Below are 288,358 nucleotides of genomic sequence, written 5' to 3'. Positions count from 1 at the left end.
AAAACAACAGCAGCCGTGAATGCTGAGTGCTGAACTACAAGAGATGGAACTTTTGGGATCAGTAAAGATGGACTTCTGTCTATTTTTTTAATTATTCAAGAGCTAATGTTTCTAGAGGGGTAATGATTGTAAATGCTTTAAGATCTATACATTGCAACGATACAGCATGGTATAATCATGCAAGCACTAACACATCAAAATTCAGACAGCATAAAAGACCTAAACGAAATACACAGAGCCTTGAATCTGACTGCCAAGATAATATAGAGTTTTGGAAACCAAGTGAAATTATTGCTGCTTCAATCTTTGTACCTGGTGTGGCAAGTGCCCAGGCATTAGCTACGCTAAATAAATTGGGCTGTTGGCTTGCTAAGCAAACAAATGCAACTGCATCGGCACTATCAACGCTGCTAACTTATGTAGATTCTGTACGCTATACTACTTTACAAAACAGAACCGCTGTTAGCCTGCAGAGCACATATTTGACAGGCCTTGTTGCATGTGCTGGCCACGCATGCAGCAACACCTAGTCAGTACTCTTTCACTGAATCTGCTGAGGGTATAAACAGGGGTGGCTTGGAGCGGAGGAGAGAGGAGGGACTCAGAGCACACTCTATGAACAACAGGGGACGCCCTGAAGGTGCTGCGCCTGCCTCCCTTCTCTGCTCTGACCTAGCTGATAATCATCCTCTTGCTCAGCGGTGTCTTCGGTGTAGTCGGGTTGGTAACAGAATAGAGCAGCAATAGATTTTTTACTATTACTGTGGGGTAACGTTAGAAGGGATGCACGTACGCTGGAGGGGCGGTCCGTGGCGACTCACGCACTGGACGCGGATGAATCCATCAGTGCAGGGGTTAGGTGTGTCCATGTACATGGTGGGCATGGATAAGTCCAGGAGTGCAGGGGGCAGGTGCGTCCACGTACGTGGTAGGCACAGATAAGTCCATGCGTGTAGGGGTAGGTGCGTGGCGGGCATGGATGGGTCTATGGGTGCAGGGGGGCGGGTGCGTTCGCGTGCATAGCGGGTGTACGGGTATTTAACCCTGTGTTGCGCAGCATTAAATTGAAGGCTTGGCTTGACGGTATCCGTGTGATGCCCTGCTTTCCCCGGAGTGGGGCTCCGGTGCGTGTGGGGTAGGTTAGCTGGCAAGAGAAGCCTGCAATTACCACAAAATCATGTCAGGATTTTGATGGGCTTTGCTGCATGAATCTGTCTGATTATTCGGAATCTATTTACAAAAGAATTCAAAACCTGCAAAAAGGACTACAAAAACTGCAACAAAGTGATGATTTTGATATATTAAGAAATCTTTTTGGAGGATTGATTTAAGCCTATTACAAATAGCTGCAGGATGTTTATTCATTCTCTTTATATATGTATTTTGATCTGTATTTCGTGTGTATTGAAATGCGTGCATACTTTAATAGATAAAGTGTTGAAACAAGCCTCTTCTCATAAACAAAGAAGGGGGAGATGTGGTATTTCTTGAGCCAGTACGGTGTCGGTGAAAGCAAACTGACCTTAGGAGAGGGATTCAGTCATGCTCGCAGGAAGAAAGCCATGGAATGAAAAGGGAAGCTTTAAGTTACAAGACATTATTAGTAGAATTTATGGCTTGTTTCAACAGAGGCCTGGAAAAAAAAAATTAAATTAGTCACTGGCCTTGTAGATAAGAAAGTCACTGGAGTTGTTATATCTATAATGGTTGTCCTGGTTTCAGCAGGGATGGAGTTAATTTTCTTCTCAGTAGCTGGTGTGTTTTGGATTTTGTGTGTGAAGAATGTTGATAAAAACATTCTGATGATACGAGTTGTTGTTAATGAGACCAAGGACACTGTCTGGCTTTCCAAGTCTCATTAACGTGCAGATGCCGGAAGCTGGGCAAAAGACAGACAGAATAATTGATCCAAACTGGCCAAAGAGAGTATTCCATGCCATAAACGTCATGCTCAGTATATAAGTGGGGGTTGCCCATGGGAGGGGGCATCATTTTTCTGGTATTCCTTTTCTGTTTGGGCATTCTTGTCGGGTATCCGTTCGGGCACCCTTGGCATTCTTTTCTTCTCTCTTGCTTGCTGGCATCGTTCCCTCTACCTTGCTAGCTTGCTCTCCCCCTTTGCTTGCTGCTCGGTGTTGTTCCTGTGATCGCTGCTCAGGACGGGCTGCGTCGGTCATTCGGACATTGGGTGGTGAGAAATTGTACATTGTTCATTTTGTATATTTTGTATATATTAATATCCTTATATCCTGTTAGCTTTGTCGTTTTTAGTATTTTTAGTAAACTGTTTTTATCTCAACCCACGAGTTTTCCTTTCTTCCCAATTTCTCTCCCCTGTCCCACTGGGTAGGGGGAGGGTGAGTAAGAAACTGTGTGGTGATCCGGGCTAAACCACCACAGTCTTTTTTGGCGCCCAATGTGGGGCACGAAGGGGCCTCACTAGATCAGTCGTGAGATCATCAGACCTTAGTCTGAGGATCCAAGGTTCAAGCCCCGGTCAGTCCCGAAGGGTTGAGATAAGGACAGGTTTGAACACAGTGTGTTGAAAACAGATTTGTTACAAGTGTTCATTAAGCTGGTTTGGTCATTGCTGGTCACAATGTTGTTTTATTTGTTCTCGCAGTTGATTTTAGAGCTGGATTGGATAGCACGCTACTTGCCATATTTTCTGTTTGTCGGTGTTTGTGCATGCTTTATCAATGATGTGTGTTGGATCAAAGGTATCGTTCTGCTGTGCTATGCGGCACTGATTTGTTTAGTGAGATTGCTGGTAATGGGACCATTTTCATATCTGTACTCAATGGCGGCGGGCAGTGTGCAGAGCGAGGAGGCAGAGGCAGCTCCACCCGGGTATTTCGGGAGCCATCTTGTGGGCGTTGTTTGGAACTATACCTGTTGTTTTGTTCCAGGAAGCCAGCCGCGGGGGGAACATCTGTTTACAGCTTTCCCCACCTCACCAAGCTAATTTCAACAGCTTTTGAGAATTTTGAATACCCTTTTGATACCCCTACCACCGTGTTCATGTTGACAAGTCTCTTGCAGCTATCTCAGATTTGATATTGATTAAGTTGAAACAATTTTTTAAAAGTATTATGGCTCCTCCAATCCCCACAACAGACACTGTGGCTACTCCAACTACAAATGCTGCAGCTACTTCAGCTGCTGCGGCAGGCACCGCAGCTACCCCAGCCCCTGCTACGGGCACTGCGATTGCTTCAGCCCCCACGCCAGACACTGTGGCTACTCAAACCTTGGCAAGCAGTACCAAAGAGAAACCAAAAAAGCAATCTACACCAGTATCAGTTGCCCCTGTACATAAGAAATACACCAAAAAATCAGTTCGCATAGTGAAAGATGATGATGAACCAGGCCCATCACATGATTAGGGAGAGGCAGAAGGGGAGGTAGTCACCCGGTCCCTATCCTTGAGTGAGCTGCGAGATATATGAAAAGATTTCAGCCGTAATCAAGGTGAGCAACTTGTCACCTGGTTGCTCCGATGCTGGGACAGTGGGGCCAGTAGCCTGGAATTAGAAGGCAGGGAAGCCAGGCAGCTGGGATCTCTGTCTAGGGAAGCAGCCATTGACAGGGCGATCGGAAGAGAGTCAGCAGCCTGCAGCCTCTGGAGGCGACTCCTGTCAGGTGTGAGGGACAGGTATTTCTTTAAGGAAGATATTGTATGCCACCCAAGCAAGTGGACCACCATGGAGAGAGGTATCCAGTTTCTGAGGGAATTAGCTGTTCGGGAGCTGATTTATCATAACCTGGATGACCCACGGACATCCGTAGATCCAGATGAAATTGAATGTACCCGACCCATGTGGCGGAAATTTGTACAGAGTGCAACAGCATCGTATTCCAACTCATTGGCAGCAATGAGTTGGAAAGATGATGAGATGCCACCAGTACGTGCAGTGGCTAACCAGCTCCGACAATATGAAGACAATCTCTCTTCCCCGATGCGGGCCTGTGTCTCAGCTATAGAAAGACTGACTGAGAAATCTGAAAGCCAGTTTGAAAAACTGTTAGAAAAACTATCTGAGGTGTGTCAGAAACTCGAAGATTCTTGCTCCCCACCTGCACGGACTAATATCTCAGCTGTTAGAAGAAGACCTCATCCTCCTCCTGCTCAAGGGAGATGGTACACGTGACGAGATGACCTATGGTTTACCTTGCGTGACCAAGGAGAGGATATGAGGAAGGTGGATGGAAAGCCTACCTCGGCCCTAGAGGCACGTGTACATGAGTTATGAGGTAAAACAATCCCAAAGGGAGGTTCTTCCAGGCAATTTGCTGCTCCAGTCTCCAGTGGGCAGTTCCCCAGACGGAATAGAAGGGCTGATCTCACCTCTGATCCTATGGAAGGAACTTCTGAGTCATATTCACAGAAAGTGAATAGAAAATATTATAAACAGGACTAGAGGGGCCCTGCCTCCAGCCAGGCGGAGGAGAGGGACAACAGAGTTTATTGGACTGTATGGATTAAATGGCCTGGCACATCAGACCCACAGAAGTATAAAGCTCTAGTAGACACTGGTGCACAGTGTACCCTAATGCCATCAACCTATAAAGGGGCAGAACCCATTTGTATTTCTGGAGTGACAGGAGGATCCCAAGAGCTGACTGTATTGGAGGCTGAAGTAAGTTTGACTGGAAATGAGTGGCAAAAGCACCCCATAGTGACTGGCCCAGATGCTCCATGCATGCTTGGCATAGATTACCTCAGGAGTGGGTATTTCAAAGACCCAAAAGGGCACCGGTGGGCTTTTGGTATAGCCACCATGGAGACAGAGAAAAATAAACAGCTGTCCATCTTGCCTAGACTTTCAAAGGACCCTTCCGTTGTGGGAAAGCTGAAGGTTGAAGAACAAAAGGTACCAATTGCTACTACCACGGTGCACCGGCGGCAATATAGCACCAACCGAGACTCCATAATCCCCATCCTCAAGCTGATTCGTCGACTGGAGAGCCAGGGAGTGATCAGCAAGTCCCGTTCACCCTTTAACAGTCCCATATGGCCAGTGCGAAAATCTAATGGAGAATGGAGACTAACAATGGACTATCGTGGCCTGAATGAGGTTACACCACCACTGAGTGCTGCCGTGCCGAACATGCTAGAACTTCAGTATGAACTGGAGTCAAAAGCAGCCAAGTGGTATGCCACCATCGATATTGCCAATGCGTTCTTCTCCATTCCTTTGGCACCAGAATGCAGGCCACAGTTTGCTTTCACTTGGAGGGGTGTCCAGTATACCTGGAATCGACTGCCTCAGGGGTGGAAACACAGCCCCACCATTTGCCATGGACTGATCCAGACTGTACTAGAAAAGGGTGGAGCTCCAGAGCACCTGCAATACATTGATGACATCATTGTATGGGGCAACACAGCAGCAGCAGTTTTTCAAAAAGGAGAGAAAATAATCCAAATCCTTCTGAAAGCCGGTTTTGCAATAAAACAAAGCAAAGTCAAAGGGCCTGCACAAGAGATCCAGTTTTTAGGAGTAAAATGGCAAGATGGACGTCGTCACATTCCAATGGATGTGGTCAACAAAATAACAGCTATGGCTCCACCAACTAACAAAAAGGAAACACAAGCCTTCTTAGGCGTTGTGGGTTTCTGGAGAATGCATATTCCAAATTACAGTATGGTTGTAAGCCCTCTCTATGAAGTGACTCGAAAGAGGAATGATTTTAAATGGGGCCCTGAACAATGACAAGCCTTTGAACAAATTAAACAGGAGATTGTTCATGCAGTAGCCCTTGGGCCAGTCCGGACAGGACAAGATGTGAAAAACATCCTCTACACCGCAGCCAGGGAGAATGGCCCTACCTGGAGTCTTTGGCAGAGAACACCAGGAGAGACTCGAGGTCGACCCCTAGGCTTTTGGAGCCGGGGATATAGAGGATCTGAGGCTCGCTATACTCCAACTGAAAAAGAGATACTGGCAGCATATAAAGGAGTTCGAGCTGCTTCAGAAGTGATTGGTACTGAAGCACAGCTCCTCCTGGCACCCCGACTGCCAGTGCTGGGCTGGATGTTCAAAGGGAAGGTCCCCTCTAGACATCATGCAACTGATGCCACGTGCAGTAAATGGGTCGCACTGATCACACAGCGAGCCCAAGTAGGAAACCCCAATCGCCCAGGAATCTTGGAAGTAATCACAGATTGGCCAGAAGGCAAAGATTTTGGAATGCCGCCAGAGGAAGAGGTGACACGTGCTGAAGAAGCCCCACCGTACAACAACCTCCCAGAAAATGAGAGGCGATATGCTCTGTTCACTGATGGATCCTGTCGTATTGTAGGAAAACATCGAAAGTGGAAAGCTGCTGTGTGGAGTCCTACACGACAAGTGGCAGAAGCTGCTGAAGGCCAAGGTGAATCAAGTCAGTTTGCAGAGGTGAAGGCCATCCAGCTGGCTTTAGACATTGCTGAATGGGAAAAATGGCCAAAACTCTGTCTCTACACTGACTCATGGATGGTGGCAAACGCTCTGTGGGGGTGGTTAAAGCAATGGAAACAGAGCAACTGGTAGCACAGAGGCAAGCCCATCTGGGCTGCTGCACTGTGGCAAGATATTGCTGCCCAGCTAGAGAATCTCGTTGTAAAAGTACGTCACGTAGATGCCCACATACCCAAGAGTCGAGCCACTGAAGAACATCAAAACAACCAGCAAGTGGATCAGGCTGCTAAGATTAAAGTTTCCCAAGTGGACGTAGACTGGCAACACAGAGGTGAACTATTTTTAGCTCAGTGGGCCCATGACACCTCAGGCCATCAAGGAAGAGACGCAACATACAAATGGGCTCATGATCGAGGGGTGGATTTAACCATGGACACTATTGCACAGGTTATCCACGACTGTGAGACATGCGCTGCAATTAAGCAAGCCAAGCAGTTAAAGCCTCTGTGGTATGGAGGACGATGGCTGAAATAGAAATATGGAGAGGCCTGGCAGATTGATTACATCACACTCCCACAAACTCGTCAAGGTAAGCGCCATGTGCTTACAATGGTGGAAGCCACCACTGGGTGGCTAGAGACATATTCTGTACCCCATGCCACCGCCCGAAACACCATCTTGGGCCTTGAGAAGCAAGTTCTCTGGCGACATGGCACTCCAGACAGAATAGAGTCAGACAATGGGACTCATTTCCGAAACAACCTCATAGACACCTGGGCCAAAGAGCATGGCATTGAGTGGGTATATCACATCCCCTATCATGCACCAGCCTCTGGAAAGATTGAACGGTACAACGGACTGCTGAAAACTACACTGAAAGCAATGGGTGGTGGAACCTTCAAAAACTGGGACAAACGCTTAGCAAAAGCCACTTGGTTAGTCAACACTCAGGGATCCATCAATCGAGCTGGCCCTGCCCAATCTGAACTTTTACATACTGCAGATGGTGATAAAGTTCCTGTGGTGCATGTAAGGAACATGTTGGGGAAAACAGTCTGGGTTATTCCTCCTCTGGGCAAAGGCAAACCCATCCGTGGGATTGCTTTCGCTCAAGGACCTGGATGTACTTGGTGGGTGATGCGGGAGGATGGGGAAGTCCGATGTGTACCTCAAGGAGATTTGATTCTAGGTGAAAACAGCCAATAATTTGAACTGTATATAATCATGTCTGTAGTTCTTTTATGTTCTATCAGAGGTAGTGCAGCAAGAATCACCCTCATCAGTGAAGAACAAGCTTTGATGAAACCGAGCGATGTGCAGCAGTGATGGAGTCAGAACTGGCGACCAACAACTTCCTCGAGATCAACATCTTCAACTTGCAGACCATGGACGTGATACACCAGCCGCGCCAGAGGTACCAGCTACGAGTCCCAGATGCAGTATGTAACAACTTCACACTACATACCATCTCTCCTGCCCTGAGAGACTGCTATCACAGATGGGGCCCAAATCAACTCAACAGACTTTGGAGGGATAGCTCATAGATTGAGATAGTGATATCTGTGTGTATATCTATAAGCATGACATAAATGGTATGGAATAAGGGGTGGATACTGTCCTGGTTTCAGCAGGGATGGAGTTAATTTTCTTCTCAGTAGCCGGTGTGTTTTGGATTTTGTGTGTGAAGAATGTTGATAAAAACATTCTGATGATACGAGTTGTTGTTAATGAGACCAAGGACACTGTCTGGCTTTCCAAGTCTCGTTAACGTGCAGATGCGGGAAGCTGGGCAAAAGACAGACAGAATAATTGATCCAAACTGGCCAAAGAGAGTATTCCATGCCATAAACGTCATGCTCAGTATATAAGTGGGGGTTGCCCATGGGAGGGGGCATCATTTTTCTGGTATTCCTTTTCTGTTTGGGCATTCTTGTCGGGTATCCGTTCGGGCACCCTTGGCATTCTTTTCTTCTCTCTTGCTTGCTGGCATTGTTCCCTCTACCTTGCTAGCTTGCTCTCCCCCCTTTGCTTGCTGCTCGGTGTTGTTCCTGTGATCGCTGCTCAGGACGGGCTGCGTCGGTCATTCGGACATCGGGTGGTGAGAAATTGTACATTGTTCATTTTGTATATTTTGTATATATTAATATCCTTATATCCTGTTAGCTTTGTAGTTCTTAGTATTTTTAGTAAACTGTTTTTATCTCAACCCACGAGTTTTCCCTTCTTCCCAATTTCTCTCCCCTGTCCCACTGGGTAGGGGGAGGGTGAATAAGAAACTGTGTGGTGATCCGGGCTAAACCACCACAATGGTAGAAGAATGCTATAGTAGAAAATTATTAGAAGGTAGTGAAATTTAGTTTTGCTTAAGTAATCATTAATATCTATAACGTGTGGTCAGTAATTATCTTGACTAAGCTTCTGTGTGGCATAACTGGGTGGTTGCTATCTTTGGCTGAAATCGGAATTGAGATATTAGGTATCTTAGTAAGCATAATCATTAACATTTCGTGTTTGATTCACCTGCCTACAAAAATGATACAGAAAATACTACATCGGATATTGATAGTAGAAAAACAAAAAGGGGGAAATGTGGCAACAGAGAGTGCAGCACAGCTGTCTGATATTGAAGAATTTGAGCTATGTCCTTGAACACCACTTGCTCAGTAACAAAAAACAGCAATTAGAACAAGTTAAGTAAATACCAAAGGCAAAAATAGTAGACAACTAAAAGTCTATAACCAATCCAAATGAAGTTTAAGGTGCGTGAACAGTATATTGCTACCAATTGAATTAGATGATTAAGCGCGTGCATTTCGCGTGTAACTTAGAAAAGATATAAAAGATTGATGCTGACGGATAATAAAGGTCTCTGGAACACCATCCACGGAGTCCGTGCCTTTACTGCAACATACTCCTATCACCTGAACAATCAGGAAGGGGCTTTCAATTTGTCAAAAATTAAAGTGTAAATGACTGAAGCCTGCTAGCAAAGTACTGTTTAAATTCTTTAATCTTCATATTATTAGGATATCTTTTCAAAAAAATAATATAGGACAGTGACGCGTGGATCAAACTCTACAACTCGGAAAGAGTTATAAAGCAAGCATGTTTATTAGGTGCCGGGTGCGTGGGGGATCGCTCCTCCAAAAGCACGTACACCAACAGCACATTTTACCAAAAATTTATACGGTGCAGGTATACATATTCATAGGATTGCACAATACTGACATACATATGCATAAGTGAGGCGGGGTTATTAAAAAAACACTTGTATTAGCATTTGAGATCTGTCTCTGGTGGTCATTTACTTCTTCAGGGGTCTTATTTTCCTCTACATGAACTTTAGTCATTCACCCATGCTCTCCTTTCGCTTGGGGATTTCAGCAGTTTCCGGACTTCTGACCGAATTTGCGGTGGAACTAACATTCCGTCCTTTGCTAGACATATTAGTCCTTGACAAATACCAGTTTCTTGACACATACCAGTCCCCGATAAGCTTAAGTGAGTTTCAAGGCAAACAGGATTGTTAGGCATTCTCTAGCAGACAGTTAGTCTCCTAAATCAAGCAATATTTAGCAGACCGTTAATTCCCTGTATCATTTCCCCCCTTTTCTTTCTCCTAAGCAAATTCTTTTGCTGTTAAAAGTGGTTCATTATATTTCATTACCATTTTTAAGGCACATATTTGTTCAGCAAGCTTCTTCAATTTAAATCAAAAGATAAGATTTACTACCGTGTCCTGGTTTTGGCAGGGATGGAGTTAATTTTTCCTCTCAGTAGCTGGTATGTTTTGGATTTTGTGTGTGAAGAATGTTCATAAACACCCTGATGATACCAGTTGTTGTGAATGAGACCAAGGACACCGTCCTGCTTTCCAAGTCTCGCTAATTTGCAGATGCAGGAAGCTGGGAGAAAGACAGACAGCATAATTGATCCAAACTGGCCAAAGAGAGTATTCCATGCCATAAACGTCATGCTCAGTATATAAGTGGGGGCAGGCGAGGGTGGGTATCTGCCTTCCTGGCATCCATCCTTCCTGCTTGTTTTTGCTGGCATCGTTCCCCCTACCTTGCTGGCTCCCTTTTGCTCCTTTGCTTGCTGCTCGGTTTTGTTTCCATGATCGCTGCTCGGGACGGGCTGTATCGGTCATTGGGACATCGGGTGGTGAGAAAACACATATTGTTCACTTTGTACATTTTTAATATCCTTATATTCTGTTATTATTGTAGTTTTCCCTTTTATTTTAGTAAACTGTCTTCATCTCAACCCACGAGTTCTCCTTCCTTCCCAATTCTCTCCCCCATCCCCCTGGGGAGGGGGAGAGTGAGCGAGAAACTGCGTGGTGATTTGGGCTAAACCATCACAGTCATTTTGGCGCCCAACGTGGGGCTCGAAGGGTTGAGGTAACGACAGATCTGACTAGAGTGTGTTAAAGTTGTTACAAGTGCTCATTATTTTATTTGAGTCCCTGGTCACAATGTTGTACTACGTGTTCACATGGTTGTGTTATGTCTGTCCTAAGTTGCATCACATATTTCCTTTGGTGCTGTTTATCACTTCTCGGAAATGGATGAGAATTCTCATTTTGATTTACTGGGCACTACTGGCTTATGATATGGTATCATCACTGGTCATGAAATTAATCTGGTCCTTGTTTTCGGCATTGCTGGCAACTCCGTACTTTGGATGCCATTTGGTAAGAATTATTAATAATCACACATTTTTCTTTTTCTCCCCGGAGAACCAATCTATGGGGAAATCAGAGGAGGGTACCTTCCCATACTCCTTTACCTTCCCTTTTTCTTTTGAGCGAGTCACATCAGCTCTCGAGAATTTTTAATATCCTTGGGATGTGCAAGCCAGCATACTCCTATTGCTCTGTGTCCTAAATGGGTTTCAGATGTTGTTTAGGATTAAACAATTATTTACAAAATTCACCCGGAGATCTACCTTGAGGTTGGAGGGGCAGGGGTGGCATGGTATGTGGGAGAAGACAGGCAGGTACCTAGAAAACTTCTCACCTCCAATGGTCTGGAACTTCACTCCCAAACAACTACAGAATCCAGATGAAGTGATCGAATATTTGAAAGAAAAATGCCATAGCTATTCTAAAGAGGCAAAGCTTACCGCTTTGTGCTGGGCACTGGCTAGTATCTACCAAACACTGCTTAACGTGCAGCACCCTCAGGAAGAAGGGAGAAAAAATCAACCGACTGATACCATGGCTACTCCAGCCCCGGCTACCGGCCCTGCGGCTACTCCAGCCCCGGCTACCGGCACTGTGGCTACTCCAGCCCCGGCTACCGGCACTGCAGCTGCTCCAGCCCTGGCTACCGGCCCTGTGGCTACTCCAGCCCCAATGACAGGCACTGCGGCTACTCCAACTCTAGCTACTGGCACTGCAGCCGAATCAGAGAACCAACCTGTGTCAGTATCAGTCGCCCCTGTACAGAAGAAGAAATCTTGGAAGCGAAAGTCAGCTCGTTTAGTAAGGGATGAGGGAAAACCAGGACCATCACGAACAGAGGAAGAAGAAGAGGAACTCATGAGAGAGGAACTCATGAGAGAGGAACTCATAAATGAGACTGAAACCACCCGATCCTTATCCCTGAATGAGTTGCGAGACATACGAAAAGATTTTGGCCGCCGTCCAGGCGAGCACTTTCTCACCTGGTTGCTTCGATGCTGGGATAATGGGGCCAGTAGCCTGGAATTAGAAGGTAAGGAAGCTAAACAGCTGGGATCCCTTTCTAGGGAAGCAGGCATTGACAAAGTGATTGGAAGAGGTGCACAAGCGCTCAGCCTCTGGAGGCGACTCCTGTCAAGTATGAAGGAAAGATATCCCTTCAAGGAAGATATTACTTATCATCCAGGCAAGTGGACCACTATAGAGAGAGGTATCCAGTACCTAAGGGAATTAGCTGTGCTGGAAGCCATTTATAGTGACCTAGACAGCGAGGAGTCACCCCAAGATCCAGATGAAGTCCGGTGCACACGGCTCATGTGGCGGAAGTTTCTACGGAGTGTACCATCATCGTATGCCAATTCATTGGCAATTATGCTCTGGAAAGAGGGAGAGGGACCAACAATAGATGAATTGGCTACTCAGCTCCGGCAATATGAAGACACTCTCTCTTCTTCCCTCGTCTCAGCTGTGGAGAAACTGTCTCGGGAGGTCCAGCAGTTAAAAGAGGATAGGTCCTACTCCCCGCCCATACAGAGCAGTATTTCAGCTATTAGGAGTAAACGTTTCTCTGCTCAAGAGAGACGGTACACACGGCGAGGTATCCTGTGGTTTACCTTGCGTGACCAAGGAGAGGACATGAGAAAGTGGGATGGGAAACCTACCTCAGACCTAGAGGCACGGGTACGTGAGCTGCGGGGAAAAACATTTGCAAATAGAGGTTCTCCCCGGAAAACTGCTGCTCCAGTCTCCAGTGGACAGTTCCCCAGACGGAATAGAAGGGCTGATCTTACCTCTGATCCTATGGAAGGGAATTCTGATTCATATTCACAGGAAGTGAGCGATGAATATTATGAACAGGACTAGAGGGGCCCTGCCTCCAGCCAGGCAGAGGAGAGGGACAACAGAGTTTATTGGACTGTATGGATTAAATGGCCTGGCACATCAGCCCCACGAGAGTATAAGGCTCTAGTAGACACTGGTGCACAGTGTACCCTAATGCCATCAAGCTATAAAGGGGCAGAACCCATTTGTATTTCTGGAGTGACAGGAGGATCCCAAGAACTGACTGTATTGGAGGCTGAAGTAAGTTTGACTGGAAATGAGTGGCAAAAGCACCCCATAGTGACTGGCCCAGATGCTCCATGCATGCTTGGTATAGATTACCTCAGGAGTGGGTATTTCAAAGACCCAAGAGGGTACCGGTGGGCTTTTGGTATAGCCACTGTGGAGACGGAGGAAAATAAACAGCTGGCCACCTTGCCCAAGCTCTCAAAGGACCCTTCTGTTGTGGGATTACTGAAGGTTGAGGAACAACAGGTACCAATTGCTACCACCACAGTGCACCAGCGGCAATACCGCACCAACCGAGACTCCACAATCCCCATCCTCAAGCTGATTCGTCGACTGGAGAGCCAGGGAGTGATCAGCAAGTCCCGTTCACCCTTTAACAGTCCCATATGGCCAGTGCGAAAATCTAACGGAGAATGGAGACTAACAGTGGACTATCGTGGCCTGAATGAGGTAACACCACCACTGAGTGCTGCCGTGCTGGACATGCTAGAACTTCAGTATGAACTGGAGTCAAAAGCAGCCAAGTGGTATGCCACCATCGATATTGCCAATGCCTTCTTCTCCATCCCTTTGGCACCAGAATGCAGGCCACAGTTTGCTTTCACTTGGAGGGGTGTCCAGTATACCTGGAATCGATTGCCCCAGGGGTGGAAACACAGCCCCACCATTTGCCATGGACTGATCCAGACTGTACTAGAAAAGGGTGAAGCTCCAGAGCACCTGCAATACATTGATGACATCATCGTATGGGGCAACACAGCAGCAGCAGTTTTTCAAAAAGGAGAGAAAATAATCCAAATCCTTCTCAAAGCCGGTTTTGCCATAAAACAAAGCAAAGTCAAGGGGCCTGCACAAGAGATCCAGTTTTTAGGAGTAAAATGGCAAGATGGACGTCATCACATTCCAATGGATGTGGTCAACAAAACAACAGCTATGGCTCCACCAGCTAACAAAAAGGAAACACAGGCTTTCTTGGGCGTTGTGGGTTTCTGGAGAATGCATATTCCAAATTACAGTATGATTGTAAGCCCTCTCTATGAAGTGACTCGAAAGAGGAATGATTTTAAATGGGGCCCTGAACAACGACAAGCCTTTGAACAAATTAAACAGGAGATTGTTCATGCAGTAGCCCTTGGGCCAGTCCGGACAGGACAAGATGTGAAAAACATCCTCTACACCACAGCCGGGGAGAATGGCTCTACCTGGAGTCTTTGGCAGAGAACATCAGGGGAGACTCGAGGTCGACCCCTAGGCTTTTGGAGCCGGGGATATAGAGGATCTGAGGCCTGCTATACTCCAACTGAAAAAGAGATACTGGCAGCATACGAAGGAGTTCGAGCTGCTTCAGAAGTGATTGGTACTGAAGCACAGCTCCTCCTGGCACCCCGACTGCCAGTGCTGGGCTGGATGTTCAAAGGGAAGGTCCCCTCTACACATCATGCAACTGATGCCACATGGAGTAAATGGGTCGCACTGATCACACAGCGAGCCCAAATAGGAAACCCCAATCGCCCAGGAATTTTAGAAGTGATCACAGATTGGCCAGAAGGCAAAGATTTTGGAATGCCACCGTAGGAAGAGGTGACACGTGCTGAAGAAGCCCCACCATATAATAATTTACCAGAAGATGAGAAGAGATATGCCCTGTTCACTGATGGGTCCTGTCGTATTGTAGGAAAACATCGGAAGTGGAAAGCTGCTGTGTGGAGTCCTACACGACGAGTTGCAGAAGCTACTGACGGCCAAGGTGAATCGAGTCAGTTTGCAGAGGTGAAGGCCATCCAGTTGGCTTTGGACATCGCTGAACGGGAAAAATGGCCAAAACTCTATCTCTACACTGACTCATGGATGGTGGCAAACGCTCTGTGGGGGTGGTTAAAGCAATGGAAGCAGAGCAACTGGCAGCGCAGAGGCAAGCCCATCTGGGCTGCCGCACTGTGGCAAGATATTGCTGCCCAGCTAGAGAATCTGGTTGTAAAAGTACGTCACGTAGATGCTCACATACCCAAGAGTCGAGCCACAGAAGAACACCAAAATAACCAAAGGGTGGATCAGGCTGCTAAGATTAAAGTTTCCCAAGTGGACGTAGACTGGCAACACAGAAGTGAACTATTTTTAGCTCGGTGGGCTCATGACACCTCGGGCCATCAAGGAAGAGATGCAACATACAAATGGGCTCGTGATCGAGGGGTGGACTTGACCATGGATACCATTGCACAGGTTATCCATGAATGTGAAACGTGCTGCAAGTAAGCAGGCCAAGCGGTTAAAGCCTCTTTGGTATGGGGAACGATGGCTGAAGTATAAGTATGGAGAGGCCTGGCAAATTGATTACATCACACTCCCACAAACTCGTCAAGGCAAGTGCCATGTGCTTACAATGGTGGAAGCCACCACTGGATGGCTAGAGACCTATCCTGTACCCCATGCCACTGCCCGAAACACCATCTTGGGCCTTGAGAAGCAAGTTCTCTGGCGACATGGTATTCCAGAAAGAATTGAGTCAGACAACGGGACTCATTTCCGAAACAATCTCATAGATACCTGGGCCAAAGAGCACGGCATTGAGTGGGTATATCACATCCCCTATCACGCACCAGCCTCTGGAAAGATTGAACGGTACAATGGACTGCTGAAAACAACTCTGAAAGCAATGGGTGGTGGGACCTTCAAAAATTGGGATAAACATTTAGCAAAAGCTACCTGGTTAGTTAACACTCGGGGATCCACCAATCGAGCTGGCCCTGCCCAGTCAGAACTGTTACATATTGTAGAGGGTGATAAAGTCCCTGTAGTGCATCTAAGGAATATGTTAGGAAAGACGGTCTGGGTTATTCCTCCCCTGGGCAAAGGCAAACCCACCCATGGGATTGCTTTTGCTCAGGGACCTGGATGTACTTGGTGGGTGATGCGGGAGGATGGGGAAGTCCGATGTGTACCTCAAGGAGATCTGATTTTAGGTGAGAACAGCCAATAATTTGAACTGTATATAATCATTTCCATAGTTCTTATATGTCATATCAAAGGTATTGCAGCAAGAACACCCTGATCAGTGAAGAATGAGTTTCAATAAAACCAAGAGAGATGCAACGATGATGGAACAGGAACTGGCGCCCAACAATTTCCTCAAGATCAACATCTTCAACTTGCAGACCATGGACATGATACACCAGCCACGCCAGATGTACCAACTGTGAGTTCCAGATGCAGCATGCAACGGTCCCATACTACATACCATCTCTCTTGTCCTGAAAGACTGTATGACATATGGAACCCAAAGTCATGGACTAAATGAACTCAACAGACTTTGGAGGGATAGCCCATAGATTGAAGGAGTTACATCTATGTGTGTGTATATGTATACGCATGTGTCGTGGTTTTGTCAGTGAGGGGGGGCCTAAGATGGTAAGTCGCTCCCCTTTGTTCAGGGGACTTGGCCAGGCCTAGGGCGGACCCACTGCTGGCCAAGGCCGAGCCGATTGGTAGCAGAATGTCTTGTGATAACGCCTCTGCGATAACGTATTTAAGAATGGGAAAACAGAAAAAGAGAGAGAAGAGAAGATGTGAAGAAGCTGAGCGGGGGCAGAGGCACAGAGGGGGAGGCGCAGGCCTCATGGGCCTTGCAGGCCTCACCCTCTGGCCTCTCGCCAGGCGGCCGACTGGGCCCAACTTGTTCCGGCCTGGCTGCAAGAAGTGGAGAGGAGATGAGATATGATATGAATAAGATGTAAAAAAGATCCTGAGAGACATCTGCCAGCCTGTTGTGAGGAACGGCTGCAGACGCCAAGGTCAGTGAAGAAGGAGGGGGAGGAGTAATGCGGCTCCTGGCCAAGATTCCCCTGCAGCCTGTGGTGACGACCATGGTGGAGCAGGTTGTCCCCCTGCAGCCCATGGAGGTCCATGGAGGAGCAGAGATCCACTTGGAGCCCGTGAAGGACCCCGTACTGGGGGAGGTGGATGCCTGAAGGAGGCTGTGGCCCGTGGAGGGCCCGCTGGGACAGCTGTTCTAGAGGGACTGCACCCGTGGAAGAGATGACCCACGCCGGAGCAGTTCCACGAAGGACTGTGGCCCGTGGGAGGGACCCCACAATGGAGCAGGGGAGGAATGTGAGGAGTTCTTCCCCCGACCATGAAGCAGCGGCGTAAAACAACGTGTGATGAACTGACTGCAACCCCCATTCCCTCTTCCCCCCTGTGCCGCTCAGGGAGGGGAAGGTAGTAGAGATAATGTTAAGCTCGGGAAGAGGGAGGGGTGGGGGGAGGTTATCTTGTTCTCTGTCTCATTATCCTGCTGTTTGTAGTAATAAATGAATAGTTTTCCCCAAGTCGAGTCTGTTTTGCCCGTGATGGTAACTTTAAGGATTTCTCCCTGTCCTTATCTCAAACCTTGAGCCGTTTTTCCTTATATTTTCTCTCCCTGTTCTCTCGGAGGGTGGGGGGAGTGAGAGAGAGACTGCGTAGTCTGGTCCGATCGGGGCTGAACTACGACAGCATGACGTAGATGGTATGGAATAAGGGGTGGATACTGTCCTGGTTTTGGCAGGGATGGAGTTAATTTTTCCTCTCAGTAGCTGGTATGTTTTGGATTTTGTGTGTGAAGAATGTTCATAAACACCCTGATGATACCAGTTGTTGTGAATGAGACCAAGGACACTGTCCTGCTTTCCAAGTCTCGCTAATTTGCAGATGCAGGAAGCTGGGAGAAAGACAGACAGCATAATTGATCCAAACTGGCCAAAGAGAGTATTCCATGCCATAAACATCATGCTCAGTATATAAGTGGGGGCAGGCGAGGGTGGGTATCTGCCTTCCTGGCATCCATCCTTCCTGCTTGTTTTTGCTGGCATCGTTCCCCCTACCTTGCTGGCTCCCTTTTGCTCCTTTGCTTGCTGCTCGGTTTTGTTTCCGTGATCGCTGCTCGGGACGGGCTGTATCGGTCATTGGGACATCGGGTGGTGAGAAAACACATATTGTTCACTTTGTATATTTTTAATATCCTTATATTCTGTTATTATTGTAGTTTTCCCTTTTATTTTAGTAAATTGTCTTCATCTCAACCCACGAGTTCTCCTTCCTTCCCAATTCTCTCCCCCATCCCCCTGGGGGTGGGGAGAGTGAGCGAGAAACTGTGTGGTGATTTGGGCTAAACCATCACATACCGTTAACGTTGCCATGACTATCAGTAATATCAGTATCAGGTGGGTCAGTATGTTTAAGATCTTGGTAGCAGACGGGGAATAACCCATGAACACATCTCACCAATAGTGCTCTTCATCTGACTTCACTCATTCCATTATTTGGTGCGTTCTTTCTGCATCATGTTGGATAGTAATTAAAGTCTTTCGGCCACTTTCCTGGACTTGCTTTATCAACCTCTTTAAATTCTCATGATGCAGTAGTTCCCTTACCAGAGCAAGATTCATTCCAATAGGGGTGGGCTGCAAATCTTGAATCAGTTCATTACTAGATCATATCAATTGATAGGTAATGACAGGAGCAGTATAATTAAAATCACATCCTGTGAGACTAACAAAATTACAGATGCAAATATTGAATGGTTACTCGTGTCCACTATTAGGTCATCAACTTGTACAGAATCACATAGACTCCTCAAGCAAACATATCCCATATCCTTGTAAATTACAACAATTACAATTACAATGGTTTCTAGGGTTTCACTGGGGTGTATCTCAAAGTGATTAACATTTTGTTCCGTATCCAGACAAATATCCTGCGCTTTTATGGTATTACCTTCACAAGTAAATCCCTGCCTTTGCTGGTCTCTCACAGCACAGGCCTCAACATCAATAGTTTGCCATTTCTTCCCATTTTTCATAGCCCATACCCTATGTTCTAAGGGATAAAGTACAGTTCCATGGTGATTTAATCCTAATGCAACAATCAGATATATGTTATACATCAAGGCTTTAGATATAGTTAGTACAAAGGCTGTGGCTGTGTTGCTAGTAGGGTCAAAGGTAAAATTAACTCAGTGCCACCACGATTGGAATTTCTTTTCAAATTCAGTTGCATTATCCCAAATTGCCTTTTGGATTTCTCTTGGCAGGATTCCATCCTCTCCTTCCCTGATGATTGCAGCTGCTATTGATTGTATCCATAACTGGGCCTGGATACAACTGAGTGTTTTAAAAACATTAGTTTGAACTAGGTTTAATGCATCTACAATTAATTAATTATAACAATTTTTACAATAAAATGTGGTCCTCTATCTGAGGAGATTGTTGCAGGAACCCCAAATCTCAGTACAATTTATTCTAGTAATGCTTTAGTTACCTCTCTAGCTTTATCGGTTCAGCAAGGAAATGCTTCTGGCCAGCCTGAAAAGGTATCCGTTAGGACTAACAGATATCAGCACCCCCCTTTTCTTGGGAGTTCTGAGAAATCAATTTGCCATTGCTGCCCTGGATAGTTTCCTTTCCCTATTTGTCCAAGTTGGGCTTTAGGCCCTGTCTTAAGATTATTCTGCAAACATATTTCACACTGCTGTGTCACTTGTTTAACAATAGTGTAGAGGTTCCAGGCAGCTATATGCTGACTCAAGTATTTATACAATGCTTCAGCTCCCCAATGGGATTTTCTGTGTTCTGCCATAACTACGGCCCACAATAATGCAAATGGAATTATTATTCTGCTTCGTGGAGTCTTTGCCCACCTACCCTTCTCTGTTTTTCCACCTAAATCTTCAATTATTTTTTGATCCTCTTTGGAATACATGGGTTCACAATCAATTTGTATTTTACCATCTGGGACCAAAGACTGCACCTCTAATTTGCCCCTCTCAGCCGCTCTTTTGGCTTCCGATCCATAGCATTGTTCAGTTCCTGAGCGGTATTTCCTTTCTGATGAGCCTTGTAATGCATGATAGCCACTTTTTCGGGTAGCTGCACTGCTTCCAGAAGCCTAAGAATTTCTTCAGCATGTTTTATATGTTTCCCTTGGGTGGATAGGAGTCCCCTTTCTTTCCATATTACCCCATGGGCATGGACTACCCCAAAAGTGTATTTGGAGTCCATCCAGACATTAATCTTCCTGTCTTTAGCTAGTTCCAACGCTCGGGTTAAAGCTATTATTTCTGCCTTTTGTGCCAAGGTATTTGGGGCAAGGGCTGTAGATTCTATTACCTGATCCATAGTGGTTACCGCATACCCTGCTTTGCGGATGCCTTGTTGAACAAAGCTGCTTCCATCTGTGTACCAGGAGTCTTCAGCATCTTCCAGCGGCTCCTCTTTCAGGGCCGGTCGGCTGGAATAGACTGCTTCAATTGTTTCCAGGCAGTCATGCGATAGCGGTTCTCCCGTGGTTCCGTTGAGGAAAGATGCTGGGTTGACAATGTTAGTAACCACTATTTCCACATCACCCTGTTCCACCAGAACGGCCTGGTATTTAAGGAACATTTGTGGTGAGAGCCAGTGCCCTCCTTTTATCTCTAATACTGTGGATACAGTATGAGATATCAACACTGTCATCTTTTGGCCTAATGCCAATGTTTAACTCCAATGCTGCTGTCGCCCTTAGGCAGCTAGGCCAACCTTTACTTACTTCATCAAGTTGTTTGGAGAAGTACGCCACTGCCCTTCTATATGATCCCAAGTTTTGGGCTAGGATTCCCAGGGCTATTCCCTGCTTCTCGTGAGAGAACAGCCAGAATGGCTTAGTAGTATCTGGTAACCCCAAGGCAGGGGCATCCATTAGCTTCCTCTTCAGTTGCTGGAATGCTTTTTCTGCCTCTCCATTCCAGGTGAGGTCTTTTGGATTAGATTTCAACAGTTCATAGAGTGGCCTTACCAAGAGTCCATAGTTATATATCCATAGGCGAGCTGTCTGTGGTCGAGGAGTCTGACAGATGGCCTCCTTTCTTGCTGTTCCTAGGGTCCTTTGGCCAGCAGTTATCTCGTATCCGAGGTAAGTCACCTGCCGCTGAGCCACTTGTGCTTTCTGTGGAGAGACTCGATAGCCATTAAGTCCAAGGAAATTTAGCAGACTGACTGTCCATATTATACATAGTTCTTTCGTCTCAGTGGCTATCAATAGATCATCTACATACTGTAATATTACTCCATTTCCATGTGGTTGCTCCCACCGTTCCAAGTCTCTGGCTAATTGATTTCCGAAAAGAGTGGGGCTATTCTTAAACCCCTGTGGTAACACAGTCCATGTCAGTTGTGTCCTTCTTCCAGAATCGGGGTTTTCCCATTCAAATGCAAACAGCAACTGGCTTTCTGGGCTCAAGGGTAGGCAAAAGAAGGCGTCTTTCAGGTCCAGTATGGTAAACCAGGCCAATTCAAGTGCCAATTTAGTTAATAATGTGTATGGGTTTGCTACGACAGGATACAGATCTTCAACGATTTTATTAATAGCTCTGAGATCTTGTACTATTCTGTAACTACCATCTGACCTTTTGACTGGTAGAATGGGAGTGTTATACTCTGACTCACACTCTGTTAACAGCCCATGTTTGATAAACCGGCTGATTATTGGTCGGATTCCTTCCCTATCCCCTGTTCTGAGGGGGTATTGCTTGATTCTTACAGGCTGCGCCCCTGGTTTGAGTCTGACTACTACTGGGGAGGCATTTTTCGCTTTTCCTGGTATTTCTGAGGCCCACACCCCCGGATATACTTGGTTCTGGACTTCCTCAGGTATTCCTGAGCTAACAGGACTATCTATATCTATGAGGGCCAGACTCAAAAGTTCAATTAGCTGGTCATGTCCCACTCGGAGTTCCACTTTTCCTTTTTCAAATTTTATTTCCGCCTTTAGCTGTTCCAATAGGTCTCGCCCTAATAGGGGTTTTGGCGAGTTAGGCATATATAAAAATTTGTGTATTTCCAATTGTTTTCCCAATTTAAATTTAAGAGGTTTCAAAAAGTACACCTTCTCACTTTGACCAGTAGCTCCCCTTACCGTTACAAAGTCATCATCCATAGGTGTTAAAGCTTGGTTTAAAACCGAAAATGTTGCCCTGGTGTGATGGTTTAGCCCAAATTACCACACAGTTTCTCGCTCACCCTCCCCCTCCCCAGGGGGATGGGGGAGAGAATTGGGAAGGAAGGGGGTTGATATGAAGACAAGAAGATAATTTACTAAAATAACAAAGGAAAACTACAATAATAACAGAATATAAGGATATTAAAGTACACAAAATGAACAATGTATGTTTTCTCACCACCCGATGTCCCAATGACCCATACAGCCCGTCTCGAGCAGTGATCATGGAAACAAAACCGAGCAGCAAGCAAAGGAGCAAAAGGGAGCCAGCAAGGTAGAGGGAACAATGCCAGCAAATGAGGGAGAAAGATGGATGCCAGGAAGGCAGATACCTGCCTTGGCCAGTCCCCACTTATATACTGAGCATTATGTTTATAGCATGGAATACTCCCTTTGGCCAGTTTGGGTCAATTATTCTGTCTGTCTTTCTCCCAGCTTCCTGCATCTGCATGTTAGCAAGACTTGAAAAGCAGGACAGTGTCCTTGGTCTCATTCACATCAACTGGTATCATCAGGGTGTTTTATCAACATTCTTCACACACGAAATCCAAAACACACCAGCTACTGAGAGGAAAATTAACTCTACTCTATCCCTGCCAAAACCAGGACACCCGGTATCAACTAGAAATTCTATATTCAGTTGTTGTTTCCCTAGCTTCAATATAACCGGTGGACCTGCTAGGGTAGATTCCCCAGGTCCCCGTCAATCTTCTTTGACGTGGGCCTGTATCCTTCCTTTCTCTTTTCTCTTTGGACTTTAATTTTTTCCAATGTCCCCTTTGTTTACACCACGCACACTGGTCCCTTTCCAAAGGTCTCCCGGGTCCCACACCTCTAGATCTCCGATTCTCTTGTAGCGCTGCTACCAGCATCTGTTTATCCTTCCTCCGATCCTCCTCTTCTCTATTGCTAAACACTCTCCAAGCTTCATCTAACAGAGTCTCCAAATTTCTGCTCTCTGTCAGTCTTAATTTCTACAGCTTCCTCCAAATATCACTTGCCGACTGTCCTATAAATAGAGACACTAACTGTTGTATTCCAATTTCCAACCCTGGGTGCAGAGGAGTGTGTCGCCTCATAGTGTCTCGTAACTTGTCCAAGAATTCTGAGGGGGTTTCCTTCGGACCCTGTCGAATGGCATGTAAGGCTGAGCAGTTAATTGTTTTCGGGATGGCCCGTTCCATTCCTCTTGCGACCCAATCCCTGTATTTATTCAGTAATTCCATATGGGCACTTCTATTAGGATCCCAATGTGGGTCTTGTAAGGGGAAGTGATCTTTTATGTCCTCCCCTGTGTTCTTAATTTGGTCACTAGCTAAATCCTGGGCCATCTTTAATATCAGTTGTTTTTCAGTTTCTGTCATGTGTTCCAGTAGCAATTGGATATCATTCCAGTCAGGATTATGTTGTTTTATTAGAAACTGGAAATGTTTAGTGACCCCTACAGAATCACTCCTCTAGGTTTTTGCTACTGCTTTCCATGTTTCAAGATCAAATGAGGAAAAGGGGACCTTTATTAAAACAGGGCCTCCATCTGGCCCCACCGCCTCCCTGAGGGGTGCCTGCACCACTATCTGTTCTTTCTTACTTCGGGTGCGAGAGGATACTGGACTGTCTGGAGGGTTTTCCAAATCGGAACCTTCATTTCCTCCTTGTTGTGCTCCTACTGGTGGTTTATAATGCTCCGGGCAGGTCTCCTATCCCAGGACCCTTTATTTTCCCCAACTTTGTACCTCGCTTTCCTTTTCTCTCTTTCTTATTTTCCTTTTCCCAAGCCATCACCATTGGGTCCTGTGGGGGTGTTAATCCACAGTCCATTTGATATTCGGGATGATTTCGGAGGGTGAAACACACGTCCGCATACGAGACCTCATCCCATTTCCCTTCTCTCCTCAAAACCGACATCAATTACAACAAGGTATTATAATTCAATGTTCTGTTAAAGGGCCATTTCTTGTCATCATCTAATTTATACAAAGGCCACCATTGATTGCAATATTTTATTAAAGTCTTTTTGTTCACACTTCCCCCTGGTGGCTCCCCTATCTCCTTCCAGTGAGCTATAATGCAGCCCAGAGGGCTCCTTTTCACTACTCTGCTGCTTTGTTTGCCTCCCATAACAGACACTCTGCTTATTCTTCAGCCAAAAAATACAACCTGATTAAATTGACAACAATAATACCTTATCCAAGGCCAAAGATGCAAGGGCATACTCGCTCCACAGCAAATGCACCTCAATTCAAGACAATTACCGAAATTCTCGCCAAGACAATTACTGAGATTCCTGTTTCCTGTTAAAAAAATAATGTACTTATGACACTTCAAACGCTTAGTGTGAACAATCAAGCAACACTGATGGCACACCGGTGGCACTCATCTGTGCTCCACACCAAATAAACCCGACACTACTCTGCTCCGCACCAGTGCCATTCTTACTGATTCCTTACACCCTTTTAAGTTTCCACCAAGCTCATCTGAACGCCTGATTCTATCCCAGTCAGGCCAGTTCCCTTGACATTTACCACACAAAAATCATCCCCAAACAGTACCTCAATGTTCTGTTTACAACCAAAGCATTCAAAAACATATATTGGATTGCATGAAACATCCTTATGCACATGTACAGGACAATAAAGGGTTAACAATCAGGTCGACTAACACAGTCTCAAAGTCTCTTATACGCTTCCTCTGTCTCCGGCCGTTCTCTGGATCAGGACTCCACAATCGCTCAGCAGTCAGACTGCGTCTCACTCAAACCAAATACCCAGCTTACTTCAGACAGCAACATAAAACATTAACAATACAATAAAATACTTATCCCACAACCCGCGGTACCGGACACACAAAACTTCTTAAGTAGACAGCCTATAACGACTATCATAAATCAATTACAGCTGCAATGATATAAATTCCAATTCCCATGGGTTACAACAGACAAACGATAGCTATCCCACACAGGGCTCCCACACTCCAGTGAGAAGCACCCAATTCACCACAGGGACCCACGTACTGCCCTGAGGGATTCCCGCAAAGTCCCCCCCGGTCTGGACTACCCGGGGGTGAGCAACGGCTCCTTTCCCTCACGTAGGACGTCTCCTCACGACTTACAGGTACCCCTTCTCCGACATACCTGGTCCGCTGATGATGGTCCTTGTCTACTCCCGCAGCGATCGGGCAAGGGAGGGAGTTCTTCCGAGGAAAGCTCGGGGCGCGCCAAAGACGTCCCTCTCTCAGCAGGTCCTGCGGTCGAGCAGAGAGGGTCCCATCTGGGTCGCCAAATTTATGCGCGGATCAAACTCTACAACTCGGAAAGAGTTATAAAGCAAGCATGTTTATTCGGCGCCGGGCGCGTGGGGGATCGCTCCTCCAAAAGCACGCACACCAACAGCACATTTTACCAAAAATTTATATGGTGCAGGTATACGTATTCATAGGATTGCACAATACAGACATACAGATGCATAAGTGAGGTGGGGTTATTAAAAAAACATGTTATTATTATTATTATTATTATCAAGATTGGAAAAGACCTAAAAGATCATCCAGTCCAACCATCACCAATACCTCTCAGCTAAATCATATCCCTCAACACAACATCCAAACGTTTCTTGAACACCCCCATGGTCGGTGACTCCACCACCTTCCTGGGCAGTGCATTCCAGTGCCTGACTACCCTTTCCGAGAAGTAATATTTCCTAATGTCCAGCCTGAATCTCCCCTGGCGCAGCTTGAAACCATTGCCTCTAGTTCTATCACTGTCTACACGAGAGAAAAGGCCGACCCCTAGCTCACTACAACCTCCCTTCAGGAAGTTATAGAGAGCTATAAGGTCTCCCCTGAGCCTCCTCTTCTCCAGACTGAACAATCCCAGCTCCCTCAGCCGCTCCTCATAAGGCCTGTGCTCCAGACCCCTCACCAGCTTCGTAGCCCTCCTCTGAACGCGTTCCAGGGCCTCAATGTCTTTCTTGCAGTGAGGGGCCCAAAACTGAACACAGTACTCGAGGTGCGGCCTCACCAGTGCCGAGTACAGGGGGACAATTACCTCCCTGTTCCTGCTAGTAACACTGTTTTTGATGCAAGCCAGGATGCCGTTGGCCTTCTTGGCCACCCGGGCACATTGTCGGCTCATGCTCAGCCGAGCATCAATCAGCACCCCCAGGTCCGTTTCCTCCACACAGTCCTCCAGCCACTCCGCCCCAAGCCTATAGCGCTGCCTGGGGTTGTTGTGGCCGAAGTGCAGGACTCGGCATTTGGTCTTGTTGAAACTCATTCCATTGGCTTCAGCCCAGGTCTCCAGCCTGTACAATACACTTGTATTAGCATTTGAGATCTGTCTCTGGTGGTCATTTACTTCTTCAGGGGTCTTATTTTCCTCTAGATGAACTTTAGTCATTCGCCCATTCCTTTCGCTTGGGGATTTCAGCAGTTTCCGGACTTCTGACCGAATTTGCGGTGGAACTAACATTCCGTCCTTTGCTAGACATATTAGTCCTTGACAAATACCAGTTTCTTGACACATACCAGTCCCTGATAAGCTTAAGTGAGTTTCAAGGCAAACAGGATTGTTAGGCATTCTCTAGCAGACAGTTAGTCTCCTAAATCAAGCAATATTTAGCAGACCGTTAATTCCCTGTATCAACAGAAGGAGAAGACAAGTATAGCCACACACCCTAAACCATGGGAGACCATTGGTGTCGTAGTTCAGCCCTGATCAGGAGCAGACTACACAGTCTCTCTCTCACTCCCCCCACCCTCCGAGAAAACAGGGAGAGAAAATATAAGGAAAATGGCTCGAGGTTTGAGATAAGGACAGGGAGAAATCCTTAAAGTTACCGTCACGGGCAAAACAGACTTGACTTGGGGAAAACTACTCATTTATTACTACAAATAGCAGGATAATGAGACAGGGAACAAGATAACCTCCATCCACCCCTCCCTCTTCCCAAGCTTAACATTATCTCTACTACCTTCCCCCCACGAGCGGCACAAGGGGGAAGAGGGAATGGGGGTTATGGTCAGTTCATCATACGTTGTTTTATGCCGCTGCTTCATGGTCGGGGGAAGAACTCCTCACATTCCTCCCCTGCTCCAGCATGGTGTCCCTCCCACAGGCCACAGTCCTTCGTGGAACTGCTCCGGCGTGGGTCATCTCTTCCACGGGTGCAGTCCCTCTAGAACAGCTGTCCCAGCGGGCCCTCCACGGTCCACAGCTGCCTTCAGGCATCCACCTCCCCCGGTATGGGGTCCTTCACGGGCTCCAAGTGGATCTCTGCTCCTCCGTGGACCTCCATGGGCTGCAGGGGGACAACCTGCTCCACCATGGTCTTCACCACAGGCTGCAGGGGAATCTTGGCCAGGAGCCGCATTACTCCTCCACCTCACTCTGAACTGACCTTGGCGTCTGCAGCCGTTCCTCACAACAGGCTGGTAGATGTCTCTCAGGATCTTTTTTACATCTTATTCACTTCTCATCTCCTCTCCCCTTCTTGCAGCCAGGCCGGACTGAGTCGGGCCCAGTTGGCTGCCTGGCGAGAGGCCAAAGGGTGAGGCCTGCAAGGCCCATGAGCCCTGCGCCTCCCCCTCTGCGCCTCTGCCCCCACTCAGCTTCTTCACATCTTCTCTCCTCTTTTTTTCCTGTTTACCCCTTCTTAAATACGTTATCTCAGAGGCGTTATCACGGAACATTCTGCTACCAATCGGCTCGGCCTTGGCCAGCAGCAGGTCCGCCCTAGGCCCGGCCGAGTCCACTGAACAAAGGGGAGCGACTTCTAGCAGTTTCCTACAGAAGCTACCACATTAGGCCCCCCCTCACTAACAAAACCACGACATTTGTAAATTTGCAAATTGACTTTATTCAGATGCCTAAATGCTGTAATTTTGAGTATGTACTTGTCATTTTAGATATGTTCTCAGGATGGAGATGTTGCAATAAAATGTAAAAAATAAAATTAAGATTAATAGTAAAGTTAACTGCTGCTATAGATATCCTTTCTATAGCCCTATCCTTAATGGTTTGAAGCCAGAATAATGTCAGTTAAAGACTCGTAATTTAAACAGTGTGCCTTTGTCTGACCTATCTAAAAGCAAGAAGCTGTGTTGGTTTTATTTAGTGAGGGGAGGCTACAGTGGCAGCTTCTGCAAGAAGCTGCTGGAAGTTTCCCCTTTGGCGAGTGGACTCAGCCAGGCGTAGGGCAGACCCACCGCTAGCCAGGGCTGAGCCAATTGGTGGCAGAATTTTCCCTGATAACACCTCTGCGATAACATATTTAAGAAGGGGAAAAATTAAAAAAAAAAAAAAAAAAAAGGAGAAGAAAAGAGATGATGCAAAGAAGCTGAAGCGGGGGTGGAGAGGGGGGAGGTGCAAGCCTTGTGGCCCTCACCTTCTGGCCTCCCGCCAGATGGCCGTCTGGACCCAACTTGGCCCGGCCCAGAGGCAAGAAGTGGAGAGATGTGAAGAGAACCTGAGAGGCATTTGCCTGCCTGTTGTGAAGAATTTCTGGTGAGAGGAATGGCTGCAGACGCCAAGGTCAGTGAAGAAGGAGAGGGAGGAGTAATGTTCCTCCAGGCAGAGACTCCCCTGCAGCCTGTGGTGACGACCATGGTGAGGCCAGCTGTCTCCCTGCAGCCCATGGAGGTCCATGGAGGGGCAGAGATCCACCTGCAGCCCATGGAGGACCCCACGCTGGGGCAGGTGGAGGCCTGAAGGAGGCTGTGGCCCATGGAGGGCCTGTGCTGGGACAGCTGTTCTGGAGGGACTGCACTCCGTGGAAAAATGACCCACGCTGGAGCAGTTCCACGAAGGACTGTAGCCCATGGGAGGGAACTCATGCTGGAGCAGGGGAGGAATGTGAGGAGTTCTTCCCCTGACGATGATACAGCGGCGTAAAACAACGCGTGATGAACTGACCATAAACCCCATTCCCTCTTCCCCACTGTGCCACTTGTGGGGGGGGAAGGAGGTAGAGATAATGTTAAGCCTGGGAAGAGGGAGGGGTGGGGGGAGGTTATCTTGTTCTCTTTCCCATTATCCTGCTTTGGTTTTAATAATAAACGAATAGCTTTTCCCCAAGTCGAGTCTGTTTTGCCCATAACAGTAACTTTAAGGATCTCTCCCTGTCCTTACCTCAAACCTCGATCCTTTTTTTTTTAATATTATCTCTTCCTATTCCCTTGGACAGTGGGGGGAGTGAGAGAGATACTGTGCAGTCTGGTCTTGAGCAGGGCTGAACTGCAACACCTACAAAGAGAACCAAGGTGTCATTTTGCCAATCACCCCAAATCCAGTGGGGCTGTAGAGAGCAAAAACTCTGATTTTAAAACCAAATTAGCAAAAATTTGTGCAGAAACTGTCCTGAAATGTCTGAATGTGTTACCTCTCCCATTGATGCACATAAAAAGTATTATAATTAGAAAATGCGGGCTGGCACCTCACGAGCTTTTAATGGGGAGACCCATGTGACTGTCTTACACAGCACCCTTAATTCCCATGCAGTCAAACTTAAAAATTACATGTAATGCTCTTCTAAAATATTGCCAGGTATTAATGAAATGTTTAAGAACTTTCCACAAACAGCTGAAAGAAGTTTTACTAGAATTCACCAGTGAAGTCTGTCAATCCTTGAAACCAAGAGACTGGGTCTACATTAAGGTACACCAGTGAAAACATACCCTTCAGCTGCTCTGGAAGGGATATTATCGGGTACTGGTAATTACTAATGCTACAGTAATGCACAAGGGCCACTCAACTAGATCAGCACTTCCCAGTGTAAACAGGTCACACCATCTTCAGACCCAATGCAGAGTGTATCTATCACCTGTCACAGCGGAGCTGGATGATCTGGAAGAACTTCATCTGTCACATGTCAACAGAAGTACAATGTACAACCCTGCAAATAGACTTTGATGACCTATTCTCATCTGAACCTGTTGATTGTTTTTAGAAATTGTAGTTTGCTTTTGTTGTAGTTTAGCCCCGATTGGGACCAGACTACTGTGATGGTTTAGCCGGAATTACCACACAGTTTCTCGCTCACCCTCCCCCTCCCCAGGGGGATGGGGGAGAGAATTGGGAAGGAAGGAGAACTCATGGGTTGAGATGAAGACAGTTTACTAAAATAACAAGGGAAAACTACAATAATAACAGAATGTAAGGATATTAAAATATACAAAATGAGCGATATATGTTTTCTCACCACCCGATGTCCCAATGACCCATACAGCCCGTCCCGAGCAGCGATCATGGAAACAAAACCGAGCAGCAAGCAAAGGAGCAAAAAGGGGGCCAGCAAGGTAGGGGGAACGATGCCAGCAAAATGAGGGAGAAAGATGGATGCCAGGAAGGCAGATACCCACCCTGGCCTGCCCCCACTTATATACTGAGCATGATGTTTATGGCATGGAATACTCTCTTTGGCCAGTTTGCATCAATTATTCTGTCTGTCTTTCTCCCAACTTCCTGCATCTGCAAATTAGCGAGACTTGGAAAGCAGGACAGTGTCCTTGGTCTCATTCACAACAACTGGTATCATCAGGGTGTTTATCAACATTCTTCACATCTGAAATCCAAAACACACCAGCTACTGAGAGGAAAATTAACTCCATCCCTGCCAAAACCAGGACTACGCAGTCTCTCTCTCACTCCCTCCACCCTCCAAGAGAATAGGGAAAGATAATACAATGAAAAAGGCTCGAGGTTTGAGATAAGGACAGGGAGAAATCCTTAAAGTTACTGTTATGGGCAAAACAGACTCGACTTGGGGAAAACTATTCATTTATTTCTTAAAAGACAGCAGGATAATGAGACAGAGAACAAGATAACCTCCCCCCACCCCTCCCTCTTCCCAGGCTTAACATTGTTGCTACCTTCTTCCCCACCCAAAGCGGCAACGGGGGAAAGAGGGAATGGGGGTTATGGTCAGTTCACCACACGTAGCTTTACGCCGCTGCTTCCTCCTCAGGGGAAGAACTCCTCGCATTCCTCCCCTGCTCCAGCGTGGGGTCTCTCCCACGGGCCACAGTCCTTTCCTTTGTGAAACTGCTCCGGCATGGGTCATCTCTTCCACGGGGTGCAGTCGCTCTAGAACAGCTGTCCCAGCGGGCCCTCCATGGGCCACAGCCTCCTTCAGGCCTCCACCTGCCCCAGCGTGGGGTCCTCCACAGGCTGCAGGTGGATCTCTGCTCCTCTGTGGACCTCCATGGGCTGCAGGGGCACAGCCTGCTTCACCATGGTCTTCACCACAGGCTGCAGGGGAATCTTGGCCAGGAGCCACATTACTCCTCCCCCTCCTTCTTCACTGACCTTGGTGTCTGCAGCCATTCCTCTCACAAGAAATTCTTCATAACAGGCAGGCAGATGCCTCTCAGAATACTTTTTACATCTCATTCACATCTCATCTCCTCTCCGCTTCTTGCAGCCGGGCTGGGCTGAGTCATGCCCAGACGGCCGCCTGGCGGGAGGCCAGAGGGTGAGGCCTGCAAGGCCCACAAGGCTCACACCTCCCCCTCTCTGCCCCCACTCAGCATCTTCACATCTTCTTCTTTTTTTTTTTCCTGTTTTCCCCTTCTTAAATATGTTATCGCAGAGGCGTTATCAGGGAACACTCTGCTACCAATTGGCTTGGCCCTGGCCAGCAGCGGGTCCGCCCTAGGCCTGGCCGAGTCCACTGAACAAAGGGGAATAACTTCTAGCAGCTTCTTACAGTGCTTTAGATCTTTAAGAACAAGAGCCTTCTTATCTGAAGGTGGCTGAAACTGAGCTGTAAACAAACAAGGGGAGAAAAGGGAATAAATCTAATTAAGTGAAGCAAAACAAATATTTTTTGAAATGGAAAATGACAGAAAGAACCATAAGGAAGAATTTGAAAGACTTGCAATGATGAATGTGCGTGAGTGATAAATACTCACAAAAGGGGGGAATGAGGGGGAAATTCAAATTTTAACTACTCAGCAGTGGTAATTTGTGACTGAATGATCTGGCAGGGAGGGCAAGAAGGCCCAGCTGCAAGAAGAGGTTAAACTGGCTGGAGGCAATGTGTGAGGGATATCAGATGATGGTCCCTCTAGGGCCACTATGAGAAATTACAAGCTGCACACAGCTGTGAGAATGTGACCTTGGAGAGGGGAACTAGGAGGGTTGTTTTTGAGCAGGATGTTGCTGCTATCCGGGAACCACTGTTAGCCAGCAGAGCACATACTTGGCAGGCCTTGTTGCATGCGCTGGCCACACGTGCAGCAACGCCTGGTCAGTACTCTTCCACTGAATCTGCTGAGGGTATAAAAAAAAAGAGGCGGCTCAGAGCAGAGAGGAAGAGAAAAGACCCAGAGCACACTCTACGAACAACAGGGGATGACCTGAAGTTGCCGTTCCTACCTCCCTTCTCTGCTCTGACCCCGCTGATCATCATCCTCCTGCTTGGCAGTGTCTCCGGCATAGTCGGGTTGGTAAGACTCTCATAAAGGGAAAACAATACGCTGGTAACTGCTTATGCTAGGAACTGCTTATGCAAGGCTATAAAAGAGCAATAAATATTGTTGTGCTTTTAAAATATCATATGTTGGGTGAATTTTGTGCATAGGAATCATATGAACTGGTTACAGGCAGGAATGCCGGAGACAGAATCATAGAATCATAGAATCATAGAATGGTTTGGGTTGGAAGGGACCTTCAAAGGTCATCTAGTCCAACCCCCCTGCAAGGAGCAGGGACATCCCTGACTAGATCAGGTTGCTCAGAGCCTCATCCAGCCTGGCCTTGAACGTTTCCAGGGATGGGGCCTCCACCACCTTTCTGGGCAACCTGTTCCAGTGTTCTATAACTCGCATCGTAAAAAATTTTTTCCTAATTTCTAATCTAAATCTACCCCCCTCTATTTTAAAACCATTACCTCTCGTCCTATTGCAACAGGCCCTACTGAACAGCCTTTCCCCATCTTTCTTGTAGGCCCCCTTGAGGTACTGGAAGACCGCTATCAGGTCTCCCTGGAGCCTCCTCTTCTCCAGGCTGAACAGCCCCAACTCTCTCAGCCTGTCCTCATAAGAGAGGTGCTCCAGCCCTTTTATCATCTTCGTGGCCCTCCTCTGGACCTTCTCCAACTGGTCCATGTCCTTCTTGTGTTGGGGGCTCCAGAACTGGACACAGTACTCCAGGTGGAGTCTCACCAGGGCAGAGTAGAGGGGGAGAATCACCTCCCTCGACCTGCTGGCCACACTCCTCTTGATGCAGCCCAGGATGCGGTTGGCCTTCTGGGCCGCAAGGGCGCATTGCCTGCTCATGTTGAGCTTCTCATCCACCAGCACTCCCAAGTCCTTCTCCTCAGGGCTGCTCTCAATCCATTCCCCGCCCAGCCTGTATTTGTGCCTGGGATTGCCATGACCCATGTGCAGGACCTTGCACTTGGCCTGGTGGAACTTCATGAGGTTGGCACGGGCCCACCTCTCCAGCCTGTCAAGGTCCCTCTGGATGGCAATCCTCAGCAGATTCAGTGAAAGAGTAGCTACTGGACGTTGCTGCACGCGTGGCCAACGCATACAACAAGGCCTGACCAGACGTTGCTGCATGTGTGGCCAGCACATGCAACAAGGTCTGTCAAATATGTGCTCTGCAGGCTAACAGCGGTTCTGTTTTGTAAAATAGTATAGCGTATAGAACCTATATCAATTAACAGTGTTAATAGTACTGATATAATTGCATGTGTTTACTTAGCAAGCCAAAAGCCCAATTTATTTAGCGTAGCTAACGCCTAGACACTTGCCACATCAAGTGCAAAGATTGAAGCAGCAATAATTTCACCTGGTTTCCAAAACTCTATATTATCTTGGCAATCAGATTCAAAGCTATGCGTACTTCGTTTAGGTTTTTATGCTGTCAGGATTTTGATATGTGCTCGCGTGATTACACCATGCTGTATCGTTGCAATGTATAGGTCTTAAAGCATTTACAATCATTACCCCTCTAGTAACATTAGCTCCTGAATAGTTAAAGAAAATAGGCAGAAGTCCATCTTTAGGGATCCCAAAAGTTCCATCTTTTGTAATTTAGCACTCAGCACTCGCGGCTGCTGTTGTTTTACACAGAGTTGCCCTCCTACCGCTATCTGATCTGGCAGATTGACCAAGCATGTTCTGAAAGGCTTATTTGAAGATGATATAGACAAACAAGTGATGTCCTGTCCTGTGGCACCAGCCATAGTTACCCACATGTTTGTTCTTTCCGTGACTGATGTCCATGGAGCTGCCACACAGGTTGTTAACAATCCGACGAACGCAAGGCAGCTTGGAGCGCTGGTCGTACCCATCGTGCAGGGATCCACTTGTTCACTGCTCCTGTAGAGACACAAGCATATCCTTTCCCCCACATCATAAGAGGGAATGGTCCTTCCCAATTACCTGTTTCCAGATTCTTATTTTCACCTTTTTTTTTTTTTTGTGGCTCAGTTTCCTGCACCTGCTCATTAACGAGACTTGGAAAGCCAGACAGTGTCCTTGGTCTCATTAACAACAACCCTTATCATCAGAGCATTTTTATCAACATTCTTCACATACAAAATCCAAAGCTTCTAAGAGGAAAATTAACTCCATCCCTGCTAAAACCAAGACAGTATTCATCCCTTATTTCACACCATTTACTTCATGCTTATACACACACACACACAAACACGCCACCTCTATAACGAGGAAGCTCCAAAGACCGAAGGCTCCTTTTCTGGATCTATGGGACCTGGATCAAAGGGATTTTTCCGGCTCGCTGTTAGTCTTTGTTTCCATGGACGAAGGAGCGGACGGGGTAACGGGTGCTGTTGAATCTCCTTTCTGCGTGTGATTCTTCAAGGCTTCAAACATTACACGCCATGCCGGTCATAACTTTTGAACAGCAGGGTCACCCCGCGTTACACAGTCCCACAGTCCAATACCTATGGTGTTCCAGGAGCCCACTGTATAGATATTACAGAGGTTTGCGTTTGATACGTGAGAGGACAGCCAAGTCAACAAGCTCTTCAGGTCAGTGTTATTAATAGCACAGTTCTGTTCCTCTAACATTTTTGTTAGACTCGTTAAAACTGATTTATGTTCCTTTGAAGCAGTGCTTCTCGTCGTTCTGGTCTGGAGGACCGCGGCTCTATCACCCACCGCTTTATCCTTGGTCTCGGGGACCGCGGCTCTTTTCCCCACCGGGAAAGCGCTCGGACCCCGCTCCGCGTCCCGCGACTCCTCGGGCGCCACCTCGAAACTGGCTCCCGCCTCACTATCGCCCCTCCGCGAATTTACAAGCGGTGGAGCCGATGGGGCAGAAGGAGAGACAGAGGGCATTTCTGTGTCCTCGTATTTGGGGGGTTGTTCTTTCGGGTCAGGCTCCTCCGGCAAGGAAGGCGTGATACACGGGGGAGTACACCCAAATTCCATCGCCCCTTTACCACCATCAGAGGCTCCCGGCCAAACCAGGCAGATCACCGGAGTGCCACCCCCCCCGTCCCCTCCGCGCCGTCTCGACCCCGCTCGTCCCCCTCCCCTTCCGAGGGCCACCCTTCTTTGATTGCAGTTAAAGCCGCAACCCACACTTCGCGCGCCTCTCGAGCCTTAGCCAGCAGTCTTTTCACCGAACCTAACGTCTCCAGCCGCGTCGCCACACCCTTCGTTCCGACCCCGCCTTTTTCCAGTAACTCTTTCCCCGCCGCCTGTAACCGCGCCACGTCCATCACCTCTCCCGGCTTGTTAATCAAGCCCCTTTTCTGCATCCATAGGATGAGCTCCGTCAACGGTGCCCTGTGCACCGGACAATTCACATCTTTACCCAACGCCTTTAATACCTTCACTGTATCAGAGATGGATGCCATCCTAACAGCAGGCAGGCACGACCGCCGCGCGGCCCCAGCTCAAAACCGTCCGGACCTGTCACACGTCGGGGTCACTACTTGCCGGCTCTCTTGCCAGCTAACCTACCCCGCACGCACCGGAGCCCCGCCCCGGGGAAAGCAGGGCATCACACGGATACCGTCAAGCCAAGCCTTCAATTTAATGCTGCGCAACACAGGGTTAAATACCCGTACACCCGCTACGCACGCGAACGCACCCGCCCCCCTGCACCCATGGACCTATCCATGCCCGCCACGCACCTGCCCCTGCGCCCATGGACTTATCCGTGCCCACCACGTACGTGGACGCACCTGCCCCCTGCACCCATGGACCTATCCGCGCCTAGCGCGCGAATCACTGCAGACTGCCCCTCCTGCATACATGCAGCCCTGCTAACGTTACCCCACAGGCATCATTTGCAGCCATTAATATAGAATCATAGAACGGTAAGGATTGGAAGGGACCTTCAAAGGTCATCTAGTCCAAACCCCCTGCAAGAAGCAGGGACATCTTCAACCAGATCAGGTTGCTCAGAGCCCTGTCCAGCCTGGCCCTGAATGTTTCCAGGGACAGGTCATCCACCACCTCTCTGGGAAACCTGTTCCAAAGTTCTACCACCCTCAGTGTAAAAAAATTTTTCCTAATATCTAATCTAAATCTACCTCCCTCTATTTTGAAACCATTACTCCTAGTCCTGTCACAACAGGCCCTACTGAAGAGTCTATCCCCATCTTTCTTGTAGGCCCCCTTGAGGTACTGGAAGACCACTAGAAGGTCTCCCTGGAGCCTCCTCTTCTCCAGGCTGAACAGCCCCAACTCTCTCAGCCTGTCTGATCATCTCCAGCCCTCTGATCATCTTCGTGGCCCTCCTCTGGACCTTCTCCAACTGGTCCATGTCCTTCTTATGTTGGGGGCTCCAGAGCTGGACACAGTACTCCAGGTGGGGTCTCACCAGGGCAGAGTAGAGGGGGAGAATCACCTCCCTCGACCTGCTGGCCACGCTTCTTTTGATGCAGCCCAGGATGCAGTTGGCCTTCTGGGCCACCAAGGGCGCATTGCCTGCTCACGTTGAGCTTCTCGTCCACCAGCACTCCCAAGTCCTTCTCCTCAGGGCTGGTCTCCATCCATTCTCTGCCCAGCCTATATTTGTGCTTGGGATTGCCACAACCCACATGCAGGACCTTGCAGTTGGCCTGGTTGAACTGCATGAGGTTTGCATGGGCCCACCTCTCCAGCCTGTCAAGGTCCCTATGGATGGAATCCCTCCTTTCCAGCGTGTCGACGGCACCACACAACTTGGTGTCATTGGCAAACTTGCAGAGGGTGCACTCTATCCCACTGTCCATGTCGCCAACAAAGATGTTGAACAGGGCCGGGCCCAGCACGGACCCCTGAGGGACGCCACTCGTGACCAGTCTCCACATGGACATTGAGCCGTTAACCACCACTCTCTGAGTGCGGCCATCCAGCCAACTCCTTATCCACCAAGTGGTCCATCCATCAAACCCATGTCTCTCCAGTTTAGAGAGAAGGATGTCATGCGGGACAGTGTCAAAAGCTTTGCACAAGTCCAGGTAGATGATGTCAGTTGCTCGTCCCTTGTCCACTGATGCTGTCACCCTGTCATAGAAGGCCACCAAATTGGTCAGGCACGATCTGCCCTTGGTGAAGCCATACTGGGCTACCTGTTGATCCAAACCCCTGCTCCCCACACTCTTCCCTAGAAGCAGACGTCTCAGTGTTTAGGTTGACCTTGAAAGGTATCAATTGCACCAATTTAACTCCAGATGGTATAAAACAGGGTGGCTGTGGTGTCCATCCATAATTTTTATTTCCCCTCTATAATCAGAGTCGATAACACCTGGTAGAATGAAGAGTCCTTGCATTGTGGTTGATGATCTGCCTAATAGGAGGGCATGGCATCCGTTCCCTACAGGGCCATAAATGCCAGTCGCTACAGGTTTAGAGTTTTCTAAATATGTGGTTTGGGAGGTGGCCAGGTCCAGTCCTACGTTACGGTAGGGGTCTGTTACAGGCCGCCTGGCCAGGAGGACAGAGCAGATGAAGTGCTCTATAGGCAGATAGGAGCAGCCTCACGGTCACAGGCCCTGGTCCTCATGGGGGACTTCAACCACCCTGACATCTTTTGGAGAGACAACACGGCAGGGCACAGGCAGTCCAGGAGGTTCCTGGAATGCGTGGATGACAAATTCCTCCTGCAGGCAATAGAGGAGCCGACAAGGAGGGGTGCCATGCTCGACCTTGTGCTCACCAACAGGGATGGTTCTCATCAGGTTCCATGGACTTGTGCACCTTCATGTTCCTCAGATGTTCCTGAACCTGTTCTTCCAGTGCAGCAGGTGGTTCTTAATTCTCCCAGTCCCTGCCTGTGCCTTCCACAGCTTGGGTGGTGAGACAAGAGCCCTTATCGGTGAAGACTGAGGCAAAAAAGTCATTGAACACCTCAGCCTTTTCCATGTCCTGGGTAACCAGGTCACCCGTTTCCTTCTGTAGGGGGCCTACATTCTCCTTGGACCTCCTTTTGTCCCCGACGTACCTATAGAAGCCTTGAGTAAAGTTTCCCTGAGTGATGAGATAAGAAACAGCCTCAGCATTGTCTTGTAGCCATCCTGGAATGTGAGGGCTCAGGGTCCCAAGCTCAGGGGCCAACTTTGGATAGTAGAGCTGGGCTGGTGGATGGACCCAGGGCTGGGCTGAGGTGCCCCATGCAACTGCTGAGGGGATTGGTGCTGGTGCCAGTGTATATAGGGGGAAACATACTTCATACTTGACAGGAGTTAAGTGCCCCATTATCCCAGCATCAAAGCAGCCAGGTGAGAAAGTGCTCGCCTGGACGGCAGCCAAAATCTTTTCGTATGTGTTGTGGTTTTGTTTAATGAGGGGGGGGCCTAAGGTGGTATCTTCTGTAGGAAACTGCTAGAAGTTGCTCCCCTTTGTTCAGTGGACTTGGCCAGGCCTAGGGCGGATCTGCTGCTGGCCGAGGCCGAGCCGATTCGTAGCAGAATGTTCCCTGATAACGCCTCTGCGATAACGTATTTAAGAAGGGGAAAACAGGAAAAAAGAGAGAAGAGAAGATGTGAAGAAGCTGAGTGGGGGCAGAGGCGCAGAGGGGGAGGCGCAGGGCTCATGGGCCTTGCAGGCCTCACCCTCTGGCCTCCCGCCAGGCAGCCGACTGGACCCGACTCGGCCCGGCCCGGCTGCAAGAAGCGGAGAGGAGATGAGATGGATGATGTGAAGATTTCTGAGAGGCGTCTGCCAGCCTGTTGTGAAGAACTTTTCTTGTGAGAGGAACAGCTGCAGACGCCAAGGTCAGTTCAGAAGGAGGGGGAGGAGTAATGCGGCTCCTGGTCAAGATTCCCCTGCAGCCTGTGGTGCAGCCCATGGTGGAGCAGGTTGTCCCCCTGCAGCCCATGGAGGTCCACGGAGGAGCAGAGATCCACTTGGAGCCCGTGAAGGACCCCACGTCGGGGGAGGTGGATGCCTGAAGGCGGCTGTGGCCCGTGGAGGGCCTGCTGGGACAGCCGTTCTGGAGAGACTACTACACTCCGTGGAAGAGATGACCCATGCCAGAGCAGTTTCAGGAGGGACTGTGGCATATGGGTGGGACCCCACGCTGGAGCAGGGGAGGAATGTGAGGAGTTCTTCCCCTGAGGAGGAAGCAGCAGCATAAAACAACGTGTGATGAATGGACCGCAACCCCCATTCCCTCTTCCTCCCCTGTGCCACTCGGGATGGGAAGGTAGTAGAGATAATGTTAAGCTTGGGAAGAGGGAGGGGTGGATGGAGGTTATCTTATTCTCTGTCTCATTATCCTGCTATTTGTAGTAATAAATGAATAGTTTTCTCCCTGTTCTTATCTCAAACCTCGAGCCATTTTTCCTTATATTATCTCCCCCTATTCTCTTGGAGGGTGGGGGGAGTGAGCAAGTGACTGCGTAGTCTGGTCCCGATCGGGGCTGAACTACAACAAATATACATTCTCTATGAAGTTGCAGTTATGTTTGAAGAGAAAATACTTATAGCCTTCAGAATTACAGCTGCTAACCAATACTTAGACAAAGGAACAACATATTCCTTATTTTCTTCTTTATATTTCTTGTACGTTATCACTATATATGTGTTAGCTGTGGCCCAAAAGCAGAGTCCCAATTCTGACACTTTCCAAACTATTTGAGAGTTCAGGAATAACAGGGTACTCCCCCTTAGAGGTCCTAGGCTCTGGAATCTGATTCCCTGTGGTCTACTAGTTCCTGGATTTAGAAACATTCCAGGCATGCTACATAGTCCCTGTTATCATGCAGGCATTTGAAGAGGATGAGGTCTGAGAGATGGAAGGGCTGGAAACACGAAGAACAGTGTAGGTGAGATTTCATAACATTGATCCCTAGAGTGTCTTTATTTTTTTGTGGGAGAACATGTAAATAGGAGTATTCACAGATGAACTGAAATATGTAGTGAAACCTTGTAGGCTTTCAGCATGCTAAATTCTGGAAGGTACTTAGAGCTATGGGTCATTATACACGTCTTTCACTTGTTCCACAACAAAAATAATATGAAGAAACCATGCCATATAATTAAGTCCCAAATAATCACGCTTACTAAATAATACACAAACATGCAAGAGGGTCATGCTGCTGCTCTGACAGATTTCTGGCAGTTTCTATAAACACAGAAGATGCTATTAAAAGATTCACAAGTGATTTAAAGAGACACTAATGTATCCTTATATACTAAGAAATCAAATTGGTGCTGCAGAAATCAAATCAATAAATAAAAAGTGTAGAGTGTAAAAAGAAAGCATTCCACTATGTTGTCCTTTATTTTTTTAAGAGAAAGAAAAATTAAATGGTTGATGGAATTTTGGTCAATAAGAATAAGATTCTTAAACATCACAAGTCATTACAGAAAGATTAATACAATTGCAGTTTAGCCCCACTCAGGACCAAGCTATGCAGCCTCTCACTCACTCTCCCCACCCTCTGAGGGAATGAGGGAGAGACAATATAACAAAATGAGATAAGGACAGGGAGAAATCATTCAAGTTACCGTTATGAGTAAAACAGACTCAATTTGGGGAAAACTATTAAAATTTATTATTAATAAAACCAAAGCAGGATAATGAGAGAGAATGAAAAACAACTTCCCCTCACCCCTCCCCTCTTCCCAGGCCTAACTTCATTTCAAATTATCTCTACCTCGTTCCCCCGTCCCCAAGCGGCACAGGAGGGGAATAGGGAACGGGGGTTGTGGTCAGTTCATCACACGTTTTCTGCCACTCCTTCCTCCTCGGGGGAAGAACTCCTCACATTCCTCCCTTGCTCCAGTGTGTGGTCCCTCCCATGGGCCACAGTCCTTCACGAACCGCTCCAGCGTGGGGTCCTTTTCCACTGGGTGCAGTCCCTCAGGAACAGGCTGCCCCAGCGTGGGCCCTCCATGGGCCACAGCCTCCTTCAGGCATCTGATCCATTCAAACCACCCACCTACTCCAGCAAGGAGTCCCTCCAGGGGCTGCAGGTGGATCTCTGCTGCTCCATAGATCTCCATGGGCTGCAGGGGGACAGCCTGCTTCACCATGGTCTTCACCACAGGCTGCAGGGGAATCTTGTCAGGAGCAACATTGCTCTTCCCCCTCCTTCTTCACTGACCTTGGCATCAGCAGCCGTTCCTCTCACAAAAGATTCTTCACAATCAGCTCAGGCAGAGGCCTCTTGGGTTCTCTTCACTTCTCTTGGCCAGTCGTCTGGGCTGAGTCAGGCCCAGACAGCCTCCCAGTGGGAGGCCAGTGGGTGAGGGCTGCAAGGCCCACAAGGCTCACGCCTCCCCCTCTCCGCCTGCACTACTGCTTCTTGACTTTTTTTTTTTTTTAAATTTATTTTTCCCCTTCTTAAATACATTATCACAGACACTTTATCACTGTAACCAATTGGGTTGGCCCTGGCCAGCAGCGGGTCCACCCTAGACCCAGTCAAGTCCACTGGACAAAGGGAAAATTGCTAGCAGCTTCTTGCAGAAACAGCCAGTGTAGCCCCCCTACTACACAAAACCAGCAAATAATAATGCTAAAATAATACTGAAGCAATCTGAAAACTGAAGTGGTCTGAGCCACATCTAGTTTCAGCAGCCTATGAGGTTATTTACTGCACTGTATTTATACTATAATTATTAATCAAGTAAGTAATAAATAATTATATACAAATCTGCCTTCAAACTAAAATCAAAACAATAAAAACCTTTAACAGAAATGCAATAATACTAACTACAAACACAGACATGTTCACATTATGGCCCCTTTATATCACTCAGACAAAATACAAGGACATTAAAACAGGCATAAATGCAGATATGATTAAGCCCATTTTAAAGAAGTCTTGGTGTAACTGAGAATTGCATTTATACAATCAAGTTCCCTCTTATTTTACCACTTTCTGCATAAACATTAAATCTAATCCCGCTGGTGTTCACATAGGATAATCCCAAATGTCTTTAAAGATACTAGTGATAGACATTACTGTTAAGCATTCCTTTACATTGCATGATTGTACAATACAATATCTTCATTATATTTTCTCTCCCCTGTCCAGGTGAGGAGGGAGACTGATAGAGCGGCTTGATTGGTACCTGGCGGCCAGCCAAGGTCAACACACCACAGTATCTGATGTTTTGGGATTATGCAATTCAATGCCCTGTCAGGGTGTAAAAGTGAAAAATGACAGAAGAAACATCTCTGAAAATAAATTTGAAATTTTCTACCTTGCGCCTTATTAAAATCAGAGCTTTAACAATACAGCAGCAGACACCACTATAGCACTCTCACTAAAGATTTCCCCAGTTAGCAGAGAGGTGAGGCCATGGGAGAACTCCTGGCTAAATTAGAGTCAAAGAAGTTTTTGTATTGAACACCAAATATACAAGAGCGGTGCAACTGTTGTAGTTCAGCCCTGATCGGGACCAGACTACACAGTCTCTCTCTCACTCCCCCCCTCCACCCTCCAGTGGGACAGAAGGGAGAATTGGTAAACAAAACAAACAAACAAACAAACAAACAAAAAGTGGGTTGAGATGGAATAAAAAATAAATTTAACAGCAACAACAGAAGAAAACAAAACAGTGATGGAAAACAAATATAGTATAACGGCTTACAACAAATGTCAACAAACAGTTTCTTCCCATATAGCAGGAAGCTCCCCTTAGCACCCTCCTCACTGATATACTGAGCATGATGTCAGATGGGATGGAAGAGCCCTTTGGCTAATTTGGGTAAATTTACCCCAGCTGTTGGCTAATTAGTTAACTATCCCAGCTGGGTGCCCCAGCCACAGGGGCCACCAGCTCCAGTTCTCCTCCCAGCTCAGGTGAAAGTTAACTCTATCCTAGCCAGAACCAGGACAGCAACCAAGATCAAAGTGCAATCTGCCTACAAGAAAAACATTTCATAGGTGGTGAAAAAAGTGATGCACTAACACAGAATGTAAATGACATAATCTAATGTTCTTTTCCATATTTACTGACCACATTAGGGAACTGGCCAACATTTCAAAGAACCAAAGGACAGATAATAAAAAAATATTTTTAAATGAGCATCAAACTTACACCATTTCATGAAGTCATTACATTATTACATTTGCATTTGCTATATTGTGTTCAAAACATTTTTCATGCATTTTCAACTGTGGTGGTTTAGCCTGAGTCACCACACAGTTTCTCACTCACCTTCCCCCTACCCAGTGGGATGGGGGAGAGAAATTGGGAAGAAAGGAGAACTCATGGGTTAAGATAAAGACAGTTTACTAAAATAACAAGGGAAAACGACAGAAATAACAGAATATAAGGATATTAATATATACAAAATATACAAAATTAACAACGTACGATTTCTCACCACCCGATGTCCGAATGACCGACAGCCCGTCCCGAGCAGCGATCACAGAAATGACACTGAGCAGCAAGCAAAGGAGGAGAAGAGCGAGCCAGCAAGGGAGGGGGAACGATGCCAGCAAGCAAGAGAGATGAGAAGGTGGAATATGGATGCCAAGGATGCCCGAATGGATATCCCCTCCCATGGGCAACCCCCACTGAGAGGGGGGACAGCTACTGAGAGGAAAATTAACTCTATTCCTGCCAAAACCAGAACAACATCCACCCCTTATTCCATACCATCTAAGTCATACGTGTGTATATACATATATCTATATATATTTACACAGATATAACTCCCTCAATCTATAGGCTATCCCTCCAAAGCCTGTTAAGTTCATTTAGTCCATGACTTTGGGTTCCATCTGTCATAACAGTCTTTCAGGCAGGACAGATGGTACGCAGCATGGGGTTGTTGAATGCTGCATCTGGAGCTCACAGTTGGTACATCTGGCTCGGCTGGTGTATCATGGCCATGGTCTGTGAGTTGAAGATGTTGATCTCAAGGAAGTTGTTGGTCACCAGTTCTGACTCCATCACTGCTGCACATCGCTCGGTTTCATCAAAGCTTGTTCTTCACTGTTGAGTGTGATTCTTGCTGCACTACCTCTGATAGAACATAAAAGAACTACAGACATGATTATATACAGTTCAAATTATTGGCTGTTTTCATCTAGAATCAGATCTCCTTGAGGTACACATTGGACTTTCCCATCCTCCCATATCACTCACCAAGTACATCCAGGTCCTTGAGCAAAAGCAATCCATGCACAGGTTTGCCTTTGCCCAAGGGAGAAATAACCCAGACTGCCTTTCCTAACATATTTCTTTACATACACCACAGGGACTTTATCACCATCTACAGTATGTAAAAGTTCACACTGGGCAGGGCCAGCTCGATTGGTGGATCCCTGAGTGTTATCTAACCAAGTGGCTTTTGCTAAATGTTTAACCCAGTTTTTGAAGGTCCCACCATCCATTGCTTTCAGTGTAGTTTTCATCAGTCCATTGTACCGTTCCATCTTTCCAGAGGCTGGTGCATGATAGGGGATGTGATATACCCACTCAATGCCATGCTCTTTGGCCCAGGTGTCTATGATGTTGTCTCAGAAATGAGTCCCGTTGTCTGACTCCATTCTTTCTGGAGTACCATGTCGCCAGAGAACTTGCTTCTCAAGTGTAACTGGTTTGTAGGATTCCTATGCACAAAGTTCACCCAACATATGATATTTTAAAAGCACAACAGTATTTATTGCTCTGTTATAGCCTTGCATAAGCAGTTACCAGCATAAGCAGTTAGCAGTTTATTGTTTTCCCTTTGTGACAGTCTTACCAACCCAACTATGCCAGAGACACCGCCGAGCAGAAGGATGATGATCAGCGGGGTCAGAGCAGAGAAGGGAGGTAGGCGCAGCACCTTCAGGGCGTCTCCTGTTGCTCATAGAGTGTGCTCTGGGTCCTTTCTCTCCCCCTCTGCTCCGAGCCGCCTCTGTTTATACCCTCAGCAGATTCAGTGGAAGAGTACTGACCAGGTGTTGATGCACACGTGGCCAGAGCATGCAACAAGGCCTGCCAAGTATGTGCCCTGCTGGCTAACAGTGGTTCCTGGATAGCAGCAACATACTGCTCAATAACAACCCTCCTAGCCCCCCTCTCCAAGGTCACATTCTCACAGCTGTGTGCAGCTTGTAATTTCCCACAGTGGCCCTACACGGACCATCACTGAAATCCCTCACACATCAAGGCACAGGATGGTGTTTTGGGCAGTGGTATGGGGTACGGGATATGTCTCTAGTCACCCATTGGTTCGTTCCACCATTGAAAAGACATGGCACTTGCCTTGGCAAGTTTGCGATTACATCACACTCCCACTCTGCCAGGCCTCTCCATATTTATATTCCAGCCCCCGTCCTCCATACCACAAAGACTTCAACTGCTTGGATTGCTTAATTGCAGTGCATGCTTCACAGTTGTGGATAACTTGTGTGATAGTGTCCATGGTCAAGTCTACCCATCAACCACAAGCCCATTTGTATGTTGTGTCTCTTTCTTGATGGCCTAAGGTGTCATGGGTCCACCAAGCTAAAAATAGTTCACCCCTGTGTTGCCAGTCTAAGTCCACTTCGGAAACTTCAATCTTCGCAGCCTGATCAACCTGCTGGTTGTTTTGATGTTCTTCCGTGGCACCACTCTTGAGTACGTGGGCATCTACGTGACATACTTTTACAACCAGATTCTCTAGCCAGGTAGCAATGCCTTGCCATAATGCAGCAGCCCAGATGGGCTTGCCCCTACGCTGCCAGTTGCTCTGTTTCCATTGCTTTAACCACCCCCACAGAGCGTTTGCCACCATCCATAAGTCTGTGTAGAGATAGAGCACAGGCCATTTCTCCCTTTCAGCGATGTCTTAAAGGCAGCTGGATGGCTTTCACCTCTGCAAACTGACTTGATTCACCTTGGCCTTCAGAGGCTTCTGCCACTCGTCGTGTATGACTCCACACAGCAACTTTCCACTTCCAATGTTTTCCTACAATAAAACAGAACATTACCCACCCCTTATTCTATACCATCTACATCATGCCCAGATCCTACACTTCCTGATTAATCATCACCTTTTTCTTTCTTTGATCTACTTATATACATACACACAGATGTAACTCCCTTAGTCTATGGCCCATCCCTCCACAAAGTCTGTTGAGTTTATCCAGTCCACAACTTTGGGCTCCATCCGTCATAACAGTCTCTCAGCATAGGACAGACAACGCAGTGTTTCCTCAGGAAGCGTATCGGGTGCAAGTGATTTAGCAAGTTCATAGTCTGCAGACTGAAGATCTGTTGCTAGGTGCTAGTTGCTAGAGCCAGTTCTGGTTCCATCACTGCTGCAATTTTTCCTGTTTTACTTAAGTTCATTCTTTGTTGGTATAGATGATTTTACTATAATACTTTTGACACAACATAAGTCGCTCAGGGCAGAGAGCAGGAAGAAGCAAGGAGGGACATATAATAGCTAGATAATGACATACAGTACTATATAGTAACCGACATTAAGCAGTTCAAATTATTGGCTCTTTTTACCTAAAATTAGATCTCCTTGAGGTACACATCGGACTTGCCCATCCTCCTGCATTACCCACCAAGTACACCCAGGTCCTTGAGCAAAAGCAATCCCATGCATGGGTTTGCCTTTGCCCAAGGGAGAAATAACCCAGACTGTCTTCCCCACTATATTCCTTAGATGCACCACAGGGACTTTATCCCCTTCTACAGTATGTAAAAGTTCACACTGGGCAGGGCCAGCTTGATTGGTGGATCCCTGAGTGTTGACTAACCAGGTAGCTTTTGCTAAATGTATATCCCAATTTTTGAAGGTTCCACCAACCCATTGCTTTCAGTGTAGTTTTGAGCAGCCCACTCTACCTTTCAATTTTTCCAGAGGCTGGTGCATGATAGGGGATGTGGTATACCCACTCAATGCCATGCTCTTTGGCCCAGGTGTCTATGAGGGTGTTTCGGAAGTGGGTCCTGTTGTCTGATTCAATTCTTTCTGGAGTGCCATGTCACCATAAGACTTCTATCTCAAGGCCCAGGATGGTGTTCCTGGCAGTGGCATGGGGCACAGGATATGTTTCCAGCCATCCAGTGGTTGCTTCCACCATTGTAAGCACATAACGCTTGCCTTGGCGAGTTTGTGGGAGTGTAATGTAATCAATCTGCCAGGCGTCTCCATATTTATATTTCAACCGTCCTCCATATCACAGAGGCTTTAACTACTTGGTTTGCTTGATTGCAGCACATATTTCACATTCATGGATAACCTGTGCAATAGTGTCCATGGTTAAATCCACCCCTCGATCACAAGCCCATTTGTATGTTGCATCTCTCCCCTGATGGCCAGAGGTATCATAGGGCCACCAAGCTAAAAATAGTTCACCCTTATGCTGCCAGTCCAGATCCACCTGAGCCACTTTAATTTTAGCAGCCTGATCCACTTGCTAGTTGTTTTGATGATCTTCAGTGGCTCCACTCTTGGGTACGTGGGCATCTACGTGACGTACTTTTACAACCAGATTCTCTAGCTGGGCAGCAATATCTTGCCACAATGTGGCAGCCCAGATGGGTTTGCCTCTATGCTGCCAGTTGCTCTGCTTCCATTGCTTTAACCACCCCCACAGAGCGTTTGCCACCATCCATGAGTCAGTGTAGAGACAGAGTACAGGCCATTTTTCCCATTCAGCAATGTCTAAAGCCAGCTGGATGGCCTTCATCTCTGCAAACTGACTCGATTCATCTTGGCCTTCAGGGGCTTCTGCAACTCATCGTGTAGGACTCCACACAGCAGCTTTCCACTTTCGATGTTTGCCTACAATACGACAGGACCCATCAGTGAACAGAGCATATCTCCTCTCATTTTCTGGTAGATTATTATACGGTGGAGCTTCTTCAGCACGTGTTACCTCTTCCTCTGGTGGCATTCCAAAATCTTTGCCTTCTGGCCAGTCTGTGATTGCTTCTAATATGCCTGGGCAATTTGGGTTTCATATTCAGGCTCACTGTGTGATCAGTGTGACCCATTTACTCCATGTGGCATCAGTTGCACGATGTGTAGTAGGGATCTTCCCCTTGAACATCCAGCCCAGCACTGGCAGTCAGGTGCCAGGAGTAGCTGTGCCTCCATACCAATCACTTCTGAAGCAGCTCAAACTCCTTCGTATGCTGACAGTATTTCTTTTTTCAGTTGGAGCACAGCAGGCCTCAGATCCTCTATATCCCCGGCTCCAAAACACAAGGGGTTGACCTTGAGTTTCCCCTGGTGCTTTCTGCCAGAGACTCCAGGTAGGGCCATTCTCCCCAGCTGAGGTGTAGAGCACATTTCTTTCCTCTTGCTCTGTTCATAGTGGTCCAAGAGCTACCGCATGAACAATTTCTTGTTTAATTTGTTCAAAAGATTGCTTTTGTTCAGGGCCCCATTTAAAATCATTCTTCTTCCGGGTTACTTCATACAGAGGGCTTGCAATCATACTTTAATTTGGGATATGCATCCTCCAGAAACCCACAACGCCCGGGAAAGCTTGCGCTTCCTTTTTGTCAGTCGGTGCAGCCATAGCTGTTATTTTGTTGACTACATCCATTGGAATCTGACAACGCCCATCTTGCCATTTCACTCCTAAAAACTGGATCTCTCATACAGGTCCTTTCACCTTACTTCATTTTATGGCAAACCCAGCTTTCAGAAGGATTTTAATTATTTTCTCCCCTTTTTCAAAAGCTTCTGCTGCTGTGTTGCCCCATACAATGATGTCATCAATGTATTGCAGGTGCTCTGGAGCTTCACCCTTTTCCAGTGCAGTCTGGATCAGTCCATGGCAAATGGTGGGGCTGTGTTTCCACCCCTGGGGCAGTCGATTCCAAGTGTACTGGACCCCCCTCCAAGTGAATGCAAACTGCGGCCTGCATTCTGGTGCCAAAGGGATGGAGAAAAACCCAATGGCAATATCAGTGGTGGCATAGCACTTGGCTGCCTTGGACTCCAGTTCATACTGAAGTTCTAACACGTCCAGCACAGCAGCACTCAGTGGTGGTGTTACCTCATTCAGGCCACAATAGTCCACTGTTAGTCTCCACTCTCCATTACATTTTCTCACTGGCCATATAGAATTTTTAAAGGGTGAATGGGACTTGCTGATCACTCCCCGGCTCTCCAGCCGATGAATCAGCTTATGGATGGGGATCATGGAGTCTCAGTTGGTGCAATATTGCTGCCCGTGCACAGTTGTGGTAGCAATTGGCACCTGTTGTTCTTCAACCCTCAGAAGCCCCACAACAGAAGGGTCCTCTGAAAGACCAGGCAAGGTGGACCACTGTATAATTTCCTCCATCTCTAAAGCACCTACACCAAAAGCCCACCAGTACCCTTTTGGGTCCTAGAAATATCCCCTGCTGACATGATCTATACTAAGAATGCATGGAGCATCTGGGCCAGTTAACTATGGGGTGCTTCTGCCACTCATTCCCTGTCAGGCTCACTTCAGCTTCCAATACAGATAGCTGTTGGGATCCTCCTGTCACTCCAGAAATACAAATGGGTTCTGCCCCTTTATATCTTGATGGCATCAAGGTACATTGTGCACCAGGGTCCTCTAGAGCTTTATACTCTTGTGGGTCTGACGTGCCAGGCCCTTGGATCCACACAGTCCAATCAACTCTGTTGTCCCTCTCCTCCACCTGGCTGGAGGCAGGGCCCCTCTAATCCTAGCCACAGTATTCATCATTCATTTATTTTCAATATGCATGAGAGGTCCCTTCGAGAGGGTCAGAACTAAGGCTATTCCTTCTACTCTGCCTGGTGCAGCAGTTTTCCAGGAAGAACCTCTATTTGCAATGGTTTTTCCACACAACTCACATACCCGTGCCTCTAGGGCAGAGGTAGGTTTCCCATCCCACTCCCTCATGTCCTCTCCTTGGTCACGCAAGGTAAACCACAGGGTACCCCACTGTGTATTACTGTCTTTCTTGAGCAAGGAAACATTTACTCCTAATAACTGAAATATTGGCCCATACCGGTGGGGAATGGGACCTATCCTCTTTGAATTGCTGGAACTCCCAGGACAGTCTCTCCACAGCCGAGATGCAAGCCTGTAGGGAGGAAGACAGACTTTCTTCTTACTGCCGGAGTCAGCCAGCCAGTTCATCCACTGTTTCTTCCTCTCCATCTTTCCAGGTCATAACTGCCAATGAGCTGGCATATGATGACGGTGCACTTTGAACAAACTTCCACCACATTTGTCATGTGCACCTGACTTCATCTAGATCCTTAGGTAACTGCTCATTGTCCGGGTCATCATAAATGACCTCCAGCACAGCCAGTTCCCTCAGGTACTGGATACCCCTCTCCATGGTGGCCCACTTGCCTGGGTGACACATTACATCCTCCTTGAAAGGATACCTCTCCTTCACACCTGAAAGGAGTCACCTCCAGAGGCTGAGGGCTTGTATCCCTTTTCCAACTGCTTTGTCAATGCTTGCTTCTTCAGAAATGGATCCCAGGTGCCTAGCTTCTGTACCCTCTAATTCCAAGCTATAGGCCCCATTATCCCAGCACCACAGCAGCCAGCTGACAATGTGCTCCCCAGGATGACTGCTAAAATATTTTCGCATGTCTCACAGCTCGCTCACGGATAGAGATCAGGTGCTTACTGCCGGCTCTCTTGCCAGCTAACCTACCCCGCACGCACCGGAGCCCCGCCCCGGGGAAAGCAGGGCATCACACAGATACCGTCAAGCCAAGCCTTCAATTTAATGCTGCGCAACACAGGGTTAAATACCCATACACCTGCTATGCACGCGAACGCACCTGCCCCCTGCGCCCATGGATCTATCGGGTGCCCACCACGCACTTGCCCCTGTGCCCATGGACTTATCTGTGCCCACCACGTACATGGACGCACCTGCCCCCTGCACGCATGGACCTATCCACGCCTAGCGCGCGAAGCACCGCAGACTACCCCTCCTGCATATATGCAGCCCTGCTAACGTTACCCCACACTTACTGTCTCATTTAGGAGTTCTTCCTCTGAGGAAGAGCCTGCCTGCCGAGTTCTTCCTCTTCTGCAAATAAACCTTCCTCTTCTTCCTCCTGCTCCTTCATCCCTCACTAAACGAGCTGACTTCCGCTTCCAAGTCTTCTTGTATGCAGGGGCAACTGATACTAGCACAGGTTCACCCTCTGATTCAGCTGCAATGCCTGGTGCTGGAGTTTGAGTACCTACACTGCAAGTCAGTTTGTTCTCCCTCATACCATGCCACGTATTACTATCTTGCCTTAAGACAAATCTTGGGAGAAAATTCCCAAAAAGTGGTTTTGCAACCCTAGACAAGACTTGGCACATATTCAAGATACAGAACAACAACATCACAGTGGCTTGAATATCCCCCAGATATTCAAAGTTCTCAAAAAGTGGTGTAACCACCCTGGAAGTAAAAGAACTGGGGAAATCATCCGCATACAAATACCAATTTATCTTTGAGGCCATTGATATCATCAAGTCATAGATTGATAGCATAACAAAAAGGATAATTCTCATCATTTTCCCTGAGGTAATAAACAACACCACCAGGAATACATAGTACATATAGAAGCATAGACAACACAACATAACCAACCACTGCAACATCATGACCAATAACTAATAACCAATACAATAACTGTGTATAAACAAATTTGTTTCAAGCAACTGAAGTCAGATCCGTTGTTATCTCAACACTTCGAGCCCCACGTTGGGCACCAAAATAGCTGTCGCAGTTTAGCTCTAATCAGGACCAAACTACACAGTCTCTCTCTCACTCCCCCCACCCTCCAGGGGAACAGAAGGGAGAACTGGTAAACAAAAGGCAGCAAAAACACCTGGGTTGAGATGAAACAAAAAATAAATTTTAGAGCAATAACAGAAGAAAACAAAACAGAGATAGAAAACAAATACAGTACAATAGCTCTCAACAAATCACAACACACAGTTTCTTCCCACATAGCAGGCAGCTTTCTTTACCACCCTCTTCACTTATATACTGAGCATGATGTCACATGGGATGGAAGAGCCCTTTGGCCAACTTGGGGAAGCTTACCCCAGCTGTTGGCTAATTAGTTAACTATCCCAGCTGGGTGCCCCAGCCATAGGGGCCACCAGCTCCACCTAGCTCAGGTGAATATTAACTCTATCCTAGCCAGAACCAGGACAGATTGTCTTCTTGTGGATAAGTATCCTACACTAACAAATCTCCTTTTTATCTTCTCTGGCTTTCTCCCGTTAAACTGCATTTTACTTTAGACTTTGCATTAGACCAAATAGCTACTTTGCTATGGAAGGCAACATAATAATTCTTGGGCAGAAACTCTGTGTGAAGACAAGCATGCAACCCTCAGTCCACTAATGTAAGGAAAAAAAGGCATTGTTTACCCAGTTTTTCATCTATGGCAAGGAAAGAGAAACAACATATACTAAAAATTCTCAGAAGTGCATTTTCCAGTATGTTAAGTGCTGGTAGAACAGCTTTAAAAAAAAAAACCAAAAAAAAAAAACAAAAAAAAAAACAAAAACCAAACCATAAGCAAAAACTTACCAACCAAAACAAACAAAAAAACCCAACCCCAAAATCTCACCTCTTCCTCCCATTTCAGGAAGTCTGAGTCCAAATTCATTTGTGATGGTGAGGGAGCTGTACTTGCAAGGGAACAGCTTAAATAGGCCAAAAACTGAAGCTCCTGCCTATGCACTAGAGATGCAGTGCATATCTGTAGGATGCCTTGTTGTTCTGGTGCAGCCTTGTCTCCACCAGTGTAACCAAGACAACAGTGCAAGGCAGAGGAAAGTATAGCTAACTGGCCAGCAATTGCTTCAGATATTTGCCAGTCTTCTGTGAACTTCTCTGCCTTTATAGATTATGACTGAGGACCTGCAGAAAGTACGAAGGCAGAGATAGCTAAACAACACTTAAATAATTCCTTTTTAAAAAACTGATATTATTTTAAAAAGCTTGGGTACGATGTCTACTTCCTCTAACTTAGTCACCAGTGACTTCATTTAGCGAGCTGAGGAAATGGAGCTGAATGTTTTAAACTTTGATTCCTACAGGTTCTTAAATTCTTAGTTTACAAGTATTCAAACAATATTACAAACCTGCCTCTAGCTTTGCTGTGACTGAAACACCCAGTCAGGATTTACAGACTACTCTTTTCTTGGGTTGTATCAAAGACAAGCTTACATGGTAGTGCTCTAAATATTAGGGCTTCTGTATAATTTAGACATCCTATGAAATTAGAGACCGAGTTTTTCTCTGTGGCAGAAAAATGATGTGCTATCTGGTTAAGCTTCATTTAGTCCAAGAGGACTATGCACTGAGGAATAATTAATGAAGGCCTAGCGTGAGGATATAACATTCTGGGGAGCTGTTTGTTTATTTTTTTTTTTTTTCAGATTTCATCTTTTGTGGGGTAACGTTAGAAGGGATGCACGTACGCTGGAGGGGCGGTCCGTGGCGACTCACGCACTGGACGCGGATGAACCCATGAGTGCAGGGGGCAGGTGCGTCCACGTACGTGGTGGGCACGGATAAGTCCATGAGTGCAGGGGGCAGGTGCGTCCACGTACGTGGTGGGCACGGATAAGTCCATGAGTGCAGGGGGCAGGTGCGTCCACGTACGTGGTGGGCACGGATAAGTCCATGAGTGTAGGGGTAGGTGCGTGGCGGGCATGGATGGGTCCATGGGTGCAGGGGGGCGGGTGCGTTCGCGTGCGTAGCGGGTGTACGGGTATTTAACCCTGTATTGCGCAGCATTAAGTTGAAGGCTTGGCGGTATCTGTGTGATGCCCTGCTTTCCCCGGAGCGGGGCTTCGGTGCGTGCGGGGTAGGTGAGCCGGCAAGTGGTGACCCCGACGTGTGACAGGTCCGGACGGTTTTGAGCTGGGGCCGCGCGGCGGTCGTGCCTGCCTGCTGTTAGGATGGCATCCATCTCTGATACAGTGAAGGTATTAAAGGCGTTGGGTAAAGATGTGAATTGTCCGGTGCACAGGGCACCGTTGACGGAGCTCATCCTATGGATGCAGAAAAGGGGCTTGATTAACAAGCCGGGAGAGGTGATGGACGTGGCGCGGTTACAGGCGGCGGGGAAAGAGTTACAGAAAGAAGGGGAGGTCGGAGCGAGGGGTGTGGCGACGCGGCTGCAGACGTTAGGTTCAGTAAAAAGATTGCTGACTAAGGCTCGTGAGGAGCGTGAATTGTGGCTTACAACTTTAGCTGCAATCAAGGGAGAACAGCGGCCCCCGGAGGCAGAGGGGGAGGGGGACGAAGGGGCTCGAGACGGCGCAGAGGGGAAGGGGGGTGGCGCTCCCGTGGTCTGCCCGGTTCGGCCGGCAGCCTTCAAGGATAGCAAAGGGATGGTAGAATTTGGATGTATTCCCCCGTGGATCATGCCTTCCTTGCCGGAAGAGCCAGAATTGGAAAAACAACCCCCCAAATACGAGGATACAGAAATGCCCTCTGTCTCTACTTCTGCCCCATTGGCTCCACCATTTAGAAAATTTGCAGAAGGATGAGACCAATTTACCATCTCTCCCTAGCGATTCATGGACTGAAAAAGGAAGGGAGGGGGCCACTGAAGTGGGAGTAGTGCACGCTTTAATCCGAAGGTTCACATGGTTGGCGTCGGACGTAGAAAAAACATTATATCAAGTAGAGGGGTCGGCGCGGAAGGCAGAGGTGAGAAGAGGGGCTAAGGAAACTTTAATAGATATGGCATTTATTGATTATTGCTGTGCATGCTAATATAAATGGCGCTTTATGCTTTGCTAACTAGCTATTGTAAAAACTACCCGGGGGGGGGGGGAAGTCTTGCATTCCTTGCTTTGCGCTTTGAACTCTGTATCTGAAGTGAGAAGTCCTGCACCTCCCGCACAAGGACAGTCCTGATAAGAACCAAGGGGCCTCCTTCAGGAGCCAACTAAAACTGGCCAAATGACTTCTTGGAACTAATTGTAATACTTAAATGACCTCTTGGAACTAATTATAATACCTAAATGACCTCTTGTAACTAATTTTAATACGGAGCGGGGATAGCTCATGCATATGTATAGGCGTGTTTTTTTAACTTCATGCATATGTAACACTTGGTTGTATAAAATTCAAAGTGAATTGCCACGCCAGGCGCACACGATTTTGGCGGGACTACCCCCCGTGCCGCCCGGTGCCGAATAAACATACCTACTTTACAATCTTACAGATTGTGGAGTCTGCTTTCCGCACGTCAGTTTGGCGAGCCAGGCAGGAGGCTCTCTGCTTGGCTGCGGGATCAACTGCGGAGCGGACTCTCCTAGTGTTCTGGTTTTGTTAGTGAGGGGGGGCCTAAGGTGGTAGCTTCTGTAGGAAACTGCTAGAAGTCGCTCCCCTTTGTTCAGTGGACTCGGCCGGGCCTAGGGCGGACCTGCTGCTGGCCAAGGCCGAGCCGATTGGTAGCAGAATGTCTCGTGATAACGCCTCTGCGATAACGTATTTAAGAATGGGAAAACAGAAAAAAAAGAGAGAGAAGAGAAGATGTGAAGAAGCTGAGCGGGGGCAGAGGCGCAGAGGGGGAGGCGCAGGCCTCATGGGCCTTGCAGGCCTCACCCTCTGGCCTCTCGCCAGGCAGCCGACTGCGCCCGACTCGGTCCAGCCCGGCTGCAAGAAGTGGAGAGGAGATGAGAAGTGAATGAGATGTAAAAAAGATCCTGAGAGACACCTACCAGCCTGTTGTGAGGAACGGCTGCAGACACCAAGGTCAGTTCAGAAGGAGGGGGAGGAGTAATGCGGCTCCTGGCCAAGATTCCCCTGCAGCCTGTGGTGACGACCATGGTGGAGCAGGTTGTCCCCCTGCAGCCCATGGAGGTCCACGGAGGAGCAGAGATCCACTTGGAGCCCGTGAAGGACCCCACATTGGGGGAGGTGGATGCCTGAAGGAGGCTGTGGCCCGTGGAGGGCCCGCTGGGACAGCTGTTCTGGAGAGACTGCACCCGTGGAAGAGATGACCCACGCCGGAGCAGTTCCACAAAGGACTGTGGCCCATGGGAGGGACCCCACAATGGAGCAGGGGAGGAATGTGAGGAGTTCTTCCCCCGACCATGAAGCAGCGGCGTAAAACAACATATGATGAACTGACTGCAACCCCCATTCCCTCTTTCCCTCTGTGCCGCTCGGGGAGGGAAGGTAGTAGAGATAATGTTAAGCTTGGGAAGAGGGAGGGGTGGATGGAGGTTATCTTGTTCTCTGTCTCATTATCCTGTTGTTTGTAGTAATAAATGAATAGTTTTCCCCAAGTCGAGTCTGTTTTGCCCGTGACGGTAACTTTAAGGATTTCTCCCTGTCCTTATCTCAAACCTCAAGTCGTTTTTCCTTATATTTTCTCCCCCTGTTCTCTCGGAAGGTGGGGGGAGTGAGAGAGAGACTGCGTAGTCTGGTCCGATCGGGGCTGAACTACGACACCTAGGCGCGCCCCGAGCACTTTCTCGGAGGAGCCTCCGCTGCCAGCCGCTCACCACGGGAGCAGACAACCTCCTGAAGCCGCGGACCAAACGGTATGTTTAACGATAGGGGCCTGTAAGTCGTACGCGTGGCCGGGGCAGCTGGTAAATCGCGCAGAGACGTCTGGCGTGCAGCATAGTCCCCTTTGGGTGGGTACCCAGGTTGGTTTGGGGCTCCAGTTGGGGACTCACTGACCGATAGAGTGACCGCTAGTGATCCTGGGAATAGATCAAATTAGTCTGTGTTTTGCTGGTATCGATTTTTGGTTCTTGTAATAAGGCATTTTGTGTTGGCTACTGATTTGGACTTGCTGAGCCATAGTGTCTGCATGAAGGATTCTTGTGTGTGTGTGATCTATGTTGCATGGTAAAAATTCTATGTTGCGTGCAGGACCTTCTATGGTGTAAACACCTGTGTTGTGAAAGCGTGAGTGAGTCTCGGGAATCCCAGCAAAGCTGTGACTGTGTGTGTGGCGTGGGGTCTGTCCAGCCGCCCCTAGCCGCCCAGATTCTTCTGAGGTGAACTAGAAAGCAAGGGGACTTTCCTCTTTCTGAAGTTTATGGTGTAAACGCCTGTGTTGTGAAAGCGTGAGTGAGTCTCGGGAATCCCAGCAAAGCTGTGACTGTGTGTGTGGTGTGGGGTCTGTCCAGCCGCCCCTAGCCGCCCAGATTCTTCTGGGGTGGGCTGGAGGGCAAGGGGACTTTCCTCTTTCCCAAGTTTCTTGTGTGATTGTGTGACCACTGTGAGTATGTGGACGTTCACGAGAGTGTGAACACTGTGAGTCTATGTAAATTGTATTGTTTGTGTGCAAAGATTGAATTGGATCCAAAGTGTGTGTTTGTAACCGCGGTAGTAGTTTATTGTGTTCTGTCATTGTAGATTCCTTTGTTCCCTTGTGGTGGGACCCTGACGGTCCTGAATGGTGTCCTTTACACCACGGTAACTCTCGTAAACCTATATTTTGTTCTGGAGTGTAAGTGTTGTGGTGAAAAGTTGTGAGTGGAGTTTGGCTGGAATTCCGAGCATCCTGGGTGTAAAATTTAGACTGGGATAAGAAAGAAAGGGCTGTGTTTGTGTACAAAAGAAGGATAAATAATAAATCAATAAATATGGGAGGGGGTCAGAGCGGAGGAATAATAAAGAAAAGTCCTCTGGGCTGCATACTTGCTCACTGGAAAGATATTGCTGGGACTGGAAGTACGGAAAGTAAAAAGACCCTTATCAAATATTGCAATCAATGGTGGCCATTGTATAAGCTAGAAGGTGAGGCTAAGTGGCCGTCTGATGGGTCAATAGATTATAACACCCTTTTACAACTAATGCTGTTTTTAAGAAGAGAAAGAAAATGGGATGAGGTTTCGTATGCAGATATGTTTTTCACCCTCCGAAACCACCCGGAATGGCAAAGGGGCTGTGGAATGGTGCCCCCACAGAACCCTATGGTACTCGCGCTTGAGCGAGAAAACAACAAGGAGCTCAGAGGTAAACTGAGGCGGTGTTGTTCGGCATGTAGTATCGGACAAAGATGTACTAAGGCAAGTAAGATTCATCAGGCGCCAGAACAAGATTTAACTGATTTATTTAAGCCTCCCCCTCGACCACAGGAACAGGATGCGGACTCGGACAGAGCTTCGACTCCCCCAGACAGTCCCGTATCTTCCCGTACTAGGCCAACAGTTTTTCAAGCACCTCTCCGGGAGGCGGTGGGGCCGGATGGTGGGACGATGTTAATTAAAGTACCCTTTTCTACTGCTGACCTAGGGGAGTGGAAAAAGATTGCAAAAGATTATAGGAGTGACCCGGTAAGTGTAACTAAGCATTTCCAATTTATTATAAAGCAACATAATCCTGATTGGAAGGATATACAATTATTACTGGACTATCTGACTGAAACAGAGAAGCAGCTAGTTTTAAGAACAGCAGGGAATCTGGCCGAAGACCATTATAAAGTTACAGGAGGGAACGTTAAGGAACATTTCCCCCTCCAAGATCCAAAGTGGGATGTTAATAGATCTGCACATATGGAAAAATTGCAGGAGTACCAGGAATGGATTTTAAAGGGAATGGAGAAGGCAATCCCCAAAACTATAAATTGGTCAGCTTTGTATGCAATCGGACAGAGCCCTTCCGAGTCCCCATCTGAATTCCTGGATCGATTGAGGGACGTGATGCGCCGTAGCACACCGCTGGATCCTGGGTCAGAGGTAGGAATACAACAATTAATCTCCCTATTCTTGGGTCAATCCACAGGAGATATAAGACGCAAAGTTACGCCCCACAGAAAGCAGGAATTTAGAAGTGCTGCTGGATGAAGCATGGAGAGTGTTTAGTAACAGAGAGGAAGAATATAGGCAAGGGCAAAAGAAGCTGATAGCTGTCATGCGGGAGGAAAGGGAAAAAGGGATTAAACGGAACCTGCCTCGTGTGGGTAAAAATCAGTGTGCTTTCTGTAAGAATTTTGGTCACTGGAAGAGGGAATGCCCAAAGAATAAGAAAGGGGGCCAAAGGGCTCACACAGGAAGAACAATAGCCCACGTAGGGAAAGACTGACGGGAACCTGGGGAATCTACCCTAGCAGATCCACTGGTTATAATTAAGCTAGGGGAAAAACAAGAAAAAGTAGAATTCTTAATAGATACAGGGGCAACATACTCTGTTTTGAATCAAGCCTTGATGCCCCTAGGGAATGATTATGTTATGGTGGAGGGGGCGACTGGCCAAAGTGAAAAGGCATGTTTTTGTGAGCCTCTAGAATGCAAATTGGGAAAACAATGGGGCATCCACAGGTTTTTGTATATGCCCAGCTCCCCAGGGGCACTTTTGGGAAGAGATTTGTTGGAGCAGTTGGGAGCAAGGATCACATTTGAAGGAGGAGAAATTGCTCTGGAGGTAGAGGATCAACAATGCGTTCAAATGTTGAGTCTAGCTTTAACCGGTCTTCCCTCAGAAGAAAAAATTAACGAGGAAATCCTAAATCAAGTATACCCAGGGGTATGGGCTACCAACGTACCGGGAAGAGCGAAAAAAGACCTCTACCCAGTAGTGGCGAATCCATATACCCTGCTGACTGCGTTAACACCTGATCTAATTTGGTTTACTGTCTTAGATTTGAAGGATGCTTTCTTTTGCCTCCCTCTCCACAAAGCCAGTCAAAAATTGTTTGCATTCGAATGGGAAAATCCTAAGAGTGGTCGGAAGACCCAGCTCACTTGGACGGTGTTGCCGCAAGGATTTACCTAGAATCCTGGGAAACCCCGTCTGAGAAAGGAAAATTGTTGCAGTATGTGGATGATATCCTGATCGCCACCAGGACAGAGGAAGACTGTATGACATGGACGGTGAGTCTGTTAAACTTCTTAGGACTCCAAGGATACCGGGTGTCCAAGAAGAAGGCCCAGGTAATGCAACGTAAAGTGAATTATTTGGACTATGAAATTAGTGCGGGGCAGAGAACTTTGGGGCAGGCCCGCAAAGAGGTGATATGCCAAACTCAGAAACCCCAGACAGTAAAGGAGTTGCGAACCTTTCTGGGAATGACAGGGTGGTGTCGATTGTGGATTTACAATTATGGACTGCTTGTTAAACCACTGTATGCACTGACAGCGACTGAGCAGAAACACCTTGAATGGAATAAGGAGGCTGAACAAGCTTTTGAGCGACTGAAAAAGGCTCTGATGTCAGCCCCGGCCTTAGGACTCCCAGATGTGAGTAAGCCGTTTCTTCTTTTCTCTCATGAAAAGCAGGGCATTGCCCTAGGAATACTGGTACAGGATCTGGGTCCGCATCGACAGGCAGTTGCCTACCTCTCTAAGCAGTTAGACGCGACTGCAAAGGGCTGGCCTGGATGCCTACAGGCGGTTGCAGCTGTGATACTGAACATACAGGAAGCCCAAAAGTTTACTCTGGGCCAGAAAATGACTGTTTTGGTGTCCCATGTGGTGTCAGCAGTACTGGAAGCAAAGGGTGGGCACTGGCTCTCTCCACAAAGATTCCTGCGATATCAAGCTGTGATAGTGGAACAGGATGATGTGGAAATCGTGGTCACTAACATTGTCAACCCAGCTTCTTTTCTCAGTGGGAACACAGGAGAACCGGTGCATCATGACTGTTTGGAAACCATTGAAGCAACATACGCAAGCCGCCCAGACCTGAAGGATAGCTCCATAAAAAAACAGGGAAAACTGGTTCACAGATGGGAGCAGCTATGCCTTGAATGGCAATCGATATGCAGGATACGCCATCACCACCAGTCAAGAGGTAATAGAATCAGGGCCTTTGCCCATGAACACCTCTGCACAGAAGGCAGAAATAATTGCCCTAACCCGAGCCCTGGAGTTGGCCCAGGGCAAAACTGTGAACATTTACACGGACTCAAAATATGCCTTCGGAGTTGTGCACGCACATGGAGCAATTTGGAAAGAAAGAGGCTTATTGAACTCCCAAGGGAAAAATATCAAACATGCAGAAGAAATTCTGAAGCTACTAGAAGCTGTCCAGCTCCCTGAGAAAGTGGCAATTATGCATATTAAGGCACACCAGAAAGTGAGCTCAGATTTGGAAAAAGGGAATGAACTGGCGGACAGAGAGGCAAAACAAGTGGCCAAAACGAAAATAAAAATAGAAGGGGCTCTAATTCCTGATAGACAAATCTCCCTACAAGGTAAGCCAGAATATACCAAGGAAGATCAGAAACTTATCACAGACTTAGAAGGATCATATAATGAAGAGGGGTGGGCTTATACCCCACAGGGAAGACTAATTATTCCCTCTTGTTTACTGTGGCACTTGATACAGGAGGAACATAGAAAAAGGCACTGGGGAACAGAGGCTCTGTATAAACATTTGATAAGAGAAATCGTGGCTAGAAACTTATATACCACAGTGAGACAGGTGACTCAACAGTGTGACCTTTGCCTCCAGACTAATCCAAAAAATACTCCCAAACGAGAAATGGGCCAGATTGGGAAAGGCAGTGGGCCTGGACAACAATGGCAGGTTGATTTTACAGAACTTCCAAGAAAAGGGGGGTACCGATATTTGCTGGTATTAACTGACACCTTTTCAGGTTGGCCAGAAGCGTTCCCAACTAGGACAGCCAAGGCTTGGGAGGTAACTAAAGTATTGGTACAAGAGATAATACCACGTTTTGGGGTTCCGGCAACCATATCCTCTGACAGAGGACCACATTTTGTCTCAAAAATAGTGCAACAAATCAGCCACCATTTAGGTATAGATTGGCAACTTCATACCCCGTATCGCCCTCAGTCGAGTGGCCAAGTGGAGAAAATGAACCACTTAATCAAACAGCAAATTGTGAAATTGGGACAAGAAGCAAACCTGACATGGCCTCAGTCTCTCCCTTTAGCCCTTTTGCGTACACGAACGAGACCAAGGGCGAGGGAAGGACTGAGCCCCTTTGAAATTTTGTATGGACGACCCTATGGAATACATAAAGGGATATCTATGCAAATTGGGGACGAAATTATGACTTCCTACATGGTGGCATTGAGCAAACAGCTCAATAAAATTGGAAAGCATGTAATTGGGACCCGGGGAAGAGGTCTAGATGAACCTGTACATGATATACAACCTGGAGATTATGTATATGTAAAGTCTCTTGCAGAAAAAACCCTGGAACCACAGTGGGAAGGACCGTATCAGGTACTCCTCACCTCCTTCACAGCAATCAAGATCAGAGACCAGAATGCCTGGATACACCACACTAGGGTAAAAAGAGCACCCAAGTCTACATGGAGGGTCACACAAGTACAGCCTCAAAAACTTATACGCTAGTCGTTATCCTGACAAGTAAAGTCGGGGCATGGGAAAGTAACACATTTCTGCAGAACAATTATAATTATAACTTTGTTCATAATCCTTTTTATAACAGTTCAGTGTGGCTTCTGGTGTTTCCAGAGCACGGGAAATTCCTATAGTAATTGGAAGAAAAACCAATTACGACAGAGGCTTGAGTCTAACCAATACTTTGAGAAAGTGCAAAATAAATAAACATTGTGCCAGAATTAGGTATAGTAATTTACTAATTCTCTAGAAAAGGGGGAAATGAGAAGAGGGGCTAAGGAAACTTTAATAGATATGGCATTTATTGATTATTGCTGTGCATGCTAATATAAATGGCGCTTTATGCTTTGCTAACTAGCTATTGTAAAAACTACCCGGGGGGGGGGAAGTCTTGCATTCCTTGCTTTGCGCTTTGAACTCTGTATCTGAAGTGAGAAGTCCTGCACCTCCCGCACAAGGACAGTCCTGATAAGAACCAAGGGGCCTCCTTCAGGAGCCAGCTAAAACTGGCCAAATGACTTCTTGGAACTAATTGTAATACCTAAATGACCTCTTGGAACTAATTATAATACCTAAATGACCTCTTGTAACTAATTTTAATACGGAGCGGGGATAGCTCATGCATATGTATAGGCGTGTTTTTTTAACTTAATGTATATGTAACACTTGGTTGTATAAAATTCAAAGTGAATTGCCACACCAGGCGCACACGATTTTGGCGGGACTACCCCCCGTGCCGCCCGGTGCCGAATAAACATACCTACTTTACAATCTTACAGATTGTGGAGTCTGCTTTCCGCACGTCAGAGGCAGCGGCTGAAAAGGGGGTGACTCGTGGATTTACAGATTGGACACTGATTGCTAAAAATTGCGTATTGGAAGGAGTTTCTCTAGGGCCACCAGATGGAGATGGGGGTATAATGGTGTGCCCAGTGACGCAGGGGCAGCAGGGTTGGCAGTGGAGCCCGTTGGATTACAAGTTATTCAGGGAATGGCAGAAGGCGGTGAAGGAGGAAGGTGTTAATGGGGTGGCGACTCGAGCGATTTTAGATGTCATCTGGGCAGCGAATCCGCTTCCCTTTGATTGCAGGCAGCTGGCTAGAGCGGTTTTTACAGCCCCCCAAATGGTGCTGTGGGAGGCTGCATTAAAGGAGGAAGCAGATAAGGTGGTTTTAGAAGCTTTAGATCCAAATCACCCCTTACATGGGATTACTGTGGAGAGGATTATGGGCTCAGGTAACTTCACTGATCCGGCTGCACAGGCTAACATGCGGGGCAGAGACATCAACGCCGCTGTACGGGCAGCACGAGTGGCGTTTGCAAAAGTGGGTAAGTATGAGGGCAAGAAGTGGTCATACACTCAGGTGAAGCAGGGCGTAGGAGAGTCATATACCTTTCTTGGAAAGGCTGCAAAAAGTGATTGAGAATTCTGATTTGCCAGAGGATGTGAAACCTATACTGGCGAAAGAACTAGCTAAACAGAATGCAAATGAGGTAACTCAACAACTTTTGCTGCAATTGCCCGGGAATGCAGGTGTGGTGCAGATGATTAAACGAGTCATGGAGGCAGAAGCGCTGCAACAAGCAAAACCGCTCATCGCAGCAGTATCCGCTATGCGATCACCGCCCGCGGGCCCCACCTGTTTTGGTTGTTGGGGTGTAGGACACTTTAAGCGGCAGTGTCCTTCAGGGACCAATCAGGAGACAGAACCCACAAATGGCCAAAAAAGGAGATGTTTTCGATGTGGGCGGGGCGGACATCTTGCCAAACAGTGTCTGCAGCCACGCCTGGCAGGGGGGCAGGGAAACGGGAGGCGCGGTCTCTTACGGGGGCGGAGGGATGCGCCAGGCAAAGAAACGCCCCCACTAACCTTCCTAAACAGAGAGGGGTGGGCCCCGTCGTCGGGTCCCACTCAGGAGTACAACTGAGTTGTGCGGAAGGTTTATGGATTACAGCCCCTACTTATGTACGCATTGATGAAAAAATACCACCTGGAATAATAGTAGGGGCAGGGGCACAACAGTTGGGGGTGGAGGTGGTGCCAGAAATGAAGACACAAAACGGGGAAAACACAGTGTGTGTTGCTCCGGTGTCCGAGATGCCCGTATATTTGCCCAAAGGGACAACTTTTGTCGGTTTATTACTTGATCTTTCAACACACCCGATAGTCGTGTGCGAACTACGTCCACACAGGTACCCTTCCACGGAAGCAGACCCACAGCCACCAAACTGCTTTGAAGCCATGTTAGACACTGGAACAGACGTTACGGTCATTTCTCTGACAGATTGGCCAAAGGAGCTTCCTTTAGCCCCAGTGGCCACCCCATTGAAAGGCGTTGGCGGCAGTCAGAGAGCATTACGGAGCCAATACCCAGCACGTCTCTCAATAAAAGGAGAAAAAGGTGAGACAACTATACGACCGTACGTATTGGATAATCTACCTGTTTCCCTTTTAGGTCGGGACGTTTTGCAATCTCTTAAAGTTCAGCTCAGCATAGAAAAGCCTTTTTAGTGGAGGCCACTGATCCAGAAAAACCCTACATTAGAATGACATGGTTAACCGACAACCCGGTATGGGTGGATCAGTGGCCGCTAACTGAAGAAAAATTGAATCAATTAAATTTGCTAGTAGATAGGGAAGTAGCAGCAGGACATTTGATACACTCAATAAGCCCCTGGAATTGTCCAGTGTTTCTGATAAAAAAGAAGTCTGGAACTTGGCGGTTTTTGCATGACTTGCGAGCAGTGAATGCAGTACTGGAAGACATGGGACCACTGCAGCCAGGTATGCCTTGGCCGTCCATGTTACCGGACAGCTGGCCGGTAGCGGTCATAGACATTAAAGACTGCTTTTTCTCCATACCATTGCACCCTGATGACAGTAAGCGATTTGCCACGACGATTCCAACAATCGCGGCGCCTGCAAGACGACTGCAATGGACGGTGTTACCACAGGGGATGAAAAACTCCCCAACTCTATGTCAGTTGTATGTTTCTCGCGCCTTGCAAGAATTTCGGCAGGCCCATAGAGACTGGGTGATTTATCATTATATGGACGACATTATTATATCTGGGCCAGAGGGGGTGGAACAGGCAGTTGAGCAGCTTACAGCTGCCCTGCAGAGTTGGGGTTTGACAGTTGCTCCAGAAAAGGTACAGTTGCAGACTCCTGTGCAGTATCTGGGAACCTTGGTAGAGCGAACAACGGTAAAGCCACAGAAACTGACCATAATGAGAGAGATACGTAACTTGCATGATTTGCAGGTATTGGTGGGCAATCTGCAATGGCTACGACAGTTTATCCCTATCACACATAAAGAACTAGGTCCCCTAATAACTGATTTAGCAGGTCCACCAGATTTGGCTGCACCTCGTAAATTAAATGAAATGCAATTGACACTGTTACAGGACCTAGCCTCTCGGCTAAGTCAAAATTCCCTGGCCAGATATCAGCCAGGTGTGAAATTGGAGCTGCATATAGCTCTGCAAAAGGAGGGGGCGAACACAGTAGTATTTCAGTGGAATGAGCAGCAACAATTTTGTCCGTTGCTGTGGCTTTACACCTCTATCAAGAAAAAGGCTGCACCCCAATACACAGTTACTAGGGGATGCTGTAGGCCGAGGGCGGCTCCGCTGTTGGCAACTGTCGAGAAAAGATCCTCACATCCTGTCCACCTCATTATCTATTGCAACATTAGAAAATTTAATGATGATGGATACCAACATTCAGGGGGTGCTAGCACACTTTTCTGGTGACATCCGTCCAGCCCGGCCATGCACGGCGCTAAAGGCATTGGAGTCAGTCACAGTACTGCCAGTTAGCCCGATTGTAATGACCCCAGTGCAGGGACTTACTGTATTCACAGATGCCTCCGGACGGACTCAGCAAGCGGCTATTGCTTGGTATGACTAAGGAACTTGGCACAGACAAGTTTGGAAGGCAGAGGGCTCTATTCAGGGCTTGGAATTACAAGCGATAACGCCTGCCATACACAGATGGTTCAGTATCCCGATAAATATTGTGACTGACAGTGAGTATTGCTACCGATTAGCTCTCCGCTGTACGCTTAGTTTGCCCGGAACTACAGCCCCAGCACGACTGCTTCAAAATGCACTAGAACAACGCAGTGCACCTATTTTTTTTGCGCATATTAGTAGTCATACCACGTTACCAGGGGCTATTACAGAGGGTAATTGTCGGGCAGACGAGGCCGCAAGCACTCTGTTACAGATAGCAGCGGTGGGGGTTCCTGCTCTAAAACAAGCCCAGTTATCTCATCAGTTCTTTCATCAAGGGGCTCGAGCGCTGGCCAGAACTTTCAAAGTGTCCTTAGCGGACGCACGAGCAATTATCGCTGCTTGCCCTAGCTGCAAATCTACCTCTTCCATAGCAATAGGTATTAATCCGCGGGGCCTTCAAGCAAACCAGATCTGGCAGCAAGATATTACAGAATATCCCCCCTTCGGACGTTTTAAATATCTTCATGTAAGTGTGGATACTTGTAGCGGTTGCATCCATGCTACTGCAGAAATCAAAAGTACTGCACGTGCTGCTATCCGACATTGTTGTGCTGCATTTGCTACATTGGGGGTGCCTCAACAGATAAAAACAGATAATGGGCCTTGCTATAAAAGCAGCTTGTATAACAATTTCTTACAGAACTGGGGAGTGGAACACCGTACTGGCATCCCAGGCAATAGTGGTGGCCAAGCTATAGTGGAACGGGCACATCAAACAATCAAGCGTCAGCTTGATCGGGTTAGAGGCGAGGAGAGAGTGTCCCCTGGGGGGCATTATGAGTTCCTAACAAGAGCTCTGGTAGTAATCAATCAAATGACTGGAACAGAGATATCCCCAATTTCCCAGCATTTTTCGACTACATTGTCTTCCCGCTTAGCGGAAGCTCCAGTGTGCTTCTGTGACCCAGTCACTTTAGAATGGCACGGGCCAGTACCACTACTGCAAGTGGGCTGAGGTTATGCGTGTGTGCCAACTGCGAGTGGTCCTCAATGGGCGCCTGCTAAATGGATTCGTCCAGCAGTAAAGGGTTCAGATGCATGTTCGATGCCCGAGTGAATCTTTCCTGCGTGATAATATCCTATTAAATATGTGTTAAGCTTCTTTTTCAAATCACTAACACAGGGACAGTAAACAAATGGATCCCTGCACGATGGCTACAACCAGTGCTCCAAGCTGCCTTGCGTCCGTCGGATTGTTAACAACCTGTGTGGCAGCTCCATGGACATCAGTCACGGAAAGAACAAATGTGTGGGTAATTATGGTTAATGCCACAGGACAGGACATCACTTGTTTGTCTATATCATCTTCAAATAAGCCTTTCAGAACATGCTTGGTCAATCTGCCAGATCAGATAGCGGTAGGACAGCAACTCTGTGTAAAACAACAGCAGCCGCGAGTGCTGAGTGCTAAATTACAAAAGATGGAACTTTTGGGATCCCTAAAGATGGACTTCTGCCTATTTTCTTTAACTATTCAGGAGCTAATGTTACTAGAGGGGTAATGATTGTAAATGCTTTAAGACCTATACTTTGCAATGATATCGCATGGTGTAATCACGCGAGCACATATCAAAATCCAGACAGCATAAAAGACCTAAACGAAGTACACATAGCTTTGAATCTGATTGCCAAGATAATACAGAGTTTTGAAAACCAAGTAAAATTATTGCTGCTTCAATCTTTGCACTTGATGTGGCAAGTGCCCAGGCATTAGCTACGCTAAATAAATTGGGCTTTTGGCTTGCTAAGTAAACACATGCAATTATATCAGTACTATTAACACTGTTAATTGATATAGGTTCTATACGCTATACTACTTTACAAAACAGAACCGCTGTTAGCCTGCAGAGCACATATTTGACAGACCTTGTTGCATGTGCTGGCCACACATGCAGCAACGTCTGGTCAGGCCTTGTTGTATGCGTTGGCCATGCATGCAGCAACATCTAGTGGCTACTCTTTCACTGAATCTGCTGAGGGTAAAACGGGGGTGACTCAGGGCGGGGAGGGGGAGAGGATCCGGAGCACTTTATTAATAGCAGGGGATGCCCTGAAGGTGCTGTATCTGCCTCCTTTCTCTGCTCTGACCCAGCTGATAATTATCCTCTTGCTCGGTGGTGGTGTTATTGGCATAGTAGGGTTGGTAACAGAGTAGATAACAAAATCATGATTGTCAGGATTTTGATGGGCTTTGCTGCATGAATATGTTCGATTATTAAAAAAAAAAAAAAAGACAGAAAGTTAGACTGATAGAAGCTTATTACAAATAGCTGTAGGATGTTTTACTCATTCATGCTTTTATATATGTATTTTAATTTGTATTTTGTGTGTATTGAAATGTGTGCAGATTGTAATAGATAAAGCGTTGAAACAAGCCTCTTCTCGTAAACAAACAAGGGGAGATGTAGGTCAGTGAAAACACACTGACCTTGGGAGGGGGATACAATCATAGTCGTTGGGAGAAAGCCATGGAATGAGAAGGGAAGCTTTAAGATACAAGACATTATTAATGGAATTTATGGCTTGTTTCAACAGAGGCTTGCAAAAATTAGTCACTGGCTTTGTAGATAAGAAAGTTACTGAAGTTATTATGTTTGTAGTAATAGAGAATATCATAATAGAAAGTTAGTAGAAAATAGTGAAATTTAGGGTTTTATATATATATATATATATATATAAGGTGTCATTAGTAATCTTATTAGCTTGTGTAGGGCATAGCTAGGTGGTTGCTATCCTTAGCTACAAATTTGTGATACTAGGCATCATACTAGGTATAATCATTAACATTCCGTGCTTGGTCACCTGTCTATAAAAGTGATACAGAGAATAATACATCAGAACGCACACGCCATACGACGTCAGTTCCGACTGCCCATCTCACACGGCTGGGCTGTAGTGCCAGCCTGTCCAGCATGTCAAGCACCTAACCCGAACCAGGCCTTATATTACCCAGGCGTTAACCCCGGAGGTATGCTCCGAACCAGGTATGACAACTAGATATCACAGACTATGTGCTGTTTGGCTGTTTCAAATACATTCATGTTGCGGTCGACACTTGCTCCCGAGCTCTCTTCGTGTGTCCATTCACGACGTCCATAACACAAAATCCATCCTGCACCAGAGCTGGGCTTTTATTTGCCTAGGGTACCTCGGAAAATAAAGACTGACCGTGGGCCGTCACGGGTATCTCACCACTTCCTGCAGACGTGGGGAGTCCGCCATATGTTTGGCATTCCTCTGAACAGCACCAAGCAAGTGATTGTAGAACACGCGCACACAAAACCCTGAAAGCACAGCTAACGTGCTTAAGAGAGGGGGGAGAGAGGGGTTCACCAGGAGTCTTAGTCAGTGAAGTACTTGTGGTACTGAATCATATGTCCTTCGCTGACCCTTAATCCGTTTCCCCTATCCAGAACCATTTTTCCTCATGTCAGCTGCTGTTTGGGGGCAAGGCACTCCCGAGGGTCCGGTACCGCCTGCCAGAAGACCCACGTTGGGAAGGTCCTGCTGATTTGCTAACATGGAGACGAGGGTATGCTTGTATCTCCACAGGTGCGGGGACCCGATGGATCCCAGCCTGGTTGGTACAGCTGTGGCTGAAGGATCAGCAGGGTAACCGAGCAGCGTGGCGCTCATCCTAGTGGGATTGATCCTGATTGTGAGTCTTCCAGTGCCAGTGATAACGACTAATTTCTGGGAGCAGTTCACGAACTACATCAACTTTACTCAGCACGCAACAAAGGACTGACACAAATGAAGTTGGCATTAGATTATGCCCTTGCGAGGCCTGGCATCGGTTGCAGCGACCTAGAGGGAGTCCTAGGTCTCCAGGGTTACTGCTGTTTGGACTTCAGCAAGAACGCCTCCTCAGCCTTGGAGAAGACGCATGCGCATGCTGCCCAGTCAGTATTCAACGTCAGGGCTCTAAAAGACTGGGGGTAGTTTTCAGACCTCTTCAGTTTACCTAGATGGCTAAGAAATATTGTGTCCATAGGTCTGACAATCCTAGTAGTTGCTTTGATAACGCTTTGTTTGTTTCTGTTATTGTTACGTTTTGTGCATGCTATGATTGAGGGGTCACTAGGCGACTATCCATGATCAACTATGTTATGGCAGCATCTGCCCCAGGGTACCAGCCATTAGACTAGAATGATTTAGCATAGAGGGGGGGAATTGTGGGGTAACGTTAGAAGGGATGCACATATGCTGGAGGGGCGGTCCGTGGCGACTCACACACTGGACGCGGATGAATCCAGGAGTGCAGGGGGCAGGTGCGTCCACGTACGTGGTAGGCACGGATAAGTCCATGAGTGTAGGGGTAGGTGCGTGGCGGGCATGGATGGGTCCATGGGTGCAGGGGGGCGGGTGCGTTCGTGTGCGTAGCGGGTGTACGGGTATTTAACCCTGTATTGCGCAGCATTAAATTGAAGGCTTGGCTTGGCGGTATCCGTGTGATGCCCTGCTTTCCCTGGAGCGGGGCTTCGGTGCGTGCGGGGTAGGTGAGCCGGCAAGAGAGCCTACAATCTTCTATTTGTATCTGTATAGCAGTATTTGGTGTCAACTCCATCCTTAAGCAAAGTGCCGTTTAAAGGTGATGTTGTTTTTGCAGATTGGGTTTAACTAAATAAAACTTAGTTACAGTAAAACTGCACTGCTCTATCCCAACTAATGCCCTGTAAACATTCCATCCACTTATCATCCTTCTTCCTATTCTTCCTGTCCTGCAGTCTTGAAAATTGTGCCAGAGGTAATATCTCAAGCTAAACCTTGTAATCAAATTCAGAAGATAGAGATAAGTTATGGTTAGAGCTCTGCAGTAAAATTTTGTCAGAGAACCTAGTACTTCTTCCTACTTCAGTAGCTTCAAAGGTTTTGTTGGAATCTCTGTCTTGGAACAGGGATTTATTTTTTTTTTCCTACTGGTCTGTCGCTAAACAACATCTAACTTTTGAAGTTGTTCTGAATAGAAAGGGAGAACATTTTTCTTTTTCCTCTTCTGTGCTCCAGGGATTAAGATGAACTGAGAGATACGCCTCTGCTGCACTTCTCCACTCGGAATAATAGTGTACTCTTATATTTCCGGAAAGTTAGTGCTTTGAGCCTCTTCCAGGGGAGTATAAAGAGTTGCAAGAATTTGGCAGTTTTACTACTGAAAAGGAAGAGACCTCTTGATACTTAATACTTATCCATGCTTCTTTGCTTCAGTAAATTAGGCAGGACTCATGGGACAACTGTCTTATTGCTAGACACTGTCCTCTGTTGGGCTGTATTGGCTGAATAGATACAGGTACTGTGTGTGGTGTGGTTCAAATGCTCTAGGAGATATTGTGTCAGGCCGACTGTGGGCTTAGGCAGATGTCACCGTCAGTCATCCTGCAGATGTTGTGATCCATGAGCAGGAGGGAGAAAAAATGTGTGTTCATGTAAAATACACATTTTTTGGTGGTTCAAAAAAAAATTGAACCTCTGAATTCATCCAGTTGTAGTGAAGATCTGATGCTATGTTACTGCTTCCCCAAACTGAGAAGAAGGAAGAATCTCTCCAGTACCCTAAGTCAGAACTGCTTCCTAGTTAGTAATTTTAATGTGTGCTTCTCAGAGCTTTGTTATAGCCAGCACAAAAATCACCTTGTTGTTCTGTGGTTTCAGTGGTTCTGAGCAGCAGCAGCAAAGCCTGACAGATGCTATCCAGTTTTCACTGTGCTCAGGGCAGTAGCACAGGGCACCAAAGCACTCTGTATGCACACTTGGACAACCAGTACTGAGTCAGTTTACATCCTACTCTGACCTCTCAATTTATCTCTGCAAACATAAAGGCTTTGATTTTTGTTTTTTTTGGAAATGAAACTGCAATCTATTTACTCAGATCAGTCTGAAAAAGAGATAGACTAGTGGAGCCATGTTCTGCTTTCCCCGAGATGCAAACAGGAACAGTCACCAGAAAAAAAACAAGATCAAGGGGAACCTGTATCCTCCCCCTGCCAGGCTGAAGGCAGTAGCTTAAAGAAAAGGAGTGAATGGAGGCAAGTCCACACTCAGAGCAGCATGTGAAACCCTTCCTTGCCCACCTCACCTTCCCAGCTGCCTCTGTACAACAGGTATGAGGCTCTGGATGTGGAAGGCCAGAGAATAGATGATGTGGACAATGGTCCATCTATACCAGAGATGTTGCCAAGGTCAGAAAGGCCTACCCCCCTGTATCACGACTGCCTCCATGAGGAAGAAAAGACAGGTTACAGCTGTAGGTGACTCCCTTCTGAGGGGAACAGAGGGTCCAATGTGCTAGACAGACCCTCCTCTTAGGGAAGTCTGCTGCCTCCCTGGGGCCTGGGTTAAGGACAGCACTAGGAAACTTCCTAGCCTGGTACGGCCCTCGGACTATTACCCATTACTGCTCTTCCTTGTGGGTGACGCCACAATGCATAATCCAAGGGCAATCAAAAGAGATTTCAGGGCCTTGAGACGGTTGGTAAGGGAATCTGGAACACAGGTTGTTTTTTTTTTCCACTATCCTTCCAATTGCGGGCAGTGACATTGGAAGAAACAGATAGACCTAGTCTATGAATACATGGCTCTGTGGCTGATGTCGCCACCACAATTTTGAGTTTTTGATAATGAGATGGCCTACATGGCACCAGGCCTGCTGGTATTGGATGGGAGTCAACTTTCTCAAAAGAGGGAAGAGGGACTTTGCTCATGAGCTAGCAGGGCTCCTTGACAGAGCTTTAAACAAAACTTGAAGGAGGAGGGGGATACTATAAGGCCTGCCCATGACAAGCTGTGGGACAACACATATGCTCCGATGCTGGAATAATGGGGCCAGTAGCCTGGAATTAGAGGGTAAGGAAGCCAAACAGCTGGGATCCCTTTCTAGGGAAGGGGGCATTGACAAAGTGATTGGAAGAGGTGCACAAGCTCTCAGCCTCTGGAGGCGGCTCCTGTCAGGTATGAAGGAGAGGTATCCCTTCAAGGAAGATGTTACCTATCACCCAGGCAAATGGGCCACCATGGAGAGAGGTATCCAGTACCTAAGGGAATTAGCCATGTTGGAAGTCATTTATAGTGACCTAGACCGTGAGGAGTCACCCAAAGATCCAGATGAAGTCCAGTGCACACGGCTCATGTGGCGGAAGTTTCTACGGAGCGTACCATCATCATATGCCAATTCATTGGCAGTACTGAATTGGAAAGATGGAGAGGGACCAACAATGGATGAATTGGCTAGTCATCTCCAGCAATATGAAGACACTCTCTCTTCCTCCCTTGTCTCGTCTATGGAGAAACTGTCTCAGGAGTTCCAGCAATTCAAAGAGGATAGGTCCTACTCCCCACCCATACAGACCAGTATTTCAGCTATTAGGAGTAAACACTTGCCTGCTCAGGAGAGACGGTACACACGGCGAGGTACCCTGTGGTTTACCTTGCGTGACCAAGGAGAGGGCATGAGAAAATGGGATAGGAAACCTACCTCAGCCCTAGAGACACAGGTATGTGAGTTGCAGGGAAAAACAATTGCAAATAGAGGTTCTCCCCGGAAAATGGCTGCTCCAGTCTCCAGTGGACAGTTCCCCAGACAGAATAGAAGGGTTGATTTCACCTCTGATCCTATGGAAGGGAATTCTGATTTATATTCACAGGAAGTGAGCAGCGAATACTATGAACAGGACTAGAGGGGCCCTGCCTCCAGCCAGGCAGAAGAGAGAGACAACCGAGTTTACTGGACTGTATGGATCAGATGGCCTGGCACATCAGCCCCACAAGAGTATAAGACTCTAGTAGACACTGGTGCACAGTGCCATCAAGCTATAATGGGGCAGAACCCATTTGTATTTCTAGAGTGACAGGAGGATCCCAACAGCTGTCTGTATTGGAGGCTGAACTGAGCCTGACAGGGAATGAGTGGCAAAAGCACCCTATTGTAACTGGCTCAGATACTCCATGCATTCTTGGTATAGATTACCTCAGGAGCACATATTTCAAAGACCCAAGAGGGTATTGGTGGGCTTTTGGTATAGCCACTGTGGAGACGAAGGAGAATAAACAGCTGGCCACCTTGCCCAAGCTCTCAAAGGACCATTCTGTTGTGAGGTTGCTGAAGGTTGAGGAACAACAGGTGCCAATCGCTACCACCACGGTGCACCAGTGGCAATATCCCACCAACCAAGATTCCATTGTCCCCATCCTCAATCTGATTCGTCGACTGGAGAGCCAGGGAGTGATCAGAAAGTCCCGCTCACCCTTTAACAGTCCCATATGGCCAGTGAGAAAATGTAATGGAGAGTGGAGACTAACAGTGGACTATCGTGGCCTGAATGAGGTTACACCACCACTGAGTGCTGCCGTGCCAAACATGCTAGAACTTCAGTATGAACTGGAGTCAAAAGCAGCCAAGTGGTATGCCACTACTGATATTGCCAATGCGTTCTTCTCAATCCCATTGGCAGCAGAATGCAGGCCACAGTTTGCTTTCACTTGGAGGGGTGTCCAGTACACCTTGAATCAATTGCCCCAGGGGTGGAAACACAGCCCCACCATTTGCCATGGACTGATCCAGACTGCACTGGAAAAGGGTGAAGCTCCAGAACACCTGCAGTACATTGATGACATCATTGTATGGGGCAACACAGCAGAAGTTTTTGAGAAAGGAGAGAAAATAATCCAAATCCTTCTGAAAGCCAGTTTTGCCATAAAACAAAGCAAAGTCAAGGGGCCTGCACAGGAGATTCAGTCTTTAGGAGTAAAATGCATGATGGACATTGTCACATTCCAATGGATGTGGTCAACAAAATAACAGCTATGGCTCCACCAACTCAGAAAAAAAACCCACAAGCTTTCTTGGGTGTTGTGGATTTCTGGAGAATGCATATTCCAAATTAGAGTATGATTGTAAGCTCTCTCTATGAAGTGACCCAAAAGAAGAATGATTTTAAATGGGGCCCTGAACAATGACAAGCCTTTGAACAAATTAAACAGGAGATTTTTCATGTGGTAGCCCTTGGGCCAGTCCGGACAGGACAAGATGTTAAACAGATGCTCTATACCACAGCTGGGGAATCATAGAATCATAGAATCACATGGTTGGATGGGACCTATAAGATCATCTAGTCCAACCGTCTTCCCACTACCATTGCTGCCACAGCTACTAAACCATATCCTGTAGCTTCTCATCAAGCCGCCTCTTGAACACTGCCAGGGATGGCGACTCCACCACCTCCCTGGGCAGGCCGTTCCAGTGCCTTACCACTCTTTGAGAGAAAAAGTTTTTCCTCAAGTCCAATCTAAACCTCCTCTGGTACAACTTGTGGCCATTTCCTCGGGTCCTGCTTGTTGCCTGGGAGAAGAGGCCAAACCCCTGTTCATCACAACCTGCCTTCAGGAAGCTATAGAGTGCAATGAGGTCTCCCCTGAGCCTCCTCTTCTCCAGACTAAACAATCCCAACTCTCTCAGCCGCTCCTCATAAGACTTGTGCTCCAGACCCCTCACCAGCTTTGTTGCCCTTCTCTGGACACGTTCCAGGGCTTCAATGTCTTTCTTGTAGTGAGGGGCCCAAAACTGAACACAATACTCAAGGTGCGGCCTCACCAGTGCCGAATACAGGGGGATGATTACCTCCCTGCTCCTGCTGGCCACACTATTTCTAATGCAGGCCAGGATGCCGTTGGCCCTCTTGGCCACCTGGGCACACTGTCGGCTCATGTTCAGCTGAGCATCAACCAACACCCCCAGGTCCCTTTCCTCTTCACAGTCCTCCAGCCACTCAGCTCCGAGCCTATAGCGCTGCATGGGGTTATTGTGGCCAAAGTGCAGGACCCGACACTTGGCCTTGTTGAACCTCATGCCATTCAGCTCAGCCCAGTGATCCAGCCTATCCAGATCCCTCTGAAGGGCCTCCCTACCCTCAGGCAGATCAACACCGCCACCCAACTTGGTGTCATCTGCAAACTTACTGAGGGTACACTCAATCCCCTCGTCTAGGTCATCAATAAAGATATTGAACAAGATGGGCCCAAGTACCGACCCCTGGGGGACACCACTTGTAACAGGCTGCCAGCTGGACTTGACTCCATTAACCACCACCTGCTGGGCACGGCCCCCTAGCCAATTCTTTATCCAAAGAAGGGTATACCTACCCAGTCCACAGGCAGCCAGTTTCCCTAGGAGAATACTGTGAGAGACCGTGTCAAAGGCCTTGCTGAAGTCCAGGTAGACCACATCAACAGCCTTTCCTTCATCCACCAGTCTGGTCACCCAGTCGTAAAAGGAAATGAGGTTGGTCAAGCACGACCTGCCTTTCGTGAACCCGTGCTGGCTGGGCCTGATCCCCTGGATGCCACTCATATGCCGAGTGATCTCACCCAAGATGATTTGCTCCATAACTTTCCCAGGTACTGAGGTCAGGCTGACAGGCCTGTAGTTCCCCGGATCCTCCTTACGGCCCTTCTTGTAGATGGGAGTCACATCGGCAAGCCTCCAGTCCTCCGGGACCTCCCCAGATAACCAGGACCGCTGGTAGATGGCCGAGAGCGGCTCGGCAATCACCCCCACCAACTCCCTTAGCACCCTAGGATGGAGCCCGTCCGGTCCCATGGACTTGTGGCAGTCCAGATGGAGAAGGAGCTCTCTAACTGTCTCCACCTGTACCACAGGGGGTGTACTCGGCCTGGCATCCCAGACTTCCAGATTAGGGCATAAAGTGCCCTGAGGATAACTGATCTGCCTATTAAAGGCAGAAGTAAAGAAGGCGTTGAGGACCTCAGCCTTCTCCTTATCCTCAGTGATCACATTCCCCGCTGCATCAAGTAAAGGGTGTAAATGCTCCTTATTTCTTCTCTTACCACTGATATATTTGTAAAAGGATTTCTTGTTCTCTTTTACTGCAGTGGCCAATCTGAGTTCATGCTGAGCTTTTGCCTTCCTAACTTCCTCCCTGCATACCTTAGAAACTTCTTTGTAATCTCCCCAAGTAGCCTGTCCCTTCTTCCAGAGGACATAGACTCTCTTTTTCTTCCGGAGCCTCAACAGTAGTTCCCGGTTCATCCACACCGGTCTTCTTCCCCTACGGCTCGCCTTACAGCATTCAGGAACAGCCTGTTCTTGTACCTTTAAGATCTCCATCTTGAGGAGCGTCCAGGCTTCCTGGACCCCTTTACCCTTAAGGAGCGACTCCCAAGGGACCCTCGCAACAAGCGTCCTGAACAAGTCAAAGTCCGCCCTCTTGAAGTTCAGGATAGCCGTTCTGCTAGTGATCCTTCTGACATCTCCAAGAATAGAGAATTCTACAATTTCATGGTCGCTCTGCCCAAGACAGTGCCCAACCTTCACGTCTCCCACCAGACCTTCTCTGTTAGTAAAGAGTAGGTCAATCAGGGCACCACCCCTGGTAGGCTCTCGTACCAGCTGCATAAGGAGAATGGCCCTACCTGGAGTCTCTGGCAGAGAACACCAGGGGAGACTCGAGGTCGACCCCTAGGCTTTTGGAGCCGGGGTACAGAGGCTCCCAGGCTCACTATACTCCAATTGAAAAAGAAATACTGGCAGCATATGAAGGAGTTTGAGCTGCTTCAGAAGTGATTGGTACAGAAGCACAGCTCCTCCTGGCACCCCGACTGCCAGTGCTGGGCTGGATGTTCAAAGGGAAGGTCCCCTCTACACATCATGCAACTGATGCTACTTGGAGTAAATGGGTCACACTGATCACACAGCGAGCCTGAATAGGAAACCCAAATTGCCCAGGCAATTAGAGGTAATCACAGACTGGCCAGAAGGCAAAGATTTTGGAATGCCACCAGAGGAAGAGGTGACACGTGCTGAAGAGGCCCCACCATATAACAACCTCCCAGAAAATGAGAAGCAGTATGCCCTATTTACTGATGGGTCCTGTTGTATTATAGGAAAACATCGAAAGTGGAAAGCTGCTGTGTGGAGTCCTACACGACGAGTTGCAGAAGCCACTGAAGGCCAAGGTGAATCGAGTCAGTTTGCAGAGATGAAAGCCATCCAACTGCCTTTAAACATTGCTGAAAGGGAAAAATGGCCTGTGCTCTATCTCTACACTGACTCATGGATGGTGGCAAATGTCCTATGGGGGTGGTTAAAGCAATGGAAGCAGAGCAACTGGCACCATAGAGGCAAACCCATCTGGGCTGCCACATTGTGGCAAGATATTGCTGCCCGGCTAGAGAAGCTGGTTGTAAAAGTATGTTACGTAGATGCCCATGTACTCAAGAGTGGAGCCACTGAAGATCATCAAAACAACCAGCAAGTGGATCAAGCTGCTAAAATTGAAGTGGCTCAGGTGAATCTGGACTGGAAGCATAAGGGTGAACTAATTTTTGCTAGCTAATTGATTACATTACACTCCCACAAACTCACCAAGGCAAGCGTTATGTGCTTACAATGGTGGAAGCAACCACTGGATGGCTGGAAACATATCCTGTGCCCCATGCCACTGCCAGGAACACTATCCTGGGCCTTGAGAAACAAGTCTTATTGTGACATGGCACTCCAGAAAGAATTGAATCAGACAATGGGACCCACTTCCGAAACACCCTCATAGACATCTGGGCCAAAGAGCATGGCATTGAGTGGATATATCGCATCCCCTATCATGCACCAGCCTCTGGAAAAATTGAAAGGTACTGTCGGAGGACTTGAATGGAATAATCACAAACTCCTCATAGATGTAAGCATGATCTTCGTTTCTTTGGGGCTTTGCTTATACAGTTATAGGACTTTCAGGGTTGCACGCATGGGTAGGCTTATTGCTATTGGGTACAGGGTTCGCAGCACACGCCAATACTATGTGACTGATTGGCTATATGCAAATATGCACGAGCATCTACATCTTATTTTTCTCCCCTACTTGCGGTTAGCATGACCTGTTCAACATTCTTTTCTGATTGCAACATGGCTGTTTATCACTTACTTGACCTTGTGGTGAACTCAAGATCTCCAGTACTGTAGCTAAAGGCTGGGTTGTGCAGGCAGGCCTCAGATAGAACAGCACGCCCCTGTTAAGTGAGGATATTCTCTATACGGTACAGTGGACTGCTGAAAACTACACTGAAAGCAATGGGTTGGTGGAACCTTCAAAAATTGGGATAAACATTTAGCAAAAGCCACTTGGCTAGTCAACACTCAGGGATCCACCAATCGAGCTGGCCCTGCCCAATCTGAACTTCTACATACTGTAGAAGGGGATAAAGTCCCTGTGGTGCATCTAAGGAATATACTGGGGAAGACAGTCTGGGTTATTTCTCCCTTGGGCAAAGGCAAACCCATGCATGGGATTGCTTTTGCTCAAGGACCTGGGCGTACTTAGTGGGTAATGCAGGAGGATGGGCAAGTCCGATGTGTACCTCAAGGAGATCTGACTTTAGGTGAAAATAGCCAATAATTTGAACTGCTTAATGTCGGTTACTATATAGTACTGTATGTCATTATCTAGCTGTTATATGTCCCTCCTTGCTTCCTCCTGCTCTCCGCCCTGAGCGACTTATGTTGTGTCAAAAGTATTGTAGTAAAAATCACCTAGATCAACAAAGAATGAACTTTGATAAAACAGAAAAATGCAACAGTGATCGAACCAGAACTGGCTCTAGCAACTAGCACCTAGCAACAGATCTTCAGTCTGTAGACCATGAACATGCTAAATCACTCACACCGGATACAACACAATATTTGCTCAGGTAGTGTCTGTCTGACCCTGAGAGACTGTTATGACAGATGGAGCCCAAAGTTATGGACTGAGTGAACTCAACAGACATTTTGGAGGGATGGCCCATAGATTAAGATACTTATATCTGTGTGTATGTATATAAGTAGGTCAAAGAAAGAAAAAAAGGTGATGGTTAATCAGAAAGTGTAGTATCTGGGCATAATGTAGATGGTATGGAATAAGGGGTGGATAATGTCCTGGTTCTGGCTAGGATAGAGTTAATATTCACCTGAGCTGGGAGGAGAACTGGAGCTGGTGACCCCTATGGCTGGGGCACCCAGCTTGGATAGTTAACTAATTAGCCAACAGCTGGGGTTAATTTACCCAAATTAGCCAAAGGGCTCTTCCATCCCATCTGACATCATGCTCAGTATATAAGTGAGGAGGGTAATAAAGGGAGCCTCCTGCTACGTGGGAAGAAACTGGGTGTTGACATTTGTTGTAAACCATTGTACTGTATTTGTTTTCCATCACTGTTTTGTTTTCTTCTGTTATTACTCTTAAATTTATTTTTTTGTTTCATCTCAACCCAGGTGTTTTTGCTGCCTTTTGTTTACCAGTTCTCCCTTCTGTCCCACTGGAGGGCGGGGGGAGTGAGAGAGAGACTGTGTAGTTTGGTCCTAATCAGGGCTAAACTACAACACAATCCAATGATGTTTCCATTTAGACTACTAGTCTACTTTACTTTCTGTACATTATACTTGTTGAGGTGTTCCTACACATAATGGTAGATCAATTGGTGCCATTTTGCAACTGATTAACTTCTGAACTGGTCTATCACATTTTTGGTGGAGGATTTCTGACCAGAAAAGGATAAAGCTTTGAGTTTGGTTTTTTTTTTTTATAAGCATTACATGGCTACTTTACCACAATTAAGTGTATGCACTTGCAGTAAAGAGAAAAAATACATAGAAGAAATTTATTTTAAAATCTGAAGTTTTCATCAAATTTGCTTTTATTTTGGTTTTAGAAAAGTTATGTTACTTTAAAAATAAAGTTTAGAACAGCTTGTAGGAATAATAACACTTTTTTTACTTTGAGCATTCATGAATTCTGCAACTCAGATCTATAGAAGGGACATGAAATCTAGTTTCCTCTTGGAGATGGGATTTTCTGGTTTTGACTTCTTGTAAATGGTAAGTGAATAAGTTAAAACTCCAAAGAAAGATGAGATACTCTTATTCCTCTATTCCAAGACTTTGAAATTCTGAATCTTCTAAATGAGTTAAACATATTTAATTTTAAGAAGTCACTCTTACATTATTATTTTACTTCTAACAGTGATGCTTTTATCCCTAGTAATTTAGTAGTGAGCTAAACTATCCCAACAGCTATCCCAAGACAAGGCTCTTTATACAGGAAGAAATAATTCATTCCCAGGGTCTATTATCATTAAATGTAAACTGAACGTGCTCATTCCTTGAGGAAATACAGAGCAGCATTAATTCACACAGCTCTAGGACTGACACACATAATACCCTCCCCTTCAGTTCATCTCAGAATGACTTCATACGTCAACTATCAAGCCACAAAAAAAGCAGAGGACACAAAAATGAATGTCAAGAGGATTTAAGTCAAATTAGGACATTTGTATCTTTTAATTTTTGTAAAATATTGGTAAAGCACACTTAGTACTTTAAGTACATTTTCCTAAATGCTTTTAGATTCTAGCCTCTGACTCCAGTTTTGGAATCATCATAGAATTTATTTAGAATATAAAGTTGCACTTTGAAAGGGCTCATTCAGTGCTGCTGGCTTGTTTTCACTTTAATAGAGAGACTCCAAAGAGCTGTCAATGTTTATCCTAGAGTATTTGATTTAAAAGGCTACTAGAAGGCAAATGTTGTTTTTAACTCCTTAAATTAAAAATAGTTTCTGAACATAATGAATGAAATTATTTAAGAAAATATTGTAAAACTGAAGATATTGATCAAGCACGCTATTTTCTTCATTGACCAGTCTTAAGATGATAACTTAATCAACACTCATTGCTATTTATCCATTTTTCCTGTATTTGAATTTCCAAAGTCACTACACTGCAAGTGTAGTGTTTTTCAAGCTTTCAAATGATGAACTATAGAATACACTTGGAATTCATAAAACCTATAGCTTTTTATAAAAACTGAAGTGCTTAGTTATCTAAGAAAGCTTAAAGAAACAGGTTAAAAATGACTTGCTTCAGCATTTTAAATTCAGCTTTTTCAGTAGGCCCATCAGTCATTTTGTATTTGATTATTTTAGTGCCATCACCTTGAGTAATTTTTCTTGTGTTTTTTCTTAAAGCTCTAGCTCTAAGAGCCCTCTAGCCTCCCTTCCCGAGTTTCTTCCTCTTCATCTCTGACCCCCTATCCTCCCAGCATTTAAAAACATTTTATGCAGTGAATCTGAACTCTTGTTCAGCTTAAATGCAATATCTCCACTTAATGGTGGTTGTTCGTGTTCTCATCTTTCCAGATAAGTTTTAACCACCAGGGTGACTTGTGTTGCCAGCATTAGGTTGTCTGCAATTCATTTTTCTACATATAGACCATTGTTTGCTTCATACAAACACAACTAAGCAGCTGTATGTGATCTTTCTTTTAACTTACCATAACTGGTACAATGGTCAAGCCCAGTATGTATTACTGTGTCCTGGTTTTATTTAGTGAGAGTGGGCAACAGTGGCAGCTTCTGTAAGAAGCTGCTAAAAGTTGTTTCCCCTTTGTCCAGTGGACTCAGACAGGCCTAGGGCAGACCTGCTGCTGGCCAGGGCCGAGCCAATTGGTAGCAGAATGTTCTGTGATAATGCCTCTGCAATAATGTATTTAAGAAGGGGAAAAATGGGGGGGGGGGGGGAGATGATGTGAAGAAGCTGAAGCAGGAGCAGAGAGGGCGCAAGACTTGTAGCCCTCACCCTCTGGCCTCCCGCCAGGCAGCAGACTGGGCCCGACTTGGCCCAGCCTGGCTGCAAGAAGTGGAGAGGAGATGTGAAGAGAACCCGAGAGGCGTCTGCCTGAGCCTGATAGTGAAGAATTTCTTGTGAGAGGAACAGCTGCAGACGTCAAGGTCAGTGAAGAAGGAGGGGGAAGAGTAATGCTGCTCCCAGCAGAGATTCCCCTGCAGCCTGTGGTGAAGACCATGGTGGAGCAGGTTGTCCCCCTGCAGCCCATGGAGGTCCACAGAGGAGCAGAGATCCACCTGCCGCCCATGGAGGACCCCACACTGGGGCAGGCAGATGCCTGAAGGAGGCTGTGGCCCATGGAGGGCCTGCACTGGGGCAGCTCTTCCAGAGGGACTGCACCCCATAGACAAAAATGACCCACACTGGAGCAGTTAATGAAGGACTGTAGCCTGTGGTAGGGACCCCACGAAGGAGAAGGGGAGCAATGTGAGGAGTTCTTCCCCCAAGGAGGAAGCAGTGGCGTAAAGCAACAAGTGATGAACTGACCATAACCCCCATTCCCTATTCTTCCCTGTGCTGCTCACGGAGGGAAGGTGGTAGAGATAATGTTAAGCCTGGGAAGAGGGAGGGGTGGAGGGAAATTATCTTGTTCTGTCTCATTTTCCTGCTTTGGTTTTAATAATAAAAGAATAGTTTTCCCCAGGTCATGTCTGTTTTGCCCGTAATGGTAACTTCAAGGATCTCTCCCTGTCCTTATCTCAAACCTCAAGCCTTTTTCTTATGTCATCTCCCCCTATTCTCTTGGAGGATGGCGGGAGTGAGAGAGAGATTGTGTAGTCTGGTCCTGAGCAGGGCTAAACCACGACATACTGGAATGAGCAAAAATGACTGCAAGTGGCCTAATGCTTTGAAACATTATTAAGAATTAATTTCACTAAGTGGTGACCAAGGGTATTTTTCCCAGTAGCTCATAGAATAGCCTTGGATTACATGCAGGAAATTAACTAAGTTAAGGCTGCTGTTTTGCAGCCATTCCTTCCTCTCTGTGTAGCTCTGGAATACAGACCTCCCAAAATCATAAGGCAGAAAAAGAGGAAATGAATGCTCAGCTCAGCAAGGTCTTTCCACAAGAAGAATATAAATTGAAATAATAAAAAGCAACAACACTATCTATAAATTTAAATACAGTTCAAGTACGGCTTTAACACATTTTAATTTCTTCCCTGGAATTAACACATCTTCTCACTTGCTTTCAGAAAGTTAAAGGAACTCAAAAGGAAATATTAGTGGGACAAAGGAACTTCAGACTCTGATTATAATTTGCAAGCCATTATGGAGCTAAACCAATGCAGAGGGAGACCAAGAATAAGCATATCTGGTGCTTATAGCAGCATTTCAAGAGCAAAGATGCCATTACCTCTTCACGTACTCCCTAGCCCAGAAATGAAAAAAAGCTTCAATGGCATCTGCCGGCTCTCTTGCCAGCTAACCTACCCCGCACGCACCGGAGACCCGCTCCGGGGAAAGCAGGGCATCACATGGATACCGTCAAGCCAAGCCTTCAATTTAATGCTGCGCAACACAGGGTTAAATACCCGTACACCCGCTACGCACGCGAACGCACCCGCCCCCCTGCACCCATGGACCCATCCATGCCCGCCACGCACCTACCCCTACACTCATGGACTTATCCGTGCCTACCACGTACGTGGACGCACCTGCCCCCTGCGCCCATGGACCTATCCGCGCCTAGCGCGCGAATCACTGCGGACCACCCCTCCTGCATACATGCAGCCCTGCTAACGTTACCCCACAGTTCCCCCCCTCTATGCTAAATCATTCTAGTCTAATGGCTGGTACCCTGGGGCAGATGCCGCCATAACATAGTTGATCATGGATAGTCGCCTAGTGACCCCTCAATCATAGCATGCACAAAACATAACAGTAACAGAAACAAACAAAGCCTTATCAAAGCAACTGCTAGGATTGTCAAACCCATAGACACAATATTTCTTAGCCATCTAGGTAAACCGAACAGGTCTGGAAACTACCCCAGTCCTTTTAGGGCTTTGATATTGAATACTGACTGGGCAGCATGCACATGCATCTTCTCCAAGGCTGAGGAGGCGTTCTTGCTTCCAAACAGCAGTAGCTTAGGAGACCTAGGACTCCCTCTAGGTCGCTGCAACCGATGCCAGGCCTCGCAAGGGCATAATCTAATGCCAACTTCATTTGTGTCAGTCCTTCGTCGTGTGCTGCTAAAGCAGTCGCCAGTTCAGATATGGCGAGGGCTGTGCGGTTGGCATTCCCAAGAGCCCAACAGGCCACACGCTATGCAAACCTGAGTAGAGTTGGTATAATGCGTGAATTGCTCCCAAAAGTTAGTCATTATCACTGGCATTGGAAGACTCACAATCAGGATCAATCCCACAAGGATGAGCTGGAGAGTGCCACGCCGGTCGGTTACCCTGCTGATCCTCCAGCCACAGCTGTACCAACCAGGCTGGGATCCATCAGGTCCCCACACCTGTGGAGATACAAGCATACCCTCGTCTCCATGTTAGCAAATCAGCAGGACCTTCCCAACCTGGGTTTTCTGGCAGGCAGAACCAGACCTTTGGGAGTGCCTTGCCCCCAAACAGCAGCTGACGCGAGGAAAAATGGTTCTGGATAGGGGAAACGGATTAAGGGTCAGCGAAGGACATATGATTCAGTACCACAAGCGCTTCACCGACCAAGACCCCCAGAGAACCCCTCTTTCCCCCCTCTCTGAAGCAGATTAGCTGTGCTTTCAGGGTTTTGTGTGTGCATTCTACAATCACTTGCTTGGTGCTGTTCAGAGGAATGCCAAACATATGGCGGACTCCCCACGTCTGCAGGAAGTGGTGAGATACCCGTGACGGCCCACGGTCAGTCTTTATTTTCCGAGGTACCCTAGGCAAATAAAAGCCCAGCTCTGGTGCAGGATGGATTTTGTGTTATGGACGTCGTGAATGGACACACGAAGAGAGCTCGGGAGCAAGTGTCGACCGCAACATGAATGTATTTGAAACAGCCAAACAGCGCATAGTCTGTGATACCTGGTTGTCATACCTGGTTCGGAGCATACCTCCGGGGTTAACGCCTGGGTAATATAAGGCCTGGTTCAGGTTAGGTGCTTGACATGCTGGACAGGCTGGCACTACAGCCCAACCGTGCGAGATGGGCAGTCGGAACTGACGTCGTATGGCGTGTGCGTTCTGATGTATTATTCTCTGTATCACTTTTATAGACAGGTGACCAAGCACGGAATGTTAATGATTATACCTAGTATGACGCCTAGTATTACAATTTTGTAGCTAAGGATAGCAACCACCTAGCTATACCACACACAAGCTAATAAGATTACTAATGACACCTTATATATATATATATATATATATATATATACATACATATATATAAAAAACCCTAAATTTCACTATTTTCTACTAATTTTCTATTATGATATTCTCTATTACTACAAACATAATAACTTCAGTAACTTTCTTATCTACAAAGCCAGTGACTAATTTTTGCAGGCCTCTGTTGAAACAAGCCATAAATTCCGCTAACAATGTTTTGTATCTTAAAGCTTCCCTTCTCATTCCATGGCTTTCTTCCAGCGAGCATGATTGTATCCCTCTCCCAAGGTCAGTTTGCTTTCACTGACACCGTACTGGCTCAAGAAATACCCACATCTCTCTCTTCTTTGTTTATGAGAAGAGGCTTGTTTCAACGCTTTATCAATTAAAGTCTGCACATATTTCAACACACAAAATACAAATTGAAATACATATATAAAAGCATGAATGAGTAAAACATCCTACAGCTATTTGTACAGCTTACAGCTTCTATCAGTCTAACTTTCGCTTTTTTTTTCTTTTTTTTTTTTTCCAATCAAACATATTCATGCAGCAAAGCCCATCAAAATCCTGACAATCATGATTTTGTTATCTACTCTGTTACCAACCCTACTATGCCAATGACACCGCCAAGCAAGAAGATGTTTATCAGCTGGGTCAGAGCAGAGAAAGGAGGCAGGCGCAGCACCTTCAGGGCGTCCCCTGTTGTAAATAAAGAGTGCACTGGGTCCTCTCCCCCTCCCCGCCCCGAGTCACCCCCGTTTTATCCTCAGCAGATTCAGTGAAAGAGTAGCTACTGGACGTTGCTGCACGCGTGGCCAACGCATACAACAAGGCCTGACCAGACGTTGCTGCATGTGTGGCCAGCACATGCAACAAGGTCTGTCAAATATGTGCTCTGCAGGCTAACAGCGGTTCTGTTTTGTAAAATAGTATAGCGTATAGAACCTATATCAATTAACAGTGTTAATAGTACTGATATAATTGCATGTGTTTACTTAGCAAGCCAAAAGCCCAATTTATTTAGCGTAGCTAACGCCTAGACACTTGCCACGTCACGTGCAAAGATTGAAGCAGCAATAATTTCACCTGGTTTCCAAAACTCTATATTATCTTGGCAATCAGATTCAAAGCTATGTGTACTTCGTTTAGGTCTTTTATGCTGTCTGGATTTTGATATGTGCTCGCGTGATTACACCATGCTGTATCGTTGCAATGTATAGGTCTTAAAGCATTTACAATCATTACCCCTCTAGTAACATTAGCTCCTGAATAGTTAAAGAAAATAGGCAGAAGTCCATCTTTAGGGATCCCAAAAGTTCCATCTTTTGTAATTTAGCACTCAGCACTCGCGGCTGCTGTTGTTTTACACAGAGTTGCCCTCCTACCGCTATCTGATCTGGCAGATTGACCAAGCATGTTCTGAAAGGCTTATTTGAAGATGATACAGACAAACAAATCATGTCCTGTCCTGTGGCACCAGCCATAGTTACCCACACGTTTGTTCTTTCCGTGACTGATGTCCATGGAGCTGCCACACAGGTTGTTAACAATCCGACGAACACAAGGCAGCTTGGAGCACTGGTTGTACCCATCGTGCAGGGATCCACTTGTTCACTGCTCCTGTAGAGACACAAGCATATCCTGACTGAAGGCTCCTTTTCCGGATCTATGGGACCTGGATCAAAGGGATTTTTCCGGCTCACTGTTAGTCTTTGTTTCCATGGACGAAGGAGCGGACGGGGTAACGGGTGCTGTTGAATCTCCTTTCTGCGTGTGATTCTTCAAGGCTTCAAACATTACACGCCACACCGGTCATAACTTTTGAACAGCAGGGTCATCCCGCGTTACACAGTCCCACAGTCCAATACCTATGGTGTTCCAGGAGCCCACTGTATAGATATTACAGAGGTTTGCGTTTGATACGTGAGCGGACACCCAAGTCAACAAGCTCTTCAGGTCAGTGTTATTAATAGCACAGTTCTGTTCCTCTAACATTTTTGTTAGACTCGTTAAAACTGATTTATGTTCCTTTGAAGCAGTGCTTCTCGTCGTTCTGGTCTGGAGGACCGCGGCTCTATCACCCGCCGCTTTATCCTTGGTCTCGGGGACCGCGGCTCTTTTCCCCACCGGGAAAGCGCTCGGACCCCGCTCCGCGTCCCGCGACTCCTCGGGCGCCACCTCGAAACTGGCTCCCGCCTCACTATCGCCCCTCCGCGAATTTACAAGCGGTGGAGCCGATGGGGCAGAAGGAGAGACAGAGGGCATTTCTGTGTCCTCGTATTTGGGGGGTTGTTCTTTCGGGTCAGGCTCCTCCGGCAAGGAAGGCGTGATACACGGGGGAGTACACCCAAATTCCATCGCCCCTCTACCACCATCAGAGGCTCCCGGCCAAACGAGGCAGACCACCGGAGCGCCACCCCCCGTCCCCTCCGCGCCATCTCGACCCCGTTCGTCCCCCTCCCCTTCCGAGGGCCGCTCTTCTCCTCTGATTGCAGTTAAAGCCGCAACCCACACTTCGCGCGCCTCTCGAGCCTTAGCCAGCAGTCTTTTCACCGAACCTAACGTCTCCAGCCGCGTCGCCACACCCTTCGTTCCGACCCCCCCTTCTTCCAGTAACTCTTTCCCCGCCGCCTGTAACCGCGCCACGTCCATCACCTCTCCCGGCTTGTTAATCAAGCCCCTTTTCTGCATCCATAGGATGAGCTCCGTCAACGGTGCCCTGTGCACCGGACAATTCACATCTTTACCCAACGCCTTTAATACCTTCACTGTATCAGAGATGGATGCCATCCTAACAGCAGGCAGGCACGACCGCCGCGCGGCCCCAGCTCAAAACCGTCCGGACCTGTATCACGTCGGGGTCACTACTTGCCGGCTCTCTTGCCAGCAAACCTACCCCGCACGCACCGGAGCCCCGCCCCGGGGAAAGCAGGGCATCACACAGATACCGCCAAGCCAAGCCTTCAATTTAATGCTGCGCAACACAGGGTTAAATACCCGTACACCCGCTACGCACGCGAACGCACCCGCCCCCCTGCACCCATGGACCTATCCATGCCCGCCACGCACCTGCCCCTGCGCCCATGGACTTATCCGTGCCCACCACGTACGTGGACGCACCTGCCCCCTGCACCCATGGACCTATCCGCGCCTAGCGCGCGAATCACTGCAGACTGCCCCTCCTGCATACATGCAGCCCTGCTAACGTTACCCCACAGGCATCATTTGCAGCCATTAATATAGAATCATAGAACGGTAAGGATTGGAAGGGACCTTCAAAGGTCATCTAGTCCAAACCCCCTGCAAGAAGCAGGGACATCTTCAACCAGATCAGGTTGCTCAGAGCCCTGTCCAGCCTGGCCCTGAATGTTTCCAGGGACAGGTCATCCACCACCTCTCTGGGAAACCTGTTCCAAAGTTCTACCACCCTCAGTGTAAAAAAATTTTTCCTAATATCTAATCTAAATCTACCTCCCTCTATTTTGAAACCATTACTCCTAGTCCTGTCACAACAGGCCCTACTGAAGAGTCTATCCCCATCTTTCTTGTAGGCCCCCTTGAGGTACTGGAAGACCACTAGAAGGTCTCCCTGGAGCCTCCTCTTCTCCAGGCTGAACAGCCCCAACTCTCTCAGCCTGTCTGATCATCTCCAGCCCTCTGATCATCTTCGTGGCCCTCCTCTGGACCTTCTCCAACTGGTCCATGTCCTTCTTATGTTGGGGGCTCCAGAGCTGGACACAGTACTCCAGGTGGGGTCTCACCAGGGCAGAGTAGAGGGGGAGAATCACCTCCCTCGACCTGCTGGCCACGCTTCTTTTGATGCAGCCCAGGATGCAGTTGGCCTTCTGGGCCACCAAGGGCGCATTGCCTGCTCACGTTGAGCTTCTCATCCACCATCACTCCCAAGTCCTTCTCCTCAGGGCTGGTCTCCATCCATTCTCTGCCCAGCCTGTATTTGTGCTTGGGATTGCCACAACCCACATGCAGGACCTTGCAGTTGGCCTGGTTGAACTGCATGAGGTTTGCATGGGCCCACCTCTCCAGCCTGTCCAGGTCCCTATGGATGGAATCCCTCCTTTCCAGCGTGTCGATGGCACCACACAGCTTAGTGTCATCGGCAAACTTGCTGAGGGTGCACTCTATCCCACTGTCCATGTCACCAAAAAAGATGTTGAACAGGGCCGGGCCCAGCACGGACCCCTGAGGGATGCCACTCGTGACCAGTCTCCACATGGACATTGAGCCGTTAACCACCACTCTCTGAGTGCGGCCATCCAGCCAACTCCTTATCCACCCAGTGGTCCATCCATCAAGCCCATGTCTCTCTAGTTTAGAGAGAAGGATGTCATGCGGGACAGTGTCAAAAGCTTTGCACAAGTCCAGGTAGATGATGTCAGTTGCTCGTCCCTTGTCCACTGATGCTGTAACCCTGTCATAAAAGGCCACCAAATTGGTCAAGCACAATCTGCCCTTGGTGAAGCCATGTTGGCTGTCACCAACCACCTCCTTGCTCTCCATGTACCTTAGCATGGTTTCCAGGAGAATCTGCTCCATGACCTTGCCAGGCACAGAGGTGAGGCTGACCGGCCTGTAGTTGCCCGGGTCCTCCTTGTTCCCTTTTTTAAAAATTGGGGTTATGTTCCCTCTCTTCCAGTCATCGGGGACCTCACCAGACCGCCACAACTTCTCAAATACAATGGCCAGCGGCTTGGCAACTTCATCCGCCAGTTCCCTCAGGACCCGCGGATGGATCTCATCAGGTTCCATGGACTTGTGCACCTTCAGGTTCCTCATATGTTCCTGAACCTGTTCTTCCAGTGCAGCAGGTGGTTCTTAATTCTCCCAGTCCCTGCTTGTGCCTTCCACAGCTTGGGTGGTGAGACAAGAGCCCTTATCGGTGAAGACTGAGGCAAAAAAGTCATTGAACACCTCAGCCTTTTCCATGTCCCAGGTAACCAGGACACCCGTTTCCTTCTGGAGGGGGCCTACATTCTCCTTGGACCTCCTTTTGTCCCCGACGTACCTATAGAAGCCTTTCTTGTTGGTTTTGACATCCCTGGCCAGATTCAATTCTGTCAGGGCTTTAGCCTGCCTCACCTGATCCCTGGCCACTCTCACAGCCTCTCTGTAATCCTACCAGGTTACCTCCCAGGTATATTCATAGACTTAATGGGAAGTATCTATTCCTACTGAGTAGTAGACAGATAAAAAAAGGTATATCTATGGGCTTTTCCACCTGCTTTTGTCTGGGATTTTTTAAGTGAATGCCCAAATCTGAAAAGACAGAAGAATGACTAAGTTGAGATAACTGACACATGGGCTACTTCTGCTTATTATGGAAGTTCTATTTTTCATTGGCGTATCTCTTGCTCTTCTTATTTCTCATTTTTTAATGTTAAGCTTCTTTCCTATGACAGGAAGAATTCTTCCAGTGGCATTAGTGTGTTATTTTTATTGCAGCAGGTAGCTAAAACCTGGGAAAGAACAGCCATTACCCAGTTTAGAAGAGCATTTTTACTGACTTGCTAGACAGTTGTTTAGAACTGCTTTTAACACTTACTGACTGCTAGACACTTGTTAAAAATTGCTTCAAGATGTGAACAATTATTAACAAACAGTATGTGATAGGGTCAAAATTAAATATAGTTTTCCTCTGCTCTCATACGCATGCAATCATAGAATCATGAAGTTCTTATTTTTTACCTTCTACATATTCCATTTCTCTGCTGTCAGAAATACTGAAGTCAATACCATATTAATATTAAAATAAAGTACTACATCCTCATCTCTTGCCTGCAGCATTCAGGCTCCTAAATACCTCCAAAATTTAGTTGAAGTTAAGTATATAAATCCAGTAGATCATTTGTAAAATATATGCCTAAAATGATGAAGATGCCAGTTAATATCCCAGCATGGTATCTGTGAATTTATGAAACTGGCACCTCAAGAATAATTGTTTTGTGTGGTCTATACCCAGAAGTATAAGCATCAGTTTGTACTCTTTCCTATCCAGAAGGCAACTCTCATGATCCCAAAGAAAAAACACCTTGTAGTATATACAGAAAATAAAGTCTGCAGAATACAGTTTAGTCCCTGTCTGTAGTCTGCAGCTTAAACTCCTTGGTTAAAAACCATTAGCTATTTTCTTAGTATAAGCAACTGACAGCAGAAAAAGTTCTATACCTAAATATAAAAAAATTTCTCTACCTGTGAAATTACAAATCAGTGCTACTGTCTAAGAGCTTACTAGCATATAAAAAGCCAATACTTGCATATTCTAAACCATTTTAAGTTTTTCTGCTGATCTTTCTTTAAAAATCAAAGTCAGCAATTCTGATACAGTTCATTGAATTTCCCATCCATTTATAATAGAAAATGCAGTTTCCGCAAAGCTCTTCAATCACCTGTTTAGAAAATAAACTATTGCTGTAGTCTTGGTTTTTGGTGGAAACAAAATTAGATTTTAAGTTTCAAGTCAAGTTGATGCTATTTGTACTTCTTAGATCTTAAGCCTGACACACTTGACATTATTTTGCTGCATTCCCTGATGGAGCCATCTCCTGACTGCACACATACCTCCCAGCTGAACACCTGCATCATGGAAAAATATAGTCTAGCTGGGTAAACTAGCCTACGTGAATGAAGCAACTAGGCACTCAAATTATGGCTTCTGCATCGTATGCTATCAAGTGCTGTTCATTGTTAAATCCAAGTGAGATGTAGAAGTATTTTCAACTGTAAGTCACCAAAAAAAGCCATTTTCAAGCTAAAGTTCCAAAATAATTAATGAACTAAAAATATTAATTGATCTAAAAATGAAACATCAAAGTCTCTCTCCATAAGAAAGATGGTATCAGCTTTATTTGCTAGCTCTGATCCTTATTGTATATTATTTTCATAATACTTTGCATTAGCAATGTGGCTGTAATTAGGGACAGAATGAATTCCCTGCTACAAGCAGAGGTAACATTCGGTATTTACCCTGTCCTACGCAGGAGTCTTATATCCTCAGCCTGCCACTGTGGCTCATTAACATTTTTTCTTTTTCTCTTATTTTCAGTAAGGAGTCGGTATGATGCCGAATGGGATCATATTTTATTTTGAGGAGTCGGTATGATGCCGAATGGTATGGTTTTTAATAAACACAGAAAAATAAGAAGAATCCTTCTCACTTTATGGTCGGCGGCAACTGCGAGCATTACACACCACACCACTTACTAAAAATTAACCAGGACCAACACTAGCCTTTTTACAGACCTTTTCAACACCAAGGCAAACACAACACGTTAATTGCATTCAATTTACTCACCGCGTCTTGTGGCACGGAGCCCTTCACCTTGGGCTACCAGAACGGTTCTAAGTCGGACCATCTGCGAAGAGTCGGCCACGTGGAGCTCGCACCGGGCTGCAGCCAACGCTTCTAGGGTCCAGTCCACGCATAAACGCGCCCACGGCGCGCATCCACCAGAGAGCCAGCACACGCCAGACACCCCATAGGGCGAGGGCTCACCTCGCGGTCCAATGGCCGTAGCGCCTCTAATAGAGGGGAAAGATTTGGGGCGCGCCTCACTGAGCCGCCTCAAGGGCTTGCTGCGGGCATGTGTGGGATCAGCCACCTCGGCTCCTGCCCCAGAGGGGCAGCACCCTGACAACAACACCCCAGCTTCGCCCATTTCAGCCCGCCTCTGAGGCAGGAGCCCAGGCCACGCCACCCCATATGAGGCCGCCCGTGGGCGCCGCGGGAGTTGAGAACTGTTGAGACGCCTGCCCTCCCTACGCCCGCCTACCTGCCCTCCGAGACGCCTCTGCTGCCTCCCAGCAGCTCTCAACACCCGCGGCACTCCAGCAAAAAGTGGGCGTCGCTCTGCTCCCTTGGGCGAGGCGCTGGTGGCGGGCCAGTCCCCGCCTTTCTGCGGGTGAGGATGGCTGCCTCAGCCGTTACCGTACTTTCCGGCCGCAGGACGCAGTTCTCCTCAGCCACCGGCTTTCCTAGCAGAGGCGACCGGGTTGAGGCCGTGGCAGCCCCGCCCCTGCATTCCAATCCCTACATGGTGTCAGAGACGGGCGCCGCCAGCCTCGCACACTTTTTCCACCAGGCGCGCGAGGCGCTCTCGGGCTTACACACCTGACATCACTTGGGAAGAGGAAAAAAAGGCGACACATCGGAGCGGCATCCCTGCGCCAGGAGTGCATACAGCATCACCTACCAGCGCGCGGAAGGAGCATTCCTCGGGCCGTTCTATTTATGTTTGTGGCGCCGATTTGCATAAGGCTCCGCCCCCCGCTGTGAGTGAGGCGATCGGCACCGCCTCCCGCGGCCATGTAAGGAAAGAGGGGGCGTGACCTAGGGTGGCTCACGGTCCCTCGTTCCCTTCCTGATGCCGTTTATAGGGTACAGCTACTTCCGCTATCCGTTTAGAAGCGGCGCGATCATGGCGGAGCGTGGTCACCTTCCTCCCCCTGCCAAGCGCCTTTGCTGCAGACCTGGCTATGGCTCAGGGTATAGGCCGGGCCAGCGGGTGGGCGGCACCGGGGCGCTCTGCGCCGGACCCTCCGCCGCTGCTGCCGCCGCCGCTGCCGCCGCTGCTGCCGCTGCCGCCGCTGCTGCTGCTGCTGCCGCTGCCGCCGCCGCCGCCGCCCTGGGGCTGCTGCCGCTCGGCAAGACCCAGAGCCCCGAGTCCCTGCTGGACATCGCGGCTCGCAAGGTGGCGGAGAAGTGGCCCTTCCAGCGGGTGGAGGAGCGGTTCGAGCGGATCCCGGAGCCGGTGCAGCGCAGGATCGTCTATTGGTCTTTTCCCCGCAGCGAGAGGGAGATATGTATGTACTCCTCCTTCAACACCGGCGCCGAGGACCCCGCCGCCGCCCCCGCGGGGGTCGCCACTGGCACCGCGCCCGGTGGGGGCGCGGACACCCCCGCTGTCGATGAGAACCGCCTGCCCTTCCGCAGGGGCATCACTCTGCTAGACGGCGGCTGTGTCGATAACGTTCTGCAAGTCGGTGAGTCACCGGCCGGGACCGTGCTGTGGAGCTGGGCCGTGGCCACCTGGGCAGGGCGTCGCCTGCCTTCTCAGCCGCGGGTCTCCCCCTGCGTGCCACTCGCCTGCCATTCAGGGAGCCGCCTCCCTCTCTGCGCGGCCCTGGCGGCCGGAGCCACCCTGTCTCCTCGCGGAGCTGTCCCCTGCGGCCCGGCCTGCACGAACCCTTCACTCGGGCTGTAATTCGGGCTGGGCAACTTCCTTCGCCGATCTCCTCCCCCTCGCACTCAGAACTTCGTGTCACGGACCGGCCCCTGCCGCCAGCAGCCGGCTCGGTCTTCGGCAGGCGGGCGCGCTGCCCCCCCGCCTGTTCATTTAACTCTCCCGACGCGTCGTGCCCACTCCTTGTAATCCAGAGTATGTAATCCCGTTTGGATCTATTCCTTCCCAGCGCCCACCCTCGGTAATCCGGGTCATCGCCATATCCCGAGTCACAATAGTGAGATGCCTCCGCCGCGGTTCCACCCCCCCCCCCCCCCCCCCGGTGGAAATGAATCAGCAGAAGGCGTTCGGCGGAGGAAGAGGGCGGGATGCATCGCGGTCCAAAATAAAGAAATAAAAGAGAGTGCGAGACCTTAGGAGCGGGTGTGCGGTGCGGGGGAGGGAAACCGTGAACAAAGGCGATGAACTAGAGGGTGGGGAGGGGCGGGGAAGGCCCCTAGTTTGGGGCGACGGTGGGGAGCTGCCGCAGCTTGAGCGCGGAGTTGCCCACGAGTTATTTTGGGATGAGCCCCTCTGTGACGACGGCGAAGTGAGGAGGAAAGCGCTGCTTTTCCTTCTCCTGAAACAATACTAATATTTCGCCCCCGCACCCGGCGACCACCGCCTCTCTACCCGCTGCGGGCTGGCGCCTCTGGTTAACTCCTCTGCCTCCGTTTAAAGGGCTCTGGAGGTTGGTGCCCTCCCCCCTGACGGGGCGGTGGTGGCCCTGTGGGGAAGAAGATTATAGCTTCCGCGGGGAGGTGGTGCGCTTGCACTTGGTGCGGCCCGGGCGAGTTGGGCGCATCGCTGTGCGGAGGTGGCGGCAGCGACTGGACACTTTGTTCTCATTTTCATGTTTATTTGTGTTCTCTTCAGTTTTCTGTTCCGCTCCCCCTCCGAAGTGTAAGCCAGACAAAAGAGATTCTTTGTTGCTTTTCGCTGCCGGCTCGACAATGGAGGGGGCAGGGCGAGACGGTGGCTCCGCGGGGCTAGTCCCTCTATCTCGCCCCGTGCTGGGCCGGACCGTCCTACAACGGTGGCTCAGCTGCGGCTGCTGTTCGCCTTTTGTTCGCAGGGCCGTGTGGAAATGAAACGCCAGCTGAGCTGCGGCGGTCCCGGTGCTGCGACTCGGGGTTGGGCTCCCCTTGGCCTTGTTTGCAGCGGATTTCACTTCTCCTTTCCGAAGGGAAGCTCTGTTGCTGTTCTTGGGCTAAGCACCCTTCCATTCTGCCTAAATCAGCTTTAGAAATTTTAATATTTTTTTAAAAAGTTTTTATTTAAAAATATATATTTCATTTTGTAAAGTTTTTATTTAAAATATATATTTCCATTTTTATAAAAAATATTATTTTAAAAAAAATTAAAAATAATTAACTTTCTTATAAGTTTAATCTGATTGCATTTAAGCTAGGAATTAACTGAAAATAAAGCCGAGGGGTGATAAATAAAAGATGCAGTCTTTTCTAGGACACCCAGTGTGGGCTTGGCTTTGCTTCCTTTCAGCAGTGGAGTAGGCCTCAATGAGTAGTTGTGAAAGAAAAAAAAAAACAACTAATTTTTTGTATAGCTTCAAAAGGGGAGTGATGTTAGCAAGGATCAATGTGAAGAAAGAAAATATTGCATTCCAAACAAATGTTATACCTACTGCTGAAAATATCTTTGGTGGTGTGTTTTTGTTTTGGTTTTGTTTGTTTATTTTTTTTAAAAAAAAAAAACAACAAAAAACCTTTGGAAGGCTGTGCAAAAATAGTAGTGGAAGTTGGTGATATGAAACATGTCAATTGTATTGTTATTAAGGGCACTGTTCAAATGCCTCTTAAACACTGACAGGCCTGGGGCATTGTTCCTGCTGTATTTAGCATTGGTGCAGCCTCATCTTGAGTACTTGTGTATAGTTCTGGGCCCCCTGTTCTGGTTTTGTTAGTGAGGGGGGGCCTAAGGTGGTTGCTTCTGTAGGAAACTGCTAGAAGTCGCTCCCCTTTGTTCAGTGGACTCGGCCGGGCCTAGGGCGGACCTGCTGCTGGCCAAGGCCGAGCCGATTGGTAGCAGAATGTCCCGTGATAACGCCTCTGCGATAACGTATTTAAGAAAGGGAAAACAGAAAAAAGAGGAGGAGAAGATGTGAAGCAGCTGAGCGGGGGGCAGAGAGGGGGAGGCGCAGGCCTCATTGGCCTTGCAGGCCTCACCCTCTGGCCTCCCGCCGGGCAGCCGACTGGGCCCGACTCGGCCCGGCCCGGCTGCAAGAAGTGGAGAGGAGATGAGAAGTGAATAAGATGTAAAAAGGATCCTGAGAGGCGTCTGCCAGCCTGTTGTGAGGAACGGCTGCAAATGCCAAGGTCAGTGAAGAAGGAGGGGGAGGAGTAATATGGCTCCTGGCCAAGATTCCTCTGCAACTCGTGGTGAAGACCATGGTGGAGCAGGTTGTCCCCCTGCAGCCCATGGAGGTCCACGGAGGGGCAGAGATCCACCTGCAGCCTGTGGAGGACCCCACGCCAGAGCAGGTGGAGGCCTGAAGGAGGCTGTGGCCTGTGGAGGGCCTGCTGGGACAGCTGTTCTGGAGGGACTGCACCCCGTGGAAGAGATGACCCACGCCGGAGCAGTTTCACGAAGGACTGTGGCCCGTGGGAGGGACCCCACGCTGGAGCAGGGGAGGAATGCGAGGAGTTCTTCCCCTGACGATGATACAGCGGTGTAAAACAACGCGTGATGAACTGACCGCGACCCCCATTCCCTTTTCCCCCCCCGTGCCGCTCGGGAGGGGAAGGTAATAGAGATAATGTTAAGCCCGGGAAGAAGGAGGGGTGGGGGGAGGTTATCTTGTTCCCTATCTCATTCTCCTGCTAATTTTAGAAAATAAATGAATAGTTTTCCCCAAGTCGAGTCTGTTTTGCCCGTAACGGTAACTTTAAGGATTTCTCCCTGTCCTTATCTCAAACCTTGAGCCGTTTTTCTTATATCATCTCCCCCTATTCTCTCGGAGGGTGGGGGGAGCGAGAGAGAGACTGCGTAGTCTGGTCCTGATCGGGGCTGAACTACGACACCCCACAATTTAAAAAGGATGTTAAGGGACTTGAATGTGTCCAGAGGAGGGCAACAAAGCTGGTGAAAGGGCTGGAAGGCATGTCCTATGAGGACTCTGTGTTTGTCTAGTTTGGAGAAAAGGAGGCTGAGGGGCGACCTCATTGCTCTCTGCAGCTTCCTGAGGAGGGGAAGTGGAGAGGGAGGTGCTGATCTCTTCTCCCTGGTATCCAGTGATAGGACACATGGGAATGGTTCTCCTGCACCAGGGGAGGTTTAGACTGGACATTAGGAAGCATTTATTTACCGAGAGGGTGGTCAAACGCTGGAACAGGCTTCCTAGAGAGTTGGTCGATGCCCCATGCCTGTCAGTGTTTAAGAGACATTTGGACAATGCCCTTAATATAACATGCTTTAACTTCTGGTCAGCCCTGAATTGGTCAGGCAGTTGGACTTGATGATTGTTGTAGGTCCCTTCCACCTGAAATATTCTATTTTATTCTGACAGCAAGGGAGTCATGGAGTGCTTCAGAAGGCTGGGTCCTGATGTAGGAAAGTTATTGTGTAATTTGGATAGGTAGCTGTGTCATTAGGGCTGGTAAAGGCTCTTGTTGGTGAGATACTTGTTGTGAAGCAGAAAGGTGCAACCAACTCTGAAAGCAAATTTAACTGGACTGAGATACATGGACTGAGAGCAGACCTGAGAAGAAGGACTTGGGGGTACTGCTGGATGAGAAGCTCAACATGAGCAGGCAATGCGCCCTTGCGGCCCAGAAGGCCAGCTGCATCAAGAGGAGCATAGCCAGCAGGTCAAGGGAGGGGATTCTCCCCCTCTGCTCTGCCCTGGTGAGACCCAACCTGGAGTACTGTGTCCAGCTCTGGAGCCCTCAACGTAAGAAGAACATGGACTTGTTGGAGGGAGTCCAGAGGAGGGCCACGAAGATGATAAGAGGGCTGGAGCACCTCTCCTATGAGGACAGGCTGAGAGAGTTGGGGCTGTTCAGCCTGGAGAAGAGGAGGCTCCGGGGAGACCTTATAGCGGTCTTCCAGTACCCTAGGGGGCTTATAAGAAAGATGGAGAAATTTTTTAGCAGGGCCTGTTGTGATAGGACAAGGGGTAATGGTTTTAAAGTAGGAGGAGGTAGTTAGACTAGATATAGTTTTTTACAGTGAGGGTGGTAGAACACTGGAACAAGTTGCCCAGAGAGGTGGTAGAAGCCCCATCCCTGGAAACGTTCAAGGCCAGGTTGGATGAGGCTCTGAGCAACCTGATCTAGTTGGCGATGTCCCTGCTCCTTGCAGGGGGGTTGGACTAGATGATCTTTGAAGGTCCCTTCCAACCCAAACTATTTCTGTGTTGGGTGGAGAGTGGAATTGATTCCATATAATATGGTTGAATATTTAGCATTGAGGAAAACTTAACATTGAGTTTGTGTAAGCGCATGTTTAGGGGCCATATAAATGTGAACTTATGTTCTTTGCAGTATGAGTAATGGAAACTCTAAGTGTTTACTGTTGTACTATGGAAAAGTGCAGTTATTGGACAAAGTACATTTTATTATATATCAATTCTAACAGTCTTACTTGTTAAACTAAGTATTACTATAAACAGGGAATGCAGGATTTGATTTCTGAGGGAGACACATAAATTTAAGTTCAGTGGTAGTTAAATGAAACAATTTGCCTCTGAATTTTACGTGTTTGGTTTTTTTTCTGTCTATCCCTGAATAAACATTCAGACAACTTTATCATGGCAATGTTTTTAATTTGTTTCAAACAAAGTATTTTTAGTAAAGGTTACAGTCTAAAGGTGAAAGCACTTTGTGAGTAAATATAGCAATCTGGAAGGAAAACTAGAAATTGACTGTGTTTCACTTGGCCAAATTGGTGAAGATGCCAGGAGTGAGTAGATAGTTTTAGATGGTGAAGTGTATATTTGGTTTCTGAGGTTAGCTCTGAATTAGTATGCAGTACTTTATTGTTGTCACAACTGTGACTGTCAAAGTTAGGAAGAGGTGTGATCCCTCAATAGCACAGCTGACTTGGGGAGAGCCCTTAATCCTGTGCCTCTGCTGGTATGACTCTTCTTGCTTGGGGAAAGATGGAGACTGCCTTTGCTGTAGTGCTGTAAAATAGCTCAACTTTGCTGCTGTAGCTGCATCCACATCAGAAGTACTTGAAGTGGGTTTTTTGATATGTCATATAAGTACTTGTAGAGTATTCTTGTCTGTCTGTAATTTGAGGTCGGCTTGTAATTGCTGCATAGACCCTGCTTGCTTATACAGGTCTTCCTTTATAGCGTAACAGTCCTTTCCACGGCTGCATAAGGCTTTGTAATCATAGTAGTTATGCCTCTTTGATGCGAGTGGCAAGGGAGTGAGTTGGAGGGAAGAAACTTCTACGGAAGTAAAAATAATGTAAATAATTAATTGACTGGCACTTGCCACAGCTCTAGAACTTAATGTTAATGTTGTGAGCTAGAAAACTGCCTTGTTTGTGGAAGAAGGTTCAACCAAACAGCATCATCAGCGTGGAGCTGCGGACTCATTTTTCTGAAGCCCCTCAGTGAAATGTGATCAGAGGGATGTAACAGAAATACTTTTTTAAAGAAAAACAAAGTAAAATTTCTGAAGTGTAAAATAATGATTGGATCTTCCTAGATGTTTCTTTAGTTGATTTTTAAATAAAGTTAGACTTGATTTTTTTTTTTTTCAATTTTCTTTTAATGAGAAACATTAATCCTTCTGACTCAGAGGTGCTTTTATCATTTATTGTTACAGCTAATTATTCCCCTCCTTTTCTTTTTCTGGGGGGGAAAATATGAGCTAAAACTTGGTGATTGCTTTCAAAACCAGGAGAAGCCATTTTCTCACCAGGAAGAGAAAGCTTTACAAGACCACGTTAATAACTGCTACATGTAATTCTGGTGGAATGTGATACCTATATGTGTTGTAATCAGCACATTTCAGATCCTTTTAATAGATGATTCTAGTTAATATTTTTTTGTTCTCTCTAGCGATCTTTACCTCAAGGGGGCCTACAAGAAAGATGGGGAAAGGCTGTTTAGTAGGGCCTGTTGCGATAGGATGAGAGGTAATGGTTTTAAAATAGAGGGGGGTAGATTTAGATTAGAAATTAGGAAAAAAATTTTTACGATGCGAGTTATAGAACACTGGAACAGGTTGCCCAGAAAGGTGGTGGAGGCCCCATCCCTGGAAACGTTCAAGGCCAGGCTGGATGAGGCTCTGAGCAACCTGATCTAGTCAGGGATGTCCCTGCTCCTTGCAGGGGGGTTGGACTAGATGACCTTTGAAGGTCCCTTCCAACTCTAACCGTTCTATTATTCTATGATTCTATAAAATAATGTGGAATTGTAGAGCAAGTAAATGTATTTTTTCTTCTTTTAAGGCTTAATTTGTTTGAGTGCCAACAGTATCATGTGAAACACCTTTCTGTTGATAGAATAACACCTGGTATTTCATTAGCAAAGTCAGCACAAATGTGTTTGTGTTGTGAATTGAAACACCTTTTAACAGACATGATGATCTTCACTGATGTATACAATACATATCTAATTTTTTATGAAACCTACAGGACACATGGATTTAGTAAAAATTTTATTTAATACAAGTAATACTAAATGATGTGACAAAACTAAGGCTGTCATTTGTGGAGATACAAGCACTGTGTTTTGCATTAACTTCTTGGTGTCCCATGATACTAAATTGTTCTGATATGTGTAGTGAACTTTTTCCAAGGAGAGAAGGTTGTGTTAAACTCTGTCTGTTTTAGGAGGACAAGAAGTTTGTTTGCTGACATGCCAAAGAAACAAGCATGTTATTTTCTGCAGTCAGCCTGATGTTGAAATTTGGTTAGGAATGTATGACTAAAGCAAGTAATGTAGAATTTGTAAATACAATATTGTGGTAGAGGAGTAAACAAATAATGTCGGACTTCATGCTGGACTTTTTTGACTTGGTTCCAAGACTACTAGAGTCTTGTGAAAATATTCTTTATTTAAAGAAATAACTACCAGTATTTCCAAGTTCCAGAACAGAAACAAGTAAACTAATTTTTAAATAATTCTTCATGAAAGGGAGATGTCTGAATGTATTCCAGTTTCCTTGTTAGATTTGAAATGCAATGCATTGATTAGGGAACATGCAAGCTGTTCAGTGTGTATGCATGTGTGCTCTGATGAACTATCCTTGTCCTTGAATAATATCTTTGGAAACCCTAAAAAAAAAAAGGGAGAGGAGGAGGGGGAGGATGGAAAAAAGCTTTATTTCAAGACCAGAATATTAAATGTGTAAAACTTTGTAAATCAGCTCCTGCCTTTTTTCAGTCTTTCTCTAGAAATATCTAATCTGGATTTCAAGATAAAGTAAGCATTTTAAAGTGATTCCAAGAGGTGAAAATAAAACTTTATGCTATCTTTCTGTGTAATTATGAATAGTAGGATAAATGTAATAGGACAGTGTAATTATTGCTCTAGAATGTTTTGTTTTTTTTTTTTAAGGAGAAAATTAATTGTAAATCACTTACCAGCACAGTTTTTAAAACAGTTGATCTTTTCTGTAAGTTATAAATTGGGTTGACCTATGTTGTGGTTTTGTTTAGTGAGGGGGGGCTAAGGTGGTAGCTTCTGTAGGAAACTGCTAGAAGTCACTCCCCTTTGTTCAGTGGACTCGGACGGGCCTAGGGCGGACCCGCTGCTGGCCAAGGCCGAGCCGATTGGTAGCAGAATGTCTCGTGATAACGCCTCTGCGATAACGTATTTAAGAAGGGGAAAACAGACAAAAAAAAAAAAGAGAGAAGAGAAGATGTGAAGAAGCTGAGCGGGGGCAGAGGCGCAGAGGGGGAGGCGCAGGGCTCATGGGCCTTGCAGGCCTCACCCTTTGGCCTCTCGCCAGGCAGCCAGCTGGGCCCGACTCAGTCCGGCCTGGCTGCAAGAAGGGGAGAGGAGATGAGATGAGATGGATGATGTGAAGAGATTCTGAGAGGTGTCTGCCAGCCTGTTGTGAAGAATTTCTTGTGAGAGGAACAGCTGCAGATGCCAAGGTCAGTGAAGAAGGAGGGGGAGGAGTAATGCAGCTCCTGGCCAAGATTCCCCTGCAGCCTGTGGTGATGACCATGGTGGAGCAGGTTGTCCCCCTGCAGCCCATGGAGGTCCACGGAGGAGCAGAGATCCACTTGGAGCCCGTGAAGGACCCCACACTGGGGGAGGTGGAGGCCTGAAGGAGGCCGTGGCCCGTGGAGGGCCCGCTGGGGCAGCCGTTCTGGAGAGACTGCACCCCGTGGAAGAGATGACCCATGCCGGAGCAGTTTCAGGAAGGACTGTGGCGCATGGGTGGGACCCCACAATGAAGCAGGGGAGGAATGTGAGGAGTTCTTCCCCTGACCATGAAGCAGCGGCATGAAACAATGCGTGATGAACTGACCGCAATCCCCATTCCCTCTTCCTCTCTGTGCCGCTCGAGAGGGGAGGTAGTAGAGATAATATTAAGCTTGGGAAGAGGGAGGGGTGGGGGGAGGTTATCTTGTTCTCTGTCTCATTATCCTGCTTTGGTTTTAGTAATAAATGAATAGTTTTCCCCAAGTCAAGTCTGTTTTGCCTGTAACGGTAACCTTAAGGATTTTCTCCCTGTCCTTATCTCAAACCTTGAGCTGTTTTTCTTATATTATCTCCCCCTATTCTCTTGGAGGGTGGGGGGAGTGAGAGAGAGACTGCATAGTCTGGTCCCGATCAGGGCTGAACTACAACACCTAACAAAATTTTTCATAATTTGGTTTGGGTCAGCTTTCATGTTTCTCACATTTCATTTTTCCCTTAATTTCAAGGCTTTCCTTGCTTCCAAGAAATCAGTTTTCATTTTCAAAGCTTGCTTTCAGTTTAGGAAAGTGATTCCATCTCTGTATATAATCAGATGTTTTGGTATGTTGCAATTCTTGATTTTGAGCCAATTTGTCATGCCAGCAACTGATGCTTGTGTGTGTGTGCGCGTGCTCTCTCTCTCTCTCCACTCTGAGATGAACGATTAATTAAAAGCAAAATCTGCTTGTGAGGGTAGGCTGAAACAACTTAAGTGTCAGCATTGGACAAATTGGTTTCCTTAAAAATCAGTAGCTAGTTGCAGTGTTTTGCAATATTATTTGCTTTTTTTAATGAACCTCTTAAAATCGAACCCTTACATAAGGCTTTGGTAAAGTTCTAATTAAAAACAAAAAACCCCACTGAAAACAAAAAACCCAGAAAACCCCACCCTACTTAGAGTGAGAAGTAGTATATTATCATGTACAGCAGTTTTTACTGATGAAGGATAAAGTATAGTATGTGACACTATAAGATATGTCTGCATGGGTTCAGTTTTAATGTCACCTACTATCCAGGTAATCCAGTTGTTATGTCAAGACAAATCCTGAAATTTTGTAGTAGTTAATGAAATATGAGTGTGAAGTTATGGTAGTATAGGAATGCAGTTGACACCCCTTACCTTTAACTGATTTTCTTTGGGGATTAGGTAGGAGAATTTACTGCATTGTTAAAAAAAAATAAAAAGAAAAAAAGGACCACACTATTTTAACTGACAAAAACTGTCCTAATTTATGTGTATGCTGTGACAGGAACTAATTTGAAATTTTAAAAAGCTTTCATGTGCAGCAAGGGTACAGATTTAATGCGAATTCTGATTGCCTGGAATGCAGTCAACCTGACAGCATGTGAATACTTGAGTACTGTCCAACAACTGCACTTATTCTGGGAGATCTGTCTCCTTGAACTTCTAGTTTTTCTTCTTGGTTTACTATCTAAAACTATATATGTAAAAAGTTTCTCTCTGCTGGATACGTATGCGGCTCTTGACATGGCTTAATAATCTTCTGTGACCTGGATCACTAGAGATGTTGACTGGTACTGTATCCTGGTTTGCATTCTCCTTCTAGCTACATGCCAATTATCATGATTTATGTGATGCCCTTGCAATGCATTACCATGCAGTCCTCTGATGAGGTAGCAATATACATCCAGTCTTTGTTGCATTGACCCCACTATTGAAGACCAGGATGTCTAGAAAACTTGTGATGTTAGTCACTATCTTAAAATGTTTTTTTTCTGACTTAATTCTGTAAACATGTAAACAGACCAGAGGAGGGTAGCCCTTTAATAGTAACTAAAGTGTAGATAATTCCTTTGTGATTAAGTCAGAACTGATAAAAGGCTTGTTGTAGGAGCTGAGCAGTTGTAGAAGGCTTCAATGAATTGTGTCAAATCAGAAATAGACTGAAGTGTTTCCTAATGTGAGCTTTTTCACAGTGTTTTATTAAACCCTTCTGAAAAATGAAAAACAAAGTGTGAAAGGAGGGAATCTTTAACTGTGTTTAAAGTATATTTTAAGATAATTGTGATGTGCACCATCACATGCTTTAAAAAGGAGACCTTAATCTTTTTATTTATTAGTTTTTACTCTAACCCTCTACTCCTTCTTGCAAGTGAGTACATTTGACAGTCTTGAAATATCTGGAAACTTTTGCTTTGGAAATGTATGGCCAATGGCTGAGAAGGTCTGACGTTAATTGAAAGGATGCAGTAAAACTTGTCAGTAAGCTTAAATTGACACTAGTAGAACTAGCTGATTAGATAAATCAGCTCATTTACTGAATTAATGTGCTAAAATTCAAGTTACTTACCTTTTGTCCTGCTTTATTTAACAATCTACCTGTTTACATAAGTAATCTTTCATTGTTAGTTGGTTTCACACCTTTAATATATATTAAGGGATTGTTGAAAAAATAATGGAGGAGAAATGGCACTATGGGCAGAAATTTCACAGAAGTAGGTGTTAATATATATTTTTGTCAATTTTTTTTTTACCAAGTTATTGATATTCAAATGATCATTTTAAAGACTGGGAAAATCAAATGTTGCATAGTTATATGACTGGTAAGAAGTGAGACACTTTGTTGTACGCATGCCAAGTTTAACTGCTAGCTGATTACTGATGGCTTGGGTAGTAATGTAGATACAGTGCAGAAACTGCAAGAATTGTTATTTATATCACTAGTCAGTATAAATTAAACATTCAACCATTGAGGCACTTAAAATTTGATCAACTATTTTATACAGTGAGACAAATTTACAATTTGTAGTACAGTAGAGGATAAAGTTTAATGTATTCTAATTATTTTCATAAACTTGTGTTAAAAAGAAGGTTTTAGGTTAAAGGCTTTTACCAGCACTGACTCTCTCAGGTTTGTTTCCTTATGCTTGAAGTTTGACTCTCTCTTATTTTATACTAGTGGCTTGTATTCTCTGCATACTAGTTTTCAGCTACGTGTGCAAGGCATAGTGGCAGCACAAACTTTCTTCAGCAAATCAGCTTCTAGCTTACCCTTGTCAAGAGCAGCTGGTAAGCTTTATTAATATTTAATTTCTATATTCAGCTTTGATATTTTAGTTGACCTAAAGCTCACAGAGCACCAATCTATATTCAGTGATTAATGATGGTATTGATAATGCATTTATGGAAAGTATAAATAAATACAGATAGTATGGTCTTCAGGATTTCATATGCTCGGGAGCTGATCATTTTTACCACTTGCCTGCAGTTTTGGCTATGAAAGGATGGCAGATAAAATGACTGTGTTAAAAACTTATTCACAAAAATGTCTACAGGTAATCTGGAAAACATGAGCTAGTTGGTGAAGTTGTTCGCAGAACCTAACATTAAGCTATTGATTACTTGTACAGCAGTTGCCTCAATGAAGCACTTATTTTCCCTCATGTTTGAGGAATACAGTACACTGCTTTGGGAGGGTGAAAAGTAGTCTTAGTAAAACACTCATTCGCATATTTACAAAGCTGACCTCAGTGACCACCTTAAGCATGGCTTGTGCTTCTTCAAGACAATTCTGCTGAGTCTGCTGATTTTTAGAAGTTCAAGAACAGGGAAAAGTTGATAGTCTAAATGAATTGTTTAATATATTAGCTAAAGGAAGGAAACCTGGAATGCTTTTATTCTGAAATACTGTGTTATGGCTAATGACAACTGGCTGTACTGCTGTTCTGTACATGCAAAATGAATGTTCCCCCATTGAGTTAGGCTGTAAACTGAAACCTTGCTGTCATAGTTTAGCCTTGCTCGGGACCAGACTACGCAGTCTCTCTCTCACTCCCCCTACCCTCAGAGGGAATAGGGACAGATAATATAATGAAAAAGGCTTGAGGTTTGAGATAAGGACAGGGAGAGATCCTTAAAGTTACCATTACGGGCAAAACAGACTCGACTTGGGGAAAACTATTCATTTATTACTAAAACCAAAGCAGGATAATGAGACAGAGAACAAGATAACCTCCCCCCACCCCTCCCTCTTCCCAGGCTTAACATTATCTCTACCTCCTTCCCCCCTCCGTGAGCAGCAAGAGGGAATGGGGGTTACGGTCAGTTCATCACGCATTGTTTTACGCCGCTGCTTCATGGTCAGGGGAAGAACTCCTCACATTCCTCCCCTGCTCCATCGTGGGGTCGCTCCCACGGGCCACAGTCCTTTGTGAAACTGCTCTGGCGTGGGTCATCTCTTCCATGAGGTGCAGTCTCTCCAGAACGGCTGCCCCAGCGGGCCCTCCATGGGCCACAGCCTCCTTCAAGAATCCACCTGCTTCTCCGTGGACCTCCATGGGCTGCAGGGGGACAACCTGCCTCACCATGGTCTTCACCACAGGCTGCAGGGGAATCTTGGCCAGGAGCCACATTACTCCTCCCCCTCCTTCTTCACTGACCTTGGTGTCTGCAGCCGTTCCTCTAACAATAAATTCTTCACAATCGGCTCAGGCAGACGCCTCTCAGGATCTCTTTACATCTCATTGACATCTCATCTCCTCTCCACTTCCTGTAGCCAGGCTGGGCCTAGATGACTGCCCAGAGGGTGAGGCCTGCGATGCCCACAGGGCTCACGCCTTCCCCTCTCTGCTTCCGTTCACCTCCTTCCTTTTTTTCTTTCTGTTTTACCCTTCTTAAATACATTATCGCAGAGGCGTTATCAGGGAATATTCTGCTATCAATTGGCTCAGCCTTGGCCAGCAGTGGGTCTGCCCTAGGCCCGTCCGAGTCCCCTGAACAAAGGGGAAACTTCTAGCAGTTTCCTACAGAAGCAACCACCTTAGGCCCCCCCTCACTAAACAAAACCAGAACGGAAGGGACCATTAAAAGTCATCTAGTCCAACCCCCCTGCAAGGAGCAGGAACATCCCTGACTAGATCAGGTTGCTCAGAGCCTCGTCCAACCTGGCCTTGAACGTTTCCAGGGATGGGGCATCCACCACCTCTCTGGGCAACCTGTTCCAGTGTTCTACCATCCTCCTTGTAAAAAAAAATTTTCCTTATGTCCAGTCTGCATCTACCTCCCTCTGTTTTGAAACCGTTACCCCTAGTCCTGTCACAACAGGCCCTGCTGAAGAGTTTCTCCCCATCTTTCTAATAGGCCCCCTTTAGGTACTGGAAGACCGCTATAAGGTCTCCCTGGAGCCTCCTCTTCTCCAGGCTGAACAGCCCCAACTCTCTCAGCCTGTCCTCATAGGAGAGGTGCTCCAGCCCTCTGATCATCTTTGTGGCCCTCCTCTGGACCTTCTCCAACTGGTCCATGTCCTTCTTACGTTGGGGACTTCACAGCTGGACAGATTACTCCAGGTGGAGTCTCACAAGAGAAGAGTAGTAGCAACTGTATTATACAGATGTTTGGTGACAAAATGATGTTTTATGTTTTATTTTCATTCATCGTTGTTGACTTCAGTTGCTAAACTAAGCATTTGCAGATTTTTGTCTGGTTAGGCCTGCTGAGCCAACATAGATAAGAATGAACTGGAATCTCCTCTATTTCTTGGGCTTTGATTGGTTGCCCCTCAACAGTCTCACTGGAGGCTGCAGGGTCAGAGACTTCAGTTGGCTTGCATGGTCTTTATTACTGTTAGTAATGCATGAGAAGGAAATTATGTAGCAGGACTTGGAGATCTCAAGCTGAGTTTGTAGGGCTGGCATGTAGTGGGGGGCAAAAACTCCCTTATTGCTTTTAAACTGAGTACTTTTGGTATGGACCTCACAGAGTCTAAAATAGCTTTGTGGGATTCCAGTATCATTACTACTCTCCCAAGTAGAACAGCAATTGAGTAGAATATTGGTGCTTTTATATAAACTTGCATAGTGTGAAAGTTAAATGACAGATAACTGCTCTGGTAAGTGAGTCATATTTACTGAATTGATGTGTTTTCAGGATTAGAATAAAGCAGATGTGTGATCTAGTCCAGATGGACTGAACTAACGCAGCACTAAGCTTGCCCATAACTGGTGGAGGAGAGAAGTGCATTGGAAGCCCTGTTGCACACTTTACAGTGCGAATGAGTCCATTTTCAGGGCAGAAATGGCTTCCCGTTACCATAAAGAGTTTTATGGGGCTTTATGCAAACCTGTCTGGGACAGGATGCTTTGGCTTTCTCAGCTGCTTGCACTGGGGGAGATTAAAGCTTATCAACAAGGCTTGCTTTCAACAGTAGCCTGTTTCATTGTGGAAGGATTGATCTGGGTTGCTCACTTCCTAGAGCCTTCCTACAGATCTGCCTAGAAGACTGGCTGTCGGACTCCTTAAGGCATGCATGAGTGAGAGACTGAGTCCTTAAGTTGTACAGAGCTTAAGCAGGATACTTTACCTCTCTTTGATTGTCTCCTGCTGGAAAGGAGCCTGCATGACCCCCAACCCTAATTGAAGTGTCTGGTTTCCTTCCTAACCTCTGCCAGTGGTGTTTATTGTACGTGTTTATCCAGACTTCTAAACTAAATATTTCCTCATTTGAGAAGGTGAAGTTAGTCTGTTATCTTTCCTGCTCCGTTGCTGCACTGCTAAGAGTCTTCTAAAATTAGATGTCTCCTTTCTGTCAAATCATATTTTAGGCTGATCACAGGTGTTTAATGTGATACTTCTGTGAGCTGACTATGATTTCTGCAAGCCGGGTTTGTTAAAGAAGTACCAGCTTCAACTCTTGTCCACTTAGTGAATGAAAAGCAGTCAGGTATATCAGTCCTTCAATTTTTGTACCAATTAGTTTGGTTTCATGGCTATTTTCCTTTTAATCCCTCCACTTGTACCCCTACTTCCTCTTTGCTATTTTGAAGACATACAATTGGGGAAACTGGCTATTCAGAACAGTGTACTGAGTTATATTCAGTGCTGTTGTTCACATGAAGATAACAACTAGGAAAAAGAACAATTTCCATGAGTAATGCAAGAGGTTTTTTAAAAACAGTCAAATAAAACAAAAGCATTCAATTTTGAAGCTCAGCTAAGCTATATTCAGTGTAAGAAGTACTATCCCAGGAAGAACGAAGGCTTACAGGACCTGAGTGGGGGAAGAGGAGAGGAGCAGTGTCTGTAGGCTTCCTTTATCTTACTGAAATTCTTAAATTATTTCATCTGCTATGGGTGGATGCGTGCACTGTAATTATTATACTTACACAAATCCAAGATTGTGACACAGATCCAGGTTAGTCTAGAAAAAGTATTTTAAGTCACATTTTATTCATAACTGAGTATGTTTTGTCTTTAATCTGAGGAAAACTTTTTTTTTTTGCCTCAGTGAAAAACCATTATTTTATTGGAAAGGCATTTAAGAGGGTTAAAAGCCTGGGATTTTTGTGCCCTACAGTTGAGTGAGCCTCCTCAAACCTGCCAAACCATGTGAGATTGATGTTTCTTATTGGAACAGACAGCTCACAGTGGATGTTCTCATCGCAACTCTGGGGTTGAGTGAAAAACAGTATCACCCAAAACCAGAAGAACTTACCTAGTTCATGGCATACAGATTTACTCACAAGTTCAGAATATTGCAGAACTGGTTCAGGAATCCTGACTTGCACTTGCCATCCTTGACAAAGCCCTCTAGAAGCATTATGTAAATACCTTTGCACCAGCTGAAGGTGAGAATGCTGCCTGTAGGTGCATGGCCAGAAGCTGCTTGCTGTAATTTCCTCTCTTTGGACCTTTATCTTGCACATTCCCAAAAAAACAGCTGACTGCTTTCCACAAAGTCCTATGGATTACTTTCCAGTTACTATCAGGAGACTGTCCACAGGGCAATTTCTGTAGAGTGATGATGTGCTACCAGCCATGCCTTTGCATAGTTTTTGTTGCTGCAGTAGGTGTGAAGTTAGACAAGGTTGTTGGACCTAGTAGAGAAGTCTAAGGCAACTCTTGGGATTTTAATTTTGAAGATATGAGGAAGAGGTCATACTGGACTCAGATAACTACTGCTATTGAAATTGTTTGTTTGGTTTTATCCACTTTGATGCTATTTGAATTCAGGTCAGAGAGTTCCTGTCAGTTTGTGGTGGGTTGACCCTGGCCAGGTACCCACCAAGCTGCTCTATCACTCCCCCTCCTCAGCTGGACGGGGGAGAGAAAATATAATGAAAGGCTCGTGGGTCAAGTTCCTTCCCACGGGCTACAATTTTTCATGAACTACTCCAGCATGGGTCTCCCATGGGGTGCAGTCCTTCAGGAATGGACTGCTCCAGCATGGGTCCCCCGTCGGGTCACAGGTCCTGCCAGGAGCGTACTCTAGTGCGGGCTCTCCATGGGGTCACAGCCTCCTTCAGGCATCCACCTGCTCTGGTGTGGGGTCCTCCACGGGCTGCAGGTGGATCTCTGCTCCTCTGTGGACCTCCATGGGCTGCAGGGGGACAACCTGCTCCACCATGGTCTTCACCACAGGCTGCAGGGGAATCTCTGTTCCTGTGCCTGGAGCACCTCCTCCCCCTCCTTCTTCACTGACCTTGGTATCTGCAGAGTTCTCTCATGTATTCTCACTCCTCTCTCCCAGCTGCTGGTGTGCAGCAGTTTTTTCCCCTTCTTAAATATGTTATCACAGAGGCACTACCACTGGTGCTGATTGGCTCAGCCTTGGCTGGTGGTGGGTTTGTATTGGAGCCAACTGGCCCCCTGGTTCTGTTGGACATGAGGGAAGCTTCTGGCATGTTCTTACAGAAGCCACCCCTGTAGCTCTCCTCCCTGCTACCAAAACCTTGCCATGTAAACCCTATACACAGTTATGCAGTGCAGATGGCAGGTTTAGTTCTTTCAGCAGTCTCTTTAAATGTATTTGTCTTTAAAGATAAAATAATATTATGTGCAAACTAGGAGCTGGGACTCATGAAACTACTTTCACCACACATTTTCTGTTAAATACATCCGAGGAGATCTTAGAGTGCATAAAGTAATTGGATAGGCTTTCATCAAATTAAATCTGTTACAGTTTAAGGATGCAAGCAGTGGATCTATTTTAGCTCAGAATACTTGGGTAGAAACACCAGGCACAAAATTGACTAGTCTGAGTCTTTAAAAGGTGCCCTTTAATAGTATCTTCCCAAGAATAACACTGCACCCGGTAATAAAGCAAATAAGCGTATGGTGGGTTTTTGGGTTTTTTTTTTTTTTTTTTAATGTGTAATGATGGAAACTTTAGCTATTGGAAGGCCTCAGAACATTCTTCACTAGAATTACCTGTATGAAACTCATTTTCAGGTATTCTTGATCATTGTCTGGATTTACTAAGTGTTCACATTAAAAGTAATACATGAGTTTTGGAAAAAGCAGCTTCCTTAAATAAGGAAAAATATATATCGAATGATGAAATATGGTGAATATACAGGTCCACACTGTATTTCTCACTGAGCTTCATGAGGGTTTCAGTTAATTTCCTTCTCTTCCTCCCCCCTCACCATGTAGTAGTAACAAGAAGAAAAGACAAAGGCAAAAGCAAAACTGAATCCTATGCTGTTTATTATGACTATGCCACAAAGACAGTTGAGATTTAGACCTTTTATTTGTAAGCAAAATGTGACATTCACCTCATTAGATCATTAGATGCAGTGGTTGTGAACCTTTTGAAATCCTTCAACTTTTAATTGCTAAAAACTTCAAACACATTCCTGATGACTGCAAAAATTTTTTAACATCTTTTTGCATTTTGGTTATTCTAAAAATAACTTGTCAGATCTTGATTAAGCCTGCTTTAATTTGATGCATGCAGGGAGAGTGAAGGGAACACAGAGAGAAACCTAAACTGAAAGCTGGAATAGCTTCAATCAACTTGGTCATTTAGGAAAAAATGTATTATCTCAGAAAATGGGATAAAGTATGCATATGCTGTATATTGGTCATCACTTGAAGTTTGCTATGCCTGAAATAAAATATCAAACTTGGAACTATGCCATAATTGACAGGTTATTTTAGAGTGAAAAACAGAGCAGGTGAAGGGAATCTGTGGCATTTAATCAGTTCAGTGAAAGTTATGCAGTTCTTGAGCATGCTTGGAAAGGTACGAAAACTTTTTTCTTCTGTTGACAGCATTCAGAGTTCATATTCATCTATCCTGTTAGGCTTATATTGGTCTACCTAGTGTTTCACTGTATTTTGGTTTTGTTTAGTGAGGGGGACTACGGTGGCAGCTTCTGCAAGAAACTGCTAGAAGTTGTTTCCCCTTTGTCCAGTGGACTTGGCTGGGCCTAGGGTGGACCCACTGCTGGCCAGGGCTGAGCCAATTGGTGATGGAATGTTCCCTGAAAACACCTCTGCGATAATGTATTTAAAAAGGGGAAAAACAACAACAACAAAAAAGTGAAGAAGTAGAAGCAGGAGGCAGAGAGGGGGAGGTGCAAGCCTTGTGGGCCTTGTGGCCCTCACTCTCTGGCCTCTTGCCAGGCACCGGTCTGAGTCCTATTTGGCCCAGCCTGGCTGCAAGAAGTAGAGAGAAGATGAGATGTAAAGAGAACCTGAGTGAGGCATCTCTCTGAGCCTGATTGTGAAGAGTTTCTTGTGAGAGGAACAGCTGCAGATGCCAAGGTCAGTGAAGAAAGAGGAGGAGGAGTAATGTTGCTCCTGGCAGAGATTCCTGTGCAGCCCATGGTGAGGCAGGCAGATGCTTGAAGGAGTCTGTGGCCCATGGAGGGCCCACGCTGGGGCAGCCGTTCTGGAGGGACTGCATCTCATGGAAAAATGGCCCGTGCTGGAGCACTTCATGAAGGACTGTAGCCCATGGGAGAGACCCCATGCTGGAGCAGGGGAGGAATGTGAGGAGTTCTTCCCCTGAGGAGGAAGGAGTGGTGGAGGGTGACGTGATGAACTGGCCATAATCCCCTGTGCTGCTTGGGGAGGGGAAGGAGGTAGAGATAATTGAAATGAAGTTAAGCCTGGGAAGAGGGAGGAGTGGGGGGGAAGTTGTTTTTGTTCTCTTCCTCATTATCCTTGTGGTGTTTTAGCCCTCGTCACCACACAGTTTCTCACTCACCCTCCCCCTACCCAGTGGGATAGGGAAGATAAATTGGGAAGAAAGGAAAACTCGTGGGTTGAGATAAAAACAGTTTACTAAAAATACTAAAAACTACAAAGCTAACAGGATATAAGGATATTAATATATACAAAATATACAAAATGAACAATGTACAATTTCTCACCACCCGATGTCCGAATGACCGACGCAGCCCGTCCTGAGCAGCAATCACAGGAACGACACCAAGCAGCAAGCAAAAAGGGCGGGGGGTGCAAGCTAGCAAGGTAGAGGGAACGATGCCAGCAAGCAAGAGAGAAGAAAAGGATGCCAAGGGTACCCAAACAGATACCTGAAAAGAATGTCCGAACAGAATGCCCCCTCCCATGGGCAACCCCCACTTATATACTGAGCATGACGTTTATGGCATGGAATACTCTCTTTGGCCAGTTTGGATCAATTATTCTGTCTGTCTTTCTCCCAGCTTCCCGCATCTGCACATTAACGAGACCTTAACGAGACTTGGAAAGCCAGACAGTGTCCTTGGTCTCATTAACAACAACTGGTATCATCAGAGTGTTTTTATCAACATACTTCACATATGAGATCCAAAACACACCAGCTACTGAGAGAAGAATTAACTCCATCCCTGCCGAAACCAGGACAAGTTGCCAAGCTGCTGTCCGTCATATTTGAGAAGTCATGGCAGTCTGGTGAGGTTCCGATTGAGTGGAAAAGGGGAAACATAACCCCCATTTTTAAAAAGGAAAACAAGGAAGATTCGGGAAACTACAGGCTGGTTTGTCTCACCTCTGCCTGGCAAGGTCATAGAGCAGATTCTCCTGGAAACCATGCTAAGACACATGGAGAGCAAGGAGGTGGTTGGTGACAGCCAACATGGCTTCACTGAGGGCAAATAGTGCCTGACCAATTTGGTGGCCTTCTATGACAGGGTTACATCATCGGTGGACAGGGGATGAGCAACGGATATCATCTACCTGGACTTGTGCAAGGCATTTGACACTGTCCCGCACGACATCCTTCTCTCTAAACTAGAGAGACATGGGTTTGGTGGATGGACCACTCGGTGGATAAGGAGTTGGCTGGATGGGTGCACTCAGAGAGTGGTGGTCAATGGCTCAATGTCCAGGTGGAGACCGGTGGTGTTATAGTTTATCTGTCCGCTTTTTCTAATTAAATGACAGAGATTGGCCAATTAAAAATTTGGTTTATTAAAGCAAGCGACCAGTAAGCAAAACAGCGCTGGGTGGCCGGGAAGTCTCCTGCTCTGCCAACGGCGCGCACCGAAGTAGCAAACCGTCCCATTCTTATACAGTAAAACAATGAATATTTCGTTGACGCTTATACATATTCATTACCTAAACCCACCTACTCTCACTTCGTATGTTAGTTAGCTTATCAGTCCTTCGCGCTTGCGCAAATTCTCCCAGGAATTGTGGGCGAGGGTCTTCGGGGGTCTTTTGGGAGGAAGGCCATAGGTCTTCTTCACGGTGTACTTTTCACCTTTGCCTGGAATGTGCTGATCCTACAAGTTGGCAGTGTCCTTATCAGTCTGAGCCGATTCATGTCCTTGTTAACCACCTGTTTTCCTTGAGCAAGGAGATTTATGGGATGGATGCCATCCTATTTTCGAATCCTTGCTCCTCTTAATCACTCCCTCGAGATAATGTGAGACTGTTTCTCACTCCTCATGAAAACAGACTTCCCCCTCCCACTAACTGCTTCTTCAAACTATTTGGTTAGAAAGTTACTGGTTTTATACCCTTCGTCTTCATGAGCTCCCCCCCCCTCCTTTCGCAGTCCTGCATGCCGTGTTTACATAGCCGGATGCCTGTGGCCGACCTTGCATACTTTATGTAAATTTCCATTGTTCTGACAAGGTTTGATGAACAAACAGTTCACAGTTTATCACAGGTGGCAAGTAGTATTCCTCAGGGGTCCATGTTGGGCCTGGCCCTGTTCAACATCTTTGTTGGTGACATGGACAGTGGGATAGAGTGCACCCTCAGCAAGTTTGCTGACAACACCAAGCTGTGTGGTGCCATCGATACGCTGGAAGGGAGGGATGCCATCCAGAGGGACCTTGACAGGCTAGAGAGGTGGTCCTATGAGAACCTCATGAAGTTCAGCCACACCAAGTGGCAAGGTCCTGCACATGGGTCAGGGCAATCTCAAGCACAAATACAGGCTGAGCGAAGAATGCATTGAGAGCAGCCCTGAGGAGAAGGACTTGGGAGTGCTGGTTAATGAGAAGCTCAACATGAGCCAGCAATGTACACCTGCAGCACAGAAAGTCAACTGTATCCTGGGCTGCATCAGAAGAAGTGTGGCCAGCAGGTCGAGGGAGGTGATTCTCCCCCTCTACTCTGCTCTGGTGAGACCCCACCTGGAGTACTGTGTCGAGCTCTGGAGCCCCCAGCATAAGAAGGATGTGGACCTGTTAGAGAGGGTCAGGGCCACGAAGATAAGAATAGAAGGCTCCGGGGAGACCTTATAGCAGTCTTTCAGTACCTGAAGGAGGCCTACAAGAAAGCTGGAGAGGGACTTTTGACAGGGGCATATAGTGATGGGACAAGGAGTAATGGCTTTAAACTGGAAGAGAGTATATTTAAATTAGATATAATGAAGAAATTCTTTATTGTGAAGGTGGTGAGGCACTGAAACCGGTTGCCCAGAGAGGTGGTGGATGTTCCCTCCCTGGAAGTTTTCAAGGCCCGATTGGATGGGGTTTTGAGTGACCTGGTCTAGTGGAAGGTGTCCCTGCCCATGGCAGGGGGCTTGGAATGAGATGATATTTAAGGTCCCTTCCAACCCAAACCATTCTATGATTTTTCTGCCAGTAGTAATAGGTTTTCCATACATCCACAGCTGTTTATCATGTGAACAGCTGACAGAAGCTTAGACTTTCAGGGTAAGGTAAGCTGCCCTCTGGGTAGAATAAAGACATTCAGTAGGGAGATGTCTTGGTTTCTACTGGGATGGAGTTAATTTTCCTCTCAGTAGCTGACATGTTTTGAATTTGGTATGTGAAGAATGTTGATAAACACACTGGTGATATGAGTTGTTGCTGAAGAGACTAAGGTTACTGTCCGGTTTTCCAGGTCTCGCTAATGTGCAGGTACAGGAAACTGGGAGGGTTATAGGCAGTTGTCCTGAACTGGCCAAAGAGAGTGTTCCATGCCATGTCATGCTCAGTATATAAGTGGAGGTTGGCTGAGGGGGCAGCACCCTCTTGCTCCTTTGCTTGCTCAGTTTCATTTCCGTTATCGCCACTTGGGACGGGCTGTATCGGTAATTGGGACATCAGATGGTGAGAAATTGTGTATCAAATTGTGCGTAGTTCATTTTGTATGTTTTAGTATCCCTATGTTTTTATTATTGTTGTCATGTAATGTTTTGTTATTCTAGTAAACTGTCTTCATCTCAACTCAGGAGTTTTCCTTTCTTCCCAGTTCTCTCCTCCGTCCCACTGGGGAGGGGGAGGGTGAATGAGCAACTGTGTGGTGACTTGGGCTAAACCACAACAGGGGGCAGGCTTTTTTTTCTTCAGAAGCACAAGTATAAAGGCAGCTGGTAACATGAGTGCAAATTGGAAACGTGTCTGGAAACAATTCTCCTGATTGTGGTATAACTGAAGTGTAAGGATTTATTTTTACCTTATTGTCTTTAAGGGTGTTAATATTTAGCAAATAAAACTGCATGCTGCTGCTTTTTCAGTTGTAAAAAAAAATATCTGTAATGCACAGAAAATAATTCTGTTAAAATAGAGGGAAGAAAGTGCTTACACAAATTATGTGATTTGTTTTGTGAAGAATGGGGGAGTCACTAGGGTTAAACTAGATTAAATAAACCCTGTAGGTCTTGGAGCTCTTGGGTTTTCCCAAATTTGGCGTTATGTGGGAGTTTTATGGAAATACTCATTAAAATAAGCAACCTCTGCTGTTTGTAAACCAGTATCTTGATGTACTTGCTTTTGTAATGCTCCTTCCACAGCCATAGTACCTGTTATTTTGCATATATGTTATTACTTAGGTAACCTTAAAGGAATGCTACTCATCTTCCCTCGTATTTTTTTTTTCTGTCTAAGCCATTACCAAAAACCCATGATCATGCTCTGTGACTGCTTTAACTCTTGAGTTGTTTTACTCTGCTATTTAACCCTATAACTCAGCAGCAATGCTATGAGAACTTTCTTAAGTAGAAATGCATGTTCTGCTTGGAAGGGTAGCTGCTGCTAACATGTGTGACTGGGTTGGGGGAGGGCTGTGCTGGCAGAAACTAAATCAAGTTCTCCACGTACAAAGAACAACTTGCGTGCAACAGCATGATAATAAGAAAGCAGCCCAATTGCACTGTACAGGCTAAATGATGTATAGAAAGTAAACTCATGCAGAAATGTTGCAAAATTCAGCTTGTTCATTTGCTGACAGTAAATTTCTTTCTCTTGATGCGCAAAACAAAAAGATTTATTACAAACTTAATAATTGGCAAACAGATGTTTTTGTGCTTTAATTTATAAACTGTCATTGATCTACCAGTCTAAAACCAACAGTAGAAACTACTTTCTTTGTTAATTTAAAGAGCATTTCTAATGTGATGTGCTACCTCTTTTAAAGTGTGTGCTATTTAACACTTTAGGAGGCTTCCTGGAAAAAAGAGATATTAACCTGAGTTACATGATCTCAAACAAAATAACATTTCTGTCTTTAAGATTTCATTTGGAGCTTTAACTAATACTGATTATTGAAAAGAAAAATAATTAAATTCAGTGATTAGAATTGTGGGGTAACGTTAGAAGGGATGCACGTACGCTGGAGGGGCGGTCCGTGGCGACTCACGCACTGGACGCGGATGAATCCATCAGTGCAGGGGGCAGGTGTGTCCATGTACGTGGTGGGCATGGATAAGTCCAGGAGTGCAGGGGGCAGGTGCGTCCACGTACGTGGTGGGCACGGATAAGTCCATGAGTGTAGGGGTAGGTGCGTGGCGGGCATGGATGGGTCCATGGGTGCAGGGGGGCGGGTGTGTTCGTGTGCGTAGCGGGTGTACAGGTATTTAACCCTGTGTTGCGCAGCATTAAATTGAAGGCTTGGCTTGACGGTATCCGTGTGATGCCCTGCTTTCCCCGGAGCGGGGCTTTGGTGCGTGCGGGGTAGGTAAGCTGGCAAGAGAAGCCTGCAAGAATAAATTATTATACTCATTGAAGTACTTTTTTTTTTTTTGTTAAGTCCTGTTCAGTTCTGTGCTGGTCATAAAATCTTACAAAATAATACGGTTCTAAGTTCCATGTCTTGCATGTAGTAGACATTGAGCTTAGTTACAGCAGAGTTGAGTGCTTAGGCTGCTTTTACAGAGGATAAGATGTAATGTGTTCATTGAAAAATAGAAAGCAATTTAAAATTGGTTACAGCCACCTTTTTTTCTAAGCTCTTTACGCTGTTTTTAAGTTACCCTGCACCCGCATTGTAAAAAATTTTTTCCTTATATCAAGTCTGAATCTGCCTCCTTCTCTTTTAAAACCATTACCCCTCATCCTATCACAACAGGACATGCTGAAGAGTTTCTCCCTATCTTTCTTATAAGCCCCCTAGGGTACTGGAAGGCCACTAGAAGGTCTCCCCAGAGCCTCCTCTTCTCCAGGCTGAACAGCCCCAACTCTCTCAGCCTGTCCTCATAGGAGAGGTGCTCCAGCCCTCTGATCATCTTCGTGGCCCTCCTCTGGACCTTCTCCAACTGGTCCATGTCCTTCTTATGTTGGGGGCTCCAGAGCTGGACACAGTACTCCAGGTGGGGTCTCACCAGGGCAGAGTAGAGGGGGAGAATCACCTCCCTTGACCTGCTGGCCACACTCCTCTTGATGCAGCCCAGGATATGGTTGGCTATTCAACTATATTGTCCATAAAGAACAAGATATTATCAGATTTTAGGATTCTTTTCTCAAAGGGTGTAGTGTATATTTGAAAACAGTTCACTGACTTACTGTTTATAAGGCTATCAAAACACAGCGTGCTCAATGCTATGAGACAGTGGTTCATACTATTCAAAATGTTCTTCTGTATTAGAGATAAAGTTGAGCTGACTCTGACATAGAAAGATCATGGATGGCAATCGTTCTGTTCACCCCACCAACCCAAAATGGCCTATCTCTATTGTACACTTGACACTCTTTTTTTGTCTTGCTTGTGGTCTTGTCTTGCTTTTTGTCTTGCTTGTGATCTTTGTTAGCTATTGAAGGCGCCTTCTAGATAATGGAGAGCAGCATTACTGGAGCTCAGCAAGTAATTCAGGTTCCCCTTGGCTAGATACTGGTATCAACACATTCTCTTTCCTGCTCTTCTGGCCCCCTCTCCCAATTTATTTTTCTATGCTGTGTTCTTCATCTGTTGCAAATTAATAAGAGGGTGAAGTCTCTTTTCTCCCTGCATAACCTCATAACATCCTTGTAGTCCTCCTGAATTGCTTGCCCCTTCTTCCAAAGATCATAAACTCTTTTTTTTTTCTTTTTTTTTTCCTGAGTTCTAGCCAAAGCTCTCTGTTCAGCCAGGCTAGTCTTTTTCCCTGCTGACTTGTCTTTCGGCACATGGGGTCAGCCTGCTCCTGCACCTTTAAGACTTCCTTCTTGAAGAATGTCCAGCCTTCCTGGACTCCTCTGCCCTTCGGGACTCTCTCCCAAGGGACTCTGTCAACCAGGCCCCTAAACAGGCCAAAGTCTGGCCTCCGGAATTCCAAGGTGGCACTTCTGCTAACCTCCCTCCTTACTTCTCCAATAACTGAAAACTCTATCATTTCATGATTGCTGTGCCCAAGATGGCCTCCAACCATCACATCACCCACAAGTTCTTCTCTGTTCTCAAACAACAGGTCCATCAGGGTGCCTTCCCTGGTAGGCTCCCTTACCAGCTGTGTCAGGAAGATATCTTCCACACACTCCAGGAACCTCCTAGACTGCTCCCTCTCTGCTGTATTGTATTTCCAACAGATATCTAGTACGTTGACATCTCCCAGGAGAACAAGGGCTAGCAATCCTGAGACTTCTCCCAGCTGCTTATAGAATATAACACTCCCTAACATACAGGGCTACCCCATCTTCTCTCCTTCCTTGCCCATCCCTTCTGAAGAGTTTATAGTCACCCATTGCAGCAGTCCAGTTGTGTGAGTCATCCCACTGTGTTTCCGTGACTGCAACTATATCATAGTTTTCCAGCTGCACAATGGTTTCCATCTCCTCCTGTTTGTTGCCCATACTGCGTGCATTGGTGTAGATGCACTTCAGTTGGGCTGTTGATCCCGCCACCTTTTTTGTGGGAGAAGCCCTAATTCCAATGTGACAATTTTCAAGCACTTCTGTGGTTTCTAACGCATCAACAACCTTTGCATCTTTGCTGCCGCATGGATCTCCATCCCCTACCTCAACTGAGACAGCAGATCGAAGGACCTGGCTAGCATACCATCCCTCAAACATTGGCGTGCCACCCTCAGGCTTATCTCTAGTGAGCATGGATTTATCCCTTTCCCCCTTGTCGTAGTTAAGCCCTGCTGGGGACCAGACCACGCAGTCTCTCACTCACTCCCCCCACCCTCCAAGGGAATAGGGAGAGATATAAGAAAAAGGCTCGAGGTTTGAGATAAGGACAGGGAGAGATCCTTGAAGTTACCGTCACGGGCAAAACAGACTCCGTTTGGGGAAAACTTTATTTATTCATAAAACCAAGGCAGGATAATGAGGAAGAGAACAAAAACAATTTCCCCCACCCCTCCCTCTTCCCAGGCTTAACTTCATTTCAATTATCTCTACATCTTTCCCCTCCCCAAGCGGCACAGGGGGGAACAGGGAATGGGGGTTATGGTCAGTTCATCACATGTCGCTTTATGCTGCTGCTTCATTGACGGGGGAAGAACTCCTCACATTCCTCCTCTGCTCCAGCGTGGGGTCCCTCCCACGGGCCACAGTCCTTCGTGAAACTACTCTGGTGTGGGTCATTTCTTCCACGGGGTGCAGTCCCTCAGGAACAGCTGCCCCAGCAGGCCCTCCACAGGCCACAGCCTCCTTCAGGCATCTGCCTGCCCCAGTGTGGGGTCCTCCACTGGCTGCAGGTGGATCTCTGCCCCTCCGTGGACCTCCATGGGCTGCAGGGGGACAACCCGCTCCACTGTGGTCTTCACCACCGGCTGTAGGGGAATCTTGGCCAGGAGCAGCATTACTCCTCCCTCTCCTTCTTCACTGACCTTGGCGGCTGCAGCCATTCCTCTCACAAGAAAAATTCTTCACAACAGGCAGGCAGACGCCTTTCAGGTTCTCTTCTCCTCTCCTCTCCACTTCTTGCAGCCAGGCTGGGCCAAGTCGGGCCCAGTTAGCCACCCGGCAGGAGGCTAGAGGGTGAGGCCTGCAAGGCCCACAAGGCTCACGCCTCCGCCTCTCTGCCCCTGCTTCTGCTTCTTTGCTTCTTGCTCTTTCTTTTATTTTTCCCCTTCTTAAATATGTTATCACAGAGGTGTTTTCAGGGAACATTCTGCTACCAATCGGCTTGGCCCTGGCCAGCAGCGGGTCCGCCCTAGGCCCAGCCAAGTCCACTGGACAAAGGGGGAAACTTCTAGTAGCTTCTTACAGAAGCTGCCACCGTAGCCTCCCCCACTAAACCAAACCAACACATCCCTTCAAATCTATTTTAAAGCTCTTTCAATGAGCCCTGCTAAGTCCTCCACAAAGATCTGTTTCCCTCTTTGAGACACATGTACCTGGTGTGTCACCAGCAGGTCTGGTATCATGTAGACTGACCCATGATCAAAAACCCAAATTTTTTTCTGTGACACCAGGCTCGGAGCCAGGTATTAATCTTTGCCATTTCAATGACGCCACTGAGCGAAGGGCTCTGAAGCGGAGGATCGCGCCGGGGGACCCTTTCTGAAGCGGCAAAAACCGCGGTCAAATCGGGGTGGCAAAAGCGCAGCGAGACACGCTAACCCCGCCCACCCCCGAGCGGGCCAGAGCGAGCCCCCTGCCGAGCGGCAGCTCTGACTCCGCGGGGGCGGGGACTAGAGTGACGGCGGCCTAACCCCCCTCGCACACAAGAGCCGCCCCCAGGGAGCGCGAGCGACCAGAGCGGACAAACAGGGCGTGGCGTGTCAGAAGGCCGTGGCGTGGAAGTTGGCGCGGCAGTTCGCACGGGCAGAGTGTAGTCCCCTCTCCTGGCTCCAGAGGGTACTTAACTGCTGGTCACTGCCCTCCCGGGAGAGGACCTAGCTATGGTTTCCACTCGCCCAAAAGCCATCGCCAGGAGGAGTGTGGCGACCCAGATGGAGCTCCCACACAAACATACAGCTGTCCAGGTCTCTGGCTGCAGGGAGTGCCTGAGCCTGTCACTGGTACCGGAGGGCAGCAGAGACAACAGCTGTTTTCGGTGCGACCAGGTGCGATCTGCCCAGCCTGGTGGCAGAGCTGAAAGAGGAAGTGGAAAGGCTGAGGAGTATCAGGGAGTGTGAGAGGGACATAGATTGGTGGAGCCACACCCTACCATCCCTGAGGCCAAGGCAGCAGATGGAGGGTCCACGAGAAGCAGAGGATCTCCTGTCCTCTTGCCACCATGCAGAAGGAGGAAACCTAAGAGATGGAGGGGAATGGAAACAGGTCCCTGCTCAGGGTGGCAGGCGAATCCCCTCCCGGCCTCCCTCACCTCCCCAGTTGCCCTTACACAGCAGATGTGGGGCTCTGGAACTTGAGGGCCAGGCAAATGAGGATGTGGGTGAAGGTCCATCCAGGGGGTTGCCTAGGGAGAGCCAGTCAGCCCCATGCATTGTGACTGCTGCTGCTAAGAAAAAAAAAGGAGGGCAATTGTCATAGGTGATTCCCTTCTGAGGGTAACAGAGGGCCCCATATGCCGACCAGACCCACCCCACAAGGAAGTCTGCTGCCTCCAGGGGGCACAGGTCAGAGACATTACTAGGAAACTCCCTGGTCTGGTATGCCCCACTGATTATTGCATGCTATTGATTGTGCAGGTTGACAGCGATGAGGTTGCAGAGAGAAGTCCAAGAGTGATCAAAAGGGTCTTCAGGTCACTGGGGTGATTGGTTGAAGGATTGGAAGCGCAGGTTGTGTTTTCCTCAATCCCATCAGTGGCAGGGAATTATAGAGGAACAGGAAAACTCACTTGATTGACATGTGGCTCAGAGGCTGGTGCCATCGGTGGAATTTTGTTTTTTTTGACCATAGGGAGGTTTATATGGCACCGAGCCTGCTGGCAGCAGATGGAATTCAGCTGTCTCTGAGGGGGAGAAGGATTCTCGCCCATGAGCTGGCGGGGCTAATTGAGAGGGCTTTAAACTGGGTTTGAATGGGGAATGGGATACAACCAGGCTCACTAGAGATAAGCCTGGGGTGGCATGCCAATGTTGGGAGTTAAATCGATAGCCCAGCTCAAGTGCATTTACACCAATGCACACAGCATGGGCAAGAAACAGGAGGAGCTGGAAGCCATTGTGCAGTGGGATAGCTATGACTTAGTCACCATCACAGAAACATGATGGGATGACTCTCATGACTGGAGTGCTGCAATGGATGGCTATAAGCCCTTTAGAATGCATAGGTAAGGAAGGAGGGGCAGTGGGGTGGCTCTGTATGTCAGGGAGTGTTTTGATTGCATGGAGCTCAACGATGGTGATGATAAGGTTGAATGCTTATGGGTAAGGAAGAGGGGGAAGGCCAATGAGGCAGATATCCTGCTGGGAGTCTGTTATAGACCACCTAACCAGGATGAAGAGGCAGATGAAGCGTTCTACAAGCATCTGGCAGAAGTCTCATAATCGCTAGCCCCTTGTTCTCGTGGGGAACTTCAACTTATTGGACATCTGCTGGAAATGCAACATAGCAGAGAGAAAAGAGTCTAGGAGATTCCTGGAGTGTGTGGAAGATAACTTCCTGACACAGCTGGTGAGTGAGTCTACCAGGGGAGGTGCCTCGCTTGACCTGCTGTTTACAAACGGAGAAGGACTGGTGGGAGATGTGGTGGTCAGAGGCCATCTTGGGCTTAGCGACCATGAAATGATAGAGTTCTCGATTCTTGGTGAAGTAAGGAGGGAGGGTCAGCAAAACCGCTACTGTGGACTTCCGGAGGGCAGACTTTGGCCTATTCAGGACACTGGTTGAGAGAGTCCCTTGGGAGACAGTCCTGAAGGGCAAAGTGGTCCAGGAAGGCTGGGCATTCCTCAAGAGGGAAGTCTTAAAGGCACAGGAGGAGACTGTCCCCATGTGCCATAAGACAAACTGATGGGGAAGATGACCGGCCTGGCTGCACAGGGAGCTTTTGCTGGGACTCAGGGAAAAAAGGAGAGTCTACCACTTTTGAAAGAAGAGGCAGGCAACTCAAAAAGAGTACAGGGAGCTCGTAAGGTCATGTAGAGAGAAAATTAGAAGAGCAAAAGCCCAGCTAGAACACAATCTGGCCACTGTTGTTAAGGATAACAAGAAATGTTTCTACAAATACATTAACAACAAAGAGAGCTAAAGAGAATCTCCATCCTTTATTGGATGCTGGGAGGGGGAACATTATCACCAAGGATGAGGAAAAGGCTGAGGTACTTAATACCTTCTTTGCCTCAGTCTTTAATAGTCAGACCAGTTATCCCCAGGGTGTTCAGCCCCCTGAGCTGGAAGACAGGGATGGAGAGTGGAATGAAACCCCCACAATCCAGTAGGAAGCAGTTTTTGACCTGCTGCGCCACCTGGACACACACAAGTCTATGGGCCCAGATGGGATCCACCCGAGAGGACTGAGGGAGCTGTCAGAGGAGCTTGCCAAGTCACTCTCCATCACTTATCAGCAGTCCTGGTTAACAGGGGAGGTCCCAGATGACTGGAGACTTGCCGATGTGACGCCCATCTACAAGAAGGGCCAGAAGGAGGATCTCAGTAACTACAGGCCTGTCAGCCTGCCCTCGGTGCCAGGGAAGATTATGGAGCAGTTCATCTTGAGTGCACTCACCTGGTATGTGCAGGACAACCAGGGGATCAGGCCCAGGCAGCATGGGTTTATGAAAGGCAGGTCCTGCTTGACCAACATGATCTCCTTCTGTGACCAGGTGACCCGCCTGGTGGATGATGGAAAGGCTGTGGATGTGATCTACCTGGACTTTAGCAAAGCCTTTGATACCATCTCCCACAGCATTCTCCTAGAGAAGCTGGCAGCTCATGGCTTGGACAGGTGTACCCTGCAAGTGGTTAAAAACTAGCTGGATGTCCAAATCCAGAGAGTGGTGGTGAATGGAGTTAAATTCAATTACTGGCTGGTCACAAGTGGTGTTCCCCAGGGCTCAGTGGTGGGGCCAGTTCTGTTTAATATCTTTGTCAATGATCTGGATGAGGGGATCGAGTGCACTCTCAGGAAGTTTGCAGATGACACCAAGTTGGGCAGGAGTGTTGATCTGCTTGAGGGTAGGAAGGTTCTGCAGAGGGATCTGGACAGGCTGGACCAATGGGCCGAAGTGAACTGTATGAGGTTCAATAAGGCCAAGTGCTGAGTCCTGCACTTGGATTACAACAACCCCATGCAACACTACAGGCTTGGGAAAGAGTGGCTGGAAAGCTGCCCAGAGGAAAGGGACCTGGGGGTGCTGGTGGGCAGCCAGCTGAACATGAGCCAGCAGTGTGCCCAGGGGGCCAAGAGGGCCAACAGCATCCTGGCTTGCATCAGGAACAGTGTAGCCAGCAGGAGTAGGGAAGTGATTGTCCCCCTGTACTCAGCACTAGTGAGGCCGCACCTCGAATACTGTGTCAGTTTTGGGCCCCTCAGTACAAGAAGGAGGTTGAGATGCTGGAGTGTGTGCAGAGAAGGGCTACGAAGCTGGTGAGGGGTCTGGAGCACAAGTCTTATGAGGAGTGGCTGAGGGAACTGGGATTGTTTAGTCTGGAGAAGAGGAGGCTGAGGGGAGACCTCATTGCTCTCTACAACTACCTGAGAGGAGGTTGTAGGGAGGTGGGTGTTGGTCTCTTCTTCCAAGTAACAAGTGACAGGAGAAGAGGAAATGGCCTCAAGTTGTGGCAGGGGAGGTTTAGATTGGATATTAAGGAAAAATTTCTTCACTGAAAGGGTTATCAAGCACTGGAACAGGCTGCCCAGGGAGGTGGTGGAGTCACCATCCCTGGAGGTGTTCAAAAAACATGTAGACGTGGCACTTCAGGACATGGTTTAGTAGGCATGGTGGTGTTAGGTTGATGGTTGGACTCGATGATCTTGGAGATCTATTCCAACTGTAATGATTCTGTGATTCTATACATGCAATCTGTGTAGGATTTATAAAACTTAACATGAAAGGAGCTGTATTGGATATTTTTAATATTTGAAAGTCTTTATGCTATGAGTGAAAATAATATGTGCCATGTGTTGTAAACTTATAACATTGTAAAGCTTCAGCTCTGGAGAGTCTTGACAACTGGAGCTTCTATACTTCCTAACGGCGGTGGTTATAGAAGACTGGAAAAGGGACTTTCTTTGAAATCATGTTTTAGAGCGAAGAAGTGGCATAGAGTGAGTGTAAGGGAAGAGACATCCTTTCTTTTCCCCACCTTACCTGCTCATACAATTTAGGAGTACAGGCTGTGTTGTATCTCTTTCAAATTAAAATATAGTGTGAAAAATTATGGTTCAGAAGTCAAAGCTTTTGTTTTACTTTAACTGTCCCTGAGCAATGTCCTGTTCTGAAGAATGCTAGATGAGATGGCTATTTTTCTGGGGTTTTTTTGTTTTCTTTTTAAGTGGGGAACTTATGTTTTTTCTGATTCCATTTTAGGAAGTCTAGTTTGTCATTTAAAAAATGTAAATGTAAACTTAGGAATTCTTGTCAACACTGTACTTGCCCCTCTTCAGAAAGTACATAGATGTGTTTTGTTTTTTTTTTTTTCTTTGGACTTGTGTCATCTGACCTGGTTACATGAATTTGTTTACTTATGTTGTAAATTGTAGTGGGAATCTGGAAACAGCTGATCAAAACTAAATGACTGTAAAATCCTTTCATCCTTTTTGTTAAGAATTTTCTGTGACACAAAGTTTCACATTCCCAGCAATTTACTTGCTAGCTGAATTAAAACTTATCTCTATTTTTACTATGACATTTCTCAGAGATTATTTGATTCAAGTTTGTAGTATCTGTAATATTACAGTACTGAGGTGATGCTGACAGTCAAAATCAAAGAATCTTATATAAATATTTCTTAGGGTTATCACTATTTTAAAATGAGTGCCCCTTGCTGGCTGAGGCAGCATGTACTGGATAGATGTTCACCTAATAGGGCAAAAACTGTATGTGCTAGAAAATTATTTTTATATGGCATGTGCTCAGAAAAATAGAGCTAAACTTGATGATTTAGAATAGAGGGGATCTGTGATTAGATAACGTTACAAAATGGAAGACTGAGAGGAAGGAATTTACTAGACTGTACTGTCTTCACAGCTTTAGAATAGGAACTGTGTAGTCTCAAAAATAGTAGGGCTATATGAATTAAATGTGGAAACTAAGGTTATGTGACCTTCAGAAAACTTCCTTCATTTTTTCAGATTTGTAGAGATTATTGGAAATCACTTGCATAGTATATGTAGCAGGTACAGCTATTCTTAGCCCCCTCCCCACCTCTGATTTCAGATTTGCTTGTTTTGAGTCTGCTTAAATTAGATGGCCAGCTCAGTGTGACAAGAACTACATCTTCTCTGACTTGTATGGATGAATTTGTGACTAGTGGTACTTTCAGGTTTCATGTGTAAATATCATATATATATATAAATCTGATTAAAATCAGAGCTGCTGTAAATACAGTATCTGCATCCAACTGTCTCTGTCAAAACACAGACCACACAGAACCAGAGGAAATTAAGCATGTTTCAATATCAGCCTTACTGGCAATATAGTTAAATGGAGCATTATGTAAATGTTTCTTTTTTAAGGATTTTGGGAGAACTCTTGATTGCAGAGGCTTCTAGGCTGTCTGAACACTTGCTAAGCAGGTCCAAGCAGATTCTTTGAAGCTGCTCCTTTCTCTTTTTGTTCTCGTTTTATTTAGTGAGAGGAGGGGGCTACAGTGGTAGCTTCTTTAAGAAGCTTCTAGAAATAGTTTCCTCCTTTGTCCAGTGGACTCAACTGGGCCTAGGGTGGACCCGATGCCGGCCAAGGCCGAGCCAATTGGTAGCAGAATGTTCCCTGATAACGCCTCTGCGATAACATATTTAAGAAGGGGAAAAGAAAAAAAAAAAAGGAAGAGAATCATAGAATCATAGAATGGTTAGGGTTGGAAGGGACCTTCAAAGGTCATCTAGTCCAACCCCCCTGCAAGGAGCAGGGACATCCCTGACTAGGTCAGGTTGCTCAGAGCCTCATCCAGCCTGGCCTTGAACGTTTCCAGGGATGGGGCCTCCACCACCTTTCTGGGCAACCTGTTCCAGTGTTCTATAACTCGCATCGTAAAAATTTTTTTCCTAACTTCTAATCTAAATCTACCCCCCTCTATTTTAAAACCATTACCTCTCATCCTATCGCAACAGGCCCTACTAAACAGCCTTTCCCCATCTTTCTTGTAGGCCCCCTTGAGGTACTGGAAGACCGCTATCAGGTCTCCCCGGAGCCTCCTCTTCTGCAGGCTGAACAGCCCCAACTCTCTCAGCCTGAGAAGATGTGAAGGAGGTGAGCGGGGGCAGAGAGGAGGAGGCACGAGCCTTGTGGGCCTTGCAGGCCTCAACCTCTGGCCTCCCGCCGGTGGGCCCGACTTGGCCCAGCCTGGCTGCAAGAAGTAGAGAGGAGATGTGAAGAGAACCTGAGAGGCGTCTGCCTGCCTGTTGTGAAGAATTTTTTGTGAGAGGAACGGCTGCAGCTGCCAAGGTCAGTGAAGAAGGAGGGGGAGGAGTAATGACCCCACGCTAGGGCAGGTGGAGGCCTGAAGGAGGCTGTGGCCCGTGGAGGGCCTGCTGGGGCAGCCGTTCTGGAGGGACTGCACCCTGTGGAAGAAATGACCCACGCCAGAGCAGTTTCACAAAGGACTGTAGCCCATGGGAGGGACCCCACGATGGAGCAGGGGAGGAATGTGAGGAGTTCTTCCCTCAACGAGGAAGGAGCAGTGTAAAGTGACATGTGATGAACTGACTGTAACCCCCATTCCCTCTTCCCTCCTGTGCCGCTTGGGGAGGGGAAAGAGGTAGAGATAATGTTAAGCCAGCCTGGGAAGAGGGAGGGGTGGGGGGAGGTTATCTTGTTCTCTGTCTCATTATCCTGCTGTTTGTAGTAATAAATGAATAGTTTTCCCCAAGTCGAGTCCGTTTTGCCCGTAACAGTAACTTTAAGGATCTCTCCCTGTCCTTATCTCAAACCTCGAGCCTTTTTTTTCTTATATTATCTCTCCCTATTCCCTCGGAGGGTGGGGGGACTGAGAGAGAGACTGCGTAGTCTGGTCTCAATCAGGGCTGAACTACGACACTTTTCTAATGCAGTTTTATTTTTTTGGACTACCTTTCCTCCTATGAGGGAGAAAATCTGGATGCCATCCAGAGGGACCTGTTTCACTGGGTGGTAGAACACTAGAGCAGGTTGCCCAGAGAGGTGGTAGATGCCCCATCCCTGGAGACGTTCAAGGTCAGTCTGGACGGGTCTTTGAGCAGCCTGATCTAGTTGAAGATGTCCCTGCTCTTTGCAGGGGGATTGGATTAGATGACCTTTAAAGGTTCCTTTCCAACCCAAACCATTCTATGATTCTATAACCAGTCATACTGCTTCTAGTCTTCACTAGATCTGCAAAACTTCTGGGGCAGTGTTTCTCATCAGAGGTGTCTCTGATCAGTGTGCACTTGTCACTAAGTCTTGTATAAAACAGTCTAATCCTGCTTTAAATTAGAGATACAAGTTGCAGGACTTCATTCGGAGTTTAAATATAAATAGATGATGGAACTGATTTTGTAAGTTTTATGAAGGAGAGGGGAGATAGAAAAAAATTCAAGATAAGCCCTTTTCTCTTTGATCTCCCACTTCCTATCTTGTGAATGATTTTGCAGATGTAGGTGGCATCAGTATAGTTACCTGTACCTAATAATAAAGACAAATGAGAGAACAATCAGCAGACTGGAGATAACAAATTTTGAAACTTAAAAAGAAACTTGTTTGTGCAAGGCAACACTAGTTCATTAAATTCATTATCAAATGGTATTGGGGCCAAGTCTTAAGTGGAACCAAAAAAGAACAGATGTACTAGTATGGAAAACACCTTTTAAAGTTTGAGACATGACCTAGTCAGTGGTTGGGGCTTTAGGAGTCAGAAGAGGTGAATTTATTCTGTACTTCTGAGGTGCTGCATGAGTTTGGGTGAGCCACTCTGCTTGTCTGTGTTGCTTTCTCGTGTCTTGTCTGTTGGAGATTATTATTAAATTTCATGACTACTGCTGGACAGTGCATACCACAGTGGTGCCTCAAGTTCTATCTGTGGCATCTCAGCAGTAGTAATACAGTAGTGTGAATACAAGGAAGCCTCTGGGTTGCCTCTGTGAATCAGACTAGTTTTACACCTCTCATTCCAGTGAGTACAATCTGGGATTTCCACTTGAGCTATAAAATTACTAGGTCTAGTTAAATGTGGTACAGACCATAACGAAACAGGACTTTGGAGCTTTCAAGCTACCTAAATATTGGTGTATATTGAATAGAAATTGGGTATGTTGGGTTTGAGCCATGAGAGACTCATTGAAGTTCTGCATTTCCACAAATAATAGGCACCACATAAAGCTTAACACATTGCCTGCTTTTGAAATTCACTGTCATAGGTTTAATTTGATATGTGGAGGTGGATTAAACGTCAAGGTTGTGGATTTTACTAAAATGTCTATGTAAGCATGCTTTTCTTTTTTTTTGTTGATTAAATCTATGAAAATTAATATGGCAGAAGCAGTCTTGTGTACTTGATTTTCATTGTTATGGTAGATGATAGCGTTCCTCGTATTCACTGTTTCACTTCTCTTTTTTGGAGCCTGGTTTTTCAAGGTGCAGTGCTCCTTGCTCTTGTACCTCAAAGTTCCTCATCATGGTGACTCATAATTAAAGAAACCTAGAAGCAGTTTGGAGAGAGGCCCTTCCCCTGTAAACTGAAGGGAAACATACACAGTAACATATCCACTAAGAAATCCTGTATGGCATAGTGTTTATTGTTGTTTTAAAAAGAAGTATGGAGCAGTGCTTCAGTGCTGGTACCCAAATGGCATGTTGTTCTCCCTTTGTGCTCTACCAGCTGATGGTCCTGTCTTGTAGAAGTCTTGTCCATCTGTACTGATACAGTATTAGCAATTTATTGCAATGTCAGTGTAAGTATGCAGAAACAAAACATCAGAATGTTTCTGAAAAGCTAATAATCGAGTAATAGGCACAGAGATCAAGCTTCTAATGAATGCCATGTGGGTACTAGCTACTTTCCCTGGGTGATCCTCCTTTCCCTGACAGAGTATTAAGTGCCATGTTGTTTGATTGTTGGGGTTTTTTTTCTTGTATTGACTATTTGGGTAAAGGGGTACTGGTGCAAAATTTGCATCCTTGTCTTGAGTTTTAATAACTAAAGAAGTTTGAAGCACAATGTGTCCTCACCTCACTTCTTTTCTAGAGGCATTAACTAAAAGGCAACTTCACATACAGCTTGTACAGAAAGTACTTTAGCAAGGGCTCTAATTAAGACACCATTTTTTCTTCCTCTCCTTTCCCCTGCTAGATCTATCTTTGGGGACTGTCCATCTGGTGAACTCTTACAGCCAGAGAACTGAGAGCAGAGTTCTCTCACAGCTGGTGGATAAATTAGGAATAATAAATTAGGCAGCTATTTGATTAGATAAGAAAATAACACTCGACAGAACTAGTTTCCTGAGTATTATTAGTAGCTAAAAATAATTTGATTAAGTGCAGCAAAAGGCATTTCTAGTGGTTCTGAGTAGAATTTTTTTGCAGAAGGTGAATGTGAAAATTTACCAAGTGTCTCTTCCCCTTCTCCCTTCTCCCTTTTTTTCTTTCTTTTTTTTTTTTTTTAATGTGCCATGGCAAATAAATGCCTTTGTTTTGCAGCTGTTTCTAAATTTTCATGGGATGGGGATGGAGATACTCCTCTAGCTTTAAAAAGGCAGAGTTCTTTGTTGGTTTTTTTCTTCTTCTTCTCTTTCTCTCCTCTGGTTTGGTGAATCAAGAGAATGAAAATATCTCTTGCTTGATGCTTGCCTTGATGGGATTTGGACACAGTAGGGGTGACAAATAAACAACCTTTCTGTCCCATCCCATTTGCTGCATATTGCTTCTCTATCTCTCCTTCCCCAGATACTTGGCAGCTTTTGCTGCAAGTCTGCTCAGCATCCCATATTGTCCCTACACCAGAATGTGAGCCATAGTGACAGTGTAATTGGTGCCCTTTGTCAGGAGATCTTGTGGGGCGGCAGGAGTCTCAGCTAAGCAGCAGCAAGGACGAACTGAATGTCAATGTCTCTGGGAACCCCACACCAAATGCAGTGTGTGGCTCAGAACTCTTCTGCATGACATAGACTTGACTGTGAGTGGCTGGCTTGAATTTCATAACAGTTATTTACATTTTTCTCGTAATGCTTTTAATAACAGTAAAATAACTGTAGCCACAGGAGACTAGCTAAATGAGTGGAGCCTTTTCTTAAACTTTTGTTAAAATGACTTTGAACTTTTGTATCTTCGTGATTTGAACCTTTTTTGATGCCAACTGTATTCCACTCTTTTACCTTATTCTGCAAAATATTAACTATGTTTTATTAATTTTAGGATGTAAATGACACAGCTCACTGTGCTGAGTGTATCTTTTGTCTGCATCCCAAAAGCAAGACACCAGTTGGCATGGTTTGGATGTGTCTGCCTGTGCTAGTAGGAGGCCCAGGGTTAGGGAAAAAAATGGATCCTGCTAAGTTAGAATTTAGTTACAGAGATTTTGTGTCCTCTTTGTTGTTAACTGCTTCTGATGGCTCAAGTATGCAAGATTATTTTCCATTAAACATAATGTACCCTTGTTCTAGCCTTGAAATGTATTACAGAGCTCTTTTGTACTAGCTGAATAATTCTCATATCACAGTTTGGTACTTATTTTACAGAGATACTGTAATAGTACATTGAGTTTCAGCATAGTGTACTGGATATGACTGGGCTGGAGTTAATTTTCCCCATAGCAGCCCTCATAGTGCTGTGCTTTGTATTGGTAGCTAGAAAGGTGTTGATAACACACCAGTGTTTTGGCTACTGCTGAGCGGTGCTGGCACAACATCAAGGCTGCCTCTCCAACATTTACCCCCCCACCAACAAAGGCCAGTAGGCTGGGGTTGGGCAAGAGCTTGAGAGGGGACATAGCCAGGACAGCTGACCCAAACTGACCAAAGGGATATTCCATACCATATGATGGCTGCTCAGCAATAAAAGCTAAGAGAAAGGAGGAGGAGGGGAGGCATCTGTTATTATGACATTTGTCTTCCGGAGCAACCACTATGCATACTGAAGTCCTACTTCCCAGGAAGTGGCTGGACGTCACCTGCTGATGGGAAGTAGAGAATAAATCTTTTGTTTTTTTCCTTTGCTTCTGCGTGCGGCCTTTGCTTTTGCTTTATTAAACTGCCTTTATCTTGACCCACGAGTTCTTTCCCATCTTATTTTCTCCCCCTCTGTCCTGCTGAGGAGGGGAATGATAGAGTGGCTTGGTGGGCATCTGGTGTCCAGCCAAGGTCAACCCACTACAAGCATCATCTGTATTTCTCCAGTGCTTTGAAATTTGTAGTATCTGTAGGGGTAGGCTAGAAGAGTACAGGCTTGGTTTTGGCCAACTTAATGAAATTTGGGGAACTTTTTCTCTTGAGGCTATTTCAAAGTATGCTCTTTGAAGTGACAGTTACTGCACAGATCCTTGTAATCAACATGTTATTAGAATGCTAACTGAAATAAAAAATAATAAAGAAAAGGATTCACAAGTTTTGACATACTCGCTCCCACCTGACTGGAATTATATGGTCGTTTTAATAAGAGTATATTACAACTTTATTAGCTGCAAAACTGATAATGTAAAAGTACAATATCTGGCTTTTTCATGCTGATAACTGCACACACTAAAAGAATAACTCCTCTGTGTTTGGAAGTAACTTCTATGGGTAACTCTGTACTAATACTTTTTCTTTTCCATGCATTGATGTTTCAACAAATAACACAACAGTTACAGGAAAGTGACAAAGCAGCATTTTTATAAGCAGACTTGTGCAAGTTGGGTTTTTTCTTTGCTCACTGCTCTCTTCCTTGATTTGGCATAAAGCAATGAGATACTTTTCACATTGACAGGTGGAATCATGAAGAAAACTTTGACTTCGCTTGCCTGTGTAAGGATCTGTTGTCTGAATTTTTTTGCTGCCTTTAAAATAACAGCTGGTTTTGTACTAGCGACTTACAATTGTATTTACTATGAACTAGTGCCTAGCAACATCTAGATAGTGTTTTTGCTGCTACAGATTACTCAGTATACACTCTGTGACAATATCTAGTTGATTTTTAGGTGAGCAATGTCTGATTAAGATACCATGGAGCATCTGAGTTTGTGAGTTTTGCCCTGGCTGGAAGGGAATTGTTGCATTTGGTACAATATTTGAGCTCTTGCGGATGCTGAGTCTGAAACATTTCTGACTGAAAGAAAATATAGGTTCTTCTTTTTGGCTGAAAGGTTTGGACAATTCTTAAGTTTTTACAGTGAATGTAGCTGTTCACCATAAATACAAATTTCCCATTTGAATGGAGCATTACAGAACAATCCCTGGTGAATTCTGGGTGATTCTTTTTGGCAAGTGAGGACATTTCCCAGCTATGTTTGACTCCTCCTGCTGCCCCACCTCTTTGAAACAACTTAGTTGGCACTGGCTTTGCCAGCTACTGTTGTGCAGGCTGCTGGAGCTGAGCTGATGGTGCTACTGTTTGTGAATTACTGCCTAAAACTGAGTCCTTTTAACCAGCAAGACTTGCATGTGGCAGGGAACATTATCTGTACTTTATCTTCCTTCCTCCATCTACTGGGAGGAGAAAATGAATGCAACACAGCCAAACAGATTTTGGAGAGCTGGAGAAAGCAAATGACCAGGTATGATCTTGTCACATCCCAACTTCTTGCCCGCGACTACATCGCATCCAATTTACTCGGTCCCAGCACACAATGGCAAGAGGAAGGAGAGGTGACTCAGATTTGCTGATTCCCCTGATCGGAATAAGGTATATACAATACTGGTCCGTAGGTAAACAGATACTTTTATTCAATATTTAGGCTCATTGGTAAATAATTGGGTAGCAGGAATACTTATTGTTTACCACACATGCAAGGATTTTATGCCTTGAGGTACTTACTAGAAAAAAGGTAAAAGAGTAAGAAGAAAGAGGGGAGAGAGAGAGAGATCACCAGTCCAGGTTCAGCCAATGGGAGTCTCTGGTCTTGCTCATCCAGGCAATGCTTTTTATCAAGGTAATTTGTCTGTCACAATAGATGATGCTTAGCATGATCTAGGCTGGGTTACGGATGATGTAACTTAGCATGATCTCCTAAACCTTCATCTACATATTCGGAGGTGTCACTCAGAATATGCATTTCAGCATTAGTGAGGCATTAATGAGGCAAAGTTCACTCAGCCAACACACTATCTTTAGAAATGCGAGAAATGTGCTAATGGTCTAAGGCAAGGCTACCTAATCTCCACAAGTTTCCATCCCCTAGCCACATCCTGTTGCAGTGTCATGGCAACCATTCCCTCTGTGAATGTTTGAGACAGATTTAAAGGCTCTCCCCACTGAAGCTTTGCTTTCTGCTGTTGTTAGCACTCTTCTGAGCAAAATCAATTCCCTGCTCCAGGGGGGTCAAAAATTAACCTTGGTCACTTGGTCTCCTACAGAACTTTTGCTCAAACTGTACCTGTGTCATAGTTCAGCCCCGATCGGGACCAGACTACGCAGTCTCTCTCTCACTCCCCCCACCCTCCGAAAGAATAGGGGGAGATGATATAAGAAAAATGGCTCGAGGTTTGAGATAAGGATGAGGAGAAATCCTTGAAGTCACCGTTACGGGCAAAACAGACTCAACTAGGGGAAAACTATTCATTTATTACTAAAAACAGCAGGACAATGAGACAGAGAAGAAGACAACCTCCCCTCACCCCTCCCTCTTCCCAGGCTTAACATTATGGCTTCACCAAGGGCAGATTGTGTCCAACCAATTTGGTGGCCTTCTGTGACGGAGTGACAGCATCGGTGGACAAGGGACGAGCAACTGACATCATCTCCCTGGACCTGTGCAAAGCTTTTGACACTGTCCCGCATGACATCCTTCTCTCTAAACTAGAGAGACACAGGCTTGATGGATGGACCACTCGGTGGGTAAGGAGTTGGCTGGATGGCCACACTCAGAGAGTGGTGGTCAACGGCTCAATGTCCGTGTGGAGACTGGTCATGAGTGGCGTCCCTCAGGGGTCTGTGCTGGGCCTGGCCCTGTTCAACATCTTTGTCGGCGACATGGACAGTGGGATAGAGTGCACCCTCAGCAAGTTTGCCAATGACACCAAGCTGCGTGGTGCCGTCGACACGCTGGAAGGGAGGGATGCCATCCAGAGGGACCTGGACAGGCTGGAGAGGTGGGCCCATGCCAACCTCATGCAGTTCAACCAGGCCAAGTGCAAGGTCCTGCACGTGGGTCATGGCAATCCCAGACACAAATACAGGCTGGTCGGAGAATGGATTGAGAGCAGCCCTGAGGAGGACTTGGGAGTGCTGGTGGACGAGAAGCTCAACATGAGCAGGCAATGCGCCCTTGCAGCCCAGAAGGCCAACCGCATCCTGGGCTGCATCAAGAGGAGTGTGGCCAGCAGGTCGAGGGAGGTGATTCTCCCCCTCTACTCTGCCCTGGTGAGACCCCACCTGGAGTACTGTGTCCAGTTCTGGAGCCTCCAACACAAGAAGGACATGGACCAGTTGGAGAAGTTCCAGAGGAGGGCCACAAAGATGATCAGAGGGCTGGAGCACCTTTCCTGTGAAGAGAGGCTGAGACAGTTGAGGCTGTTCAGCCTGGAGAAAAGGAGGCTCCGGGGAGACCTGATAGCGGTCTTCCAGTACCTCAAGGAGGCCTACAAGAAAGATGGGGAGAGGCTGTTCAGTAGGGCCTGTTGTGACAGGACAAGGGGTAATGGTTTCAAAATAGAGGGAGGTAGATTTAGATTGGATATTAGGAAGACATTTTTTACACTGAGGGTTGTAGAACACTGGAACAGGTTGCCCAGAGAGGTGGTGGAAGCCCCATCCCTGGAAACGTTCAAGGCCAGGCTGGATGAGGCTCTGAGCAACCTGATCTAGTCGGGGATGTCCCTGCTCCTTGCAGGGGGTTTGGACTAGATGACCTTTGAAGGTCCCTTCCAACCCTAACCATTCTATGATTGTATGATTATCTCTACTACCTTCCCCCTCCGAGTGGCACAGGGAGGAAGAGGGAATGGGGGTTGCGGTCAATTCATCATGCATTGTTTCTCGCCGCTGCTTCATTGTTGGGGGAAGAACTCCTCACATTCCTCCCCTGCTCTGTTGTGGGGTCACTCCCACGGGCCACAGTCCGTTGTGAAACTGTTCTGGCATGGGTCATCTCTTCCATGAGGTGCAGTCCTTCCAGAACAACTGCCCCAGCAGGCCCTCCATGGGCCACAGCCTCCTTCAGGAATCCACCTGCTCCTCCATGGACCTCCATGGGCTGCAGGGGGACAACCTGCTCCACCATGGTCTTCACCACAGGCTGCAGGGGATTCTTGGCCAGGAGCTGCATTACTCCTCCCCCTCCTTCTTCACTGACCTTGGTTTCTGCAGCCGTTCCTCTCACAAGAAAAATTCTTCACAACAGGCAGGCAGATACCTCTCAGGATCTCTTTACATCTCATTGACATCTCATCTCCTCTCCACTTCTTGCAGCTGGGCCGGGCCAAGTCAGGCCCAGACAGCTGCCCAACAGGAGGCCAGAGGGTGAGGCCTGCAAGGCCCACAAGGCTCACACCTCCCCCTCTCTGCCACCGCTCAGCTGCTTCACATCTCTTCCTTTTTTTTTTTTCCTGTTTTCCCCTTCTTAAATATGTTATCGCAGAGGCATTATCAGGGAACATTCTGCTACCAATTGCCTCGGCCCTGGCCAGCAGCAGGTCCGCCCTAGGCCCGGCCTAGTCTACTGAACAAAGGGGAGCAACTTCTAGCAGCTTCTGACAGAAGCTACCACCTTAGGCCCCCCCTCAGTAAAGAAAACCAGAACAACCTGTTTGAAATAATTTGAGTTCAACTTGATTGTTTTTTGAAGGATATTTGTGGATTTAAGAATGTTTTGAAAGCTTGTAAGGTTTTCATTGAAATGCAATTTTAGATGATACTTGTTGTGAAGGGCAGATGAAAACCACAACTGCTTTCAGAGGTGAGGAATGGAAGGCCTAATGTTTAGAGAACTTGGTCCCAAATGCTTATGGTTATCTAGTGTAAAAGCACATAGGCTTTATTTCTTTTATAATCCCTAACACTTATAAATAACTGTATTTGTGTTATGAGTAAAGACATAGTTTATTAAAACCAGGACTAACAAAAGGAGTAGTATTGTGTTAACAATTGCAGTTCAGTGCAAAGTGTGCTTGTGTTGTGGTTTAACCCCAGCTGGCAACTAAGCACCATACAGCCGCTCAGTCACTTCCCCCAGGTGAGATGGGGGAGAGAATCAGAAGAGTAAAAGTGAGAACTTCTGCGTTGAGATAAAGACAGTTTAATAGGTAAAGCAAAAGTTGTGCATGCAAGCAAAGCAAAATAAGGAATTCATTCATCACTTCCCATCGGCAGGCATTCAGCCATCTCCAGGTGTGGTGGTTTGGCCCGAGTTACCACACAGTAGGGCTCCATCACACATAATGGTTACTTGGGAAGACAAATGCCATAACTCCAAACATCTCCCCCCTTCCTTCTTTGCTCAGCTTTTTATTGCTGAGCATAATGTCATATGGTATGGAATATCCCTTTGGTCAGTTGGGGGTCAGCTGTCACAGCTCTGTCCCCTCCCAACTTCTTGTGTACTCCCAGCCTACTCACTGGCAGGGTAGTGTGAGAAGCAGAAAAGGCCTTGACTCTATGTAAGCACTGTTCAGCAGTAACTAAAACATCCCTGTGTTATCGAAGATGTTTTCAGCACAAATCCAAAACATAGCCCCATACTAGCTACTATGAAGAAAATGAACTCTATCCCAGCCAAAACCAGCACAGCTTGGAGGCTGTTGCTGTTACTGGGTATTTCACATTGTGAGTACTAGAGCTTGTCTATGTGGAGGGGAAGGAAAAAGTTGCATATGATGTGCCAAAAAGTTTTTCTTCAGTAATGAGATTATATTTTTGTTTGACACCATTTCAGCTACCTGCTTAATTTGTGAGGTTTAATTAAGATATAGAATCATAGAATCATAGAATGGTTAGGGTTGGAAGGGACCTTCAAAGGTCATCGAGTCCAACCCCCCTGCAAGGAGCAGGGACATCCCTGACTAGGTCAGGCTGCCCAGAGCCTCATCCAGCCTGGCCTTGAACGTTTCCAGGGATGGGGCATCTACCACCTCTCTGGGCAACCTGTTCCAGTGTTCTATAACTCGCATTGGAAATTAGGAAAAAATTTTTTACAATCTAAATCTACTCCCCACTATTTTAAAACCATTACTCCTTGTCCTATTGCAACAGGCCCTACTGAACAGCCTCTCCCCATCTTTCTTATAGGCCCCCTTGAGGTACTGGAAGACCGCTATCAGGTCTCCCCGGAGCCTCCTCTTCTCCAGGCTGAACAGCCCCAACTCTCTCAGCCTGTCCTCATAAGAGAGGTGCTCCAGCCCTTTTATCATCTTCGTGGCCCTCCTCTGGACCTTCTCCAACTGGTCCATGTCCTTCTTGTGTTGGGGGCTCCAGAACTGGACACAGTACTCCAGGTGGGGTCTCACCAGGGCAGAGTAGAGGGGGAGAATCACCTCCCTCGACCTGCTGGCCACGCTCCTCTTGATGCAGCCCAGGATGCGGTTGGCCTTCTGGGCTGCAAGGGCGCATTGCCTGCTCATGTTGAGCTTCTCGTCCACCAGCACTCCCAAGTCCTTCTCCTCAGGGCTGGTCTCAATCCACTCTCCACCCAGCCTGTATTTGTGCCTGGGATTGCCATGACCCAGGTGCAGGACCTTGCACTTGGCCTGGTGGAACTTCATGAGGTTGGCACGGGCCCACCTCTCCAGCCTGTCCAGGTCCCTCTGGATGGCATCCCTCCCTTCCAGCGTGTCGACGGCACCACACAACTTGGTGTCATCGGCGAACTTGCTGAGAGTGCACTCTATCCCACTGTCCATGTCGCCGACAAAGATGTTGAACAGGGCCGGGCCCAGCACGGACCCCTGAGGGACACCACTCATGACCGGTCTCTACATGGACATTGAGCCGTTAACCACCACTCTCTGAGTGCGGCCATCCAGCCAATTCCTTATCCACCCAGTGGTCCGTCCATCAAACCCATGTCTCTCTAGTTTAGAGAGAAGGATGTCGTGCGGGACAGTGTCAAAAGCTTTGCACAAGTCCAGGCAGATGATATCCGTTGCTCGTCCCTTGTCCACCGATGCTGTCACTCCGTCATAGAAGGCCACCAAATTGGTCAGGCACGATCTGCCCTTGGTGAAGCCATGTTGGGTGTCGCCAACCACCTCCTTGCTCTCCATGTGCCTTAGCATGGTTTCCAGGAGAATCCGCTCCATGACCTTGCCAGGCACAGAGGTGAGGCTGACCAGCCTGTAGTTACCTGGGTCTTCCTTATTCCCCTTTTTAAAAATTGGGGTTATGTTCCCTCTCTTCCAGTCATCGGGGACCTCACCAGACCGCCACGACTTCTCAAATACAATGGCCAGTGGCTTGGCAACTTCATCCGCCAGTTCCCTCAGGACCCGCGGATGGATCTCGTCAGGTCCCATGGACTTGTGCACCTTTAAGTTCCTCAGATGATCCCGAACCTGCTCTTCGAGTACAGTGGGCGGTTCTTCATTCTCCCAGTCCCTGCTTGCACCTTCTACAGCTTGAGTGGTGGGACAGGAACTCTTGTCAGTGAAGACTGAGGCAAAAAGTCATTGAGTACCTCAGCCTTCTCCATGTCCTGGGTAACCAGGACACTGGTTCCCTTCCGGAGGGGGCCTACATTTTCCCTGGACTTTCTTTTGTCCCCTATGTACCTATAAAAGCTCATCTTGTTGCATTTTATATCCCTGGCCAGATTCAGTTCTGCCAGGGCTTTGGCCTTCCTTACCTTATCCCTGGCCACTCGCGCAGCCTCTTTGTAGACCTCCCAGGCTACCTGTCTCCATTTCCACCCTCTATAGGCCTCCTTTTTCACTTTCAGTTGGTCCAGGAGCTCCTTGCTCATCCACGCCGGCCTCCTGGCCTTTTTGCCCGACTTGTTTTTCATCGGGATGCACCTCTGCTGAGCTTGGAGGAGGTGCTCCTTGAATATGGACCAACTTTCCTGGGCCCCTCTTCCCTCCAGGGCCGCCTCCCATGGCACTTGGCCCATCAGGTCCCCGAAGAGGCCAAAGTCTGCCCTCTTGAAGTCTAGGGCAGAGAGCTTGCTATGTAGTTTCCTTGCTGCCCCGTGGATCTTGAACTCCACCGTGTCGTGGTCGCTGCAGCCAAGGCTGTCCTTGAGTTTCACATCCCCCACCAGTCCCTCCCTGTTGGTGAGCACAAGGTCGAGCATGGCACCCCTCCTTGTCGGCTCCTCTATCGCTTGCAGGAGGAAGTTGTCCTCCACGCATTCCAGGAACCTCCTGGACTGCCTGTGCCCTGCCGTGTTGTCTCTCCAACAGATGTCTGGGTGGTTCAAGTCCCCCATGAGGACCAGGGCTTATGACCACGAGGCTGCTCCTATCTGCCTATAGAGCGCCTCATCTGCTCTGTCCTCCTGGCCAGGCAGCCTGTAACAGACCCCCACTGTAACGTCCCCTGTCCGTCCCCGTCCTCTAATCTTGACCCATAAGCTCTCTGTCAGCTCCTCCTCCATCCCCAGGCGGAGCTCCACACACTCCAGCCGGTTGCTGACGTAGAGAGCAACACCCCCTCCTCATCTCCCCTTCCTGTCCTTTCTAAAAAGCCTATACCCTTCCATGTTGACGCTCCAGTCGTACGAGTCGTCCCACCACATCTGCGTGATGCCAACAAGGTCGTAGCCCTGCTCGTGTGCACGCATCTCCAGCTCTTCCTGTTTATTCCCCATGCTGCGTGCATTGGTATAGAGACACTTCAGCTGGGCCCCCAACAAAGCCAACTTGCTGGCTGGAGCCACAGGAGTTCTTTTGGACCGCAGTTTACGTTCATTTGCACTTACCTGCGATCCTTCCTCAGCTTCTGGACCCTCGGTGCTGGCACTGGCGCCATGCTGACAGCAGTGGGCTGAACTGTGCTCCCCCTCCCCCAGCAACACTAGTTTAAAGCCCTCCGGACGAGCCTGGCAAGCCTTCGTCCAAGCACACTCTTCCCCTTCTCAGTTAGGTGCATGCCATCCACCCCTAGCAGCCCAGGCTTCTCAAAGCACACCCCATGATCTAGATACCCAAAGCCCTGGCTGTAGCACCACTCCCTGAGCCACGAGTTAACCTGCCAGATACACCTGGCCCTTTCAGGTCCCTGCCCTTCCACTGGGAGGATTGACGAGAATACCACCTGCGCCCCAGAGTCTTTGACTGTTGTACCCAGAGCCCTGAAATCCCTTTTGATGTTTCTCAGGCTGCTGCCGGCTGTGTCACTGGCCCCCACATGAAACACCAGTAGTGGATAATAGTCTGTGGGCCCTATGAGGCTAGGTAGTCTCTCGGTGACATCCCTGATACGAGCCCCCGGGAGACAGCATACCTCCCGAGAGAGCGCATCGGGGCGGCAGATGGGTGCCTCCGTACCTGTCAGGAGGGAGTCGCCCACTACTACCACTCGTCTCCTTTTCTTGGTAGCACTAGTTATTACACGAGCCGGTCAGGCTACCTCGCACGGCTCCCATGCCTCCCCCGAGGTGCTGGGTCTTACTTCTTCAGTCTGCAGAGCAGCAAAGCAGTTCTGCAGGGGCACCTCAGGGTTCTGAGGAAGCTGCTTTTTCCTCCCGCGCCTTTGCCCTTGCAGCTTTCCATTCAATGGCATCTTCTGCCTGCTTGCTAATGTCGTGTGGCAGTGCGGGGGGGGGTTAATGGGTTCACTGGGTGCTGCGGTTCCGGTACAGACTGTGCCTGGAACCAAGTATCCAGCTCCCTCTCAGCCTCCCGGATGTCCCACAGCCTCCTGACAGCCTCCTGCAGCTCAGCCACCTGCCGCAGGAGCTCCTCCACCTGGGCACACCTTCTGCATCAGGGCTGCCGCCTGCCCCTGCCCCGGGAGTAGGGTCCAGGCACTGCCTGCAGCCCGAGGTTTGCACCGCAGCCTCCCCCCTCGGCTGCTCCGTCTGTACGGAGGCATCGACCGCCGCAGGGGGTGCCGGTGCAGACCTTCCGGCCGGAGGTGCAGCTTTTGCCCTCAGGCGGGTGTTGGCCATGTCGCCCTGAGAGGCGCGAATCACCAAGTGCCCCGGAGAGGCGCCCTCGCTGACGCACCCTGCCATAGCGAGCTGACGCACTACACTCCGGGTCGCTGGCGTTCCCTAGGCCCTGCTTTATACGGGGAGAGGGGCCGGACCGCCGGTGCCCCCTGGCTGCGCCCACGTCTCGTTAGCCGCCCTCGCGCGGAGCTGCGGGCTCCTGGCGCCTCGCTCCGCTCCCCCCTGAGCTTCCCTGCTTCGGGAATCCCCTCGCTGCGCTGCGCTGCGCTGCGCCGCGCCGCTGCGGATAGTGCCGACTCCGAAGCTGTTGCCTCGGCGACTGACTGTCAGCTTGTGCTGACATGGACATAAAATCAATGCCTAGTTTGCCTGAGGAAAAGGCTCTTTTTCCTTCTGGGATCTGGCTACATATTTTTTTTACTTTTTTTTTCCTTCTTTTTTTTTTTAAGAAATAATCATTAGCAATTCAAAGAGCAGAAGCAAATAGCCATTTTTAAAATTCATGTCCACAAATGTTAATTTGATGCTTTGAGGCATAAATGACCTTTCTAATCAGCCAAAACTTGTCAAACAAAGGAATGATAGAAACAAGCTGCTTTATTGTAATATAACAGGCTGCTTTTCAGGAATAACTTCAATTCTGTCTCCCTCTTCCCAACAATATTAAATTAAACTGTGGTCTGTGCTACATTTTAATTTAGATTTGTATGCATCATTGGAGAGATGGTGATGGAATCTAGATAACCTGTGCAAATTGAACCATTAACTTCAGCTGCTAAAGTCCAGGGCAAGTGAATAATACTTTCATCCATAGCTACCCCAGCTGGCATTACTTAGCACTTGAAAAGCAGTTAAGTGTGGGTCAGAAGCAGAGGGGAGAATTAAAAGGGGATTTCTTGTTGTCACAAAACTGAAGAGTGGAGGGGAGAGGGGGAAAGAGAGAAACAAAACTACTGCTACTCCTTGAAACCTTTCATTTAAGTGTTTAGATTGCAGTATGCACCTTGGAGGTTGTATTTAAAAACTAAATATAAATATTTTTCTGGGTAGCTCCTAGGACTTTCATTGAGACTAGAACTGTGTATAAGTATACGCTGTACAAACAGGAAAAACACTTAGTGCATTAGTGCCAACTCTCTGTCATTATAAGATTTACCAGATAAAAGACACACATAAAAGTTTGAGATGGAAGATATAAGGCAATATCAAAAATGAATGTCTTTATACAAGGTAATGCATTTTTTTTCCTACCTCTTTCCAAAAATAAGTTAAACTAAATTTGGTACTTGAATACCATTCTTCCCTGCCAGCTGTGCTTGAAGGATCTCAGGATCTCAAATTAATCTCTTGGAGTGACATGTTTCTGAAGCAAGCACCACAGTAGTAAACTTCTCTAGGAAATAAGTAGAGTTAAGGAGTAATAATCTGGTGTTACGGTATGGAGACGTAGTCACAAACCCCACCTGCATGCTATGCAGAATCATTTATTGTTACCGCTTCTGTGCTTATAAACACACAGATCCTCTAACCACCACCAGGTGTCCTTTATCCTCTTTTCCCCTGTTCTGGTTTTGTTTAGTGAGGCGGGGCCTAAGGTGGTAGCTTCTGTAGGAAACTGCTAGAAGTCGCTCCCCTTTGTTCAGTGGACTCGGCCAGGCCTAGGGCGGACCTGCTGCTGGCCAAGGCTGAGCCAAATGGTAGCAGAATGTTCCATGATAACGCCTCTGTAATAACATATTTAAGAAGGGGAAAAACAGGGGGAAAAAAAAAAAAAAAAAAAGAGAGAGAGAGAGTGAAGAAGCTGAAGCAGGGGCAGAGAGGGGGAGGTGTGAGCCTTGCAGGCCTCACCCTCTGGCCTCCCGCCGGGCGGCTGACTGGGCCCGACTTGGCCTGGCCCGGCTGCAAGAAGTGGAGAGGAGATGAGATGTCAATGAGATGTAAAAAGATCCTGAGAGGTGTCTGCTAGCCTGTTGTGAAGAACTTTTCTTGTGAGAGGAACAGCTGCAGAAACCAAGGTCAGTGAAGAAGGAGGGGGAGCAGTAATGCTGCTCCTGGCCAAGATTCCCCTGCAGCCTGTGGTGATGACCATGGTGGAGCAGGTTGTCCCCCTGCAGCCCATGGAGGTCCACAGAGGAGCAGAGATCCACCTGCAGCCCATGGAGGACCCCACACTGGGGCAGGCAGATGCCTGAAGGATGCTGTGGCCCATGGAGGGCCCAGTGAGGCAGCTGTTCTGGAGGGACTGCACCCTGTGTTCTTCCCCCAATGACGAAGCAGCAGTGTAAAACAACGTGTGATGAACTGACCACAATCCCCATAACCTCTTCCCCCCTGTGCCACTCGGGGTGGGGGAGGGAGAGGTAGTAGAGATAATGTTAAGCCTGGGAAGAGGGAGGGGTGGAGGGAGGTTATCTTGGTCCCTGTCTCATTATCCTGCTTTGTTTTTAGAAATAAATGAATAGTTTTCCCCAAGTCAAGTCTGTTTTGCCTGTAACGGTAACTTTAAGGATTTCTCCCTGTCCTTATCTCAAACCTCGAGCCCTTTTTCTTATATTATCTCCTCCTATTCTCTTGGAGGGTGGGGGGAGTGAGAGAGAGACTGCGTAGTCTGGTCCTGATCAGGGCTGAACTATGACATCCCCCCACCAGGTGTCCTTGATCTTGTTATTCTTCTCTTTGAGAGTCTCTTGTTTCTCATCCCCATGGCTTCTGATATTTGTCGTCCCCAACAATTCCCCCTTCTTGTTTTAACAGCACAGCATAAGCTCTAGTGAGGGCTTTTTATAGACATCGTAAAATATAAGGGAGAATACGTGCCATGGCCAACAATATTATAAGAATAATGATTCTTTCCAAGAGTAACATAATCCATCCTTATTTCATTCTTATTCAATCAAAAATTATACTGCATACAAGCTTACTTAATCAAATTATTGATGTCACATATTCATAATCGCTAAGCAAAACTTAGTTACATTACTTCTTAGTAATATTCTACTACAGCATTCTTCTACTACAAATATAACAATTCCAGTCATGCAGCAAAACCCATCAAAATCCTAACAACCATAACTTTGTGTTAATAATCTGCTCTATTTTGTTACCAATCCGACTAAGCTGGAGACATCGCCGAGCAAGGGGGTGATTATCAGCGGGATCAGAGCAGAGAAGGGAGATAGGCACAGCACCTTCAGGGTGTCTCCTGTTGTTCGTAGAGTGGGCCACCTCTGTTTATCCCCTCAGCAGATTCAGTGGAAGAGTACTGACTAGGCATTGCTGCACAAGGCCAGCGCATGCAACAAGGCCTGTCAAATATGTGCTCTGCAGGCTAACAGCGGTTCTGTTTTGTAAAAAAATCATAGAATCATAGAATCACATGGTTGGATGGGACCTATAAGATCATCTAGTCCAACCGTCTTCCCACTACCATTGCTGCCACAGCTACTAAACCATATCCTGTAGCTTCTCATCAAGCTGCCTCTTGAACACTGCCAGGGACGGAGACTCCACCACCTCCCTGGGCAGGCCGTTCCAGTGCCTTACCACTCTTTGAGAGAAAAAGTTTTTCCTCAAGTCCAATCTAAACCTCCTCTGGTACAACTTGTGGCCATTTCCTCGGGTCCTGCTTGTTGCCTGGGAGAAGAGGCCAAACCCCTGCTCATCACAACCTGCCTTCAGGAAGCTATAGAGTGCAATGAGGTCTCCCCTGAGCCTCCTCTTCTTCAGACTAAACAATCCCAACTCTCTCAGCCGCTCCTCATAAGACTTGTGCTCCAGACCCCTCACCAGCTTTGTTGCCCTTCTCTGGACACGTTCCAGGGCTTCAATGTCTTTCTTGTAGTGAGGGGCCCAAAACTGAACACAATACTCAAGGTGCGGCCTCACCAGTGCCGAATACAGGGGGATGATTACCTCCCTGCTCCTGCTGGCCACACTATTTCTAATGCAGGCCAGGATGCCGTTGGCCCTCTTGGCCACCTGGGCACACTGTCGGCTCATGTTCAGCTGAGCATCAACCAACACCCCCAGGTCCCTTTCCTCTTCACAGTCCTCCAGCCACTCAGCTCCGAGCCTATAGCGCTGCATGGGGTTATTGTGGCCAAAGTGCAGGACCCGACACTTGGCCTTGTTGAACCTCATGCCATTCAGCTCAGCCCAGTGATCCAGCCTATCCAGATCCCTCTGAAGGGCCTCCCTACCCTCAGGCAGATCAACACCGCCACCCAACTTGGTGTCATCTGCAAACTTACTGAGGGTACACTCAATCCCCTCGTCTAGGTCATCAATAAAGATATTGAACAAGATGGGCCCAAGTACCGACCCCTGGGGGACACCACTTGTAACAGGCTGCCAGCTGGACTTGACTCCATTAACCACCACCCGCTGGGCACGGCCCCCTAGCCAATTCTTTATCCAAAGAAGGGTATACCTACCCAGTCCACAGGCAGCCAGTTTCCCTAGGAGAATACTGTGAGAGACCGTGTCAAAGGCCTTGCTGAAGTCCAGGTAGACCACATCAACAGCCTTTCCTTCATCCACCAGTCTGGTCACCCAGTCGTAAAAGGAAATGAGGTTGGTCAAGCACGACCTGCCTTTCGTGAACCCGTGCTGGCTGGGCCTGATCCCCTGGATGCCACTCATATGCCGAGTGATCTCACCCAAGATGATTTGCTCCATAACTTTCCCAGGTACTGAGGTCAGGCTGACAGGCCTGTAGTTCCCCGGATCCTCCTTACGGCCCTTCTTGTAGATGGGAGTCACATCGGCAAGCCTCCAGTCCTCCGGGACCTCCCCAGATAACCAGGACCGCTGGTAGATGGCCGAGAGCGGCTCGGCAATCACCCCTACCAACTCCCTTAGCACCCTAGGATGGAGCCCGTCCGGTCCCATGGACTTGTGGCAGTCCAGATGGAGAAGGAGCTCTCTAACTGTCTCCACCTGTACCACAGGGGGTGTACTCGGCCTGGCATCCCAGACTTCCAGATTAGGGCATAAAGTACCCTGAGGATAACTGATCTGCCTATTAAAGGCAGAAGTAAAGAAGGCGTTGAGGACCTCAGCCTTCTCCTTATCCTCAGTGATCACATTCCCCGCTGCATCAAGTAAAGGGTGTAAATGCTCCTTATTTCTTCTCTTACCACTGATAAAAAGTAAAGTAGCATAGCAGATGGAATCTGCATCAGTTAGTAGCAATAATTTTGCTTGAGTTCCAAAACTCTATATTGTCTTAAGAGTCAAATTCAAAGCTATGTCTTTTATACTGTAGCCTATGGTGCAGGGGCCCCCTTTTATATGGGAGGGTATCCCTGCCCACACGCGGTCTCCATATATGGAAAACATACTATCAGGGAGGCCCACTGGAGTATTGCTGGATTTTGATATGTTAGTGCTCGCATGATTACACCACACTGTGTCATTGCAATGTATAGGTCCTGAAGCATTTACAATCATTACCCCTTTGGTAACATTAGCCCCTAAATAATTAAAAAATAGACAGAAGTCCATCTTTACTGATCCCAAAAGTTCCATCTCTTGTAGTTCAGCACTCAGCGTTCACAGCTGCTGTTGTTTAAAACAGAGTTGCCGCCCTACTGTTATCTGGCAGGTTGACCAAGCATGTTCTGAAAGGCTTATTTGCAGATGATACAGACAGACAAATGATGTCCTGTCCCGTGGCATTAGCCATAGTTACCCACACGTTTCTTCTTTCCATGACTGATGTCCATGGGGCTGCCATACAGCTTGTTAACAGTCCGATGAACGCAAGGCAGCTTGGAGCGCTGGTCGTACCCATCGTGCAGGGATCCACTTGTTCACTGCTCCTGTAGAGACACAAGCATATCCTTTCCCCCATGTCATAAGAGGGAATGGTCCTTCCCAATTACCTGTTTCCAGATTCTTAACCATCACTGGAGCTTGCCCTCGGATGGCCTCATGTACAGTAGATGATCCAAAATGTTTCTGTACTGGGGAAGAATTGTCACTCCAGTGATTTAGAAAATTGAGCATATACATTGCTTTTGCTAACTTTTCATTTGCAGATTTCCCTTCCATTCCCCCTTCTTGTTTTAACAGCATATTTTTAAGTGTGCCATGGGCACGTTCAATGATGGCCTGTCCAGTGGGGTTATGTGGGATACCAGTAACATGCTCGATGCCCCAAAGAGCAAGGATGGTTTGGACTGCACGAGAAGCATGCGCTGGCCCGTTATCTGTTTTAATACGCGTGGGAACTCCCATGAAAGCAAATGCTGACGTCCAATGTTGGCAAACATCTTGAGCATGTTCTCCTGTATGAGCAGAGGCAAACAATAAGCTGGAATGGGTATCAGTGGTTACATGTACATATTTGTGTCAGCCAAATGACAGGACATGAGTTATATCAGACTGCCATAATTCTTGAGAGCACAAACCTCGCAGATTAACCCCATATAAAGGTGGTATAATTGTGTTCTGGCAACTGCTACAGGAACACACAATTGCCCGAGCTTGTTCCCATGTCAGCTTAAATTGTCATTGAAGGGCTGTAGAGTTTTGGTGATAAAATTCATGGGACAGCTTGGCCTGCATGAGTGTGTTTGGAACGAGGGCCGCATTAGTGAGAGCATCTGCTCTCCTGTTTCCTTCTGTGACAGGTCCTGGAAGCAGGGTGTGAGCTCTCAGATGTACAATAAAGTAAGGATGATCCCGCACTTGTAATACTGATAACAGATGTTGAAACTGGTCATACAACAAAGGATTATTAATTTCCTTTAACATTGCCCATCCAGCACATTGTACTACATTGACCACATAGGTAGAATCTGAGACAGTATTGAGGGATTCATCTTTCCATTTATACAAAGCTCGTACCTCTGCCGCAAGTTCTACAGTGTGTGATGAACCTTCTACCAATTGAACGTCATGATGCCACTCACCATCTTGCTTCCAAACAATTACAGATTTGTGCATTTTTCCTGATCCATCTGTACATACTGTCAAGGCATTTTTTTATGGGAGTGTGACTTAGATGAGTTGCTGGATACAACATTAGTTCTCCTAAAAATTGCAACATGAGCTGCTTAGGCCAATGAATGGAGATCTGCCCTGTGAATCCCACCATGGCATAGTTAAAATGTTCACTAAACTGCCATAGCCAAATCAATTGTTCCATAGTGAGCGGCAAGTACAGCTCTTGTCCATCTGCCCTGTTAATTGGCAAAGACGATTCCTACTTTTAACCACCAACTGTGCTAATTGCTCTGCCCAAGTAGTCAGTGTCTTTTTGCCTGTATGGGATAAAAAGATCATTCTGTTCACAGAAGCTGCTGTTCCACTTGTTGGCCTATTAATGCTTTAGGTTGCAGCTTTCCTGCAAATACATTAAAGGGTAGATTGGGGTCACATCAATCGGCTTGGGTAACTTGCATCTGTCGCAAAACTGTTTGTAATGCTGTTTGTGCTTCTGGAGTTAATATCCTAGGAGAGGTTAAATCCAGATCCCCCTTAAGCACTTGAAATAGAGGGGAGAGCATTTCCATTGAGAGGCCTAATACCGGGCGTATCCAGTTGATAGCTCCCAGCAATTTCTGCAAATCATTTAAGGTAAACACTGTTTGAGGGATTTTTAACTTCTGCAGTGCAATTGTTCTTTCCATAATTTGCCAGCCGAGATATTGCCAAGGACATACCTTTTGAATTTTTTCTGGAGCAATAACCAATTTAAATCAAGATAATGCACTGGTGATATCATTAAGAAGTCTGTCCACCAGAGAATCATTGGGTGCTGCAATTAATATATCACCCATATAATGATAAATGAGGCTATTCTTATGTAAGTGCCTTACTGGTGCTATGGCCTGTGCGACGTACCATTGGCAGATGGTTGGGCTATTTTTCATACCTTGCGGAAGTACTGTCCAATGATGCCGCCAATTAGGTTCTCCCATATTGATTGAAGGCACAGAAAATGCGAATCGTGGAGCATCCTCAGGATGTAAAGGTATGGTGAAAAAACAATCTTTCAAATTAATTACGGTAATACTCCAGTGTCGAGGTATCATTGAAGGAGATTGTAACCCTTGTTGTAAACGTCCCATATCCTCAATTACCCTATTTACTGCCCTTAAATGCTGTAGGAGTCGCCATTTATCCGATTTTTTTCTGTATTCCAAATACAGGTATATTCCAGGGACTGTGTGTTGGCCTTATATCTCCAAGTTGTAATTGCTCATCCACCAATTCATTCAAATGATGCAGCTTCTCTTTTGCCAATGGCCACTGGTCAACCCAGACAGGGGTATCTGTTAGCCATGTCAACTTTTGGGTAAGCTGCTCTCTGCCAGTGGCCATTATAATAAATTTTGTAATGACATTCCCCATTGAGCGAGGAGATCCCTACCCCATAAGGTGACAGGAATGGGTAATATCAAAGGCCGCACAGTGCTCACACAATTATCTGGGCTGTTAATGTGCACCAATGTCTCACTCTGTCTTGGTGCAGTAACTCCTCCTCCTGCTCCCGTTACCATAGTTACTGCCATACCAGCCCCCCAAGCGGATGGCCAGTCCTGTTTAGCCACTATCGTTATATCTGCTCCGGTGTCAATTAATCCATTAATTATAGCTTGATCTCTTCCTCTTGTAACCGTGCATCGCAGCATAGGGTGGCTACTTGCTATCTGCTGAGTCCAGTATATCTCAGGGCTACCTGTTGATCCAAACCCTTGCTTCCCATGCTCTTCCCTAGAAGCAGGCATCTTGGTGTTTAGGTTGACCTTGAAAGGTATGAATTGTGCCAATTTAACTCCAGATGATATAAAACATGGTGGCTGTGGTGTCCATAGCATAATTTTTATTTCCCCTGTGTAGTCACAATCGATAACACCTGGTAGAATGAAGAGTCCTTGCATTGTGGTTGATGATCTGCCTAATAGGAGGGCATGGCATCCGTTCCCTACAGGGCCATAAGTGCCAGTCGCTACAGGTTTAGAGTTTTCTAAATATGTGGGTTGGGAGGTGGCCAGGTCCAGTCCGGCGCTTCCTCAGGTTCCTGACTCGAGGGTTGTGACTCGCTTATGCCCATCCACAAGTGTGGCTTCTGAGGGGTGTTCCGGGGAGCATTTGTTGTCTGTGCGCGCCTCCCTGTGGCGCTCAGCTTGTGGTTTCCCTGATTATGGGATCCTAACAATTCTTTGCCATTCTTATCAAATTTTGATTTACAGTGTTTCTGATAATGTCTCCCCTTCTTACATCAAGGGCATATTTTGGGACTTCTAGGGCAGTCTCTTTGCAAATGCCCTGGCTGCCTGCAACTGTAACATGTTCGAGGTCGGGATGTGCCCAGCTGGCAAGCAGCAAACGCTTGGGCCATCGTCTGCTTTTGCCATCCGTGCGTCCCTACCACATTACACGCCTCTACCATTTGAGCCATTGAAGCACCAGGATTTGTTGCCAGTAAAGAGGACAATAGCCTTTTACAATTTTGGTTTGCATTGGCAACTGCTAACTGTTTTAACAATATAGATCGAGCTTCTGGATGATCTACCTGGCATTCTAAAGCCTCATTTAAAGAATCTACAGCTTCGCAGTCGGCACGATCCGCAGCGGCGCGGCACAGCGCAGCCAGGGGATTCCCGAAGCAGGGAAGCTCAGGGGGGAGCGGAGCGAAGCGCCAGGAGCCCGCAGCTCGTTGAGAGCGGCTGAGGAGATGTGGGCGGAGCCCGGGGGCACCGGCGGTCCGGCCCCTCTCCCCGTATAAAGCAGGGCCTAGGGAGCGCCAGCGACCCAGAGCGCAGCGAATAGGACGGGCAAACAGGGCATGGCGCGTCAGTAAGGGTATGGCGCGGCAGTTTGCCCAGCAGTTCGTGAGGGCAGGGCCCATCAGGGAGGGCACCAACTCCGGGGCATTTGCTGTTCCCGACTCTCAGGGCAACATGGCGAACACCCGCCTGAGGGCAAAGGCTGTAGCTCCCGCCGGGAGGTCTGCACCGGCTCCCCCTGCGGCGGTCGATGCCTCCGTGCAGACGGAGCAGCCGAAGGGAGAGGCTGCGGTGCAGACCTCGGGCTGCAGGCAGTGCCTGGACCCTACTCCTGGGGGCAGGCGGCAGCCCTGGCTGCAGAAGGTGTGCCCAGGTGGAGGAGCTCCTGCGGCAGGTGGCTGAGCTGCAGTAGGCGGTCAGGAGGCTGTGGGACATCAGGGAGGCTGAGAGGGAGCTGGATACTTGGTTCCAGGCACAGTCTGCACTGGAACCGCAGCACCCAGTGAACCAATTACCACCCCCCACCCCCCCCCGACACACGAGGTAAGCAAGCAGGCAGAAGATGAATGGAAAGCTGCAAGGGCAAGGTGCAGCAGGAGGAAGAAGCAGCTTCCCCCGAACCCCGAGGTGCCCCTGCAGAACCGCTTTGCTGCTCTGCAGACTGAAGAAGTAAGACCCAGCACCTCGGGGGAGGCACGGGAGCTGTGCAAGGGAGCCCGACCAGCTTGCGTGATAACTAGTGCTACCAAGAAAAGGAGACGAGTGGTAGTAGTGGGTGACTCCCTCCTGACAGGTACGGAGGCACCCATCTGCTGCCCCGATGTGCTCTCTCGGGAGGTATGCTGTCTCCCGGGGGCTCGTATCAGGGATGTCACCGAGAGACTACCTAGCCTCATAGGGCCCACAGACTATTATCCACTACTGGTGTTTCATGTGGGGGCCAGTGACACAGCCGGCAGCAGCCTGAGAAACATCAAAAGGGATTTCAGGGCTCTGGGTACAACAGTCAAAGACTCTGGGGCGCAGGTGGTATTCTCGTCAATCCTCCCAGTGGAAGGGCAGGGACCTGAAAGGGCCAGGTGTATCTGGCAGGTTAACTCGTGGCTCAGGGAGTGGTGCCACAGCCAGGGCTTTGGGTATCTAGATCACAGGGCGTGCTTTGAGAAGCCTGGGCTGCTAGGGGTGGATGGCATGCACCTAACTGAGAAGGGGAAGAGTGTGCTTGAATGAAGGCTTGCCAGGCTCGTCCGGAGGGCTTTAAACTAGTGTTGCTGGGGGAGGGGGAGCACAGTTCAGCCCACTGCTGTCAGCATGGCGCCAGTGCCAGCACCGAGGGTCCAGAAGCTGAGGAAGGATCGCAGGTAAGTGCAAATGAACGTAAACTGCGGTCCAAAAGAACTCCTGTGGCTCCAGCCAGCAAGTTGGCTTTGTTGGGGGCCCAGCTGAAGTGTCTCTATACCAATGCACGCAGCATGGGGAATAAACAGGAAGAGCTGGAGATGCGTGCATACGAGCAGGGCTACGACCTTGTTGGCATCACGCAGATGTGGTGGGACAACTCCTACGACTGGAGCGTCAACATGGAAGGGTATAGGCTTTTTAGAAAGGACAGGAAGGGGAGATGAGGAGGGGGTGTTGCTCTCTACGTCAGCAACCGGCTGGAGTGTGTGGAGCTCCGCCTGGGGATGGAGGAGGAGCTGACAGAGAGCTTATGGGTCAAGATTAGAGGACGGGGACGGACAGGGGACGTTACAGTGGGGGTCTGTTACAGGCTGCCTGGCCAGGAGGACAGAGCAGATGAGGCGCTCTATAGGCAGATAGGAGCAGCCTCGTGGTCATAAGCCCTGGTCCTCATGGGGGACTTGAACCACCCAGACATCTGTTGGAGAGACAACACGGCAGGGCACAGGCAGTCCAGGAGGTTCCTGGAATGCGTGGAGGACAACTTCCTCCTGCAGGCGATAGAGGAGCCGACAAGGAGGGGTGCCATGCTCGACCTTGTGCTCACCAACAGGGAGGGACTGGTGGGGGATGTGAAACTCAAGGACAGCCTTGGCTGCAGCGACCACGACACGGTGGAGTTCAAGATCCACGGGGCAGCAAGGAAACTACATAGCAAGTTCTCTGCCCTAGACTTCAGGAAGGCGGACTTCGGCCTCTTCGGGGACCTGATGGGCAAAGTCCATGAGAGACCAGATGGGATCAGGGAGGAGGTAGAGTGTTCCAGCAACCAAAACCAGCAGGATGTGCTGAGATGTGCATTTAATGGAGCAACATTTCAGAGCTCTTGGGGGTAAATTCATGAAGAGGGATGCTCATCTCTTACTTTGTATTCAAATTGATGAATTATTACTGCAAATGGGCAGGCAGGCATATGAAATGCACATTGCAGGGATGAGACGATGATAGGTTTCTGTGCCTCTACTGAGGTGGTGGATGTCTTGTATTTTACTTTTTTGTGTAGCCAAAAGATGAAAAAAAACAAGTGAAAGCATATACAGGAATTAGCACCGAAAAGGTGAGCACTCTTTTCCCTCATCCTCACATGCTCTGAAAGAGGGATGCTTTTTGATCCAATTAATGCATGTCACAGATGGGAAGATTCACCTAGCAACTGAATCTCGCACCCATACATCTCATCAAATCATAGAATGGATAGAGTTGGAAGGGACCTTCAAAGGTCATCTAGTCCAACCCCCCTGCAAGGAGCAGGGACATCCCCAACTAGATCAGGTTGCTCAGAGCCTCATCCAGCCTGGCCTTGAATGTTTCCAGGGATGGGGCTTCCACCACCTCTCTGGGCAACCTGTTCCATTGTTCTACAACTCGCATTGTAAAAATTTTTTTCCTAATATCCAATCTAAATCTACCTCCCTCTATTTTAAAACCATTACACCTTGCCCTATCATAGCAGGCCCTGCTGAAGAGTTTCTCCCTGTCTTTCTTGTAGGCCCCCTTGAGGTACTGGAAGACCACTATCAGGTCTCCCCGGAGCCTCCTTTTCTCCAGGCTGAACAGCCCCAACTCTCTCAGCCTGTCCTCATAGGAAAGGTGCTCCAGCCCTTTTATCATCTTCGTGGCCCTCCTCTGGACCTTCTCCAACTGATCCATGTCCTTCATATGTTGGGGGTTCCAGAACTGGACACAGTACTCTCTCTAGATACTTTAAATTTCTTTTTAACCATTTAAAGTATAAAGAAAATAAATCAATAGCCCTCTATGTAAGGGCCCTGATAGAAGTATTTCAATTTATTTTGATGAGACCTGGGATACTGACAGTGTTAAAACTTAAAGGTCCAGTTTTCAGTTTACAGATCTTTATCATCATAACAGAGGCTCAATTATAGATTTAGACTCTGTTTCTTCCTTTCTTATTGTGATACAGAGAATTACTTCAAATACTAGCAAGTCTCTCGATTTGACAATCTTGGGCAACACTGCAAACGAATCTATATGTAAACTTGTCTCTATCTTGCTATTTAAGTGCATTGTGATAACACAACATTAGGCAGGTGACAACAGTACGATACCATAGAATGGTATGGGCTGGAAGGGTCCTTTAAGATCATCTGATTCCAAGCTCCTTGCCTTGGGCAGGGACACCTTCCACTAGACCAGGTGGCTCAAAACCCCATCCAATCTGGCCTTGAACATTTCCAGGGATGGGGCATCCACCACCTCTCTGGGCAACCGGTTTCAGTGCCTCACCACCTTCACAATAAAGAATTTCTTCCTTATATCTAATTTAAATCTGCTGTCTTCCAGTTTAAAGCCATTACTCCTTGTCCCATCACTACATGCCCTTGTCAAAAGTCCCTCTCCAGCTTTCTTGTAGGCCTCCTTTAGGTACTGAAAGGCCGCTATGAGGTCTCCCCGGAGCCTCCTCTTCTCCAGGCTGAACAGCCCCAACTCTCTCAGCCTCTCTTCACAGGAAAGGTGCTCCAGCCCTCTGATCATCTTTGTGGCCCTCCTCTGGACCCTCTCCAACTGGTCCATGTCCTTCTTATGTTGGGGGCTCCAGAACTGGACACAGTACTCCAGGTGGGGTCTCACCAGAGCAGAGTAGAGGGGCAGAATCACCTCCCTCGACCTGCTGGCCATGCTCCTCTTGATGCAGCCCAGGATGCAGTTGGCCTTCTGGGCTGCAAGTGCACATTGCTGGCTCATGTTCTGCTGCTCATCAACCAACACCCCCCTCAGGGCTGCTTCCAATCCATTCTCTGCCCAGCCTGTATTTGTGCCTGGGAGCCCTGACCCATGTGCAGGACCTTGCACTTGGCCTTGTTGAACTTGATGTAATGTAATGATGATGTAATAATCCAGTATGTTGCTGAATTCTGGGCTGCGAGTGCACATTGCTGGCTCATGTCCAGCTTTTCATCCACCAGTACCCTCAAGTCTTTCCTGGCAAGACTGCTCTCAATCCCTTCGTCCCCCAGCCTGTATCAATACTGGGAGTTGCCCCAACCCAGTTACAGGATGCTCTGGTGACCAGAGGAAGTTGCTGAAATTGCTTATCTTGTAAAATTTACAGTCCAAAATGAATTGAGCCCCTCCTGAAGTCCTACATTGTTGTTGTTTCTATGCTGAAAAACCTCTTTTCCTCCTTTTACTTCCATTTTCATTATGAGTAAAATGAGTTCATTAAACATCCTGACGCTTGCAGTAATACACAAACATTTGTTATAAATAAAAATTAAAGCAATAAAATCTCTTTGTAAATGCTAATAATTAAGTCTTTCTGAATACTTATTATACAAGTGAAGGAATAGAATCATGACCATAAAGAAAGAGTCCCCCTTTCTAGGAGTTTTAATGCTATTTTTCATTTGGCACAAGTGCAGCATTGATCTTTTTTCTCTTTTTTTCTTCCCCTTTTTAAACAAAGGAAATTATTTATTCCATAACTAGTGATGAAAATGAGAGTGGTAGTTTCCTCTTTTAGGACAAGTATAATACTTCCTGATGGAAGGTCAGTTTAGTTTCAAAACTATACTGGCTTGTGCTTTTGCATAGCTTAAACTTTAACTGTTTGAGTGCAATCTTAAATTATTAAATCAGTTAAATGTTTTATGTTGTTGGAATTACCTAAATACCTTTTCCTGCAGGGTGCCTGTGTTTCAGACATCTTGTGCTGGGTTTTCCCAAACTATAAGTATGGCTATGGAAATCCAGACACACTCTTTTCAGGAAGTAGTTATTTTCTAATCTTTTTTTAATCTCTTCCCAAGTTCCTATCAGTGATTGCCATCTTCTTCCTTTATAGGATTTTATCCACTTCCTGTTAAATGGGAAAAGTGCATGCATTGAGCCAGCTGAAGGTGAAAAGAGCAGAGATGAGGTTGGACTAGGGGAGGGAAACTTCAAAACAAAAAAAAAATTATTAGAGCTGGGTTCTTCCCTCTTTCCCTTCCTTAAAAATGAACAGGTCTTGCTGGAGGTTTTCTTCAGTCTCAGATGACTTCATTTTTGTTATTTCCTTTTGGTGGAGACAGATGATTCTTAGTTGAGGGTAACCCTTTAACTGCAGACATGTAATATGGAAAATTTCACCTCTTAGCAATAAGAATGTAAATAGCAACTTCAAAAAAATGACTAAAAAAATGATGATCAGGACCAGACTACGCAGTCTCTCTCCCGCTCCCCCCACCCTCCGAGAGAACAGGGGGAGATGATATAAGAAAAACGACTCAAGGTTTGAGATAAGGACAGGGAGAAATCCTTAAAGTTACCGTCACGGGCAAAACAGACTCGACTTGGGGAAAACTATTCATTTATTTTCTAAAATTAGCAGGAGAATGAGACAGGGAACAAGATAACCTCCCCCCACCCCTCCCTCTTCCCGGGCTTAACATTATCTCTACTACCTTCCCCTCCCGAGCGGCACGGGGTGGGGGGAAAAGGGAATGGGGGTCGCGGTCAGTTCATCACGCGTTGTTTTACGCCGCTGTATCATCGTCAGGGGAAGAACTCCTCGCATTCCTCCTCTGCTCCAGCGTGGGGTCCCTCCCACGGGCCACAGTCCTTCGTGAAACTGCTCCGGCGTGGGTCATTTCTTCCACGGGGTGCAGTCCCTCTAGAACAGCTGCCCCAGCGGGCCCTCCACAGGCCACAGCCTCCTTCAGGCCTCCACCTGCTCTAGCATGGGGTCCTCCACGGGCTGCAGGTGGATCTCTGCCCCTCCATGGACCTCCATGGGCTGCAGGGGGACAACCTGCTCCACCATGGTCTTCACCACGAGTTGCAGAGGAATCTTGGCCAGGAGCCATATTACTCCTCCCCCTCCTTCTGAACTGACCTTGGCGTCTGCAGCCGTTCCTCGCAACAGGCTGGCAGACGCCTCTCAGGATCCTTTTTACATCTTATTCACTTCTCATCTCCTCTCCACTTCTTGCAGCCAGGCCGGGCCGAGTTGGGCCCAGTCGGCTGCCCGGCAGGAGGCCAGAGGGTGAGGCCTGCAAGGCCTATGAGGCTCGCGCCTCCCCCTCTCTGCCCCCCGCTCAGCTGCTTCACATCTTCTCCTCTCTTTTTCCTGTTTTCCCCTACTTAAATACGTTATCGCAGAGGCGTTATCAGGGAACATTCTGCTACCAATTGGCTCGGCCTTGGCCAGCAGCGGGTCCGCCCTAGGCCCGGCCGAGTCCACTGAACAAAGGGGAGCGACTTCTAGCAGTTTCCTACAGAAGCTACCACCTTAGGCCCCCCCTCACTAACAAAACCAGAACAATTTTATCTGTTTGACAGGCAAGGCATCTTCTAAGTTGCTTAAAACAACTGATAGTCTCTAAATATTTACTTTCATGAATGTAAGAGCAGTCAATATCTTATTGTGTTGCTTTATGGATATTTTAATGAAAGCAGGAGGCTTAACCCGAGTTTGGTTTTGTTGCTCTTCCTCATTTGCAGTCACTTTCCTATTTGTGATATTTATACTTGTGCTGTAGCAACTAAGCATAATTTCTCCCTGCAAATGTTGTGATGTGAAAACTAAGTAGCAGTAAAAGTTAAAGCGGTATCACTCTTGGGAGATAGATACCCTGGGCTATGGGATGAATCTCTGCTGCCTGCTTCCTGGAGGAGGGATGCCAGCTTCTGCTCGCTGTAGTAGAGCAAACTCCTCCTCAAAAGCTAGCAACAAATCTCTTCACACTGATCCTCTGAAGACTGATAGTAATCAGTCCTTGTTATTGGGCTCCCTCAGCTGCCAGCTCTCTTGCCAGCTCACCTACCCCGCACGCACCGGAGCCCCGCCCCGGGGAAAGCAGGGCATCACACGGATACCGTCAAGCCAAGCCTTCAATTTAATGCTGCGCAACACAGGGTTAAATACCCGTACACCCGCTACGCACGCGAACGCACCCGCCCCCCTGCGCCCATGAATCTATCCGTGCCCGCCACGCACCTGCCCCTGCGCCCATGGACTTATCCGTGCCCACCACGTACGTGGACGCACCTGCCCCTGCGCCCATGGACTTATCCGTGCCCACCACGTACGTGGACGCACCTGCCCCCCGCGCCCATGGACCTATCCGCGCCTAGCGCGCGAATCACTGCAGACTGCCCCTCCTGCATACATGCAGCCCTGCTAACGTTACCCCACACTCAGCATATTGATGGGATGCAGATTCTTGCAGACTGTTTGCACATCCTACTGTCTCAGTCTGTTCCCTTTGCAAAAAAAAAAAAAACAGGGCCTATGAAGTTCACCAGCAGAGTGAAGATTTGTTTATCAAAATTTAACTGCAGATTTTTAATATGTCTTAACCTTTTGTTTCCAGCTTTGGTTGTGGCTGAATGTAAACTTGAGCCTGATGCCTGTCTACATTTATATTCCATTACAGTTCACCTATAAACATTTTAGTGTACACTAGCTGGACTGTCTGGGCAGCATGGCTAGTTAAAAGCTCAGTGATTTGGGAGTAGCTCCACCTCTAGCAATTTTCTTGAGTATTAATTACCCTTTTTTTCCTTACCCTTAGTTTTGAATTTACATCCAGTTTTTCTTCAGTGCCAGTGTAGATTTGATGACTCCCACTTCACACTTTTGCTGCAGTGAGCTGCTGTATGACCATTCCAGCTGGTTTCCCTCAGCTCAGATAACCTATTAAGTGTTCCTCAAAAGTCTGAGGCTTACCATATTCCATGCATGTGATGAGTTGACCTTGTCTGGATGCCAGGTGCCCACCAAGCTATTTTATCACTTCCCCTCCTTAACTGGACAGGGGGAGAAAAATGCAATGAAAGGCTTGTGGGTCAAGATAAGGATAGGAAGATCACTCAGCAATTTCAATCATGTGTGTTCTGGTTCTGGCTAGGATAGAGTTAATATTCACCTGAGCTGGGTGGAGAACTGGAGCTGGTGACCCCTATGGCTGAGGCACCCAGTTGGGATAGTTAACTAATTAGCCAACAGCTGGGGTTAATTTAACCGAATTAGCCAAAGGGCTCTTCCATCCCATCTGACATCATGCTCAGTATATAAGTTAGGAGGGTGCTGAGGGGAGTCTCCTGTTATGTGGGAAGAAACTGTGTGTTGACATTTGTTGTAAGCCATTATACTGTATTTGTTTTCCATCTCTGTTTTGTTTTCTTCTGTTATTGCTGTTAAATTTACTTTTTGTTCAATCTCAACCCATGTGGTTTTTTTGTCTGTTTTTTTTTTTTTTTTTGTTGTTTGTTTGTTTACCAGTTCTCCCTTCTGTCCCACTGGAGGGTGGAGGGGGAGCGAGAGAGAGACTGTGTAGTCTGGTCCCAATCGGGGCTGAACTATGACCATGTGCAAAACAAACTTAACTTGGGGAAATTAATTTAATTTATTAGCAATCAAAATCAGAGTAGGATAAGGAGAAATAAAACCAAATCTTAAAACACCATCCTCCCCACCTGAACTGACCTTGGCATCTGCAGCCATTCCTCTCACAAGACAAGTTCTTCACAACAGGCTGGCAGAAGCCTCTCAGAATCTCTTCACATCACCCAGCTCATCTCCTCTCCACTTCTTGCAGCTGGGCCAGGCCAAGTCGGGCCCAGTCGGCCACCTGGCAAGAGGCCAGAGGGTGAGGCCTGCAAGGCCCATGAGGCCTGCACTTCCCCCTGTGCCCCCGCTCAGCTTCTTCACATCTTCTCTTCTCTTTTTTTTTTTTTTTTTTTTTTTTTTTCTGTTTTCCCCTTCTTAAATACGTTATCACAGAGGTGTTATCAGGGAACATTCTGCTACCAATTGGCTCGGCCTTGGCCAGCAGCAGGTCCGCCCTAGGCCCGGCCGAGTCCACTGAACAAAGGGGAGCGACTTCTAGCAGTTTCCTACAGAAGCTACCACCTTAGGCCCCCCCTCACTAAACAAAACCATAACACATGTTTAAGGTACTATTGTGAAATATGTTCACCTGATTCTTGTCAATATGGAGCAATACTAGGGTTGCATGGTGAAATGTGACCCTCTCTGTACATGGAATCTTTAACTATCCTGTTTGTTCTTATATAGTCACAGGCTTAGAGGAAACAGGATGATATGTACATAGTTCTGGCTTCCTGCAAAGAACATGCTTGTATATGTTAGAATTCTGTAGTTCAGAGTATTAACATGATTAGGGGTTTTACCTGCTTAGCAGGACTGCAAGGTTATAAGAAGGACACTTGACAGTGTAGCGGGAAAATGGGCTAAGGGCTGATGGCCACGGGCACGTAAACAACTCCAAATATGGGACCAGCCGCTTCTGTACTTTTAGCCAATCAGCACCTGTTGCAAACGGTGTGAGTAACCAATGGAATGTAGATTGTGAACTCCTAAAAAGGAGACAGGCACGATGGGGGGACCGGGAGAGGTTATAAATACTGTAACTGTGAACAAAGGGGTGTGCGTCTTGGTGGAGCGGAGACTCCCGGCGCACCCAGCGCTGTTTGCTTGCCTCTATTTGTTTAATAAATTGGAAACTGTATTTGGAATCCTGTTTGGGACTAAATCATTTATCACACTATGGGTATGTATTTTCCACTTTAAATCAGTTTTTTCCTCTGGCTTATAAACAGGCTGTTAACATTAGCTTCAGGCTAAGTGCTGGCATGCAAAGTTTTGACTTCATAATAATTTCGAAGTGTATTGTTTATCTTTTTTTAGAGTGTTCCAATGTTCAGAAGAATTGAATGTAGGATACTAGGTTTAGACTTTTGCTTGTCTTGGAGGGGAAAAAAAATGCAACCACTGATATAAATTATGAAACAATAGCTAATGAGCACAGTTGCGAACTACTTTCCATAAGCATTTATTGTTGTTTGGTAGGCAAGATGAAGCAGAGGTGTTTTTTCACTTTATACAGTGATTATGTGTTTGCCAAGTAATATAGTAGTCTAAATAAATCTTAGCTGGCAAGTCTGCAAGTTAATTTGAATGACTGTTAAAGGTAGAGGGTGTGATTCTGATTGCAAACTTAAAGTTACATAGGAGGGAGTTACCTACATAGGTCTTGCTCACTGAAGACTTCTCAGCTCTCAGAAGAAGCTCTTCCATTTTTTTTTCTCTATAAGCAACCTCTTCTTCTGGGAATGTAAAACAGTTCTTGAGTTATTTTTTTTTAAATATGAGTATAAAGATGATTCTTGTAAACTGCTTGAAAAAAGGTCAGTGGATTGATATTAAGGAACACTTCTATTTTCAAAATACAGTCGGTAAGACATTTCCTAATTTTAAGATAATGTGTGCATAGGTATGCATGGTGTTCTCAAAAGGCACATGTCAGAAAGCTATTCAAAGGCACTGTTTCTTAAGCTTTAGGGTATTTCTGTAATCTAGTGACGTGCGGAAAGCAGACTCCACAATCTGTAAGACTGTAAAGTAGGTATGTTTATTCGGCGCCGGGCAGCACGGGGGGTAGTCCCGCCAAAACCGTGCGCCCCTGGCACGGCAATTCACTTTGAATTTTATACAACCAAGTGTTACATATGCATGAAGTTAAAAAAACACGCCTATACATATGCATGAGCTATCCCCGCTCCGTATTAAAATTAGTTCCGAGAGGTCATTTAGGTATTACAATTAGTTCCAAGAAGTCATTTTAGGTATTACAATTAGTTCCAAGAGGTCATTTGTCCAGTTTTAGCTGGCTCCTGAAGGAGACCCCTTGGTTCTTATCAGGACTGTCCTAAGTTTCCTTAGCCCCTCTTCTCATTCCCCCCTTTTCTAGAGAATTAGTAAATTCTTTTACTATACCTAATTCTGGCACAATGTTTATTTATTTTGCACTTTCTCAAAGTATTGGTTAGACTCAAGCCTCTGTCGTAATTGGTTTTTCTTCCAATTACTATAGGAATTTCCCGTGCTCTGGAAACACCAGAAGCCACACCGAAGTGTTATAAAAAGGATTATGAACAAAGCTATAATTATAATTGTTGCCAAAAATAGTTGTTTCAGCCATGTTAAATTTGGTAGCCAAGAGGTTAACTTTTCCCATAAGTCAAACCCCCAGGAAATGTTGTCCCTGGTTATTTCATGAAAACTTTTAGTTTGTTCCCAGATTTTAGATAAGTCTTTTTCTATCCTTTTCTCCTGGTTTACATATGTACAACAATGTCCACCTATAGCAGTACATAATCCCCCTTGCTGGGCAAACAACATATCCAAACCCAGCCTATTCTGGAGGACCATTTTTTTCAGGGAAGAAGTCTCCTCTTGGAGGGCTTGAATCGCATCCCCTGTTGCAGTACCGAGACTTTCCATAGTAGCAGAAATATTTACTAAAGCCTTTTCTAACTCACTCACTCCCAACCCTGGAATAAGCCATCATATAAAACTATGAAAGCCAGTGGGCTTGTCTATCAGGGGGTTGTTACCACGCCTCTGCCGAAAAAGTCTCATGTGTGTGTGTAAGAATTTTGGTGTGTTAAGGTAGGTCAGGTTCCGTGTAACCGTAATGTTAGGTATTATGATCCCTATAGTACATCGGCCAGCCCAATTATATGGTAAGATTTTATATCCTGTATGTCCACAAATCCAGTACCAACCACGTGGGGCAGGGAATCCCATCAGTTTGATTTTTTTATTCATGTGGACTTGGTCTTTTGTCCATAAGTATTTAGCTCCTGCCCACGGAAGATAGTTGGTACAATTGGGATATTGTCCTACGAATGTCTTCCCCTTACACCTTGGATCAGCGCTATTTTCCCCCGCAAGTGGTGCGGCAGTTTTTAAATTGCACTCTTGAATGCACGGTACACCTTGGGTTTCGTCCCATAAATTTAAGTTTATCTGCCAATTAAGATCTTCCTGTTTTATCTCTGCATACGCCTCGGGAGACATGCCTAGGAAAGCCTTGAGACCTTTTGGGAAGACCATGGCCGTTACAGGGTGTCCACTCCCCATGTTTTTCGGCAGATGCGAGCATAATCAACAGTCAGACCAATTCATGACTTTAGCAACTTTTTCATGGAGCTGCAGAAATGTGTTACTTTCCCATGCCCCGACTTTACTTGTCAGGATAACGACTAGCGTCGTGATAGACTTCGGTGCTCTTTTTACCCTGGTGTGGTGTATCCAGGCACTCTGTTCTCTGATCTTGATTGCTGTGAAGGAGGTGAGGAGTACCTGATACGGTCCTTCCCACTGTGGTTCCAGGGTTTTTTCTGCAAGAGACTTTACATATACATAATCTCCAGGTTGTATATCATGCACAGGTTCATCTAGACCTCTTCCCCGGGTCCCAATTACATGCTTTCTAATTTTATTGAGCTGTTTGCTCAATGCCACCATGTAGGAAGTCATAATTTCGTCCCCAATTTGCATAGATATCCCTTTTTGTATTCCATAGGGTCGTCCATACAAAATTTCAAAGGGGCTCAGTCCTTCCTTTGCCCTTGGTCTCGTTCGTATACGCAGAAGGGCTAAAGGGAGAGACTGAGGCCACGTTAAGTTTGCTTCTTGTCCCAATTTCACAATTTGCTGTTTGATTAAGTGATTCATTTTCTCTACTTGGCCACTCGACTGAGGGCGATACGGGGTATGAAGTTGCCAATCTATACCTAAATGGTGGCTGATTTGTTGCGCTATTTTTGAGACAAAATGTGGTCCTCTGTCAGAGGATATGGTTGCCGGAACCCCAAAACGTGGTATTATCTCTTGTACCAATACTTTAGTTACCTCCCGAGCCTTGGCTGTCCTAGTTGGGAACGCTTCTGGCCAACCTGAAAAGGTGTCAGTTAATACCAGCAAATATCGATACCCCCCTTTTCTTGGAAGTTCTGTAAAATCAACCTGCCATTGTTGTCCAGGCCCATTGCCCTTCCCAATCTGGCCCATTTCTGGTTTGGGAGTATTTTTTGGATTAGTCTGGAGGCAAAGGTCACACTGTTGAGTCACCTGTCTCACTGTGGTATATAAGTTTCTGGCTACAATTTCTCTTATCAAATGTTTATACAGAGCCTCTGTTCCCCAGTGCCTTTTTCTATGTTCCTCCCGTATCAAGTGCCACAGTAAACAAGAGGGAATAATTAGTCTTCCCTGTGGGGTATAAGCCCACCCCTCTTCATTATATGACCCTTCTAAGTCTGTAATAAGTTTCTGATCTTCTTTGGTATATTTTGGCTTACCTTGTAGGGAGATTTGCCTATCAGGAATTAGGGCCCCTTCTAGTTTTACCTTCGTTTTGGCCACTTGTTTTGCCTCCCTGTCCGCCAGTTCATTCCCTTTTTCCAAATCTGAGCTCACTTTCTGGTGTGCCTTAATTAATAATTGCCACTTTCTCAGGGAGTTGGACAGCTTCTAGTAGCTTCAGAATTTCTTCTGCATGTTTGATATTTTTCCCTTGGGAGTTCAATAAGCCTCTTTCTTTCCAAATTGCTCCATGTGCGTGCACAACTCTGAAGGCATATTTTGAGTCCGTGTAAATGTTCACAGTTTTGCCCTGGGCCAACTCCAGGGCTCGGGTTAGGGCAATTATTTCTGCCTTCTGTGCAGAGGTGTTCATGGGCAAAGGCCCTGATTCTATTACCTCTTGACTGGTGGTGATGGCGTATCCTGCATGTCGATTGCCATTCGAGGCATAGCTGCTCCCGTCTGTGAACCAGTTTTCCCCATTTTTTATGGGGCTATCCTTCAGGTCTGGGCGGCTTGCGTATGTTGCTTCGATGGTTTCCAAACAGTCATGATGCACTGGTTCTCCTGCGTTCCCACTGAGAAAAGAAGCTGGGTTGACAATGTTAGTGACCACGATTTCCACATCATCCTGTTCCACTATCACAGCTTGATATCGCAGGAATCTTTGTGGAGAGAGCCAGTGCCCACCCTTTGCTTCCAGTACTGCTGACACTGCATGGGACACAAAAACAGTCATTTTCTGACCCAGAGTAAACTTTTGGGCTTCCTGTATGTTCAGTATCACAGCTGCAACCGCCCGTAGGCATCCAGGCCAGCCCTTTGCAGTCGCGTCTAACTGCTTAGAGAGGTAGGCAACTGCCCGTCGATGCGGACCCAGATCCTGTACCAGTATTCCTAGGGCAATGCCCTGCTTTTCATGAGAGAAAAGAAGAAACGGCTTACTCACATCTGGGAGTCCTAAGGCCGGGGCTGACATCAGAGCCTTTTTCAGTCGCTCAAAAGCTTGTTCAGCCTCCTTATTCCATTCAAGGTGTTTCTGCTCAGTCGCTGTCAGCGCATACAGTGGTTTAACAAGCAGTCCATAATTGTAAATCCACAATCGACACCACCCTGTCATTCCCAGAAAGGTCCGCAACTCCTTTACTGTCTGGGGTTTCTGAGTTTGGCATATCACCTCTTTGCGGGCCTGCCCCAAAGTTCTCTGCCCCGCACTAATTTCATAGCCCAAATAATTCACTTTACGCTGCGTTGCCTGGGCCTTCTTCTTGGACACCCGGTATCCTTGGAGTCCTAAGAAGTTTAACAGACTCGCCGTCCATGCCATACAGTCTTCCTCTGTCCTGGTGGCGATCAGGATATCATCCACATACTGCAACAATTTTCCTTTCTCAGACGGGGTTTCCCAGGATTCCAGGTCTTTTGCAAGCTGATTGCCAAAAATGGTAGGACTATTCTTAAATCCTTGCGGCAACACCGTCCAAGTGAGCTGGGTCTTCCGACCACTCTTAGGATTTTCCCATTCGAATGCAAACAATTTTTGACTGGCTTCGTGGAGAGGGAGGCAAAAGAAAGCATCCTTCAAATCTAAGACAGTAAACCAAATTAGATCAGGTGTTAACGCAGTCAGCAGGGTATATGGATTCACCACTACTGGGTAGAGGTCTTCAGTTATCTTATTCACTGCCCGTAAGTCTTGGACCACCCTATATGACCCATCAGGTTTCCGAACAGGTAATATAGGGGTATTGAATTCAGACTCACACTCCTTTAATAGTCCTAATTGTAGAAATTTTTCTATCACTGGCTGGATTCCTTCTCTATCTTCCTTCTTTAGGGGATATTGTTTAATTCTTACCGGTTGTTGGTCTTTCTTAACTTTAATTTTGACCAGTGGAGCATTTTTCGCTCTTCCCGGTACGTCGGTAGCCCATACCCCCGGGTACACTTGGTTTAGGATTTCCTCGTTAATTTTTCCTTCTGAGGGAAGACTGGTTAAGGTTAGACTCAATATTTGAATGTATTGTTGATCTTTTACCTCCAGAGTAATTTCTCCTTTTTCAAATGTGATTTTTGCTCCCAATTGTTCCAACAAATCTCTTCCCAAAAGTGCTTTTGGGGAGTTGGGCATATATAAAAACTTGTGGATGCCCCATTGTTTTCCCAATTTGTATTTTAGAGGCTTACAAAAATATGCCTTTTCACTTTGGCCAGTCGCCCCTTTTACCATAACATAATCATTCCCCAGGGGCATCAAGGCTTGATTCAAAACCGAGTATGTTGCCCCTGTATCTATTAAGAATTCTACTTTTTCTTGTTTTTCCCCTAGCTTAATTATAACCAGTGGATCCGCTAGGGTAGATCCCCCAGGTTCCCGTCAGTCTTTCCCTACGTGGGCTATTGTTCTTCCTGTGTGAGCCCTTTGGCCCCCTTTCTTATTCTTTGGGCATTCCCTCTTCCAGTGACCAAAATTCTTACAGAAAGCACACTGATTTTTACCCACAAGAGGCAGGTTCCGTTTAATCCCTTTTTCCCTTTCCTCCCGCATGACAGCTATCAGCTTCTTTTGCCCTTGCCTATATTCTTCCTCTCTGTTACTAAACACTCTCCATGCTTCATCCAGCAGCACTTCTAAATTCCTGCTTTCTGTGGGGCGTAACTTCTGAAGTTTGCGTCTTATATCTCCTGTGGATTGACCCAAGAATAGGGAGATTAATTGTTGTATTCCTGCCTCTGACCCAGGATCCAGCGGTGTGCTGCGGCGCATCACGTCCCTCAATCGATCCAGGAATTCAGATGGGGACTCGGAAGGGCTCTGTCCGATTGCATACAAAGCTGACCAATTTATAGTTTTGGGGATTGCCTTCTCCATTCCCTTTGAAATCGATTCCTGGTACTCCTGCAATTTTTCCATATGTGCAGATCTATTAACATCCCACTTTGGATCTTGGAGGGGAAATGTTCCTTAATGTTCCCTCCTGTAACTTTATAATGGTCTTCGGCCAGATTCCCTGCTGTTCCAATAATAATTGTATATCCTTCCAATCAGGATTATGTTGCTTTATAATAAATTGGAAATGCTTAGTTACACTTACCGGGTCACTCCTATAATCTTTTGCAATCTTTTTCCACTCCCCTAGGTCAGCAGTAGAAAAGGGTACTTTAATTAACATCATCCCACCATCCGGCCCCACCGCCTCCCGGAGAGGTGCTTGCAAAACTGTTGGAGCGGATTTCTTCCTAGTACGGGAAGATACGGGACTGTCCGGGGGAGTCGAAGCTCTGTCCGAGTCCGCATCCTGTTCCTGTGGTCGAGGGGGAGGCTTAAATAAATCAGTTAAATCTTGTTCTGGCGCCTGATGAATCTTACTTGCCTTAGTACATCTTTGTCCAATACTACATGCCGAACAACACCGCCTCAGTTTACCTCTGAGCTCCTTGTTGTTTTCTCGCTCAAGCGCGAGTACCATAGGGTTCTGTGGGGGCACCATCCCACAGTCCCTTTGCCATTCCGGGTGGTTTCGGAGGGTGAAAAACATATCTGCATACGAAACCTTATCCCATTTTCTTTCTCTTCTTAAAAACAGCATTAGTTGTAAAAGGGTGTTATAATCTATTGACCCATCAGACGGCCACTTAGCCTCACCTTCTAGCTTATACAACGGCCACCATTGATTGCAATATTTGATAAGGGTCTTTTTACTTTCCGTACTTCCAGTCCCAGCAATATCTTTCCAGTGAGCAAGTATGCAGCCCAGAGGACTTTTCTTTATTATTCCTCCGCTCTGACCCCCTCCCATATTTATTGATTTATTATTTATCCTTCTTTTGTACACAAACACAGCCCTTTCTTTCTTATCCCAGTCTAAATTTTACACTTAGGATGCTCGGAATTCCAGCCAAACTCTACCCACAACTTTTTCACCACAACACTTACACTCTAGAACAAAATATAGGTTTACGAGAGTTACCGTGGTGTAAAGGACACTATTCAGGACCGTCAGGGTCCCACCACAAGGGAACAAAGGAATCTACAATGACAGAACACAATAAACTACTACCGCGGTTACAAACACACACTTTGGATCCAATTCAATCTTTGCACACAAACAATACAATTTACATAGACTCACAGTGTTCACACTCTCGTGAACGTCCACACACTCATAGTGGTCACACACTCATACAAGAAACTTGGGAAAGAGGAAAGTCCCCTTGCTTTCTAGCCCACCTCAGAAGAATCTGGGCTGCTAGGGGCGGCTGGACAGACCTCACGCCACACACACAGTCACAGCTTTGCTGGGATTCCCAAGACTCACTCACGCTTTCACAACACAGGCATTTACACCATAGGAGGTCCTGCACGCAACATAGAATTTTTACCATGCAACATAGATCACACACACACAAGAATCCTTCACGCAGACACTATGGCTCAGCAAGTCCAAATCAGTAGCCAACACAAAATGCCTTATTACAAGAACCAAAAATCGATACCAGCAAAACACAGACTAATTTGATCTATTCCCAGGATCACTAGTGGTCACTCTATCGGTCAGTGAGTCCCCAACTGGAGCCCCAAACCAACCTGGGTACCCACCCAAAGGGGACTATGCTGCACGCCAGACGTCTCTGCGCGATTTACCAGCTGCCCCGGCCACGCGTACAACTTACAGGCCCCTATCGTTAAACATACCGTTTGGTCCGCGGCTTCAAGAGGTTGTTGTCTGCTCCCGTGGTGAGCGGCTGGCAGCGGAGGCTCCTCCGAGGAAAGTGCTCGGGGCGCGCCTAGGAGAGTCCGCTCCGCAGTCGATCCCGCAGCCAAGCAGAGAGCCTCCTGGCTGGCTCGCCAAACTGACGTGCGGAAAGCAGACTCCACAATCTGTAAGACTGTAAAGTAGGTATGTTTATTCAGCGCCGGGCAGCACGGGGGGTAGTCCCACCAAAACCGTGCGCCCCTGGCACGGCAATTCACTTTGAATTTTATACAACCAAGTGTTACATATGCATGAAGTTAGAAAAACACGCCTATACATATGCATGAGCTATCCCCGCTCCGTATTAAAATTAGTTCCAAGAGGTCATTTAGGTATTACAATTAGTTCCAAGAAGTCATTTTAGGTATTACAATTAGTTCCAAGAGGTCATTTGTCCAGTTTTAGCTGGCTCCTGAAGGAGACCCCTTGGTTCTTATCAGGACTGTCCTAAGTTTCCTTAGCCCCTCTTCTCACTAGTTCTGATGTTTTGTATTTTCTGTAAAGGATAAACAATAGTGTTGATGTATAGTTGCATTTCAGTCAAAGCTTTCAACTGCAAGTGTGAATTTAAAGTGATTATTTTTTTAATAATTAGAATTCTTGACAGCAAATATATTAATACATGCAATGCAGGTTTGGAGTTTTTAAAATAAATTTTGTTGAAGTACTATTATTTTATGTTCATAAGAATAGCCTGCTATTTTTTGAGCGGATAATGTGTTTGTTTTGATGCCGTGTTATTGGCATTTTTAAATAAGAATTATTCAAAATATTTTTTTCAGCTAAAGTTCACTATATAATAGCTTGCTATATTGTTGACTGAATCACAAATGGATGCAGCTCCCCTTGAATGAGAGGGTGTTCTGGTTTTGTTAGTGAGGGGGGGCCTAAGGTGGTTGCTTCTGTAGGAAACTGCTAGAAGTCGCTCCCCTTTGTTCAGTGGACTCGGCCGGGCCTAGGGCGGACCCGCTGCTGGGAGGACCCCACGCCGGAGCAGGTGGAGGCCTGAAGGAGACTGTGGCCTGTGGAGGGCCCACTGGGACAGCTGTTCTGGAGGGACTGCACCCTGTGGAAGAGATGACCCACGCTGGAGCAGTTTCATGAAGGACTGTGGCCCGTGGGAGGGACCCCACGCTGGAGCAGGGGAGGAATGAGAGGAGTTCTTCCCCCGACGATGATATAGCGGCATTTAACAACGCGTGACGAACTGACCGCGACCCCCATTCCCTTTTTCCCCCTTGCCGCTCGAGAGGGGAGGTAGTAGAGATAATGTTAAGCCCAGGAAGAGGGAGGGGTGGGGGGAGGTTATCTTGTTCCCTGTCTCATTCTCCTGTTAGTTTTAGAAATAAATGAGTGTTTTTCCCCAAGTTGAGTCTGTTTTGCCCGTAATGGTAACTTTAAGGATTTCTCCCCGTCCTTATCTCAAACCTTGAGCCGTTTTTCTTATATCATCTCCCCCTATTCTCTCGGAGGGTGGGGGGAGCGAGAGAGAGACTGCGTAGTCTGGTCCCGATCGGGGCTGAACTACGACAGAGGGTTTTTTCTTTAACTTCTTTTTTTTCTCTGTCTATAGGAACATTTTAGAATTTTGAATAGTGCATCATTACACTGTAGTTAATACAGAGCTTCTACATTTTAGGTTGCAAGGGCAAGTGATCTTTTTGTTTAAACCCTCTGTAACTTAAGAAGGGTGGGTTAGGTAACTTGACTGTATTAGTGCTGTCGTCATTTATATCAGGATCTGTGTTTATAAATGTTGCTGCTTGTAACATGAATTCTCAAAAAATCTCAGTGGAGAGGGAGGCAGAGCTGGGAGCTACATTTGTGTCTGAATGCCAGTAGGGACTTAAAGGCGGGTTTGCTGTTAACTCTAAATATTTCTGGAAACAGTCATCTGTCTAGGAAAATTTTAACCTTTTGAATGCTTAAATTATATACTAACAAATTAAAAGTGATAATATTGCTGGAGTAGCTGGTTGGGCACTTTTTTTTTTTTAAGTGATTTAATAGAAAAGATGGGGAGAGACTGTTCAGTAGGGCCTGTTGTGACAGGACTAGGGGTAACGGTTTTAAAATAGAGGGAGGTAGATTTAGATTGGATATTAGGAAGAAATTTTTTACACTGAGGGTTGTAGAACACTGGAACAGGCTGGCCAGAGAGGTGGTGGAAGCCCCATCCCTGGAAACGTTCAAGGCCAGGTTGGATGAGGCTCTGGGAAACCTGATCTAGTTGGGGATGTCCCTGCTCCTTGCAGGGGGTTTGGACTAGATGACCTTTGAAGGTCCCTTCCAACCCTAACCATTCTATGATTCTATGAAAAAGACCCAATGAAAGATTTTTCTATTGGAATTAATAGGAAGAGCAGGAAGGAGTGGGATCAGGCCCTTTCAGTGTTCAAGTGTTAGGCTTTTCCTCAGCTCATAGATGAGAGAGAGTTTTATGTATGCTTCATAGGAAAGTGATATTTTTAAAAAAGTAATAATCTCCTGTATAATTTCTTTGAGACCACCAATCCAATTCTCATTTACTGGGAATTAACCTGAAATAGAGCTGGCTAAGTTTTAACTAAGCCTCATTTTTTTTGAGAGAGGACACTCATGGGATCGTGCCCCGACTACTTAAAAACCAAATAGAAAGGCAGAGGAAGGAGCTCATGATTCAAGGGGCAATTCCCCTCTCCTCTGTATAAGTGTAGAGTAGAGCCAAGAGCAAAAATACCACAAATGACTGGGCTGCTTTGTCCTCCTCCCCCTTCCTCTCTGTGCACTTTACAGCTTGCTGCCTCTTCAGCTTCAACTCTAACTACTTTAACTGCTAAACATTTTCTTGCAAAAGTGAGGTTAGTGTGTATGTATGACCTTCTTCAGGGTAGAGTATCAGAGTACTGCAGTTGTATGTAATCCAGTGGTGCTGACTGCACAACCTGCTCTGAAATGAACAGAATAAACAAATGGAAAACATGAGAGATTTTCCTCTTCATTTCCTGTAGCTTGAAGAGCTTTTTAAAAACAATTGGAGATACAACATTTTGGATTAGAACTATGTATATATTTCTTTTTTTCCACCTAATTTTCATGTGATACTGCTTCCTACAACACACTTTTCTTATATTTCAAGAATACTAAATCAGTTTTGGACTTTGAGAGAGTGTGGTTTTATATTATTTCCATTATAAATCGTTAATGTATAACACCTTACTTATAGTATCTGTTCCAGATTTTATAGGCACAGTCTGTTGAAGTTTAATACTGATATAGCATATCAAATTTGTTTGTATTGCTCTGTATCTATACCTCTGACTTAATGCTTGAGCCAAAAATCAATGTCATGTTTACATAAAATCCAAAAGAAACATTCAAATTCTGCAGTGCTAAAATATTGAGAGCCAAACCTGAGTCTTCATGTTGGGGAAAACAAAGATGGGTTTAGGTCTGATCTTCAGAGAACAGAGTTTGAGACCTTGGTTCAACAGGGTGCTTTCTTGAGTAGTGGCTGAAGTGAGCATCTTTCTTACGGTATAACATACCTTCTTAAAATATAAGAAAACCCAGCTCTTTTGCCTTGTGTTTTTTCATGCCAAGTGGAAATGCAGACTTCTGAAACAGTGCATGCGTGTCTCATTCAGTATTATAAATCTGATATCCTGTGTATTGGTAACTGCAGCAATTTTCATTTCCAAAGAGCTACACAAACATAGCTGCCCTACCGGATTGCTTGAGTTGAAGGTGAGCTTTAGCATCAGCTCAGTGGTGGGAGAGGTGAAAGCAAAAGTATTAAGTGACTTGTGTCACATCAGTGGCAGAGTGGAAAGGGACCTGGGTTCGTGCCACTACAGTGCACTACTTCCTTCTTACTGATTGAGAGAATGGTTAAATTTGCTGGTAGGTGCAGGCTCTCTGGTATGAGATTTGGAAAATTGCTACCAACTTGCTGAGCTACTGAGAGTTTCACATTGGTCTTAATCAGATGCAACTCTGCTTCTGCAGCTATCATTTACCAAATTGTGATGGTTTAGGCCGAGTTACCACACAGTTTCTCGCTCACCCTCCCCCTCCCCAGCGGGAATGGGGGAGAGAGTTGGGAAGAAAGGAAAACTCCTGGGTTGAGATGAAGACAGTTTACTAGAATAGCAAAGGAAAACTACAATAATAACAGAATATAAGGATACTAAAATATACAAAATGAACAATGCACTATTTCTCACCACCCAATGTCCCAATGACCAATACAGCCCGTCCCGAGCAGCAATCATGGAAACGACACCAAGCAGCAAGCAAAGGAGCAAAAAGGGAGCCAGCAAGGTAGAAGGAATGATGCCAGTGAGCAAGAGAGAGATGGAAAAATGGATGCCCCCCTGGGGATAACCACACTTATATACTGAGCATGACGTTTATGGCATGGAATACTCTCTTTGGCCAGTTTGGGTCAATTATTCTGTCTGTCTTTCTCCCAACTTCCTGCATCTGCAAATTAGTGAGACTTGGAAAGCCAGACAGCGTCCTTGGTCTCATTAGCAACAACTCCTATCATCAGGGTGTTTTATCAACATTCTTCATATCTGAAATCCAAACCACACTGGCTACTGAGAGGAAAATTAACTCCATCCCTGCCCAAACCAGGACACAAATAAATGTTTTTCTTGCTATCAAACTTTTATGAATGTTGTGATGGAATAGCAAAGAGGGCTTGTAAACTAGCTTTTAACCTCCTTTGATTTTATTGGAGATGAAAAGGGTACATATGAAAGAAAGGGTTCATCATATTTGTAATTAAAGCAAATTCTTTAAGATATATAATTTCTCAGAAATAGATGATGCCTTTTACTTGATTAATGAAAGATTATTTATAATGAGATATGGTATTTTACTTAATAATGTAAACTCTCTTTTTTTTTCCCTTCACAGGTTTCCACTTGAGTGGCACAGTGACAGAGCCTGCAATACAATCGGAGCCAGAAACTGTTTGCAATGTAGCTATCAGCTTTGATCGTTGCAAGATTACCTCAGTGACCTGCAGCTGTGGAAACAAGGATATATTTTACTGTGCCCATGTTGTGGCACTCTCTTTATACCGGATCCGCAAGCCAGATCAGATCAAACTGCATCTTCCCATTTCAGAGACACTCTTTCAAATGAGTAGAGATCAACTACAAAAATTTGTACAGTATTTGATCACAGTGCACCACACAGAAGTTTTGCCAACTGCTCAAAAATTAGCAGATGAAATTCTTTCTCAGAATTCAGAAATCAATCAAGTCCATGGTAAGTTTGATGCTTGTTCTTCCTTTTGTTTCATTTCCTTTTTGGTTTTGAGCTTTTTTTTTTTTGTGGCATTCAGGAGCATGCCCTCCTGAGATCCCTTCCAACCTGAATTATTTTGTGATTTTATGGTTTTTACTAAAGAGGATTCTGTTATTGAACCTTTGCTTTAAGATGTTTAGGAAGTAATACTTTTTGAAAAAGAGAAAAGACATGTTTGTTAGATACAGAGTAGGTGTAACAAAAGAAGGGAGTCTTTGATAACAGGGCTCATCTGCAGCCTAGCCCCTCTCCTTAGGGTCCAGTGACCCTGGCAGGCCTAGGCAGACAGTGCTGCAAGAAGGTGAATTTCGTGAGCAGTGCTCTTTGGCTTTGAGGGCTATGGGGATGTGGCCAGAGGCAAGGCGATTGCTCTAGTTGTTGTGGGACATAATGAGAAGGTGGTTTGCAGAGCTGCCTGGTGGCAGTGGAAAGGGAAGCTAAAGCAGATGCAGGACATGAAGCAATAGAGGAAGATGCTCAGATGTTGTAAGCTGAAGGCATGTATTGCATGAGAGTTGGTAATAGTCTGAATGTAAGGAATTAAGGGGAAGAAAGAATTATGGTGAGTATGCAAGTGGTGCAGAGAAGACTAAAACAGTCAAGGGTGATCAGAAAAGGGGAAGACAAGAGTGGGAAAGGAAGGACGTATGATGGCTATATTGGCTATATTAGCTATACTATGGCTAATGTAAGAGGAGAAATGACAGAATGCTTAAACTTCATCAACATTGTCTGTAATTATACTAATCATCGGCATGTTGATCTTTGTCAGCTATTTCCTTATTATCAAAATATCTCTTTACTCATTAGTATTTAAAGTATTTTTAGAGAGAGATTTAATGCTTATATCATAGCCCAACTAGCAAAAATAATAGGACAAAAAAAACCCCTTAAGTTGTTGATCAATTACAAAATTTCACAATGAGTTTCAGTAGGGTAGTTTTAAAAATATCCACAAAACTAAAATATTTGTCTTTTACATGTTGCTGTTTTCCTAGTAAATGAAATTGCAGTGTGTCTTTATTGACTGTTGGTATTTCTTAATAAACTACCAAAAACTGAAGTAGAAAATCCAGGCAGCACAAGAAAATAAACTGCTATTACCAAAGAAAGCTGGGTTACAAAAGAGGATCTATAATCTCCTGATTTTCCTCAGACTCCCATGAAACCATGATCTGATTTATTTTTTTATTTAATATGTTTAAAATGTTAACAATTCCAAGATTCTTTTAAGGAAAAAATTTCTTCCTCTGATTATATAGCAAGTGAGTGTTCTTCTGGGATTCATACTGTAATTCTGTTATTTTGATCTTTAATAAAATTCCTTAAATTAGAAATAAAAAAGCTAACCAGAAGAAATCTACCCCTGATTCTAATAGCATAGGTGGCTAAACATAAGATCACCATTCACTCTGTCATATCTGCTGTGCTGCAGGTGTTTAGTTTATAATACAAAACTGTCTTGTAGACCTCTCTTGCTTTGAAAAGTTTAACCTCACTAAACCAATGTTTGAAGTGGAATTATACTGAACACTGCTTGAAGGCACAGGTAAGTAAGAGGGAAAACTTGCTTACAAAAACTTGCTTATAAAAGTAAGAGGAGACCTTGCACAGAAACACCAGAAACAGCTTTGATTAAAGGAAAATCCTGAATCTGGACTTGGATGAGGAAAATCTCTTCAGTGTTACCTAGAGATGTTTTAATTCCAGGGCTGTTTTATATAAAATTTCTAGTTCTGGTTTTCATATATTTCTAGTGATAGGCAAAAGAAATCGGCTCTTGAATACTACTTATTGTTACATAAGAATGATCTAGGGCTTTGAAGATCTCTGACCACAGCAGTCTTATTGACTTGCTTATGAGCTGGCTAGGGAGATGGAATAACTCTGCAGTACTTTCACAAAAGGTGAATTGGATAACTGTTTATTTGCTCAAAATTCTGTCTTATGCAGCATTCGATGACTGGCTTTGACCGCCTTCCTTGTGAAGGAGGTTACTGCGGGGACTAGTGAAGTGACTTACACTGATGACATGGGTTTTGAAATGACAAATCCTTTTAAGTTCTTCAGTGGATACAAGTGATAGAATATCCTTTCTTGCTTCATGACTGAGCCTCACTGCAGGAAAAAAAGGAGGGGATGCTGTTAGAAGTGCAGGAATGTGTTGTCTATTCACTAACTTCTTCAGGAGAGCCAAATGATTTATTGGAAATCCTCCCTGTATTTGCCATGTTAATTTTCACTTGGTGATGATTACATTAGAAGAGGGTTTTGTATATTTTTAAGGTACAAGAGCACCTCTTACATTTGAGAAGATTTGTTGTGTACTAATTTTCTCATGTGACTGCTTGTGGTGGTTTAGCCCGGATCACCACACAGTTTCTTATTCACCCTGCCCCTATCTAGTGGGACAGGGGAGAGAAATTGGGAAGAAAGGAAAACTCGTGGGTTGAGATAAAAACAGTTTACTGAAAATACTAAAAACTACAAAGCTAACAGGATATAAGGATATTAATATCTACAAAATATACAAAATGAACAATGTACAATTTCTCACCACCCGATGTCCGAATGACCGACGCAGCCCGTCCTGAGCAGCGATCACAGGAACAACACCGAGCAGCAAGCAAAGGGGGAGAGCAAGCTAGCAAGGTAGAGGGAACGATGCCAGCAAGCAAGAGAGAAGAAAAGAATGCCAAGGGTGCCCAAACGGATACCCGACAAGAAAAGGAATAACTGAAAAATGATGCCCCCTCCCATGGGCAACCCCCACTTATATACTGAGCATGACGTTTATGGCATGGAATACTCTCTTTGGCCAGTTTGGATCAATTATTCTGTCTGTCTTTTGCCCAGCTTCCCGCATCTGCACGTTAACGAGACTTGGAAAGCCAGACAGTGTCCTTGGTCTCATTCACAACAACTCGTATCATCAGAATGTTTTTATCAACATTCTTCACACACAAAATCCAAAACACACCGGCTAGTGAGAAGAAAATTAACTCCATCCCTGCTGAAACCAGGACAGTATCCACCCCTTATTCCATACCATTTACGTCATGCTTATAGATATACACACAGATATCACTATCTCAATCTATGAGCTATCCCTCCAAAGTCTGTTGAGTTAATTTAGTCCATGACTTTGGGCCCCATCTGTGATAGCAGTCTCTCAGGGCCGGAGAGATGGTATGTAGTGTGAAGTTGTTACATACTGCATCTGGAACTCGTAGCTGATACCTCTGGCGCGGCTGGTGTATCACGTCCATGGTCTGCGAGTTGAAGATGTTGATCTCGAGGAAGTTGTTGGTCACCAGTTCTGACTCCATCACTGCTGCACATCGCTCGGTTTCATCAAAGCTTGTTCTTCACTGTTGAGTGTGATTCTTGCTGCACTACCTCTGATAGAACATAAAAGAACTACAGACATGATTATATACAGTTCAAATTATTGGCTGTTTTCACCTAGAATCAAATCTCCTTGAGGTACACATCGGACTTCCCCATCCTCCCGCATCACCCACCAAGTACACCCAGGTCCTTGAGCGAAAACAATCCCACGGATGGGTTTGCCTTTGCCCAGAGGAGGAATAACCCAGACTGTTTTCCCCAACATATTCCTTACATGCACCACAGGAACTTTATCACCATCTACAGTATGTAAAAGTTCAGATTGGGCAGGGCCAGCTCGATTGATGGATCCCCGAGTGTTGACTAACCAAGTGGCTTTTGCTAAATGTTTGTCCCAGTTTTTGAAGGTTCCACCACCCATTGCTTTCAGTGTAGTTTTCAGCAGTCCATTGTACCGTTCAATCTTTCCAGAGGCTGGTGCGTGATAGGGGATGTGATATACCCACTCAGTGCCATGCTCTTTGGCCCAGGTATCTATGAGGTTGTTTCGGAAATGAGTCCCATTGTCTGACTCTATTCTGTCTGGAGTGCCATGTCGCCAGAGAACTTGCTTCTCAAGGCCCAAGATGGTGTTTCGGGCGGTGGCATGGGGTACAGAATATGTCTCTAGCCACCCAGTGGTTGCTTCTACCATTGTAAGCACATAGCGCTTGCCTTGGCGAGTTTGTGGGAGTGTGATGTAATCAATCTGCCAGGCCTCTCCATATTTGTATTTCAGCCATCGTCCTCCATACCAAAGAGGCTTTAGCCGCTTGGCTTGCTTAATTGCAGCGCATGTCTCACAGTCGTGGATAACCTGTGCAATAGTGTCCATGGTTAAATCCACCCCTCGATCACGAGCCCATTTGTATGTTGCGTCTCTTCCTTGATGACCTGAGGTGTCATGGGCCCACCGAGCTAAAAATAGTTCACCTCTGTGTTGCCAGTCTAAGTCCACTTGGGAAACTTTAATCTTAGCAGCCTGATCCACTTGCTGGTTGTTTTGATGTTCTTCAGTGGCTCGACTCTTGGGTATGTGAGCATCTACGTGACGTACTTTTACAACAAGCTTCTCTAACCGGGCAGCAATATCTTGCCACAGTGCGGCAGCCCAGATGGGTTTGCCTCTGCGCTGCCAGTTGCTCTGTTTCCATTGCTTTAACCACCCCCACAGGGCATTTGCCACCATCCATGAGTCAGTGTAGAGATAGAGCTTTGGCCATTTTTCCCGTTCAGCAATGTCTAAAGCCAGCTGGATGGCTTTCACCTCTGCAAACTGACTTGATTCACCTTGGCCTTCAGTGGCTTCTGCCACTCGTCGTGTAGGACTCCACACAGCAGCTTTCCACTTTCGATGTTTTCCTACAATACGACAGGATCCATCAGTGAACAAAGCATATCGCCTCTCATTTTCTGGGAGGTTGTTGTATGGTGGGGCTTCTTCAGCACGTGTCACCTCTTCCTCTGGCGGCATTCCAAAATCTTTGCCTTCTGGCCAATCTGTGATTACTTCTAAGATTCCTGGGCGATTGGGGTTTCCTATTCGGGCTCGCTGTGTGATCAGTGCGACCCATTTACTCCACGTGGCATCAGTTGCATGATGTGTAGAGGGGACCTTCCCTTTGAACATCCAGCCCAGCACTGGCAATCGGGGTGCCAGGAGGAGCTGTGCTTCGGTACCAATCACTTCTGAAGCAGCTCGAACTCCTTCGTATGCTGCCAGTATCTCTTTTTCAGTTGGAGTATAGCGAGCCTCAGATCCTCTATATCCCCGGCTCCAAAAGCCTAGGGGTCGACCTCGAGTCTCTCCTGATGTTCTCTGCCAAAGACTCCAGGTAGGGCCATTCTCCCCGGCTGCGGTGTAGAGGATGTTTTTCACATCTTGTCCTGTCCGGACTGGCCCAAGGGCTACTGCATGAACAATCTCCTGTTTAATTTGTTCAAAGGCTTGTCGTTGTTCAGGGCCCCATTTAAAATCATTCTTCTTTCGAGTCACTTCATAGAGAGGGCTTACAATCATACTGTAATTTGGAATATGCATTCTCCAGAAACCCACAACACCTAAAAAGGCTTGTGTTTCCTTTTTGTTAGCTGGTGGAGCCATAGCTGTTATTTTGTTGACCACATCCATTGGAATGTGACGACGTCCATCTTGCCACTTTACTCCTAAAAACTGGATCTCTTGTGCAGGCCCCTTGACTTTGCTTCGTTTTATTGCAAAACCGGCTTTCAGAAGGATTTGGATTATTTTCTCCCCTTTCTCAAAAACTTCTTCTGCTGTGTTGCCCCATACGATGATGTCATCAATGTATTGCAGATGTTCTGGAGCTCCACCCTTTTCTAATACAGTCTGGATCAGTCCATGGCAAATGGTGGGGCTGTGTTTCCACCCCTGGGGCAGTCGATTCCAGGTGTACTGGACACCCCTCCAAGTGAAAGCAAACTGTGGCCTGCATTCTGGTGCCAGAGGAATGGAGAAGAACGCATTGGCAATATCGATGGTGGCATACCACTTGGCTGCTTTTGACTCCAGTTCATACTGAAGTTCTAGCATGTCTGGCACGGCAGCACTCATTGGTGGTGTAACCTCATTTAGGCCACGATAGTCCATTGTTAGTCTCCATTCTCCATTAGATTTTCTCACTGGCCATATGGGACTGTTAAAGGGTGAGCGGGACTTGCTGATCACTCCCTGGCTCTCCAGTCGACGAATCAGCTTGAGGATGGGGATTATGGAGTCTCGGTTGGTGCGATATTGCCGCCGGTGCACCGTGGTAGTAGCAATTGGTACCTTTTGTTCTTCAACCTTCAGCTTTCCCACAACGGAAGGGTCCTTTGAAAGTCTGGGCAAGATGGACAGCTGTTTATTTTTCTCTGTCTCCACGGTGGCTATACCAAAAGCCCACCGGTGCCCTTTTGGGTCTTTGAAATACCCACTCCTGAGGTAATCTATACCAAGAATGCATGGAGCATCTGGGCCAGTCACTATGGGGTGCTTTTGCCACTCATTCCCAGTCAAACTTACTTCAGCCTCCAATACAGTCAGCTCTTGGGATCCTCCTGTCACTCCAGAAATACAAATGGGTTGTGCCCCTTTATAGCTTGATGGTATTAGAGTACACTGTGCACCAGTGTCTACTAGAGCTTTATACCTTTGTGGGTCTGATGTGCCAGGCCATTTAATCCATACAGTCCAATAAACTCTGTTGTCCCTCTCCTCCGCCTGGCTGGAGGCAGGGCCCCTCTAGTCCTGTTTGTAATATTTTCTGTTCACTTTCTGTGAATATGAATCAGAAGTTCCTTCCGTAGGATCAGAGGTGAGATCAGCCCTTCTACGCTGTCTGGGGAACTGCCCACTGGAGACTGGAGCAGCAAATTGCCTGGAAGAACCTCCCTTTGTGATTGTTTTACCTCGCAACTCACGTACACGTGCCTCTAGGGCCGAGGTAGGCTTTCCATCCCACTTCCTCATATCCTCTCCTTGGTCACGCAAGGTAAACCATAGGTCATCTCGTCGGGTGTACTGTCTCCCTTGAGCAGGAGGAGGATGAGGTCTTCTTCTAATAGCTGAGATATTAGTCCGTGCAGGTGGGGAGCAAGAATCTTCAAGTTTCTCACACACCTCAGATAGTTTTTCTAACAGTTTTTCAAACTGGCTTTCAGATTTCTCAGTCAGTCTTTCTATAGCTGAGACACAGGCCCGCATCGGGGAAGAGAGATTGTCTTCATATTGTCGGAGCTGGTTAGCCACTGCACGTACTGGTGGCATCTCATCATCTTTCCAACTCATTGCTGCCAATGAGTTGGCATACGATGATGGTGCACTCTGTACAAATTTCCGCCACATGGGTCGGGTACATTCAATTTCATCTGGATCTACGGATGTCCGTGGGTCATCCAGGTTATGATAAATCAGCTCCCGAACAGCTAATTCCCTCAGAAACTGGATACCTCTCTCCATGGTGGTCCACTTGCTTGGGTGGCATACAATATCTTCCTTAAAGAAATACCTGTCCCTCACACCTGACAGGAGTCGCCTCCAGAGGCTGCAGGCTGCTGACTCTCTTCCAATCGCCCTGTCAATGGCTGCTTCCCTAGACAGAGATCCCAGCTGCCTGGCTTCCCTGCCTTCTAATTCCAGGCTACTGGCCCCTCTGTCCCAGCATCGGAGCAACCAGGTGACAAGTTGCTCACCTTGATTACGGCTGAAATCTTTTCGCATATCTCGCAGCTCACTCAGGGATAGGGATCGGGTGACTACCTCCCCTTCTGTGTCTCCCTGATCATGTGATGGGCCTGGTTCATCATCATCTTTCACTATGCGAACTGATTTTTTGGTGTATTTCTTATGTACAGGGGCAACTGATACTGGTGTAGATGATTGGTTTTTCGGTTTCTCTTTGGTACTGCTTGCTGAGGTTTGAGTAGCCACAGTGTCTGGCGTGGGGGCTGAAGCAATCGCAGTGCCTGTAGCAGGGGCTGGGGTAGCTGCAGCACCTGCTGTAGCGGCTGAAGTAGCTGCAGTATTTGTAGCAGCAGTTTGAGTAGCCACAGTGTCTGTTGCAGGGATTGGAGGAGCCATAATACTTTTAAAAAACTGTTTAAACTTCATCAATATCAAGATCTGAGATAGCTGCAAGAGACTTGTCACCATGAACATGGTGGTAGGGGTATAAAAAGGGTATTCAAAATTCTCAAAAGCTGTTGAAATTAGCTTGGTGAGGTGGGGAAAGCTGTAAACAGATGTTCCCCCCACGGCCTGGCTTCCCGGAACAAAACAACAGGTATAGTTCCAAACAACACCCACAAGATGGCTCCCGAAATACCCGGGTGGAGCTGCCTCTGCCTCCTCGCTCTGCACACTGCCTGCCGCCATTGAGTACAGATATGAAAATGGTCCCGTTACCAGCAATCTCACTAAACAAATCAGTGCCGCATAGCACAGCAGAACGATACCTTTGATCCAACACACATCATTGATAAAGCGTGCACAAACACCGACAAACAGAAAATACGGCAAGTAGGGTGCTATCCAGTACAGCTCTAAAAACAACTGCGAGAACAAATGAAATAACATTGTGCCCAGCGATGACCAAACCGGCTTAATGAACACTTGTAACAAATCTGTTTTCAACACACTGTGTTCAAACCTGTCCTTATCTCAACCCTTCGGGACTGACTGGGGCTTGAACCTTGGATCCTCAGACTAAGGTCCGATGATCTCACGACTGATCTAGTGAGGCCCCTTGTTGCCCCACGTTGGGCGCCAAAAAGACTGTGGTGGTTTAGCCCGGATCACCACACAGTTTCTTATTCACCCTGCCCCTATCTAGTGGGACAGGGGAGAGAAATTGGGAAGAAAGGAAAACTCGTGGGTTGAGATAAAAACAGTTTACTGAAAATACTAAAAACTACAAAGCTAACAGGATATAAGGATATTAATATCTACAAAATATACAAAATGAACAATGTACAATTTCTCACCACCCGATGTCCGAATGACCGACGCAGCCCGTCCTGAGCAGCGATCACAGGAACAACACCGAGCAGCAAGCAAAGGGGGAGAGCAAGCTAGCAAGGTAGAGGGAACGATGCCAGCAAGCAAGAGAGAAGAAAAGAATGCCAAGGGTGCCCAAACGGATACCCGACAAGAAAAGGAATAACTGAAAAATGATGCCCCCTCCCATGGGCAACCCCCACTTATATACTGAGCATGACGTTTATGGCATGGAATACTCTCTTTGGCCAGTTTGGATCAATTATTCTGTCTGTCTTTTGCCCAGCTTCCCGCATCTGCACGTTAACGAGACTTGGAAAGCCAGACAGTGTCCTTGGTCTCATTCACAACAACTCGTATCATCAGAATGTTTTTATCAACATTCTTCACACACAAAATCCAAAACACACCGGCTAGTGAGAAGAAAATTAACTCCATCCCTGCTGAAACCAGGACACTGCTACAGCTGTATGTGTTCCTGATGATTTTAAAACTGCAGATCTGTCTAATCTGTGGGGTCTAATTTTCTGTATTGAAGACAATAGGAGGTATTCATACTGATACCTTCAAGTCTGTGCTGCATAACTGTTGGCATCACATTGGGTTTCAGTTTGGGGATGCTGACTCAGAAAGCTGGGTGTAGATTTGGCTCCTGCTTAGCTAAGGCTTTTTCTCTCCCTGTTAACTTCTATACCATAATAGAGGAGGAAGCTGGCAGGTGTGTAAGGCTAGGAAGATAACTGTCAGGACAATGGATTATCAACCACATTTGTCAGCTTTGGATCTGTCTTGTTTTAGATATGAACCTTTCAGTTAAATAAATTGATTGCAAGATCAAACTATGTTCCTGAGAATTTGAGTGGAAATAAGAAAGTAACTGCAAGACTGAGGAGGAGATCTGTTTCCATATTAATCTCATATTAGCATTGATTTGTCATTAGATGAGAAGGGGATGTCTCCCTCTCTGGATAAGCTGGAGTGCATGGAGCTCTGCCTGGGGATGGATGAGGAGCTGATGGGTCAGGATTAGAGGGAGGGCAGGGACAGGTGACATTATGGTGGGGGTTTGCTACAGGCCACCTGGCCAGGAAGACCGAGTGGATGAGGCCGTCTACAGGCAGATAGGAGCAGCCTCACGGTCACAAGCCCTGGTCCTCATGGGGGACTTGAACCACCCTGACATCTGTTGGAGGGACAACACAGCAGGGCACAGGCAATCCAGGAGGTTCCTGGAATGTGTGGATGATAACTTCCTCCTGCAGGTGATAGAGGAGCCAACGCGAAGAGGTGCTGGTGGGGAATGTGGAGCTCAAGGGCAGCCTTGGCTGCAGTGACCATGAGATGGTGGAGTTCAAGATCCTTAGGGCAGCAAGGAGGGAGTGCAGCAAGTTCTCTGCCCTGGACTTCAGGAGGGCAGACTTTGGCCTCTTCAGGGAACTGCTGGGCAGAGTACCATGGAATAAAGCCCTGGAGAGAAGAGGGGCACAGGAAAGCTGGTTAATATTCAAGAATCACCTCCTCCAAGCTCAGGAGCGATGCATCCCAATGAAGAGCAAGTTGGGCAAAAATGGCAAGAGGCCTGCATGGATGAAAAATATGCTCCTGGACCAACTGAAAATCAAAAAGGTAGTCTACAGAGAGTGGAAGCAAGGACAGGTAGCCTGGGAAAATTACAGCCAGGGATCAGGTGAGGCAGGATAAAGCCCTGACGGAATTGAATCTAATCAGGAATGTCAAGGACAACAAGAAAAGCTTCTTCAGGTATGTTGAGGAGAAAAGGAAGACCAAGGAGAATGTGAGCCCTCTCTGGAAGGAAACAGGAGACCTGGTTACCTGGGGCATAGGGAAGGCTGAGGTGCTCAACAACTATTTTGCCTCAGTTTTCACCGACAACGGCTCTAGCCACATTGCCCAAGCTGTGGAAGGGACAAGCAGGGACTGGGAGAATGAAGAACCACCCACTGTACTGGAAGAGCAGGTTCGGGAACATCTAAGGAACTTGAAGGTGCACAAGTCCATGGGACCTGATGAGATCCATCCGCGGGTCCTGAGGGAACTGGCGGAGGAAGTTGCCAAGCCACTGGCCATTGTTTTTGAGAAGTCGTGGCAGTCTGGTGAGGTCCCCGATGACTGGAAGAGAGGGAATATAACCCCAATTTTATAAAGGAAAACAAGGAGGACTTGGGCAACTACAGGCCGGTCAGTCTCACCTCTATGCCTGGCAAGGTCATGGAGCAGATTCTCCTGGAAACCATGCTAAGGCACATGGAGAGCAAGGAGGTGGTTGGCGACACCCAACATGGCTTCACCAAGGGCAGATCGTGCCTGACCAATTTGGTGGCTTTCTATGACGGAGTGACAGCATCGGTGGACAAGGGACGAGCAACGGATATCATCTACCTGGACTTGTGCAAGGCATTTGACACTGTCCTGCACGACATCCTTCTCTCTAAACTAGAGAGACGTGGGTTTGATGGACGGACCACTGGGTGGATAAGGAATTGACTGGATGTTCTCACTCAGAGAGTGGTGATCAATGGCTCCATGTCCAAGTGGAGATCAGTGACATGTGGCATTCCTCAGGGGGTCTGTATTGGGCCCGGCTCTGTTCAGCATCTTTGTCGGTGACATGGACAGTGGGATAGAGTGCACCCTCAGCAAGTTTGCCGATGACACCAAGTTGCGTGGTGCCGTCGACACGCTGGAAGGGAGGGATGCCATCCAGAGGGACCTTGACAGGCTGGAGAGGTGGTCCTATGAGAACCTCATGAAGTTCAACCAGGCCAAGTGCAAGGTCCTGCACCTGGGTCATGGCAATCCCAGGCACAAATGTAGGCTGGTCGGAGAATGGATTGAGAGCAGTCCTGAGGAGAAGGACTTGGGAGTGCTGGTGGATGAGAAGCTCAACATGAGCCAGCTATGTGTTTGCAGCCGAGAAAGCCAACTGCATCCTGGGCTGCATCAAGAGGAGTGTGGCCAGCAGGTCGAGGAACTTGATTCTGCCCCTCTACTCTGCCCTGGTGAGACCCCACCTGGAGTACTGTGTCCAGTTCTGGAACCCCCAACATAAGAAGGACATGGATCAGTTGGAGAAGGTCCAGAGGAGGGCCACAAAGATGATAAAAGGGCTGGAGCACCTTTCCTATGAGGACAAGCTGAGAGAGTTGGGGCTGTTCAGCCTGGAGAAGGGGAGGCTCCAGGGAGACCTGATAGTGTACTTCCAGTACCTCAAGGGGGCCTACAAGAAAGACAGGGAGAAACTCTTCAGCAGGGCCTGCTATGATAGGGCGAGGTGTAATGGTTTTAAAATAGAGGGAGGTAGATTTAGATTGGATATTAGGAAAAAAATTTTTACAATGCGAGTTATAGAACACTGGAACAGGTTGCCCAGAGAGGTGGTGGAAGCCCCATCCCTGGAAACGTTCAAGGCCAGGCTGGATGAGGCTCTGAGCAACCTGATCTAGTTGGGGATGTCCCTGCTCCTTGCAGGGGGTTGGACTAGATGACCTTTGAAGGTCCCTTCCAACCCTAACTATTCTATGATTTTATTATTATTTGCATATTTAAAAAGGGTCTACCTTTTACTGGTATAAGGATAGCCTAGCAAACTGTTTTTTTTTTCCTTTTAAAGTGTACTGTTTCTTTCCTGTGTGTTTAGTGCTGCTGTTGTTATCTGTGTTATAAATGAGTTGAGTCCCAAAACAGGCTTCCAATTATAGTTTCCAATTTATTGAATAGAAACAAGCAAACAACGCTGGGTGCACCAGGAGTCTCCGCTCCACCAAGACGCACACCCCTTTGTTTACAGTTACAGTATTTATAACCTCTCCCGGTCCCCCCATCGTGCCTGTCTCCTTTTTGGGAGCTCACAATCTACACTCCATTGGTTACTCACACCGTTCGCGGCAGGTACTGATTGGCCAAGAGCGTATCACTAGCCACTATACAGGTGTCAATTGGCTAAAAGTACAGAAGGGGCGGGTCCCATATTTGGGGTTGTTTACGTGCCCGTGGTCATCAGCCCCCAGCCCGCTTTTCCCGCCTTTTGTTCGCTCCATTGTCAAGTGTCCTTCTTATGCAAACAGCGCTGCTAAGCAGGTAAAATCCTTAATTATGTCAAACTACTAAGGCAGAAGTGAATCCTGCCAAACACATTTTTAATATCTTAAATAAACCTCCCAAAGACGTTTATAACTTTAAACAAAACTTATAGAACTATGTACCTATCTTCCTGTTTCCCCTAAGCCTGTGGCTATAGAAGAACAAACAGGATAATTAAAGATTCCATATACAGAGAGGGTCACATTTCACCATGCAACCCTAGGATTGCTTCACATTAACACGAATCAGGTGAACATATCTCACATCTGTCTTTTTAGAAAACCATATGGATACCTCCACAGTTTCTCCTGTTGTCTGATTAGATACAAAACTACATGCAATTTAACAAGGAAGAACTGGGAGAAAGGAGTTTATATATGTTAGTCTTGTCAGAAGCAGAGGTGCCTGGGTAGTTGTTTCTCTGTTTTTCCAGGCATATCTAGATACGTCCTCTGCAAACATTAGTTTGTAACGTGTATTAGGAGCACTGGTGGAAGCATTCTGGAAGAAAACACCTATCAAAAAAATTCAGATGTGCTTTAAATGAAAGTTGGAGAATATCTAGTGCTGTTCCTTTATTGTAAGTTCCAAAGTGCAATCCGGAAATACCAATGAAAATTTGTTAATCTGTGTTGTGGTTTTGTTTAGTAAGGGGGGGCCTAAGGTGGTAGGTTTTGAAGGAAACTGCTAGAAGTCGCTCCCCTTTGTTCAGTGGACTCGGACGGGCCTAGGGCGGACCCACTGCTGGCCAAGGCTGAGCCAGTAGGTAGCAGAATGTTCCGTGCTAATGCCTCTGCGATAACATATTTAAGAAGGGGAAAACAGGAAAAAAAAAAGAGAGAAGATGTGAAGAAGCTGAAGCAGGGGCAGAGAGGGGGAGGCGCAAGCCTTGTGGGCCTTGCAGGCCTCACCCTCTGGCATCCCGCTGGGCAGCCGACTGGGCCCAACTTGGCCCAGCCTGGCTGCAAGAAGTGGAGAGGAGATGAGAAGTGAATAAGATGTAAAAAGGATCCTGAGAGGTGTCTGCCAGCCTGTTTGTGAGGAATGGCTGCAGATGCCAAGGTCAGTGAAGAAGGAGGGGGAGGAGTAATGCAGCTCCTGGCCAAGATTCCCCTGCAGCCTGTGGTGACGACCATGGTGGAGCAGGTTGTCCCCCTGCAGCCCATGGAGGTCCACAGAGGAGCAGAGATCCACCTGCAGCCAGTGGAGGACCCCACACTGGGGCAGGTGGATGCCTTAAGGAGGCTGTGGCCCATGGAGGGCCCGCTGGGGCAGCTGTTCTAGAGGGACTGCACCCTGTGGAAGAGATGACCCACACCAGAGCAGTTCCACGAAGGACTGTGGCCTGTGGGAGGGACCCCACGCTGGAGCAGGGGAGGAATGTGAGGAGTTCTTCCCCCGACAACGAAGCAGCAGCGTAAAACAACGTGTGATGAACTGACTACGACCCCCATTCCCTCTTCCTCTCTGTGCCGCTCGGTGTGGGGGAAGGTAGTAGAGATAATGTTAAGCTTGGGAAGAGGGAGGGGTGGAGGGAGGTTATCTTGGTCTCTGTCTCATTATCCTGCTGTTTGTAGTAATAAATGAATAGTTTTCCCCAAGTCAAGTCTGTTTTGCCCGTGACGGTAACTTTAAGGATCTCTCCCTGTCCTTATCTCAAACCTTGAGCCCTTTTTCTTATGTCATTTCCCCCTATTCTCTTGGAGGGTGGGGGGAGTGAGAGAGACTGCATAGGCTGGTCTCAATCAGGGCTGAACTACGACAATCTGAACCTAGTGTATTTAGCTGAAATTTTGGGGTTTTTAGTGGGAAATTGTAGGATAGGGTAGGGCTGAACAACAGAGAACAATGGATTACCAATCTATTAGAAAAGCAACATATAGTAAAGAAGATAAATTATATTAAAAATGATGGAATCTTTTATATGGCCCTTCTTAAACTAATAAAATTGATTGAGAGACTAGTGGCAAGAGAATAACATAGGAAATGGCAGGTGGGTTTCCTTTCAAGAAGGATAAAATTTAAGTGTTAGTATGAGAGTTGTTTAGTGAACTGGATTTGAGAAGGAAGTAACAACAAGGCTAGTCAAAACTAGAAAAATTTCAGAAGCCCAAGTAGAGGTAAATAAATAGTGTGATGTAAAACAAAGTGAAAGATTGATAGCTGCAAAATAATATGAAAAATATTTTATGAAATTCAGATTTTTAGGAAAGGTTTTTGCAGATACATAAAAATAAAACCTATTATATAGAAAATAGTAAGATTTTGGTTTGAGACATGGAATGTAAAAATAAATTGAAATGAAAATGCTGCATGCTAGTCTATACTGATAAGGAAGTTCTTTATCTGCCACACACAAGTAGACTTTGAAATTTATGGCTATATAATGTTTGAAAGACCTGGATATTAGCAGGAGAGGTTACATATTGTCAGCAGATAAGTTTATGCATTTTGCTGTATGTGCAGTTGAAAGGGTAATCATGTTTTGGAAGTTAAAAATTTGTTGGAGGTTTATTCACTTTCCTCAGCAACTCAGTGTAGCCTGTTCTGTCTTTAAATTTTATGTTATTAGCATTGGCTGCTTCACAGCATTTTTTATTTGATGCTGTCCACTGATGAACAGGTGTTTTATTTCACCCAAGAATTCTGAAATTATATACAAGATGAAGTGACTTATGTCTAAACTTTGAATCATTTGGGCAATCAAAGACATAATATTTTTGAATCATTAATTTTATGATCTTTGTTTCTATATAATTACTGTTTAGAATAATTCTGAACACTAAGTTTATAAACTCAGTTGCTATTCTGTTGTGAATCAGTGTACAGCAGTATTGGTTTCTAGCTGGGACCATTCAATCTTTGCATAGTACTCATACTTTTTATTTGTAATCGTTTTTCCATATCTTCTCCTTAATGCTACCATGGGATGACATTTAATAAAAAATAACTAATCTATAGTTTATTTGTATACTTAAATTCATAAGATTTTTATAAAATTAAGTTCAAAAAAATCAGTATAGGTGAGTGAGTAATTTCGTATGGTTTCATTTGAAGATTAAAACAACTCTTGTGATACTTCAGAAATAAGGATCAGGGAAGCAGTTTACCTTGAAGATGCTACATTCTGCTATTTTAACCAAAATTTATCATTTATGTGCTCCTGAGTACTTTGCAATATAGGCTATTCTTAGCCTATTTTAGTTAAAGCCACTTGCTTTGCATTTGCTTTTTGAGGTTATCTTCTATATATGACACCAGTTCTTGAATGTGGTTGTTCATTTTGAAAACAGTTGCTCTTAAAATTGCTATGTAAATGATCAAAGTGTTTCATTTTTTTAAATGCTGCTGCTTCTTAGAACTTGGGAGTTGATTATATTTAACATGCAACCTGTTATGACCATAAATATAAAAGGCTGTTACCTTGTATTTAAATATTATTTGGGTGTTCAGTGTTACAAACAGTTGTGCACAGTGTTCCTGCTTTGATTGCTAAGATTGAAATTTAGTAATTTTAGTAAAAGAGCATGAGTAATTATGTATGGCTGTATCTATATACTGAGTATAAATACATTATTTATTTAATTTAACTGTAAGTGCATGACGTAAAACCTATTTAAAAAACCAGTCACGACAGAAGATAACAAAGCCAGAGGTTGGAGAGAGGGAGAATAATACTTTTGTGTCTGTAAAATGACACAGTTTTATTACAGGTTTTAATATATAGTATAATTATACAGCACTTTTCACTTTTGTAGTTCAAATGGGAACTAATTTATCCTCATTACACCCCTCTAAAGCGCATAAGCACAGCAAAGCATTTAACATTGTCTCCCACAGCATTCTCATAGAGAAGCTGGTGGCTCGTGGCTTGGACAGCTATATTCTGTGATGAGTTAAAAACTGTCTGAATGGTCAAGCCCAGAGAGTTGTGGTGAATGGAGTTAAATCCAGTTGGTGGCTGGTCACAAGCGATGTTCCCCAGGGCTCAGTGCCGGGGCCAGTTCTGTTTAATATCTTTGTCAACAATCTGGATGAGGAGATTGAGTGCTCCATCAGTAAGTTAGCAGATGACGCCAAGTTGGGCGGGAGTGTCGATCTGCTTGAGGGTAGGAAGGCTCTGCAGAGGGCTCTGGATGGGCTGGATCGATGGGCTGAAGTCAATTGTAAGAGGTTCAACAAGGCCAGGTGCCGGGTCCTGCACTTGGGTCACAACAACCCCATGCAACACTACAGGCTTGGGAAAGAGTGACTGGAAAGCTGCCCAGAGGAAAGGGACCTGGGGGTGCTGGTAGGCAGCCAGCTGAACATGAGCCAGCAGTGTGCCCAGGGGGCCAAGAGGGCCAACAGCATCCTGGCTTGCATCAGGAACAGTGTAGCCAGCAGGAGTAGGGAAGTGATTGTCCCCCTGTACTCAGCACTAGTGAGGCCGCACCTCGAATACTGTGTCAGTTTTGGGCCCCTCAGTACAAGAAGGAGGTTGAGATGCTGGAGTGTGTGCAGAGAAGGGCTATGAAGCTGGTGAGGGGTCTGGAGCACAAGTCTTATGAGGAGTGGCTGAGGGAACTGGGATTGTTTAGTCTGGAGAAGAGGAGGCTGAGGGGAGACCTCATTGCTCTCTACAACTACCTGAGAGGAGGTTGTAGGGAGGCGGGTGTTGGTCTCTTCTTCCAAGTAACAAGTGACAGGAGAAGAGGAAATGGCCTCAAGTTGTGGCAGGGGAGGTTTAGATTGGATATTAAGGAAAAATTTCTTCACTGAAAGGGTTATCAAGCACTGGAACAGGCTGCCCAGGGAGGTGGTGGAGTCACCATCCCTGGAGGTGTTCAAAAAACATGTAGACGTGGCACTTCAGGACATGGTTTAGTAGGCATGGTGGTGTTAGGTTGATGGTTGGACTCGATGATCTTGGAGATCTGTTCCAACCTTAAAGTTTCTATGATTCTATCAATGTTTCTATGCATCTTTCTGTTCCTATACATCTGAAGAGTTGTAGCTATCTTTGCTTTTCAAGTTCTCAGGACTTCTTTGAAAGCAAGCTTTTACAAATCTGATCATGTAAATTTCCTTCTCTGCCAGTATCCTTCTTTAAATATTGGCTACAGAGGTAACCTGATATGGGATTTAAAAGTGATAGATTGTGCTATGCAATTCAATTTCTAACATCTTCTCAAAATCTAACAAAAACAGAGATTACACAGGCCTCTCCATATTTATATTTCAGCCATCATCCTCCATACCAAAGAGGCTTTAACCGCTTGGCTTGCTTAATTGCAGCACGTTTCACATTCATGGATAACCTGTGCAACAGTGTCCATGGTCAAGTCCACCCCTGGATCACAAGCCCATTTGTATGTTGCATCTTTTCCATTTGTATGCATGTAGAACACTGGAACAGGTTGCCCAGAGAGGTGGTGAATGCCCCATCCCTGGAAACGTTCAAGGCCAGGTTGGATGAGGCTCTGAGCAAGCTGATCTAGTTGGGGATGTCCCTGCTCCTTGCAGGGGGGTTGGACTAGATGACATTTGAAGGTCCCTTCCAACCCTAACCATTCTATGATTCTATGATCTCTTCCTTGATGACCCGAGGTGTCATGGGCCTACTGAGCTAAAAATAGTTCACCCTTATATTGCCAGTCTAGGTCCATTTGGGAAACTTTAATCCTAGCAGCTTGATCCACCCGCTGGTTGTTTTGATGTTCTTCTGTGGCTCGACTCTTGGGTACATGGGCATCTATGTGACGTACTTTTACAACCAGAATCTCTAACCAGGCATCAATATCTTGCCACAACACAGCAGCTCAGATGGGCTTGCCTCTGCGCTGCCAGTTGCTCTGTTTCCATTGCTTTAACCACCTCCATAGGGCATTTGCCACCATTCATGATTTCAGCAATGTCTAAAGCCAGCTGGATGGCTTTCACCTCTGCAAACTGACTTGATTCACCTTGGGTTCAGTGGCTTCTGTGACTCGTCGTGTATGACGCCACACAGCAGCTTTCCACTTCTGATGTTTTCCTAAAATACCACAGGACCCATCAGTGAACAGGGGATATCATCTTTCATTTTCTGGTAGATAATTATATGGTGGAGCTTCTTCAGCAGACGTCACCTCTTCCTCTGGTGGCATTCCAAAATCTTTGCCTTCTGGACCGTCTGTGATCACTTCTAAGATTCCTGGGCGATTGGGGTTTCCTATTCGAGCCCGCTATGTGATCAGTGCAACCCATTTACTCCACATAGCATCAGTTGCATGATGTGTAGAGGGGACCTTCCCTTTGAACATCCAGCCCAGCACTGGCAGTCGGGGTGCCAGGAGGAGCTGTGCTTCAGTACCAATCACTTCTGAAGCAGCTCAAACTCCTTCGTATGCTGCCAGTATTTCTTTTTCAGTTGGAGTATAGCAGGCCTCAGATCCTCTATATCCCCAGCTCCAAAACCGTAGGGGCTGACCTCGAGTCTCCCCTGGTGTTCTCTGCCAGAGACTCCAGGTAGGGCCATTCTCCCCAGCTGCGGTGTAGAGGATGTTTTTAACATCTTGTCCTGTTCCGACTGGCCCAAGGGCTACTGCATGAACAATCTCCTGTTTAATTTGTTCAAAGGCTTGTCATTGCTCAGTGTCCCATTAGAAATCGTTCCTCTTTCGAGTCACTTCATAGGGAGGGCTTACAACCATACTGTAATTTGCAATATGCATTCTCCAGAAACCCACAACGACCAAGAAAGCTTGTGTTTCCTTTTTGTTAGCTGGTGGAGCCATAGCTGTTATTTTGTTGACCACATCCATTGGAATGTGACGACATCCATCTTGCCATTTTATTCCTAAAAACTGAATCTCTTGTGCAGGTCCCTTGACTTTGCTTTGTTTTATGGTGTAACCGGTTCGTAGGATTCCTATGCACAAAGTTCACCCAGCATATGATATTTAAAAGCACAACAGTATTTATTGCTCTATTATAGCCTTGCATAAGCAGTTACCAGCATATTGTTTTCCCTTTGTGAGAGTCTTACCAACGCAACTAAGACGGAGACACTGCTGAGCAGGAGGATGATGATCAGCGGGGTCAGAGCAGAGAAGGGAGGTAGGCGCAGCACCTTCAGGGCGTCCCCTGTTGTTCGTAGAGTGTGCTCTGGGTCCTTTCTCTCCCCCTCTGCACTGAGCCGCCTCTGTTTATACCCTCAGCAGATTCAGTGGAAGAGTACTGACCAGGTGTTGATGCACGCGTGGCCAGCACATGCCTTGGCAGGGCCTGCCAAGTATGTGCCCTGCTGGCTGACAGCGGTTCCTGGATAGCAGCAACATCCTGCTCAATAACAACCCTCCTAGCTCCCCTCTCTGAGATAACAACCCTCCTAGCTCCCCTCTCCAAGGTCGCATTCTCACAGCTGTGTGCAGCTTGTAATTTCCCACAGTGGCCCTACATGGACCATCACTGAAATCCCTCACACATGTGGCAAAACTGGCTTTCAGAAGGATTTGGGCTATTTTCTCCCCTTTTTCAAAAACTTCTGCTGCTGTGTTGCCCCGTACAATGATGTCATCCATGTATTGCAGGTGTTCTGGAGCTTCACCCTTTTCCAGTGCAGTCTGAATCAGCCCATGGCAAATGGTGGGGCTGTGTTTCCGCCCCTGGGGCAGTCGATTCCAGCTGTACTGGACCCCCCTCCACGTGAAAGCAAACTGTGGCCTGCATTCTGGTGCCAAAGGGATTGAGAAGAATGCATTGGCAATATCAATGGTGGCATACCACTTGGCTACCTTTGACTCCAGTTCATATTGAAGTTCTAGCATGTCTAGCACAGCAGCACTCAGTGGTGGTGTAACTTCATTCAGGCCACGATAGTCCACTCTCCACTTGATTTTCTCACTGGCCATATGGGACTGTTAAAGGGTGAGCGAGACTTGCTGATCACTCCCTGGCTCTCCAGTTGACAAATCAGCTGATGGATGGGGATCAGGGAGTCTCGACCCTCAGCATCCCCACAATGGAAGTGTCCTCTGAGAGATTGGGCAAGGTGGACAGCTGTTTAATTCCCTCCATCTCCATGGTGGCTATACCAAAAGCCCACCGGTGCCCTTTTGGGTCTTTGAAATATGCGCTCCTGAGGTAATCTATGCTAAGGATGCACGGAGCATCTGGGCCAGTCACTATGGAGTCCTTTTGCCACTCATTCCCTGTCAGGCTCACTTCAGCCTCCAGCACAGTCAGCTCTTGGGATCCTCCTGTCACTCCAGAAATACAAATGGGTTCTGCGCCTTTATAGCTTGATGGCATTAGGGTACACTGTGCACCAGTGTCTACTAGAGCCTTATATATGGGTCTGATGTGCCAGGCCATCTAATCCATACAGTCCAGTAAACTCGGTTGTCTCTCTCTTCTGCCTGGCTGGAGGCAGGGCCCCTCTAATCCTGTTCATAGTATTCGCTGCTCACTTCCTGTGAATATGAATCAGAATTCCCTTCCATAGGATCAGAGGTGAGATCAACCCTTCTATTCTGTCTGGGGAACTGTCCACTGGAGACTGGAGCAGCCATTTTCCGGGGAGAACCTCTATTTGCAATTGTTTTTCCCTGCAACTCACGTACCCGTGTTTCTAGGGCTGAGGTAGGTTTCCCATCCCATTTTCTCATGCCCTCTCCTTGGTCACGCAAGGTAAACCACAGGGTACCTCACCGTGTGTACCATCTCTCCTGAGCAGGCAAGTGTTTACTCCTAATAGCTGAAATACTGGTCTGTATGGGTGGGGAGTAGGACCTATCCTCTTTGAATTGCTGGAACTCCTGAGACAGTTTCTCCATAGACGAGACAAGGGAGGAAGAGAGAGTGTCTTCATATTGCTGGAGATGACTAGCCAATTCATCCATTGTTGGTCCCTCTCCATCTTTCCAATTCAGTACTGCCAATGAATTGGCATATGATGATGGTACGCTCCGTAGAAACTTCCGCCACATGAGCCGTGTTCACTGGACTTCATCTGGATCTTTGGGTGACTCCTCACGGTCTAGGTCACTATAAATGACTTCCAGCACGGCTAATTCCCTTAGGTACTGGATACCTCTCTCCGTGGTGGCCCACTTGCCTGGGTGACATATTACGTCCTCCTTGAAGGGATATCTTTCCTTCATACTTGACAGGAGTCGCCTCCAGAGGCTGAGCGCTTGTGCACCTCTTCCAATCACTTTGTCAATGCCCCCTTCCCTAGAAAGAGATCCCAGCTGTTTGGCTTCCTTACCCTCTAATTCCAGGCTACTGGCCAGGTGACAAGGTGCTCACCTGGACGATGGCCAAAATCTTTTCGCATATCTCGTAGCTCACTCAGGGATAGGGATCGGGTGGTTTCAGTCTCGTTTATGAGTTCCTCTTCCTCCTCCTCTGCTCGTGATGATCCTGGTCTTTCCTCATCCCTTACTAAATGAGCTGACTTTCACTTCCAAGATTTCTTCTTCTGTATAGGGGCGACCGATACTGACACGGGTTGGTTCTCTGATTCGGCTGCAGTGCCAGTAGCTGGGGTTGGAGTAGCTGCGGTGTCTGTCGCAGGGGCCGGAGTAGCCGCAGTATCTGTCGGTTGATTTTCCCTCCCTTCTTCCTGAAGGTGCTGCATAACGCTGAGCAGTGTTTGGTAGATACTAGCCAGTGCCCAACACAGAGCAATAAGCTGTGCCTCTTTGGAATAGCCATGGCATTTTCCTTTCAAATATTCTGTCACTTCATCAGGATTCTGCAGTTGTTTGGGAGTGAAGTTCCAGACCACTGGAGGTGAGAAGCTCTCTAGGTACCTGCCCATATTCTCCCACATGCCATGCCACCTCTGCCCCTCCAACCTCGAGGCAGATCTCCGGGTGATTTTTTTAAATAGTTGTTTAATCCTAACCAAAACTTGAAACACATTCAGGAGACAGAGCAATAGGAGTATGCTGGCTTGCACATCCCTAGGATATTCAAAATTCTCCAGAGCTGATGTGACTAGCTTGAAGGAAAAAGGGAAGGTAAAGGAGTAGGGGAAAGTATCCTCCCCTGACTTCCCCATAGATTGGTTCTCCGGGGGGAAAAAGAAAAATGTGCCATTATTAACAATTGCAAAATGATGCCCAAGGTACGGAGATGCCAGCTATGCCGAAAACAAGGACCAGACAGATTTCATGACCGGTGATATCATCACATCATAAGCCAGTAGTGCCCAGTACAACAAAATGAGAATTCTCATCCATTTCTGAGATGTGATAAACAGCACCACAGGAAATATGTGCTGCAACTGAGGATTTACATAACACAACCCTGCGAACACATAGTACAACATTGTGACCAGGGACTCTTAAATAAAAATAATGAGCACTTGTAACAACTTCAGCACACTCTAGTCAGATCTGTCGTTACCTCAACCCTCCAAGCCCCACGTTGGGTGCCAAAAAGACTGTGATGCTTTAACCTGAGTTACCCACAGTTTCTCGCTCACCCTCCCCCTCCCCAGCGGGAATGGGGGAGAGAGTTGGGAAGAAAGGAAAACTCCTGGGTTGAGACGAAGACAGTTTACTAAAATAGCAAAGGAAAACTACAATAATAACAGAATATAAGGATATTAAAATATACAAAAATGAACAATGTGTGTTTTCTCACCACCCAATGTCCCAATGACCAATACAGCCCGTCCCGAGCAGCGATCATGGAAACGACACTGAGTAGCAAGCAAAGGAGCAAGAGGGAGCCAGCAAGGTAGAGGGAACGATGTCAGCGAACAAGAGAGAGGGGGATGGATGCCAGGAAGCAGATACCCGCCCTGGTCAACCCCCACTTATATACTGAGCATGACGTTTATGGCATGGAATACTCTCTTTGGCCAGTTTGGGTCAATTATTCTGTCTGTCTCCCTCCCAGCTTCCTGTATCTGCACATTAGCGAGACTTGGAAAGCAGGACAGTGTCCTTGGTCTCATTAGCAACAACTCCTATCATCAGGGTGTTTATCAACATTCTTCATATCTGAAATCCAAAACACACCAGCTACTGAGAGGAAAATTAACTCCATCCCTGCCAAAACCAGGACACAAGCCCAAAATCAAAATGTCAAGTTTAACTTTAGTCTTGGGCATGCTTAAAATACCTTAGATCTGGTACAGTGATGTACTTACTTGAGTTGTTTTCCTGACAGTCTAGATAAATGCTTTTCCACCTTTTCAGTTTGAATACCTTTTAAAAAATATCCAGCGAAGGTGCAGGCATCTTCAGAAATATATAGTTTTCTAGATGGTGCAAAAATTTGTTTTAGTTTTGTCAGCCTTTAGAAGAGGCCACAAGTGGAAAATTGCTGATCTCAACTGAAAAAATTGAGTTAGAGCAACCCATGACCAAAGCACTGCCTGATATAAATCCAGTCATTTTTTGTTGGCACTAGGCTAATTCGGGTAGAGTTGCTCTGAATTGACTCTGTGCTAATGACATTGCCTATGTAAAAATGCTGCTTCATAAGCACCACAGTCTCACACAGCTGTAACTCTTATTTATGATGGAAATACCTTTAGTGCTTAAAGACTTAAAATTTGTTTGAGGATTATTTTTTTTTTAGTGTTTGTTTAGCTTTGCAGAGCCATCACAGCTCAGAGGCACTGAGGTGATGATTTTCCTTGTGTTCATCAATAGAAGTGCTCACTAGCAGTCACTTAAACCTGAGCAAGATTGCTGTAGGTATAAGAATTGCACAGGTGTTTTGGGGAGAGTGGTTTTAACATTGCAGTTGTTGAAATACTATGTAAATCTTCATTTTCTTTGTAAAAGCATTCTAGAATAGCTACTGAGATGGGAGGAAAAAACTCACCTTGATTTTAATATTTTATTATAAAATATTGGTTTTTTGAATACCTTTTCATAGGCTATAATTTCTAAGTGCTTAAGACTACTGAAGAGAAATTTAGGTCTATTTTCAAGAACTTTTAGATTAAAGCCAAGACATCCAAAATGGGACAATACACAAATCAAAAAACCCCTGCAGTACTCCTTTCCCCTGGACCCACAAACCTCTCTTCTTTATATAGAATATAATGACTTCTTTTCTTGCTGTTTGCAGGTGCTCCTGACCCAACAGCAGGTGCTAGCATAGATGATGAAAACTGCTGGCATTTGGATGAGGAACAGGTCCAAGAACAGGTTAAACTGTTCCTCTCCCAGGGTGGATACCATGGATCAGGGAAGCAGCTTAATTTGCTGTTTGCGAAGGTATGTTGAGTACTCTAAACCTTCCCTCTTTTCTCTCCCCCTACTCCTCCAGCCAGCCTGTACTTGTTCACGACTTTCTCAAAGTCCTGTTTTTCTAAAACAAGACAAAACCCTGGGAACATGATGTCAAGTTAATAATGCAATGGAACACAATCCAGTGTGTCTTGAGATCAGTTTAAGGATATGAAGTAACATTTCAACTGTCTGCAGCTTTGCTGTTCTCTTCCTTACTACCCCCAAAATGTTGGAGAAACCCATAGAAATGATGGTCTTGTAGCAGCTTGCATAATACACCTGTGGATTACTTGTGGAAGAAGTGTGTTTGCAGAATTTCAATGGGATACTGAAACTAAAAATTGTTGTTAAAATTGAGAAGGCAGATTATTTTTTTTTCTACTTAAAAAATTCACATCAGATACATAAATTATATTTCTTATTTAACAGAGATGGAATGTTTAACACTGCAGCATATTGTCTGTACTGTGATTTGTTCTGTTTTTTTTCAAGTTTGTATTAAAAGACTCATTTCCTAGGTGCGAGAGATGCTAAAGATGAGAGATTCAAATGGAGCTCGCATGTTGACGTTGATAACAGAACAGTTCATGGCTGACCCTCGTCTGTTGCTTTGGAGACAACAAGGAACTGCACTGACTGACAAGTATAGGCAGCTCTGGGATGAACTGGGTAAATGCATAGACTTCAAAGTCATTTATGTGTTCATGTGTACAACGAACAAACAATTACATATTTTGGATTGAGAGAAACTTTATTGTGGTAATAGGTAAAGCAGGTTAGAGTTTTCTGCAAGCTTGCTTGTTCGGTGAAGGTTGGGTGAAATTGAATTTTTGATCTACTGCATGAGACACCGTTGGAGGAGAGGAAGCATGGTATGAAACAAGTATGATTGCAACAGGTTGTAAGTACCTGAGGATCTAAAAAGAATAAAGCAAAAAGTGGAAATGTAGCTACACAACTGAGCGTAAGTGTATAAGCCACTAGCGCTAAACTGGAAAGGTTAAGGAAGAAATCGATTGACAACTAGAGAGAACTAGAAGGCAAAAAGAGAAGATACATTAAGAGTATGAGAAGATAGCAACAAAGGAAAGCAGAAGTCCATTACTGAGCAGGAAAGGAGATCAAATAACAGAGGGCTATAACAATTAACGCTGCTTTACAGAAAAGGTCAGCTGTGACCAGATACATGAGTTGTACAAGGGAGAGAGGAATACAGGCTGAAATGGGAAAGGAATATTTAAACTGGTAAAGTCTGAAGATACTTGCTCTAACGTGTTCCAGAAACTCACTGACACAGTTTTGAACTGCTGCTTCAGAAGTTCTCAAAATCTATAGGAATTTGTGGTAGGGAGGGGAAATTCAAAAATAACTTGAAGGTAAATGTCAACAATATTTTAATGGTGGGTAGGTGAATGGGAAGAATATTAAGTAACCACCAGCATTGCTTTCCTAGATGTAAGGTACTGGAACAAACTACTAACCAGTTGGTATAGAATCATAGAATCATAGAATGGTTAGGGTTGGAAGGGACCTTCAAAGGTCATCTAGTCCAACCCCCCTGCAAGGAGCAGGGACATCCCTGACTAGATCAGGTTGCTCAGAGCCTCATCCAGCCTGGCCTTGAACGTTTCCAGGGATGGGGCTTCCACCACCTTTCTGGGCAACCTGTTCCAGTGTTCTATAACTCGCATTGTAAAAAATTTTTTCCTAATTTCCAATCCATGATAAAAGCAATAAAAGACAACCTGAATTATTTAAAATACAAAAAAAAAATCTAATTTGTTTCTCTAAAAGATAATTTACTGAGTGTATGAGTGAAGGAATTAATGTGTATATCTTAGCTGTAGTAAGGTTTTGCATGCTGTCTTGGAGGCTTTCTCAAAGCAAGCTGAAGACAGATAGCTTAAATGGAATTGCCCTGTGATTCATGGACCTTGGAGTAGTTGCCTGTGCTCTCACTCAATCTGGAAAGACACTTCAAGTCTAGACTTGCAGGAGTCTGTCTTGAGATGTGTTCTGGTTAATATTGCTATTCCTGACTTATGTGGCATGGAATATTAAAATATATATGTATATATTAAAAAAAAAACCAAACAAAAACCAACTGAAACCCAACAAAACAACAACCCAAAACTTACTGATGACACCCCTTAGGACAATATGTAAACGCTGCAGAGAACGAAGTCAAAAACTCGAATGCTTTTGGTACATTTTAAAGGTCCAAAATCAAGCTAAATGAAATTAAATCCAAGCAAGAATAACATACTTAATTTAGAAAGGAAAAGCCAAAAGCAAAACTTAAGTTTTCCACTGTTAAAGGTTAAAGATGACCATGATTGATTGATTGCATGTTGTCTGGTGGGGCTAAGACTGGATATAACCTGTTTAGCATAAATGATATTCATTCTAAATGAAGCATTAGGCTAATAAAGCACTGTCTGTCTATAGTTGATATTATAGACTTCTGTGGTGGAAAGCCTTAATATCAGAGCAGGCAAAGCTCTGACAGAGAGTGTAGATACAACTACTTCACCTTCAAGTATACCAACCCTCTTAGTATGTAATTTTTATGTTACCTTAGCTTGCTGGGGAATAATGCTTTTTGCTAAGCTGGACATGTACACAGCAAAATTGTATCCTACCATACTGAAAACCAGAGGGTCTCATGCTTCATTGCTTATGTGGATTGAACTGATAGGTGGTGGGAGAGGCAGAAATGTGTTCTCCATCTGTTACCTGTAGCAGTCTTACCACATACTGCCAATAAACATAAAAGGTTTTGTTAAATTTTCTTAGTGGCTCCTCTTCTTGTTTCATTAGTTCCCTATTAACATCATCTTCTTGACAGCACCTATCTGAAGGTGAAATCTCTGCCTGCAGCATCAAATAAGCAATATTTTAAATTCATCAAATTGATTAGTTTACCTCCGTTTAATGAGAATTGTAGTTGCCACTTCCAAAAAGTTGCAGTGCAACCTCCAGCCTCACTACTACCTCAGCTGCTCTATTTCAAATCTGAGGCAGACCCTGTTGTTTCAGTCCTGAACTGCTCTGCCTCCTCTAACAATATCAAAATATGTTGATTGTGTACCATAGTTTCAATTGCAAATACATTTAAATCACTTCAGGTGTGCAGTAGGCTAAGGGTAGAACTTAAGTTGGTTCTTCCACCTCCAGCTTGTGTTTATGTTGCTAAACTCTCCACTTCTTCCCCACACCAGTAGGATTCCTTCCACTGGTGCTTAGCAAGTTCCCTGAAAATTTCTGTTACTTGGATTAATATCTCCAGCTTGACTTCTGCCTTGTGTGAAAATTAGAAGCTGCTGACATGTTTTTGCTAGGATTTCACCTTGAGTTTCACTCGAGTTAAACACATACCTTTTTCCAGGTAAAACATGCATGTGAATGTGCAAAAGTTGAAGGAGGTTTTAAGGGAGACCAGAGTTATGATAGCAAACTACAGAAGGAAGAGCAGGATGTCCCTGGCGACCCTTGATCTGTGCCAGTAGTGGCAGAGAACTCAGACATTGGGTTTAAGAGGGCAATGGTATCATTATGTTCTAAAATAATGTTGGTTTCCTATGTGTCATCATCTACGACGTCAAAGAACTAAAATATCAATCAAGGGAATGGGACAGGCCTTTGCATACTTAAGGGTTTTGTATTATCTGTTCAGAGTAATCTGGGAGTGGCCTATATGTATGTATTTTTAAAAAAATGCTTTATCTGTAATCTAATTTATTTCATAGATAGGTAGCAACATTGTAGTTGTGGAGATTTTTAGGGCATGTAAAGTATGTAAATATCAATTCTGCTGAATAAAGGCTTGCTTACTTGCACTGGTATGCTGTCCGCCAACTGCTAGGCATATGGCAACTTTGTCAGTTCCATTTTGGCATAGGTTTTTAGGAAAACTTAAATAATTTCAGCTTTGTTCCTTGACTGGGTCACTTCAGCCTTTCATTAGAACTTAACTGATGCTTCCTGCCTGGCACTGGGCATTGACCAAGGATACTGGAAGGATACATTGGGCTCTGATCAGAGTTACTGCTGAAGTTTATGACAGAATCATAGAAAGGTTTGGGTTGGAAGGTACTTTTAAAGGTCATCTAGTCCAACCCCCCTGCAAGGAGCAGGGACATCCCCGACTAGATCAGGTTGCTCAGAGCCCCATCCAACCTGGCCTTGAATGTTTCCAGGGATGGGGCATCTACCACCTTTCTGGGCAACCTGTGCCAGTGTTCTACCACCTTCAGCATAAAAAAAATTTTCATAATACCTAATCTAAATCTATCTCCCCCTATTTTGAAACCATTACCCCTTGTCCTGTCACAACAGGCCTTGCTGAAGAGTTTCTCCCTGTCTTTCCTGTAGGCCTCCTTGAGGTACTGGAAGGCCGCTATGAGGTCTCCTCAGAACCTCCTCTTCTGCAGGCTGAACAGCCCCAACTCTCTCAGCCTGTCCTCATAGGAAAGGTGCTCCAGCCCTCTGATCATCTTCGTGGCCCTCCTCTGGACCCTCTCCAACTGGTCCATGTCCTTCTTATGTTGGGGGCTCCAGAACTGGACACGGTACTCCAGGTGGGGTCTGACCAGAGCAGAGTAGAGGGACAGAATCACCTCCCTCGACCTGCTGGCCATGCTTCTTTTGATGCAGCCCAGGATACAGTTGACTTTCTGGGCTGCAGGTGTACATTGCTGGCTCATGTTGAGCTTCTCATCCACCAACACCCCCAAGTCCTTCTTCTCAGGGTTGCATAAATTGTGTTGACTTAAGTAGAAGTCAGATTGAGTTTGTATGTCTGAAGATGCTGATTTAAGAAACAAAATTCAATACTTCACATCTAAGTATGATTCTGGCAGTTTTCTAATACAAAGTCCTAATTCTGTAAGCAATTTATGATTCAAAGGCCTCAAGTTAACTAGCTAGCTATGTGTAAGGCTTTTTATTGTGTTTGAAAGCCTCTATATCAGGAGGAAGAATATAATTATGGTCAGCAGATTCCCCTATTGTACATCAAATAATAGGTTGAGCTAAATGCTTCAAAGGTGTAGTATTGGTAAGATTAAGATTACATGTCAAAGCTATGTACTTCTCATGCTGGAAGAATTTAGATGCAGCTTCAGTGATGCACTGATAAACACTTCCAACTTGCCACAGTAATACATGAATGCACTTTCGAGAGTTTAGAGTGGAGTTGGAATTCTTCATGTTGTTGCTGTTTAAATGATGTAAAGTTAATTTCACATGCTGATCTTTGTTTTTAACTCTCGGTGACCATGGTTGAAGACTTCAGTATATTAGAATGATTAACTATCTGAAGCCCCTTGGTCTGTCTTTTTAATTAAATTGCATTGGTAAAATGGAGCAATATGGAAATGCACAGTAAATATCTGCTGATGCTTGTTGAACTGAGATGTCGGATTTGAAGAAAAGGTCAGTTATCCTTCTTTGTACTGTAGAGAGGAAAAAATGGTCCATGCAGTCTTACTACAGCAGTAATTTGTTAATATTCATCCATCAAAGATTAAATAAAATTTTCTTGTTCTCTAAGAAAGTGAAAAAATTTCCTTAATAAAAGGGAAGAAAATGACTGTGTCCCAGCCCAGGGATCATGATGGCTGCAAGGCTCTGCTTTGGAATTAAATGTTGAGCATTGCCAGATGCCACACATTGAGAAGAGGCTGAATTTTGTTGGCAAATGAGATCTGCAAGTAAATTGGTGTTTTCTGCAGGCTTCTGGCTGTGAAATGAAATTGGAAGCCCTTTAGCCACATAGATAATACAGGACCTGAATACAAATGTCACATGTCACCATCAGGGCTCACTGTGAAACAATAGTGTTCCAGCTCCAACACTGCATCATTACAGATCATTTAAATATGGGGATTAAATTTAAACAAAAAGCCCCATTTGCCTTTTACTGCAATTTAAATATCCTCTTAGCAAAAGCTAAGTGACAAATTAAATGAAAAAAGTGCCCACATTTTTAAAGCTGTAATGCAAAACAACCTTTTATTGCTTTTCATGTGCTGCAAATGAATCATTATACTTGTCAACCCTAAACCAAGCCATAATTGGAGCAGCTACTGTTATCAAAGCGGGGCTGCTCTTCTGACAGCTTAATAAAGCTGAAACTGTTAAACTAAATCCCAGATGCTGTCATGGTCCACTCGGGACTTGTGATGGTTCTTTTACTGTGATCTCGAAGTGCAAAATTAAGGCGAACATGCCAAAGGGGTTGGTTTCAATCAAACAGTACAAACTTTATTATTTTGCCCATAAAGCGGCACGCGATAGATAAAAGGGAGTGGAAAGGAAAGATAAGTAAAGACAGGAAAGAGGTTTATAGCTACCACTGTGGGTCCAAGGCGTCCCTATGGTCCCAGATCCAGGCAGCGTCCTGCCGGTCTTCATGATCGATGTCGATCCTTGGTGGGGAGAGCTCTCAGGGGTCTCGTTGTTAGAGGTCGACCTTTTATGCCTAGTAACAAACCTTGCTCCTCCTTTGGGATGGAGGTGTTTTTTGTATTATAATAACATTATAATGAGCAAAGTTCAGTTACAGCTGTTGAGATTCATCTTCCTTGATAGTGGCTATGCGGTTACCTTAGCAGCTCAGATCCTTCCCGAAGAACGGACAGTCCATTCAACCCCCTGTTCCAGGAGTATTATACCTCTTGTATCCATAGAAACCGCATTCCACTCATGGGAGCAGCAACTGAGGCTTACAGCAACTCATCCGTGGAAACTACATTCCACTCATGGGAACAGCAACTCATGTCAAATTGTGAGCATAACTTCTAGGCCACACCAAATCCATAGTCCAACTGAAGGTGTCGTGTCCCTGATGTGCCGTGTCCTTGATGACAAGGTTGAGACAATGCTGATCTTCTGACCAACTCTTACAGATGCTTAACCTGGTAAAAGCAGTCAAGTAAAAGAATCTAAGACAAGTATGTACAACTTGGTGGACTGAGGGAGCCCAGCAGCTTGTCAACACGTAGATTACAGGATCATATATATTTTTGTGAACTACCATTTTCAATATCTTTATATCTTCTCACTTGCCTTTGCAGTGAAGAAATTTCACATAATTTGCATGTTTCAAAACAAACATTTCTAGTAGATTTCCTCCATTTTTATATTTAAGAACAGTTTAAAGGGGGAAGAGAGCTGTTTTGTGAGTCAAGGATTAGTTTCTCATGGAACAACATGGTATGGTGTGTTGACCTTGGCTGGACGCCAGATGCCCACCAAGCCACTCTATCATTCCCCTCCTCAGCAGGACAGAGGGGGAGAAAATAAGATGGGAAAGAACTCGTGGGTCAAGATAAAGGCAGTTTAATAAAGCAAAAGCAAAGGCCGCACGCAGAAGCAAAGGAAAAAACCAAAAGATTTATTCTCTACTTCCCATCAGCAGGTGACGTCCAGCCACTTCCTGGGAAGTAGGACTTCAGTATGCATAGTGGTTGCTCCGGAAGACAAATGTCATAATAACAGATGCCTCCCCTCCTCCTCCTTTCTCTTAGCTTTTATTGCTGAGCAGCCATCATATGGTATGGAATATCCCTTTGGTCAGTTTGGGTCAGCTGTCCTGGCTATGTCCCCTCTCAAGCTCTTGCCCAACCCCAGCCTACTGGCCTTTGTTGGTGGGGGGGTAAATGTTGGAGAGGCAGCCTTGATGTTGTGCCAGCACCGCTCAGCAGTAGCCAAAACACTGGTGTGTTATCAACACCTTTCTAGCTACCAATACAAAGCACAGCACTATGAGGGCTGCTATGGGGAAAATTAAATCCAGCCCAGCCATATCCAATACACTATGCTGAATAGGGAAGAGGGTATATCCAGAGTGCTCTTGCAAGGCAGGGTAGTGGATAAAATTGACAAACTTGTTCTGGGTTTTCCTCATGCTGATTCTGATCTCTATTGGTTCTCATATTTCATGAAGTTGAGGAGATCTTAAAAGATATTCTGTGCTTCCAGCTGGGTACTCTCCACATTTTAATGCGTAAGCTTCTGTCTATCTCAACCACTTGTTGGTATCTAAAGGTTTTAAGTGTAGGAACTTCTCACGATATTGCCATTAGACTCATTTGTGGGATAAAGCTTTTCTGAGTGATGTCCTTCTAATCCTTTCTATTATGCATACTAAATAGCTTTTTCTGAAAGGTATTTCCTGAGCAGAATAATATGTCTTTGCCTTAGTAGTTTTAATAGTCTTAGACATTGTAGCTTTTCACTAGCACTTTGCCCTACTGTGAGCTGCTTTTTAACTGTTGGAACAGCCTGATGATCTACTTTGAGTTCACATTTGCTGATATTTTGGACATTTTCTGGATTAGTTATATATTTTTGTGCTGAAATTTAAAACTAAAATTTTACAAGATCATGTAATGCAGAAAAATAGTACAATATATTTCCTGAAGGATCATGCCTAGTTTTTTATTATTAACACTTTGCTCCTCATCTAAAACTTAATTATAAATCTTGAGTTTAGGCAAGGAATCATGATAGATCAATTAAGAGAGATTTAATTACAATTTTACCATGAGCAAACTAATGATTGAGTATTAAGAAATGATTTTTTTGGTTTGGAAACCACTCTAAATTTTTCTGATAAAAGTTTATATTCATCTGTAGAAAATAGAATCATAGAATCATAGAATGGTTAGGGTTGGAAGGGACTTTCAAAGGTCATCTAGTCCAACCCCCCTGCAAGAAGCAGGGACATCCCCAACTAGATCAGGTTGCTCAGAGCCCCATCCAACCTGGCCTTGAATGTTTCCAGGGATGGGGCATCTACCACCTCTCTGGGCAACCTGTTCCAGTGTTCCACCAACCTCATTGTAAAAAATTTCTTCCTAATGTCTAATCTAAATCTACCTCCCTCTATTTTAAAACCATTACCCCTCGTCCTATCACAATAGGCCCTACTGAACAGCCTCTCCCCATCTTTCTTGTAGGCCCCCTTGAGGTACTGGAAGGCTGCTATAAGGTCTCCCCGGAGCCTTCTCTTCTCCAGGCTGAACAGCCCCAACTCTCTCAGCCTGTCCTCATAGGAGAGGTGCTCCAGCCCTCTGATCATCTTTGTGGCCCTCCTCTGGACCTTCTCCAACTGGTCCATGTCCTTCTTATGTTGGGGGCTCCAGAACTGGACACAGTACTCCAGGTGGGGTCTCACCAGAGCAGAGTAGAGGGGGAGAATCACCTCCCTCGACCTGCTGGCCATGCTCCTCTTGATGCAGCCCAGGATGCAGTTGGCCTTCTGGGCCGCAAGGGTGCATTGCCGGCTCATGTTGAGCTTCTCGTCCACCAGCACTCCTGTTCCTCTCCTCAGGGCTGGTCTTGATCCATTCCCCGCCCAGCCTGTATTTGTGTCTGGGATTGCCATGACCCAGGTGCAGGACCTTGCCCTTGGCCTGGTTGAACTGCATGAGGTTGGCACGGGCCCACCTCTCCAGCCTGTCAAGGTCCCTCTGGATGGTATCCCTCCCTTCCAGCGTGTCGACGGCACCACACAACTTGGTATCATTGGCAAACTTGCTGAGGGTGCACTCTATCCCACTGTCCATGTTGCCGACAAAGATGTTGAACAGGGCCAGGCCCAACATGGACCCCTGAGGAACACCACTCATGACCGGTCTCTACATGGACATTGAGCCATTGACCACCACTCTCTGAGTGCGGCCATCCAGCCAATTCCTTATCCACCCAGTGGTCCGTCCATCAAACCCATGTCTCTCTAGTTTAGAGAGAAGGATGTCGTGCAGGACAGTGTCAAAAGCTTTGCACAAGTCCAGGCAGATGATATCCGTTGCTCGTCCCTTGTCCACCGATGCTGTCACCCCGTCATAGAAGGCCACCAAATTGGTCAGGCACGATCTGCCCTTGGTGAAGCCATGTTGGCTGTCACCAACCACCTCCTTGCTCTCCATGTACCTTAGCATGGTTTCCAGGAGAATCTGCTCCATGACCTTGCTGGGCACAGAGGTGAGGCTGACCAGCCTGTAGTTGCCCAAGTCCTCCTTGTTTTCCTTTTTAAAAATGAGGGTTATGTTCCCTCTCTTCCAGTCATCGGGGACCTCACCAGACTGCCATGACTTCTCAAAAACAATGGCCAGTGGCTTGGCAACTTCCTCCGCCAGTTCCCTCAGGAACCGTGGATGCATCTCATTGGGTCCCATGGACTTCTTCACCTTCAGGTTCCTTAGATGTTCCCAATCCTGCTCTTCCAGTACAGTGGATAGTTCTTCATTCTCCCAGTCCTTGCTTGTGCCTTCCACAGCTTGAGTGGCGTGACAAGAGCCCTTATCGGTGAAGACTGAGGCAAAAAAGTCATTGAGCACCTCAGCCTTCTCCATATCCCAGGTAACCAGGTCACCCATTTCCTTCCGGATAGGGCCTACGTTCTCCTTGGAGCTCCTTTTGTCCCCGACATACCTATAGAAGCCTTTCTTGTTGCTTTTGACTTCCCTGACCAGATTCAATTCTGTTAGGGCTTTAGCCTTCCTCACCCGATCCCTGGCCACTCGCACAGCCTCTTTGTAGATCTCCCAGGTTACCTGTCTCCACTTCCACCCTCTATAGGCTTCCTTCTTTATTTTCAGTTGGTCCAGGAGTTCCTTGCTCATCCACGCAGGCCTCCTGGCCTTTTTGCCCGACTTGTTCTTCATCGGGATACACCTCTGCTGAGCTTGGAGGAAGTGCTCCTTGAATGTGGACCAACTTTCCTTTTGTCCCCGACATACCTATAGAAGCCTTTCTTGTTGTTTTTGACATCCCTGGCCAGATTGAATTCTGTCAGGGCTTTAGCCTTCCTCACCTGATCCCTGGCCACTCGCACAGCCTCTCTGTAATCCTCTCTGTAAAATACCAAGTTAGATTCTTTTAACCTTAACTAAATGAAGCTATTTTCCATCTATATCTCTATCTGAGGCATTATTTCCCTTTGCAATTAGAGAATCAAACTTGTATGAATGGGACATACCAACTATTCTAAACAGATTATCTCTGCTTAGTGCTTAAGGGAGGGGAAAAAAGGACAAAAGCAGCTAGGGTTGTTGCCAGTATGCCCCTAGAGAAATTCCTTCCTGATGCCAGATTTGGTGACTACTTCAGGGCTACCATGAAAAATAATCCCTAAAGTTAAGCATTCATTACAGTTTTTGTGTTATAGTACCATTTTTCTGGAGCTACATACTTCATGCAATCTCTTTTTAGGATCCACTGTGCAGTGGAAACAGTTACTTTTCCCCATATTTTATGTTATTTCAAGAATGGTACAGCGAGTCTCTAATTCTGAAATTTTAGTGCCAAGATTATATCCATATTTAAATTATTTCTTTGGGTATCCACATGTTCTGCCTTAAAGCTAAGGAGAGTACAAATGCCCTGCACCTTCAAATGTCATAGTTTAGATTAATCAATTGCACATATTACATTTCTGGCCTTGAAGTCGAAGCTGTAGGAATGCCCATGTTTCAAAGGAGATGGGATGCACCATGCTTTGCACTATTTCCCTTGGTCTTTCATTGTGGCACTTATAGGTGGAGTGATATCTTACACATACTTAGGTCTACAACTGTGTCATATCCAGTAGGCTATCTTTGCTTAATTGATAATCCTTTTCTTACTTAGTTTGCTTAGTCTTAGCTGCCATGGTGTGGTTGCCATACAGTTAAAAAATGTGTGCCTTTATTTCACGCACTTAAGGTTACATCTCTTTTACAGAATAAGCTGTTAATATATGTCAGTGTATTTGAATGATGTACGCTATTTGAGGCACTATATTAACAATACTTCTGAGTTAGCATCACAAGACAATTTTGCTGCACTAAGGCCTGAGTTATGGATGCTAACTTAAAGAAATTGCTGTCATGGCCCTGTAGTGTCTGAATTGTTGCTGTCAAGTTCATTTCTTTGATGAATGAAGCCAGGCTGCCATTGTGCAAAGATGAGTTCTGTCCATCTTTTATGAGGATGATTTCCTTTCCATTTTAAACAGTAGAACATTACTGGCATGTGCCATAATGGTATTTGAAATTGAGGATTGTTGTAGTTTAGCCTTGCTCAGGACCAAGCTACGCAGTCTCTCTCTCACTCCCACCATCCTCTGAGGGAATGAGGGAGAGAAAATATAACAAAAACACTTGAGGTTTGAGATAAGGACAGGAAGAGATCATTCAAGTTACTGTTACGGGCAAAACAGACTCGACTTGGGGAAAACTATTCATTTATCATTATTAAGAAAACCAAAGCAGGATAATGAGAAGGAACAAAAACAACTTCCCCCTACTCCTCCCTCTTCCCAGGCTTAACTTAATTTCAGTTATTTCTACCTCCTTCCCCTCCCCAAGCAGCACGGGGGGAATAGGGAATGGGAGTTGCAGTCAGTTCATCACACATCGCTTTACACCGCTCCTTCCTCCTTGGGGGAAGAACTCCTCACATTCCTCCCCTGCTCCAGCATGAGGTCCCTCCCATGGGCTGCAATCCTTTGTGAAACTGCTCCAATGTGGGTCATTTTTCCACGAGGTGCAGTCCCTCCGGAACGGCTGCCCCAGTGCAGGCCCTCCATGGGCCACAGCCTCCTTCAGGCATCCGCCTGCCCCAGCATGGGGTCCTCCACTGGCTGCAGGTGGATCTCTGCTCCTCTGTGGACCTCCATGGGCTGCAGAGGGACAACCTGCTCCACCATGGTCTTCACCACAGGCTGCAGGGGAATCTCTAGCAGGAGCAGCATTACTCCTCCCCCTCCTTCTTCACTGACCTTGACGTCTGCAGCTGTTCCTCTCACAAGAAATTCTTCACAACAGGCAGGCAGATGCCTCTCAGGTTTTCTTCACATCTCCTCTCCAATTCTTGCAGCCAGGCTGGGCCGAGTCGGGCCCAAACAGCTGCCTGGCAGAAGGCCAGAGGGTGAGGCCTGCAAGGCCCACAAGACTCGCACCTTCCCCCCTCCTCTGCTCCTGCTTCAGCTTCTTCACATCTTCTCAATTTTTTTTTTTTTATTTTTCCTGTTTTTCCCCTTCTTAAATATGTTATTGCAGAGGCATTATCAAGGAACATTCCATCACCAATTGGCTCAGGCCTGGCCAGCAGCAGGTCCACCTTAGGCCTGGCCAAGTCCACTGGACAAAGGGGAAACTTGTAGCAATTTCTTGCAGAAGCTGCCGCCGTAGCCCCCCCAACTAAACAAAACCAACACAAGAGTATTTGAGGCTGGAGTATGACAGTAAGTGGGAGTTATTTGCAAAGAGGATGTTCTTTCCTGTGCTTAAACTTAATCAGATTTGAGGAATAATGATGAAAGTAATCAACTTTAGTCTGTAAGTATAGCATGAGGGGTTTATTTTTAATGCCATACAGAAAGTTTGTGTTTCCATGTAGTTCACTTGGATGGAAAGTACTTCTACAGTAGGAGCCAAATTTCTTCAAGTACCCACATTAAAATAGTTTTTGAAGTTTTTATTCCTAAGCTGCTTAACTGATTTACTTATAAACGTTTTAAAAATTTATTCTGTATTGGAGTTGGTACAAAACTCATTGTGGCCGTAACTGTAGAGTCCTGACTTCCAAGATTAAGGTCAGAGTTTTACTCTGTGCCCAAACTGGTACTTAGCATTATTTTTTTCCTTCCTCTATTTCTTATACTTCAATAATTTTAAGCTGCCATTGAATTTTCTGATACCACTTATAGTAAACACCAGAGCTAAAGAGAAGTAATAGATCTATGGAGAGGAATTACTGAATCTTCACTAATTTCTGTGGTCCATCAATCTGGCCTTGTGATATTTTTCCAGTTTTCTGTCTTGAATGGATACTGGAAAAATAACTGAAAAATTGGAAAGGTAATATGAAGTGAGAGATGCAAGAACCTTGGTCTGCTTGGGCCTGTCCTGCAAGGCAAAGGAGGATGATCTTAATGATTTAAGAGACACTACATAGACTAAAAACTTAATAGTGAAGACACTTCTGCCAAGCAAACAAAAGGTAGCTGAAAATTGTAATTGGAGCTGGACAAATCTTACTAGAATACTTGAAATAAGCTTAGAATTTTGAGTCATGGTAGCCAGGCAGTAGATCAGCTAACCAGGAGCTGTGCTAGATTCTCATACTGGAAATCTTAAAAACTGAAGTATGCTGTTTTGTTGTAAAAATTCAACCATCACTTTTGGACTTGAAGACAAAATTAACTCAGGAAATCTTAGAGTATGAAGAGATTCAGACTAGACAATCAGAATGTGGTGTTCTGGCCGTTTATAGTGGGTTGTTTACTTTCTGTGAACATAGTTGTGGCGATCATTCTTTTTTTTTCTTGACCTTTCCCACTATACAAGGGAGTTTTTGCACTTGCTCCACTCTTTTAAAAAATGAGATGTATTTTCATCCCTTTCTTTTATGAATATCTTCTTTTGTTTGACAAACTTCTAAAACTTTCCAGTTTTTCATCTTCCTAAGAAAATTAACTGACAGGATTTCAGTCATCCTGATGATAGGTTTAAACAGAGGTCGGATAGTGTATTTATAGTTAGTAGTCACATGAACTTTTATTCTGAAAATTGTCAAAGACTCTGAAAATAGAATGTGACCACTGAGAGTGTATTACCAGTTAAAATATTTGATGAAATATCTAGTCTGTTTTGGGCAGGAGCATACTTTGTGTTCACTGCCTAGCTGTAAATGCTGGCAACTACTTAAAATTGTGAAGAATCATATTAAGTTATTCATAAAGGAGTATTTTTGTACTATTGGTGCTAGCATTAACAATGTCTTTACCTTCAATTGACTGTTTAAACAAATTAACGGTTTTGTGGATATTAGTGAAGTTAATCAGTGAGATTAATTTGCAGGTGCTTTATACTTTCCCCTAGCTTTTGTAGACTATTAATAGCCCATACCTTGCTATGATAATTAGGTTATAGGGTACTATAAGTGCATGCAGGGACATCTAATGGACATGTCACAGATACCTAAGTGCTCTCTTAGGGAGGTTGTAGTCTCAGATTATGATACTGTAAACTGCACCTTTCAAGCAAATTTCTCTTCTGCTATGAAAACCTTTCGTCAAATGGCAGAATGTCCGAAAAGATATGGCAGTGTTTAAAACAAACTGAAAAAGACATAACCCAGAATAATAGGCTCATGCAAAATGACAGAAGTGCTTGGTTAGTTCCTTTTTCAATTGTGCTAAAAGTTGGAAATGTAGGAAGATGGGAGCAGGAATTTTTTGTTACTTGACACACACAGATCAGAGCATGTAATTGATGATAGCTGTGATGGTTTAGCCCGAGTTACCACACAGTTTCTCGCTCACCCTATTCGAGGGTTTCCTATTCGAGCCTGCTGTGTGATCAGTGCAATCCATTTACTCCACATAGCATCAGTTGCATGATGCACAGAGGGGACCCTTCCTTTGAACATCCAGCCCAGCACTGGCAGTCAGGGTGCCAGGAGGAGCTGTGCTTCAGTACCAGTCACTTCTGAAGCAGCTCAAACTCCTTCGTATGCTGCCAGTATTTCTTTTTCAGTTGGAGTATATCAGGCCTCAGATCCTCTATATCCCCGGCTCCAAAACCGTAGGGGCTGACCTCGAGTCTCCCCTGGTGTTCTCTGCCAGAGACTCCAGGTAGGGCCATTCTCCCCGGCTGCGGTGTAGAGGATGTTTTTAACATCTTGTCCTGTTCCGACTGGCCCAAGGGCTACTGCATGAACAATCTCCTGTTTAATTTGTTCAAAGGCTTGTCATTGCTCAGTGTCCCATTAGAAATCGTTCCTCTTTCGAGTCACTTCATAGAGAGGGCTTACAACCATACTGTAATTTGCAATATGCATTCTCCAGAAACCCACAACGACCAAGAAAGCTTGTGTTTCCTTTTTGTTAGCTGGTGGAGCCATAGCTGTTATTTTGTTGACCACATCCATTGGAATGTGACGACATCCATCTTGCCATTTTATTCCTAAAAACTGAATCTCTTGTGCAGGTCCCTTGACTTTGCTTTGTTTTATGGTGTAACCGGTTCGTAGGATTCCTATGCACAAAGTTCACCCAGCATATGATATTTAAAAGCACAACAGTATTTATTGCTCTATTATAGCCTTGCATAAGCAGTTACCAGCATATTGTTTTCCCTTTGTGAGAGTCTTACCAACGCAACTAAGACGGAGACACTGCTGAGCAGGAGGATGATGATCAGCGGGGTCAGAGCAGAGAAGGGAGGTAGGCGCAGCACCTTCAGGGCGTCCCCTGTTGTTCGTAGAGTGTGCTCTGGGTCCTTTCTCTCCCCCTCTGCACTGAGCCGCCTCTGTTTATACCCTCAGCAGATTCAGTGGAAGAGTACTGACCAGGTGTTGATGCACACGTGGCCAGCACATGCCTTGGCAGGGCCTGCCAAGTATGTGCCCTGCTGGCTGACAGCAGTTCCTGGATAGCAGCAACATCCTGCTCAATAACAACCCTCCTAGCTCCCCTCTCTGAGATAACAACCCTCCTAGCTCCCCTCTCCAAGGTCGCATTCTCACAGCTGTGTGCAGCTTGTAATTTCCCACAGTGGCCCTACATGGACCATCACTGAAATCCCTCACACATGTGGCAAAACTGGCTTTCAGAAGGATTTGGGCTATTTTCTCCCCTTTTTCAAAAACTTCTGCTGCTGTGTTGCCCCGTACAATGATGTCATCCATGTATTGCAGGTGTTCTGGAGCTTCACCCTTTTCCAGTGCAGTCTGAATCAGCCCATGGCAAATGGTGGGGCTGTGTTTCCGCCCCTGGGGCAGTCGATTCCAGCTGTACTGGACCCCCCTCCAAGTGAAAGCAAACTGTGGCCTGCATTCTGGTGCCAAAGGGATTGAGAAGAATGCATTGGCAATATCAATGGTGGCATACCACTTGGCTACCTTTGACTCCAGTTCATATTGAAGTTCTAGCATGTCTAGCACAGCAGCACTCAGTGGTGGTGTAACTTCATTCAGGCCACGATAGTCCACTCTCCACTTGATTTTCTCACTGGCCATATGGGACTGTTAAAGGGTGAGCGAGACTTGCTGATCACTCCCTGGCTCTCCAGTTGACAAATCAGCTGATGGATGGGGATCAGGGAGTCTCGACCCTCAGCATCCCCACAATGGAAGTGTCCTCTGAGAGATTGGGCAAGGTGGACAGCTGTTTAATTCCCTCCATCTCCATGGTGGCTATACCAAAAGCCCACCGGTGCCCTTTTGGGTCTTTGAAATATGCGCTCCTGAGGTAATCTATGCTAAGGATGCACGGAGCATCTGGGCCAGTCACTATGGAGTCCTTTTGCCACTCATTCCCTGTCAGGCTCACTTCAGCCTCCAGCACAGTCAGCTCTTGGGATCCTCCTGTCACTCCAGAAATACAAATGGGTTCTGCGCCTTTATAGCTTGATGGCATTAGGGTACACTGTGCACCAGTGTCTACTAGAGCCTTATATATGGGTCTGATGTGCCAGGCCATCTAATCCATACAGTCCAGTAAACTCGGTTGTCTCTCTCTTCTGCCTGGCTGGAGGCAGGGCCCCTCTAATCCTGTTCATAGTATTCGCTGCTCACTTCCTGTGAATATGAATCAGAATTCCCTTCCATAGGATCAGAGGTGAGATCAACCCTTCTATTCTGTCTGGGGAACTGTCCACTGGAGACTGGAGCAGCCATTTTCCGGGGAGAACCTCTATTTGCAATTGTTTTTCCCTGCAACTCACGTACCCGTGTTTCTAGGGCTGAGGTAGGTTTCCCATCCCATTTTCTCATGCCCTCTCCTTGGTCACGCAAGGTAAACCACAGGGTACCTCACCGTGTGTACCATCTCTCCTGAGCAGGCAAGTGTTTACTCCTAATAGCTGAAATACTGGTCTGTATGGGTGGGGAGTAGGACCTATCCTCTTTGAATTGCTGGAACTCCTGAGACAGTTTCTCCATAGACGAGACAAGGGAGGAAGAGAGAGTGTCTTCATATTGCTGGAGATGACTAGCCAATTCATCCATTGTTGGTCCCTCTCCATCTTTCCAATTCAGTACTGCCAATGAATTGGCATATGATGATGGTACGCTCCGTAGAAACTTCCGCCACATGAGCCGTGTTCACTGGACTTCATCTGGATCTTTGGGTGACTCCTCACGGTCTAGGTCACTATAAATGACTTCCAGCACGGCTAATTCCCTTAGGTACTGGATACCTCTCTCCGTGGTGGCCCACTTGCCTGGGTGACATATTACGTCCTCCTTGAAGGGATATCTTTCCTTCATACTTGACAGGAGTCGCCTCCAGAGGCTGAGCGCTTGTGCACCTCTTCCAATCACTTTGTCAATGCCCCCTTCCCTAGAAAGAGATCCCAGCTGTTTGGCTTCCTTACCCTCTAATTCCAGGCTACTGGCCAGGTGACAAGGTGCTCACCTGGACGATGGCCAAAATCTTTTCGCATATCTCGTAGCTCACTCAGGGATAGGGATCGGGTGGTTTCAGTCTCGTTTATGAGTTCCTCTTCCTCCTCCTCTGCTCGTGATGATCCTGGTCTTTCCTCATCCCTTACTAAATGAGCTGACTTTCACTTCCAAGATTTCTTCTTCTGTATAGGGGCGACCGATACTGACACGGGTTGGTTCTCTGATTCGGCTGCAGTGCCAGTAGCTGGGGTTGGAGTAGCTGCGGTGTCTGTCGCAGGGGCCGGAGTAGCCGCAGTATCTGTCGGTTGATTTTCCCTCCCTTCTTCCTGAAGGTGCTGCATAACGCTGAGCAGTGTTTGGTAGATACTAGCCAGTGCCCAACACAGAGCAATAAGCTGTGCCTCTTTGGAATAGCCATGGCATTTTCCTTTCAAATATTCTGTCACTTCATCAGGATTCTGCAGTTGTTTGGGAGTGAAGTTCCAGACCACTGGAGGTGAGAAGCTCTCTAGGTACCTGCCCATATTCTCCCACATGCCATGCCACCTCTGCCCCTCCAACCTCGAGGCAGATCTCCGGGTGATTTTTTTAAATAGTTGTTTAATCCTAACCAAAACTTGAAACACATTCAGGAGACAGAGCAATAGGAGTATGCTGGCTTGCACATCCCTAGGATATTCAAAATTCTCCAGAGCTGATGTGACTAGCTTGAAGGAAAAAGGGAAGGTAAAGGAGTAGGGGAAAGTATCCTCCCCTGACTTCCCCATAGATTGGTTCTCCGGGGGGAAAAAGAAAAATGTGCCATTATTAACAATTGCAAAATGATGCCCAAGGTACGGAGATGCCAGCTATGCCGAAAACAAGGACCAGACAGATTTCATGACCGGTGATATCATCACATCATAAGCCAGTAGTGCCCAGTACAACAAAATGAGAATTCTCATCCATTTCTGAGATGTGATAAACAGCACCACAGGAAATATGTGCTGCAACTGAGGATTTACATAACACAACCCTGCGAACACATAGTACAACATTGTGACCAGGGACTCTTAAATAAAAATAATGAGCACTTGTAACAACTTCAGCACACTCTAGTCAGATCTGTCGTTACCTCAACCCTCCAAGCCCCACGTTGGGTGCCAAAAAGACTGTGATGCTTTAACCTGAGTTACCCACAGTTTCTCGCTCACCCTCCCCCTCCCCAGCGGGAATGGGGGAGAGAGTTGGGAAGAAAGGAAAACTCCTGGGTTGAGACGAAGACAGTTTACTAAAATAGCAAAGGAAAACTACAATAATAACAGAATATAAGGATATTAAAATATACAAAAATGAACAATGTGTGTTTTCTCACCACCCAATGTCCCAATGACCAATACAGCCCGTCCCGAGCAGCGATCATGGAAACGACACTGAGTAGCAAGCAAAGGAGCAAGAGGGAGCCAGCAAGGTAGAGGGAACGATGTCAGCGAACAAGAGAGAGGGGGATGGATGCCAGGAAGCAGATACCCGCCCTGGTCAACCCCCACTTATATACTGAGCATGACGTTTATGGCATGGAATACTCTCTTTGGCCAGTTTGGGTCAATTATTCTGTCTGTCTCCCTCCCAGCTTCCTGTATCTGCACATTAGCGAGACTTGGAAAGCAGGACAGTGTCCTTGGTCTCATTAGCAACAACTCCTATCATCAGGGTGTTTATCAACATTCTTCATATCTGAAATCCAAAACACACCAGCTACTGAGAGGAAAATTAACTCCATCCCTGCCAAAACCAGGACACAAGCCCAAAATCAAAATGTCAAGTTTAACTTTAGTCTTGGGCATGCTTAAAATACCTTAGATCTGGTACAGTGATGTACTTACTTGAGTTGTTTTCCTGACAGTCTAGATAAATGCTTTTCCACCTTTTCAGTTTGAATACCTTTTAAAAAATATCCAGCGAAGGTGCAGGCATCTTCAGAAATATATAGTTTTCTAGATGGTGCAAAAATTTGTTTTAGTTTTGTCAGCCTTTAGAAGAGGCCACAAGTGGAAAATTGCTGATCTCAACTGAAAAAATTGAGTTAGAGCAACCCATGACCAAAGCACTGCCTGATATAAATCCAGTCATTTTAGTTGGCACTTGGTCTCATTAGCAGCAACTCATATCATTGGTGTCTTTATCAACATTCCTCACATCTGAAATCCAAAACACAGCAGCTACTGAGAGGAAAATTAACTCCATCCCTGGCCAAACCAGGACAGATTGTTTAGAATAGAATCTCAAAATATAAATACCTGTTTATTTTTAGCTGAATACACCTGTACCTTTAACCCTTGGTGCAGAGGTATGCAGTAAGAGAGAAAGGGAAACTTAAGGAATTAGACACTTTTTTTTTGTTCCTTTTTTTTTTTAATTAGACACTTTTTTTGGTCCCCTCTACTCCTTCTAATGTACATTCAAATTTTAGTGTGCAGAAGGGCAATGATTCCCTCTTGCCATCAGTGCTGCAGGTAGTCTATTGCATTAATCAGACAGCTAGGGTGAAATGCATGAATGGAGATTGATTATACTATCATATACAATACAATCAGCATGAAGCACTTGTCGAGATCAATACATCAAAGTTTATTTCAGTAATAGAATGAATTAGAGCAAAATGAAACATTCTGTTCTCCAAGAAACACAGCACTCAGTAAGCCTTTTTTACTGAAGGCTGCATAGAGAAACCAGAGCAAATTAAGGAATTATTTTTATGAATAAAATTGCAACTTGGATCCAACTGAATGCTGAGCGTACTTTTCCTTGGGTTTCTTATCAAGGAGAGAACAGCACTGCAGTGCTTTGCCTATCTTCCCTATTCCATAAAAGCAACTGTTTAATTGGAGTACTCTTCAGTGGGACTTCTGATTATGCTTTGTTCTATTGGAGATATCTCCATTCCTGGAGGAGGAAGGTGGCTTTGCCAGTCATTCTGAAGGCACTTGTCCTTCTTTTTGAGAAGCAATAAATATCATATATTACCTTATCTGATGTTTTCAAGTAACTGTCTCAGTGAAAGTGCGTATGTGTTTAAAAAACAGATGTAAACCACTTAAAAATCCTTTACCGACATTTCTATTTTAAAGGGGTCATAGGTTCCATCTCCTATTATTATTTCTTATTTTGACACTTCCAGTGCTGGAAAATTATGCTTTTGTAATAGAATTGATTAGGGTCAAATGGGGCACAGTGGCAAGTGTGCAGCAAGAGGTGAAGCTGATTTGTTTGTTGCACAAAGGGAATGCTATTGATTACCTGGCTCCACTTTCTTTGAAATAATCAAATGTTTTTAACCTAGTAGCTTTGGGGTTTTTATTTTTTTTTAAAAGAGACATGCATTAATGGGAAGAGCAAAGACATATCAAACGTGCATCAGTTTCTTGCATATTTTAATTTTTGCAAATAACTGGATTGATCCTAAGTATATTAAACATAAAATTCCAAGGCAAAGGCCAAGTTTCAGCCACTGATTACACAGGTATTGTAAATGAGGAAATGCTGGCCCAAACTTAGCTACACAGCAGCCCTGACAAGGTAGCATAATATTACTAGGAAAAGTAGGTTTCTTAGAAAGACTGTAATCAAACAGTCAAATAGAAACTGGATCTTCAGTCAAGCTCAGTGTTCTAGCCCCCACTAAAACTGTTTCCACCACCACCCTCCCATTTACTGGGACAAGAGAAAAATCTAATGAGATTTATTAAAATCGAGCAATGCTTAATCTCTTGGGAGAGTCTGTGTACATTCCTTGCACTTTCTTTGGCTTCATGAATAGGTACATGCACAAGAAGTGTAATTATTACAACACCTACTTTTACAGTGACTGAATACTTAATGTTTTTGAATTTGCATATTTAAATCCTAATCAATGTAAAGGCATGCTGTTCCTTTCTCTCTCATGAATTCAGAGGTATGGATGTCTACTGAGAAATACAAAAGTACTGATGTTCCCCATGTATGTACAAGGCAAGCATGCATTGTGTAAAGCAGTAATGCAACCTATTTCTTTGTGGTATGAGGCACACTAAAGATGAATGACAACCGTTCATTTCCAAAAGATGACTATTTGAACCAAAGGTCTGTTTTGGCAAAGCTGGCTTTTTCCAGGTCAAAAGGATTAGTGTTGAATCAAAATAGGCAATTCCTCACTGCAATAATTCATTCCCTTGTGAAATTAATATCAAATTGCAGTCATAGCGTGACTTGTCTCGCAGTTATCTTCTGGGGGGGGAAATTTGCATATTATTTTGTGATATTTTGCCACTGTGCTATGAGGAACTTCATATTGGAAAGACATGGTCACAGTCGAGGGATCTAAATCAGAACTTTACTTTTAGTTAAGTTAGGGGGGGATGTGTCAGCCTTCTGAGATCCAGTATGAAAATATATCTGGTGCCTGGGGACAGGGAGACAGGAAAAAGTGAGCTACGTTAGAAAAACAGAATATGTAAGAGCAAACACATTCTCTGTTTGGTTGTTGTTGTTGTTTTTTCCCATTTAATGAGACATTTTTTTCATATTGCAGGTGGCATTGGTGACATCATTAAATCTAGTCAAATAGGTAAACTTACTTGAGAATGCCAGGAATGTATTTGGGGAAACTTCTTTTGAGTATGGGCTGTTGCAAACAGCAGTTTCCAGGCTGAAGACACTAGAAATGGATTTAAATACATTTCCCACTGTTCTGGTTTTATTTAGTGAGTGGGGGCTATGGTGGCAGCTTCTGTAAGAAGCTGCTAGAAGTTCTTTCCCCTTTGTCCAGTGAACTTGACCGGGCCTAGGGCGGACTCGCTGCTGGCCAGGGCTGAGCCAATTGGTAGCAGATTGTTCCCTGATAATCACAGAATCAAAGAATCATAGAATGGTTAAGGTTGGAAGGGACCTTCAAAGGTCATCTAGTCCAACCCCCCTGCAAGGAGCAGGGACATCCCCAACTAGATCAGGTTGCTCAGAGCCTCATCCAACCTGGCCTTGAATGTTTCCAGGGATGGGGCCTCCACCACCTCTCTGGGCAACCTGTTCCAGTGTTCTATAACTCGCATCGTAAAAAATTTTTTCCTAATTTCTAATCTAAATCTACCCCCCTCTATTTTAAAACCATTACTCCTTGTCCTATTGCAACAGGCCTTACTAAACAGCCTCTCCCCATCTTTCTTATAGGCCCCCTTGAGGTACTGGAAGACCGCTATCAGGTCTCCCCGGAGCCTCCTCTTCTCCAGGCTGAACAGCCCCAACTCTCTCAGCCTGTGCTCATAAGAGAGGTGCTCCAGCCCTTTTATCATCTTTGTGGCCCTCCTCTGGACCTTCTCCAACTGGTCCATGTCCTCCTTGTGTTGGGGGCTCCAGAACTGGACACAGTACTCCAGGTGGGACATCACCAGGGCAGAGTAGAGGGGGAGAATCACCTCCCTCGACCTGCTGGCCATGCTCCTCTTGATGCAGCCCAGGATGCGGTTGGCCTTCTGGGCCGCAAGGGCGCATTGCCGGCTCATGTTGAGCTTCTCGTCCACCAGCACTCCCAAGTCCTTCTCCTCAGGGCTGGTCTTGATCCATTCCCCGCCCAGCCTGTATTTGTGCCTGGGATTGCCATGACCCAGGTGCAGGACCTTGCACTTGGCCTGGTTGAACTTCATGAGGTTCTCATAGGACCACCTCTCCAGCCTGTCAAGGTCCCTCTGGATGGCATCCCTCCCTTCCAGCGTGTCGACGGCACCACACAACTTGGTGTCATCGGCAAACTTGCTGAGGGTGCACTCTATCCCACTGTCCATGTCGCCGACAAAGATGTTGAACAGGGCCGGGCCCAGCACGGACCCCTGAGGGATGCCACTCGTGACCAGTCTCCACATGGACATTGAGCCGTTAACCACCACTCTCTGAGTGCGACCATCCAGCCAACTCCTTATCCACCGAGTGGTCCGTCCATCAAACCCATGTCTCTCTAGTTTAGAGAGAAGGATGTCGTGTGGGACAGTGTCAAAAGCTTTGCACAAGTCCAGGTAGATGATATCCGTTGCTCGTCCCTTGTCCACTGATGCTGTCACCCCGTCATAGAAGGCCACCAAATTGGTCAAGCACCATCTGCCCTTGGTGAAGCCATGTTGGCTGTCACCAACCACCTCCTTGCTCTCCATGTGCCTTAGCATAGTTTCCAGGAGAATCTGCTCCATGACCTTGCCAGGCACAGAGGTGAGGCTGACCGGCCTGTAGTTACCTGGGTCTCTGCAATAATGTGTTTAAGAACGGGAAAGACAGAAAAAAAAAAAAAGAAGGAGAAGATGTGAAGAAGCTGAAGCAGGGGCAGAGGGGGAGGCACGAGCCTTGTGGGCCTTGCAGGCCTCACCCTCTGGCCTCCCACTAGGTGGCCGACTGGGCCAGACTCAGCCCGGCCCAGCTGCAAGAAGTGGAGAGGAGATGTGAAGAGAACCCGAGAGGCGTCTGCCTGAGCCTGATTGTGAAGAATTTCTTGTGAGAGGAACGGCTGCAGACACCAAGGTCAGTGAAGAAGGAGGGGGAGGAGTAATGTAGCTCCTGTCCAGAATTTCCCTGCAGCCTGTGGTGCAGCCCATGGTGAAGCAGGCTGTCCCCCTGCAGCCCATGGAGGTCCACAGTGGAGCAGAGATCCACCTGCAGCCCGTGGAGGACCCCACGTCGGGGCAGGCGGATGCCTGAAGGAGGCTGTGGCCTGTGGAGGGCCCACTGGAGCAGCCATTCTGGAGGGACTGCACCCCATGGAAAAATGACCCTCGTTGGAGCAGTTTCACTAAGGACTGTAGCCCGTGGGAGTGACCCCACGCTGGAGCAGGGGAGGAATGTGCGGAGTTCTTCCCCCAAGGAGGAAGCAACTGCATAAAGTGACAAGTGATGAATTGGCCATAACCCCCCTTCCCTATGCCACTCCCTGTGCCGCTCGTGGAGGCAGGAAGGCTGTAGAGATAATGTTAAGCTCGGGAAGAGGAAGGGGTGGGAGGAGATGTTATCTTGTTCCCTGTCTCATTATCCTGCTTTGTTTTTAGAAATAAATGAGTAGTTTTCCCCAAGTCGAGTCTGTTTTGCCCGTAACGGTAACTTTAAGGATTTCTTCCTGTCCTTATCTCAAACCTCAATATTATCTCTCCCTATTCTCTCTGAGGGTGGAGGGAGTGAGAGAGAGACTGCATAGTCTGGTCCTGATCAGGGCTAAACTCCGATGCCCACAAATTAATTACAAGTAGCTGCCCTTCATTTTTCCGTAAGCCTTATCTGTAGTAAGGGATAAGTGTGATCGCAGTTTCCCCATATAGGAGCCATTAGGCAAAAAATAGAGAATCTCTTGTTTGAGGCCAGTGTAAGCTTTCAGGTTGGTGGTGACATTGAAGGGCTAGTTCATGAGGGCTTCCACTGAGCAGCATCTGAGTGAAATAGGAAGAATGTCCTCCAGGCTCCTTCCAGTTGGCATGTGGTAAAATAAGCATAAGTGAAAATTTTCCTCAGACTTTTCAGTGCTAGGCACATCTCCAGTGCTCGGACAGGAACCAGTGAATTGAAAGAGCCAGAATGGAGCAGATGTCAGGGGAGAGGGAAGATGCTTGGGGAGAAAGAGAAGGAAGAAATATGAATGCAGGCACGCGCGCATGCACACACACACACACAAACGCATGCTGGGGGGAGGGGGGGTGGTGTTACACACACACACACACACACACGAACTTGAAACCCAAATAGGCTGAAGTGTGGGGTCATTGGCATTATGCTTCCTTCTCCCAGATGGTAGCCTTTGTAGTGCTACAGGAGCTGAGCCTGAGGCTCACTCTGTTCCCTTCTCTTCTCAGTGGGGGAGTTTTGTCTCTCGTTCCTCTTTCTGCAGGGAACTGGTCAGTCCTGAAAGCTGGGTGAGATCTCAGCTGTGCATGCAGCTTGCCCTGAAGTCACTGAGCAGGGTGCGCTTATCTATTAAAATTTTAAGTGGCTTGTGTGAGGTTTATTAGAAATACACTTGTCCTTGTGTTTAATTTTCATAAAAATAGCATGAATTTTTGAGATGATCACTGCTAACAATGTAGTTACGCTTGACGTACTTTCCCTCTTTAAACTAAAGTAGTTTTTAAAGGTTTTTAGTACTTTGGGTTATCTCTTCCCTTTCCTGCCTCTTCGATGTACTGCATGCATAGTGGAGCTTCTGAAGAAGGCATATCAATTCCTTTGCTTCTAGTGATGTTTCTGAGATGCAGAAAAAGAAAAGGCCACTAATTTTGTAGGGACATTGTGTAATCAGTAGTGTGCATTCTGCCTTGTTGGATGATTGAAATACTTACAATACGTGGTTAAGATATTCCACTTTGCTTTTGCTTCAGTCGGAAAATACTGAGAGTCTGATTACAAAGTATTAAATTGTCTCTTTTTTTAGATACTGAAAGGTACAGTGTCTCCTCAGTGCCCTAAAGTAAAAATTGTTTTTGAAAATAAATGAGTAAGCCCAAGATAACTATTCTACAAGGCTTTCCAATATGCCCCATCTTCAGTTTTGTTTTGTACATTGCAAGAAATATAGTACTTTTTTCTTGGACAGTGCTGAATGCATTGATGCTTAATGATTAGAACCAGTTGTAATGCTATTCAGAGGGATCTGGACAAGTTAGAGAAGTGGGCCCATGTGAACTTCATGAGGTTCAAAAAGACCAAGTGCAAGGTCCCGCACTTGGGTTGGAGCAACCTCTGATATCAATACAGGCTGGGGAATGAAGGGATTGAGAGCAGCCCTGAGGAGAAGGACTTGGGGGTACTGGTGGGCGAGAAGCTCAACATGAGCCGGCAATGCGCCCTTGCGGCCCAGAAGGCCAACTGCATCCTGGGCTGCATCAAGAGGAGCATGGCCAGCAGGTCGAGGGAGGTGATTCTGCCCCTCTACTCTGCCCTGGTGAGACCCCACCTGGAGTACTGTGTCCAGTTCTGGAGCACTGTGTCCAGTTCTGGAGCCCCCAACATAAGAAGGACATGGACCTGTTGGAGAGTGTCCAGAGGAGGGCCACGAAAATGATCAGAGGCCTGGAGCACCTTTCCTATGAGGACAGGCTGAGAGAGTTGGGGCTGTTCAGCCTGGAGAAGAGGAGGCTCCGGGGAGACCTTATAGTGGTCTTCCAGTACCTCAAGGGGGCCTACAGGAAAGACGGGGAGAAACTCTTCAGTAGGGCCTGCTGTGATAGGGTGAGGTGTAATGGTTTTAAAATAGAGGGAGATAGATTCAGATTAGATATTTGGATAAAATTTTTTACACTGAGGGTTGTAGAACACTGGCCCAGGCTGGCCAGAGAGGTGGTGGAAGCCCCATCCCTGGAAACGTTCAAGGCCAGGTTGGATGAGGCTCTGAGTAACCTGATCTAGTTGAGGATGCCACTGCTCCTTGCAGGGAGGTTGGACTAGATGGCCTTTAAAGGTCCGTTCCAACCCAAACTGTTCTATGATTCTATTCTATAGTTTGACTCTGGGGAGTAAGGCGTGTTGAATTGCGTGTCTGAAAAAAGTCATATGATTTGATTATAAAAGAAGTTTTTAAAAACAGTGTTGGCTTTATTCACTTTGGACACTCTAAAAAAAAAGCAAAAAAAAAATCCAACAAACAAAACAAACAAAAAAACCACCCCCAAAAAACCCGACCCAAACACATCTGAGAAAAACCAAAAAGAAACCACAAAAAAAACCACAAACAAAAACCCACAACAAAACAGCATGCTCTACTGTATGTAACTACTGTGCAGTAATACTCTGCAGTAGTTATCTTATTTTGTTGTGATTTTCAGATTTCTTTGGTATTACTTCCTCATTCCATGTTGGCCTGAGTAGCAGTGAACTTGCAACCTTAAGGATCAAGCTCTGTTTCCATTGGCTCCTGTGCTGTAGCATACTGACATATGGAGTTACTTTAGGAATGAATGTAATGTGGTGGCCTGTACTCTGGGTATCCATTTTGCATTCTTAGTTAGCAAAAGAATACTTGAATATGAGAATTCTATTATCTTGGAAGAACAATCTGCATGGAAGAACAAGCTGCATTTTTATTCTTTTTGTTTTTTTTTTCCAGTCTGTCATGAAGATTGCATATTTTAAGCATATTCTTCAAATTTCTTGTAGTGTATAAGGCATGTTCTTGTTGAGCAAATGAACTGTTGCTAAACAGTGCTTTCAGATGTCTTCATGCTTCTGTCAAAGTTCACGCTGATGAAGAGACGGCTGATTTAGAGAAAAATCTTTCCATTTGAAAATTGTTACTAGAGACCCTGATGATTTATGCCTGCCTTGCTATATAGTGTCAGGGAGCAGGTTCTAAAGTGATAGTATATGTGAAACATCAGTGCAAATTAGCTTTCCCTTTGAGCTCCATAACAGAAAACATAAAACAAATTTTCTAGTGTAACCAAATTACTGAAGTAGTAGCAGTAAAAATGTCTTATTCCTATTAGACTGCACAAAATCAGTGTTTACTGGATCTCTGAGATCCAGAGGTGTTTGGGAATGAGTTACATGATCAGCAGTACTTCTGCTGGATTTTGAGTGTGGAAGTATATGTTTACAAAATACATGTCTCTACTAATGCACCTGTTTGGTTCCTGTAATGTGAAGCTGCAAGATACATTGTTCTTGTTTGTAGAAAACAACATTTGCTTCTGGTACAAAAATTAGAAGAAAAATTTGTGTAATTTCCTGCTGTAACTTTATATGAGTTCTTGTTTGCTTTTGACTGATTTTCCTGTCTAATGGGCCATACATTGTGAACTATGGATTTTCTAATACAAAAGAACCACTTAATACCTTTTAATTGGGAAGGTTGGCTTGATGCAGTCTTTCAACTGCTTCAGATGGGCCACACCAGCTCCAAGATTCTGCATCAGGAATTCAGTCTGCATGGTGTTAGGCATAGCTGGGAAACAAGCAGTGTAGCATTCGAGGGGAGAAAAAGTGTTACAGTATAGAAGTTTGCAATTAGTCATTGACTACTGAATTTTTAATAGAAAACATAACTTAGAAATTTTATTTTTTTTTAAAATCAGGTGCTCTGTGGATGTGTATAGTCTTAAATCCCCACTGCAAGTTGGAGCAGAAGGCCAATTGGCTAAAACAGCTGAAAAAATGGAACAGTGTGGATGTTTGTCCCTGGGAAGATGGAAACCATGGAAATGAGTTGGCCAATTTAACCAGTGCTTTGCCTCAGGGTGCAAATGCTAACCAAGGTGAGCCTAAATATATGCACTGACTGCAACATATAATATAGTCTCTATCTTATATACTCTAGCCTTGCAGAATTCAGCACTCTTTCCTGGGACAAGTAACTTTATTGTTGAGGATTGACCAGCCACATTTATTTTCACTAATGCTATCCTTGCAGAAAGGATAAATAGGTTTGGGTTTTTTTTTTTGTGCTGGGGCTGCAATAGTTTCAAAGCAAATATTTGTGTTCAGTTAGATCTTCTAACTTTTCACTTGGTACTTCTAAATACTTGTTGCATGAAAATTGGATGTCCCTGAAATATGTCATGTAAAAGCCTGTCGTTTCTTTGTTTGACTATAATCTTATATCCCTTCTGGTGTTGGGGTTTTTATTTTGTTTGCAGTTACGAAGCCTTTGATACTTACTTAAAGGGAGATCTGTTGTAACTGCATTAAACTTGAGTGTGTAAGAAACTAAAGCAGCTATCTGTGGGATATGCTCTGTGTTGTGCAGTCTGCATTGACAGGTGTGGGGAGGGTGCAGAGGCAATACTGCCTTCTTGGAAGAGGTGTCTCTTCTTACTCGATATGATGCTTTCTAATCTAAAATGTGATTATCAAATCTGACAAAAGCCTTCTCCAGTCATCTTCAAGCAAAGATTGCTACTTTGATCATAACTGAGGAAGATGCAGGATATTTACCTGGGAAAAAAAATCCTTCATAATCCTCAAAACCCTCAGTATTTTGATAAATATTTCATATAATCATGATAAAGTTAAAATTAAATGCTTGTAGGAGGTGGCAGATTTGGGCCTAGATGGGTTTTTCCTTGTTTCTTTTTCTTGGAAGATTACCTCTGAAGGAAATAGACTCAGTTCAATTTTAAATCTTGCAGCTAGCTGGGGACAGAAGTTCATTCAACATATAACTTCCTACAGAGGTATTTTGCTTGAACGTTGAACGTTTCCAGGGATGGGGCCTCCACCACCTTTCTGGATCTCGTGATATTCAGCTCAACCTGGGCAGGCTAATGGCAACTCTGATACGGCATTTCAACATTCATAGACACAGTGCCATGTTGACAGAGTGCTTTTGCCATAGGAAGATGTCCAGTAAGGATTATGTCAGTCCCATAGCCTCAGTACCTTGCTTTCTTTGCATTATTTGTATATATTTATGGAAAAAAAATTATACAAATGTTCAAAGTTAATGTCACTTCTCAAAGAGAACAACTAAAAATCTTTCATGCAATGTTTATCTGTCCCTCATCCTAGTAGCTCAGAGTCTGAGAAGGAGAGAAACTGGGGATGTTTGAGTAGCTGTGTGCCATATACTTTCTAGTTTGTTTTTAGGGGAGTTCTGTACATGCTGTTTAATGTCCTGAATCTCTAGCTGATCCCTTTGCAAAGTCCTATTTAGTATTAGCCGTGCTGGTTTGTAGATATCTCTCTCTGAATACAAAGTGAATGGCACACACTTTGTCTGAGCTGTTGGGTAATATGATGTGAAATGTCATCTGCGGGCTGTTCCTTGCATAGTGGGGCAAGGCAGGCTGCAGGTTGGTGAATAGGCAGAAGACAAGAATACTATGAATGACTGATTCACATATGAATGAGTAAAAGCTGAACTTGTGAAAATGACAGATTCATCGAACAGGCCACATCGGACCGTGTTCACTCGAGCCGTAGAGGCATGCAATCTGCACTGGCACGACAACCACTTACAGCACATTATCAGCAGTGACCTCTACACCAACTACTGTTACCATGATGACACTGAAAACTCACTCTTTGACTCTCATGGGTGGCCCCTCTGGCATGGTAAGTGGCTAAACAAGAAAGACATTTCCATGACTTGATGCTTTGTTCAGTTTCTATGGCATTATTTTTAGGGGGATGGTGGGGAAATGAATGAAAAGCCTGGCAAAAAGAACAGAGGCTCCCTTGAAATGCTGGCCCAGAAGTAGTCCTTTAAGTCTCTCTTGCATAGTTTTAAAAACAAATCAAAGAAAACAATCAAAAAAGTCCTTTTGAGTAACCAAGCAAAATAGGCCATTGCAGACATAGAAGCATTGCTATTCATCAATTATTTTCTCCATTTTAGAACATGTTCCTACAGCCTGTGCGAGGGTGGACGCATTACGATCTCATGGATACCCACGAGAAGCACTGAGGCTAGCAATAGCTATTGTTAATACACTAAGAAGGCAGCAGCAGAAACAGCTGGAAATGTTCCAGGCTCAGAAGAAAGGTAAATGTGGGGAAGAGAGAAGGGCAAAGGACATGACAAGGCGACAATAACACCAGACTGGAACTTTGCATGAGAAAACTGCTTTTGAAACTAAAGCAAGAGAGGTGACTTTAACTCTTCGGTCCAAATGATCATAGTGGTAATGTCACATTCTGGATGCTGGAGGTTTTTTTAAGCTGGGTTGTGAGCTCTGCAGGGCAAGGGCTCTGTTCTGCCTTCTGCAATACATCTGACGTGATGGGGCCTTTATCCCAATCAGAGTTTTTGGTTACACAGTGTAAATATTCATCCTGTGTAATTTATAGGTTTTTAAACAGAGCTTTGCATTTGGCACATCAAGTATTTAAAATAATTTTTTCCTCTGATGTATAATTTAGCAGAGCTATATATTTCTGAGGTAGAAGCCTAAAGTTGACATTGAGGGTAACAACAAGGCAAAGTCTACACTACAGATATTAATCAAATTTGACAGTTCGCTGGAAATGAGATTTCTGAAACACTGGCTTTATAAAATCTTCTATGTTGTTCCTCTGAGCAGTACTCCTATTTTTTGAAGGAACATTCTACTAAAAATAATCCTGCACTGAACTTTGTCATAAATTTGAAGAGGTAGTGGAAGAAGAAAGGAATGGCTTTGTGGTTAAAGAATGCATGTGGAAAAGCTGGTATTACATTCTCAGCTACTACAAGAACAGTTTTCATTCAAATTTTATTTTAGATCTTTGTTGCTACTCTTAACTTTGTATCCTCATGCATTGTAGGCAAAAATACCAGTGTGAAGTCACATGTGCAAATTTTTCAAGTGTATGAGCAGGTATTTTCCCAGCAATGAACATTTAGAAATTGAAGTGAAGACAAGGTAGACATGTGACTGAAAAAAAAATTAGCTGGCAGTTCCTATGTGCCTCCATTTCCATTTCATGGTACCCAAGGAAAAAGTTTTGAGCACTATTGTGGATCCTAGATTTCAACAAAACTTAAAAGCACTTTGTATTCTTATTTAAGATTTTTTTCTGAGGTTTTTTTATCATGTAATATATCTTTCCTTAACATGTGTTCCCTTAAAAGCTTTGCATGTTTTCCAGCTTCTCAGACTGGGGAGGTAAGAAGGGATGGGGCTATGTTAGTCTGTGTATGTGTGTACGTACTGCTGACAGGTGTGAAGGATCTACTGTGAGTGTGCTGGTCATAGTACTGCTCCTTTTCATTCCCAGTTGCTAATGCAGTATCTAGACATTCAATACTTCTGTTAAGTTCCTTTCCCTGTGAGCAGTTTCTATAGCTGTCAACTAATACTATGCTATTATAAAAAAAATAGAGTGTATGAAATGCGATTCATCCTACCCCAAAACAGAGGTTTATCATTTCTATGTTGTTACTCGCTGCTTTTGGGTTTTTTCCCTCTTATGTTTGAAATTTTAAAAATATTATTTTAATACTACAAAATATGCTGTTCTTCTCTATAAGCAGATTAATTCTGCAGCTACAATCCAGCTTTAGGTTTCAGTTCAGCAACCACCACATGCTTCTACTTAACTTTAATTCATGTGACTGATCTGACATCCTCGGAACCACTTGCATGATTTAAAGTTAAATGTCTATATGAATGGAGGACTGAAGCCTTTGTTTGGCATGACACAAGTAAAGCTCATAAGTAGACACAATAGATGAAATGGAATATAAGTGAGTCAAGTCACCAATATTAATCCTTTTTGGTAATATTATGTGCTTCTGCCTGTTGTCTTTAGCACATGCTATTTGTTAGTAAGACAATTATTTACTTGTTTGTTTTCCATATTACATATCAATTGATTCTTTTTTAAAAAGCCACTCTCCTGAACACTCATTTCAACAGTGTGGCTGTGTTTCACTTTGTAGCCTCACACATTTAAATAGGCAAGAAGTAAGCTTTTAAAGCTTTGTGATAGATAATACATATGGTTACTCAGAAGATGGCACTTTGTGAACAATAGAGAGCATAGGCAGGTACAAGTTAGTGTGTAATAGGCAGAGAAACAGAGCATCTGTAATAGCTTGTATACAATTTTTAAATGGTCACCCGTAATGTGTCTGATCTCTCATAGTTCAGTCATGTGTATGTGTTTAGGAGAAAAAAGTCGGGAGTTGGCGTCAAAGGGGAGCTACTGCCAGAAGTCTCTTAGTTAAAAAAAGGGATTTAAGGAATGTCCAACCTCTGTTACCACAGCCACACTTCCTTCAATTCATTGTGCTAAACAATTTTTTTCACGTTGTAACTGATAGATGGATGAGGGCTACAAACAAAGTATCCATGAAAGTATTTGTTGACTAAAACTTTAGAATAACAAAAAAATGCACTTAAAGGACAGTTTTTTCCTCATTTATCTCATTTAAACACTTTATCCTTTTTTTTTAGGAGCTGTCATCCTGAGTTTATTACTTCAATGTTTAGATGCAAGATAAGCTCATATTTTATTTATTAAAATGGAACATTTTAGAATATTTTAATTTATTTCAATGCCAACAGATTCACTTAAAATGTAAAAATGGTACTGCATCTTTTGAGTGAGGAACTGATTGTGAATATTTTACAAGAAAAAAGTCTTTGCTACAATTTTTCAGCAGACATTTTCAGAAGAGTTCCTGGTATCAAGTATGAGATTTCAAAAGATACTGCAGTTGAAATTTTTGACCCATAATGCACTTTGCTAGTGCTCGAAATGTTTGGCCTTCGTCCATTTTCTTTTTTTTCTCTTTTAACATATTCACAAAGGGCAATGAATTCACCATGAAAGATACTATTTTCTCCTTCTAAGCAGAAGCTACTGGAAATACTTTGAATTTTGTACTGAGAGTATTTTAATCAGTTTTACCTCTTTAATTGTTTTGAGGGGCTAACATGCTCTCTTTCCCTCCCTCCATCTTTTCTGTCACAGAACTTCTCCACAAAGGAGTAACCTCAATAACGAATCTTGAAGGTTGGGTGGGACACCCTTTGGATCCAATTGGCACCCTCTTCAGTAGCCTGATGGAAGCCTGCAAGGTGGATGATGAGATCTTCCATGGATTCTCGGACTTCACAGGTAAGGCCATGCAAAGGGAGCAATCTTCTTTAAGTTTTCAGTAACTAACTGGAGGTGTTTTTCTCTCTTGCCTTTCTGAATTAACTTCAAAGCCAGTGTCTTTATAGTATAAGAACTCACATTTGCATTCCCTAAGAAAACACGAGGGAGACAAAAATGTTTAAAGCAAAATTTTGTTATAAGTTATATGAAAGCACTTCAAAAATTACCAGTTACTCATTCTTGAAGACAATTCCATATTTCATGCTTGAAATAAAACTGAATAAGACTTAATAGCAGCAACCCTTTCCACATACATTGCTCTGTCCTCTTTTTGAGAAATTACAGGAAATCACAGAATTGCTGAGGTTGGAAGGCTCCTCTGGAGATTGTTTCATCCACCTGCTCTGCTCAGAGCAGGGTCACCTAGAGCAGGTTGCCCAGAACTGTGTCCAGTTGGGTTTTGAATAACCCCAAGAATGAACACCGTACAACCTCTCTGGGTGACCTCTTGTAGTGTTTGACCATCCTCACAGTAAAAAAAAAAGTGGGTTTTTTATGCTCAGATGGAATTTCCTGTATTTCAGTTTGTGCCCATTGCCTCTTGTCCTGTCTGTCACAGGATACCACTGAGAAGAGTCTGGCTCTGTCTTCTTTACATTCTCCCATCACATATTTATACATTTTGGTAAGGTCCTCCTGGGCCTTTTCTTTTCCAGGCTAAACAATCCCAGATGTCTCAGTCTATAATTATATGGGAGATGCTCCAGTTCTTTAATCATCTTTATGGCCCCTCACTGGATCTGCTCCTGTATGTCCGTGGGGAGCCCAGTACTGGACATGGCACTCCAGGTGTGGGCTCACCAGTGCTGAGTAGAGGGGAAGGATCACCTCCCTCGATCTACTGACGATGCCTCTTTGTCGTAGTTCAGCCCCGATCAGGACCAGACTACGCAGTCTCTCTCTCGCTCCCCCCACCCTCCGAGAGAATAGGAGGAGATGATATAAGAAAAACGGCTCAAGGTTTGAGATAAGGACGGGGAGAAATCCTTAAAGTTACCGTCACGGGCAAAACAGACTCGACTTGGGGAAAACTATTCATTTATTTCTAAAATTAGCAGGAGAATGAGACAGGGAACAAGATAACCTCCCCCCCACCCCTCCCTCTTCCCGGGCTTAACATTATCTCTACTACCTTCCCCTCCCGAGCGGCACGGGGGGGGAAAAGGGAATGGGGGTCGCGGTCAGTTCATCACGCGTTGTTTTACGCCGCTGTATCATCGTCGGGGGAAGAACTCCTCGCATTCCTCCTCTGCTCCAGCGTGGGGTCCCTCCCACGGGCCACAGTCCTTCGTGAAACTGCTCTGGTGTGGGTCATCTCTTCCACGGGGTGCAGTCCCTCTAGAACAGCTGTCCCAGCGGGCCCTCCACGGGCCACAGCCTCCTTCAGGCCTCCACCTGCTCTGGCGTGGGGTCCTCCACAGGCTGCAGGTGGATCTCTGCCCCTCCGTGGACCTCCATGGGCTGCAGGGGGACAACCCGCTCCACCATGGTCTTCACCACGAGTTGCAGAGGAATCTTGGCCAGGAGCCATATTACTCCTCCCCCTCCTTCTTCACTGACCTTGGCGTCTACAGCCGTTCCTCACAACAGGCTGGCAGACGCCTCTCAGGATCCTTTTTACATCTTATTCACTTCTCATCTCCTCTCCACTTCTTGCAGCCGGGCCGGGCCGAGTTGGGCCCAGTCGGCTGCCCGGCGGGAGGCCAGAGGGTGAGGCCTGCAAGGCCCATGAGGCTCGCGCCTCCCCCTCTCTGCCCCCCGCTCAGCTGCTTCACATCTTCTCCTCCCTCTTTTTCCTGTTTTCCCCTACTTAAATACGTTATCGCAGAGGCGTTATCAGGGAACATTCTGCTACCAATTGGCTTGGCCTTGGCCAGCAGCGGGTCCGCCCTAGGCCCGGCCGAGTCCACTGAACAAAGGGGAGCGACTTCTAGCAGTTTCCTACAGAAGCTACCACCTTAGGCCCCCCCTCACTAACAAAACCAGAACACTCTTCTATGCAGTCCAGGATGTTATTTGACTTATTAGCTACAAGTGTACATAATACTTCAAATTGATGGCAAAACACTTAACATTTTTAACATACATGGTCTATAAAGATTATGAATTGGAAAATAGTGTTGCAGTATTGATACATGTTTTAGGACAGGATGTGTATGTCCATTTCAACTTCAGTATTTGCTTCCCAGGAGCTTATCTGATTTATTCCTTATTCTCAGTCTCTTTCCACCTCTGTGGTAGTTTCTTATCACCTTCTGTGTGGTCAGAAACTTGATTCATCCCTCTACCTACAGCTCTTTTATATGCACATCCCCAATCTTCTTGGGGCTTTGCCTCAAAACTCATTTTATTCAATTAGATCTTCTAATTCCATATCCACCAATTCTGGAAGAACTTTTTAATTAAAAGAAATCAGATTCTTTGCAATTATAAAAAACTAAAACAACTCCATGAAATAAAAGTATTGTGTGTTGAAAAGTAAATTCCCTCTACATGTGCATATGAAATCTACTAAATGCATTCTGCCTTCTCATTTGCTGCAGCTGTCCATCTCCTTACATCTGTACCTTACAACTTTTTGTTCCCAAACTAGACTGTAAACTGCTAGAGGTTGGAATGGCATATTGGAATATGGTGTATCTGTGAAGTGCCAAATGAATCAGTAGTACTCTTTAAGGCAATTTATGGCTTGGTCTGTGTGGAATTTACAAGTAATCTTTACTAAAAGTAGCACTTCTAGTGTTAATAAAAGTCAGAAACATTATACATGCTTATCATAAATACAACTGTAACAAATTAAAAAGCATGAAAAGAGCTCTAGCAAACAGGATGCTTTAAAGTTGTGGAGTTCCCAGGCCTACAGTATTTGCACAATCCTAATAGCTCCAACTGAAATCTATGCAGGTGTATAAGCACCTTCCCTTTCCGCTTATACAACATCAAAGCTTTAAGGAGATACAGAAATGGGTGGGGAAAAAAATGAAATGTGTCTTCCAATTTTGGCATTATTAACACAAAGCTGCCTTTCTCCAAATCATGCAGTTTAAAATTAAAACTTTTATTTTTACTTGAGTGAGTTTTTTAAAACCTAGTTGTTTTGTGTATTTCTGCCATGTGGAATTGGATCAGGTAGTTTAGATTGGATCGTTGGATCTTGAGATTGTGCTATTAATTTAAATATTTTTTTAAAATGAATACTGACAGAGGAAGCATTTGTAAATGTGGCATTATAGGCAGATTATGGATTAGAATGATTTCCTGATGTGTTGTTCTTTGTGTCATCCTTTACAGAGAACGTGGGGCAATGCAAATCTCTGGAGTACCAGCACCTGCCTGCACACAAGTTCTTAGAAGAAGGGGAATCTTATTTAACACTGGCTATGGAAGTAGCATTGATAGGGCTGGGACAGCAACGAATAATGCCAGATGGCTTGTATGCACAAGAGAAGGTTTGTCGAAATGAGGAGCAGCTCATTTCTAAGCTACAGGAAATTGAATTGGATGATACTCTGGTGAAGATTTTACGAAAACAAGCAGTCTTCCTATTAGAAGGTAGCTCAATGTAGATGCTAACTGCTTCTTTAAACTGTCTTCACTTACACAAGCTTACTGAATTAGTATTCCAGTGTAAACTGCCTTACATACTTAAGATGGTTTTTGATGTAGAACTCCAGTAAAATTTTATTTACAGTGTCTTATGAAAATCAAATGTACTTCACATATCACATGACTGTAGCGATAAGGCATCTACTGACCTATAAGCCTTTCATTTTAATTTTTATTGTATTTTGTTCTTTAGATTTGTTTCTTGTCATGATCTCAGTATCCTAATTATACAAACCAGGCTCACAAGTAAATAATATAGACATAAATTATCATCAACAGTTATCGGGTAGCAAATTTCTAAATGTCACTTGTATACTGAAAAAGGACTGGCAGCTTTGTAAATATATGATGATTTTTATCTCTGTTCCCAAGTGAAGAGCTCAGAAAAGTCACTTAGAATTGCTGGGACAGAAATATAACATTTTCTTTGTAGGAATTAGGAAAATAATTTGCTTCTAAAGTTTGTATCATACATGAAAATTGAAATATATAATCAAGTTTTGAGGCTTCAGGACTGATCTTGTGACTAAATTTTGATTAAGAAAAATAACTTGTGTTTGGGAATTAGCCAGTGTATTGCAATAAAATCTGTACAAAAAAGTGCATGCTTTTGCCTTAGCTTTTAAAAAGGCTTAACATATAGCACTTAAGCCTCATGTTCAGAGAGTAGTCTTGTGGGTTCTAAGGTTGTCTTTCTAGTTTTTGGTTTTTTAAATGGAAGAAAAAAACTTTAAGGGAACCAATTAGCTAAAGGCATGGTCCAAGTTTTGAGTGCTTGCTCAAGTGATGGTGGGGAGTGTGATACTGCTCTAGGTAAGTTGTGAAGACTGTTACACAGCAGTTAGGTTTTGCTTTCTTTCTATAAGACATTTGTCTTTTAAAACTACTTGTTTAATGGAAGAGACACAGTATGTTGTTTAGGGTTCTCAGCTTTGAGTCATTATTATTACCCAGATCCTTAAAGAATTTGGTACCTACTGATGGTGCCATTAGAAACTGCAGATAAGCTACACTGTAGGGAGAGTTTCCATTATGGTGTGGCTGTAACCGCTGCTTTATGGCCTTTGGACAAGAACAGCTGCTTGTTGGATCCAGCTATTAACCACCATAGAGGGATCCTATGGATTATAAAATCAATTTCCTGCATCTATTTACTGGTAAAGGAAAGGCGGGATTTCTCTCAAGTATTCTCTGATACTTCTAGTTTACTACTTTGATCGCTGATATTCTTTTTGTTTTCTTAGAGTAGTAAACAGGTGATCATAGCAGGAAATCTACTAAAATAACTACCGACAAAATTGCTGTGGTGAGCAGTGTGCAACGATGGTCTTGCATTACTGTGTGCTGAGAAATCTGGCTTTTCTGCAGTAGCTTCAGTTTACTCCAGGTTAGGCAGAAACTGCCAGCTCACATGGAGGAAAAAACTGTGCAGTGATTTAAGATCCTAATCATATCAATTGTGTGTTTTTAGAGTTAAAGTCCTGTAGATTATAATAAAGAAAGCTTAATCTAATATTAAGCTGATTTCTATGTTGTTAATGCAGATTAATGCATGCTGTATGTAGCTACCATTTGAACGCATGGGAAAGCAGAACATAAGACTATGTTGCAAGAAGTGTTCTAATTTTTTGCTTGACTGCTAAGTTAATGGCAGAATATATTTTCATATAAATGCTTTATCATGTATTCTTTGTGTCCTAACTGAGTTTCTGACTGGACCACCAACTGGCAAACATACATTGAAGCAATGACAGCTAGTTTTGAATGGCTTTCAACTTCATTTTAAATGATTGAGAGACACGCTGTCACCTACTTAATCTTCATTGATGTTTCCTTTGTGATCAGCGTCATCCTTCAGAAATGCCCACCTATGGAGCGCAGATTTTTTTCATGCCTAGTGATTTTTATCTTTGTATTTTGTGCTAAGGCACCAGTCAGAAAAACATTGCTGAAACAGCTGTGCTGGTCCAAGTTGTTACCATCTCTCTCATGGTTCATGCTCTGCAGCAAAAGTGGCTGAATAAATTTTGTGAGTACTCCTCATCTGCTTCAGTGTAGGGTCAGCCATGTTAGTTTGAACCACTGCTGGAAGCTATGATACGTGTGACTGCAGTGAAGAAGTGTGCTCACACAATCATTCATCCATCCAAGCGTGGTGGGTTGGAATTTCTAGTAGAAGAGGAAGTAATAACTTCTAGGACTGCTGACTGCTATTTGTGCAATAATTGTCCAATAATATTTAAAGTAAGATTCTTATTCTGTATCTTAAAACATTTTATACCTGAACCTCTAGCCGCTGAAGTAATAAACTACTTGATGCAGTTTTCCTATTAATAGGAATAACAGTCTTAAGGTTGCAGAAAAAATGTAAAAATGGGATTCATATGCACTGTGAATATTCAGAACTCAGCAAGCAAATAGTTGCATTTAATTTTTTTTAAATTGCCATTTCTGTTGTCAGTCCCGACACTGCTGTTATGAAGTTGAAGTACTACACTGGCTGCACTGAGTGTGAGCAAAATCCATTGCCTCAACAATGGGAATAGTGTCCCTACAACAAATACAATTTTTAAGATCATGTGGCTATAATGGATTAACAAAATCAGATTTGGTGACCTTCTGTGATGGAATTACAGCATCAGTGGACAAGTGGCGAGCAACTGATGACTTGTGCAAGGCATTTGACACTGTCCCACACGACATCCTTCTCTCTAAACTAGAGAGGCATGGGTTTGATGGACGGACCACTCAGTGGTTAAGGAGTTGGCTGGATGGCCACACTCAGAGAGTGGTGGTCAACGGCTCCGTATCCAAGTGGAGACTGGTCATGAGCGGCGTTCCTCAGGGGTCTGTGTTGGGCCCGGTCCTGTTCAACATCTTTGTCGGCGACATGGACAGTGGGATAGAATCATAGAATCATAGAATGGTTAGGGTTGGAAGGGACTTTCAAAGACCATCTAGTCCAAACCCCCTGCAAGGAGCAGGGACATCCCCGACTAGATCAGGTTGCTCAGAGCCTCATCCAAATTGGCCTTGAACATTTCCAGGGATGGGGCATCCACCACCTCTCTGGGCAACCTGTGCCAGTGTTCTACCAACCTCAGTCTAAAAAATGTCTTCCTAATATCTAATCTAAATCTACCCCCCTCTATTTTGAAACCATTACTCCTTGTCCTGTCACAACAGGCCCTACTGAAGAGTTTCTCCCATCTTTCCTGTAGGCCCCCTTGAGGTACTGGAAGACTGCTATAAGGTCTCCCCAGAGCCTCCTCTTCTCCAGGCTGAACAGCCTCAACTCTCTCAGCCTGGCCTCATAGGAGAGGTGCTCCAGCCCTCTGATCATCTTCGTGGCCCTCCTCTGGACCTTCTCCAACTGGTCCATGTCCTTCTTATGTTGGAGGCTCCAGAACTGGACACAGTACTCCAGGTGGGGTCTCACCAGAGCAGAGTAGAGGGGGAGAATCACCTCCCTCGACCTGCTGGCCATGCTACTTTTGAGGCAGCCCAGGATGCAGTTGACTTTCTGGGCTGCAAGCACACATTGTCTGCTCATGTTGAGCTTCTCATCCACCAGCACCCCCAAGTCCTTCTCCTCAGGGCTGCTCTCCATCCATTCTCCGCCCAGCCTATATTTGTGCCTGGGATTGCCACGACCCACGTGCAGGACCTTGCACTTGGCCTGGTTGAACTTCATGAGGTTGGCACGGGCCCACCTCTCCAGCCTGTCAAGGTCCCTCTGGATGGCATCCCTCCCTTCCAGTGTACTGATCGCACCGCACAGCTTGGTATCATTGGCAAACTTGCTGAGGGTGCACTCTGTCCCACTGTCCATGTCGCCGACAAAGATGTTGAACAGGGCCGGGCCCAACATGGACCCCTGAGGGAAGCCACTCATGACCGGTCTCCACTCGGACATGGAGCCGTTGACCACTGCTCTCTAAGTGCGGCCATCCAGCCAATTCCTTACCCACTGAGTGGTCTGTCCATCAAACCCATGTCTCTCTAGTTTAGAGAGAAGGATGTCGTGTGAGACAGTGTCAAATGCCTTGCACAAGTCCAGGTAGATGATATCCGTTGCTCGTCCCTTGTCCACTGATGCTGTCACCCCGTCATAGAAGGCCACCAAATTGGTCAGGCACGATCTGCCCTTGGTGAAGCCATGTTGGCTGTCACCAACCACCTCCTTGCTCTCCATGTGCCTTAGCATGGTTTCCAGGAGAATCTGCTCCATGACCTTGCCAGGCATCCAGGTGAGGCTGACTAATACCTAATGTCAGGTGAGACATTAATAGGGATCAGGTGCTGCTGTAGTGATTGGTCATGTAACTTCAATTAAAGATACATGTTTTTCCCCTGTAACATTTTTTTTTCTTATGGATTTGTGATGAAGCAATTATGCACCAACAGAGGGTGCATAGGGATTTATATGCACAATATAACTATACAGGGGAAAAACTAGAATTATCACCTTCTACTTTTACATACCGTAGACTTGCTGAATTAACCCCATGGAGTCCTGGGACCATTCTGTCATTTGTATGTGCACTGGTAGCGTGCTTAGTACTATACAATTTGCAGTCTGTCTTACTGTGTCAAAGAATATATGATATTTAATATACTTGTAATATATTTCACAAAAATATCAATATATCTTTACCTTTTGCACAGCAAACTGTCTGAATAGCACTTCTAACTCAAGGTATAGTGAATGTTTTTAAAGGTCCAGAAGTTGGGTTTTAACGGTCTGTAAAGATTGACATTCTTTTTCTCTTTCCCACAGCTGGACCATATAGTGGTTTAGGTGAAGTAATCCATCGAGAGAGTGTTCCAATGCACACATTTGCCAAGTATCTTTTCACCTCTCTCCTCCCTCATGATGCTGAATTGGCATACAAAACTGCACTGAAAGCCATGCGGTATGTATTCACAAGTTATCTAGTGAGAGCACAAATAGCGATTTGGAAAAGGGGAAAAAGCTTGGTAATCAACCTAGTCTTGAGGCATTGTTCCCTTTAAGGAGAAATTAATTTGGTTCTGTCATTTGTAAAAGCAATTGATGTCTATAATAACTACAGTATAATAATTTATAAATATACAATTAGTGTTTATCTACAACTGTAAAACAGCATTCAATCTTACAAATCCTTCTAGAATTTCACTCTTGGGGCATGTGAGTTTGTGTTAAACAACAGCTTTAGCGTGTATATTCTCTTACTGATGTGATTCTGTGTGTTTGTGTGTGATGGTAGTGGCAAGGAAATGAGGAAGGAGGCATCTTACCAGCAGTCTCAGGATCATCTGCTGCTTAGCAGATGATAAGACTATTTGTTCCACCAGCTTTCTTTATAAATTAACTCTCAGTGACAGATTTCATAGAATCATAGAATCATAGAATGGTTAGGGTTGGAAGGGACCTTCAAAGGTCATCTAGTCCAACCCCCCTGCAAGGAGCAGGGACATCCCTGACTAGGTCAGGTTGCTCAGAGCCTCATCCAACCTGGCCTTGAATGTTTCCAGGGATGGGGCCTCCACCACCTTTCTGGGCAACCTGTTCCAGTGTTCTATAACTCGCATCGTAAAAATTTTTTTCCTAATTTCTAATCTAAATCTACCCCCCTCTATTTTAAAACCATTACCTCTCGTCCTATTGCAACAGGCCCTACTAAACAGTCCTTCCCCATCTTTCTTGTAGGCCCCCTTGAGGTACTGGAAGACCGCTATCAGGTCTCCCCGGAGCCTCCTCTTCTCCAGGCTGAACAGCCCCAACTCTCTCAGCCTGTCCTCATAAGAGAGGTGCTCCAGCCCTTTTATCATCTTCATGGCCCTCCTCTGGGCCTTCTCCAACTGGTCCATGTCCTCCTTGTGTTGGGGGCTCCAGAACTGGACACAGTACTCCAGGTGGGGTCTCACCAGGGCAGAGTAGAGGGGGAGAATCACCTCCCTCGACCTGCTGGCCACGCTTCTCTTGATGCAGCCCAGGATGCGGTTGGCCTTCTGGGCCGCAAGGGCGCACTGCCTGCTCATGTTAAGCTTCTCATCCACCAGCACCCCCAAGTCCTTCTCCTCAGGGCTGCTCTCCATCCATTCCCCGCCCAGCCTGTATTTGTGCCTGGGATTGCCATGACCCAGGTGCAGGACCTTGCACTTGGCCTGGTTGAACTTCATGAGGTTGGCACGGGCCCACCTCTCCAGCCTGTCAAGGTCCCTCTGGATGGCATCCCTCCCTTCCAGCGTGTCGACGGCACCACACAACTTGGTGTCGTCGGCGAACTTGCTGAGGGTGCACTCTATCCCACTGTCCATGTCGCCGACAAAGATGTTGAACAGGGCCGGGCCCAGCACGGACCCCTGAGGGACGCCACTCATGACCGGTCTCCACCTTGACATTGAGCCATTGACCACCACTCTCTGAGTGCGGCCATCCAGCCAACTCCTTATCCACCGAGTGGTCCGTCCATCAAACCCATGTCTCTCTAGTTTAGAGAGAAGGATGTCGTGCGGGACAGTGTCAAAAGCTTTGCACAAGTCCAGGGAGATGATGTCAGTTGCTCGTCCCTTGTCCACCGATGCTGTAACCCCGTCATAGAAGGCCACCAAATTGGTCAGGCACAATCTGCCCTTGGTGAAGCCATACTGGCTGTCACCAACCACCTCCTTGCTCTCCATGTGCCTTAGCATGGTTTCCAGGAGAATCTGCTCCATGACCTTGCCAGGCACAGAGGTGAGGCTGACCAGCCTGTAGTTACCTGGGTCTTCCTTATTCCCCTTTTTAAAAATTGGGGTTATGTTCCCCCTCTTCCAGTCATCGGGGACCTCACCAGACCGCCACGACTTCTCAAATACGATAGCCAGTGGCTTGGCAACTTCATCCGCCAGTTCCCTCAGGACCCGCGGATGGATCTCATCAGCACCCATGGACTTGTGCACTTTCAGGTTCTTCAGATGATCCCGAACCTGCTCTTCGAGTACAATGGGCAGTTCTTCATTCTCGCAGTCCCTGCTTGCACCTTCTACAGCTTGGGCGGTGGGACAGGAACTCTTATCGGTGAAGACTGAGGCAAAAAAGGCATTGAGAACCTCAGCCTTCTCCATGTCCTGGGTAACCAGGACACCAGTTCCCTTCTGGAGGGGGCCTACATTTTCCCTGGACTTTCTTTTGTCCCCTACGTACCTATAAAAGCTCTTCTTGTTGCATTTTATATCCCTGGCCAGATTCAGTTCTGCCAGGGCTTCGGCCTTCCTTACCTTATCCCTGGCCACTCACACAGCCTCTTTGTAGACCTCCCAGGCTACCTGTCCCCACTTCCACCCTCTATAGGCCTCCTTTTTCACTTTCAGTTGGTCCAGGAGCTCCTTGCTCATCCACTCCGGCCTCATTGCCTTTTTGCCCGACTTGTTTTTCATCGGGATGCACCTCTGCTGAGCTTGGAGGAGGTGCTCCTTGAATATGGACCAACTTTCCTGGGCCCCTCTTCCCTCCAGGGCCGCCTCCCATGGCACTTGGCCCATCAGGTCCCTGAAGAGGCCAAAGTCCGCCTTCCTGAAGTCTAGGGCAGAGAGCTTGCCATGTAGTTTCCTTGCTGCCCCGTGGATCTTGAACTCCACCATGTCATGGTCGCTGCAGCCAAGGCTGTCCTTCAGTTTCACATCCCCCACCAGCCCCTCCCTGTTGGTGAGCACAAGGTCGAGCATGGCACCCCTCCTTGTCGGCTCCTCTATCGCCTGCAGGAGGAAGTTGTCCTCCACGCATTCCAGGAACCTCCTGGACTGCCTGTGCCCTGCAGTGTTGTCTCTCCAACAGATGTCAGGGTGGTTCAAGTCCCCCATGAGGACCAGGGCCTGTGACCATGAGGCTGCTCCTATCTGCCTATAGAGCACTTCATCTGCTCTGTCCTGGCCAGGCGGCCTGTAACAGACCCCTACCGTAACGTCCCCTGTCCGTCCCCATCCTCTAATCTTGACCCATAAGCTCTCTGTCAGCTCCTCCTCCATCCCCAGGCGGAGCTCCACACACTCCAGCTGGTTGCTGACGTAGAGAGCGACACCCCCTCCTTGTCTCCCCTTCCTGTCTTTTCTAAAAAGCCTATATCCCTCCATGTTGACGCTCCAGTCGTATGTGTCATCCCACCACGTCTCCGTGATGCCAATGAGGTCGTAGCCCTGCTCGTGTGCAAGCATCTCCAGCTCTTCCTGTTTATTCCCCATGCTGCGTGCATTGGTATAGAGACACTTCAGCTGGGCCCCCAACAAAGCCAACTTGCTGGCTGGAGCGACAGGGGTGCTATTGGACCGCAGTTTAGGTTTATCTGCACTTATCTGTGATCCCTCCTCAGCTTCTGGACCCTCGGTGCTGGCACTGGTGCCATGCTGACAGCAGTGGGCTGAACTGTGCTCCCCATTTGAAACCATATGGTGTGGTCAGAGCCAGTACTTCTTTCTTGTGCTTCATAATTAAGCGGTCTTGCATGCTTCTGGGTGAATATTGAGACTTGCATCCCATTTGTCTTCAGTAATCAGGGAAAAAGATGTTTCTCAGGGAGTGCTCAGTGCAGATCAGATTGTTAATGGTGGCTAAGAAGGGTCTTCTGATGGAAGTTCCAAGGGCCCAATGATCAGCAATAAATCTATGTTGTCCACATACAGTGCAGGGAAGAAACTGGTCCCATCTAGATTGTCTGGTCACTGTCAAGAACTTGTAGTAAATGATGGTTGACAAAGAATAGCCACAACTGAATACTAAGGGCAATCAAGTCCCAGATTTAAAAAAAAAAAAGTGTTGGATTTTCCTGGTCATTATTATCAAGAATGATTGCACAGTGACTGAAGGACATACTATCCACATAAAAAGGTCCAGAAGTTGGGTTTCAATGGTCTGTAAAGATTGACATTCTCTTTCTCTTTCCCACAGCATTTAGCTTCATCAGACAGGTTGTGTCCTAGTAGTTTGGAGGTGTGTATTCCGGAGCTAGTTTCTCCAGAAAGCTAAATGGGGAAGAAATAATCCTATATTCAAAGGACTAAATGAGAAGGCATGCATAAGAACAAAACATAGCTACTATCAGGTCAGGCCAAAGGTATGCTTAGCCTGTTTGGGGTTTTTTTTGCCTCTAAGAGTGTCTAATAGTGAATGTTAGGGAAGGATGATTAGAATTTTAGGAAATAGACTGAGAAGACAAAAGTGCGTTACTGATAAACGATTGAGAACATTCAAACATATGATCAGAAAGCTGTCGGGGCCATCTAAGTACACTCCATTTCTTTCATTGCAAGTTAAGCACATCAATAACCCTGGTCATACCAGAACAGCAAGACAGTACAAAATGTGTGGTGTGTGGGTTTTGGTTTTTTAAGAAAAAAACATTGATTTATAAAGTAGACTTGTGTCCTTGTACTTAATTCCAATCACTACCTTGAAGTGCTTCTCAGAGATTGTTTGTGTGGAGTTTTCCTCCTGAAACTAAACTACTGAAACCACATTAAAAGACTGGAATAGACATCTATTAGCAGCTTTGCATAGTGCACTGAATGCTTCAGTGAATGTGACAATAGCATGCAATTCCTCTTGAAGAAGGATTTGGACTTTCCCCAGAAACAAATCATAACTGAAAACTTCTTTTCTGTAAGTTTCCTTTCTCAACTGGGAAAACAAGCAAGGCACTGAAAGATCCAAATAATGAAATCTCTAGTTAATCATGGGGAGCTCCAGCCATCTTTTGTCATGAAGCTGCCATCCAGCCAAAGAAGTTTCTTCTCAAACAGACCAGTATAAGAAAGAGTTGTCTGTCTGTTTCCATCTGGTAAAATCACAGGAGACATCATCATAATCAGGGCTATTCTCCATAGTTCTCTTGGCATCACTTTATAAGGCAGATAAGAGTTCAACGTTTTTATATTTTACATTTATTTTTAAAAATTTGTTTTATTTTTATATTTGTATATATATTTGGCACTCTTAAGAAATGTGGACTGCTATTTTGAACTGTTGTGATGGCAGATGCAGACACTTTCTATTCCATGTCTGTCCACATTCCTTGACACTTCTCAAAAATTCTCATAAAGAACTCTTTCCATTCACACCAAAGTGATAGTTCAGTGTACAAAGCAGTCCTGATACAAACTAAAACTAAACTTTGCTGGGGAGGAGGGAGGGGGAAGAAAGCAAACATGAAGACTGAATGTGTGTCTCGTTTGTGAGGTGGAATGGATTGGAAGAGGGAAATTTGAGCATCCCTTCCTCTATGGCATGGGTGAAATATTTCCACATAGAAATCTGTGCAGTTGCTCATCCTTTTAGAAGTGGAGCATATTTCTTTCTTCACTTGAACATTTATCAAAGAAGTTAACTCTCCAAGACTACAGCTAGTTGCTCTCCAGACATAAGTGTTCAGTGTCAGTCTACACAGGTCATTGACCCATGATGGGAACTCTGGAGTATTTTGCCTCTCTGTATTCAAAAACATCTGTTGCTGTTTATTTTTTTTTTTTTTAATCCTCTCTTAGTGTGTGGAACACTCAGTGTGAAATCAATGGAAGCTGAGATCATAAGGCTTTTCATACATGCACCTCAGGTCTGCAAGGACAGGATGTGCTATTCCTGATGGTCGCTTCTGCCTACAGTTCTCTGCTTACAGCACTGAAACATATGGAGTAGAGCCTTGGAGAATGTGGATCTGTGGTGACCTAGTTGACTGCTCATTTGGAATCTGAACTTGAATGTTTGGCTTAGTTTGGCTGATCCCTTGTTAAGCCTGAATTTCAACCCAGGCTTTGGGAATCAGACTTAATGGCGATGTTTAATCACAAAGTAGCTTTGCTAAAACCTAGCTAAATAATTGATGTTTGAAAGAGAAAAAAAGTGAAAAACGCTAAATCTGCTTGTTGTTATGTTCCCTAATTTTGCCAAAATTGCATGAAAGCCACCAATTCACAATAGCATTTCTTTTCGCAGCAAAGAAACATAGAAACTCGCAATGAAATTCAAAGTGACAAAAGATTTCCCTAAAACAATGTCTTCCTTTCATGCTCTTTGTCTATTTACTGTTACTCATAACCTAATAATACTTTTTGCATTATGTAGTTGGGATTTTTCCTGTTTGTTGAAACCATTTAATAATGCATCTTTTTTCTCCTCCCTCTCTCTGTCTTGGAAAAAATCAGCTGAAGAATTTATATGTATTTTATTTTTATGTATATAAAGCTATATAAAGAGGTATTTCAGTGGTACTAGGGAGGAGGTTTGACTCCTGATAGAAATCAAAAGGGAAGTCTTTCATATTAGCATGCACATTATCAAATGTTGGTAGGCTAGAGTTTAAGGACTTTAAAAAGTAGTTGATATTTGAACAGTAAAATGTCCTTTTTGGTATGTCTCAATTTATTGCAAGGTCAAAAAAAAGAGAAGTTGTTTTCCAATATCTTTATACCCAAAACTGCACATTTCATAAACAAGGTCAAGTGTTCTTGCAGCTTTAGTTTTGCTTACGAGTAACCTAATATAATAATGATTTCATGAAAGAGGGTTTCTTCCTTGTTTCAGGTTGCTAGTACTGGAATCTACATCTCCTTTGGGAGATATGTCCCACCCGCACCACATTGCATCAGTTGTTCCAAACCGGTATCCCCGCTGGTTCACCCTAAGCCACATCGAATCCCAGCAGTGTGAGCTGGCATCGACCTTGCTAACAGCGGCCAAAGGTACATTGCTGTCAGTTACGTACTCAACTAAATGTATACTTTTAATATTGCATGGAATAAATAGATCATAAAAGTTGTGTTTAGGAATTCAAATTGCAGTTTGACGGGAGCTTGAAATGGGAAAAAAAAAACTGAACTGACTGTCACGAAAAGTCAAGAAGGAAAACAGGGACAAGAGAAGGGGGGGGCTACCTCGAGCCCTTTGCAATTTGATCAGCCTGCTAGTTTCCCAAGAAATGATGAGACCCTTGCACCCGATCTGCCTACCACACTCCGGTTAAAGAGAAGGGGGTCTCCTTGGACCCTTTACAACTTGGCCAGCCTGCCAGGCTGACACTGGCAGCGTCACTGAAACCAAAGTCCCTCTTGGTATCCCACAGGATTGGAGGATATTCACCTAACCTATTCAGGGACTCTCATGAGCAGTGACACTGAGACAAATCCCTTGAGTCCCCAATGCCAACTATTAAAGTTTCCAGAAACTTATATTAATTCAATCAACAACAACAATTTATTATATGGGTTTGTGACAAATGCAGATTCGAGTGATACCGGTGATAGATACTGACTGCAAAGGTGGATTTAAAGTAATAGATAAACTTAAACATATCAACAAACCTAACCACTAGTGACTGTTAATAGCTAGCTTGATGTCAGTGTATAAGTGCACATAACACAGAGCTCTTACCCAACAGGCGTCTTTGCAGGGGGCCCATCGACCGATCCCAAAGTTTCGATGGTGGTCGTCTTCCCTAGTTCCCCCTTTCATTTGTAACCTTTTATAATGTTTCTATACTTTTAAGTGGAGCTTGAGTGACTCTAGTCATACATACCTTTGTCAGGATTGGTGCAAATTTTTCTCGCTTTGCTTTTAAAGGTATAGACTAAAAGAAATTCAGAATGCATGCTCAGTGAGGGGTGGTCGCACCTTGGAGGTGGGTAGCTTTTGGGATGGAGGTGTGTTTTGGTATTATAATGACATTATAATGAGCAAAGTTCAGCTACAGGACATGGACAGCAGGTGCGATCCATCTTTCTTGATAGCAGCTATGTGGTTATCTCAGCAGCTCATCCACATCCCTGGTAACGGAGACAAGCTGTACCACCTTTGAGGAACCCTGTTCTCCATTTCTGAGATGCTGCACATTCTGCTTAGCCAGAGCAGGCCTTATCCATGTGTCGTAGTTCAGCCCCGATCGGGACCAGACTACGCAGTCTCTCTCTCACTCCCCCCACCCTCTGAGAGAAAAGGAGGAGATGATATAAGAAAAACGGCTCAAGGTTTGAGATAAGGACGGGGAGAAATCCTTAAAGTTAACGTTACAGGCAAAACAGACTCGACTTGGGGAAAACTATTCATTTATTTCTAAAATTAGCAGGAGAATGAGACAGGGAACAAGATAACCTCCCCCCACCCCTCCCTCTTCCTGGGCTTAACATTATCTCTACTACCTCCCCTCCTGAGCGGCACGGGGGGGGAGGGGGGAAGGGAATGGGGGTCGCGGTCAGTTCATCACGCATTGTTTTACGCCGCTGTGTCATCGTCGGGGGAAGAACTCCTCACATTCCTCCTCTGCTCCAGCGTGGGGTCCCTCCCACAGGCCACAGTCCTTTGTGAAACTGCTCTGGCGTGGGTCATCTCTTCCACGGGGTGCAGTCCCTCTAGAACAGCTGTCCCAGCGGGCCCTCCATGGGCCACAGCCTCCTTCAGGCCTCCACCTGCTCCGGTGTGGGGTCCTCCACGGGCTGCAGGTGGATCTCTGCCCCTCCGTGGACCTCCATGGGCTGCAGGGGGACAACCTGCTCCACCATGGTCTTCCCCACGGGCTGCAGGGGAATCTTGGCCAGGAGCTGCGTTACTCATCCCCCTCCTTCTTCACTGACCTTGGCATTTGCAGCCGTTCCTCACAACAGGCTGGCAGACGCCTCTCAGGATCCTTTTTACATCTTATTCACTTCTCATCTCCTCTCCACTTCTTGCAGCCAGGCCGGGCCGAGTTGGGCCCAGTCGGCTGCCCGGCGGGAGGCCAGAGGGTGAGGCCTGCAAGGCCCATGAGGCTCGCGCCTCCCCCTCTCTGCCCCCCGCTCAGCTGCTTCACATCTTCTCCTCCTCTTTTTTTCCTGTTTTCCCCTTCTTAAATACGTTATCACAGAGGCGTTATCACGGGACATTCTGCTACCAATTGGCTCGGCCTTGGCCAGCAGCAGGTCTGCCCTAGGCCCGGCCGAGTCCACTAAACAAAGGGGAGCAACTTCTAGCAGTTTCCTACAGAAGCTACCACCTTGGGCCCCCCCTTACTAACAAAACCAGAACACCATGGCAACCACATTCCATTCCTGGGAGCAGCAACTGCATCTCAGCCTAAGGCCGCTGTAGCCTATGTCAATATGTGAGCTGAACTTTGGGGAACAGTGTTCTCTCATCCCCCCGATATCCGTTTTTTTCCCACACTGACTTAAACTTGTCACTTAATTTTCTAGCAAAGTGGTTAAACTAGCTAGATGGTAGCCATATGGGCTTGATTTGAGGCTGGTGAGACAGCTTTTTGTTCTTCTGACATGATATAGACTGTGAAACCCAGGAGTGGACAAATCACTTCTAAAATTCACAAACTGGGATGACTTTTGGCCATGTGTGGGACAATGATGGGGGACACACACACACATTAGTTTCTCTAAGGTTCATCCTAATAGAAGAACTTCTAGGGTAAAATGCAGTTGCTACTTCCAGGATGGAATGCGGTTGGCATGCTTGCTACAGCAGTTCTCTAGGCAACACACCCTGCCTCCCTTAGCACATGCTAAGATGAACTGAACGAACAAAACAGAGGGTGGAGCAGAGTGGAGACTAGTACTATACTAACACCATTAGGCACTAGAGGAGTTTGTGCTGTCTTATATCTTTCATTTATGTGATTTAATTATGGAAGGTTTATAAAAAACAAAATGTATATATATGAATCATTGTACTATTGCATAGCAATGGCAGGCTCAATTATAATGCATCTCTGGATGTTTTGGGAGCTTGTTCTTTTTTGGTGATTCTGTTTATACCTTGCAGGTGATGGTCGGAGGCTGGAAACAGTGTTGGAATCCATCCAGAAAAATATTCACTCCTCATCACACATCTTCAAACTTGCCCAGGATGCATTTAAAATAGCAACACTCATGGACAGCTTGCCAGATATCACTCTTCTGAAAGTTTCTCTGGAGTTGGGCCTTCAGGTATTTTCCTCATTCATTGTTACTACAATAGAAGACAGGAATTTGATCCTGTGTTGGTGGGTATAGCTCTTTAAGTCACTGAGGACGATACCCTTTTTGGGGTCTGTCTGGAATTTTTAGATTCTGTTTTCTGATGAAAAGTGCAGTTGACTGGTAAACACAGAGCAAGGGTCTGCGCAGCCCCTTTGTGCCATTCAAGTTGAAGAGAGAGCCGGGAACAGCTGGCTGAAGGGCACTTGTTGTGGTTTAGCTACAGTCAGCAATCAAATACCACAGAACTCCTCAATCACCCTCCCCAGGGGACAGGGGAGAGAATCGGGAAGAAAAGAAAACTCGTGCATTGAGATAGACAGTTTACTAGGATAGCAAAGGAAAAGATAATAATATATACATATATATAACAATGATAATAATACTAATAGAAATAATAATAATAATAATTTTTAAAATCCACCAAAACAAACAAACAAGAACAATGAATGATGTACAGTTTCTTTCCACCTGACGACCTGATGACTGATACAGCCCATTCCAAGCAGCAATCACGGAACAAAAAAAGCCTGTAAACAATCCCTGAACGATTCCGAACAGCAAGAGAAAAAGAGGCAGCTCACCAGCTCACCTCCCCACTTATATACTGAGCATGACATTTATGGCATGGAATACTCTCTTTGGCCAGTTTGGGTCAGTTTTTCTGGCTATATCCCTCCCAGCTTCCTGTACCTGCACATTAGCGAGACTTGGAAAGCCAGACAGTGTCCTTGGTCTCTTTAGCAACAACTAGCAACATCAGGGTGTTTATCAACATTCTTCACATCTGAAATCCAAAACACACCAGCTACTGAGAGGAAAATTAACTCCATCCTAGCTGAAACCAGGACAGCACTCCTCTGTTTAGGAGTGAGAGAGGACCAATGCAATGTGTTCAGGAGTATATGTAGGGATAGCTAGAGAGCAAAATTATTTTGCTTGCCACAAATGCACTTTTGCACATTTTTTGCATGACTTTGAGGAGTTTCTTATCATTCCTCCCATCCTTCCCTTCCTTTCCCTCACATGAGATTTGGTGTAGGTGCTTGTTGAATTACTAGAGAAAGCGAAGGTCAACCATAATGACCTGTTTCAAAGGCAGACTGTGCTAACAGCAGCCCTCTCACCTCATCAAATTCTGCACTTCACAAGCTGTGGGGTGATCATCTGCATCAGACTCAGCTTGACGTGTACAAGAACCTCAGATCAGTTTTCAGGCTCTTGGGAGAGACTTGACAAGCTAAAAGGAGACAGCTAAGTTTTTAGGTATCTGAAGTAATATTGCCTTACACTGATGAATCTTGGAGTTTACACAGTTCATTTCAACAAAAATAAATCTCCATCCCTCCTCAGGGAGTTCTTAAAAATGACAAAAAAAAAAAACAACAAAAAAATCTGCAAGGATCAGATAACCATTTATTACTTTGCTTCAGTAAACAAAGCTCCAAAGACTTCTGGGGAAAGGATATTATCCCAGTTGCTTCTCATGCCAAAGAAAGGTACTATTTGCCTATTAGAACTATTTGGTACTATTTGACTTTTAGAAACGAAAGTCTGTAATCAGAAAGCTGAGATTGTGTGCTTTGTTAGCCTTTCTTATTCCCAAGGTTTCTGTGGAAATCTGCTTCTTTTTTTCACATCTTGGTATGTTTCTACCTGAAATGTTTGTTTACTTGAGAGAGAAAGATCCTTATGATTGACTTGAATGTCATCTCAAGCATTCACCAAGTATCATTCAGTGGTAGCAGCACACTTTGGATATCACTGTGTTCATGGATACCCCCGTGTGGATGATAGTGTTGTGAGAATGTCTTCAGTAAGATGTAGTGAAAGAAATATCATGAAGCTGTACTTTCTCCTAAATCTGGTGTTTGGAATAAACTGGTGTAGAACATGTCCACTGTCTGCCGCAAGCTTACTAAGGTGTTTTAAGAATCTTAAAGGTAGTTTGCTTTCCAGAAGGAAGATGCACAACAGTTTTCTGGTAGTAACTTATGGCTGTATAGATTTCTACAGTAACATTTTTCCTGTAAAAGCCTTACAGTGGCAGCACTGTCTTTCACAACTCTTTCACTGGGGTTTCTGTGACAGAAAAGCCTCTTACGTTGTTCTAGATTTGGGAGTAATGTATGGACTCCTGGGTTCTTTCTCCCTATTTCCAATGGCAACATGTGTTATGTGACTCAGCAGAGGGAAGGCATTTAAACTAGCTGTGGAAAGAGGTCATCACTGTGGCCAAATGTGCATGGAGCATCTCAGGTGTATTCTGTCCTTCAGAACCTTACTGGCACAGATGCTGTGAGATCTGCAGGCACAGGGAGGGGCTTTTGTTCCTCCATTTTCCTGTTGTATGCTACATCAATGCAAGTATTACCGCACATATGCAGACAGGTACTGCTGACAGAACTGCTGAGCAAGTTAGTGCAGGTGATCATTTGATGCATATTTGGCAAGTGATGTCCTTTTCCTGAAAGCCTGTAAATAAATAAACCTCCTTCCAATGTGCATGACAAAGAGGTTTCACATTGGTGCGGGAGCTAATGGTTGTTTGGACATTTCTTGCATCTCTTAGGGGTAGTGAGATCTTCTGTTCCTCTAGACTAAGAAATTCTTATTAAAAAAAAAATCCTTCAGGACAAAGTCAAGATTATTCTCTGTGGAAGAGAGCTTGGCTTTCAGATAAGCTATGTAATTCCCAGGGACTTCTTGTAATTTTCAGACTTACTAACCTGTTGAGAAGCTCTCTTCAATTGATAACACAGATCTTGGATAGAACTTGGACAGATCTGGAACTTCCTTTTAGGAAGAGAGTGACTCAAGAACGTATTGAGCAGAAATGAAATAGTTCTTTGGCTACATGGGCTACATTATAAATTAACTTTAGCTCCTCCTTGGTCAAGATATCAATATATGCTTTATTTGAAATCTTTGGGTCCTTTTATAATCAGTAAAGGGCTCCTCTCTTAGTGCTCTCAGCTTGTCAGTTTAATCAAATGAAAGGAACCTAATTCCAGAATAGTTCAAATCAGTAAACTTTTCCAGGTCAAGAAACTAGATATATTATTGGGTTTTGCTCTCAAGTTAGGACTGTCTACACTGGAGCTGCTATTATGCCCACTATGCATGCTGGAGGCTCTTGTGATTGATGATCCTTTTACAGACCACCACAGTGAGGGAAGTCATCAGAGAAGACTTTCAGAGTAGTAGTCATTCATGTCTTTTTTTTTTTTTATTTTTACCTCCTTCCCTCCCTCACCAGTAGCAGAATTCAGTCCATAACCCTGTATTTTCTCTTGGATTTACTCTACTTGGGAGAAGCTGAAAATTCATCTTGGATATTGGAAGAGTGTTAGCTTTCAATTTTTGTGTGTATTAATATAGAAAATCACCTAGACTCTTTCTCTTTGATGGAGAGAATAGGACACACACTTGCACTCCAAAGCATTTTGCCTTGAGGATCCCTGTTTTTCTTCCAGAAAGACTTCAAGCAAAGGCTAGTTCCATAATTTGTTAGCCATATTTTCATATTTAAAAATGTGTTGGGTTGCTTCTCATAGATTAATTTTCTTTCTCTCAAAACGCTGTTCTCCAATCTAGCACTTAAATCACTGTTTAGTCGAAATGATACCATGATGTCTGAGGCCAACAAAGCTGCCGTTATGCTGTAAATTTGGATGATGTACAACCAGTCACCAAGCTCCCAAAGAGTGAATGTTTGGAGGCCAGCACGGAATCACTGGTGGTTGTTTATAAGCAGACTTAAAAATCATCTGGGCCCGGCCCTGTTCAACATCTTTGTTGGTGACATGGACAGGGGGATAGAGTGCACCCTCAGCAAGTTTGCCGACAACACCAAGCTGTGTGGTAGCATCGACACGCTGGAGGGGAGGGATGCCATCCAGAGGGACCTTGACAGGCTGGAGAGGTGGGCCCGTGCCAACCTCATGAAGTTCAACCAGGCCAAGTGCAAGGTCCTGCACCTGGGTCATGGCAATCCCAAGCACAAATATAGGCTGGGCGGGGAATGGATTGAGAGCAGCCCTGAGGAAAGGGACTTGGGAGTGCTGGTGGATGAGAAGTTTAACATGAGCCGGCAATGCGCCCTTGCGGCCCAGAAGGCCAACTGCATCCTGGGCTGCCTCAAAAGTAGCATGGCCAGCAGGTCGAGGGAGGTGATTCTCCCCCTCTACTCTGCCCTGGTGAGACCCCACCTGGAGTACTGTGTCCAGTTCTGGAGCCCCCAACACAAGGAGGACATGGACCAGTTGGAGAAGGTTCAGAGGAGGGCCACGAAGATGATCAGAGGGCTGGAGCACCTCTCCTATGAGGACAGGCTGAGAGAGTTGGGGCTGTTCAGCCTGGAGAAGAGGAGGCTCCGGGGAGACCTTATAGCAGTTATCCAGTACCTAAAGGGGACCTACAGGAAAGATGGGGAGAGGCTGTTCAGTAGGGCCTGTTGTGACAGGACAAGGGTGTCGTAGTTCAGCCCCGATCGGGACCAGACTACGCAGTCTCTCTCTCGCTCCCCCCACCCTCCGAGAGAATAGGAGGAGATGATATAAGGAAAAACAGCTCAAGGTTTGAGATAAGGACAGGGAGAAATCCTTCAAGTTACCGTTACGGGCAAAACAGACTTTACTTGGGGAAAAGTATTCATTTATTTCTAAAATTAGCAGGATAATGAGACAGGGAACAAGATAACCTCCCCCCACCCCTCCCTCTTCCCGGGCTTAACATTATCTCTACTACATTCCCCTCCCGAGCGGCACGGGGTGGGAAAAGGGAATGGGGGTCGCGGTCAGTTCATCATACGTTGTTTTACGCCGCTGTATCATCGTCGGGGGAAGAACTCCTCGCATTCCTCCTCTGCTCCAGCGTGGGGTCCCTCCCACGGGCCACAGTCCTTCGTGAAACTGCTCCGGCGTGGGTCATCTCTTCCACGGGGTGCAGTCCCTCTAGAACAGCTGTCCCACCAGGCCCTTCACAGGCCACAGCCTCCTTCAGGCCTCCACCTGCTCCGGCATGGGGTCCTCCACGGGCTGCAGGTGGATCTCTGCCCCTCCGTGGACCTCCATGGGCTGCAGGGGGACAACCCGCTCCACCATGGTCTTCACCACGAGTTGCAGAGGAATCTTGGCCAGGAGCTGCATTACTCCTCCCCCTCCTTCTTCACTGACCTTGACGTCTGCAGCCGTTCCTCACAACAGGCTGGCAGACGCCTCTCAGGATCCTTTTTACATCTTATTCACTTCTCATCTCCTCTCCACTTCTTGCAGCCGGGCCGGGCCGAGTTGGGCCCAGTCGGCTGCCCGGTGGGTGGCCAGAGGGTGAGGCCTGCAAGGCCAATGAGGCCTGCGCCTCCCCCTCTCTGCCCCCCGCTCAGCTGCTTCACATCTTCTCTCTTTTTTTCCTGTTTTCCCCTATTTAAATACGTTATCACAGAGGCGTTATCACGGGACATTCTGCTACCAATTGGCTCGGCCTTGGCCAGCAGCGGGTCTGCCCTAGGCCCGGCCGAGTCCACTAAACAAAGGGGAGCAACTTCTAGCAGTTTCCTACAGAAGCTACCACCTTAGGCCCCCCCTCACTAACAACACCAGAACAAAGGGGTACTAGTTTTAAAATAGAGGGAGGTAGATTTAGATTGGATTTTAGGAAAAAAATTTTTACACTGAAGGTGGTAGAAGACTGGAACAGGTTACCCAGAGAGGTGGTGGATGCCCCATCCCTGCAAACACTCAAGGCCAGGTTGGACGAGACTGTGAGCAACCTGATGTAGTTGGAGATGTCCCTGCCCCTTGCCAGGGGGTTGGACAAGATGCCATTTAAAGGTCCCTTCCAACCCAAACTATTCTATGATTCTAGATCCTTGCAGCATAAGCAGCCAGTCAAAACACAGTACACTCTAACACCTGTCTGTATTGTTGAAGTCAATGAAAGAAAAATGCAGATGGGGGAAAAATTAGATGGCTTAGTTTGCCCAACAAGAGTTGACATGTTTCCACTTTAAAGACTAACATACATAGAGGGAGGAGACACAGTATAATTTAGTTTGAATAACTGGTAATTAGTTGGGCTTTTTTGTTGGGGGGGGGGTGCTTTTTGTGGGTTTTTTTTTTTTCTTCTCCCTGAATAAAACAGAGATTCTCCTCTAGCCTTGAAGGACCTGCAGTTGGAATTACTCTCTGCATGCTCTTCTAAGATAGCTGAGCAGTATTTCTTAAAGTCTTTTGACATATCAGCTAAAAAGAGGTAACAGTGGAGAGGGCAGGATGCCGCCATTTTGAACCTCAGTCTATTTGAGTAACTTAAATCCCCATTGATATATTGACTTAGTTTTGGAATAGGATTAAATTGTATTTTGTTTGTGTTGTTTTAATAGGTGATGCGGATGACACTGTCAACACTGAATTGGCGACGGCGGGAAATGGTGAGGTGGCTGGTAACGTGTGCAACAGAAGTAGGTATGTTCTGAGATGCTTCTCAAGGGCTCCTGCCTTTTTGTCAGCTAACCTTAGAAGGCTTGATCTTGTTTGTCAACACCCGGGCTCTGCAAACGTCTCCCACATTCTGTTCATCTATAAAATTCCTTTGATTAGAAGACATTATTTATGGCAATGATGAGTGAGATTTTTGAGTATGTGATAGACTAGACAGGCCAACTGAGACAATAGTTGAGTAATGCAGTGTGACTTCTCTACCCTGTAAGGTAGGGATGTGCATAACCTCATGGGAAATACCCTAGATTTCCTCTTGTCCCCTCCATGTTGAATTTGAGGCTGCAGAAGAAAAAAGGCTTGTGGTTATGGGCTGTTACACTATGCTACAACTTTTCTTGCTCTGAAAGGTGAGGCTCCAAAAGACTGGTGAGAGCACTATCTAATCAGCTGTGAGGAAGAGGAACCAGAAAACAGGTGAATGAAATGCTGAGGATGCCTCCCACTGTGTGGCAGACAAGATTTCATGAAGGGGTTCTTATTGCTTGTTGTTTGAGTTTTTTTTTTAAGCCCCTGGGTAAATCCAAGCTTAAAGTGTAATATATTGTTATGGTTTAGCCTCACTTGGCAGCTAAAATAACACACAGCTGCTCACTCACTCCCCCATCCCCACATGAGATGAGGAGGAGAACCGGAAGAAAAAGAAAGGCAAAACTTGAGCGTTGGGATAAAAACAGTTTAACAGAACAGGAAAGGAAGAAAAAAACAGAGAAAGGAGGGAAAAAAAACTTCAGTACAATAACTGAATATACTAAGCACATAATTTCCAGTACAATAGCTCACAGTACACCCTGATACCCAGCTCCCTGCTGAGCAGAAAAACCCACTCCTCCCTGAGGTCCCCACTTTATATACTGAGCATGACATCACATGGTATCCATATCCCTTTGGCTAACTTGGGTAAGCTATCCCAGCTGTGTTCCCTCACAGCTTCCTGTGAGAATTAACTTTATCCTAGACGGAACCAGGACATATATCCTTAACCATGTAAGGTGAAAATAAGATGGGAGCAGAACTAGCCTCGTACTTAGAGGATAGTAGTGGGAGAATAGTGCACTCAGCAGGACATTATGTTTATTTCTGGGCTTTGCTGTAAATTTTTTGTGTCTTGATGAGATATCACTTAGCTTCACTATTCCAGTTTACCATCTGCAAGATGAGGATACAGAATCTGAAAGTGAAGATGAGGGCGTTAAAAACTGTGTAGCTGTAAAAAAAAAAAAAAAAAAAAAAAAAAAAAAAAAATCAGCCACTGTGGTAGTGAGGACAATATAAGTGCTATGATAAGGGAGCAATTTTAATTGTCACTAAAGGTATTTTTGGAAAGTATGGTTCCCTACTGTATTTACTCCTTTCTCATACATCTGAGTTGGATTGGATCGCATAGATCCTTCTTGAGTTTCAGAACGTCAAAGGATTACTGCTGCTTATTCTCTGGATTAGTTTATTATTTGCTTTATGCTTAACTGGGAAATTAATGTTGTCAGTAGTGTGGGAAAATACAGCTTGCCTTTGTATGCCCTCAGCCAGAAAATGGTTTGTATCTGCAAATTTTCATGCAATGCTCTTGTTTTATTGCTTTTATGTCTTTGCTAAGTTAATTATTACTGAGACTATCTTTCAGGTATCAGTGCCCGAGTATTATTTTATTCAGTTACATATTGGCAAATAAAATGCTGGTTTTAATACTGCTTTAAATTAGTTTACATATTCCAATAGAAGCATTCCATAAAGAACCTTTAATGTCACACAAAATACTCTTGAGACTTAATCAAATTGATAAAACAAGGAATATGTTAATTTAAATGAAGATCTGGTGTTTTCTGACTATGCTAAATTTTTGCATGAGTGAAGGGATGCACAGGAAACATCAGACTCCTACGGAGAAAAGGACCTCTGGATGTGGTTTAGGTGGGCTCACAGATGTGTGTAACCTGCCTCTAGCAATAATAAGACACTCTAGTTGGCTATAAGGTTCAATTTATGGAACCCATTACACACTTTTTCCCCCTTCATCCCCCCCCACCACACACACGTGCCAGAGATAAAGTGATACTAAGGAAAATATCTATTTCAGATAATATCAAATAGTGCATATTGCTCAGAGTATTTCCCTGATAAGGATCTTGATGTTCAGGTGCATATGAATTTGATACAAGATGTATCTGAAAAGCCTGTTGAGAGGAGGTGAGGGTTAGGATTATTTTCTTAAGGTATGCTTAGTATTAAATTCCATTGTGTTCTGTTAAATGAGCATGTTTTCATATTCTTTTGTGCATGTGCTGTACCTTGAGATGTGCATTGAGAAAAAAAAATTAAATTGCCTTTTACATGTTCAGTGTGAGAGCTGCTTTTGAGTGATGTGATCAGACCAAATAAGCCAGAACTTGTTATCCAAATTGTCTTAGATAACAAGTAAAACAGCTCAGTTGTCACACCAGGAGATTAAAGCTTATCTTGCAGGCTTTTGTGTTATTATTTGCATTTCGGTGATTGCTACAGAGTTTGCACAGTAGCCTTTGTTTTAATGTCCTTTTCCAGCCTTTTCCTGTTATCTGGTTTAGCCCTTATTGCTGAAGCACATCTCCTTGGATATACTGGCAACCTGTTCTGGTTTTATTTAGTGAGGGGAGGCTACGGTGGTAGCTTCTGTCAGAAGCTGCTAGAAGTAGTTTCCCGTTTGTTCAGTGGACTCGGCCGGGCCTAGGGCGGACCCGCTGCTGGCCAAGGCCAAGCCAATTGGTAGCAGAATGTTCCCTGATAACGTATTTAAGAAGGGGAAAACAGAAAAAAAAAAGAAGGGAAGAAGATGTGAAGAGGTTGAGCAGGGGCAGAGAGTGGGAGGCGCGAGCCTTGTGGGCCTTGTGGCCCTCATCCTCTGGCCTCCCGCTGGGCAGCTGACTGGGCCTGACTTGGCCTGGCCCAGCTGCAAGAAGTGGAGAGGAGATGAGATGTGAAGAGAACCTGAGAGGCATCTGCCTGAGCCTGATTGTGAAGAATTTCTTGTGAGAGGAATGGCTGCAGATGCCAAGGTCAGTGAAGAAGGAGGGGGAGGAGTAATGCTGCTCCTGGCAGAGATTCCCCTGCAGCCCATGGTGAAGCAGGCTGTCCCCCTGCAGCCCATGGAGGCCCACGGAGGAGCAGAGATCCACCTGCAGCCCGTGGAGGACCCCACGCTGGGGCAGGTGGATGTGCCCTGAAGGAGGCTGTGGCCTGTGGAGGGCCCGTGCTGGGGCAGTCGTTCTGGAGGGGCTGCACCCTGTGGAAGAAATGACCCATGCCAGAGCAGTTCATGAAGGATTGTGGCCCGTGGGAGGGACCCTATGATGGAGCAGAGGAGGAATGCGAGGAGTTCTTCCCCCGACCATGAAGCAGCGGCATAAAGCAATGTGTGATGAACTGACCATAAACCCCCATTCCCTCTTCCCCTCTGTGCCACTTGGGGCGGGGAGGAGGTAGAGATAATGTTGAGCCCAGGAAGAGGGAGGGGTGAGGGGAGGTTTTCTTGTTCTTTGTCTCATTATCCTGCTTTGGTTTTAGTAATAAATGAATAGTTTTCCCCAAGTTGAGTCTGTTTTGCCCATAACGGTAACTTTAAGGATCTCTCACTGTCTGTATCTCGAACCTCAAGCTTTTTTTTCTTACCTTATCTCCCCCTATTCTCTTGGAGGGTGGGGGGAGTGAGAGAGAGACTGCATAGTCTGGTCCCAATTGGGGCTAAACTACGACACAACCTCTTAGACTTTGAAAATGTAATCTCTTGCTGAACATCTGTATCTGCTAGATTTTATCAGTTGTAGCTAATCCTTTCTTTCTCTCCCCAGGTGTTTATGCGCTGGATAGCATCATGCAAAACTGGTTTACACTTTTCACTCCAACAGAAGCCACTAGTATTGTTGCTACAACAGTGATGTCCAACAGCACCATTGTCCGTCTGCATCTGGACTGCCATCAGCAGGAGAAGTTGGCCAGCAGTGGTAGGACGCTTGCTTTACAGTCTGCCATGAAGGATCCTCAAAACTGTGCCCTCTCTGCACTGACCTTATGTGAAAAGGATCACATAGCCTTTGAGACCGCTTACCAAATTGTTCTAGATGCTGCTGCAACCGGCATGAGCTACTCGCAGCTTTTTACTATAGCACGATACATGGAGCACCGTGGTTACCCCATGCGGGCCTACAAGCTGGCCACTTTGGCCATGACGCATCTCAACTTGGGTTACAATCAGGACACACACCCTGCCATTAATGACGTTCTGTGGGCATGTGCGCTCAGCCACTCTCTTGGGAAAAATGAGCTAGCAGCTATAATACCTCTGGTGGTCAAAAGTGTCAAATGTGCAACAGTACTGTCAGATATTTTGCGTAGGTGTACTTTGACCACTCCTGGCATGGTGATACTTCATGGAAGGAGGAACTCTGGTAAGCTCATGTCACTGGACAAAGCCCCTTTAAGGCAACTCTTGGATGCCACGATTGGAGCCTACATTAGTACAACTCATTCGCGTCTCACTCACATCAGCCCGCGACACTATAGTGAGTTTATAGAGTTCCTCAGCAAGGCCCGAGAGACCTTCTTAATGGCTCATGATGGACATATCCAGTTTACACAGTTTATTGACAACCTAAAACAAATCTACAAAGGCAAAAAGAAACTGATGATGTTAGTTCGTGAACGGTTTGGTTGATGAAAATGTGTGAAGGGAGGTGGGGGTGGTGGTTTGTTTATACTTGAGCCTTTGTATACTTTTGAACTTAAAGAAACAGAGCCACACCGGTATTATATGTGTATAGTTATATTGAGTTTGCAAACTAAACTGTCATGTTGTGAAAGTTTGTGTGTTTAATTTTTTTTCCTTTTTTTCTATTTTGTGTGAGAGGTTAAAAAAGGTTTGGTTTACACTGAGTATATGTTGTCAAGTGGCAAAAGCCCACATTGCTCTCCTATTCTTTCTGTATATGTTCACAGCCTCAAAAACAAACATATTAGGAAAAATAGATATTAGGAAAAAAATTTTTACACTGAGGGTTGTAGAACACTGGACCAGGTTGCTCAGAGAGGTGGTGGAAGCCCCATCCCTGGAAACGTTCAAGGCCAGGTTGGATGAGGCTCTGAGCAACCTGATCTAGTTGGGGATGTCCCTGCTCCTTGCAGGGGGGTTGGACTAGATGACCTTTGAAGGTCCCTTCCAACCCTAACCATTCTATGATTCTATATATTGCAGTGGCTTTAAAAACCAAACAAAACACCTCCATCCTGTGATAAGTACCTCAAATGGATTCAGCTTTACTCCTTTGTAACTCATCCTTACATTTCAGCATATTTAAACAAACCAACAAATGAAATATAGTTAAAAGGCTGACCACGTGGCTTTGCAGTGCTGTTCATCCAGAAGCATGGCACACAATGCTCGTGCATGTGGAAACTTAGCAACTGTCAACATACATTCTCAGGGATTTATTAAAAAAAAGAAATTAAAAAGAATGAGAACATTTATTGTACTGTATATATTATAGTATATGTCTGAATATTGAAAAATATAACACTAATTTATTTTAAAAAACCCTATGTAATGCAAAATACTTGAAGCTGCAGTAGCTTGGTTTTAAACAAAAAAGAAAACCTAGACGAAGGACTAAAGTGCGCCTTGCTTCAGCGTTGGCTCAGGTGGTGAACTATATGCTGGGCATCTATGCAGAGCCACCTTTTGGATTGCATAGTTGGACTGATACCTATTGGGGGAAATTTTATATATATATATTTATACAACCTGCGTATACATATATATGTATACATGTGTCGTGGTTTTGTTTAGTGAGGGGGGGCCTAAGGTGGTAGCTTCTGTAGGAAACTGCTAGAAGTCGCTCCCCTTTGTTCAGGGGACTTGGCCAGGCCTAGGGCGGACCCGCTGCTGGCCAAGGCGATTGGTAGCAGAATGTCTCGTGATGACGCCTCTGCGATAACGTATTTAAGAATGGGAAAACAGAAAAAAAGAGAGAAGAGAAGATGTGAAGAAGCTGAGCGGGGGCAGAGGCGCAGAGGGGGAGGCGCAGGCCTCATGGGCCTTGCAGGCCTCACCCTCTGGCCTCTCGCCAGGCAGCCGACTGGGCCCGACTCGGTCCAGCCCGGCTGCAAGAAGTGGAGAGGAGATGAGAAGTGAATGAGATGCAAAAAAAGATCCTGAGAGACATCTACCAGCCTGTTGTGAGGAACGGCTGCAGACGCCAAGGTCAGTTCAGAAGGAGGGGGAGGAGTAATGCGGCTCCTGGCCAAGATTCCCCTGCAGCCTGTGGTGACGACCATGGTGGAGCAGGTTGTCCCCCTGCAGCCCATGGAGGTCCACGGAGGAGCAGAGATCCACTTGGAGCCCGTGAAGGACCCCGTACCGGGGGAGGTGGATGCCTGAAGGCAGCTGTGGCCCGTGGAGGGCCCGCTGGGACAGCTGTTCTGGAGAGACTGCACCCGTGGAAGAGATGACCCACGCCGGAGCAGTTCCACGAAGGACTGTGGCCCGTGGGAGGGACCCCACAATGGAGCAGGGGAGGAATGTGAGGAGTTCTTCCCCCGACCATGAAGCAGCGGCGTAAAACAACGTATGATGAACTGACTGCAACCCCCATTCCCTCTTCCCCCCTGTGCCGCTCGGGGGGGGGAAGGTAGTAGAGATAATGTTAAGCTTGGGAAGAGGGAGGGGTGGATGGAGGTTATCTTGTTCTCTGTCTCATTATCCTGCTGTTTGTAGTAATAAATGAATAGTTTTCCCCAAGTCGAGTCTGTTTTGCCCGTAACGGTAACTTTAAGGATTTCTCCCTGTCCTTATCTCAAACCTTGAGCCGTTTTTCCTTATATTTTCTCTCCCTATTCTCTTGGAGTGTGGGGGGAGTGAGAGAGAGACTGCGTAGTCTGGTCCGATCAGGGCTGAACTACGACAGTTATTTTCGCCTCTGCGAATTACGTATTTAAGAATTCTAATTAAAATACACACACATCAACAGAAAAGAAAAAGAATTCCCCGCACCAAGAATCAAATTAATATCCTCAAAACACCAACAGTGAATATACCATGCAATTTACACACAATTCACCACTTATCCCTTCACCACAATCAGAACATAAATTTCCCCTAATCATTTTGCTCTTTTGTCAAGTTCAATCCCTGTTTTGCCCATTACCGCTCCCAATTAAACTCAATCCTTATCTCAAATTACTCGAGCCCCATGTTGGGCGCCAAAATAACTGTCGTAGTTCAGCCCTGATCGGGACCAGACTACGCAGTCTCTCTCTCACTCCCCCCACCCTCCGAGAGAACAGGGAGAGAAAATATAAGGAAAAACGGCTCGAGGTTTGAGATAAGGACAGGGAGAAATCCTTAAAGTTACCGTCACGGGCAAAACAGACTCGACTTGGGGAAAACTATTCATTTATTACTACAAACAGCAGGATAATGAGACAGAGAACAAGATAACCTCCATCCACCCCTCCCTCTTCCCGGGCTTAACATTATCTCTACTATCTTCCCCCCCCCCGAGCGGCACAGGGGGGAAGAGGGAATGGGGGTTGCAGTCAGTTCATCATATGTTGTTTTATGCCGCTGCTTCATGGTCGGGGGAAGAACTCCTCACATTCCTCCCCTGCTCCATTGTGGGGTCCCTCCCACGTGCCACAGTCCTTCGTGGAACTGCTCCGGCGTGGGTCATCTCTTCCACGGGTGCAGTCTCTCCAGAACAGCTGTCCCAGCGGGCCCTCCACGGGCCACAGCTGCCTTCAGGCATCCACCTCCCCCGGTACGGGGTCCTTCACGGGCTCCAAGTGGATCTCTGCTCCTCCGTGGACCTCCATGGGCTGCAGGGGGACAACCTGCTCCACCATGGTCGTCACCACAGGCTGCAGGGGAATCTTGGCCAGGAGCCGCATTACTCCTCCCCCTCCTTCTGAACTGACCTTGGCGTCTGCAGCCGTTCCTCACAACAGGCTGGTAGATGTCTCTCAGGATCTTTTTTTGCATCTCATTCACTTCTCATCTCCTCTCCACTTCTTGCAGCCGGGCTGGACCGAGTCGGGCCCAGTCGGCTGCCTGGCGAGAGGCCAGAGGGTGAGGCCTGCAAGGCCCATGAGGCCTGCGCCTCCCCCTCTGCACCTCTGCCCCCGCTCAGCTTCTTCACATCTTCTCTTCTCTTCTCTCTTTTTTTCTGTTTTCCCATTCTTAAATACGTTATCGCAGAGGCGTTATCACGAGACATTCTGCTACCAATCGGCTCGGCCTTGGCCAGCAGCGGGTCCGCCCTAGGCCTGGCCAAGTCCCCTGAACAAAGGGGAGCGACTTCTAGCAGTTTCCTACAGAAGCTACCACCTTAGGCCCCCCCTCACTAAACAAAACCATGACAACATGCATACACACATGCTTGTAACAGGCACTACAGTAAAGAGAGACAACAAAAAATACACAGCCAGAGCAGCAAGCCTTAGCATTAAGAATACACTATGCCAGAATTGGAGTTTGTGCCTCCTAGCCTAGGAAAATTAAAGAAATATCCTTTTTGACACAAAATGATTGACACGATACATTATGCCTTTGTAGTGAGCTAATAATAGGCTAACCTTTGTGCACATATATATATATAATATATATATTCTGCATAAGCATTTTGACTTTGTGCAGGACAGAAAGTTGTGTAGGTATGACTGTTCTACTTTTCTGTTCTTTTTTTTCTAATATATTTTATTTTCTCTAGAATTACTCAAACAAAAGCAGCCTTCTATCTTGCCTTGTCTTAATGCTTTAAAATAACCAAACTGGAGATCTAACTACCAAACCGTTCATTATATTATTAAATACCAACTTTGGTTACAGTATAGTATCTTTACTTTAGCTGATGGTTCTGTATTCTTGTGCTTTTTAAAGCAGTTTTTATGTTTTGGTGCAAAAGTTGTCCAGTGTCTCTTGTTCCCTTCATTAGAGAACATGCTAGAGGTGTGTTTGTAGGTATTTTTTGTTTAGAAAAACTATTTCATGCTCTCCATTTTATTTATTATAATAGGTTAAAAAGTTGTACTTCATCATCCATGTAAACATGCTCATGAAGTTGAAAGTAATTAAGATTTGATACACTGATACCAATTTATTTATGTAACAATCACTGTTTTATAAGCTTGTTAATGATCAACATTTTTTTTGTTTTGATTAAAATTAGTTTTTTGAAAGTTGATTCTGCCTCCTTTATGGTGTCTGTTACTGGAGTTGAATTGTGTATGGATAGTTCATAGATCTTAAATGCCCAGCTTGCAACTTTGGTGCGTTATGGTGATAAGCAATATGACCACCAAGACCAAGAAATAAATGTTTTGTTCCTCAAAAATGTGCTGAAGAATGGTAGTGTTCACAATTGCAACAGCTCCTTTGGTGGTGGAAGAAGACGTGGTACTTCAGAGGGACCAAATGCTGCCTGCAATTGAAGATATGTGATCTATACAACAAACCGTAAGCCTTGGACATATTGCCCTGGTGGGATGGAAGAGTGTGTGGGGGCATGTTCCCACTTAGTGGATTATTTGGGTGACCATGAGAGTTGAGATGTTCTTGCTGTTCTTTGGCTTTTCTAAAGCATTTTATGTGTTCTGAACTGTGAAAGCTCACTCCACCTAGCATGGAGTTCCTGTTCACCAGCTGACAGCTGACATTTCTGGTTTTTTGGAGCCTTTGCTCTGTAAGATTTATGTAAATTTTCCAGCCCTCCGTGAATAATGGGATATGGCATGGTTGAAAACTGAAGAGGAGCTTTCTGCTTTGCCAAGATCTTTATAACCTTAGGTATGTTATATGATGTCATATTTGACTACATGATCTGAACACCTTCCCTTTCTTTTTTTAGTATCTTCAACTGAAAAGAGAATTAGCATACAACAAGCAACTATCAGATATGCCAATGTACACATGAATTCTGACATTGAGACTTGTGTCACTGGAAGATTAAGGAGGAAAAGGTCTTAATCTTTGTACAACCTGTGTTCTGGTTTTGTTTAGTGAGGGGGGGGCCTAAGGTGGTAGCTTCTATAGGAAACTGCTAGAAGTTGCTCCCCTTTGTTCAGTGGACTCAGCCGGGCTTAGGGCGGACCTGCTGCTGGCCAAGGACGAGCCAGTTGGTAGCAGAATGTCCCGTGATAACGCCTCTGCGATATCGTATTTAAGAAGGTGTTGTAGTTCAGCCCCGATCGGGACCAGACTACGCAGTCTCTCTCTCACTCCCCCCACCCTAGGGCAGTCCGCCCTAGGCCCGGCCGAGTCCACTGAACAAAGGGGAAACTACTTCTAGCAGTTTCCTACAGAAGCTACCACCTTAGGCCCCCCCCTCACTAAACAAAACCAGAACAGAAGGGGAAAACAGAAAAAAAAGTAGAGAAGATGTGAAGAAGCTGAGCGGGGGCAGAGAGGGGGAGGCGCGAGCCTCATGGGCCTTGCAGGCCTCACCCTCTGGCCTCCCACTGGGCGGCTGACTGGGCCCAACTCGGCCCGGCCCGGCTGCAAGAAGTGGAGAGGAGATGAGAAGTGAATAAGATGTAAAAAGGATCCTGAGAGGTGTCTGCCAGCCTGTTTGTGAGGAACGGCTGCAAATGCCAAGGTCAGTGAAGAAGGAGGGGGAGGAGTAATGTGGATTCCCCTGCAGCCTGTGGTGATGACCCTGGTGAAGCAGGCTGTCCCCCTGCAGCCCATGGAGGTCCACGGAGGGGCAGAGATCCACCTGCAGCCTGTGGAGGACCCCACATTGGCGCAGGCAGATGCCTGAAGGAGGCTGTGGCCCATGGAGGGCCTGGTGGGGCAGCTGTTCTGGAGGGACTGCACCCCGTGGAAGAGATGACCCACGCCGGAGCAGTTTCACGAAGGACTGTGGCCCGTGGGAGGGACCCCACGATGGAGCAGAGGAGAAATATGAGGAGTTCTTCCCCCGACGATGACACAGCGGCGTAAAACAACGCGTGATGAACTGACCACGACCCCCATTCCCTCTTCCCCCCTGTGCCGCTCGGGAGGGGAAGGTAGTAGAGATAATGTTAAGCCCGGGAAGAGGGAGGGGTGGGGGAGGTTATCTTGTTCTCTGTCTCATTCTCCTGCTCTTTGTAGTAATAAATGAATAGTTTTCCCCAAGTCGGTAACTTTAAGGATTTTCTCCCCGTCCTTATCTCAAACCTCGAGCCGTTTTTCCTTATATCATCTCCCCCTATTCTCTCGGAGGGTGGGGGGAGTGAGAGAGAGACTGCGTAGTCTGGTCCCGATCAGGGCTGAACTACGACAACTTGTCATGTAAAATATGAGTCTTTACCAAGCCTTGCTAACAGCTGAGTTATCCTGACCTGGTAGTACTAACGTTCTGTAGCTTCTGCAACTTCTATCCCTTCCAAGTATTGAATCTTCATTATGTGTTTGCTTCATTACTTTGTCCTAGATTAATTTTCTGCTACAGACAATAAGGAATGAGAAGGATATGATAGAATTGTGTTATAAAATAATATTCCTTGGTTTGTTCAATGGGTCCTTGATGTCTGAGTTTTCCAAGCAGTAGCGGTTTTCAGCTTGCTGCTTTTATTGCACAATTGGCAGCACAACTGCAGAACCTTCTGAGCACTACAGAATACACATACAAGACACTGGAAGCTGTAATTCCAAAGAATGAATACATCTCGCTTCCGGTTTTTTTTTTTTTCCATTAATTCTTGTGCTATATACTGGGTGAGTAACAGTTCCCATGGCAGACCTCAGGGATCCTTAACATGAAGACCAGATGTAAGTCTGGAACAGTCTTATTGATTTCAGTCTCCGGATCAGCAAGATACAGGAGCAGACAGCTAAGTTTCTGTGTGTGAATAGTCCCTGTGAGTCAATGGTACTTCACTTCCTTATAAAGTACTTTGCTAAAAAGAGGACTTAGAAGCACAGTGGAGTGCACAGCCTGCTCCTTCAGCAGATGGTGGGAGCCAGGCCGTTTGTGCCAAGTACGTCATCCTTGGGGGCATCTGCCCAGAGCTTCGGGGGGGAAGGGGGATGACTCTCCACTTCCACCACTTGCTGCAAAGCTCCACCAACCGGTCCCGGGAGGAGCCTGTCCTGGTCTGCCTGGAGAGCTCTGTGGGAGGCATAGTGCTCCTTGGAGATTCAGATATGGACGTGAGGGAGTTCACTAGGGAGGCTGGGGAGGGAAAAGCCAAACTTTCTTAAATGGAGAAACTTTTCATTTAATTTCCTTGGTTTTCTTTTTAATAGCCTGAAATAAAAAGTGGAACAGGACTGAAAAATAAAACTTAAATTAATTGCTTCTTTGCAGCTCTGTTTCACTTGCTGATGCTTTGAAAATTTGTCAAAGCTCTTTGCAGCCTAGTGTTTTAAAAAATGCTCCTATTTAAAGGTAGCTTTTGTACGTGCCTGCTAAAGGAGGTTTTCAGACTGCTGCTTGTTTACCAAATAGCTCATTATAGGCCTGCTGCAGAAATGTGCATGAGGAGGATGAGGGAGGCTCCCTCCTGTGTGAGGGATTTCAGTGATGGTCTGTGTAGGGCCACTGTGGGAAATTACAAGCTTAAGAGTGTGGGTTGTGGAATACCACAGTGTCCCAACTATGGACCACGTGGTGGCATGTGTGAGGGATTTCAGTGATGGTCCATGTAGGGCAACTGTGGGAAATTACAAGCTGCACACAGCTGTGAGAATGCGACCTTGGAGAGGGGAGCTAGGAGGGTTGTTATCTCAGAGAGGGGAACTAGGAGGGTTGTTACTGAGCAGGATGTTGTTGCAATCAGGGAACCACTGTTAGCCAGCAGGGCACATACTTGGCAGGCCTTGTTGCATGCGCTGGCCACATGTGCATCAACACCTGGTCAGTACTCTTCCACTGAATCTGCTGAGGGTATAAACAGAGGCGGCTCAGAGCAGAGGAGAGAGAAAGGACCCAGAGCACACTCTACGAACAACAGGGGACGCCCTGAAGGTGCTGCGCCTACCTCCCTTCTCTGCTCTGACCCCGCTGATCATCATCCTCCTGCTTGGTGGTGTCTCTGGCTTAGTTGGGTTGGTAAGACTCTCATAAAGGGAGAACAATACGCTGGTAACTGCTTATGCTAGGAACTGTAACTGCTTATGCTGGTAACTGCTTATGCAAGGCTATAATAGAGCAATAAATACTGTTGTGCTTTTAAATATCATATGTTGGGTGAACTTTGTGCATAGGAAACCTACCAACTGGTTACACCTCGTCAGGTGAAAGTCCCTTGGCAGCAACACTATAACCCTCAAGAGAAGTAGATACAGTATAACAGCAGTTGTTTTTAAGGTTTGAAAAACAACTTATAACTGACTACATCAGGAGAGCAGTTGTCCTGGTTTCGGCAGGGATGGAGTGAATTTTCCTCTCAGTAGCTGGTGTGTTTTGGATTTCATGTGTGAAGAACGTTGATAAACACCCTAATGATACGAGTTGTTGTTAATGAGACCAAGGACACTGTCCAGCTTTCCAGGTCTCGCTAATATGCAGATCACATATGGCCATAGATCACATTCCAATGGATCTAGTCAACAAAATAACAACTATGGCTGCACTAACTAACAAAAAAAGAAACACAAGCCTTCATGGGCATTGTGGATTTCTGGAGAATGCATATTCCAAATTACAGTATGATTGTAAGCCCTCTCTATGAAGTGACCTGAAAGAAGAATGATTTTAAATGGGGCCCTGAACAACGACAAGCCTTTGAACAAATTAAACAGGAGATTGTTCATGCAGTAGCCCTTGGGCTAGTCCAGACAGGACAAGATGTGAAAAACATCTTCTACACTGCAGCCAGGGAGAATGGCTCTACCTGGAGTCTCTGGCAGAGAACACCAGGGGACTCGAGGTTGACCCCTAGGCTTTTGGAGCCAGGGATACAGAGGATCCGAGGCCCACTATACTCCAATTGAAAAAGAAATACTGGCAGCATATGAAGGAGTTTGAGCTGCTTCAGAAGTGATTGGTACTGAAGCACAGCTCCTCCAGGCACCCCAGCTGCGAGTGCTGGTCTTGATGTTGAAAGGGAAAGTCCCCTCTACACATCATGCAACTGATGCTATGTGGAGTAAATGGGTTGCACTGATCACACAGCGGGCTCGAATAGGAAACCCCAATCGTCCAGGAATCTTAGAAGTGATCACAGATGGGCCAGAAGGCAAAGATTTTAGAATGTCATAAGAGGAAGAGGTGACATGTGCTGAAGAAGCCCCACTGCGAGTGACGGAGGAACGTACGACAAAACACCCAATATGAGTAATAAGCGTAGTTCCATTTATTAGTCCCGGGTGCGCATATTTATATTGCTAAGATAAAATATGCCTACTAGTCATTGCGTGATTGGCTTAAGCTCTAATAGTTACATTTACATATCCTTCCTACTTGCAGTTAGCTAATCTGGAAAGTCCCGTTAACCTGAAAGTCCCGTACTTTTCATGTTTTCACTTTCTCAAAGTTGTTTACGATCTTCTTCAAGGTTGCTTCGTTTACTTTCTCACAGGAAGCTTCATTACTTTATCACAGGCAGCCTCATTATTTTCTCACAGGTGGCTTCAGTACTTTCCTACAGGCAGCTTCAGTACTTTCTCACAAGCGGCTTCAGTGATGTCCTTGAGGCCTGCTGCTCACAAATATAACAATTCCATTCGGTCTGGATTGTTCACTAAGTGCCCCTGGTACTCCAGGTATCCAACAAATCCCCCTTTTTGTTTTGAACAATCCAGACCCACTTATGCGCTAATAACAAAAAATCAATGGCTGCTAGATTCTGCAAAAATATCATGACCCATACTATCCATGTCTTCTAATAATCCTGATAACATGCTAGAGGTTAAATTCATTTGCTTTTGTGCCCAACAAGCTAATTTATTTAAGTTAGCTAAAGCTTTTTGCAGTTGCTGCCCAAGGAACAAATAAAGATAATGCTATCCTCTCAGCTGTACCCAACAGGGTTAATTTGCCGTCACAATGGGGAGTCAATACGTTTAGCGATCTTCTTGCTCGAGTAGGATTCCGTAATGTTCTCATAGGTGGAGCAAACATTATCAATTTTCCAAAATAACATGGTCCTCCTATGGCCCTTTTTGGTACTCCTGACCTTATTTTACTACAATATCAACTAGGTTCATGTAGGCCTCTACTGAATCTCCCTTTTTTTTTTTTTTTTTTTTATGAGCCAGATTGTCTGTATTGAGTTGTCAATCATTTTTTGCAAGCATGGTATGTTATGCCTAGTATGATGCCTAGTATCACAATTACAATTTTAACCAAGGACAGCAACCACCCAGTTATGCCACACACAAGCTTAGTTAATAAAATTACTGATCACACGTTATACATATTCATGATTACGAAGCAAAGCTAAGTTTCACTACCTTCTAGTAATTTTCTACTATAACATTTTTCTACTATTATAGATATAACAGCTCCAATAACTTTCTTATCTACAAGAGCAATGACTAGTTTTCTGCAGGCCTCTGTTGAAACAAGCCATAAATTCTGCTAACAATGTTTTGTATCTTAAAGCTTCCCTTCTCATTCCATGGCTTTCTTCCTGAGAGCATGATTGCATTCCTCCCCCAAGGTCGGTGTGCTTTCACTGATACCGTACTGGCTCAGTGAAATACCACATCTCCCCCTTCTTTGTTTATGAGAAGAGGCTTGTTTCAACGCTTTATCTATTAAAGTCTGCACACATTTTAAGACACAGAATATAGATCAAAATACATATATAAAAGGAATGAATAAGCATCCTACAGCTACTAGTAACAAGCTTATATCAAGTCACCAAAAGATTTCTGAATATATCAAAACCATCACTTTGTTGCTGTTTTTGTACTCCTTTTTGCAAGTTTTGAATACTTCTGTGAATAGATTCCGAATGATCAGACAGATTCATGCAGCAAAGCCCATCAAAATCCTGACAATCATGATTTTGTGCTAATAATAAAAAAATCTACTACTGATCTATTCTGTTACTAACCCAACTATGCGAAAGACACCGCTGAGCAAGAGGATGATGATCAGCCGGGTCAGAGCAGAGAAGGGAGGCAGGCGCAGCACCTTCAGGGCGTCCCCTGTTGTAAATAAAGTGTGCTCTGGGTCCGTCTTGTCCCCTTCGCTCCGAGCCACCCCTGTTTATACCCTCAGCAGATTCAGTGAAAGAGTACTGACCAGGTGTTGCTGCATGCGTGGCCAGCACATACAACAAGGCCTGTCAAATATGTGCTCTGCAGGCTAACAGCAGTTCTGTTTTGTAAAGTAGCATAGTATATAGAATCTACATCAATTAACAGCGTTGATAGTGCCGATGCAATTGCATTTGTTTGCTTAGCAAGCCAACAGTCCAATTTATTTAGCATAGTTAACGCCTAGGCACTTGCCACACCAGGTGTAAAGACTGAAGCAGCAATAATTTTACTTAGTTTCCAAAACCCTGTATTATCTTGGCAACCAGATTTAATGCTATGTATGCTTTGTTTAAGTCTTTTATGCTGTCTGGATTTTGATATGTGCTTGCATGATTACGTCATGCTGTGTCGTTGCAATGTATAGATCTTAAAGCATTTACAATCATTACCCCTCTAGAAACATTAGCTCCTGAATAGTTAAAAAAAAATAGACAGAAGTCCATCTTTACTGATCCAAAAAAGTTCCATCTTTTGTAGTTGTAGCACTCAGCACTCGTGGCTGCTGCTGTTTTACACAGAGTTGCCGTCCTACCGGTATCTGGCAGGTCAACCAAACTTTCTGAAATACCCATAGACGATACAGACAGGGATCCACTTGTTTACTGCTCCTGTAAAGACATGAGCGTATCCCTTCCCCCATGTTATAAGAGGGAACGGTCCTTCCACTTATACAAAGCTCGACTCAGACAGGAGTATCTGTTAACCATGTCAGGGGCGGGGGCCTGGGGGCGCCTGGCAGCGGCCGTGGCCCCGGGCATATAAGAGGAAAGAAAACTAAAGCCCGAGGTTTAAGACAAGAATAGGGAGGGATCCTTAAAGCCACCACTACAAGCAAAACAGACCATCACTAAAACCAAAGCAGGATAAGGAAAAAGGGAACAAGATAACCTCCCCCCACCCCTCCGCCTTCCCGGGCTTAACACCATCTCCACCTCCCTCCCCTGCCCCCTGAGCGGGACAGGGATGGGGGGTGGGGGGCGGGAAGAGGCAATGGGGGTTATAGGTAATCACGCGCCGCTTTATTGATATCAACAGTTTAACTGCTGCACCTACAGCAGCAACCATGACTGTAGCCTTTTCTTGTTCTAACATTCACTCGGCAGCTTCCAGCAGTTGCCCTGTACTAGATCCTTTTGGCAGCACACTAAGGGCTCTCTTAGTTTTTTCATTAGCCTTTCATTTCTGGTGCCCACATATCTATAGTTATAGGGACTGTGGCTGCATTTCCTGGAGTCCTTGCTGGGGCTCGAACCCCCCCACCCTCAGCACGAGCCGGGGCAGCGGCAGGGCTTGTTAAACCCAAGAACAGCATGCTGGTAGCGGAGGTGGACCCGTCAGCTGGAGTTAAGGCCGCAAAAGCAGATGCGGCAACTGAACGCTCGGCTTTCATGCTTATCAATGTTTCGTTAATTAGCTTCCACACGGTGGAGTTCCCTTACTTATTTCATCCCACAGCTTTTTTCCTATCTATTCCCATGTTGGGAGCTCAAAAGGATCATCAACTGTGGGGATTAATTCCCTTTTCTTTGCCCACTGCAGCAAAGCTTCTAGGATGGCCAAGTCATAACTCAGTCCTCTCATAGAGAGCATAATAATTCTAGGGCTACCTCCTTTTCCATTACTGCCAGCAGTTTCACAATTGGCGCTCCCTGATTAAGGCGCCCCTTTTATTCCCTGGTTAAGTATTCACGATTGGTGCTCCCTGATTAAGGCACCCCTTTTTTGCAGCTTGTCCTGTAGCCCTGGCAGACGGCGAACCCCTGTTTCAACGGTTCAGGCTCCGGATCGTCGCATCTGAAGGACAAATGCGTAGTCGATCTTGCCCCCCGGTCGCTGCTCCCGGTGCTTCTCTGCCTCCGCTGCTCCGATAGCAGTGTCTTCTAGTGGCCCCACGTTGGGCGCCATTTGCGAGCGACGGAGGAACGTACGACAAAACACCCAATATGAGTAATAAGCGTAGTTCCATTTATTAGTCCCGGGTGCGCATATTTATATTGCTAAGATAAAATATGCCTACTAGTCATTGCGTGATTGGCTTAAGCTCTAATAGTTATATTTACATATCCTTCCTACTTGCAGTTAGCTAATCTGGAAAGTCCCATTATCCTGAAATTCCCGTACTTTTCATGTTTGCACTTACTCAAAGTTGTTTACGATCTTCTTCAAGGTTGCTTCGTTTACTTTCTCACAGGAAGCTTCATTACTTTCTCACAGGCGGCCTCATTATTTTCTCACAGGTGGCTTCAGTACTTTCTTACAGGCAGCTTCAGTACTTTCTCACAAGTGGCTTCAGTGATGTCCTTGAGGCCTGCTGCTCACAAACATAACAATTCCATTCGGTCTGGATTGTTCACTAAGTGCCCCTGGTACTCCAGGTATCCAACACCCCACCGTATAATAACCTCCCAGAAAATGAGAGGAGATATGCTTTCTTCACTGATGGGTCATGTTGTATTGTAGGAAAACATCGAAAGTGGAAAGCTGCTGTGTGGAGTCCTACAAGATGAGTTGCAGAAGCCCCTGAAGGCCAAGGTGAATCAAGTCAGTTTGCAGAGGTGAAAGCCATCCAGCTGGCTTTAGACATTGCTGAACGGGAAAAATGGCCTGTGCTCTGTCTCTACACCGAATTATGGATGGTGGCAAACGCTCTGTGGGGGCGGTTAAAACAATGGAAACAGAGCAACTGGCAGCGCAGAGGCAAACCCATCTGAGCTGCTGTGTTGTGGCAAGATATTGCTGCTCAGCTAGAGAATCTGGTTGTAAAAGTACGTCACGTAGATGCCCACATTCCCAGGAGTCGAGCCACAGAAGAACATCAAAACAACCAGCAGGTGGATCAGGCTGCGAAGATTGAAGTTTCTGAAGTGGACCTAGACTGACAACACAGGGGTGAACTATTTTTAGCTCGGTGGGCCCATGACACCTCAGGCCATCAGGGAAGAGATGCAACATACAAATGGGCTCGTGATCGAGGGGTGGATGGACACCATTGCACAGGTTATCCATGAATGTGGAATATGCGCTGCAAGTGAGCAAGCCAAGCAGTTAAAGCCTCTGTGGTATGGAGGACGATGGCTGAAGTATAAATATGGAGAGGCCTGGCAGATTGATTACATCACATTCCCACAAACCCGCCAAGGCAAGCGCCATGTGCTCGCAATGGTGGAAGCAACCACTGGGTGGCTAGAGACATATTCTGTACCCCATGCCACTGCCTGAAACACTCTCCTGGGCCTTGAAAAGCAAGTTCTATGGTGACATGGCACTCCAGACAGAATAGAGTCAGACAACAGGACTAATTTCCCAAACAACCTCATGGACACCTGGGCCAAAGAGCATGGCATTGAGGGGGTATATCACATCCCCTATCACGCACCAGCCTCTGGAAAGATTGAACGGTACAATGGACTGCTGAAAACTACACTGAAGGCAATGGGTGGTGGGACCTTCAAAAACTGGGATAAACATTTAGCCAAAGCCACCTGGTTAGTCAGCTCTCGAGGATCCATCAGTTGAGCTGGCCCTGCCCAGTCAGAGCTTTTACGTAGTGTAGAGGGTGATAAAGTCCCTGTGGTGCATGTAAGGAATATACTGGGAAAGACAGTCTGGGTTATTCCTCCCCTGGGCAAAGGCAAATCCACCCGCGGGATTGCTTTCGCTCAAGGACCTGGATGTACTTGGTGGGTGATGCAGGAGGATGGGGAAGTCCAATGTGTACCTCAAGGAGATCTGATTTTAGGTGAAAATAGCCAATGATTTGAACTGTATATAATCATGTCTGTAGTTCTTTTATGTTCTATCAGAGGTATTGCAGCAAGAATCACCCTGATCAGTTAAGAATGAGCTTAGATGAAACCGAGCAACGTGCAGCAGTGATGGAACCAGAACTGGCACCCAACAACTTCTTGGAGATCAACATCTTCAAGTCACAGACCATGGACATGATACACCAGCCGCGCCAGAGATACCAGCTGTGAGCTCCAGATGCAGCATGCAACAACTCCACACTACAGACCATCTGTTCTGCCGTGAGAGACTGTTATGACAGATGGAGCCCAAAGTCATGAACTAAATGAACTCAACAGACTTTGGAGGGATAGCCCATCGGTAGATGGAATTATATCTGTGTGTATATGTTGGATACCTGGAGTACCAGGGGCACTTAGTGAACAATCCAGACCGAATGGAATTGTTATGTTTGTGAGCAGCAGGCCTCAAGGACATCACTGAAGCCGCTTGTGAGAAAGTACTGAAGCTGCCTGTAAGAAAGTACTGAAGCCACCTGTGAGAAAATAATGAGGCCGCCTGTGAGAAAGTAATGAAGTTTCCTGTGAGAAAGTAAATGAAGCAACCTTGAGAAGAAGGAAAACAGCTGGCATACGTGACTGGAGGGGCTGAACATGAAGCAGGGTGCAGGTGGAGAGAGCCGTGCACATGAACAAAGAGACTTAACGAATCATATTTTAGCTAGGAGCGCGTGCATGATATAGTTAGCCAATTAGTAGAGAGCTTGCGTATGATACAGAATTAGAAGGGCTATATTAACCGGGATGTATCAACAATAAATCGGCATTTGCTTGATCATATTGGTCGTCAGCAGTGTCCGTGACTTCCGCGTCAACAGGTGGCGCCCAAACAGGGACCCTCGGAGAGAGGGTACAGGGACCCTCAGATCGGTGTTGGACATCCCAACGGAACCGAAGAAGGAAAGAAGAAATGAGGGGGCGGAAGCCGGTCGAAGGCGAGTGCTGCCCCGGCACTCGGGAAGTCGCTATAGCGCAAAAAGGTACAAAAGGTACGGAGGGAATCTCGTCTTGGCCAGGCGAGCGGCCGGGGAGGAGATGGGGTCCACACTGACCAAAGAGGAGTCAGCAGTGGTTAAGCTCCTCCAACATATGCTCTCTATGAGAGGACTGATTTATGACTCGGCCGTCCTAGAAGCTTTGCTGCAGTGGGCAAAGAAAAGGGAATTAATCCCCACAGTTGATGCTGCTTTTGAACTCCCGACATGGGAAAAGATAGGAAAAGAGCTGTGGGATGAAATAAGTAAAGGATCAAAGGAGGCGAGCAAACTCTCCACCGTGTGGAGGCTAAACATTGATAAGCATGAAAGCCGAGCGTTCAGTTGCCGCATCTGCTTTTGCGGCCTTAACTCCAGCTGGCGGGTCCACCTCTGATACTAGCATGCTGTTCTTGGGTTTAACGAGCCCTGCCGCTGCCCCGGCCCGTGCTGAGGGTGGGGGGGTTCGAGCCCCAGCAAGGACTCCAGGAAATGCAGCCACAGCCCCTATAACTATAGATATGTGGGCACCAGAGGGAAAAACTGCCAAAGGCTTTTCACCACCATCAGATGTACCACTGCCAGGCACCCCGCCACGCTGCGCCAGTGCAGGCTCAGAGACACGAGCCTTTTCACCAGCGCCGACAGCTCCGGTTTATCCCCCGTTACCACCTTCTTCCCTGCCGCCATGGCGTGAGGAAGAAGGGGATGAACATTCATCCGGCTTGAAGGATGCACAGCTGCAAGAGACGCTAAAAAGGCTGGAAGCCCTAGAGGTTCGCCTAGAAGCGTCGCTGGGAAACTTGTCAACTCCTTCACCTGTGCCACATCGAGACCTGCCAGCATCCAACCTATTCGTTCCGAATGGAGCATCGGGTGAGATCAGTCTTTTTGCACCTTTCCAAGGGACGCTGGCGGGAGGGGCTGGGGATTTGAATCCGATAGTGCAGTGGAAAGAGGTGATTCAAGATGCCGTGATAGAAGGAGAGCCTTTGCCCATGGCATTTCCAGTTGTGACCAATAATACTGGGAGAAGTGTGTGGCAAGCATTAGACTGGAAAATATTGAAGGAAGCTAAAAGTGCAGTGCAGTGCTAAAATCATCATATACTCAATCTGTGTTGCAGCATATTTTTTTTTGTCACAGTTCTGACAAGTGAGTTGTTAACTCCTTATGATATTAGAATGATTGTCCAGATGCTTTTGCTACTGTCACAGCAGCTGCAGTTCTTTCAGTACTGGCAGACTGCTTGTGATAGGGCAGCTGCATCGCCTCGACAACAGGGTGATCCATTATTCGGGGTGCAAACTCAAATGCTGATGGGAGCGGGACCCTACACACCATCTGATTGGCAAGCGCAATTTGCTACTGAAGTGTTACAACTGGGCCAAGATTTGGCTTATAGAGCGCTTGCTAGGGTGCACGATGAGAAGTCCGGACCTGCCTTTACGTCAGTAAGGCAAGGTCCCACAGAACCATATGGGAAATTTATTGATCGGTTGCACACCGCAATTATGGCTCACCCTGATCTGGATGATGACATGAAAGCAAAGTTCTTAGATATGCTTGCCTTTAATAATGCTAATGAAAAAACTAAGAGAGCCCTTAGTGTGCTGCCAAAAGGATCTAGTACAGGGCAACTGCTGGAAGCTGTCGAGCGAATGTTAGAACAACAAAAGGCTACAGTCATGGCTGCTGCTGTAGGTGCAGCAGTTAAACCGCTGATATCAATAAAGCGGCGCGTGATTAACTGACTGTAACCCCCATTGCCTCTTCCCGCCCCCCGCCCCCCATCCCTGTCCCGCTCAGGGGGCAGGGGAGGGAGGTGGAGATGGTGTTAAGCCTGGGAAGAGGGAGGGGTGGGGGGAGGTTGTCTTGTTCCCTTTTTCCTTATCCTGCTTTGGTTTTAGTGATGGTCTGTTTTGCTTGTAGCGGTGGCTTTAAGGATCCCTCCCTATTCCTGTCTTAAACCTCGGGCTTTAGTTTTCTTTCCTCTTATACGTCCGGGGCCACGGCCGCCGCCAGGCGCCCCCACCCCCCCGCCCCTGACATGGTTAACAGATACTCCTGTCTGAGTCAAGCTTTGTATAAGTGGAAGGACCGTTCCCTCTTATAACACGGGGGAAGGGATACGCTCATGTCTTTACAGGAGCAGTAAACAAGTGGATCCCTGTCTGTATCATCTGCGGGTAAGCCTTTCAGAACATGTTTGGTTGACCTGCCAGATACCGGTAGGACGGCAACTCTGTGTAAAACAGCAGCGGCCACAAGTGCTGAGTGCTACAACTACAAAAGATGCAAATTTTTGGGATCAGTAAAGATGGACTTCTGTCTATTTTTTTTAACTATTCAGGAGCTAATGTTTCTAGAGGGGTAATGATTGTAAATGCTTTAAGATCTATACATTGCAACGACACAGCATGACGTAATCATGCGAGCACATATCAAAATCCAGACAGCATAAAAGACCTAAATGAAGCATACATTGCATTGAATCTGGTTGCCAAGATAATACAGGGTTTTGGAAACTAAGTAAAATTATTGCTGCTTCAGTCTTTGCACCTGGTATGGCAAGTGCCTAGGCGTTAACTACGCTAAATATATTGGACTGTTGGCTTGCTAAGCAAACAAATACAAGTGCATCGGCACTATCAACGCTGTTAACTGATGTAGATTCTATATACTATGCTACTTTACAAAACAGAACCACTGTTAGCCTGCAGAGCACATATTTGACAGACCTTGTTGCATGTGCTGGCCACGCATGCAG

The 288,358-nt window shown here is 45.9% G+C and overlaps 1 protein-coding gene across 2 annotated transcripts; it reads left to right on the top strand.

The window, feature by feature from the left end:
• Nucleotides 1–95,234: 95,234 nt before the first annotated feature.
• Nucleotides 95,235–269,276, top strand: LOC147596819 (zinc finger SWIM domain-containing protein 6-like). 2 transcript variants are annotated; one of them, XM_086769519.1, is made up of 15 exons: nt 95,235–95,799; nt 178,965–179,321; nt 204,409–204,557; nt 205,091–205,241; nt 234,026–234,205; nt 235,827–236,003; nt 236,287–236,433; nt 239,349–239,495; nt 240,915–240,934; nt 242,858–243,089; nt 247,924–248,059; nt 254,680–254,837; nt 257,899–258,062; nt 264,475–264,556; nt 268,414–269,276. In XM_086769519.1, the coding sequence occupies exons 1-15, from the start codon at nt 95,235–95,237 to the stop codon at nt 269,274–269,276; spliced, it is 3,528 nt and encodes a 1,175-aa protein (XP_086625645.1). The 2 variants fall into 2 exon arrangements, with proteins under 2 accessions (XP_086625645.1, XP_086625644.1); XM_086769518.1 differs by lacking the exon at nt 240,915–240,934 and having other exon boundaries at nt 242,829–243,089.
• Nucleotides 269,277–288,358: the final 19,082 nt, after the last annotated feature.

Source organism: Chlamydotis macqueenii, chromosome W, assembly GCF_036417535.1.
Source record: "Chlamydotis macqueenii isolate bChlMac1 chromosome W, bChlMac1.mat, whole genome shotgun sequence".
Lineage (NCBI taxonomy): Eukaryota > Metazoa > Chordata > Aves > Otidiformes > Otididae > Chlamydotis > Chlamydotis macqueenii.
The sequence above is the reverse complement of the archived record's forward strand: the minus strand, read 5'-3'. Positions and strand labels throughout refer to the sequence as shown.

What these genes read in the sequence shown, in the direction of transcription:
- LOC147596819 (XM_086769518.1), top strand. Translation starts at nt 95,235, where the DNA reads ATGGCGGAGCGTGGTCACCTTCCTCCCCCTGCCAAGCGCCTTTGCTGC. An exon ending in CGATAACGTTCTGCAAGTCG is followed by an intron (nt 95,800 to 178,964) that starts GTGAGTCACCGG and finishes TTCCCTTCACAG; the next exon opens with GTTTCCACTTGAGTGGCACA. An exon ending in CTTGCTAACAGCGGCCAAAG is followed by an intron (nt 254,838 to 257,898) that starts GTACATTGCTGT and finishes TATACCTTGCAG; the next exon opens with GTGATGGTCGGAGGCTGGAA.